This window comes from Typha latifolia, chromosome 1 (assembly GCF_019914945.1).
Source record: "Typha latifolia isolate L0001 chromosome 1, TyphaL0001v2, whole genome shotgun sequence".
Lineage (NCBI taxonomy): Eukaryota > Viridiplantae > Streptophyta > Magnoliopsida > Poales > Typhaceae > Typha > Typha latifolia.
The window spans coordinates 20,394,415-20,625,478 of record NC_133086.1 but is presented as its reverse complement, the minus strand read 5'-3'; the positions used below and the strand labels follow the sequence as shown (position 1 = coordinate 20,625,478).

General features: G+C 37.8%; 32 protein-coding genes and 2 long non-coding RNA genes across 65 annotated transcripts; 14 read left to right on the top strand and 20 right to left on the bottom strand.

Annotated features, from left to right (window-relative positions):
- Positions 1-773: 773 nt before the first annotated feature.
- LOC140794773 (ABC transporter G family member 1-like) lies at positions 774-4,552 on the bottom strand. The gene is made up of 8 exons (XM_073146947.1): positions 3,992-4,552; positions 3,827-3,906; positions 3,288-3,752; positions 2,464-2,550; positions 2,228-2,356; positions 1,932-2,123; positions 1,773-1,859; positions 774-1,695 (listed from the first exon to the last, which is right to left on the bottom strand). The coding sequence occupies exons 1-8, from the start codon at positions 4,422-4,424 to the stop codon at positions 1,015-1,017; spliced, it is 2,154 nt and encodes a 717-aa protein (XP_073003048.1). The 5' UTR covers positions 4,425-4,552; the 3' UTR covers positions 774-1,014.
- Positions 4,553-8,142: 3,590 nt separating this feature from the next.
- Positions 8,143-13,089, bottom strand: LOC140782852 (ABC transporter G family member 1-like). Of its 2 annotated transcripts, none has more exons than XM_073129685.1 (8): positions 12,802-13,089; positions 10,467-10,546; positions 9,892-10,356; positions 9,713-9,799; positions 9,493-9,621; positions 9,207-9,398; positions 9,001-9,087; positions 8,143-8,930 (listed from the first exon to the last, which is right to left on the bottom strand). In XM_073129685.1, exons 1-8 carry the CDS (start codon positions 13,043-13,045, stop codon positions 8,271-8,273), a joined length of 1,944 nt encoding a protein of 647 aa, XP_072985786.1. In that variant the 5' UTR covers positions 13,046-13,089; the 3' UTR covers positions 8,143-8,270. The 2 variants fall into 2 exon arrangements, with proteins under 2 accessions (XP_072985786.1, XP_072985793.1); XM_073129692.1 differs by having other exon boundaries at positions 12,832-13,089.
- A 2,118-nt stretch (positions 13,090-15,207) lies between these two features.
- Positions 15,208-18,511, bottom strand: LOC140780361 (small ribosomal subunit protein eS6-like). Its single transcript, XM_073125854.1, has 7 exons — positions 18,395-18,511; positions 18,162-18,226; positions 16,763-16,820; positions 16,537-16,645; positions 16,063-16,335; positions 15,451-15,720; positions 15,208-15,375 (listed from the first exon to the last, which is right to left on the bottom strand). Exons 1-6 carry the CDS (start codon positions 18,398-18,400, stop codon positions 15,482-15,484), a joined length of 750 nt encoding a protein of 249 aa, XP_072981955.1. The 5' UTR covers positions 18,401-18,511; the 3' UTR covers positions 15,208-15,375; positions 15,451-15,481.
- Positions 18,512-19,717: 1,206 nt separating this feature from the next.
- LOC140802744 (plant cysteine oxidase 1-like) lies at positions 19,718-21,327 on the bottom strand. Its single transcript, XM_073158330.1, has 5 exons — positions 21,173-21,327; positions 20,917-21,077; positions 20,604-20,748; positions 20,111-20,317; positions 19,718-20,018 (listed from the first exon to the last, which is right to left on the bottom strand). Exons 1-5 carry the CDS (start codon positions 21,297-21,299, stop codon positions 19,927-19,929), a joined length of 732 nt encoding a protein of 243 aa, XP_073014431.1. The 5' UTR covers positions 21,300-21,327; the 3' UTR covers positions 19,718-19,926.
- Positions 21,328-23,396: 2,069 nt separating this feature from the next.
- Positions 23,397-25,887, top strand: LOC140795014 (uncharacterized). Its single transcript, XM_073147376.1, has 4 exons — positions 23,397-23,654; positions 23,744-23,829; positions 24,021-24,189; positions 24,289-25,887. Exons 2-4 carry the CDS (start codon positions 23,810-23,812, stop codon positions 25,678-25,680), a joined length of 1,581 nt encoding a protein of 526 aa, XP_073003477.1. The 5' UTR covers positions 23,397-23,654; positions 23,744-23,809; the 3' UTR covers positions 25,681-25,887.
- Positions 25,888-26,599: 712 nt separating this feature from the next.
- On the top strand, positions 26,600-29,418 carry LOC140795024 (cytochrome c oxidase subunit 6b-1-like). The gene is made up of 5 exons (XM_073147384.1): positions 26,600-26,760; positions 27,839-28,051; positions 28,154-28,236; positions 28,344-28,425; positions 29,139-29,418. Exons 1-5 carry the CDS (start codon positions 26,716-26,718, stop codon positions 29,190-29,192), a joined length of 477 nt encoding a protein of 158 aa, XP_073003485.1. The 5' UTR covers positions 26,600-26,715; the 3' UTR covers positions 29,193-29,418.
- A 1,017-nt stretch (positions 29,419-30,435) lies between these two features.
- LOC140783205 (histone H3.3) lies at positions 30,436-32,589 on the bottom strand. Its single transcript, XM_073129989.1, has 5 exons — positions 32,482-32,589; positions 31,339-31,441; positions 31,140-31,216; positions 30,894-30,984; positions 30,436-30,789 (listed from the first exon to the last, which is right to left on the bottom strand). The coding sequence occupies exons 2-5, from the start codon at positions 31,408-31,410 to the stop codon at positions 30,619-30,621; spliced, it is 411 nt and encodes a 136-aa protein (XP_072986090.1). The 5' UTR covers positions 31,411-31,441; positions 32,482-32,589; the 3' UTR covers positions 30,436-30,618.
- A 524-nt stretch (positions 32,590-33,113) lies between these two features.
- Positions 33,114-37,328, bottom strand: LOC140783188 (O-fucosyltransferase 7-like). Of its 2 annotated transcripts, none has more exons than XM_073129978.1 (12): positions 36,783-37,328; positions 36,456-36,548; positions 36,194-36,305; positions 36,028-36,095; positions 35,068-35,156; positions 34,808-34,988; positions 34,585-34,713; positions 34,367-34,500; positions 34,045-34,258; positions 33,762-33,946; positions 33,580-33,675; positions 33,114-33,509 (listed from the first exon to the last, which is right to left on the bottom strand). In XM_073129978.1, the coding sequence occupies exons 3-12, from the start codon at positions 36,225-36,227 to the stop codon at positions 33,356-33,358; spliced, it is 1,284 nt and encodes a 427-aa protein (XP_072986079.1). In that variant the 5' UTR covers positions 36,228-36,305; positions 36,456-36,548; positions 36,783-37,328; the 3' UTR covers positions 33,114-33,355. The 2 variants fall into 2 exon arrangements, with proteins under 2 accessions (XP_072986079.1, XP_072986072.1); XM_073129971.1 differs by having other exon boundaries at positions 36,194-36,296; positions 36,783-37,298.
- Positions 37,329-43,628: 6,300 nt separating this feature from the next.
- LOC140799299 (uncharacterized) lies at positions 43,629-51,103 on the bottom strand. The gene is made up of 9 exons (XM_073153564.1): positions 50,403-51,103; positions 48,731-48,937; positions 48,363-48,608; positions 47,429-47,495; positions 47,155-47,340; positions 46,899-46,990; positions 45,026-45,190; positions 44,813-44,949; positions 43,629-44,258 (listed from the first exon to the last, which is right to left on the bottom strand). The coding sequence occupies exons 1-9, from the start codon at positions 50,985-50,987 to the stop codon at positions 44,048-44,050; spliced, it is 1,896 nt and encodes a 631-aa protein (XP_073009665.1). The 5' UTR covers positions 50,988-51,103; the 3' UTR covers positions 43,629-44,047.
- A 5,197-nt stretch (positions 51,104-56,300) lies between these two features.
- On the bottom strand, positions 56,301-57,025 carry LOC140782343 (uncharacterized). The gene has a single exon (XM_073128865.1). It carries the CDS (start codon positions 56,983-56,985, stop codon positions 56,458-56,460), a length of 528 nt encoding a protein of 175 aa, XP_072984966.1. The 5' UTR covers positions 56,986-57,025; the 3' UTR covers positions 56,301-56,457.
- A 2,205-nt stretch (positions 57,026-59,230) lies between these two features.
- Positions 59,231-64,294, bottom strand: LOC140799630 (probable bifunctional riboflavin biosynthesis protein RIBA 1, chloroplastic). Its single transcript, XM_073154015.1, has 8 exons — positions 63,948-64,294; positions 63,669-63,791; positions 62,494-62,890; positions 62,178-62,399; positions 61,523-61,848; positions 61,213-61,342; positions 60,616-60,912; positions 59,231-59,660 (listed from the first exon to the last, which is right to left on the bottom strand). The coding sequence occupies exons 2-8, from the start codon at positions 63,716-63,718 to the stop codon at positions 59,409-59,411; spliced, it is 1,674 nt and encodes a 557-aa protein (XP_073010116.1). The 5' UTR covers positions 63,719-63,791; positions 63,948-64,294; the 3' UTR covers positions 59,231-59,408.
- Positions 64,295-66,116: 1,822 nt separating this feature from the next.
- Positions 66,117-67,779, top strand: LOC140792261 (homeobox-leucine zipper protein HOX20-like). The gene is made up of 3 exons (XM_073143140.1): positions 66,117-66,579; positions 66,663-67,012; positions 67,142-67,779. The coding sequence occupies exons 1-3, from the start codon at positions 66,408-66,410 to the stop codon at positions 67,601-67,603; spliced, it is 984 nt and encodes a 327-aa protein (XP_072999241.1). The 5' UTR covers positions 66,117-66,407; the 3' UTR covers positions 67,604-67,779.
- A 1,977-nt stretch (positions 67,780-69,756) lies between these two features.
- LOC140784999 (uncharacterized) lies at positions 69,757-78,330 on the bottom strand. 3 transcript variants are annotated; one of them, XM_073132687.1, is made up of 16 exons: positions 78,078-78,330; positions 77,896-78,011; positions 77,570-77,663; positions 76,423-76,601; positions 75,496-75,546; positions 75,182-75,238; positions 74,792-74,912; positions 74,012-74,078; positions 73,847-73,888; positions 72,105-72,210; positions 71,869-71,979; positions 70,826-70,897; positions 70,637-70,738; positions 70,518-70,564; positions 70,394-70,421; positions 69,757-70,146 (listed from the first exon to the last, which is right to left on the bottom strand). In XM_073132687.1, the coding sequence occupies exons 2-16, from the start codon at positions 77,911-77,913 to the stop codon at positions 70,045-70,047; spliced, it is 1,197 nt and encodes a 398-aa protein (XP_072988788.1). In that variant the 5' UTR covers positions 77,914-78,011; positions 78,078-78,330; the 3' UTR covers positions 69,757-70,044. The 3 variants fall into 3 exon arrangements, with proteins under 3 accessions (XP_072988788.1, XP_072988779.1, XP_072988795.1); XM_073132678.1 differs by having other exon boundaries at positions 77,896-77,942; XM_073132694.1 differs by lacking the exon at positions 75,182-75,238 and having other exon boundaries at positions 77,896-77,942.
- Positions 78,331-79,274: 944 nt separating this feature from the next.
- LOC140784963 (uncharacterized) lies at positions 79,275-95,414 on the top strand. Of its 8 annotated transcripts, XM_073132646.1 has the most exons (20): positions 79,278-79,470; positions 80,894-81,013; positions 81,095-81,383; positions 83,225-83,316; positions 84,884-85,048; positions 85,151-85,544; positions 86,871-87,010; positions 87,120-87,192; positions 87,277-87,506; positions 87,595-87,639; positions 87,769-87,859; positions 88,887-89,078; positions 89,659-89,765; positions 89,921-90,011; positions 91,119-91,244; positions 92,525-92,650; positions 93,196-93,366; positions 94,664-94,723; positions 94,807-94,989; positions 95,077-95,414. In XM_073132646.1, the coding sequence occupies exons 1-19, from the start codon at positions 79,373-79,375 to the stop codon at positions 94,939-94,941; spliced, it is 2,745 nt and encodes a 914-aa protein (XP_072988747.1). In that variant the 5' UTR covers positions 79,278-79,372; the 3' UTR covers positions 94,942-94,989; positions 95,077-95,414. The 8 variants fall into 8 exon arrangements, with proteins under 8 accessions (XP_072988753.1, XP_072988712.1, XP_072988747.1 ...); XM_073132611.1 differs by having other exon boundaries at positions 79,277-79,470; positions 80,894-81,383; XM_073132628.1 differs by having other exon boundaries at positions 80,894-81,383; positions 86,892-87,010.
- Positions 95,415-96,512: 1,098 nt separating this feature from the next.
- LOC140795884 (isoamylase 3, chloroplastic) lies at positions 96,513-123,807 on the top strand. 9 transcript variants are annotated; one of them, XM_073148707.1, is made up of 25 exons: positions 96,611-96,718; positions 98,065-98,121; positions 99,118-99,172; positions 99,261-99,330; positions 100,890-101,047; positions 103,181-103,274; positions 103,688-103,924; positions 104,055-104,159; positions 105,402-105,506; positions 105,619-105,753; positions 105,889-105,975; positions 108,477-108,534; positions 109,286-109,349; positions 109,434-109,533; positions 110,556-110,656; positions 115,426-115,477; positions 117,756-117,818; positions 118,052-118,141; positions 118,243-118,315; positions 119,079-119,158; positions 121,130-121,234; positions 121,323-121,421; positions 122,025-122,086; positions 122,314-122,425; positions 123,016-123,807. In XM_073148707.1, exons 4-25 carry the CDS (start codon positions 99,322-99,324, stop codon positions 123,127-123,129), a joined length of 2,103 nt encoding a protein of 700 aa, XP_073004808.1. In that variant the 5' UTR covers positions 96,611-96,718; positions 98,065-98,121; positions 99,118-99,172; positions 99,261-99,321; the 3' UTR covers positions 123,130-123,807. The 9 variants fall into 9 exon arrangements, with proteins under 9 accessions (XP_073004793.1, XP_073004765.1, XP_073004816.1 ...); XM_073148674.1 differs by having other exon boundaries at positions 99,256-99,330; XM_073148683.1 differs by having other exon boundaries at positions 96,635-96,718; positions 98,068-98,121; positions 99,256-99,330.
- A 10,350-nt stretch (positions 123,808-134,157) lies between these two features.
- On the bottom strand, positions 134,158-136,711 carry LOC140782213 (28 kDa ribonucleoprotein, chloroplastic-like). Its single transcript, XM_073128682.1, has 4 exons — positions 136,203-136,711; positions 134,866-134,964; positions 134,510-134,788; positions 134,158-134,388 (listed from the first exon to the last, which is right to left on the bottom strand). The coding sequence occupies exons 1-4, from the start codon at positions 136,539-136,541 to the stop codon at positions 134,263-134,265; spliced, it is 843 nt and encodes a 280-aa protein (XP_072984783.1). The 5' UTR covers positions 136,542-136,711; the 3' UTR covers positions 134,158-134,262.
- A 229-nt stretch (positions 136,712-136,940) lies between these two features.
- Positions 136,941-138,839, bottom strand: LOC140800766 (uncharacterized). Its single transcript, XM_073155605.1, has 6 exons — positions 138,238-138,839; positions 138,093-138,152; positions 137,914-137,991; positions 137,772-137,842; positions 137,500-137,693; positions 136,941-137,321 (listed from the first exon to the last, which is right to left on the bottom strand). Exons 1-6 carry the CDS (start codon positions 138,501-138,503, stop codon positions 137,196-137,198), a joined length of 795 nt encoding a protein of 264 aa, XP_073011706.1. The 5' UTR covers positions 138,504-138,839; the 3' UTR covers positions 136,941-137,195.
- Positions 138,840-140,808: 1,969 nt separating this feature from the next.
- On the top strand, positions 140,809-142,535 carry LOC140787744 (RING-H2 finger protein ATL52-like). The gene has a single exon (XM_073136842.1). It carries the CDS (start codon positions 141,057-141,059, stop codon positions 142,113-142,115), a length of 1,059 nt encoding a protein of 352 aa, XP_072992943.1. The 5' UTR covers positions 140,809-141,056; the 3' UTR covers positions 142,116-142,535.
- A 4,079-nt stretch (positions 142,536-146,614) lies between these two features.
- Positions 146,615-147,903, bottom strand: LOC140787735 (transcription factor bHLH94-like). Its single transcript, XM_073136832.1, has 3 exons — positions 147,434-147,903; positions 146,896-147,297; positions 146,615-146,797 (listed from the first exon to the last, which is right to left on the bottom strand). The coding sequence occupies exons 1-3, from the start codon at positions 147,845-147,847 to the stop codon at positions 146,702-146,704; spliced, it is 912 nt and encodes a 303-aa protein (XP_072992933.1). The 5' UTR covers positions 147,848-147,903; the 3' UTR covers positions 146,615-146,701.
- Positions 147,904-150,744: 2,841 nt separating this feature from the next.
- On the top strand, positions 150,745-162,393 carry LOC140783735 (E3 ubiquitin-protein ligase ATL31-like). Of its 5 annotated transcripts, none has more exons than XR_012108182.1 (8): positions 150,745-150,897; positions 151,517-151,628; positions 155,610-155,852; positions 156,475-158,091; positions 158,346-158,730; positions 159,036-159,196; positions 159,280-159,368; positions 159,464-159,689. XR_012108182.1 is itself a non-coding variant. In XM_073130748.1 (7 exons), exon 7 carries the CDS (start codon positions 160,853-160,855, stop codon positions 162,122-162,124), a length of 1,272 nt encoding a protein of 423 aa, XP_072986849.1. In that variant the 5' UTR covers positions 158,594-158,730; positions 159,036-159,196; positions 159,280-159,368; positions 159,464-159,534; positions 159,736-160,048; positions 160,152-160,242; positions 160,449-160,852; the 3' UTR covers positions 162,125-162,393. The 5 variants fall into 5 exon arrangements, 3 of the variants coding, with proteins under 3 accessions (XP_072986849.1, XP_072986865.1, XP_072986859.1); XR_012108181.1 differs by having other exon boundaries at positions 150,755-150,897; positions 158,298-158,730; XM_073130748.1 differs by lacking the exons at positions 150,745-150,897; positions 151,517-151,628; positions 155,610-155,852; positions 156,475-158,091 and adding exons at positions 159,736-160,048; positions 160,152-160,242; positions 160,449-162,393 and having other exon boundaries at positions 158,594-158,730; positions 159,464-159,534.
- Positions 152,204-158,993, bottom strand: LOC140783721 (uncharacterized). Of its 3 annotated transcripts, XM_073130729.1 has the most exons (9): positions 158,509-158,993; positions 158,301-158,417; positions 157,458-157,684; positions 157,098-157,309; positions 156,916-157,018; positions 156,420-156,790; positions 154,728-155,226; positions 152,829-153,550; positions 152,204-152,741 (listed from the first exon to the last, which is right to left on the bottom strand). In XM_073130729.1, exons 1-9 carry the CDS (start codon positions 158,768-158,770, stop codon positions 152,405-152,407), a joined length of 2,850 nt encoding a protein of 949 aa, XP_072986830.1. In that variant the 5' UTR covers positions 158,771-158,993; the 3' UTR covers positions 152,204-152,404. The 3 variants fall into 3 exon arrangements, with proteins under 3 accessions (XP_072986830.1, XP_072986822.1, XP_072986838.1); XM_073130721.1 differs by having other exon boundaries at positions 152,204-153,550; XM_073130737.1 differs by lacking the exons at positions 158,301-158,417; positions 158,509-158,993 and adding an exon at positions 157,897-158,013 and having other exon boundaries at positions 152,204-153,550.
- Positions 162,394-164,770: 2,377 nt separating the features above from the next.
- On the top strand, positions 164,771-166,381 carry LOC140780512 (2-oxoglutarate-dependent dioxygenase 19-like). Its single transcript, XM_073126126.1, has 4 exons — positions 164,771-165,251; positions 165,339-165,574; positions 165,646-165,973; positions 166,059-166,381. Exons 1-4 carry the CDS (start codon positions 165,009-165,011, stop codon positions 166,308-166,310), a joined length of 1,059 nt encoding a protein of 352 aa, XP_072982227.1. The 5' UTR covers positions 164,771-165,008; the 3' UTR covers positions 166,311-166,381.
- Positions 166,382-166,751: 370 nt separating this feature from the next.
- On the top strand, positions 166,752-168,196 carry LOC140781884 (putative clathrin assembly protein At4g40080). The gene has a single exon (XM_073128171.1). The coding sequence runs from the start codon at positions 167,071-167,073 to the stop codon at positions 168,058-168,060; it is 990 nt and encodes a 329-aa protein (XP_072984272.1). The 5' UTR covers positions 166,752-167,070; the 3' UTR covers positions 168,061-168,196.
- An 892-nt stretch (positions 168,197-169,088) lies between these two features.
- Positions 169,089-172,455, bottom strand: LOC140799362 (protein DETOXIFICATION 27-like). Its single transcript, XM_073153674.1, has 8 exons — positions 172,105-172,455; positions 170,691-171,232; positions 170,361-170,447; positions 170,224-170,280; positions 169,853-170,091; positions 169,635-169,753; positions 169,452-169,538; positions 169,089-169,329 (listed from the first exon to the last, which is right to left on the bottom strand). The coding sequence occupies exons 1-8, from the start codon at positions 172,411-172,413 to the stop codon at positions 169,282-169,284; spliced, it is 1,488 nt and encodes a 495-aa protein (XP_073009775.1). The 5' UTR covers positions 172,414-172,455; the 3' UTR covers positions 169,089-169,281.
- Positions 172,456-179,119: 6,664 nt separating this feature from the next.
- On the top strand, positions 179,120-181,698 carry LOC140782406 (purine permease 3-like). The gene is made up of 2 exons (XM_073128945.1): positions 179,120-179,997; positions 181,126-181,698. Exons 1-2 carry the CDS (start codon positions 179,239-179,241, stop codon positions 181,480-181,482), a joined length of 1,116 nt encoding a protein of 371 aa, XP_072985046.1. The 5' UTR covers positions 179,120-179,238; the 3' UTR covers positions 181,483-181,698.
- Positions 181,699-182,681: 983 nt separating this feature from the next.
- LOC140794344 (purine permease 3-like) lies at positions 182,682-184,867 on the top strand. The gene is made up of 2 exons (XM_073146361.1): positions 182,682-183,483; positions 184,120-184,867. Exons 1-2 carry the CDS (start codon positions 182,728-182,730, stop codon positions 184,429-184,431), a joined length of 1,068 nt encoding a protein of 355 aa, XP_073002462.1. The 5' UTR covers positions 182,682-182,727; the 3' UTR covers positions 184,432-184,867.
- LOC140794318 (chaperone protein dnaJ 1, mitochondrial) lies at positions 183,973-196,948 on the bottom strand. Of its 7 annotated transcripts, none has more exons than XR_012110119.1 (21): positions 196,696-196,948; positions 196,492-196,603; positions 195,120-195,209; positions 194,931-195,022; positions 194,430-194,513; positions 194,300-194,338; positions 193,885-194,028; positions 193,759-193,800; positions 193,578-193,665; positions 192,703-192,767; positions 192,532-192,594; positions 192,339-192,411; positions 191,440-191,531; positions 190,387-190,458; positions 189,524-189,580; positions 189,227-189,275; positions 189,073-189,142; positions 188,428-188,517; positions 185,778-185,856; positions 185,606-185,658; positions 183,973-184,812 (listed from the first exon to the last, which is right to left on the bottom strand). XR_012110119.1 is itself a non-coding variant. In XM_073146323.1 (21 exons), the coding sequence occupies exons 1-21, from the start codon at positions 196,753-196,755 to the stop codon at positions 184,800-184,802; spliced, it is 1,491 nt and encodes a 496-aa protein (XP_073002424.1). In that variant the 5' UTR covers positions 196,756-196,948; the 3' UTR covers positions 183,973-184,799. The 7 variants fall into 7 exon arrangements, 4 of the variants coding, with proteins under 4 accessions (XP_073002424.1, XP_073002415.1, XP_073002432.1 ...); XM_073146323.1 differs by having other exon boundaries at positions 185,778-185,820; XM_073146314.1 differs by lacking the exon at positions 183,973-184,812 and adding an exon at positions 185,299-185,521 and having other exon boundaries at positions 185,778-185,820.
- A 493-nt stretch (positions 196,949-197,441) lies between these two features.
- On the top strand, positions 197,442-198,343 carry LOC140799325 (uncharacterized). Its single transcript, XR_012110982.1, has 2 exons — positions 197,442-197,787; positions 197,874-198,343. It is a non-coding gene; the product is annotated as an uncharacterized lncRNA (long non-coding RNA).
- A 2,536-nt stretch (positions 198,344-200,879) lies between these two features.
- Positions 200,880-201,975, bottom strand: LOC140780388 (glutathione transferase GST 23-like). Its single transcript, XM_073125901.1, has 2 exons — positions 201,533-201,975; positions 200,880-201,429 (listed from the first exon to the last, which is right to left on the bottom strand). Exons 1-2 carry the CDS (start codon positions 201,848-201,850, stop codon positions 201,073-201,075), a joined length of 675 nt encoding a protein of 224 aa, XP_072982002.1. The 5' UTR covers positions 201,851-201,975; the 3' UTR covers positions 200,880-201,072.
- Positions 201,976-202,311: 336 nt separating this feature from the next.
- LOC140780387 (phosphoribosylaminoimidazole-succinocarboxamide synthase, chloroplastic-like) lies at positions 202,312-206,746 on the bottom strand. Its single transcript, XM_073125900.1, has 12 exons — positions 206,375-206,746; positions 206,187-206,288; positions 205,938-206,067; positions 205,438-205,530; positions 205,269-205,357; positions 204,440-204,520; positions 203,668-203,757; positions 203,474-203,563; positions 203,273-203,323; positions 203,042-203,088; positions 202,874-202,931; positions 202,312-202,794 (listed from the first exon to the last, which is right to left on the bottom strand). The coding sequence occupies exons 1-12, from the start codon at positions 206,648-206,650 to the stop codon at positions 202,738-202,740; spliced, it is 1,164 nt and encodes a 387-aa protein (XP_072982001.1). The 5' UTR covers positions 206,651-206,746; the 3' UTR covers positions 202,312-202,737.
- A 1,581-nt stretch (positions 206,747-208,327) lies between these two features.
- Positions 208,328-210,320, top strand: LOC140780781 (uncharacterized). The gene is made up of 2 exons (XM_073126539.1): positions 208,328-209,462; positions 209,801-210,320. Exons 1-2 carry the CDS (start codon positions 208,467-208,469, stop codon positions 210,191-210,193), a joined length of 1,389 nt encoding a protein of 462 aa, XP_072982640.1. The 5' UTR covers positions 208,328-208,466; the 3' UTR covers positions 210,194-210,320.
- Positions 210,321-210,831: 511 nt separating this feature from the next.
- Positions 210,832-215,077, bottom strand: LOC140780782 (uncharacterized). The gene is made up of 2 exons (XR_012107556.1): positions 214,176-215,077; positions 210,832-212,670 (listed from the first exon to the last, which is right to left on the bottom strand). It is a non-coding gene; the product is annotated as an uncharacterized lncRNA (long non-coding RNA).
- Positions 215,078-218,818: 3,741 nt separating this feature from the next.
- On the top strand, positions 218,819-220,293 carry LOC140781803 (zinc-finger homeodomain protein 1-like). Its single transcript, XM_073128030.1, has one exon. It carries the CDS (start codon positions 219,143-219,145, stop codon positions 219,983-219,985), a length of 843 nt encoding a protein of 280 aa, XP_072984131.1. The 5' UTR covers positions 218,819-219,142; the 3' UTR covers positions 219,986-220,293.
- A 6,413-nt stretch (positions 220,294-226,706) lies between these two features.
- Positions 226,707-227,120, bottom strand: LOC140796350 (zinc finger protein GIS2-like). Its single transcript, XM_073149385.1, has one exon. It carries the CDS (start codon positions 227,118-227,120, stop codon positions 226,707-226,709), a length of 414 nt encoding a protein of 137 aa, XP_073005486.1.
- Positions 227,121-231,064: the final 3,944 nt, after the last annotated feature.

Below are 231,064 nucleotides of genomic sequence, written 5' to 3'. Positions count from 1 at the left end.
TAGGTTCGTTGGTAGGTTAGAGATTATATTCTCAAGTTTTTGAGTGTCAAATCTCAATGGAGCCTCAGAATAATATTAGACACAATATTCTTACAAATACTTTTTAGAGTTATGCTTTATATTGTATTTGTTTATGCCTTTGAACTTATTATGTTATGTTCTCTATAGTGTTATTCACTATTGTAACTAAGTGTGAAGCTATGTGAAATGTCCATTAGTCTTATTTTGTTCACTGTATCGAGTTATTTTTATTGAATGGCTGAATCTATATCAGGATGCTTTCTAAGTATTTAATTCAATTAAGATTGAAGCTAAAAAGGAATAAATTTTTTTTTGAAGCTACTGCATGTTAGTTGACAAGTGGTCAGAGTCAGTTTTCTGATTCAAATGTAGAGAATGGGGAATGGTGTATGACTTTTAGTAATGGAAGCTTCTCTTTATGTGAAATGAGTAGTGAAACTTTGGAAAGCTTGTGTCAATCTGGTTACATTTCGTAGATGATTGGAAATTCTATGTTTTCTTCTCCCATACCTGATCATTGTACCCGATTTATTTAGGCCCAGTCAAATTAGTCGAATTTTAATCGGGCTAAGACCTACCAGTATACTCATTCAATCATATAAATTTTTTAGTTCTACACTAAATATTTTATTTATTTAATATCACTATATAAATATTTTTTTACGAAAATGATCTAAAATACCTTTATGGAAGGTCCATTACATTTTACTCATTACAATATGATAATTTATAACGCTGTCCATTATGTCTAATTTTTGAGACAAAACACAATTATTTCCATTGCTTTATAAAATTTGTGATACATATTACATCATATTTATCAATCTTAATTAAAACAATCTGAAAGGTTAAAAAATAAAAAATAAAAAAAGCGATACAAGTGCTTAGTAGCACTCTCCCTTTCATGAGATATGAAAGGGAACAGCGCTCCACCTTTAATAAATGATGATCATAGCGAAATAATTTTAAACTTCAAACTGCATAATAGTTAAATCATCTCGAGGATTCTGTACTGTTGGGCGCCTCTCCCACGACTTGCGTGGATAGCAGTGGAGTCTTATTAGATCGGAGGCCTCTCATCATGGGCTTGACCTTCTCCGTGATCTTTACGATCACCAAAAAGATCACCCGGTAGAGTATGACCATCCCAAACAAGACGGCTAGATCGATCCACTTGGAGTACATCTCAACTTGCCAAATGTCTCTCAAAATCTCATCACCGGCGATCACAGTGGGTCCTCCTGCTTGGGTGTTGGGGAAGGTCAGCCCCAAGAACTCGTTCTTGTAGAATCCTTGGTTGGCATACTTGTGAAACGCGATGTAGTACATTGGGTACTTCCAGACCGGATTGGGGAGGTCATTGGGTAAACGAAAGAAGCCACCAGTCAGCATCATCACTCCTTGGATCCCTGCCCCTGTTATGATGCCCATGAGGAAATCCGGCACGATGCTGGCGACGATCATCATCAAGCCCTCCACCAACATCATGCACATGAACAATATCAGAGCGAAGCAGGCGAAGTGATCTATACTCTTCTGAAGGCCAACAAGGTAGTAGGCCATGGCGCCTGGTACTACAGAGATGAGAATCAAGTAGGGAGTGGCCGAGAGGGTATTGGCGATCACAAATGCGCTCACGCCGTAATGTCCATTTAATCTTTCTCTTCCAAATATCTGAGTTATAGTAAATAAATAAAAGTTATAATCACCATAAAGTTAACGCAGAAAGATTACTGATAAATAAATTTAACCTTCATGTCTTCCACAAAAGATGGGAATCCTCCAATCGCCATGAAAGTGAGGAATGCAGCTATGAACATGAGCATGGACCCCCTAGCCTGGAAGATTTCAAGCAGTTGTCAGATGTGAACCTCTTCATCTTAGAACTGATGCCGTTAAAATTTGCGTACCTGGATCGATCCATAACTATGGCCCACATCGTAAAAAATAGTGCCAACACAGAGGCAGAGTGCAATATAAATAGCAAAGCGCAGCCAGTAGTAGCCCAAGTCTCTGTACATGTTCACGAAGGATCTTCTGGTGAGGACCATTGACTGAGTTATGAAGCTAGCTTGACCACCCTTCTTCACCAAAGTTCCTCCCTGATTACATAACATTACCAGAAAAGATGAAAAGAGAGAGGAGAATTAAAGCAAGGTCATGTACTGCAACTGAAATTGGACTAAGAATAGGATATGTGAATCACCATTCCACGTATCTCTGCTATTCGTTGGGTCACTTTGTTTGAAGTGACGGAAGATTTATAAGAGTTGACAAGGATATCAATTGCTTCAGCAGTGGTGATTGGCTTATCTAGGGGCCCTTCTTCCACCTCCTGATGAAAGGAACCATAATTGAGAGTCGAGACTTTAAATTCATATAGTTCCTTAAAAAAAATTGTTTTAAAAATCAATTAGAAAGTAAATTAGAGATTTCATTTACCTTATCGAAATCTTTGTTGATCGTTCTGAGGAAGTGGTCTGAAGGATTTCTCAGCGCAGGACAAGGGAACTCGTTTGAAGCAAAAAACTGGTAAAATAAATAATAATTAGTCTTTCTTGTAAGAGTATAAGAAAGTTGGGGTATGACTTTGATGAACCGCCTGAATTTACTGAAAAAATAATATTTATATCACATTGAACAAGGCATGTTGAAGTGTCGTATTTTCAAAGAGTACAAGATGATGCTGCAATTTCTTACCCTTTAGTAAATTTCTCTCAGTATTCCACAATTATTATTATTAGTAGCAGTAGATAAAATAATTCCCTATTAAAAATATTTATAAAATATTTATGAGTATATATATATATATATATATATACAACTCTTAAATGAATGTTTAATTATTTGTGCTAATAATTAAGCCTACGTGATATTATTGCCTTTTTCCACAGACACACAAAAGAAAAACTCAAAAAGAAACTCAGATGATTTAGATACTTATCGTATATCGGACAAAATATGGTCCCGAAAACCATCCAAATAAATGCATAAAAGTTAAGGTAAGTAACTGGTGTTGAAACCCACGCCATATGGCAGATGATCCTCTATATAAAATAACCTACTGATCCGAAAATCAAAGTCTGTACGACTAAATAATTTATAATCAAAGATATCTAATAACTACCTCACTGGTAGGTAACTGGTGTTGAAAGTTGAAACCCACGCCATATGGCAGATCATCCTCTATATAAAATAACCTACTAATCCGAAAATCAAAGTCTGTACGACTAAATAATTTATTATCAAAGATATCTAATAACTACCTCACTGGTCTCCGAAGCCGGCCCAAAGAAGACGGTCTTCCCATAGGCAAGCAAGCAAAGGGTATGGAAGAGTTCAAAGACTTCGCTGCTAGGTTGGTGGATTGCCGCGACGACCGTCATCCTCTCTCTCTGCGCAAGCCTCGCGATCCGGCTCATGACGTGGTACGACGCCGCGCTATCGAGCCCGCTCGTCGGCTCGTCGAGGAAGAGCAACCCCGGCCGGGTCAAGATCTCCATGCAAATGCTCACCCTTCTCTTTTGGCCTCCACTGATGCCCTTTGAGGTCCACCCTCCTATTCTTGTATTCATGGCTGCCCCTAGTCCCATCTCTCGTATCGTCTCCTCCGCGCGCTCCCTCTTCTCCGACCACGACATCGAGTCCGGTAGCTGGAGCTGCGCGGAGTAGCAGACTGCTTCTCGGACGGTGAGCGTCGTCATTAGCACATCGTCCTGAGTCACATAAGCCTGAAGAGAGAATACATATATTAATTAGTCAACGATGCACCAAACATGGAAAATTGAATGATGAGTAATCATACTGAAGTCCCAAACGAGAGTTTCTGTCGCCTCCCGTTGATCAAGATCTGTCCGGTTTGATTCACGTTGGATGCCAACCTTCCTGTGCAAGTTAAAAAGTTTCTGTATAATTTTCGAGCGAGCTTAAAACTTTAAGAATAAAAGAATAGCATATCCGGTAGACGAACCTGCCAAGGTGTCCAGAAGTGTAGACTTGCCACAACCAGAAGGACCCATGATAGCGAGGACCTCACCGGGTTGCGCGAACCCGTTGAGGCCGCTAAGTATCGGCACGCCGCCGCCTTTGCCGTCGAGCGCCGACACCCAGAGATCCTCCCAGGTGAGGAAGACGCTCCGATCCCTCCCGTGGTTATTTTCCCCTCCATTTCCTATCTCCACTACTTCCATCGGACCCTCCCTTCCTTGGCCGTTGTGAGGGAAACGTTGGTGGAGAGGTGGAGGTGTCAAGGATGAGTCATCACCAAAAGGAAAGGAGCCATCTTTGTTTACACCATGCATCTCCATGGAGCCTTCTCCGTGATCAGCTCGAGGGCGAAGAGGTCTTGTAGGGCTTGGGCTTGGCGTCCATCTCGGCACGTTTAGCTGGGTTTGAGACGCCATGGAAGAGATTCTTAGCTTGGAAGAGCTGCCAGGAGAATGAATAAATATAATAGCTAGAGGTGACCGGATTCAAATTAAGTAGACAAGGGCCATGAGTCTATAAAAAAAAGTCTCTTTTTTTCCACTTCACGAATTTAATTTTCCCACTTGTGGAAGACGGACAACTGTTTCCAGCGCATGTAGACATCTTGGCTACTTTAACTTGCTTTCAGATTTAAATTCCTTACCTATTACTTTATTGTTGGTCCAGGATGATGGCGGATATGGCAAAATTAGGACCCTTTTACGAACAATTATTTCCTTTAATTTAAATAAAAGAAAATTCCTGTGATTCTTTTGAAAGATATAGGAAAGATTTGGGTGTTGGATTAAATTTAACTTTGCTATGTAGGAACAAACTGGTTGCATATCAAAGACGTAACATGCTCCCATTAATATCACTCGCCTCTCCCTTTCCTACTAGTTGAGCTCTGGTATTGACGGGGATAGTTCATACCTTTTCATTCATAAAAATAAGTCTATTTCTAAAATAAAGTCTCATTTTGAAAGACCACCAATTCATTCAATACAATTGCTCATATGTTGAAAAATTAGCAAAGAGAAACCGGAAAAAGAGGGATATATTATACAAACAAGTAAACAGTTCCTTGTTTTGTCGAGAAGCGATTACTGTAGACTTGTTTCTAGGAATAGGATGAGATTGAGAGATGGAAAGAGAGGTTTGACGTACTGACAACTGTTTCAGGACAAATAACTACGTAAATTGATGCCATAATTCAATTATTGCAATGTCACCTAAATACTGATTTTCTGAGCTGCAATATATAAAAGCCACTTAATGCACTTATCATGAGCAACTCTTCTCTCAAGAAAAGAAGAAGAAAGAAAATAGAACTAATTTTGATAGATAAATTTTTTTTTCAATTTTTTTATATAAAATTATAAGTAAATATTAAGTAGAGAAGTTTTTATTGGTGACTAGTTTCTTCTCTTATTCTCTACCAATTAAATAACTCGACAATCTGCTATTGAGAACCTATCAACTTGTGAGAGAGATCCATAATTCTCATGTCGACATTCAGTACACGGGAATTATCTGGACATATTATGGTTTGTTATTAGGAAAGATTGACCCAATTATTCTTTTACTCTAGCCAATAGTAAGAAAAAATATATAACATTTGAGTGAAATCAAACATCACCAAAAAAAAAACAACCAAACGTTCTTATTCATGTATAGATAATATTCTTAGCAGGTATGTTGACAATAAATTAGCTATGATCGTTAATGCTCAACTGGAGAGGTCAAGGGCACGATTTTGACAAATTAATGCATGATGGACGTACAGAATATTTGTTTATAATTCTTATTTTCGGTTTGTTTGGCACAAGATTTGACTTTTTTTTATTTAATGTGGTAGTGACTTGAGAGTAGGCAAAGTTGTCAATATAATTTAGAACGAGGATTAACTTTTCTTTCTCATTGAAAGAGATTGTGGAATCATACGATAGTAATTCAGCAAATTCTTTTATAGTGTGCAACGTTGAAAGAGCAAGGCCTGAAATCATTTTAGCATTTCAAATTGCATTTTTTTTTCGCTTCTTTCACATTAGCTACACAAAATATTAACTAAAAATTACAAATGGGTAGAAATGTTTTAGGTAATCACATCTGTTACTCTCTATTAACAACAGCAGCTAAATAGATTTAATGAAAGATAAGTATTTTTTTTATCCTTCCTTTCTTTCAGCTCATATACATATTAGTCTCTGTATAAAATAAATCACCTATCAACTATTGAATGCTAAAAATAAGCGTTATTTAACTAAAATCACTTATGGTCTGCTCTGTTTCTGGCACTGTAAATATCATTAATTTTTCTTTCTTTCATATTTTCCTTATGCATGTTATATGTTTGAGTTTGGCTTGCGATTCATGTCTCGAGTAACAGAACTGCATTCCCACTGCAATAGGAGAATATCGAGTATTTTCTTTTTCTATAAAGAAAGTCAACCAATAGTTCATGTGATTAGGAGAAATTTGTTAATTATGTCATGTTAAATATATATATATATATATATATATATATATATATATATATATATATATATACTTCTAATCGTTATTTTGATTGTCACGCGCTTTTGACCTTTTATTTTAATATGGCCAATCTCTTGGTCAAGGAAGTTTAAGAAACTGGTAGGATTTTTATTTTTATGGAACTGGTAGGCATAATAACGCTTGCAAGTTGTTGGGATTATATACGTAAGCTTATACGTGATTTATATGGTCTCATTAATAGCTTCACAGACAGAGACTATGAAAAAAAATTCAAACTATTGTATGTCAAAGCTTATATACGTAAGCATGTACGTGATTTATATGGTCTCATTAATAGCTTCACAGGCAAAGACTATGAAAAGATTCAAACTATTGCATGTCAAAGCACTACTTAATATATTATTGTTGAAACAAAGTAGAACGTGGATTCGATAAAGTCGTACGAAGACGAAAGATTAAATGCACATGGACCGTAATTAAGTTATTCGCAATTAACTATGACTTAAGCTGTTAGCTAAGCAAGAAAATCGCCACCTAATAACAACGTATAAAAGTTATTATTTTCTAACAACTTAATTTTTTAGAGCAATTTATGAGCAAGAGTCTATAAGTTAAAGTCGAATTATCTTTTTGATTCTACAAGAATATCTAAAAATAAACAAGAATATTATAATTTTTATTTTTTAAATAATTTAAGTTTTTAAAGTAACGGTGAGTTAACACTATTTATTACACAATTGAACACGGAAGGTAAAAGTGTCAACAAAAACAAGGTCAAATCTTTTGTACGCTGTTACTAAGTATGAAGGTCTTGGATTAATTTATTCATGATAACAAGTTGTTTCCCACTTAGTTTAGCTTAAGAAACTAAGTTCCTTGACCTTTTGGATAGAGGTATATATCTAACTCGTTCCAATAGTACATTGTCCAACTAAAATCTTTATGTTGTTATTATGCTAAATCGATCTAGACATTTCATCAGGCCACGAGGAGCAGCAGCACAATCTTATCAAAAGAAATCATCACGATTCATTGCACCGTATTTAGTATGAATACTGTGGGGTTGCTGAGAGATACGTTTCAGAGAAGTATTCCTCTCGTTCAACGAATCAATTTAAAAAGACAAAAAGAAGGGTAGAGCCGTAGAGAAGCTAGAAAAGGGTACACATTAATTGGACTGATGTTATGTGCCTTTGGTTATCTCTGGTTGCATATGATGGTCAAATTTCGGAGTGGTATTATGATTATTTATTCTAAAGACGTAAGAGGGATTAGGGTGCATAAGATTTTGTGAATTGGTATGCATGCATTAATACATTTGGGCCTTGATGACCCAATATTATCTAATAGCCCATTTAACCAATGAAATCCGATAATCAATAAAAAGATATATATAATATATATTTCTAACAATAGCTTCCTCCTATCTGCTGATTTCTCTTGCCGGCCTTTTCGCTTTTGTAATTGGGCCTTGTAGTTTATTTATATTTTGGAATCATTACCTCCTCCTGTATCTTTAAAAGAAGCTTTTCTTTTCATTGGAAAAAAAAAAAAGAGAGTAGATAATGAGATCGTTATTGTAAATTGTGATGTTAATATCTTCATGTTCTAAACGTGCAAGAAAGTTAATGCAAGAAAGTTACGTGCAACAACGGCTGGTGCCAAAGATTATAGTCATTTATTATTTAATCGACTAGTCTTTTCTTGACCAATAATAAGGACAACATTTGTATACGTAAAATACATTTATGGTTACATTTCTTGTATAACATCTCTACACCATCTTAATTTCTGAAGTTAAGGGGTGAATTGAGGATCTGAATGGACTTGTTCATCGACAAAGCTTTAACTTTACCAACCAGGGGTTTCACCTTCTCTGTAACTTTGATGCACACCAAGAACAAGAGCCTATAAACGACCACCATTCCAAACAACACAGCAAGATCCAACCACTTGGAGTAGCCATCCATCTGCCAGTAGTCCTTCACAATCTCACCCCCAGTAGTATTACCTCCCAGGTTATTTGGAAAAGATTTCCCTATAAACTCATTCTTGTACAATGCTTGGTTGGCATACTTGTGGAATCCAATGTAGTGCACCGGAAACCGCCACACCGGTTCCGGTAGGTCGTGCGGCAGCTGGAAGAAGCCGCCGTCTAACAGCAAAAGACCCTGGATTCCTGCACCAGTTATTATACCCATGAGGTAGTCCGGCACGAGACACGCCACAACCATCATGAGGCCTTCTATTAGCAGCATGCACATGTACACGACTAGAACGAAGAAGAGGAAGTGATCAAATCCGCCGTCGAAGCCGACCAAGTAGTACGCAATTACTGCTGGGATTATAGAGATGAGAGCTAGATATGGCGCGGAAGAGAACGCTTGGCTGATCATAAATGCAGTTGCTCCGTAGTGTCCACTTAGCCTCTCACGATGGAAGACCTATTGATTAATAATTGCATATCAAGTTTGCTATAGAAAAAGATGAAAAAGTTATTGGTTAATATTATACCTTTATGTCTTCCACAAAGGAAGGGAATCCACCAATGGTCATGAAAGTTAGGTATCCTGTTACAAACACGATAGCAGAACTCCTGGCCTGCAGAGCAATTAGAGTGTAATTAGAAGAAGAATTAATATCGCTAACTTAGGCCTTAATTAGTACAGATTAATGCAGCTAGCAGCTAGTTGCAAGGTTTTTTTTTTTTTTGGTTTTACCCGAATTGAGTCAAAACTCTGTCCAACGTTGTAAAAGACTGTGCCAATGGACAAGCATAGAAGGGTATAAATTGCTAGTCTTAGCCAGTAATACCCAGGATCTCGGTACATGTTGACAAAGGATCTTTTGGTCAGGACAAAGCATTGAGTTGCAAAACTAGCTTGGCTTCTTTTGCGTACCAGAGAACCATTCTGCGTCAAATTTAAACCTCGTTTACATAATACTTTGGCAGTAAGATTGCAATTATAATGCATGGCATGATCAATGACTTGGATTTCAGCTCACCTTTTCACGGATCTCAAGAACTCGTCTTGTTACTGCTTGGCGCATATCTGATGCCATGTAAGACTCTGTGAGGATGGCAGTGGCTTCAGTTATGGATACTTGATTCGAACTGCTACTTCCATCAACCTCCTAAAATTCGAAGTCTTTAGTCAGTAAAATTTGATCAGACTTTAAGGAAAAAAAAAAAAAAAAAGATTACAATTGCTAGCAATTGTAGAACCTTGTCGAAGTCCTTGTTGATTGTTCTGAGATAGTGATCAGATGGATTTCTGAAGGATGGACATGGAAATCCATTGAGAGCGAAGAACTACAGGGAATGACGAAATCTTTGGTTACTCGAGAAGGAAACTAAGATGAAACTAAAAATCAACTCAAATATATTACACTAGAATTAATTACCTCACTAGCCATAGAAACCGAACCAAAGTAAACAACTTTGCCTGAAGCTAGAAGACACAAGCTATCAAAAAGCTCGAATACTTCGCTGGCAGGCTGATGGATGGACGCGATGATCGTGAGGCCATCTTGTCGAGCTAGCTTGACGATGCGATTCATGACGTGGAATGAAGCCGCACTGTCCAGCCCACTTGTTGGCTCATCCAAGAAGAGGAGCTTCGGATGACTTAAAATCTCTAAGCAAATGCTAAGCCTTCTCTTCTGGCCGCCACTTGTACCCTTAGAAACTCTCCCTCCGATCCTTGTATCCTTTGCATCTTCCAATCCCATCTCCCTCATAACCATCTCTGCTCTTCCTAATTTCTCCGATTTAGTCATGCAGTTTGGGAGTTGGAGTTGCGCAGAGTAGTGCAGAGCTTCTCTTATCGTGAGAGTCGTCATCAAAATGTCATCTTGGGCAACGTAAGCCTGGTATAATATATAAGAAGCATTTCATCGATAAAATTAAGCTAAGAAAACACTCATGACATGATTGTATTATAGTAGTAGTAATAGTAGTTCCCTTGGGTACTACTTACAGACGTGCCGAATGCTAGCGGTTGGCGTCGCCCATTTATCAATATATTTCCGGATTGATTCATATTTGAACCCAATCGCCCTATAAATACGCAATCGCAAAGTACTATTGTTAGAGAAGGAAAAAATAAAAGAAAGAAGACTCCTATGACCGCAAAACAATCATTGGATGAGATCTATTCGACTTTAGATGATGGAGAAGTTAAATATAATACCGAATATTATAACTATTACCTAACAGCTAGACTTGATCAAATGGCTCAGCCCGCTAGTGCCCGGCCTGACCCGGCTCGGTTTGGACCGGGCTAAGTCCGGACCCGGTTTAGGCTCGGCCCGGCTCGAGCCCAAACTACCCATGGGCGGCACGGGCTAGCTCTTTGCCCGCCCGTCTGCTACAGTACTTTATCCGTTCTACTACAGTAATTTACCGTTTTGCTAAAGTAAAACCATTTTAGTATTATACCGTTTTGCATTATTTTAACACACCTTCAAAAAAATTTAATTTATTTTAATTATTTTTAAATAGAGGAATATAAATATATTTTTAAAAATTAAGCTAATAGTAAAAAAAAATTCTAAAATAGCTAAAATGTGGGTCGGGCCGAGTGATTAGTGGGTCGGGCCAGCCCGGCCCAACCGACTAGCCCAATCTATCACGACCGACGGGTGATAACGAGCTAGACTATTCTAGCCCCGCCCGAGTGATTGGTGGGTCGAGCCGTGAACAAATACTTAAGTCCGGTTGGCCTAAAAAGCCTAGCCCAAATTTGGTCCGGCTCGTCTGATGATCATGTCTACGGATAGTTGATTCTTACATATGTGGCAGATCGTATCGTTTAAACCAAAAATAAAAACAAAGAGAATATTTTCTATTTTAGACCAATTATGCATGTCAATTCAAAGACTTGCCTAATATTCCCTGGAATTCGACAAACGCTGTTGTGTAGCTAATGTTTAAAGAAATGGATGGATACGCTTTTTCTAAACCTATAGATATTAATGAAAAAAAAGAGTAATATTAACGACAAAATTAATTTCGTTTGAATACATTTATTATTATTTTCATTATATTTAATTAAATCAGATGTCAAATTTAAAGATTGTTTATAGATAATTGGATATACTTTTCAACGTATCTAAAATAATACTCATAAAAAAATATATCTATTCAATATATATGTTATGTCTTTGTTGTTATTTAAAATTCAATTGATATTTTTTTAGATACATTAAAAAATTTATCTAATGCACTATAATTTTATAAATCTTCAAATTTGACTTAGTTTAATTAAATATTATAAAAAAGATAATAGTTGGAATTTAGTTAAACTTTAGTTAAAGATCACAGAGTTTTAGGTGCTTAAGTTATATGGGGGATAAATTGCAGTTTTCTCTATATTTTTACATTCTAACATTATTTCACTTGCTATATTTCAATAGATGAGTCACGTAGGATACGAACTGATTAGAATATCTGCTATGATATCATACTAACTTGCGGAGTCATGGACTATATATTTTAAAACTTAAACTATATTCTTATAATAATCTAGAAGAAAGAGATTAAGATAATAAAATATCAAGATAAATAAGAAAAACTATCTCACATTTATCAAAATCGGACTCGACGAGGTGGTCAGACTGAAGAACTAGTGAACCAACCACTAAACTAATTTAATTTTATTATTAAGCAATCAATCTGATTAAAAATCAGCAAATCCGATAATTGAACTAGTGACTCGTGTAACCCAACTAAGTCAAAGTCAAATATTTTTATAAAATTATCCAATCATTCTTAATATTTAACTATTATATTATATATTATAATGGTATATTAGTTCTAACATTTTAAAAATATTTAGCTTATAACATATTTTTGTTATAAAATATATTTCGTTTTTTTTCAGATATACTCTTAATAAGGTACTTATTTATTTATATGTCCATCTAAAGTTTATATTTACATGTATAAAATTTGTTAATGTAAATTTACATTAAAATTTAAATTTAAAAAAACAAAACATTCTTATTTTAGTTTTCAAGTATTTTTTTAGTTAATAAAATTGTTATCTCTTCTATTAAATAACTAAAGCAATTACAAGGATATCTAATAAATAACATACTTCGAAGGATATACATAAAATTATACGATCATTATAAATATATATTTTTTAGTTTTAGAATTATATAAAACCATCTATTTATTATTTAAATATTTTTTAAAATGAGTAATTTGATCGAGTGAACTATTGTTTAAACCAATAGTCCAGTAACCCCACCTCTGATCAAATTAATGTCCAGTCTAATTCTAACTATGCTGGGAAGTATATATACCACCTGCAAGAGTATCAAGAAGAGTAGACTTGCCGCAACCGGAAGGACCCATGACGGCAAGTACCTCACCGGGCTGTGCGTAACCGGCTAACCCCGATAAGATCACCTGCGACCCACTGTTGCCATTGGATGCGATCACCCACAAATCCTCCCACGTCAGGGAAATCCCCTCGTCCTCCGATCCTATTGTAACGATATTGTCCACCGCCGGTCCACCGTACCCTATCTCCACTGCCATTGAGCTCATAGTGTATATGTGTGTGTGTGTGTGTGAGAGAGAGAGAGAGATGTAACGATACGTTGGAGATATCGAAATGGGAATTTACGACGTATTTATAGGTGAGGAGAACGTGTGCGAGCCCCAGGTTGGGTTTATTTCGTGAAAAACGAATTAGTAAATTACTGGAGCTCAAATTTATTTGGGTGGCGGCAAAATTACTTCAACAATTACAAGCGTGGCAACTTTTGCTTGTCTATTTATTTTATAGTGAACGTGGGGCTAATAGAATTTATTATGGTTTATTGTCAACAGAAGGTTTTTTTTTCTTTCTTTCTTTCTTTCTTTCGTCTTCTTCCGTTCTTGCTTTGAACATATTGTTCTTTGATAATGCCCGCTGATGTCGTTAGTGACTAATTAGATGGGCACGTTGAAGCATTCGAAGTGTCATCCAAAACGTTTTAAATGACACACGGCTATATTATCACAATGTTAATTATTGAGGCCGAGGAAAAACAAATCAGGTAGCAATATCGAATTACGACATTTGGAAGGCCGAGGATGAGAATTTATGCTGCTCATCAGCTACTAACCATATTTTGGCATGTAGTGTAAACAATTAGTTGATAGAAAGCAACAAGAAGATATTATAACATCTTGATAGAGAATAAATGAGAAAGTGAGAGTAGTATTTCTTAACTTTAAATATATTGTATGTGAGTAAGCTTTTGCAATTTAAATATATTTACTTTTTTATTTATAATAATAATTTTTAGTATGTATCACATATGTAAATTATATGTATTCTATTATAATAAAATATGAATTAATAATAAAAAAAATACACTTGATATTATATGCTAATTAAATTATAGAACTTCACGGATCATAATTATCATAATTATTCACTCTCACCGAGCATCGAACACTGCTTAAAATTCCAGCTACCGACCACTATGACAAGAACTCAAGTTGTTAGATTCACATGCACCTAATTAATGTGATTACAACCCTAAATAATAATAAAAAAAGGCCAATAGTATATCACGTACCAATCACTTGCTGTAATATCTTCCATGTGTTTGTGGCCTGGATTCGTAAATAGGTACTTCAATTTAATGTTAAATATATTTTACGTTTCTCTACTTTAGATTAAAATTACTTTAGCTCGTGCATTTTAAGTAAACAGTAAATATAAACATCATTAACAAAAATGACAAAAGAACTTGAATCACTATACTTCTGTTAAATAAATGTATATCCAAAGAGAAAGTTCGGAGTGACTTATTGATTCAAAATAAAAGTATAAAATAGTAAAATAATTTTTTAATTAAAAATACACATATATCACTAACCTTAGATAGAAAAACTAACAATAAACCTATAGAATTAATTGATTTGCATTTCCTTATTCAAGAGAACACTCCCAAGCATCTATTCAGTGACTTCACTTCTTTAAGAGATTTTCTATTGGCCATATTCTTAACGTCTTAGTGACAATTAAAAAAGAATCTCACCCCCCTACACTTTCTCTATTAAAATTAACGCTAAATATATTGTACCCAAGTATACTTTATCAAATTTATTATACTCCATAACTTTTATTTTATATATATAAAATAAATATTAGTATGAAAGCAGATGTCAAAGAGTTCAAATCTTACTAAAATAGAAAAAATCTCACTAATTTAAGTTAAGTCAGCTTATGACGCCAATTAGCTTCGAAGTGAAGGAGTATTGTTTCTATCGATTTAAGCTTCTAGTTGATAAGTTGTGAGACTAACTAGCTGGTACCAATAAGACGTGGGCAGAGAGAAGGATCAAATCTATCCAAGCCCAAGGAAGGGGACATATAAATGAGTTAAACGATTCTTTAATAGTAACCACAATTAAGGAATCGAAGAAATGGCCGCCACCTTGAATGCGAGGCACGTCACAGTTACTATGTCGAAATAATACTGACCCCAAAACCGGATCCCGAGCGAATGCACGTTTAAAATTAACGAAGACCTCCTAAATGCTTCCAATGTATAACGTGTGAGGACTAAGCATCCACGTGTAAACTGGCTCCGTGCGCTCAATATTATTTTCATGTTATCATATAATATATGTAGTACAATATTTAATAATTATATTGTATTAAACTAATTTTATTTGTTTGGTTATATTAAATATAAGAAGGCAATACGGTGTTTGACATAGAAAATAAACTAACAGCATTTTATTATTAAAAGATAATCATTACCTTGTGCCAAACCAAGCTAATACCTAATGTGCATATAAAAAATCTTATCCTTGAATAACTTTCTTGCCAACCAAAGAGGCGTTCTGGATTAAAAGGTAGATGACAAGGGGAATCTCTGCATAAATGCAAAATCCCAAAAATATTAAAAGCAGAGCTAATTATGTAGAGCAAACAGCCAAGCACGCAGTACCTCAAGAGTCGAGAGTCAACATGTGGGCCTCCTAGGCAGTAACAGATGGTTTAGAGGCAGCAGAGAGTTTAGATCTCCTCTTTGCCAAGCTCTCGCTCCTGCGTTCCCGCTGCTCCTTGAGTCTGGTGGCAAGGAGCTTCTGGTACTCAGCAGCTTCAGACTTGGCCTTTGAAATCCTCTTCTTCTTCTCTGAAATCCTGGCTCGCTTCCTTTGCAGGGTCAACGGAGTTACCAACCTCTGAATCTTAGGAGCTTTGCTGCACTTCTTTCCTGCGCTCCAAAATTCAATAATAAGTCATTTTATTAAGGAAAATTAAAGGCGGTAACTAAAGCTGCTTGTTGGAAAAATAGTTGCTATTTAGATCTGCAAGAGCAATTGACCTAGAGAGTCTACAGTCCCATTTCTTATCCTACTGAAAGAGTATATAGAAGCAAGTGCATGTCAACCAAAAAGAAAGAATTTAAGCTAAACCATTGCCTACCAGACTCCTACATGAAATAGAACACAAGTTAGCAAATCGCTAACTGCTGTTACAATATATAATTTGCTAAAAACAAGAGCACAAGTCGCTTCTAATTTTATGTTGCCAAAATTTTGGTTCTATAACACACCTGATTTGGTAGTGAAGGTTCGCCGATAAGTGTTAACATACTTGCGGACGTCGTCCTCCTTCGAAAGGTTAAATAACTTCCTGATCTTTGAAGCCCTCTTAGGTCCTCTCATTCTTGGCTTCTCAATGTCAGTCAATCCAGGAAGATCATTCTCACCTTTCTTAACAATTACTAAGTTCAAAACAGAAAGATCAGGACTGACAATACATCCACGAACAGATTTCCTCCTGCGCTCTCCATTCCGCCTGCCATATCCACGGAAGCATGGTGTACCTGCATATGTAGCCATTTAAGATAGTGGGGTACTTGCAAGGACAATAAGGCAAAGAATCCCCCCCCACCCAATAAGTGAAGTTGTAAAAGAAATTCATAGTGACTATACAAGTGCATAAAAAAAAAAACAATCCTTTAAATTCATAGTAGCCATACAAGTACATCTAAGAAAGACGACCCAAAGGAACAGTATGCACTTACCTCGGTGCAGTAATAAGCGGACACGCCCAGAAGTTAGTACTCCTTGCTTCATGGGAAACCCTTGTTTATCGCATCCACCCATGATTTTAAAGACATAGCCCTTAAATTCCTGCACAAAAACAACCAGTAATTTGTAAAGGAAATTTTCAATTTCCTTTCTAGATAATGCAGTTAAGTTCAGATTAGCATTTAACATCATTTATATGTTGGTGATATAAACATATACCTCTCCTAGGGCATCTCCACTGACTTCCTGAGAGATTCTCTTGTCAAAAAATGCCCGGCTGCACGAATAGAAAAGGACTGTTTAGACATTGGAGGAAAAAAAAAATCTTTGATCAAGGCTTTTCTAAATGTAATGTACAAGACACTGGAAATGAAGGACAGTCAATTAAAAAGGAATCCTAAAATGAAAATCACATGGACCAAATACTACAACACAGTAGATGTTCACTGTAGTCATTGATCTAAAATGCAGTTCATGTGCCCATGAGTGGCCACTCGTATGGACCAAATACTACAGCACAGTAGATGTTCACTCTATTCATTGATCTAAAATGCAGTTCATGTGCCCATGAGTGGCCAACAATACAAGTGCAGTTCATACACCACTCATTAACACAGGGCTGATCTGCATAGTACCTGCATGTGACTTATTAGAGCATTAGTATATTAATTGTTTTAGCTACAACTGTTTCTAAACATACACAATATATCTTTGCATAGAAAAAAGTGTTTATCACCCATATTTCTCTTCAAGATGCTCCACTTATTTCCAACTTGTTTTGCATATATTTAGCAAGTCAAGTACCATCAAGTAGGATTTTACTTCTATAGGTTAGATTTCCACAAAGCAACAGTTCATCCATACCAGCTTAGCTGCTCATGCTAAGCTTGGCATAACAAGAAGTACACAATACATTAAGCCCATGATATCCTTGGACTAAATAAGGTAGGCTTTAATTAAAATTGTTTACAACTAGATCAATATGCACATTAAGATACAGATAGTGAGAGTATTACAAGCATCTAAAATGGTTGACAATGGCGGTAATACATAATTTGCATAATGTGCATTCTTGTTGCCCACTTTTACATCATACAGGAACCAAAAAGTGCATAGTTTGACAATATACTGCTGTTATATCATTGGCAATATTGATGGATGACATGCCATTGACTTTCTTTACGGCCAACAATTGTTCCAAGTAAAAGATGAGATGACAAAGATGCAATCTGTTAAAGAGATCCCTAAGGAGATATTCTCTAATAATTCACATCAATGGCCTTCCTATGCTAGAGTAAATCCCGTAAAAACTCAACAAATTTGAATTATACAATTCCTAGGGGATTTTGCCGTCTTTTTCCATTTGCTAAAATAAGAATAATTCACATAAAGATATAGTAAGTTTTCCCCAATGGACAGCGCTTACAACCTTGCTATATTATTGAATTCCTAATATATTTCGTGATATACAAACATTAAGAAACAACATTTCAGCAGGAATTCCTTTTCAGAAACATAAATATAAGATCAGACTGATGAATCTCAGAACAAATGCGTACCACATTTAATCAATTACAAAAGATATACAATCATGGACAGTTTAAAACAAATTGCTCACAGTTTCTGGTCGTCATCGATCTCGAGCTTCTTCTGGCACCCAGTGGTCGGATTCGCGATATTGAACTGCATTGCAAAGTGGGGGGTGTAACAAATTAAAAGGCTAGGAAGAAAATTAAAGCCTCCTAAGATAACAAAAAACAATTCCACAACAAAATTTGAGCAGGAATATTTCGAGAAAAGGGTTCGCATTCTCATCTAGGGTGTGATGAGATAAAGAGTTCGGATGAATACCTTCATCTTGGATCGAGCACTTTTCGCGCCGCCGAGCGAAGCGAAGGAATCCGACGGAAGTTGGCGCCTGCCACTATATTGCTAGGGTTTTCTATCTCGTTAATGGGCCGCGCCTTCCCAATTTTGTGCGGGATTCATAATGGGCCGAGTTAAAACAATTCATATGTAGCTAAGGTACGAATAATCCGTAAATTATTTTTGTATATGTAAAATTATTAGTACTTGATTTAGTTATAGGAAAAGTAAATATCTGTGAATTTTCACGTAAATATTTTGCATGTTTGTGCTACTCATGTTTTTGTATATGATTAAATCTATTAATTCTTTCATTCATAAAAGTAGGAGACATAATTCACACGGATCTAATAAGTCTTGAATGTTAAATTAGAGAGTAAGTCTTATTTTTCAAAGATGTTACATGTAACCCATCTCATCGCTAGTTTGCTATTAGGGGTAGCAATTGGGTCGGGTTAGCTGGGTTTATGTCGAGTCGGGTCGGGTCAAAGTAGTACTAATACGAACACGACTTGTTTATTAAACGGGTAACACGACACAACATATTTAACTCGTTTAATAAACAAATTATATTTTTTATACAACCTATTTAACTTAATACTACCTATTTAATAAACATATTATATTTTTTATTCAACCCGTTAAACTCATATATATAACTCATTTAACTAGTTTACATTCATTTAACACAACACTCATTTAACAAAAATATCATACATTTACACAAATCCATTAGATTTACAATATTACGGAAATATTTAGTAAAAATAAATTCAAATTGGCTCACTAGCTTCTGACGGGGGAGACAAATCAGGAGTTGGCGAAGGGGCAGGGGTGGAGGCATGGCTCCAAGAGTTGGCTCCCGGATCTGCGGAGGAAGACGAGGTAGGAGAGGTGGTAAGAAGCGGTCGGTGTGGCCAGAGACGGGGACGGAGGCATCGTGGCAAGCGGAGACAAGGATGGAAGCACCGCGACAGATGGTCACGGCAAGCGGAGACGGGGAGCGAAGATGTGGCAGTAGGTGAAGACGGAGACGCGAAAGGCAGGAGGCAGCAAGCAGAGATGCGGGAGGGGGCAAGCGCGGCGGCACTAGAGAGAGATGGGGCAATTTTTTTCTTTCGAAATGCTGAGTTAGTTAGAGAAAAGGAAGTGGAGAGATTGAGATTTGAGAAAGAGGGTTAGGTTAGGATTTATTATAAACAGTTTGGTGGGTTGACCTGATCCAACCCAAGTCGTATACTTAAATGATTCAAACAAGTCAGTTATATAAATACGAACACGACCCATTTATTAAATGGGTTAGGCGGGTTGACTCGTTTACGACCCAAACTCGATTAAAAGCCGGGTTATCGTGTCGGGTTATAGTATAACATTAATCTTACAACTATAATGATCATCACATGATTCATATCCATGTACAAATTAGACAGTAACTGCAAAGGATCAAATAATCCTAACTCATCTCTTTATATCTAAAAAGAAGAAAGAAAAAAGATCAAACAAAACAGTCAACATAACTACGTGTCCAGACTAAGCTCAGGTCCCAGGTACGGTGCGCAGGCGACTCTCAAATCATCAGGCAAGCCTCTCTCTTCAAGTAGTGCAAATCCTAACCATTTACAAGCAACTCATAATTAAGAACCTTCAATCAGATCCATTCCCATCTGCAACAATTGGATGAATCGAGGAGGACTCACTCACCTGGAAGATTAGGTATGGTGATCTCAGAGAAGTAAGTGGATGGCCTCTCAAGCTCTTCAGAGTAAGGTGGTGCCAAGACATCCAATATGGCACAGGGAGTTAAGGCCGTGAAGGAGTGGATGTTGCCACCAGTCGCTGGGAACAAAACTGAGGCCTTGCATGGGGCTTGTAGAACTCTGTTGTCCATCACTACTTTTGCCAACTCACCTGCAATAGTCACTAAATTAGATCCAACTCTCTTAAATTAATTAGATTTCTTAAGGTCAACGTTGGCTTTGATATAGGCAATAAACAACTGCTTCAATTACTGGGTATTTGTTTATATATCAGCCCACAGGTTTTGATATCGGCAACGTATACCAAGAAACGAATTATACGTCCAGATGCGATTTGTTTTTATACAAATTAGTTAGTTAAAGAATACAAGAAACCTCCAATTTTCACAAACAAAACAGTTTATTAGGGTTAAGTTGATTAAAAATCTATCGCTTACTCTTTTTTGTTCTGGATTTGGGGGCTGTTACCCAATCATACGACTTCACCTTTACTGAACCGTATAATAATTTGCTAAGCACGACCATATGCGGATGATCGTGTAAAGGCAATTTTGCTCCAGCTGGGAAACAGAACACCCCAATCTGCTGAGCCAAAACTATCGATCGTTACTACCCAATTAGACACCAAATTAGAAAAATCTCATGAAAATAGTATTAGTAGTAGTAGTAGTTAGATTTTGTAGCTTTTAACTCTGACTGCCAGTTACAATAAGAGCAATGCGATATGTTCGAATTAGGAAGCTCACATACCGAGAAATCATCGCATTCGTGTATGTGTATGTACGTAATCTGTTTCACAGCATGGCCTAAGATGAGACCATCCTGGTCCTTTGGAGTGGACGCATCATCCCCTGGTGATCCTTCACGAGTCCCAGATCCGTCAATTCCAACATCTTCTGGTTCCATGTCGTCTACGTAAATTAATGACAACACCATGAGAGGAGAGCAGCATAGCAACATGAGTTAATTCTTAAACTGGAAGGTGAATGAATCTATATCATGTTACCAAGTAGATCTTGCAGCCATCTGATCTGTTTGACGGCGGGAAGACCCTCCTTCCCCGGCAAGAAGATCGACTCGCATGCGTCGTAGAGACGTTGGATTCTGCTCGTCTCCATGGAGTGGAAATCCATGGTTGAGTTGGTTGGAGCTCTGGATGTATATCCTCCAATCTGTAAAGAAAGGATATATATATATATATCATAAACTTATATCTGTTTATATAGGCGTGATCTGCTTGGGAATTGAAATACTCAAGGGGAGGGTTACTGATGTAGGAAACCATGGGCTTGTACCAACTTACCGGGGGCTTCTCTTCCATCTGTTTCTTTGATTTGGACGTGGTCATGTAAACACTGTACAACAACAGGCTTAAGAAAAGAATATCAAGTCCTCCTCGAGATTACGACCTCAACTTTACCAAAATTATGGGATCAACAATTAGTTGTGTTAATTTGTTAATAAGTATAAAGCGGTGATTTATAATATTAATCATTCATAATTCCTTTTTAGTATATGTATACCAAAATATCTCGCATTAGTAGAGGAGTCGAAACAACGGCTGCACAAAAACTATCAGCGTCCGGGAAAGCTACACTGATGGGCCCCTCCGGACCGTCCGATCAATCGAGTTGCTTCCTAGGTGGATTCGGTGCGGCATGATTTAGGGTCTTCTCGGTCTGGTACTTGGGATCCAATGGGAGAACGCCGCATGGGCTTAGTTTGTCAGCAAATCCCTCCACCTTAGCATATGGTAAGTGGATTAGAGGAGGGTTGACTTTCTAAACTGTGGGGCGGTGGGACTTTTTTTATGCGGAAAATAAATTCCGGCTTCTTGGTCAACCGAGGCCTGGCTGAGAAGAAACGGGGCTGATGTATTTGGGCCTCCCCAAACGTCCGTCTACTTTACTCTCTCTTCTGTTGGATTTCCAAATTTCTAATGGGCAAGTAATGACTTGCTAGAGCGGTAAGGATGGCTACCCTTTCACACTTTGTAAAGCTTAATGCTCCTAATAAATAATTGGGAAAGCAAGCTATGGGCGGGCCTCCTAGTCCTGGTTAAGATTTAAATACATTCTCAAACTAATTCTAGTAACTATAAAAGAGGATTTTTTTAATTCCAGTAAGTTTCAGTGACAGAGGCATTTTCGTCGTTGGGTGTCAATCGAGTCTAATTAATCAGGCTAGAGTCGAGTCTGATTCAAATTAGATCAATTTCATTTCTAACATAAATATGACTTAATTATTAAATTAATAACACAATATAATCTAAATAAATTATTTAATAAATAGATCATGTGCAGATATTACTATACAATAACAAATATTATTAAAAGCTTATACAATACAAAAATAATATATATAATGTTTTAAATATATTCTATAGCCGTTCACTATAATAACCACACAGTCTACAACAAATAAAAGGAGAAAAAAATATATATCAATGATCAAATAAATAAATCTGACCAATATGAACATGGACATATAGCTAAAAGCATGTGAAACAAAGAAGTCGATTCTTTCAATTACTTGCATTTCAAACCACAAATAAGAGCAAATTAAATTGAATATTATAGTAAAAGGACCCAAAATAAAATTTCATTATAACATATGTTCGTCCAGATCAAGGTAGGGTCAGTGGAAAAGCTTGGCTTGGCCGAGGTCAAGAGATCAATGATATTACAACAGTGTAATCATTATAAGAGCAAAAGATAGAGATAGGATAAATTATAAATATGTTTAACTTTATTGTGCTACTCCTAGGCTAATAAAAGGCTAAATAAAGGGTTAATCTATTTTTTTACTTAACTATACAAGAGCTTAAAAAAATTAAATATAGACCAAACGAAGGGTCCAAAGTTCTTTTAATACAGATATATTTAGATTTTACTAAATTTTAATTAATATATTAAGTCTCTCATTTTAAACTTAGCTATTATTCCGATTTAAGCGACGCAAGTTACTCTTCGCATAACTTAGTTATTAAACTGAGTCTAACCAAGATGTTAAGCCACATGCAACCAAATAATATTTTTAACACAATAAATTATTGAGAGTCGACCACTTCTTTAATCCTAAAAGTATTTTCTTAAGTTCTTAAAATTTAGTGATTTAGAATTTCGGATAACTACAAAATGAATCGCAAGTAACCAAACCATATGCACTGTATGTCTACTGGAGGATTCGAACCCATGTTTACTGGCACTCAACCGCTCAACTAGAGTGATGAATCTGATGACCTGATAAAGATCATTTTTACTGGATCAAACAAACGACCGCTTCCCTCCTCTTTCACACGGCTTCGTCGACCTCCAATTACGGGCCCTTTCAACCCCCGGTACCCCACTTTCTTCCTCGTGAATCCCCCCAAACTAGTAAACGAAACACCAGATGCCGACGATTCGGTAAAGATCTTCCTTTGATTTCGATCTTTCGTTCTCACTCCATGGAAAAGTAGGCATCAAAGAGAAGGATCCGCTGGCGAGGTGCAAGGAGTTCTTTTTTAGACCTCTTAATCCTCTAGAGGTTTTATTTTCCGATTTTTTTTTAATCTTCTTCTCTTTTTTTATGCTAGATATTGTATTCCTGAGAAGGGGAAGACGATTTAATTGGTTGCAGCATCTGGGTTTTGTTTGCCAAGATGCTACCTTCCAAATCCAGGTAGCGTAAAAATCTTTCCTTTCCTTTCCTTTGTTTTAGGATCGAATTCGCTGTTTTGGAAGCTGGGTATTTAGGGGGTCGATCTCTTGTGGTTGTTTTTATATCAGATACGGTCTCTGGGTCTTTTGCAACTATATATATATATATATTTTCTGTTTAATTACTCTTGTGGTGTTCTCCTCTGGTTTCAGATCTGGGTCTTCAGATATGAGTCAAAGGAGCTCTCCTTCCGGCTCCAATCCCAAGGCTCCTTCGTCCAAATCCATCAAAGGGACGCCCACTTCATCGGATTCTTCGGATTCGAAGTCGTTGAAGGGGTTAGAAAGAAAGTCCTCTAACAAGGCGACACCTTTGCACGAGGTATAGATCCCAGCTCCATTCAAGTGTTGTTAGATTCATGTTGAATTCTAGCGGTAGATTTTCTCATCTGATGGGTACTCTTGTGGTTCCACAATATAGAAGATGCAGCAACAATTAAGTCAACTCCAGGAAGAACTTAAGAAAGAGAAAGAAGAGAAGTCCAAAGCATTGGAGTACTGGACAGAGATTAAGGGTAGAGTACAGATGTTGGAAAAAGAAGCGGTGAAAGCAAAGGAATCAGAAAGGAAGATGCTTGAGTCGCTCGTGTCCCAAACTAAACAGCTCGAGCAAACCAAGATTTCTCTGGAAGAAGCCAAGCTTGAGATAAGTTCACTTCAAAAGAGCAACAAATCTTTGGAGTCTTCTGCACTCTCTGCTAGCCGAAGCAGTAGGAATTTAGATAGAAGTTTCAGAAACAACAATGTGTCAAATGCCGTCCATGATGATGAGGAGATAAGAATACTTAGAAATGAGCTAAGGCTAGCCATGGAGGCAGAAGAGAAAAGCAAGAAGGCCATGGATGATTTGGCTGTGGCCCTCAAGGAAGTAACAACAGAGGCCAATCAGGTGAAACAAAAGCTTTCTGCAACTGAAACCGAGTTAGAGAAAGTGAGAATAGAAGCTGAACAGCTGAAGGCTTCATTAGAGAGTACAGAGGAGAAATGCCGAGTGGCATCTGAAGAATCTGAAACATTGAAGCTTGAGGTGGAGGAATCAGTTTCGGCTTGGAACGAGAAAGAGAAAGGCTTTATAAACTGTATCAAGATGTCTGAAGAGGAGATAAATAAAGCAAAGCAAGAAAACATGAAACTAATTGAATCTCAAAGAGTGACCAGGGATGAAAATTCCAGGTTGAGAGATATTCTGAAGCAAGCTGTTAATGAAGCTACTGTTGTTAAAGATGCCTTACAGATTACTAGGAATGAAAATTCTCAATTAAAGGATCTTGTATCTGAGAAGGACAAAAACTTGCAAAGCATCAAGCAAGAATACGAATGCATTAAGGTCAGTGAGGCTGCTTCCCAGGATAGTCTGAAGGAGCTGAAGGACATGCTTGCTGCCACATCAACCGTGAACACAAGTAAATCTACCTCTTCATTTGAAGTGGGATCATTCCAACAATCAGGCGCATCATCAACTGATGCTAAGACGAGCGATAGAATGGGGAGATTTTCATCAGGTCGATGGAAAGGTGAGAATTCACAAATTCAGAATGGACGAAGGCATTCAATTGGCGAGCCATCTAAGCTCAAGGACTCTACATTTGATTTGATTGGATCAGCAGAACAAAAGGATCTTAGGTTTGCATCACTTAGTAATGTATCTGATATGAAGGCTGCTTCCTCTGTAGCCATAAGTGACTTGGAAGACGAGTTTGATCACATAGATGGGACTCACTTAGAGGGCATGGAGCATTCTATGAAGCAGAAAAAGAAAAAGCCAATCCTTCGGAGATTTGGCGACTTGTTGAGGAGGAAAAAGCTTCCATAAGAATAATTCACAATCCTTAGGTTCTTAAGAATTACACTGTTGCACCATGAAATTTTTAACAATGTCTTGGTCTTAGGAGTTCTTTGCTTTATTTAGTCTGAAATTTTGGAAGAATTACTGTCGTCTCCAGCATTTGTTTACCCCATTGAGAAGGGCACATATATATATAAAACAGCAAAAATATATACAAAACAGCAAAGTTTGTCATACCAGCTCTTTTGAAGTTCGTGTTTCATTTTGAAATGTGAACCATAATGACTAAGAATTGAGTCTCTCTATTGTCCAAGAATGAAAAATCATGGAACTCTTTGTTTGATGAAAGTAATAATTCATATATGCTCAGTTTGCAAGATTCATGAGTGTCGTTATTCCAGAGTAGATTGCAATGCTTTACTTTAGTTATGAGATTTTCAGTATATATCTTCTGAAGAATCCACGTAACACTTTTTCAAAATTTCGAATAGTTCTCTCTTTATAAAGTCAGATATCACCCTTACTTAATGGCCAAACTCAAAATGGAGACCTCAATTTAGATAGTGCAAGCACTAAACTCATGATCCAATCTTAAAGTAAGCCCAAGCACCTATTATATTTCTTTAGACGGTAATTATCATCAGTTTCGAAATGCAGGAAGAATATAAAGGCCATTGTTGATCCAGCAGCAGTAAGCATGTGATAACTTTTCTTTATCTAAGAGCTTAGTTAAGCAATGAAGAAAGCAAGTGAGCTTATAGAAGACATTCATTCCAACCAAACTTCTAATTCCAACCAAGCTTTAGTGATTAATAATAGATGGGCCGAGTACCTGAGGTTATAGGCTTTAATTTTATATCCTTTTTTATTGACTAGAGCGACAAATATGTAGGTTGTTTTGGGGTAGTTGTTGGTACCCAATACTACACGACAGCTAAAAGGTTATCTCTTCTCGTCACCAAAAACTGACCCAACGAATCAAATACGCACCATTGTTCCTTGCTCCCCAGTCTTCCAGGAAGCCGCCTTCTTTGAGTCCTTTGCACCAACCAGTCATCGACAATGGCGGACGAAGCCCAACAGGAGACAACCCTAGCCCTACCGGAGGTAAGCAACCATTCCACGTCCTCTATATCGCTCCTTTCTCTTTGCCCCCTTGTCTGGAAACCCATCCAGGTCGCATTTGTTTTTCTCCGCTCTTCCAGATCTGGTGATCTAAGAATTTGTTGATGTTTTTATTGTTAAATTTTTAGCCTTAGGAATTGCCTTGCTAGATCTCAGTGGAAGATTCGTGTGTCGGGAGAAGAATTCTGAATTTGACTGATTGATTTATTTATTTAAGGATGTGGGCAATTCTTCGTTTGTTGTATAAGCTATCTCTTACGTGTAATTTAGAATATATACGCGGTTACCCCAAGTTTAGTAGGTTACAATATTTCAAATATATATAGGTAGTACAATGCAGAGGATTAATTTTATCCTCAATTAAGTGGCCTGTGGAAGATATGTGTTTTGATTGTTAAATGGTCAATCCAATGAAGCTTGTGGTGCACTTCTACTCATACTCGATGTTGTTGGTGAATATTAGAATTTTAATGAGTCATTTTAGAGGAAATTTCAAGTACCAAATTCCCTAGACACAGGTTTTGATGTTTGTCGGTGCAACTTCTGCTTCAATTGTCTCACTTATTATATGGTAGGAGAAGGGTTGACTTTTAATGAATTCGTCATCGTTAGTGGTACTCGCAAACCCCTTAAGACATAACATCCAAGGAGAATCCTGGATGTACCTGAGGCATACCCTATCCATAGAGTATCTGCTCTTCTTATATATGAAGCCATTCACAACTGCATTTGGAGCTTGGCGGTGTTCTTTCTGTAAGTGCTAGATTCTTTTTAAGATAAAGCAAGAGTGCAACATTAATTTATTTTTTATGTTTGCTGTTCTTAATATAAATAAGTAGCTATGCAGTAGAGGCTGCTTCTGTAGTTTTTTAATTTATATTCTTAGTGAAAAGTATTGATTTATGAATTGTAAACTCTTGGACGATGAATTTATTCATCAACTACAAGAACTCTTGTTTCATGTAATTGATTTTGAAATTTTTTCCCCATACTTTTTTTGGGGTGTGTGGTTCTTTGTGAATGTATGGTTCTTATTTTCATCTAGCTGTTGTTGCTGCAGGACAATGAGCAATTAGATCAGAATGAGGTGTCTGTTGAAGTAACTGAAAATGAAAATCCAGTTACTGTTACTTCTGAAGAAGTTTCTCTTGAGAAGCCTGAGGAATCCCCTAATACAGAGGAAACTGTTCCTGTGGTAGAAGAGAATTCTGAAAATCCTGAATCGCAAGAGGAAGATGTGGAGGAAGTTGCTGAGGAGCAACCTGCGATTAAAGTATGACATATGACTAGTCTCCATATTTGTTGCCAATTGACTCTACATTAATTTGCAGTTAGAACTTGAAGTTGTAAATGTTTTAAATGTGTTACATTTCAGATTGAGACAGCCCCCGCAGATTTTCGTTTCCCAACAACAAATCAAACAAGGCATTGTTTCACCCGTTATATCGAATATCACAGGTGTGTCAGCTTGCCTGATTCCATCAGTAACTTCTGATCTTCTGTGTTTTCTGTCATCCTCAAAATTGAGTAAGTTTTATAAATGATATTAATGATTTATAATTCAGATGCATAGCTGCAAAAGGAGAAGATGCGTCAGATTGTGACAAGTTTGCAAAATATTATCGCTCACTTTGCCCAAGTGAATGGGTACACTCTTGCTTTTTCTTATTTTCCTCTCTTCTTTTCCCATGCTGCAAAACTTGAGTGATGATATAGTTCTGCAATATTTTGTTAATTATGATTATTGCACATCTTAAAAGACTGGACTATCTACATGAGCATTGCTTGAACTTGAATCAATGTCTAACATCTTGGCCTGATTTATTATCTGGCATCATGGTGTTTTGGTTTTAAGGAGGAATATGAATTGTAACTCTCTTTAAAGGTGATTGATCTCTAGTATTATATACATATTATATACAAACCCTTTTCTTTTACTTGTATAATTTAATGAGGTCAATTTTTTACTTCATGACATTGGTTAACAAAAATGTCAGGTTAATAAAATTATGGAGGTTATCTTGCTCAAATATTTTTATGCCAAAGTATCTTCATCACAAATTCAACACTGTTTTGTTAGCTAGGCTCTCCTCTAGGTATGGAACTTTCTTGTTCTCACAAACTCCCACAATAAAATGTAGTGCTCCCGCTCCCAAGTCTCACCAATCCGAATAAATCCCTCTCCAAACCTCACAAAAATATTTGACATTATGATCTAAGCTTTCATACTAATGCACTACATATTTCTGGCATTTGTACTCTCTGACTAGATTATTGCTGACAGCTTGTCATGACTATAAATATGCGCTATATATAGGCAGACGAGTTCTTTAACGCATTTGTTCATCTATGCCATGCAGGTGGAACGATGGAATGAGCAACGAGAAAATGGATCCTTCCCTGGGCCTTTATAGAGTAACCAGTGCAAAGTGAAGTACCTTTGTCGTGTATCGGATCCCTGGTTAACAGAATGAGAAAATTCTTTGCTGGATGCAGAGAGACTGCTGATTCCTTTTTCCTCTTTTTTTCTTCAAAACCAATTAAATAAGTTTTTTGGCTTATTGTAAGTCAACTGGGAAGATTTTCCTCGACATAAATATTACTCTTCAGATGATAAAAAGATTTCTGCTTTTCTCAGAATTAGTATGTGCGATCGACTGATTGTGCCATTCATGGGGAGAAGCCATTTTTTCATAACCTTCTCTGGTAAGTAGTTTGAGCAGCTCTAAGGCGGGGAGGGAGCCCTGAGAGGGCTAGAAAACCAAGTTTGATGCAACTCCAGGAAGGTACTTGGATTCCCCAACTCAGGCCAATAGTTAAAATGACTGAGATGCTTAGCAGTATTCTGAATGTAAATCCAATGGAAGAACCAAGGAAATTTGACAGGTCCTACCCTGAAGCAATCCCTTCTTTTTTTTTTCTTATCATATTGGTGATTCATGAGGTCCTCTTGTTATTTTCCTAGAGCAAGCCTTGGTTGGAGGATTTTTAAAGCATAGGATTAATCACTGTATGATGTTTCGTTAGACTTCTTTTGATCTTGGCAAGTACATTGTGAAAAAGAAGCAAATGCCTTGAAACAATGCAGTGCAAACTGTTGACCATCATCTTCCTTTTTCTTTCACTCCCAGGCCTCTTCGCACAATTATAACCATCGTAAACATTCCCCTTTTCGTTCTCACTGCTTTGCTCAAAGGCTACCAACATCCTATCCCAATTATCCCCAAAGCTGAAAGATTCTCATCTCTTTACTTGGCCGAAGATGATTATAGGCTTTCAAAAGTTTCTAAGGACCTCCAATCGAACGGCTTAACCTCGCAAAATATCCATCCGACTACAATTGACAGTAAACAAAATCCAACCAATATTTCCGGTGACATTATTATCTTATTTCAAAGAATGGAACCTAACTATCGACATTTACAGGAATAAATCAGTTGCCTCCGACACGTAGACATTTTCCTACAATAAACAAATGCAAAAACTATTCGTATCACAAGGATTTACTGATACTATCACTCCAACCATTAGTCCTGCTCAGAACTTGGCATACTAATAAACCAAATGAAACACATTTATACCTAATAAAGATTCTTAGTCAATGGATGTGCCCAAACGCCAAAATGAAATCGCCACAAAAGGTTCAATGCAATGCCATTACCAACAACTAGTGGACAGCAATGCGTCCTATATTCTATATCCGAAACTAAGGATTAAACATATTTGTTCTTGTTCCATGACACAGTAACAGACAGAAAAAAAAAATAAAAACAGACTGAGTAGTTCCACAGATGTTACTAAATGAGAGTCATAGCCTTCTTCAGGAGTAGCAATCTAATCTTAAGCCCTCTCACCCCTGATCCTCCTTGCCAGCTGAATATCCTTGGGCATGATGGTCACGCGCTTGGCATGGATGGCACAAAGATTAGTGTCCTCAAAGAGACCCACCAGATACGCCTCTGCTGCTTCTTGCAAAGCAAGCACCGCATGGCTCTGGAACCGCAGATCAGTCTGCATAACAACAGAAAGTGACAAAGAGACCCACTCATTGTTTGCATTACTCCATTTATAATTTGTCATAATCAGGTAAGCCAAATATCATAGTAACTTCTCACCTTGAAGTCTTGTGCAATCTCCCTGACAAGCCTCTGGAATGGTAGCTTTCTTATTAGAAGCTCTGTGCTCTTCTGATACTTGCGGATCTCACTGAGATTGTTCACAAAGAGAGAAAAATATATAACCATTAGAAGCTTAAGAAAACTCACATCCAATATCAGTACAAAATTTAACTGAAGACATTAAAGATTAGCGCTCCAGGACAAAGGAAACTAATAAGATAGCTCAAGCTGCATGATACAGACCGGAGAGCAACAGTTCCAGGACGATAGCGGTGAGGCTTCTTTACTCCACCAGTTGTAGGAGCGGACTTACGGGCAGCCTGCACAACCAACATCACATAAAGGTTATCATTAAAACACTGACAAACGTATATACAATCACACAGCATCTATAATAGAGATTACAGACTTATTTACAGAATAAAGTTGAAAAACAGCAAACCTTGGTGGCAAGCTGCTTCCTGGGAGCCTTTCCTCCTGTAGACTTGCGAGCAGTCTGCTTGGTACGAGCCATCTAGTAAATTAATCCAATTACTTAAGCAAACCTGAGAAGTTCAGAAAAACAATTTATAAAGTTTAACACAAATGCAACTAAAGTCGTAACGACAGTATTACAAATTGAAAGCAACATCTATGCTGATATAGTGATCAGATGCTCTCCACCATTATGAGCTGAATTATTTCGATGGAAGAGAGTTTTCTCGTAAAAGCAATTCAAATATTCAATGAAAGGTCTGGGTAGAAAATACATCATCCCACGAGTCCTTGCCACAGAAAAGTTAGTAGCGGTATCGTAGTAATTCTCAGATTTGCCCTACCCTCTAACTTTACAACTTGTCACCATAAAAGAATTCCAGTAGAAGTCCAGATTTCCCATACGCTTAAGTAAGCAAGAGACTCAATAAGAGCAAACTAAAGAGAACATTAAAGAGCTCTCACAAATCCAAGATACTCGCAAGACCATCATATCTTATATCATTCCTAACTCACGGTTCCACTCAAATGGGTAAAACACCCATGACTAAATATCTTCAGAGAAAGTTATCATGCATAACCTTCTATGTGCCTAACACTTGGTTAAAGTTCCAACTTTAAGTGCATCTCAAGGTTGTGTATTTGGGGCCCGAAACCCACTTAGCAAGATCTTGATGTTTAACCCCTCCAACAAGAATCTTCTCACGGTATAATTGCCTTAGACCTAGTAAAACTACGACTCCATAAGACTAACTCAACATCAACAAAATCTTCGAACTGTTAAAAAAAAATGTCCAGCCTTCCAGAAAGCGTGAACCATCAAAATCAAATCCTCAGCAAAATAAAAAATAAAAACAAAATTTGCTTGAAATAAAGATTAATAAATATACCTAGCACCGAATTGTTATAATTGCACTAGAAACAAAAAACAATAACTACGCGCCTTCTCTTTTACTACTTGAATAATGATCGCCGAACCCTAAATACATAGCAATCGACGCCATAATGAAAGTAACAATAGACATCAGGGGATTCAAAGGTCGACCATTAAATCCGAAAATTAAAACAAAATAATTCATAAAGATAGCCACGGAGGAGAAGGACGCCTTACCTGAAAGCAATTAGAACCTCAATTGAAGTCGAGCAAAAAGTGGGGACTTATCGCGACTTGATCCTTATTTATAGTTCCGTGGGTGAATTGGGCAGCGAGGTCGGTTCCTCGTGGTATATCCAATGGCTAATATTGATAAGTGTTTCTTACACTAAACGGGCGGTCACGATTGGACATTAGCGAGAAGGTCGGATCGTTTCGCTGTTAAGCTGCACTCTTATTGGTTAATGAGTTCCTTCAAGGATACCATCGTTGGGTACGTTCCTAATTACTATAGTTAAGTGGGGTAATTTTATTTGACTAAATGCCTCTAATCGTTTTGTATTAGTCCACCTTTATTTGCTAATAGTCAATCATGGTAGGCCGACCGTTGCAAGCAAAGAGTTTGAATCCCTCATGCTTTTTTAAAAAGTTGACCAAATTGTCTACATATATAAACTAGTCTTTTATTTGACTTATAATTAGCCTACAAATTATTTATCATTATTATAATGGTAATACTTACATTTGCGAAAGTTCATACTGATAGATGTATTGCATGTATAATTCCCATTTGTTTTATTCCTCTTCCATCCAATAAATACATGATACGTGCTTCCACCAGCATTAATTAAAGCTAAAGTAAACCACCGTTGATCGTTAAACTGCTCTTTTATTCCTTTGTGTTTACAAGAGCCCTGGTTTCTAATTACATACAAAGTCGATCACTATTTGATGAAAAAGACCAACAGCTTCCTTCGCGATCCAGTTGTTTCAATCATTTATGCTCGTCTTCCACTTCACCACCAAGTATGGAGCCTAACATATACAACTCTGTGTTAATTGGCTATAGTTGGAAGGATGTTAATATCTTCAATCAAGTGTCTTTGTCGCTTTATATGTTAACAAAAGAACCACTGCCTTCAAGAGATTCTAATTGGCAAAGGCAATCTGGAAGGGGATTCTCATAGAATGCCTCCTCTGATCTAAACCTCTCCTTTCCCCTTGTTCCAGATATGGGACCCTTTCTTTTTCGAGGGGAACCTTGCCTGGTGTAACACATGGTGAGATTAGTACTTGAAACACAAACTTGTAGGGCTTCCATATTTAAAGCAATACCTTCTCCTATGAATCTCCGAGATCCTATCTGATAGCTTTTTGCCTTCTTTAAGTGATCCACGATCGATTTTATCAAACAAATGAACAAGCGCTCTCCTGCATGCAAAAAAACAAGTTAGTGAAGGTCAAACATAAGGAAAATGGACTTTGACAAGCCTGTGATGTTCATCAGTGTGTTTCACCTGTCAGGAGTGATGGTCTTTCTGTGGCCAAGGAAACGGCGGTGGCCCTCAACGGCGCGTGCCATGTTCCCTGAGTATGACGGTATAAACACATCACTTTCTACAGACACAATATAGTCTAAAGCTGCCATTTGAGATGCATAGCCACTGAACTGTTGGAGTTCATCTGCTGATGCAAGTTTTTCCTACAAAAGACGCATATAGGTCACTAGGTGATTGAGTTTGCACTTTTTGACAACATAAAACCAACACAAAGACACAGTAGTAAATAGACGATCATTACCTTGCCCATTAATATGGGAAAGCGTGATTCCAGACCAGTCATATGAGAATCACCCCCATATATCTCCCCTGCAGCAATATATATAGGGGTATTTGATGGATATCCTAGAGCAGAAAGAAAAATGCCGACCTCCTTTGGAGTCAAGGGACAATATCCTTTGGCCCGTTGTTCTTGGGAATCTATATCTTTCACCTTCCAATATGTTGTGTTCTCTCTGTGTGAAGGAAAGGAAGCAGGTGAATACAATGCGTGAGGACTCCACTTCAGTTAGATATTAAGATGCATTATTGTAAGTGTGGAAACTGAAATCAAGTTCCTTTACCTAATCCTTGCTAGCTCTTCAGATTCGACAGGCGACAAGCCATGTGTGCAGCCACTAAAAGCAAGCATGTCCTTCTCATAGCGCAAGTGTAATGCAATATATGGCCCATATGACCTCATTCTCTCCACCAATAACTGAAAATCAAAATGCTTACAAAATCTTCTTAAATTTGTGCCGAAACACAAAAGGAAGCAGGTGAGGAACATCACAGGTACTACCTTGCCTAACGCTTCAATTGGGGGAGCAAATTGAAGAGCCTCAAAGAATGCACGGCAACGAAGTTTTTGAATGTCAGGGGGCAAATCGTTGTTAGCAAGACGAGAATCTGATTTAGCAGCTCGAATAACCTAGGATGAAAAATAATCAGGCCGATAGATTAGGGAGATTAACACATCCAATACAACTAACTAATGAATCTAAACCAAGCCATGAAAATCTAACCTGATGCTCATCCCATAGATGAGATATCTCCTCTTGATAGTATTCTACTCCTGACCAGCTCTTGAAATACTTTACTGCTTTCGTAGCTTTCACCAAATCCTTTGGTAATTTCTTTATAATTTTAACATCGCTTGACAAAGAATTTATGAAATGTTCCTCATCAAATACATCTGAAAAATTGCTGTTAATGCATAATTAGACCATTAGACAGGATGAGAACCGGAAAGATATACGAGAAAAAAATAAAGAACTTTAAGTACCTATTATCTCGCCAAAATGATTTCTTATCAAGTTTTGGAATAACAAGTGTAGCATTTATTATGCGCGCAACTGCTACCATGTCGCTTATCTGCAAGGTTTAGAATGATGAAGAAGAAAATCAATCTATAGACAATCTAAAATCAGAAATGGAGGTTTTATTTCAACTGATCCTTTTATGTATTGATTAGGATGTTATCGAATGCATATCTGAAAATATGTTCACATAATGAAAAGTGCCAGATGCAAAGGTATCACCCTAATACAGTGAAACATGATAAAAGGCTACTTCAGTAACTGGTCACAATTATGAAATTAAAGAAAAAAAAAGAAAAGAACTGTGTTGTGTTGTAGAATCACCAAAGTTACAGTTTGCTTATATGCATCAAATATTATAAGGTAGAAATGGCAAAATTCTAAATAGCACATTGCTAAACATGGGGGAGTTGATGATTTGGTCACAATTGTACCTATTTGGATTAACCAGTTCCAGCTTGTGGGCCTGGCACAGAGATCAGATTCTTGAGGGAAAAGTCCAAGCACTTGCTTGGGGTGGCATAATCAATCTTCAAAGGAAGAGATCTAGTTTGGCAAAGTCTCATCGTCCGATCGAGATATGACATCACATAGGACCACCATCATATATTCTAAGAATCAACAGGCAACTTAGCAGAAATATTTATTGGGTCTTAGTCATATACCAGCACCCTCAGTTTATGTCAATAGCAGTTGACCTTCTTCAGAACAATGGACGATTCATGCCAAACCACCTGATATTGGCAAGTGGAAAGTCAAATAATTAACTAATTTGTTTACCAAACTATGTCCCAATTCCGTCACTTCCTCTGCTTGCAAACTACCACAAATGATGGCAACTATGGTCTAGAGATTGGAATTGACTTTCTTATTCAAACAAAAAGGTGCAAACCCACTATCGGAAGGCACAAGAGAGTATTTCTTACCCCTGCCCGCATCTGATTCAATCCACCATTGGCGTGGACTATCAAGTAACCTCTTGATTCCACTGGAGCTGAAGCATAAAAAGATCAAAAGATTAGAAAAATAATAGAAAACCAAGATCACAGAATTCCAGTATCCTATCATATCATAATAATATAGCTCTCTTACGCGAATAAGACGACGAGGGCACCGTGCAAGGCATGAAGCCACGGTTTGGAAGGGGCTTCCACAGCTTCTCGAATCCCGGGCTCGCAATCTTTGCGCCATCCAACTGTCAAATCTAGAGGAGTGAAAACAATGGAAAGAGATGGCATGACTGCGTTTTTATCTCAAATTTACCAACTAAATCACACCGAGCCCATAAATTTCCACCTCTTGTTGTGAAAAGATACAAACTTTGGAATGAACACACAGTGAAGGCGTGAATCACCTTCCGGGATTGAGATGAGGCGAGTAATTTGGTGGGCTGGGGTGGGGAAATTTCCTGGGTCCACCTGAGTTCGGTGCCACCAATCTCACGTTGCTGTAGAACAAAACCAACTACAACCGTCAGCCTCGAAGATTGCAAACAAGGTTTTACTTCCAACAAATTGCTCCATTTTCCAGAAAATTGTACAAAAATAAGCAAGAGATGCAAATCTTACAGGAAAAAGGAGCTAAAACTAGGAATCACGAAAAAAGAACCAGAGAGGGAAATGAAAGAAGACAAAAGAAAAAAAAATTAATATTTTTCTTTTTTTTTTTCCTCTAACCATACCTTGGAGAGCTTGTACGCCTCGGAGAAGGACGGGACCATGGCGGAAGGGGACACGTGTACGGCCAGCAGCGCTGCCGTAGCAATCGTGAAGACGGCGCAGGTTAGGAGCCACCGCAGCATGGACAGCCTGCTGGGCCTTAACCTGCGCCTCTGCATCTCTCTCCTCTCCACTCTTCGTTCTTTCTTCTTCCCTCTTCGTCTCCGTCGTTCCTCTCTGCCCGCTTTGTTTCCTCTGCGGTCTAAACTGCCGTCTACGGAGAAAATGGAAAAGAAAACGATAATAAAGTATATAAATAAATTGAAGGCACCGCATTTACACCGCTCTCAGCTCTTATACTTCTCGTTCCCATTATACCCTCCGTCCAACTTTCTTCCCATAATATCCCTCCTTCCTTCCTTCCTTCCTTCCTTCCTTCTTCCAGGTAACCCAACACTTTTACTGCGTGACTGCAGGTCTGCGGCTTCCTTTTTACCGTTATACGCGGATTATAGGATTTTGTTGACCGTCGTCAAACTGGTGGGCATATTCCTCCTCTGGTTTCTTTCTATTTCTTCTTTTCGTTTTTATTTATTTATATATCTCCACCGAATGGCAAACATAAACAGCACGCGTCCAGATATTAGAATGTCGGTTGGGGTGGCAACCTGGCGAATGGCATTCCACACTCACAGAAAAGGAATATATTAAAGCAAATTCTTAAAAAGAAAATTAGGATGTGGATTTTTATTTTTTAATTGAATGCGTTAGCTGATTGAATCGTGTGATGCACCGAACAGCTCAGAATAAAATCATCTCACTCTGTGTAATATTTATGGGTCCCAACTGCTTGGATTCGGACAGAAATCGTTCAAATCCTTTGAAGTTATAGATTCCCGGTCTAGTGAGCAAATCGATGGGCTCTTCTTTTTTTTCTTTTTCTCGGGCTATTCAAGAATGGACACAACTAACATTACCGAGCAGTAGTGCTAGGTGCCAACGCACAACTTTACATATAATTTATCATAAAAACTAAGGGATTGTTACAACTAGATAATTTAAACTTTTACTCATTTTTTGTATAGATTTTTTTTTTCATTCATTTTTTATGAATATTTTAATTATTAAAAACGTAACGATTTATTTGTATTCATAAATTATGTTTGAAAATAAATTTTTTTTATATAATATGTTTAGATTTTATATACGAGTATATACAAAAGTTATGAGATGTTTGATAAAAAATATTAAAGTAAAAAATATTTGAATAATTTTAAAATTATAATTGAAGTGCTCAAACAGTATTATAACGGTCAAAGGGGTTTTAATCTTACCATAGAAAGGTCGTTTATTATCATCTTGAGATCATCTTTTAAGGGTCGTTGAAGATCACTTCCTAAAGAATGTGCTTAATCACTCATATCCAAATACATCTATATCAAATATAGAAGAACAATGCCTCATTCTTATCTTAGCATATTTATATAGATCTACAAAAACTATATCCCAAAGATCACTGAGACGGAATGATCAACCTCGAAGATCACCAAGATTTAAAAATTTATCATTGAAACTAGTGTATCGTAAGATTTTCGAGCAAGGTTGGTACAGATTAAATCATAATTTTTATCTGATTTGAGTTTTTTTCATGTAAAATATTTGTGTGTGAGATTATTTTTCACATATTATTATCAATTGCCTGTGATAGATTATATCTCCTAGGATATTTATTACGTTTTTTTTTAATTGATATTCTATCGTATCAAAAAATTAATGTAAGTTTTTTAAAAAAAAAAAATATTCAGAGTAAAGTCTAGGATGAAATAATTATCAATATTTTTTATTAAAATCATAAAGGAAATAAGAGTTTTTTTTAATATAGTTTAGAAGATCTGTACCCAAAAAAAATAACGGGTGAATGTAAAAACGAATAATATCTCAGTGTAAGTGTTCTTGAATAAAAGATACTATCGGATAGAAGTGTCGTAAGATAGATATGTGGATTAGATGTGGAATAGTATCATCCAAATGGTGTAATCTATGTTAAATGTCCTTATGCTGGGATAAGTCATAAGTGTTGTCCTTGGTTGGATAAGAAATTTTATCGGGTTCTTTTCCGACTATCACAAGCACGCTCGTGTCCTTTACCCAAATCGCTATCTTATCATCTACTCAAGAGATTGATTCATTGCTTTGGCGAGCGTGCCAAGTTAATGGACACCTTGTTTCCTGTGATTCATTACTGCATGTGACTCGCACGTGCCACTATGAGTTGGCACTACGTCCACATGAAAAATCGAGTACTTTAATGCCTCTTTATAGGATGTTAAAAAAAAAAATTAAAGAAGGAGAAAATCTTAATCATATTATAAAACAAACTCTTCCTTTCCCATTTATAAATAGAACTTCATATTAGTTAGAACAATACTCTCAGTTAAATTTAACTTAATATGACCTGAGAGAATAAGATAAAATGTAAAATATTTTATCTATTTCAAATAGTATTTTTTATATCTCTTAATAAAAAATATTTAACATTTGAGATTTCAATAAAATTTAAAAATATTGAAAAAAAATAATTCTTAATCTAACTTAGTTTTATATCACTATAAGTCTTTCGACACCTTTGATTATACTATAACTACAAACGCTGTTAATGTTAATATAGATTACAATATTATTTAAATGATATTATTTCTGTTAAATAATTATGTAATTTGATTTTTCTACATAAAATAAAACTGAGTTTTTATTCAATATTATAAAAGAAAGAAGCAAAGAGAGTTACATTGTACATCCAAAAGTACGGGAAAGTGGAAATATCTTTATCTTCGGCAGAAACTAATAGTTAGATTCCCGCAGATCACGGAGAATGATAATATATATATATATATATATATATATATATATATATATATATATATATAATATTCACATAATATTTCTTATTTCTTTCCATCAAAATACATCGATAGAGCACGTGATTGTGGCAGCAAAGCATGGCGGTCACATGATCCTCTTCCATAGATGAGAAATCTACAGCATACGAACACTGTCGGTTCCTGACACAGGCAAAGAAAAGTTGGGCTATTTCCATCTTTTTTTACGTTAAAAATAATTAAGAAGATATTAACAAATTCTTTACGAAAATATTTCAATCTTATCCTGAGAGAGATATAAAAAAGATGACTAATAACTGGTTAGCTTTCGTGTGCATAAATATAAATATGACTAACTTTTCTAAGTTCTAGAACAGTAGTCTACCGAGAGAAGACCGAGATCCAATGACATAAAAAAGAAGGATAAGGTTAGAGAATCTAGAATTTATCAGTCATTTTATGCTACTTGAAGAGGTTATTTCTATAATTTTTTTAGACCTCCGAGTATAGAGTATAGATAGAGGTGTAAAGTGGCAGATCCAATACGATTTTTGAAGTCAAAGTGTCAACTTGAAGGGAACTTTAATTTCCTCCGACCCAAATGTAGGTGTCGTGTACTATCACCTGACCTCCTTTAATAAATGATTCAAGTCTTCTTTCACCCAGAAACTTTATTGGCCTCGTTATTTCATCCATAAATATTTTCCCAACCAAGGAAAAGAGTATCCCAAACTTTGCTTCATTGATTGCTGCCACTGATTACATAAATTTGGGGCATTAACGCATTGTTTTAGTTAAGATTTTAAAAGTACTGTATGAATTTGTACAATTTTCCACGTAACAACTTTTATAAAAATCATTGTACTAACTAAACATCATTTTCTTAATTGTCAATTTATGTTTTAGTTAAGAAATAATTAGATGCAAGAAATTATAACTAAATTTGTCGATGAGTCTATATCGTACTTAGGTTATCAAAAAAGGTTTTAAATCATATTAGTATTTTTTTTTTAATATTAGAATTCTAATGTGTAACTCTCTCCGGCGACTTAACTCTGCTAGGGTTTAGCTTCTCACCATCACCGGTGACCCTCTCATCTCCCCTCTTATAGCTTAAGTGGCTAAAAGAGCAAAGCTTATTTCTTATTTCTATCAAAAGAGTTTTCAACTCACTTTTCTCTCTTCTCTCTCCGCATCCTCTCTCCTCTCACTCCCTTCATTTTTCTCACCCTCCTTTTTTACTCCCTTATCTTTGACCATTACTTTCTCTAATTATGAATCCTTTTCTGCATTTCTCCTTCACTAGCCTCCTCACAATTAGATTGCTTTTGTTTCTGTCATCAGCGTTGGATTCGAGCTTGCATTCCTCCTCACTGCCTTTCTCTCATGGATATGTTCCTCTAAGTCTTAGCAATTGGTGTTGACTTCAATAGCAAGGGGAGACACTTACCTCAGTGGTAGTGTCCCAACCACCATTGATGTTAAGCAATTTGCCCTCATATTTTCATACCCTTATGACTATCCCTATCTTTGTTCAATGAATGTTCGGTATTTAGTGTTGTTGTGCCGGTGTGCTTCTTGGTTCAGATCCACTAGGGGCATGATGAAGCTCGTAGAAGCTAATTTCTCCGGTGTGGTGGCTTGGTCCTATATAGTATGATATTTTCTTCATCTTTAGGTCTTCTTATAATACGTATTTTATTGTGTTTATGATATTTCACTAAGTTATGGAGCTTGTCCAAACTATTTTCCCTCTTTTTGTTGTTAATAGGCTTGTAATTTATAATTTTCTAATGAAAATGAATGATATTTCCCCCATAAGATTTTCCTAAAAATTATTTAAATTTTAGTGGAATTAGTTAATTTTTAATTGAGAAGCTACAAAAATTCCTATTGTCAAAAGAAGATACAATCAAGTAAATTGCTCCAGATGTCATAAAATAAGAATGATATAAGACTAATGTATAACTAGGGGTAGTGATGTCTGACTAGATCGATCATGACCTCCTTTTATCATTCTCCTAAGTTGTTTGTGTGTGTGCGTGTGTGAAAAGAATCATTCTCCTAAGTTGTAAAGCCAAATTAACTTCTTCTTTTTTCTTCTATGCGTTGCTTTCTCTCAGCTAAACTAATCAAATGAAATGCAAAATAGAAAAAGAAAAAGGAAAAAAGAAGAAGAAAGAAAACAACTAACCAAGAATGGTCCAACAGCTAAGCGAGCAAGTTCACCTTTTATTCGCATAGAATTTATAGGTGGCAAGCGAATGATTGGGTGAGATGAGAATTAGACAAAAGGGTCAAAACATAAGAAGAGGACACCTGTGGATACACATACCTCGCTTGTTATTAGGTCGCCTTTTTTTCTCGTGACAGCGCGTCCTAAAGTTTGCTGCGCCACTTGGTGGTCGCTCGTCGCCATCACACGCGGAAAAGATGAATAGAAGCGATAAAAAGGAAGTCTTAGAAGAGATGAATGCTGCCACTAGCCACTCCCTCCGTGCATGGAACGACTAGTAGCCAGCACTACGATTTTTTTTTTCTTATAGAAAGTTTATTTAGAGGAGTTAAAGTAAGTTTTTGTTTCAACCGCTATTAATTTCTTCAATAATTAAAGATGAAAAAAAAAGAATTTTAACATTCGTAACTTACTCAAAAGTGCACGGAAGACAGTAGTAGTAAAATAATTTTAGTCGATTTTGTTTTTTTTTATTAATACTGATGGATGGATGATTGATGTGCTCGTAATACTTGTTACCCAACGAAGGGACCCCATACGGCCATACCTCGTCTGTCTTATAAATAGGATAGAGATATCATACATAATGGCCCAAAACGAAGAGTAACACGTGGCAAGAGGAAGGCGATCAGAGCGTTGTCCAAGGAGACACAAAGGGAGGACGTGGCATCCAACAGATGCGCAGGCGCAGCCTTAGCTGGGAGACGAACGAGAGCTAGGCGAGGCGAGACCGACGCACGCCAAGGGTTTAAAGTTGGCTCGGTTGTCGCTTTCACGTTGATATGGTTCCCCACTTTGGACGGGAGGAAGAGAGTCCGTACGTACGTTAGAGGATTATATATATATATATAAGCAGCTAATGCCGTCCATCGACTTTACTTAGTGGGCTTACAATTTCTTTTAGTTCCTTTTGGCGGGCCTCAAGTGGCTCACCACATGCGTCATACTAGGTACGAGTGTATGACGCTCTCTTCACTTGCCTCAGATCTTCTCAGTGTAACGTGTTACGTGCGAACTTCAAATCTTCATCTGGCTTAGATCCTCTCGGTGCAACGTGAGAACTTCCCCAAATAAAAAAACAAAAGAAATTTTGGGAATACGATTCAGGACCATTCACCAGGTGCGAATGACGCTGACGTTGTACTGTTTGACCAGAGAGGCCCATGGATCCTCCTGGGCAAGGCAGAAATAAATGGGCCGTGTACGAACCTCCTCAAGCACACGAGTCAAAGCCTTGTTGAATTTTTTTATACGTGTCGTTCTCCAAGATAGCTTCTACTTGGCGTTGGGATACCTCAAAGGAGAACATCTTAGGAACATTCTAATTTGATGCTTCCTACTTATGTGATGGGATGGCCATTTTGCAATTCCTTAGCGCACCTCCCCTGTCAGACCTTAATTAGTCTTAATCCGATTGGAGATTGCTTGCTCCAAAATACATATATGTTTCGTACGTTGACATGAATAAGCGGCTCGAGGATGTAATATGATTCTACAAGTTATGCTGCATCGACAAATGGAGGTCTTGACATGCACTGCGTAAGATATGTCACCACAGACGATTGAACTAAATGAAACAGCTCGATGACAACCAGACAATCTCAGTGTAAGGTAGTAATAAGTTGCCAACTTAATTTAATATTCCTTAAAAACGAAACCTAATCAATAAATAGTAGCTCCTCCAACAAAATGAACAAATCACCAGCACAAGCCCGACTCATTATGGTGAGAAAGAAATCACGATCCAGAAAAAATTGCATCGAATAGCCTCACAGATAAACTCACTTTTAAAAACTGAAAGTACCTCTACATGGACGTCAAGTTTGTCATAAGATCAGGAAGACAACTCTGAACCTAGTCGCTGATTTCTTTCTATCAACAACGAAATCCTTGATAAGACAGAAGCAAGACACACAAACACAATACTAACAATAACTTAATACAGATGCTCAAGCAGAGGTAAATGCAGCTCGTGGTATCCTAACTATAGCATCTCAGCCAAGTGGCACTCTAACGAATCACCAGAATTTGCTCGGCGGTCTGCTCAATAACGCGTAGCCCACCAGCAGAGTTGATGATCCGTGTATTGACACAAAACAATCAACAAATAGATGGATTCTATTTACCAGGATTCTATCTACAGAAGGGTATACACTATCACTAATACTAGGAATTATCTGTTCGTCATGGAGTCCCTGATGAAGTCTGGAAAGTGAAAATGATCAACAAAGCCTAGTTTTTCCGCAAGCAGGAAGATGTGGATCTGTGTTGCTGCAGAGTTTGGAGAGAGGGAGTCCGGCAAGCAAGGTAGGCAATCAGGCAGATGCTGATTATCCTTCTCTCGAGGGCAGAAAAGAGAAAACACGGTTCGGCAGAATATAAACCTGGTCAGATAAAACGATATGTATGAGAGGAAGAAGAGAGATCTCAACAAAAATGTGCTGATTAAGAGTGCTAAGATGAAGAAATTGTAACTTCTACAAGAATTTAGGACATTAAACCTATAGATTCTTGTAATGTCGAGTAAGTGTACTGCTTACTGATGGACAAAGTTTCTTATTCAATCCAACTGAACATCCCAAACTTCCTTGAATCTGAGCGGTTGCATCAGTATGATGCAAGTGACTACACATAATTACCGATTTCATCACTTTGTCTTCTATTGAGGCTAATATAGGACAGCATCAATTGTGCTTACTCTAATTTTGTCAGCACTGATCTTATGAAGGTACTAATAGTTCAGATCTTAGCAACAACATCAGATAAATCACCATCTTAGCAGCATTCAGCTTCACACATGAGAGATGAGAACATCTTTGCTAAACTCATGGCAAAAATCGTTCTATCACTTGGAAAATATTCAAACTGGATACTAGTTGTTCTCATTGAGGAAACTAGTCTAAAAATGATGTATATATATAAAACAAGGAAGCCACACCTTAGGATTATCCGTCTTAGAAGTGGATCAGGTAAAATTTGTGCCCAGACCAGGTCCAGCTCATCTGACGTGCAGAGTATCACTTCCCATTCAGCCAAAGCAGAGGAAATAATGCTCTCGGCGTCATTGGATACATCCTGAAAACACCATGAGAAATCAGACCAAGATATTAAACATAGTCGTAGATGCTGGAAAGTAAAAAAATTGACTTACAGCTTCTAGATCAGAGGAGAGGCCAACTAATTGGCAGAACGCTTGCAGCGGAGCAGTTAAAAAGAATGTAAATTGGCTTCCACTGCTTTCAGTAGACAATGATGTTTGCCTCCCGGGGGAAATAAGCAAAGCTGCCGCTTCTCCTCTTTCATTACCATGTATGACCTGGCAAGTATACAGTGTCAATAAGACAATATTTGTGTGCCTGAAATATTTTATATAAAAGTGTCATGAGGAACTTCCTTGAGGGAGAAAAGAAATGTCAAGGGAGCAAAATAGAGTGCTAGGAAAAGGGCTATGGAAATTTCAAAACATATTAACATTTCCTAATATCTACTAAAAGTAGCCACGCAAGGATCAAATGAATCATACAGACAAGGGAAGCGTGATGACCTTTGGATCACTTAAGAAAGATAGAAGGCATGATGAGAAATCCAATGATGCACTGATAGTTGTAGGAAGCATGCAAACCTTAAGGGGTTTAATAGGGCAAAAAAAATACAGCTCTTCTGGTTATTGAAGATCTACCATGATCTCCAGCCAGTCTATGACAACAACAACAACAGTCCACCAAGCTTTTAGTTCCAAACAATGATGGAACAACAGAGATCAAGGGAAATATGTTGATGCAGTCAGCAACAAGAAGAATAAATTAGATGGAAGAAACAAGTAAAAGAACAGATTGGAAATAAGTTTTGGAGAAGAATAACCATCCAAGCTTTGTTGTTTTAATGTTATTGCTAATAAAATTTTCTGTAGATCAGTTCAGAGGAAAATAACTCAATTTAATGGCCCAGCTGAAACCAAATATAAAAACTTTATCTCTAGTTCAGAACCTCTGATTTGATTTAATCAGGATATGAAAAATAATTAAATATGAGATACTTGAACAGTTAGATAAAATATAAAAACTTTATCTCGAGTTACTTGAGTCCCACTTAGACTCTACTAAGAGTAGCGCTCATCTAGACTTATCAAACTCTCAAATAGATGTATATCTCTCTAATAGGTCAGCTAGAACTTTTGTACGAACTGCTAGACCCAGAGTTGATTTGTTCAGTTAAAAAAAAACATGCTTAAAACAAACTAAAATAGTGACTTTGGAGAATATTCTTTAATTAGCAATTAAATCTGCTCCAATTCCAGAGAATTTTCTATGCCAACACATTTTAAGGAAGAAACAATCAATTGGATGAAACATCTTTCTAATTTATTATATTGTTATCAGCACCATATATTGTATTATGAAACAAATTGATTGCTTCCTAGCCAAATTCTTGAGCTATTGCAACATCCTACCATCTGCAAAAGCTACTCTTCAGTTATGGCTGCATCAACCATTACTTCACTATTCTAAGATTTATCTTTCATTAGCATGAGATTGATAACTATAAATTATAAAACCCACAATAAAATTACCAGTAATATTAACATATTCTATAATTTCACATTTATTGATTTCTTTTAGTTTTTCTTCAAATAAATCAACTATTAGTTCTACATTTGGTACTCATATAAAAAGTAAAATCTTGAGATGCTGAAACCAGCTCATTTTCTCATTACAGAAGAATATTAGCAGTATCATTGTATAGCTATTGCCATTATTACTGGTCAGATCTATCATGTGGAATGATTGAAAATGTTGAAAACTTGAAGGTGTATTCATTCATGGTAAGATATTACTTACATTGTGCAATAATAGAACTCACATGCAACAAGCAAAGCAGATTAATTCTTTCAATAATTAATAGAATTGCATCTGGAAGTAATGCAAACTTAAGACTTGCCTGTCACATATTTGATTGAAAAGAAAAGAACAAAAACATCGTCCAGTATCTTTTAGAAAGTTGAGATCAAGTTTTGACAAACCTGCCTTGAATGCCTGGCTATTGTCACTGTCAATAATAAGAAAAAGTGGACTTCGTGTAAACGGAATTAGATCTTCAGGGTAAAGGTTGTTCGAACCTGATATTTGAAAAAAAAACAAATCAGTGAAATATGACCATGACAAATATTGACTAATTAGTGTGACTTAGGAATGTTTTACAGGAGTTAAAATAAACTGAAGGACTAATATTATACTACTAGTGGATAACTCTTGTACCCTTACTAGATAGATAATTACGCACCTCCACTTCCACGAGGCCCTAGCCATATATAACTTTCTAAAGAGGCATTTGGATTTGGTGTACTTATAAAAGGATGTTGGTGCTGCAGGTTATCTTGCTTGCCACTGGTCTGTGAAGCAGGAATTGGTCTTCTAGAGTTCAGCAAGGATCCAGGGGTTTGAAAAACACCACTCTGTTCGGCCTTCCCTGCAAAGGTATGACAAATATCATAAGCAAAGGATGGAAAACAGAATGAGCAAATGAGCACGGTAGAAATTACAACACAAGCAGCAACCTGATGCTGATATATATATCAGTAAAATGCTATCTGGAGAGAGCTCCTCGCAAACTGTTGCAATTACCTGTAGATACAGAATATGACTTATCGCAGTGTGAAGAACAGAATAAAATTAGTACTAGGAATGGATATATATGAATAGACACCGATACATGAAATTTGTGCATGTCTAGTAGAAAAATGGTATTAACTGTATTATAGGATCGAACAGTAATCGTCAGTAAAATTGATTAAATTGGTCATGCAAGATGATGATATAAAATCCCGTCACAGTTATATTAACTCGTCTAACCCTCATTATGCCCCACAAATGTTCACAAATCAAACTGCTAATGAAGGTAGAAATTGGTGAGGTACACAAGGCAAGAATCCTAGAAGTCTGGAATGGATGTGGGATTTCCAACAGATCTGATCAAGGAGCATATGCTCTGACAGTTGAGCAATATGATGGCATAGAATGTATCTAATAGAGAGCATACATCAATCTAGACACCTGACATTGATAATGAAGCAGGCTATTTGAAGCCTCAGTACCCAATTTTAATTTATTACTCAAATGCGCTTTAGCAATTACCATCAGTTGACAATGGCCGCTATTGTAAGAAGAATAATAATAGTTCGGTGGTACCCAGTCAAATTCTCATAATTTATGCTAAGTTCTCGTAGAGACTAAAAGGTAGCAAAGCATTGGAAATTGAGATTGGATATCATGTGGAAGCAACTTGAGCACAAAAAAGTTATCCTAAAAAAGCTCTTCAGGTAAATCATCTATATCATATGGATGCAACCTGAGCACAAGCAAATTACAGTCCTAAAAAAGTTCTTCAGGTAAATCATCTAGAAGCTCAGAGTGTATAAGTTTCCTTTTATAATGAATATATGAAATTAAAATTGCAACAAAAATTAGAACTAATATAATTGGGCCACTCACTGCAATTAGGTGAGAGACAGAGGGGTGGTAAATAATAGTCTTTCGAGGATTTGAAGGCAGACTTGGATCTGTCATATCAGCAGCAAGGTTTATATCAATTAGTCCAGAGACTCCACCACTCTGGTCACTGAAGGCACCATTTTCCGTAGCTTCTTTGGTAGTATTCTGGTAGAAAGTCCCACTAGGTTCCCATTCCAAACACTGTAGCATTCTGAAAGTGTCCAAAGTAAGCTCTGTGTATTTGACCTGGTCGTTCAACAACACAACAACAACTAAGCAGGAAACATCCATAAAAAATTGCAATATTTTTCATAAAAATATCTGTCGAGTCAGTTGCAGATAAGAAAAATGCATATGAGTTAGCAAACCTCGTTTCGATGATAGCTTGTCAGCAGAGCCTCCTGTAACCTTAAAACCCTTTTTGAATGAAATCGCATGATATATGGACGGGAAGATGGATAAGAATCATACAGCACATTATATCTCAAAGGCCTGGAATGTGCAAAAGCTTTATCAGCTTTCAAGAACCTCACGATTTCTTGCTGTATTTGCTTCCATTCTTTGAAGTTAGCCTCCTGGACAGCAAAAAGTTATACCATGATAGAGGCCAATTGTAACATTTTCATAAGTTATACAAGAACAAAGATGATAAGTTTCTAGTGTTATAAATCAAAAGATAAAACACCCTTGGAAAAATTGATATATGATGACATAAAGAGTTGTATGGAATTTATAGATGCAAGCATTGCAGAATAATAAGGTCCATGGAGTTTAAGAACTAAATAATTAATTATGAGTTGTAACAGTGTATTTTGAAGTCACAATCTGATTGTACTTTCTGGGAGAGTATCATTGGCAAAACTGTTTTTGGGACAGCATCTGATTGTACCAATTGCACTTGATTCACTAGGCTATTCATTAAAGTTCTTGTATTCAAGGGGCAGTAAACAGTTTCTTCAAATAAAACTCAGGCTTAGTCGTAGCCTTTGAATTATTGATCAAGCTAGCATGCCCTATAAATCCTCATTTGTGCTCCTTTGATCCAAAACTGTTTGCAATATTGTATAAGTCCAAGCCTAAAGGCAATATCTTATAATTGAGACACCACGTCAAAGCCCAATTATACAGCCTAAGGGTCACGTATAGCTATATCAGAACATAGAATAGTCTGTAACAACTGAAGTTCTCCTAAGAAGACTATTATCAGGTCTAAGTTGGCTAATTTTGGGCTTTCTGCATATAAATCAAACCACTAAGACAAAATGTCCTAGAACACTCAGAAGATTAACCCAGCATAAGCTTACAATATCAAATTAGGAGCTGTTGGCCTCTGTATATGGCCTTCTTTAGAAAATAAGCAAGCATTATTCTTCTATTCTGTCTTTTCTTCATCAAACAACAAGATCAGAGTTTTCATCTTACATTATGATCTTATGGCAGTGATTACATACTGAACCTGAAGGCAACAATTTCATCTTCTTTATTTATTGTAAAGCAAAATAAATTTAGTATTGCAAACTGCGGTCTGTACCTTCAAAAGACACTGAAAATCAACACCTAATAGTTACTTATTAAATTCTAGCCTACAGAGGACACTAATAATGTGCAGAACTAAAATACTAATAATTCCAACGGATAGTGAGTATTCAATGTCCACTGGCTCACCAAACTTCAAGCATTTGCATCTAATGACAGACCACGAAAAATTTTATAAACATAGGTAGTTAACAACCACCGTGCAAATTATGAATAGTGAAGAAGCCATTCAAGCATCTGAGTGTTAGTTTCAACCACTAACCTAATCCAACACCAAATAAATAAGTGGCCAAATTTTGAGTGCTCAACTTTTAGGTAATCTTTCTCTTTACCACAGTTTGACAAGTAAGCATATTAAAAATGTTAAAGAAATGCCGAATCTCGAATAACCGTCCTAAAACTCATCTCGTGCTAACAATCAAAGAACTCTCCACCCACTTGGTAAATAACTAAATTTTTTTGAAGGATTCAGAAAGAATTAGAGATCAGGAAGAGGAAAATTACCGGATATGCGGCCTTGGACTCCTCCACTAACACCCGAAATCTTTCTGCCAGGTGCTTTACCGCCTCCGCGCGATTCAGCAAGAACGCGACAACCAAGAACCTGGCGTGGAACCTTAGCTCCTTATACCGCAACAATAGATCGGGTCGTCGCCTGTATGACGGTTCTCCTCTCGCGGCGTCGAAGTAGCCGCGAACGAGGATGGCCTCGTAGAAGACGTACGCGCCGAGGAGGAATCGCGCCTCGCTGGTACGGAGGTACTGACTGTAGTAGAGCTGGCCGATCCGGGAGGCGATCTCGCCGATCTCCCACCGGCGCAGCCCGCCGGCGACGAGTTCCCGTCGGCGCTCCTGCTGGAACCGCCACAAATTCGTGTAGGCCTTGAATACCTTGCGGTGGTAGAGGAGGTGGTGAGGATCGCGAGCATAAGGAGGGAGGTCGCGCACCCGCGCAAACTTCCGGTCGGCGATCTCGACGAGGGATTTGAACTCTCGGAAGGCTTCCGCGGCTGAGGAGGAGGAGGCGTCGCCGCCTCCATCTGCGGCTGCGGCTGCGGCGGCGGCGGAGGAGGAGGAGGAGGAGGACATAGTTGGAGGGAGAAGAGCTCGTGTGGTCCTCAAGAAGAAGAGCAAGGCCAACTCGGGGAGTAGAAAGAAAAAGACGCTGGTGCGGTGTTCCGCGGAGCATAACAAATAAAGGCTCTTTTGCTTATAAGTCCTTTAGAAGTCCTTTATTTGTGTGCTTACCCATCTAATTTTCCTTCGTACTCTTGTTTATTACACGAAATATCTGATATACTTGAACTACTTTTTAACAAATATCAATTAAAATTAATTCAGTTGATGAATAAAAAGGTGTACTCTTATAGTCTTATATATATATATATATATGTAAGTGAAAATATTTCTGTCCCTTTATATGAAAAAAGCTCTAGATTTTTAGCTGCTAGTTAGTAGTGTGTTCGTGTGAATTGTAATCCTGAAATTAAGGAATTTTGGAAGGATGTCATTGCAAAATACCAATACCAAGAAATAAATGCCTCGTGTTTGGAGACGATTGTTTTGCATGTAAAGGGAAAATGAGTATTAAATTCGAGTTAGTCCGTGGAACTACTCTTTCTATATATATAATATTTACCTAAGTACGAAATTACCAACACCCTCATCTCCTATGGTGATTATGAGCCAATCATTTCAGAACTCCCATAGACTACGATGCGTTTTTAGTGTAGAATTCACGACTTCCGAGATCGCCTTGTTTGACACCTTGTGCAGTAATTTGACTCGGTCAACGTATCTATGTCGTCACGAGTGGGGAATTTACTAACCCCATCTTTAAATTGAATTTTAAATGTTTAATTTCTCCCTTTACTGCATCTTCGATTATTTTTAGTGAAAGCATTAGACGAAAATATTATATTAACATGCCTAAATTACAACAAGTGTTATAGCAAGACATCCCGATGCACAAAAATATAAATGGTAGAGCGATCGGCCCTTTAGCATAAGTTTTATATTTTGTGTAAATTTAGACAACATTATAAATAGAGCACAGTATTAAACTTAAAAGGACATTGACAAATGCAAATGAAGAACGACCTTAGTGAATTCATAGGAGCAATGAACCTCGAGTTAACCCATGGTTTTATCATACCACACGGCGTAAGAAAAATAGGCAGCAAAACCAATGGTAGGGTAAGTAGAGATGATAGACGACAGTGGAGATGGAAAAAGATGGGGTATTACAGTAAGGCACTAACAAGACGTAGGCTATAACTACACGGGAGTAGAAAGGCAACGAAATTGTATAGATACACTCAAATCTATAGGGATACAACAAAACTATCTTCCAACTACAACTGCTACCCCTTAGCCTACAAACTCATCCGTGCAACCACAACATTCATGTTCACCACCTCGCACTCACATCAAAGCCTCACCAGCTTACACCTCCATTGTCGTCAACACTGAAGAGGCACAACCATGGATGTTGGCCACCAAGAGCAAGCCCAATCATTACCAACTAGGTTGATGAGAGGGCACAAGAGAATGGTCGGAGCAAGTAGGCAGAGGAGAAAAGAAAGCAGTGATCGAAGATGAGATGATAACAAGCAAGGAGAGAACAAAGGTAGTAACGTGGAGAAGGTAAAGGTGAGAATATGGCTAAAAAAGAAAGAGAGGAGAACAGGATTATCACAGTAGGGAGACCATGGGGGCATAATAGAGGATGTGAAGACAATTAGGTGGAGAAAGAAGAAGAGAGGATGATAAACATAGCAAGGTGGAGGAAGAAGAAAATAGGATCTCCAAACCAGGGAGGTGGAGGAAGAGAGAAAAGGAAGTGGAAGCAAGATATAATAATGTGAAAGAAAAACCACAAGGAGAGAAGTCTTTGCCCTCTGCTATTCTCTTTAGCTAAACCCTGGTAGAGCCAATTTGCTAGGGCCGATGCAATGCACGACGATAAAAGATAACCCTGGGGTAATTGGGGTAACTCTACGCTGATGTTAACCTTCTCTGTAGTTACTTAACAGTGCCTGTTGGATCTAAACACCCAACGATGCCTATCATGTACCCATCATTCTTTTCCCATCCGCCATGAAGAACTTCCTTTATTGCCGTTGTTGTTACAGCACCAATGCACTTTACAGAGTATACAAGCTCGTCGATAAGACAGGGATTAGCTGAAAAATTAGTTGCTTTTGAGGAAAATTCCAAAACTAATTAACCAGGCTAATGACACACCCACATGGCAAGTGCACATTGCTTTTTATACGTGGAGCCCTTGGAGTAATTATGTGGTACTAAAAGAATCAAAAGTGGGTCAACTCTTAAAAACGAATGGGGCCACAACGGATGGGTGGTTCTGATTCGCTTGGGTTGCAAGACTTGTTTATGTCCTCCCTAGTCCCTGCCAGTGTTGGAATTTCTTGGGAATTGGGCATTCTTTAGTGGTTGTTCCTTCTGCCAGCATTTTCTTTCTTTCTTTCTTTCTTTCTTTCTTTCTATCTCCTTTCTTTTCTGTTCTTTATTGGGCCGAGGAAATTTGGCATGCCGTGTCATTGGGGTTGATACTTGATAGAGGATGGTCCACTTGTAGTGTATCAACATAAGAGCTGTCAAAATTATAGAGCCGGCTCGGATTCAGCTCATTAAAATTTAATAATCTAGATTCAAATCTTATTACAATATACACGTGTTAAAGGAAAGTCTCATAGAATGATTCCTCAGGCCTCGGAAAGATTATATCTATATTATTCAGCCTAAACCTTGGCTCCTCACAGATCACAACTCACCAAATCAAAGCTGAAATAAACAATCGTCAAGTAATATTTGATGGACGGAAGGTTTCATCTTTCGCCTCGTATCCCATTTCACAGACTTCCTTTATGGCGCCATTAAATTTTTTTTCTTCTTGTCATTAAAAGGAGCTAAAAATATTCAGGATTCAGGAGATTGAGCTTTCGAAATAACAAAAGAGAATATAATTAAACTCATCCTTAGAATAAAGCCTCAAGTGTACCACACTGGACCCACAGATTGAATAAATCTAGATCAGCTCTCCAGCTGAAGCTTATAAAAGAAAGAACAAGAAAAATGAAGAAAGGAAGAAAGAGAAGAAGATGTTCACCGGCCTCAGCCTGGCATAAGATCATCATGTGACGGTACTGATGCGCCATTGATTGGAATAAAAACAACTGACAACTTTAATGCGTGTTGTTAACCTGCTCCTTTTATTTTAAGGGGCATTGGCGGGAGTTGAAACTTCTGGGAGGTGAAAAAAGAGGATAGGAGAGTAGGAGACCAACCATGTGTCAGAGGGACCACCTTTTGTCTGAGCCCTGGGGGGACAGCAGACCGCGCAGATGGGTGGGACTTAATTTTTGAAGGACCCTCCACCCTGCACCACAATTCCCATTGCAGAGGAGGAGCCACATTCCATCCGGATTCCAGTGGACGGGTCCACTCGACCGCCCAAATCACAGCATTTGTAGTTCAAATGTCGTGCTAGGCGTACGGGTTCACAATTGGAAGCATATATAAAGGTCTCCGTGGGGTGTTTGTATTTCTTAATTAAAGGAACTTATGTAGAAACTTTGATGAAATAACTATTTCGTTTAGCTCAATGGAATCAGAGAGCGGTTTTCCCCCTTTTTTTTTTTCTTTTTTCTTTTAGCATATATATCTAGGGGTGAAAATAGATTAGGTACTCATCGGATAGTGTTAAATTCATATTCGGATTCATATTTTTAGTTCGAATATGAATATTAAATGAATAATAATTTTTAAAACTATATCCTAACTAATTTTTGGATAGAGAATCAGATTTTAAACGGATGTCGATCAAATTCTAAACGAATTATGATATTTTATTTAGACATAATTGATACAAAAATATTAAGAGTTTCATAAAAAATAATATTTTTAATGTCAAATATATATGAAATTAGAAAAATTAATCTCTACAAATAATATATAACGCATCATTAGTAACAATATTAATATTCACTATTTAAATAAGCAAATTAAAAACTATAAATTATTTAAAATATATGCGGATAAACGGATAGCGGGTCGGGTCGGAGTTAATCCGACCCGTTTTCACACTACTATATACCTCTCCAAAAGAAAATTTATTTGCGTGTAACCTAGATTATTTTGTGACAACTAGTAATTTAATCAACGAAATGACATATATAATTTAACTAAAATGAAAGTAAATAATAATGATAGTATTTATGTGTTAATTTGATGAAATCTTAATGCAAAAAGGAAATAAGAGGGATAACTGAGAAATAAGATATTTTAGAAAAGTATGCAGGTAAGAAATCCTTTTATATTTAATATAGTGGTTTACTTGGTGGATGAGTAGGGTTTGGGCCGGCCCAATTTAAATTTAGGTCCAGGCCCACACAAGCTTTTACGGCAAATAGGACGAGCCTGTGAGATCGCTTCCTCTCTCTCTCTCTCTCTCTCTCTCTCTCTATATATATATATATATATTCTCCGTGGGAAGGATGATAGCTTGCGAGATTTTGTGACCTTATGTGTTTGATGAAAGTTCCAGTCGAAATTTAATACCAAATATAGACGAGGACCTAAATAATTACCACCGCGGTTGCCCTTGAAAGCTGCTAATAGGTTCAAACATGGTGCCGACTATCAAGTTCTGAAGATAAGCATCTGCATTGAAATAATTCTTCCTTTCAGGTGTAGTTGGAGATATATAGGAAGTTTGAAACTCATGTGCCTTGCTGTGAAGTTTTAGAACTAATGAAAGCTAACTTAGTGGCATCCTATTTATTGCCTCCTACTCTTCAAACTGAGCTTAGATTTCTTTTTTTTAATAATTGTTTAGACTTTCTGATCATTCACATTTTGTTGTTTGTAATAAACTGAAATGTGTATAAACTCTTGTGAAATAATCTTATATTTGCTTATCCAATTTATACCTTATCTAAACGTCAACTGATCTTAAGTTCTTGGTATTGGATATAGAAAATATTCAGTCTCTTTGTTACTTCCTCTTTGGTGATAGTGGAAAACATAAAAATTTTATTACCTCAAAATAGGTATAAAAACACATCAGATAGTAGGAGGAATATCGAGCAAAACATTAATCAATTCATTGGGGGCAGACCCTGTCCAGTGAGATGCAAAACAATTAGCTTTACCAGAGGTAGCCAACTAGTTGCCAGCTTGTTTGGCTTACATATAGATATGCAAAATAGAAGTAACAGTTGGTGTTCCTTCGCCTTCAGTAAAGCCATCTTAAAGGCTTTGGCTTCCAACTGAGGGGCGGAGAAACCACAACAAGGATAGGATTCTTCAAAGCCATTACCAAGTTAGTTCTACAATCTCATTCCACAAAAATAATTAAAAATTAAAGAAGCGAGAAAATTTGACAAAGCTAGCAAAGCAAAAGTTCAATAATGTCTTCCATAATTTTCACACCCCTTCTTCGTTCTTTTATACAGACGGAACTCATTTCTTTCACCAACCAATCAAAATAATAATCTTAATAGCAGACATCTTAATATGGTATATAATTTAAGCCCTACGAGAACAATACCCACTTGGCGCCAGACTTCTCTTTCAAAGTTTTGGAGTGTGACAAAGAGCAACCTTCCTCCTTCCTCCTACTACCAGTACTCAACAACTTGGACCAAAACCTTCTTCTCTTCTCCTTCTTCTCCTTCTCCTTCTCCTTCTTCTCCTTCTTCTCCTTCCCCTTTCCTTTCTCTATTATAACTTCCTCACCGTAATCTTCCTTCCGGCGCCCGATCACAAAGATCAGAGACCGGCTCTTCGTCAGCGGCTCCAAGTCTTTTTTGAGTAAAAGAGACAGCCTTGCTCTTTTCATGTCATGGCGAGGAGGAGAGGCAGCCAAGGAGGAGAGCTCCGAGTCGGACGAGTAAGCCGAGGTGGAGGCAGACGACGAGGAAGCGTAGGTTAAGGAAGAGAAAGCCGAGGAGGAAGCGAGGCGAGAGAGCTTCTCTCCAAGGCAAAAGGGGCATACTCCTGTGGATTGCTTATGCTTAGGGTGCTTCTTGCACCTTCTCTCCTCAGCACTAGACCTTCCCATATCTCTTTCCTTCTCTATGGGAATTAAAATGGGGGTGGTCAAAGGCGGGGATGGGGTATTTATAGGAGTCGGTGAGGGCTGTTGAGAGAGTTTCCGGGATATTTCTTGCCCGTTTGAAATGTCTATGGGGAGTTGTGTTTGGTTTGGCTTTTGGCTTCGGCTTTGTTATAATGGATTTGTTAGCTGGGGGCCTGGCTGTGTAGTCGTGTAGACCAAAACAAAGTCGTGTACAGGTAACAGGAGGAGTCACAGCAGCAGTCCTCCCAATCTTGTACTATTATTTGGTGTATTAATTGATGCTGACTAATTTGACTAATAAATTTTTTTTTATAGAAAATGAATAATTATACTTGGACCATGAATTGTTACCTATGTATCTTATTTATTTTTCGTGACGAGTTCATCTATTTAACTGTAAAAAATTTATTTCTTTTATTCGTGAGATTTTTTTAATTAAAAATTATCGTGTAAATTCCACATAATTAATTTTAGGTTATCTAGGTTATTTTTAATAACGGGAGGTTGTCTATAAAAATAATCTTAGTGAAATTCTTCTTATATAAAGTAACTAATAATTTGGGAGAAATTTTTTTGAAATAAAAGAGCTTCATGCGAAGCATAGATATAACAAATTTAAATAATTTTTTACCTTTCACAAATTATAGGATGAAAGATAAATCAAAGAATCATTCAACAACTTATATGTATCTAATAATTTTTTTTATCTATGAGTAGCTAAAAATATATAAAATAATAATTTAATTAAGTAAAATGATTGACTAGGATAAAATAAATTTTACACAGGTCCGCCATTGGACGTCCATTAGAAGTCATATATTTATTTTTTTAAAGGAAAAAAAAAATCATAGACGGATCTCAATACATTCTCTGGTGAGCAGAATCATATCAAGTAAAACTCGGCCCTACTAAGATTAAAACAGTATCTTAAAATTTCACATCAAAGACTCACCAGTACTTTTCCGGTCCAAGGTTTGATGTATTACATTGGCATAAAAGTATAAGTAAAAGCGAGGAAAATAATTTCCCTGCTTGACTTTGGCCGCACGCAATCGAGAGGCGGGCGCTGATTACGAAGCAACACGGAAGCCTTCCGAGATTGCGGTGAGTCTTTCCTCGTGCGTCGCATCGACGTGTACTCTTATCAACTTCGAAACCACGTGCCCTCTCGGTTTGACTTCGAGACCACTGTCCACACGTGCGATGTCTCCTGCGTCCTGGACCATACCTCGTTTTGAAGTCATCACTCTTTCCGAGCTCTCTTTTATTTATCTTGTGATAATCTTTTTGTTTAATTAGATGTAGCCGCACCGATTCTGGTAAGGACCTTGGAGTGGTAACATAAATTCCATCGTACATTATTCAAATGCCTCTAATGTTACCTCCAGGGAGGGCAGGAGAATGTAATTAATGCTGCTGGTTTTGGTGAGGTTTCCAAATTTTCTTTAAAGAAAGATGGAAATTCTAGTAGATTACGATAGATATTTTTCCTAAGACTTCCAAATTTCATTTTGCTTCGTGAATAAAACTAATTAGAGGTTGGAGCGTTCGTCAAGAAAGTTCTCATATTTCCTTCTTTCCAGAACGTCCACCAAAACACCCTTATATCATTGCTGATGCCAACTTTGTTTAGCTAATAGTCTTCAGCATATCCTGGTAGATCTAAGATTCACAATCTAAATAGTATCAGACAAAACTGCAATATTATAGGCACATGATGTTAAATATGATCAATAGATTGTTGTTTGGTGAGGTGTGCATTTGCCACAAGTGCTTGCATTTACATTGGGATAGCAGAATAAAATGGATAGCTATTTTTCTATGCAAACAACATGCATTTGGAGTTTAATAATTACGCGTTGAAAATTGTCCTGCCCACAAACATAAGCTATGGCTAACAAAAGCACCTACATAAAATTTTTGCGAGCGTGCAATACCACAAATCCACTAATATTGATAACTAAAATATAAAATTAACTCTTCCATCTTGATCTTGCGGATAGTACACAAATAATTAAAGAGGCTCAATATTATATACGTACTTTTTGGTTTGAAACTCAAATACACTGGTTTAATAGAAACACCATTAAATTTCAATTTTCTTTTAAAAAAAGATCTCCCATCCTATCCTACCTAAACAAACAGCAGGAAAAAAGAACACACTTGATGCTTCGTCCTACATCCTAGTCAAAGGAAAAAACAAACTTAAAAAGAAAAATAAAAGAAATTGCGAAGAACAGCAGAGCGAAATAAGTTTCACCACAAAAACAATACAAAGGATCTTGTCAGATGAAATTTGGGCTAAACCTCCATAAGCTTGATTCAACAATGGAATCACTATGATAACAACACCCACCAAATCAAAGTTTTAGCTAATTATTGCAACCGAGAATGACCAACCAATGTTATGAGTCGTAATATTGCTCTTCTGTAGTACTACTATTCATCAAACCATTGAGGTGGCCATTGAACTCAGATCCGTATATGTGCCCCATCTTTGCTCTTTTTGTCTCCAAGTATCTTTGGTTCTCCTTTGTTATTGGAGTTAGTAAGGGAACCCTGCCAGCTACGCTCAGCCCATAGCCTTTCAGCCCAACATACTTTGCTGGATTATTGGTCATTAACTTCATAGTACGAACACCTAAGTCTCGTAATATCTGCAAAGAGAAGTTATTTTGTACATAAATATGCAAAACACAGAATGTGATATGCACATCCCCATGAATCCACAATGAAATAATCTTCTGATGACTCAAGCAAATTGTCAATAGCTAAGACCAAAACACTCAGGCTTTTTTTTGGTTTGAGGCTAAGCTCCGAACTCGATTAGTTAGTCTTATTTTTTTCAAAAATAAATTTAATTAGATATGAAAAAGATAAGAAGATGGTTGGCTACTGAACCAGTTGGGTTTCTAAACTTAAAGTAACCAAGGCCTTAAGTGCAAAAAAATATAATATCTTATCCAAACTCAACACTTTGGATTCCATGGGAGCTGCTGTGGTAGAAAAGTCAAGTAACTAGAGAAATAGAAAAGTAGTTTGAAAAATCTTATATGAACTGAAACTAAGTTTCAGGAATGCATTTTAAGGAGAACGGAGAACACATAGATAAGTGTTAAGTATATATACTATGAAACTGAAACAGCATAGTATTATGGTAACATGCTTCTCCTTAGGATTGATCCAATTTTGCAACAAAAAAGATAGACAACATAATAGAGACAGAAAAACTTTCTGGGCAAGAGGCGATAACAACTTTGCAATGCAAACTCCTTTACTCATCAAAGTCCTATAACCTAGGAGTAATAATTTATAATCATATTTTGTCTTGAGACCATTCAAGTATTAGATAGCTGTCCCAAAATAACATTTTCATGCCTATCCGAAAGTAACATTTCATACCTTTCTGTTTTAATTGGGTGCATAACTCTCTTCACACCAGAAACTATAACAAATATAACTAAACAAAGGAACATAATTAGATGACAAAGCCAGGAAGGTAGCTTAGATAAGAGAAGAAAGGAGTTAGCACCTAATATCTCAAAGGACCAAATGGCATTTCATTATGTTCTTCAATTGGTACAGCTAAAGATCATAATATGAATATCTTACCTGTGCGCCAATACCATATTCTCGTGAGTCGACAGGCAGTCCAAGTTCCTCATTAGCTTCCACAGTATCACGCCCAGCATCTTGTAAGTTGTAAGCACGAAGCTTGTGACCCAATCCGATGCCTCTTCCTTCATGTCCACGGAGATAAATTAGCACGCCCCTTCCAGCTTTCTCGATCATCTCCATTGCCAGGGCCAGTTGATTGCCACAATCACATCTTGCTGATCCAAATATATCTCCAGTCAAGCACTCAGAGTGCACCCTCACTAGGACATCTTGACCATCTGCAATATCACCCTGTAAACATTAGAGAACAAGATAAAAGTTATTGTCATATTTAAACTCATGAAAAGCTAATTCAGCACATCAAAAACAAATTATCATAATATTTAAAGGTTGTGGTATGATCTGTTTTCCTCATCAATTCTCTCAAAACTGGCTCTGGGTCCGCCAAATTCTGACATCACTATTTTGAGTTGCCATGTAGTCTGTACCCTACAGCTGTGATAACTACTCTAACATCCAACAGAAAAGACTAGAAAAGATGGGCACTTTAACAAGTTAAATAAAGTAATTATGCAGTGTAAGGATATTTACCTTAACCATTGCAATATGCTCCATTCCGTCAAGAAGAGATCGGTAGCAATAGGCTTGAACAGAACCCCACCTGAGTGGTAAGCTTGCGACTGAAGCACGCTCCACCAACTTGTCTCTTTTTCTCCTATATCTGTCATGCAAACTTCCATCAGCAGAGAAACAACACATTTTACTGCCAGATAGCAAGAGTCAAAATAATACTATCAAGTAACAGCCTTCTTGGTAAGAAAGATGGCTACAATTATCAGCATATACAAAAGAGTATCTGAAGTATAAATCTGGATAATTCCAATATTATCAGATGACACACCGAATCAAGTCTGCAATAGAGATTATCTTTAGATTCTCCCTCTTAGCAAATTCCTGCAGCTTGGGTAACCGAGCCATGGAACCATCATCCTCATCTACAATCTCACATAGAACTGCAACAGGGGGTAACCCAGCCAGCATAGCAAGATCCACAGATGCTTCAGTATGTCCAGCTCTTTTTAGAATGCCACCTTCTCTATACTTCAGAGGGAAAATATGACCAGGGCGGTTGAAGTCCTCAGGTTTCGAGTTAGGAGATGCAAGTGCCAAAATTGTCTTTGCTCTATCTTTTGCAGAAACACCAGTTGTTGTACCCGCTTTAGCATCCTAATAAGAAAATAAGCTATCATTCATCATCATCAGAAGAAAAATATCATAGCAAACACATTATAGTTGCTGTAGCAAACTCCAAATTTGTCTAAGGTCACAAAGTGCTAGTAATGCTCAGTCTTTTGGTTAATAACTAGCGGTCTATCCCAAGTAGAAGGAGAATGGTTAGAGATAATCTAAACAAAATACTTTAAGATCTGATTAAGCAAGAAACTTAGCATTTTAACATCTTGTTGCCAAATTCAGAAGCAAATTTATTTACACTAAAATTTATTTTGTATGAGTGGAAATATCCATTATGTCTACGTGAGGAAGAAAGACCATACCACTGACACTGTGAATGCTGTGGAGAGTTTCTCCTCATTTTCTTTTGCTGTGACCATCAGAGGAAGTTGTAGTCTTTCAAGGTCTTCTCCTTTCATGCTGACACATACAATCCCAGTTCCATATCTTACTATAAAAGCCATAGCATCTGATGTTGCCAAAGATGCAGCCATTATAAGATCACCCTCATTTTCTCTGTCTTCATCATCTACAACAATGACACACTGCAAGATGGACCCAACATCAGGGATGTACAGGAATAAGAGAAAAATGGCAGTAAGAGGGTAAAACAAAAACAATTATACAATCAACACGAACTTTGCCTTGCCGGATGTCTTCAATAGCTTCTACGATAGATGAGAAACCTTCCGTAGGGAGATCTAAGTCAAGCTCATCATTATCAATGGAAAAAGCATTAGTAACAGGACCCATGTCAGCAGAAATTGTCCCAAGTGCTATAGCATCTGCTTGAAGCATGGTATCAGAAGATGGATGGTCCTCCCCACTAACAGACGTATTATGTACCAATAAGGTTTCTCCCTTACTTGATCTTTGGACAGTCGCAAAGCCACAGATTCCTTTCATAGCAATACATCCAGCTATTCCCAAACTCACTAATTCAGAATTTGCAGTCTTCTTACCCAAAAATAATGAAGTGCAACGAGACCCTCTGAACTTTCTCAGGAAACTCATCCCTCTTAAATGACTGTGAGCTCTACAGCAAAACAACAAACAAGAGAAAAAGAAAACTACTATAGTTACTCCATATATCAAGACAATCTGATCAAGAAATGTTGTATTAATATATATTTACATATAACAAAATATCCTGAGAGAAATTAGGAAGGCACATATTCTCAACATATGACCAACCTAAGTGTCTTGCAGTACAAATTAGTAAGAGAATAAAACAAACAAGACGGCAACATTCCTTAACAATTATTCAAAATCAGTCTTCCAGATGAGCATTGAGTAATTCTCGTAACTTGAGTGCATCTCGGACCTAACATAACAACCATTGTTCCAGACTCGTGTCTTCTGATTTACTGGATAAAGGTTGCTCCATTAAGTTAAAGAGCTATATCAGAAATGCTTAATCCATCATTACAGGAAAGACTAGCCAAAAGAAAATTGCATCACTACACACATACTAGATCTCCCTCTGACTATCCTGAATCCAGATGAATATCTATTGATGTCAGCTTAGCATTGAGTAGAAAATGTAACTACAAAGGAACAGGAACAGCACAATTTCTGAACATTGTTTAGTAAGAAATCCGCATATGGTAAATCAAAGTTAAAGGATACGAATATTATGACATTATCTCACACAACATAACGAAAAAGTCCATCCAATCTATTCCATAGCAATCAAACAAGCCATAAGAACAATGATTAAAATGCATGCAGTTCCTTGCGCGTGCTCTCTCTCTCTCTCTATATATATAATAATATAAATGTATATGTGTAGAGAGAGGGAGATAGGAATATACTGATGGTGATGGAGATCAAGTATAGAAGACGAGGGAGAGATTGAAGCCATTTTCTTGCTACCACCACCAAAAATCTCCCCTTCTCGTCCCAAACTTCTTCGCGCTTGTTTGCACCAACTAGTTCTGGAGATCAAGTTCAAGAATTCAGTGTCCAAAACCTAACAAATTATAATCATTTACGCACGAATTTCCTAAAGCTCGATTGCAAACACGAGAGGCATCCAAATCGATCGCCATCTTGCAACCAAAATTCGAACAGAAACGGGAAGAATGGATTACCTGCGCCGTCGATTGGACTTTTGCGGTCGACAGCCAAGAGCTCTTCGAAGATATATGAGAGAGAAGACCAAGAGCTCTACACAGCCCACATTTTATGACCCGACTCGGAATAGAGAGCATTGGGTTCGTCTCGCCTCAGCTCAATCGATTTGGCCGTGCAGTAGAAGAAACGCGAAACTTTCCCCAATCGCACCTCTATGGCTCCATCTCCTTTCCTCGAAGGCATTTGACGACGGGCCCAGTTATTTCCCGGCACCAGAATAACCCTCTTCTCTCCGGACTCCAGTGGATTGATAGTTCTTGGCCCTCAGATCGCCACGACATAAAAAAAAAGTGTTGGATAGTATATTATCCATATTATCCAACTAGATTCATATATTAAAGGGAAATAATATACACTTAAATTTTGTTATATAGTAAGGATAATACAAATATTTTAAAAGTGGAGGAGTCTAACGAGATATAATATATGAATACAATAATTATTTTACTTGCGATTAATATTAGTCCGTGCAAGATTTAAGATTTCCTGTTCAGTTTCTTCTGAGCATTTTGGTGAACTTTTCTCGTTACGTGCCAAACTATTGGGCCCGGCCCATGAGTTGGGCCCTATGGCCCATGATCAATAAATTAGTAACGACAGATATAATCGAACTGAGCTCGAGACTAAATCGAAGTCGATCAACTGTACTGCAGATTCAAGCCTAAATAATAGGTCACGTTGCATGTACATAATCAGAAAAAGTAGTTCCACCTCCCCTATATTTTTCTATACCCTGCTGCACACGTGGCGCGACACGCCATATAAAATAATTAGTATATAACATAACATGTGGCTCTAATAGACTCCTTTTATATAATATTAATATATTATTATGGCAGCCAACTTGCATACGCTTTGTAAAGACTAAAGGGTTAACAGAATCTTTTTTGGGCCCCAGCGACTTTCCCCAATAATAAAGTGGTCAGCCCAGAGCCCATATCTGTCGTTGGGACACTTTAGGCACTAGACTGCAAAGATAGCGTAACTTAAGGCGTCATCAACGTCTAAAAGCCCAGTATAGGCCGAACAAACCTTAGTGGGCCTATAGCTGCAGGCTTTTTAATACGCCATTGTTGTAATTATGGGTGTAAACGAACCAAGCCTGAGCGAGCCGGCTCAGGCTTGGCTCAAAATTAATTTTGAGCCTTATAATTGGGGTCAAGCTCTGAGCTGATCTGGCTCGGGCTGAGCTTGAGCCGGACCAAGCTAGAGCAAGCCCAAATTGAGCCAAAGAAGGAAGAGGAGGTGGGTCACCACGGCTACAAAAGAAAGAGGAGGAGGAGGCGCACTCCGACAAAGGACGAGGCGAGGATTTGGGGATTAGAGTTTATCTCACCCTTTTATACCGAGCTTGAGCGAGCCTACTCCAGCTCAGCTCTAACCGAGGTAAACCGGACTCGAGCTTCAGTCGAGTCGAGCCCAAGCCAAAGCCGAGCTGCTCGTTGAGCTTTACGGCCTTAGTTGTAATACTTCATTCATATGGGATGCCACTATTTTTAAGTTATTCTTTTTAATTCATTTTCTTTTTAACGTACCAAGAAAGTTCCATGTTTGTGTGGATTAGTTAATAGAAAGCTGTGATTAATATATTCGTTTCTTACATAAACTAATTTTTCGTGCGTGATTCCAAGGGGGCGATCCTTTCTCTCATTGGAACAGCTCAATCGGCTGACACCCACACCGACCCCAATCTTCTCGGCATTTTAATTGGAATAAAGTTGCCACCACCAACCCCGAGAAAACCGTACATTTTGTTTTGCTCTCAAACTCGAGCCTTTCAATTGTGAAATGATTCATGAAACCTATTCTATTGCCTTTTACTTTCGTATTATTAAAGAGAAAAAAAGTTTTATCTTGCCGCATCTACCCATCGGATTAGATAAGGATAAAAAGCACAAACGTGCATTATTGTTCGTTTAAAGGTGAATTATAAACGCATAGGTGGAGTTAATATTTATGGGGAACATAAATCAATATTTTTTTTTTGTCGTTGTTAAAAAGCTTGGGAATTTTATAGAGACCGGATATAAAACTATTTTCAGTATTTTGTAGGGTATATATATTAAGCTGTCCTTCTCCGTCACCCGTGGAAGTGGATATATATATTAAGCTGCAATATTTAGTACAAATTTATTTGGGTTCTCGTTTCAATTTCCTTCTTAACCAGGGTGAGCTCTTAACCCACCTGCATCTAATCCAAAACCAATCCCCTCTATAGCGTGTGTGCTGGTGTCGTTCACATGCTTTATTTATAGACCCAAAAGAATCTTGCAACCCCGAGCTCTGAGCTATGCTTACCTGCTCTTCTATCCCTTCGCTTCCTATGAATTCCTCCAAGGATCAATCCCAAAAAACGAACTTTTGATGACGGGATCCGAAGCGGAGGAGATGGGGCAGAAGGAGAGAGAAGAAGGGTCATGGAAGAGACCCTCTTCAGTCTACTCGTCTTCTTCTCTCATCTCCCAATGACCCACCTCTCTTCTCCCTCTCACATGATCCTTTCTTGGTTCCACAACCCCAGCACAACCAAACTACCCATGAAGAGGCTCAGAAGCTCGGATTCAGTAGTCGGACCCATCTGCCCAACTGGTAATATATTACTCTCTCTGTTTCATCTCCAAGATGATAACTGCACCAAGAGCTTTAATTTCCCTATCATTTGGATCACGTAGGAGATGAGAAAGGAGTGCTACTGGACGAGGAGCTTGGTGACGAGGATTTGCTCTGCTACGTGGGAGGAGGAGGAGGAAGGGAGAAGAAGAGGAGGTTGAGCGTGGAGCAAGTCCGTGCTTTGGAGAAGAACTTTGAGGTAGAGAATAAATTAGAACCGGAGAGGAAGGTGAAGCTGGCGCAGGAGCTGGGGCTCCTTCCGCGCCAGGTCGCCGTCTGGTTCCAGAATCGCCGAGCTCGGTGGAAGACGAAGCAACTCGAGCGAGATTATAACGCTCTCAAGGATAGCTACGACTCTCTCCTCGTTGACCACGACGCACAAGTCCGAGACAGGGAGGCTCTCCTCGCCGAGGCATGTTAAAACTCAGATCCTAATCACAATTTACATCCCCCCCAAGTTTCCCCTTATTCATAGATCTCGCTTCATGGACTCGATTTCGTTATTTATATATATATATATATATATACTGTACGATTGCAGATCAAAGAGCTGAAGGCTAAATTGAGCAATGAGAGCCTGAATTCAATCTACTCTTCCATAAAAGAGAAAGAGGAAAGAGCCTCCGAATCTGACAACAAAGCCTCGGAGGAGCCGCCGGCTCCAACCTACAAGGACGGGTCTTCCGACAGCGACTCGAGTGCTGTCCTAAACGACATGCTCAATGACGAGAATAGCCCTCGTCAGGTAGCAGCAGCAGCAACAAACTTGGCTTTCGAGAGCTCTCCTAATTGCTTTCCTACCTCTCCCAACTCCTCTCCATTGAGCTCGGAGTACTCGAGAGCTCACAAAGGAGTGTTCTTCTACCAGCACCAACCACAGTTGATGAAGGTGGAGGATGGTGGGTTTCTTGGTGGGCATGAGTCCGGCAGTAGCTTCTTCTTTGATGAACAAGTCCCGTCGCTTCCTTGGTACTACTCCGATCATGAGCAATGGAATAATTAGACGGGTATCGAGGTGCATGGTACGAGAATAAGAGAAGTTCGTATGGGGGAGACGTGAGGGTGTTTTCTGAAACTTTTTTTTCGTAAACCGCGAATGTGTTAATCTAATTTACCTTCAATTTTCTTCAATTTTGTGTATGATCAAAGTCCATTTATTATGATGTGAATTACAAGTTCCATAGTGAGTGCCAAATGCCACAGTGAATCAATCATATGCTTAAATTAAAAAGTGGCCCTTGTTGGGATTGTTTTAATTTTAGTAATGTTACCTGGTTCACGATCCTGCACGAGTGCATCAAGTTGCATGCTAAAATTACGATCACAATATGTAACTACCATTCCCATGGCAGTGGAAGTAGCTCAGTTTTAGCTTATTCAATTATCTACTATAGAAATTTGGTCAAGTGATGAACAATAACGTGTATTTATGTACTCCTGACTGATGTATACTGAGGATGACTGACGTAACCTACGAAAGCTGCATTTAGGCTAATAGACATATCTGAGGGCTAATACTAGATTGCGACCATTCTTCTACTGCAGGATCCTGTACTTTCTCTCAGCACACAGTTGCTATACTTCCAATGTGAAAAAGCTGGGGAGGGGAGGGGAAGGGAGGAGATAGTTGAAGTGAGTATAGTGGGAGAGCTTGTGAACTACTTTCCGAGATAAGGACTCCCTTTTCCTGACAAGGACTTTGATCTCATCCTAACTTATAGGATTCACCTAGTTCGATAGTGGGCAATCACTTCTTCCAATTAATTGGCTTAAAATTAAGGATAGTGGGCAATGCAATCACTTCCACGGGACATATCACAACGAGTTTACTCATATATAGAGCTTCGATCAAATAATTATTAAATATTAACCCGAATGTCTACAGTGGTAGAAGTTAACGAGGGTCGTTTCTTCTAAAACCAAACAACCTTGAATGGTGGGATCGTTGGGGGACCCTCTGAGAACGACGGGATTCCTGCAGCTCCCTCATCACCACCCCTTTGGGACCCACTTTGGTCTGGACCACCACCACCCGTCGTGTCGTTTTATTATTTGGCGTGGCATATGTCAATTTTAAAGCGCGCACACACACACACACACATAGAGAGAGAGAGAGAGAGAGAGAGAGAGAGAGAGAGAGAGTACAAAGGTAGGAACTATTCATTTGTAAACACGTATTTAGGGTGTGACATGAATAAATCCCTCCAAAGAAAGAAGTAGAGATCGGGCCATGTGGGTGGGCAAGGGAAGGGTCCATACGGGGGAGAAAACAAAACCTCGTGGCCAGCGCTCCACTCTGGATGCCGTTGTGGACCGTTCAATGTGGTGGGGCCCCGAGGGAAGACCTTTCTCTCTGAAGAGTCGAGAGATCATGTGTGCCATAGCTGCAGACAGAGGGGAGGAGAGGGCCCCGCGATGGCGAAAGCGTAGAGAGTAGCTGGCGCTCGGGATGGCGACGAACGAAGAGTGGCTACACAAAACTTTCCTTCTGGAAATATACCATTGCTTTAGAAAGAATTGGGTTATACGGTACAAAAACGAAGAGCAAATAGCACACAGTATTAGAGCTACTAGTGGACTCAGTGATCTAGTATGCACTTTGATTTCCTTCAGCTCATCGATCACATACAGCGAGTGTGATCGGAGCTGTTTGAATAAGTACAGTCGATGTGTTAAAACGCATGGATCCCAAAAATTCGAGACCAATTCCCCTTGAATTCTTCTAATCGCTATTAGAAACAATTCTACGACACTAAAAAGCCATTGTAACTGCAGTATGATGAAGAAAAGTTTTATTTGGTTGCGTTTACGCCAACTATGTCCTACGAAAGTTTAATCTCGAGGTCCCACTAACTTGGATTAGTAGCTTTAACATGATTATTCGGTCATAATCATGGCTATCAAGCAACTGCTAATGTTAATCTTGGAATAGATAAGTTTGCTAGGAGTCCAATTAAGTTCAAATAACACAACTATAGTACTGATCGCACCAGGAAGTTATTCCAGTAAGAGTAACAACAGTTAAATTTAGCGATCATCTTTTATCAACTTGGTTATCGGATTACCTTTAACATGAGATCAAACTAATCATTTTACAGAGCACAACCTTGAATTGCAGCTGACACGATCTTACATCAAAGAAAAAACTACCGCTGGTAAAGAAAATATTTAGAAAGCCATTTAGATAATGCACCAGTGCTCTTGGGTAAGTTTAACTGAAGCATCAAGTAAAAAAATAAAATTTTCCACGTTTCTCTTTCTTTAACATCATCAATCGTAGTGACGATTATAAATATTGAAGTTGTCATCTCCCCACGTGCAGCATATTACTGAAAAATAAGATGCTGCAGACTAACCTTTCTACAAAAGAATCTTGCTGTCAAACTCATCGATTTTGATGAGTGGGAAACTAGTCTAATCAACTCAGTATTGCCAATTGTTCAGCTAATGGCAAGACGACGGGAAGGGAGCGCAGCAGGAAGATATGTCAACACCAGCAACTTCCATGGCATTGCAGACCCACTCTGGGACATCACCCTTGGGGAACTGTAAAATTGTTCCAATATGGGCCAATTAATCTAACTAGCAGTGTACAACTATTTTCTTGTTGAATATCAGACAACAATGTTAGCCGGAAAACATCACTATGATAAAACCAAAATCTTAGATTTTCCATATTAAACTTCCATCGTTTAAACATCTCTATCATGATTCATGAAACCGAACCTTCAAGATCACATCAAATAATACTGTTTTGAGAAATAAGTCCAGCTAATAAAGTGAGAAAACAAACCTGTGTCCGCAGGAATCCTCGCACAAACCTGCATGAGAGCAACAAAAGCCATACAACAATAAAACAACTCAAAATAGGTAAACAGTCTGTTTAAACTATAATAACAAAAACTAAGATGACATACTCTGGAAAATGACCCTCAACAATTGACATGTGCAGGTCTCTGCTTAGCTGCAAGTGAAAATTTTCTCACATACAGCAATAGAAGAAAGTTAAGAATATCCACAGGAATATGGATGTTACCCTCATCATGTATGACAAATTATGATACGATAGCAGTTGAGAACCCATAGCATGTTTTGTGACAAGGCAATGTATGTAAGCACGTGTGTAATTCTTACAGACCTGCAAGCAGCACTACATGATTAGAAGCCACTCAGCCAGTACAAGGTACAAAAGGAATCTATGATATCAGTCAGATTAATGGCTTACCATACATGGGCATGTAGAATCAATTGGTCTTCCATCATTTTCCATCGCCTTGTGTTTCAGCTTCAGAACTCCCTGAAAAAGAAAAAGTAACCACTACAATAAGGAAAAGTACCCCCCCATAAGCAGGCTCACTGAATGTCTTAATAACACTCAAAAGTGTTACTGGCACTGGGAAGTGAATTTTTATTATGTATAAAAGAAACTATGACAAGAAGAGTAACATCTCACAGCCAATCATCGAGTAAAACGTTTTATTGACTCAGGGCCACATTATTATCAGGTCTGCATAATTCGTGCGTCAAACTTCAATCATTATGAGACGTCTTGTGCGACTTGGCTGGTCCCATTTTCTTTTGAAGAGATTGTAGTGACTTTTACGATGTATTATAGTTTAGGTAACTGGCTTAAGAAAAGATTACTAGGATAAAAATTTCACAAGCATCACCTTGTAGCATGCTTTAAATTGCCCTGCACCTAGCATCAACATTTTGCTATGCTTTAGATTAACAATTACATATTATGCGCAATGATACTAAAATGGTTGTAGGATAGCTTTGATCCTGCCAAGTTGGCCAGCTTCAAAAATAGGCATGATTTAGTGTAGCAATTGAACTGCCCTATGAGAGGTCAACATACCCCAATGTAGTAGTTTCATTAAGATGCTGGCCACTTTAAACATAAAATAATTCACATTTTGTACATTTTAATCAGAACTTCCTCAATTACAAGTTAAATGCAATATAAGAGGGTATCAAATCCGAACTTTTGTATTTATAATATAAATTACAAATACAAAAGAACCATGTCTGTAAATGGGTGTCAGCTACACAACTTTTTCCACCTTTCAGCTCTATAGACATAGCCAATGCAAATAATACTTCTGAATTGTTAATAGATTGCTACAAAAGTTAGTTAGTCTTTTACAACAACATGAAACTTGGCTACTTTTATCTATTTCCTTTTTGTATGATCGAATTGTAGCATTTGCAACATAATAGTGTCAACTGCCAACGAGGTAACAAACAAAGCTCGAAACTGCATACCTCTGGTATGAGTGCTGTGCCAAAGCGAGCAGTGCGTGTAGGGTAAACGCAATCGTACATGTCTGCTCCTAAAGCACTACAAACTACAATATCAAGTGGATACCCGACGCCCTGCAATGCACGTCTATAAAACAAAAGGAAGTAGGACCAAAATTGCCGAATAATAAGATAACAGTCACAGATAAATGCTTCATTTTAAACTAAAAGTAAGGTTAAATGCTATTTAAATTCTGCACCATCACATATCGTGGTTTATCTTCAGGCAGTGCAGCTGTGCACTGGGCCACAACACGCCAAAATGAGTCTTTATCTTCACCCCCTGCAAGACCACCAATGGCATAGCTGACAGAAAGCAATCAAATGAATAAGACATTTAATCATCAAAATTAGATTGCCTGCAATTGATGCATCAAGTCAGTCTTGAAGAGAACACCAAAAAAAATTCCTTTAACTAAGTTGAGTTACTGTACTTAAATATGACTATTTTCAGAAAAGGAATCACTAGTCTAGTAGGAGCAAAAGAATGCACTTGTTACAGGTCAATCTACATGTAGCTTGATTACAGAATTTATAGTTTTGGTAAAAGGAAAAAATTACAAGAAATAAATAAATAACAGAATTGGTGGCAAAATGTGCCAGACTGACATCTTCCACGCTCATAACCTATAACTTATAGACCAATTTATGGATATGTTTTATGGACTTCGAATCATCTACATAAATATTGCTAACTAGTCAATAACTTTTCATTAACTAGTGAAAGAAATTGAAAAATGAAACACGAAGCATGGATTGCAGATACTGCTACTTATTTTCTTAAAAGACATATTCCTCCTCGAGAGAAAAACAAGGTTCTCCACAAGTCTCCCCATAAATCTAATGAATTTAGAGTGAATACATTTAGAATCTCAAGAACCTAAAATGACATTTTTATTTCTTTTCACATTCAATCGATAAAAAGATAGTGGGAAATTAGAACAGTCTATCTGCCTTAATTACTTAATTGCCATATTTCTTCAGTGTATTCTTCCCTCACCCACTTGGCTACCAAGCAAATCCTAAATTTCTCGAACATGCCCATACTTCATTGGTCTACCATCTGTATCATAGTATAGTGTGTTGCATAATTGTACAGAAGGCATGGTGTAGGTGTATTCCATTGCAGCAGTACAAAGCCAAATTCCCTCAAACACTTCGCCACCAAGCAAATCCTAAACCCCTCAAGCATGCCCATTCATTCATTGATCTACCATCTGTATCTTACTAGCATTGTGCGCTGCATAATTGTACATAAGGCATGGTGCAGGTGTGTATTCCATTGCAGCGGTACAAAGCCAAGCTGTTTCCGAACAGCGACCTTGCCCATTGTGCAGTTACATGCCGGCACACAGCATATGAAACACTTGCTCAATAATACCTTCATTTTTCTATGTGAAAAGAGTTTCAATAAGGTATTTGTCATATTGGGAGCACGATGATCCATATAAGTACTTTTGCAGAGTTTTCTTAAAAATTCAATGTAAAACTGAAATATACGTAACACTGTGTTGTACAACTTTGGAAGAGAAGTTTTATTTTTCCATTTAATCAAGAATATTCTCATAAAAAAGTTGGATTTCCCCCATATATGGGGATGTCACCAGGTATTTGATTCTTTGAGGATCTAATTAGCTAGGGTAAAAAACAAAATTCTTCAAACCAAATAGCATTTCCCAATTGCTTTACATGAATCACACTTCAAGGAAAAATGATGTTTTTTTATCCGTCCAATTTTCGACATTTTGTCTCCTATGAAGTTCTTAGTGGGGCCAAGCATATCCTAATCAGCAATATAATCTAGCTAAAGGTAGATACATAAAGTCATTTAGATGAAGTTCCAAATGATAGGCCAACAATGATTGCATTTGATCCTACCTATGCATTAGATAAAAACAATGCTCAGAAAATAGAAAGGCAGAAAATGGACTTTGCAACATACCCAGGAAGATTGCGCTCAACCAATCCCCTTACACATATATCCCTGGAAAACAGATAGTTCATAAGTCTTGATATTATTGTTCCATATAAAATTAATTAAACCAATCCTTCAAATAACTACGATTTAAAGAACATGTTATAAGACAAACATTCCACTAGCACTCACCTGAGAACTGGATCTAGTCCTCCTTGCACTATTCCAAATAAGTTCTGAACATGAGGTTTCTTATGAGCTTCACTTCAACATAAACCCAGATATATACAATTAGTCAATTAGGAATCACCATTTGAAATAGCTAAAGAGGTATCGCTTATTCATGACAAGTTATCAGAAGAAGATTCTTACTCAACAGGACAAAGATATAAAGACAGCATATACATACTACATAAATTTCAAAATATACCAAAAAGTTTTCAACTCGAAGCTTGATAGATCTTTCAAAAATATAACCTCCAAGATTCAAGCTTAAATAGAATAAGTCAATGATGGCTAAATATTGTGAATTTATAGCATGCAGGGTTAAACTCGATGATGTAGATTAGCTGTTTTATGTTTCAATGAAACAGGGCTGCAGCCTTTTTGTTAAAATAATTTTAAATTTATAGCCTAGGTTTCTTAATCATGACACAGTGACTACATCCACCAAGAACTACCAGCATATAGCAAATAGAAATGATCAGTTTTCAATAGATGATCTGAGTTTCAAAAGTTCAAATCATCTTTCTTCCAACTAACCCAGAATGTTCCGTCTTTTGTTGTAAAATTGAATCTTATAGATTTCATTGTATCAAGATAATCAATTAAATAAAGACAAAAATCAAAGTAGACTAGATCACTAGAAATGCAACTAACAACATAGAGTTAAAGATAGGATTTCTCCAAGGGATCTAGATAAATAAAGATGAGCTATATTATTCTATTATGTCAAATTTGTATATACTATACCAGCTATACATCTATCCATCCAGCGAAGAGTGCGGTACATAGCCTCCTCAATTCTTGGACCAGTAATAGTAGTTTTCACAACATCATCGAGGGCCATAATAATGTCAGCTCCAATTTTATTCTGCACATAGATTTGCAAGACACAATGATACATTTGGTAGAGACATGAGGTATACCAACGATATAATCATTTTCTGATACATATAAAATAATGAAAGACGCAAAAGTGAACAAACAAACTCCACTCATACGGTATTATGTATTAGATTGCTTATCTGTACCAGCAACTAAGAAATAAGCATATCAAGATATGAAAAAAAATATTGAAGTTCATTTAGCTCCAGATATTCTAATATCAGCATGTAACATTAATTGAAAAGATATACCTACTTGAATTTGGATTGATTCTTCTGGTGTTAAGAGCATTGGTTTCCCATCAATAGGCGACTGACATGAAAAAGATTTCAATTATACATAGGCAAAAAGAACTCTAAATAGATAAACACAGAGATACGATACAGAGAGACATGTGGGTATATACATGTGGTAACGTAAGTAGGCAGGATTTCCTGTTTATAAAACTTTTAAATCTTTAATGATAAACAGAACATGTCAAAGTTATCCAGTACTTATCAATAACTAGAGACATCTTTTCTCTTGAAAAAAATTTCATGATAAAAAAATGACAGTAAATTATGGAATACCTGAAATGTTACTCCTTGCTCTGTAATGTCAGCTAAATGCAGCAAAGAGACCTAGGAAAATAAATGCATTTCAAATTGGCATAAATAAGATCTATTCCAGCAAACATAAATAGCAAACAATTTTAGATATAAAATTCAACTTCTACCACTTTGTATTTAATGCTAGATTTAAACTTTAATGGGAATGTCAACATTAGCACGGCAGAACTTCTTCATTTCACTTTAGCACCTCAGGAGTAAAACCAAGGATTTAGGAGTTCAAGAAGATTTAGGTCAAGAATATAAAGAGAAAAGAAAACACTCAAGATTAAGTCAATACAAAAGAGAGATGAGAAAACACGAGGATTTTGAACGTCTTCTAGGAAAAAAAATAGAATATAAGTTCTATATACTTGGCATTTTCATTTAGTATAGCCTGTCTTAAGGTTGCATGAAGCATTGTGGTTAGACACAAGGAGAGACTAGGCCATACTTCAGAAGTTACATTGATTATGTCATTAACCTTCATCTCCTTATATTAGGTTTCTTTTTTCTGAAATAATAACTCAATCTTAATTCCAGATAACTTTACATTATCATATGGAACTACTTTAAATTTAATGTCTACCTGCTCGGATAAATTAAAAGGAAAAACAATAGAAAAAATTAAACGGGAACAATAGTCCATAATAAAAGAAGGATAGATTAATGGATGCGACGAAAAATATTTATCATAAAATCAATACAAAATACAACTATATCAACATAATTGTTGAATTGAAAAAAATGTACCATTAGATATAATGTAAAATCCAGATAGTTAAGTAAAACAGTTTTTCAATAAAAATATTGAACAAAATAAGTTTTTGCAACTAGTTAGTGTCAGTGATGAAACATCTATGATATATCAGATGTGATAAATTTAAATAATCAGGTGTGTCTCTCAACCATTTGAAAACCGCCCGAATCAGTAAGTAGTGCTCTTTTCCAATTCATGAACTTGTGAAGGCCCCCTAGTTCATCGATTAGTTCAGCACCAGGTCGAAGAGCAAGATGGTAGGTATTTCCAAGTATAATTTGGCAACCAATATCTTCAAGCTGGTTATTAGTCAGACCTTTTATTGTACCTAAAAAAGAAATCTACATAAGATCAAGACCTGCATTTATAAGCACATAAAGTTCCAAGGGGCAGTCCACAAAAAATGATACTTTCATGTTCTTCATTATAAACAACCAAATCAAAGGCTTATTTACACAAAAATAAACCAACATATAAGTAAGAGGGTGTAGATTCAGTGTTAGCAATAAAGAATATCACACAGATTCAAGCGTATGTCTAACCTTCTGTCTCATTGAGAGAAGCAGTCTAATACAATTGCAGATATATGTGTGACGTGAAACGTGAGCTAACACTAACGAATGCAAAGAAGAGATAAAATGAAGAACGACATGACATAAGTAAAGAAAGTGAGTTTGGGAAATAATAAGCCAACAACAAAGTGCATTGGTTCTGTCAGTTACTATACATATTTACGTGTTTCAATGACCTCAAATTTGAAACTCTTCAAGAGCCATCCTAAATATTAGTCAGATGTTTGATTTCCAGACATAATTGAAGCTTTTTCTTCAAATTGAAACATGTTGGCTGAATAGCATTATTGCAGTTCCACGGCATACTCAAAACCTTTTGGATGAGATAGATAGGTTCTACTATTCAGTTTCTACCGTGACTAGGTTTAACTTTCTAGTATTGGTTCCAGTTAGGTTTGTGAAGTTTCAGTTTCAACAGCTTTGGACAATACAGCAGTTTTAGTTTCCATTTTCAGGTATACCTTAGAAGGCAACAGAGCCCTGACATCTGAAAGTCTCAAGCCACAGGTATCTCTTTGAAACCAAACAGGAAAGAAAGAAGCTTTGCAGATAAGTCATCTAGAAGTAACATCCGCAACGAAATCAAAAACAGGTAGTGAATGGTAAAGAGCAAGTGATAAACACTGCATTTGTAGGCAGTATACAGCTGGTTGAACTTTCTGTGCTTAGCAGTGTTATTGCTTTATTCAATGAAATAACAAACAGAGGAATAAAATTATCAAACCTTGAGTTCCCACAGGCATAAAAAGGGGTGTTTGGCAAATGAAGTGAGGCAGCGTTAGTTGAGCTGCACGGGCACGATTGAACCTTCCTACTATCTGCACGTACATAAGATATAACAGACATCCAACTCCAAGAAATTATTAATCATCTTAGATAGAGAAAATGGAAAGACCAACGGGAGAATAATAACAGCATGAAATCTTCTAATATCAACGGATCCATAGCAAGATTTGATTTTCAATCAAGTTACATGTTCAATATTAAATCAGCTCAGAATGAGTTAGTCTCGATTTTGGAATTCACTGACAGAACACTAGACTCCATTACCTCGAAACGAAGTGCCATTGCAATAAACCCCGTCGCGTGACCTTAATCTGCGCCAAACAATCTCACCTTTAACTCGTAAGGAACTCTATCGTATAACCAATCTAGAAAAAACAAACCTACACGAGAAGAGAACAATAAAAGAGAGCAAAGAGAACCAAAATTTGGCAGGAAAGAATAATAACCTTTGCAACTCTAAGGCTTTCCCAAGAAGAAGGCAGTGGACTGGGACGTTTTGGGGACTCCAAGGACCGCGAAAGAGATGCGAATGAATGTGAAACCCTAGAATCTCAATTCCGCGGTTCCCAGAGAAAGATAACCTACGAGCTCGTCCGGCGTTTTCAAGTCTTCTTGCGGCGGCTAAGAATAAGAATAGGAGGAATGGAAGGAGACAACGGCTCTAAACTTCGCGGCGGAAAAAGAATCCTATCGCGAATCAGAACAACCGAGCTCTTGTGGGAGATTAATCAGGGCCGTCAAATACAGTATAACTTGTAGAATAGGGGTTAGAGTCAAAATGACCATTTACCCCTGTCTGTTTACGGAGAACCCATTGGCCATTGCCTTCCGCGTTCCGAGTCCTGGTCGGAATCGGATTAATAGTGGGTTGGTTACGGCCCAAAAGGTCGGCCGAAGAGCTAGCCTGCGGTGGACCCAATGTGATTGGACTCGGAGTTGGGTCGATGTCGCCCATATTAGTAAAATACGAATGTATATGAGTTTTATCATATTAGTAAAATTATTGGATCGAATAATGACTTTCAAATATATATCGCTTTTCAATTAATTGACTTGTGAGAAATTTAAAAAGTACTCAATAAACTGTTAAGTCTTAAGTAAAGTAATTTTCATATAACTCACTGAATTATATAATGACTTCTAATGATAAGTTATTGAACCAAGAAATAATTTATGTGAAAAAATCTCTTGTTAAGACTTAATAACGGTTTATTTAGCAGACTGTCAAATTTCTAAGTAACTTGTTGAACGTGTAAACAGATTATCTTAAAAATTGTTACCCCTGTTTTGCTAACATGACAAAATTTATGTACAACTTTATATTTAAGTTTTAAAGTATAATAGATGCGTAAAAAAAGATTTAGAAGGAGCTAGTTTGGTGAAAAAAAAAGGACTCGCGACATTTGAAATTTGAATTTGAAATTTGAAGTTAAGGCCAACGTATAATTTATAGGTATTACCGTATTATAGACCACAAGGCCGTAATTACCAATTACGCAGGGTTTTCCTTCAAAAGTGTGAGGTGAGGCAGCAATGGTTCAGTTCGGTACGTGTGGACTCGTAAAGCACCTATTGTTTAAAACTAGGCCAAACCCGATCGTCCATTAGTCACCACAAGTTCCGGCTATATAAATCCTATCCCCTCCCAATTCTTCCACAGTCCACCGGCTTCTTCCCTCCTGCGCTTCGAATTCTTGGAGCATCCATGGTTCTTGCTTCTCGGCGGAGCTGAGAGAGGACGATGGCAGCGTCGTCGTCGAACCACCACGTCATCAATCGATTCTCCCGTCGCTGCCCTCGCGGAGGCGAGGCTCCAATGTCGGCGGGATTAGTCACCAGGTTTTCTCCGTCGGATTCTTTTTTTCCGGTCATCCTTATCGTTTTCTTTGCGAGTCCAACGACGGTTTACGGTTCTTGATACGATGGTCGTGAATCATCGTTTCTTGGTTGCTTTGCGATTGAAACTATGATAAATGATTCTTGGTACGATTTTAAGGAACCATGCTTTTTGTTTGCCTTGCGAATCCAATTATGGGGACTATTTTTGTGGTGATTCTCATAAATCATCCTTTCCTGGTTGCTTTGCGAATCCATTGACGGAGTACGGTTCTTGATACGATGGTCATGAATCATCTATTCTTGGCTGCTTTGCGACGATTATGATCCATGATTCTTGTCAGGATTCAAATGAATAATCCTTTCGGTTGCTTTGCAAATCCAATGGCGGGAATTATCACCAGAGTTTCTCTATAGATTATTTTCTCCCGTCGTCCTTTCTCGGTTTCTTTGCGAGTCCAATGACGGGAACTATTCTTGAGAGCGGAGAACAATTGCTGACATGATGCCCATGAAGCAGCTGGAAAGCTGGCCACAGTAGATAACTACCTTCTCGTATCCTTCTGATAGGTTTTCCTTGAAGCTTTATAACTTTTGGAAGATCAAGATTGCTAATGCGTGACCTCGTTGAGAGTTTAATGTCTTGCTTATGGCCATTTTAATCTGAAAAGAATGAGTAAATTTGTTGCATTTGTGTAAGAATCTGTCGCAAACTTTAGTTGCTGTTATTTTTTCCATCTTGAAAAAATAGGTGTGCCACACATTACTGCTGGCCGTCAAAATAGAGACATCTTGATTCTTCTTGAAAGACAAAGAATTAGAGTCACACAACATCAGAGGGCCTGTTGAGTGTAGTTATTTGGCAGAGCCAGCCCATCAGATAATTTCTCCTTTTGTATTGATAATATTAGTCAATCTGTTCCTCCTTATTCTTGTTATTTCTGATATAATAGACAACTTTCTTCCATCTGTTAGGAACAGCCCTTTTAGCTTGTAATATCACGGTCCACTGTAGGCTATTGACTCAGAAAGGCATCTCCCAGAAATTTCGTACTTATGTCACTTCCAGCTGGACCTGAGACTGATAGTCTTGCTGTGGCCCTTCATATCCTTTATCTTGCATGCTTCTAATTTGTCAAGTAGCTCAACATTGTTTGAGAAATCTTAGTCATCATATGTTTCTTCAATCACACAAAGAACATGATTACTATTGATGGCAGCAGCTAAGTCTGCATCTTATTTAAACAAGGGCAGGTTTTAGTGGAAATGAAGTTATAGGAATAACTATTGTAATAAAATTAGAGTTCCTAAGCTATTCTCTTCATGCATCATTGCTTGTTTCTTTCCCTAGTGTTTGTCTAATACAGTCATGGAAGATAGCTTGATAGAATCTACTCATCAGTCCTCATTAATATCTTTTACGCAGCACTTCAAAGATTTATATTTCATCCAAAGCTTTTGGCATAAATTTCAACTGCAAAGGTGTCTGTTATCTGAACCACCAGAAATATTATCATTGTATTTCAACGAAGAAGGGCTGTTTAAGGTACGTGCTGTCAGAAAATTACAAAGATATTCTTAGTCCTAGGTGGTTAGAATGTAAGAAACTACGGCCATCCTTTCATAGAGCTAGAAGGATGATGCGTGAGATTCCTCTGGCTTCACCTGATGATGGTGTAACAGTCAATGGAATCCCACAAACTACTTCAAGCAGTGATATGGAGCAAATGAGGGTCGAGTTAGATCAAACTTTACAAAGTGAAGAACTAAGCAGCGGACTTATTCAGGCCATACATGATGCAGCAAGAGCTATTGAGTTAGCTATTTTAGAACATAGCTCATCAAAAAGCCCTTGGTTTTCAAAAGCATGGCTTGGTGTGGACAAAAATGCATGGATTAAGACACTGTCTTATCAGGTAGCAATTTAACATTCTTAATCCCCTAGATCTATTTCTGCTATTTATCACAAGCTTTCTTAGTCTCTTTTTAATGTACAACTTTGATGGTCTATATACTGAAATTTTGTTTCTCTGCACCTCCACTAAATGGTGGTCCTTCTAAATATACCTTGTAAGTTTTGCTTGTGTGTAATTTAATCTAATAGTTAAAATGAGCATACCAAAATATTTCTACTAGCTGTTCGGTAACTGACTAGAATCATTTTGCATGCTTTATGCAATTACTATCCATATTGTTTGGAAGAGTACAATATTTTCTTCGAAAGCTACAATGCAATTTCTAAGTTCATTTTACTTGACTGAATTAAGCCAAAAATAGGCTCAAATTAGAGCAATAAGTAAATTTGGAACATCAAATTCAAAATTTCATTTCCAGATTGTTAGCCATTACTTTACATTGTTGAACTTCAGTTTAAATGGAATTCATGCCAGCTTTTCATATTTTTTAGTCCACCATGGTAAAGCAGGCTTCCTTATGCGAGTTCTGTTTGATTTAGGTGGTTAATCATTACTGTTTATCCAATAGGTAGGTTGGTTTTTGAACTGACACATGTTTGCAAATCCCCTGACCTGGGATTGTGGTCTGATAGCATCAAAATCCTTTACTTTTGACCTGACAACATGATGGTATGTCCACTTAATGTCTTAGAAGAGGACCGCAACTTTAACACTAAAAGGTTTGGCAAAAGTAGATAATATATGGTATATTTATAATAGACTGCAGGCAGTAGACTGTCATGTAGGGAATTTAGTGATTTCTGGTTAGGCGCATGGGGAGAATACTAGTTGTATTTTGAAGTCGAGGTGGCTTAATAGTTGAAAACTGAAGAAACTATTACACTGAGCTAATAGCTTAGAAAGCATGAAAACTATAATTTTTCTAGGAACATAGCAAGCCACTAGAGAATCTATCAGATTAGGAACATCTACAATTAATTTGAAGTGGAGGACCTCCAACATAGGAATATATTATTTATAAGGCGGACCACATGCGCCGCATACAGCCATACAGACCCAAGTGCCCATTTTCAAAACGTTAGGGGGCCTAACCATTAACCTGAGGATAATCAGAGAGTAGGTTTTAAATTTTGAAACTGAAGCTTTTAGCTTAAAATAGCCCTGAAACCACTGTTGATGGAAGGCATAAGTTTTATATATATATATATATATATATATATATATATATATATTGGTATAACCGTATAATAATCTTTTACCATATGTTTGATTGTAGCTCTAACCCAAACGCTTACTATTCCTTCCTCTGTCCCTTTCGGTCCTCTCACATATGTCCTCTCTTAGTGTCTTTTTCTATTCCATCATCATTTATTCAGGATTCTGAACCTCTTATCTTCATGCATAATCAAATAGTATGTTCCAAATCTTTTGTTGCTGGAGTTCAAATAGATATGCCTCTTGAAGTTTCATCAGCAGTCAACTATAATTAGAATATTTGAATGGAAATAAGTATTTTGTAACTTACCCTTTCCTTTTTCATTTTTTAATCATAAATCAACCTCTCCCTCTTTGATTCTTATGATATTTATGTTACATTGTTTTGCACATGTAGAATTCAATAAGTTTTGGTTCTTAATGTCAATGACTCTGATGCAAGAACTGCGAATTTTGTTCCCCAAGAAATCTTTTTGGTACTCTTCTTCTGATGTTAAACAAGAATGTTCCTATGTCATTGTATATGACTATTGTGCTATCACTCCACCATGGTAAAATATAAGTAGCAGTTCCTATTCTGGTGCATATTGAATATTCTTGTCTGAATTCACAAACTATATTCCCAGGCTGCTGTGTACTCTCTATTACAAGCAACTATTGAGATTTCTTCTCGGGGAGATGCAAGAGACAGGGATATCAATGTATTAGTGCAAAGGAGGTCATTTGCTTTCACTCTGACTTCTACTTCTTCATTTTTTTTTTTTTGCTTTTCTTTTCTCAGTAATCTTGTTCCCAATCTCTGCTTATTGCTTAATTGGCTAATATGATGCAGTTGTATCTTAAACCTACTGTCTACTTGAAGGATATGGACTCGCTTGTCCTAGAAGCAACTTTGAAAATTGATTGTCCAACTTTATAATATATTTCAGAAAATTCATCCTCTCTGTCTTTCATACTGAATTGATTATTATGCTTGATGATCATTCTTAGTAGAATGCTCTTTTAGTCGAACTTCCATGTCCTGAACTCTTCCTTGTGGCACAGTCCTTTGCCACATTATAGAATATGACATCTAAAATTTCTTATTTCTTCTTTTGTTGTTAAGTGCATTGCAAACTGTCTTCTCCTTAGAAGATGCTCAATTACTCATAATTAATGAAGTCTAGGCAAACTGTAGAACTTATCGAACAAATGGTGGTGCTTCAAACAATTTGATGGAGATATGCTATTCTAATTTGCCTCCATGACATCATTGAAGCAACCAATTCTGATTAATTTTGGCATTCCTTATTCCTTTACAGCAAGCTACACAATAGAAAAGATAATAGTAATTGCTAGTAGCCTAGTAATATATCATGCAAAAGAGGTCTAGATCTAGAAAACAAGTGAACAAAAGTGAGAGATAATATTTTATGGACACATTATTTTGTTTATATTATGCTTCCTCGACTAAATGTTGGATTACTAATGTAGTTTCTTGATGATTTTTAATAACAATGCTTTTAGGGCCCAATCTAGAAGGATACCTGCATTACTAAAACCTTGTAGGATAGTGATAAGTGAGGACACTTATTTTTTTAGGTCAATCAAATTGAGCTTCGCTTTCAAATTTGGTTTCTCAGCTTCTTTTTCCCATTTGTCAAATAATGTTTGCAAAGCCCTAGAAAATTTTATGATTAATCAAGAACTGGATTTCCTAACTTCCATAACATAATTTTTCAGTTTTTCTGACCAAGACAAAAGAGAGAAGTGAGATTTTGAAGGTTCATTTTTTTCAGCCAAGCAATGGGTCTTCAAAAATGTTTTTGTGCTTCATCAAGGTTGGATTAAATAAGTGTGCCAACTGGAAAATTAAGATTCTTTATGTATATTGTATATGACTATATATGTAACATATGTGCTTATCTCTTAATTTATCTATGTTTTTCTCTTAATTCAAATAATATTATGTGCTTGTACATCTGCCATATGTGAACGGATCAGATCAGCCTCAATCCAGATCTTATCTGTTTATCAAATAGGGGTCATTAACAGACATGAAAGATGTCGATTATTGAACTTTAATTGTAATGAGTTGTATATATGTATTAAGATCCATTGTGAAGCCTTAGCTCTGCTGAAGAATATTATTCTCGTCCCTGATAATTTATTTGGAGTATTCTCGTCGCCCCATTGTGTCTTTAGACCTTGATATTGGATCCTTTATGTGTTCAATCCGTTAATCTTGCAGTCTGGTTCTCTTTTTTACTAAGCTTTCTTGCCACTTGTAATTCTGTAATTTGCAGTTTAGTGAGGCTGTGTGCTCCACTGGAGAGAATAATCCAGGACGAGTTGTCTATGAAGCAGAATGCTGCATATGAATGGTTTTGGTCTTATCAACTCCCATCGGTTATGACAACATTTGTGAATCTTTTTGAAAAAGACGTCCGCTTTAGTGCTGCAACAAGGATGTATGCCCATATTCTTCCACTTGAATGGTTTTAAAACTAATTTGGATGCAGAATAATTGAGTTTCTGACAGTGAATGCATAACACCATGTTCTTTCTATCAGATGCTGTAAGGGAGAGTCAACAAGTTCACCCATTGCAAGTGACATTTCACTACTTATGCTTGCTCTGAGCTGCCTTGCTGCCATTACAAAGCTTGGATCGACAAAAGTTTCTTGTCAGCAGTTCTTTCCTATGGTTTCAGATATTACTGGTAGATTTATGGACATGCTTCTCGACTTTGTCCCAATAAGTAAAGCATATCAGTCTATGAAAGATATAGGTCTACGCAGAGAATTTCTTTCCCATTTTGGCCCTCGAGCTGCCACTGGTAGGTTCCCTAATGATCATGGGTTCGAGGAGATATCATTTTGGATTGATCTTATTCAAAAGCAGTTGCAACGAGCTATTGACCGGGAAAGAATATGGTCAAGACTGACAACTTGTGAAAGTATCGAGGTTAGAATCTGGTACCACCAAAATGTTGAAATAAGAGGCTTTCTTTTTCTATTTAGTAGTTACTACCTTTTTGCAAATGATTTTCTGTTATTACATACTTGCTTTTGTCAGGGTTCTCAATCTTATCAATGATATGCTACTGTGGCTGTATTCCTTAGTTTCAAATTAAAATCTTTAAACCAGTAACAATCTGGTGTTTCTTTTGCCACCTTCTTAACACAATTAATTTTCGTGTCTAGTGATTGCATCTCAAATTCTTGTAGGCACCCATGTATAGTTAGAACTTTGAAGAGAGTGCTGGTCTGTTGGATAATTTTCGGAATTATGTTGACATTAGAGATGCTTCTATCTTTCTTTTTCTTGTTTCTCTCAATTAAAGTTAGCAATGAAGAAACAGGCAACTGGGCAAGTCTCCTACTAGTGTACCTAAGGTTTTTCATTAATCATCAGAAGAGGTATCCTTTTAGTACTTAGTTTCAGTAATTTTTTAGTACTTATAATGCTTTGACTTTGACTTGTAAGTTCTAACTGGAGTGAATTGTTTTATGCAATACTCTATTAACAGTAGGTTCAGGATCCATCTTCTTTTTCTTTTTTCAGAAAATTTATTTCGTTGTTGCCATATATGTGCCAACATATGATATGAAGGAAAGTAAGAACTCACATATGTGCCAGTGTGTCACCACAATAATATTGTTTCACTGTTCTTTTGTACTGGACTAGCCACAACACAAATTGCAGGTCTAAGCTTGGCTTTATAAGTCTTAAAAAATTTGAGCTAAATATCGTCGAGTTTCTTTCCCATTTGATTACTTGCTTATTTATTGCATCTCTAGTAGAAGCAGATAAAGATAGAAGCTACTCTTTATCAATATATCCTAGTAACTTCAATATGTGAAAAAAGTGCACAGTTAATTGACGATATTTCAGCATGTAGCACACTTTATTTCTATTATTTACTGAACAAATGCCGTCAAGTGAAGAAGAATATTAGTCACTATAGCATAACATAGTGGTTATAGAAATAATCATTATGTTGGGATCTAAAATTGTCGCATATAGGAATTTGTTATTTTTTGGAAGTACAGCTCACCACCAATTTACTTCCATGAATATAACATCCTGCTAGATTTCCTACATTTTCATGGATTCTCTTCCGTATGTTCACATAGCTTATGCCTTATAATATGATTGAGTATCTTTTCATCTTATTCATTAATAATGGATGCATGACGCAATAATGATTAAGTCAAAGTATCATTTTGACTGTACTTCATTATTGTTTTTGCTGTTTTATCTTATTCCTGATTCTTAATCGTGAAATAGACATATTTGAGCTTTACACAGGTACTGGAAAAGGATTTAGCAATATTTGGGTTTTTTATTGCCTTGGGCAGAAGGACACAGTCACATTTATCTTCTAATGGTTTTACTGCCATAGATGACCCGATCAAAGGCATTATAAGGTGTGGTTAAATATCACTCTGTTTTTCTCTACATGGAAATATGATCATATTTGTACAATTCAAATTATGTATTGTTGCTGTTCTAGTGATTGGAATTGTCTCCCTTCAGGTATCTTATAGGTGGAAGTGTGTTGTACTATCCGCAGTTATCATCCATTAGTTCTTATCAACTATATGTAGAGGTCAGTATGCAGGTTAGGATTGTAAATGATGCATTTGTCAGTATCTTATATTTATGCATATTGTACATTTATATGGCTATGTAGGTAGTCTGTGAGGAGTTGGAGTGGCTTCCCTTCTATCAGAGTAATTTATCTGATGCCTCACCTGATAGTAATGGCAAAGAAGAAGGGATACATAAAAGGGAAGTAATTTCTAAAGTTTTAAGTGTGTGCTCTTACTGGATAACAAGTTTTATTAAGTATAGCCAGTGGCTTGAGAATCCATCAAATATAAAGGCAGCGAGATTTCTATCAAGAGGGTACAGTAATATGTGGTGATTGAGGAATTTCATTCTTCTTAGATGGTGAATTATGAACTTTGGAGAGGACATTTGTCACTAATTCTTGCCTCTTATCTTTTAGGCACAGCATGTTGAGTGATTGTATGAAAGAGCTTGATGTAACAAAGTAAGTGCTATAAGATTAAACCACTAATTTTGATTGTTACCATTCCACATGATGCTTGCATAAATGATTAACATTATTTTCTCTTTCCTGATCTCAAAAGTTTGCTGTATAATGTTAAATGAGCTGTAGGAATAGGAAAAGGGAGACTGCAGAATATGAAGGTCAACTTAAACCTGAAGCAATCTTACTGGCTGAATCAGAGTTAGATTCCTTTGACAAGGTATTGGACATGTTTTCTCCTGATGTGAACTTTTGGATTGATGACTAATGAATTTACTTTTCTGATGAACATGGAGTCATACTTCTAAGCAAAGCAAATTTTGATGTAGCTTATCTTTCATAATTTGTCTCTAGAAACACGGTATGATTCTTGATATTAATGAGAGACACTGAGGATTGATCAAAGCTTTTATTAGGAATCTGGAGGTTTGATTGCAATCTGAGAGCTAATTGGTAAGGCCTAGTAGCTGCACCTTGTGAAGAATGAAGAGAAAAAGTTGTTTTGATGGGGAATTTCCAAGAATCTATTTATTACCAATAGTGTAACCACGAATATTCAGTAGAGGTTGCCTCAACTGGATGGATCAGGGTACATTCACACTTTTATAAGAAACCAAGTGACCATTCAAAGATATATTGCTTTATTTGTACTGCTTCCTTAAGAGGATCGACTCTTGCACTTGAAATCAATAAGTAAAATGGTATCTCAATAGGGCAGGGCAACTGATGGGTAAACTTTTGTTTTTAGTTTCACTAACCCAGTCATAGTTCATTGTTACTTATTGCAGTTAAATCAAACATTAATTGGATTAAAAAAGTTTTGATTACTTGATTACTGGATTCAAAAAGTTTTGATTTGTTTATATTCCAATGATCAAAAAATTGAATGCTTATAACTGAAAAGAATGTTTGCTGGGGCCACATAAATTGCAGCCTTAAGCATTGGGGAACAGTAGAAAGCATGGTTTCACCAACTGCTGTGACCAATTAGTAGTAAATGCTAGAGAAGACAAAGATATCCTTTACTTTTAGTAAAGAGCTATTGGAGTTTATTCATCCATTTTCTTGCTTTTCCTGTACTTCATATTCCGCTCTATAGATAAACAAGATCTTCAGAACTCTTGTTTTTAACTTGTTTTATATAGCTTCTTGATCGTGGCATAAGATGATATTTGCTGATTGAAATATAGCAGTTGCAACTTGTTACCTCCTTTTGGGTACAAATTTCAGTTAATTCCTGGTTGCAGGCGCTTGAAAGTGTTGAGGAAGCAATGGTTAGATTGGAGAATTTATTGCAAGAATTGCATCTTTCCAGTTCGAATCCGGGTAAAGAACACTTAAAAGCTGCCTGCTCTGACCTTGAGAAGATTAGAAAGCTTAAGAAAGAGGCTGAGTTTCTTGAGGCATCTTTTAGAGCAAAGGCAGAATCATTAGAGCAGGTATATTTTATTACTCTCATAATAATTATGTTTGAAAGATTTTGAATCCTGGAGTCTTGACACATGAATATGACCATCATGACATTAGATTTGTCTAGTTGTTTCAGGATTTGAAGAACGTTTGTTGTATAGTTTTCTTAAACAATGGATACTTGAAGACAAAATTCTTGCTTGGATATTACCACCAGATCATCTCAATACTCATTTTTCATCTCATCCTCTGGTTGTCCTGATATGTTTGTGAGGTCTGATGGACCAAATTTACCACTCTAGAGAAAGGAATTACACTGAAAGCCTCTGTCAATGCTGTCGTTAACTTGCTATATGTGCATAAGATAGACCATTGTCAATAGTCATGACCTATTATATCAGCTGAACTTCTTGCAAGTTGTTAGAATCCTGTGTTTGATGACATATGTTTATTGTTCTCTAGCTTGACTAGTGGCATTGCTTGTATAGATAGCAGAGCTGCTGAATTGGCAAAAATCTAATTTACTGACTGGGAGATTTTTTTTATTGGTAGTGAAGCTACTGGATCTGCAGTAATTTACTTTACTTATTATTCTGTGTGTTCAACTAGGTTGATTCTGATGATGGCCAACTGTCTACTAGTGGAGGTCAGGAACATGTCAAAATTGCTGGAGAAATCTCCAATGCTAGTGCAACATCTGCAAAGCAAATAGAGAGGTGAGTCTAAATGTCTAATACACATTTGTGGTTAGTCATGATTAATTTTTATACAGTTCCTACTTGTCAGTAATTTGTATCTGTATGTCCATATCTTAACAAGGATTGTTCTCGTAATGGATTAAAGGTGTTCCTTCTTTGGTTGTTTTCGTCAGGGTGGATAATAAACGTCGTGGTTTTTGGAGTTTCTTGGTGCAGAGGTCCACTAGGAAAAGTGAGCCTGGGTTACCAACAACAGATCGAGATGTATGACAACATTTAAATTGTATTTCTGTTGATGCAATTTTTATGTTATATGTTCTATTGAGTATTAATGCCCATACTTATTTGTAGGTGATGGATATAAACTATCATATAAGTAATGCCTTTGTGCTGTTATTCATTGACTAAGAGATAATCCTATAGACTGAGGATGACTGCTAATTGAATAGAAGATGCCTGATTCAGTCCTTGCTCCTGGTGCTCCAGCAGTTTTAATTTTTAAATAATACTTCACAAGCTTCATATGATTCAATTCATGAATTAGATGCCATTTATTCTGTTTACTTTAATCAGTTTGACAAGTCACGTCTTAAAAAATTAATAATGACAAATAAAGTGACCTTAGATAGTGAGATGACTTGTCATATCTAAAGAGGAACAATAGGAATAGCTTGAGAGAGAGAGAGAGAGAGAGAGAGAGAGAGAGAGAGAGAGAGAGAGGAAAAGACAATGACTTTTGGCTGCGAGGTCACTAGTTGTACTTAGGACTTTTATCAGGGTTTTAATGAGGTAGACGCTCCCGAATCTGCCCCAGCGGGTAACATAGGATTCCCTATAGTTGTACTTAGGACTGCCTTTAAAGGTTTAGGGTTTTATTAGGGTTTTGATTAGAGTTTAAGGTTTTAATTAGGGTTTTTATTAGAGTTCAGGGTTCTATTAGGATTTTTATAAGGGTTTAGGGTTCTATTAGTGTTTTTATAAGGGTTTAAGGTTTTTATTAGAGTTTAGGATTTTTATTAGGGTTGTTATTAGAGTTTAGGGTTCTATTAGGGTTTTTTTTTAGTTTAGGGTTTTATTAGGGTTTTTATTAGGGTTTAGGGTTCTATTAGGGTTTTTATAAGGGTCTAAGGTTTTATTAGGGTTTAGGGTTTAGGGTTGTTTAGGGTTTAGGAAAATGCTATTTGCCTTATCATTATTTTTATGCCATAATAATGCTCCAGCTGATCACTTTCTGAAAACTTGCACATGCCTCTTTAGGGTTTAGGAAAATGCTATTTGCCCTATCGTTATTTTTATGCCATAGTAATGCTCCACCTGATTACTTTCTAAAAACTTGCGCATGCCTCTTTGAGTAAAATGGTATTTCTGCAGGCTGATGTAATTAAAAAGGATAATCAAGACGAGTTGAATGATATTCATCGCTTTGAACTGCTGAGGCATCAACTGATTGAGCTTGAAAAGAGGGTCCAAGGAAGTATGGACCATGCTGAGAATGAGGTTGTATCTATATTCTACATTTAGTTGATGTATACTTGCTGAGAGCTTATAGGTAGTTATCAAATGTTATATGTTGTCTTGCTACCTCTAGAGCCCATATGAAAAAATATCTGCTTTATGGGTTGCTCGTAAACTATCCATCAGTGTTATGTACTATAAGTGCTGCCCATATTCATTTCCAACAAATGCGGCACCTCATACTATCTTCATATGTTTATGGAACATACATTATATTAAGGTTTTATATGCTTTTCTTTTCCTTCTCTGTTTCTTTGGACAATGAAAGATGCACATCGTGATACTTGTTCACTCAACTTTTAGTCACATGCACTTCGTCACTTAATACAAATCTGGAACACATGGCATGATAAGTGGGGTTACGTTTTTGTGACAAACAGGTACCAAGTTTAGAACATCATTATACATAGTGAAGGACAGGGAACAGGAACAATATGGTGCCTCTCAAAGATCCAAAATGATGTTCATTGATATCTGGATATTTTTTTTCTGGAATCAGCTGTATCATTGACCTTTCTTAAAGTGTTTACTAAATTATATTATAACTATTTTTGGATACTGGGTGGTTCACCATGTTTTCATGATGCAATAACTTACATATGACTTGGTACATATTAATGCTGTCAGATCATTAGATGTTCATTGCTTACTTTTTTGTAAAGCTTGGTATTAAGCTGAGAGTTTACTTCTACTTAATCCTTTTTATTCTTTTAATATGCAATATACATTATGTTTTTCAGAAGAGACATGCAAGCTTGTTTACTGCTACTTAACACTTTTATAATTATTGTAATGGGCCTTGAAATTTACAAATGCCATTCCAAGGTCAAAAAGTGAGCACTTTATCTATCTTCAGCTCGGATTTTGGATTAGCTTTTACCGTCATGAGGCACAACAATGTCTAGGGAAGTGCTAAAACATTTGACATACGTATGTAGGATATGTATGTATTAGACGTCGGTCATAGAAATTAAAAATTTACAGAATAGAGTAGAAAATAATATATGGATTTTATTCACCCAAGAAATTGTCAATCTGCTTTTAGACAACTTCCAATATTGTTCTAGGTGCTTAGGTTTGTTCCATGCCTTATTCATATATAATTAGTCTTGGTCTAAGATACTACATATGCCTCAAATGTGTGGAGAATGGCTAGGATTATGGGGTTGAGTCAGTTGACTGACCATGTTAGTATTCTTATATTTTTCTTGTTCTTGACTTTCTTAGTCTTTAATGAGATCGCTTTTTGCCTACTTTCTCAGGAAACTGATCTTACAGATGACAAAAATGAGCAAGTTTCTGCTACATTGCATAATATGTTAGTTCCTGCTTCAAATAAAGATGATGTAATTGCCAAGTCAATGGAAAAAATTAAAGAAACCACCACGGTATGACTTTTTAGATTAATTTGTTGTCTATTTTGAATTGATTTCTTATTTGATAATTGGAGTTCCTAGAGATAAATGAGTTGTCGATGCACTAAATATACAGAAGTGTGCCTGTCTTTCATGTCTTGGTTATTTTAAATGCTCTCTGACGTTGATCAGGGCCATCTTTGATTATTCAGGGATTATCAGGGCTTTATAGGATCACTATTAATAAATTCCAAATTACAAAATTGCCCCTGTTTGATCTTGGGAATATATAAAAATGACCAATAGAATGCAGAAAATGTGACATGCCATTTTTGATAATAGAGGAAAAAAGTAGTTGGTTTGTAAATTCATCTAAGGAATGGATTTTCTCAGTTCTTTCTTAGCAATTTGCAATTATCAGATACTTTCCTTTATCATGTAATACGTGAGTAAGATGAAGTCTTTAAACTGAAAAGTTGAGTCCTGCCATTTCTTTTAAGAGCGTTCAGTCTTGGATTTCTTGTTGCCCTTGGTTTCTTTTCACGACCTTGTTGACTATTCTTAATTTCTGTATATAGGATGTGTGGCAAGGAACCCAGCTGTTAGCCATAGATGTGGCAGCTGCTTCGGTTCTGCTAAAAAGAGCACTTACTGGAGATGAACTCACAGAGAAGGAAAGGAAGGCTGTTCAGAGAACTATGACTGACTTGGCATCTGTTGTTCCAATAGGAATTCTTATGCTTCTTCCAGTGAGTCATATTGAATTTATATATTGTCCTCCCAACGGTCTTCTTGTGTCTGCCAAGTAACATTGCAAATTCATATTCCTCCAAATTTTATCTAGTGGAAAAGGTTACTGGTTGTTAGCAGACTCATAACCGAAGATAATTCTGGTAAAAAAAAGAAGCCATTAGACGAAAATTGCTAAATATTGAAGATTACATTTGGCGTGTTCATGTAGGAAGCTAGATATTAGACAATATGGGTATCATAATTCAGGTGTTTTCCACTTTTCCCATGTGGTACTGCAGATGTTTTACCACCGATATGCTGTTAATTTTTTTTTTACTTGAGTTACTTCATGGACTAGGTTAGAGAGTACGCAGTTTTGGAAAGATGTTTCACTGTCTTTATCTATGTTTGAAGGATATACCTTGTCCTCTTAGATTAGTTTCAAGTTTCATTACTAACAAGGGCGACCATAGCCTTACCCTCATTTCTGAGGTCCCTTATTCAAATCCTTATCCAGCTCCATTTATTCTGGCTGGTTCTAGTCTAGATCAAGGCAAGCTACAACTTGGAGATTTTGGTTATTGTTGTTCTTACTCACAATAGGAGGTTTTTAGCAGTAAGATTCTTTTTAGTGTCATGCTATATCTGTAAGGTTTAACTTATTTCTGCATGATTTACTTCATATGACCCAAACTAGTTATTATATTAGTACTACAACTTGGAAGTTTTGCTTATTGTTGTTCTTACTCACAATAGGAGGTTTTTAGGAGTAAGATTCTTTTTAGTGTTATACTATATCTGTAAGGTAAATTATTTCTGCACTATTTACTTCACCGTCATACTATATCTGTAAGGTTTAACTTATTTCTGCATGATTTACTTCATATGACTCAAACTAGTTACTATATTAGTACACATTCTTGTGGAACTCTTCTTTTAAACTTAATATGGATACTTTCTGCAGTCACCAACTCTCTATTAAAGCATTTTTGTGAATTTGATAAACAACAATCAGAACTGTTTTTTCACCCTTCATCAAATGTATTACACTACAAACATCATACATATGTTTTGTAGCTAGAAGTCTTTCCAGATTTAGGTGCTCAATCATTTATATTCTGTATTTAATTTAATATATAAAGAAGCTACGCTAGCTAGATCAAGCAACAGTTTTCTTAACATAGCAGTACAAAAATATAGTTTGACTGAGAAATTAACTTACTAATCATTTGAATTAAAATTTTCCATGATTGCTTTGTTACATTTTTCTCCTCGGGGAAGACAATAAGCTTAAAAGATCCCTTTAATGTCCAGGTTACGGCTGTTGGGCATGCAGCAATGTTGGCTTTCATCCAAAGATATGTACCTGCGCTGGTTTGTACCGTCTTCCATCCCCTCTTTCCTCTTGATATCAACAAAACTTTGCTGAGATGTGCAGTACTATTCTTGTTACACAGATTCCGTCCACGTATGCACCAGAGAGGTTAGATCTCTTGAGGCAACTTGAGAAAGTGAAGGAAATGGAGATCACCGATGTGAATACTGATGAAGTAACGGAAGCAGTTGGTTTCAGCAATGACAATTCGAAGTAAAAGCACTTGCCAAATTGATTAATGTTCTTTCACAACCCTTTCTATAATGTAAGTCGAGCACTTGTGATCCTCTTGCATATAACTCTGACTTTTGCAAACCTGTTATTAAAATGTCTTTTGGTTCCTTTTTTGCAGCCTTTTGTGCAGATGATACCGGAGCTCATTGATGCTTTAGAAATCTTTCATGGCCTATGCATGGCTTCATTCTTTATGAATACACTAATAAACCAGGCTTCCTGTGAGCCAAAGTGTCTTCCCTTCCACAATTGTCTAAATATTTGAATTGTGTTGCATTTTAATTTCTAAGTCTTTCCTGTAGTTCCCAATGCTAAAGCTTAAAAATCTTCATTCTGTAATGTTGTCTTATATTGTGTAATCCTAGGATTTTGTATATAAATGGAAAGTGAATATATGATGCTTCTGCTGTAAATTTTAATTTTGAAGTGTAAATTTTGGATCTGCTTACTGGAAAATGTGTTATTTTACATCCAATGTGAAACAGACTGCTGTTTAAAAGGCTACTTGTAATTTTGCAATATCAAATTTAACACTCTTGTAGTCTTATTTGATACTATTACCAGATATAATTGAATGAATATATTTCGTATATCTAGATCTGAAAAAGTTCATCGCACGCTTGTCCTTTTGGATACTGCATGTCGAGACATCTTTATGGTTAAGCTGCAATCCTCTGTTCTAACTTTCACATTCTATTATGTAATCCTTATCAATATTATTTGTTTTATTTTCTGATCCTCTGAAATAGCTGTTCTTTTGTATAATTCTTGTATTATTTGTTTATTCCAAACTGCTCTCAAGTTAGCCTGATCACCAATGATATGTTCTCAGCTTTCATACGTTACTGTCTATGTAACTTTGTAACCTCTTCGTATGTGGAATTCTCTGTTCAGGCCACTACTCTGGCTAAATGGTAACTTCAAGACAGGATGCTACTCTGCGGTTAAATTTGTGAACACTTTCTGTGCTCAGAGGTAAGAATATTCTGTTCTCTTCTTTCAAAGATCTCGAAGCTTTTCCAGTCCACGTGGCCTCTCCATATGCGGAGATTCTCCCGAAAGGTATCAGCAGAATACAATTGTTTATACTTTAGAAAGCCAAGGTCTTTTGCGTGTACTTAAATTTGAGTTTTTCAATATACATATCTTTTTAAAAATATCATATTACCTGTGTGCGTATTTAAATTTGATATTTGTATATCATTTTTAAAACACACGAATTTTGTATATGTATCCTTTAAAAAAAAATTTGTTGCACATTATATTCTAGGAGTTATGAAATATGTGCAATTATATTCTAAATTCTATAAATTTTCTTAGTTGAATTTTTATATATTAAAGTATTGAGACTCAATTTAAAAAATAATCGAATGATATCTACAAATAACATATATTTTGAAGGACCACACGTGTACATATAAAGCTAGAACGATAATGCTAAAGAAAGCAAGGACCGCACACGTGTTCGAACCAGGACACTGGGTCCCGTCACCGTCGCTGTGGGGTCAACCTGTCAATGTGAGATCACGTTCGCTGCGGCTTAGAGTGCGGTCCGGGTACCGGTACTGATAGTATCATTATAATAACGAATGGGCGGGGGGCGGTAAGCTTTTCCCGTTCCTTCTCTTTCTACTTGCTCCTTGAATGGAATCTCTTCTTCCTCTGAACCAGAGCCAGGGAATAAGCAGCTCCCGCCCCTTCTTTTCCATTAATAGAAGCAATGCTCTCCGTTGTCTCACTTCTTCCCGCTCCGAGATGGGGTACGCGATTTCTGGATTCTTGTCCCTTCTCTGCTGATGAATAACTTATTCTTAGTGGATTTAACGATTTGATTCGGTTCTTTGGATCATTTTTTGGATCTCTTTTGGTACTTACCCGTGCTCGAATTCAAGGACAGGTTCTTTCGTTTGTAAGTTTTCGTGTAAGATAGGTGTCCGCTTCATAAGAAAAGTTGCTGTAGTATAAGGTACATGAGTGCAAGATAGGTACATTAGTGTATTCTTACATCGGAGAGATCAAAGATTATCTAAACCTCTTGATCCATACTCCTCGTTTCCCTTCCGAGATGGGGTAAGCTATATGTTCTTTCTTGTTCTTTTCTTCTCTTGTGGTGAATCTTTTAGTTCTGTTTTGGATTTTAGGGGACTCAACAATGGGAATCGGTTCTTTGACTTGATTCTCTATTTTCTTTTGATATCTACTTGTGTTTCAAGAACGGATGATTTCTTGCTTAGTTCTGGATTTTGGAGATTTGTAGAGCTTTCTTATGTCGCATTGCTTAGTATCATGACAGAAGGATTTTGGAGATTTGCGTTTTGCAAAAGCTTTCAGGTAGAGATCAAAGATTTACGTTTTTCCCATCAAGAAAACCACGAAACCGATAGCAAGTCCCATCAAGAAAACAAGGCACCGACTGAAACATCTCTTGGCCGATCAAATTGTTGCACGACAACCACCCTCTGTCATGTACCAATTCCGATGTTCTCATGTCGGAATTCACCATTTCATTTTTGCAAATATTGATAGAAGACTAGATTGTAGTTCCTAGGCATAATGGGAAGGAAACTAGTCTTTTGAAGTGCTAAAATTTCGAGTTCATGTGAATTATCTTTATATTTGAGGATATTGCTTCTGAATAAATCATTTTTGTGTGTAAGCTCAACCTTGCAAGTCTTTTCTTGTGCCGTTTTAAATCCTGAAGCATGTAATCTTTGACTGCAAAGACTGCAAATTTCAGATGAAACAGGGCAATTGTGACTGTTGGTCTTAACCTTTTTGTTATTCTTTTTTTAAGCAATCTCTTCAAAAATATGGTTCAATTATGATGATCAAAGGTTGGTATAGATGAGAAACAAAGGTATCTTAACTCAGATATAAATTTTTTTTTATCTGGATGAAGTTCACTGAGATATTATTAGCCTGTGGCTTTTGAAGCAGGTCCAAAGTGACAAATTGTTGACTACCATATAAAGAGTTGGTCTAGGCAGAAATATAAGCTATGTTGGGATTGGCAGGAATGACCACTATTACAGCATTGTTTGCAGTTTGTACTAGGACTTTTGCTAGTTGCCATCCTTCCCTTGACATTTGTTCATATTTTGATCAGCAGGCCCCTGAAAGTGCATAATGCATTAGAGATATGTTTGATCATCTAATGATGAAGGTAGACTAGTTAACATCCCCTGTTTTTGTTAAGTGCATTTCTTAGATTCTTTTCCTTCCTTTTCTAGTGTAATTCTTTTGTTGTTCTACTTCTGAGTGTCAGCTATCCCTAACTTATGAAAAGAGCAAAAGCCTGAATAAAATACCGATCTTCTGTTGAGCTAATGATAATGCTTAGAACATGTCCTATCCTCAGGTGGCCAGAGTTATTAGGCATCCTACATATTTGTTGTACTATTTGTTTATTTTTCATGTCTATAGTAAGTATGATTCATGCTGTTGCTACATTCTCTGAGAAGCCTCATATCTCATACTGATCAAATGCAGTTATTTAGCTCCTAAATACTTTAAAAATAACTTTTTTCTTATTCTGGAATACAACTCTTTATTCTAAAATAACAGTTAGACATTATAATAACTATATTCTAAAAATAAATACTATTAATCAAAATTACATCTTATACTATACATTAATAGGATTACTAATTTACCATTGATATCTATCCCATCAACCTATTTCATATCAAATAGGGTATTTATTATAATTTCATAAAACACAAAATAATTTTTTTTATCTTTTCCTTCACTATATATTACATCAAATGTAATTATTACACTTTAATTCCAGCATACAAGTGAACATAAGAATAGTAACTTCTGGAATAAAAATCTCATTTAGGAATAACAAAGAAGGATATCTATTTTAGAATTGATATTATTCCTAAAGTAAACAAGGCCTTACACTTGGGCAACTTAATTTAACAATAGTTGTTTTGCTAGTTTTTCATAAGATGTTCAATGGTAGCAACCAATTAGAAATGCTCCATGGATTTGTGATCTTACCGTTTTAGTTTAATTAAAGTTATTTCTTTTTCTTTGGTCTTATGGCAGGCTACAATATCTAGTTTTCCTCATGTAGTCAATATGGCTAGCATGTGAGGTTGTCTTTTCTAAATTATATTTATATAATTGCCTGGTTCCATAAAATACTGTGCAGAGTGAGACCAAGTAAAGATAAAAAAACTTCTGGATGGCAAAGAGTATTTAGAAAGGCATGTCTCATAACTTTTTGTACATATATTATATGTCAGTTGCTATTTATTTTCTGATTCAAGGTAAATAAATTGGTGATTAGGTCAGACGAAGTGATCCTGTCAAGTTTCATACTGCAGGAGTTTATGGACAGCATGTTGGAGAAAGCATGGTAGAGGTAAATATACACTAATTGTTAACAAATTAATATAATTACTGATTCTTTGAATTGTTTTATTACCTTCTTTTTACTCAATTATTATGGTTTAGGTAAATCTGAACATACTGTAAGCCATTTGTATCAACACAATTTCAAACCTCAAATGTAATGCTAAGACAATATTTTATAGTATTATAGGTGTTTGTTCAACTGTCAACAACTGAAAATAATCACTTAAAGCAGAAAATTATCAAATATATGGAGTAATATGAAGAAGAGACACGTAGGATAAACATATTCTTCATAACTTACTACACTATGATTTGGTTAATAGGTTATTATTCAAAATTACATCCCTTGTAGGATTATTGATGGTTCAGTGAAAGTTAGATAAGAAATTTAAAAGGGTTAAATACATTTTACATGCCTGTACTTAGTCCAAAATCATTTTACTCTTTTGGACTAAATTTTTTTCAAATTAATCTCTATACTTATGATTAAAGGAGACTGTTAACTTTCTCATCTTACTTAACTAAAAGTATACAAAAATACATCTAACTTATCCCACTTCAACTCCTCTTATTCCATACACCACCACCACCCCACCCTTAGTAGAAACCACCCCGCTGCTTTCTCTCCTCTCTCTCCATCATACTCTCTCTCCTAGTGAGAGAAAAGAGGAAGGTGGTGAGAAAGAGATGAGAGGTGAAAAAGAAGAGGGATTTTTTTTTCTTTATTGTCATTTTTTGGGGTACGGAAGAAGACAAGGATATTTTGGTCCACAAAATATAAGAAATTGAAGAAAAATCTAATTTTGAAAATTATTTAGGTAGGTTTAGTCAAGTTGGATGAAAAAATTAATGGTCTTACTTTAATCATAAATATAAGTACTAATTTGAGACAATTTTTAGTAAAAGGGGAGTAAAGTGTTAGCATAAATAAAAGGAGGTAAAATGTATTTAGCCCAATTTAAAATTAGGACATACCAAAAATAACTTGTATTTGTTGCCATGGTATGTAGTGTAGGAAATGTTTCTTTAGATGCAATATCCTTTCCAATCATGATCTTATATAGAGATTCACGTTTTCTACAAAAGTAATGACAAGGACACATGGATCAGTTACTACTTCATACAACTTAATCTGCTTTTTACTATATAATGCATACTAAATAACAATAGCAAGGTATTCAATTCCAAAACAAACAAGATGTGACTCTAACCACAAGATATTCATTGTTTCTCTTATCTTCCAGTTGAATCCATAAGAAACCACACTCACCTTCAAATCCGCCAACTAAGAAGTATGTTGTTGTCTGGCATGAAATCCTTTGCATCATGTCGATTTTTAAATTTTAATTGATTAACTTGTGATTCTTGTTTAGTGGGTATTGTATACATGCACACATAACAAGCATGGCATGCACTAGCCCAAGTCATGGACTCATGGTATGACATATTTGGTGTATAATATGTGGAGACATGCAATGCAGTATTTTATTTCTAACTTCAAACTCTGCTTCTAGATGCAGCATACTACATTAACAATGAAATGTTGTCATTCATGTATCATAACAGGAAAAAGTTGAGCCAGTTTTGGAGACTAGACTTTCTTTAAAATATTTCCCTGGTAAGGCTTTTCCTCTTGGAGTATCAGAGGTTGAAGGTGGAATCAATTTTGCAATATTCTCACAGCATGCTTCCTCAGTAACACTTTGTTTGTCATCATCAAATAGGTACTAAAATTTAACCCATGTTAAACTGCAAAGTTGATCATGCTTTATATTCTGCCTTCGATAACTATGCTAAGCTGCTCCCTTTGCACAGATCAATCTGGCAAATTGATGTAAATTGCGATAATAGCATATCAATGCAAATGTTTGTGTAAAATTGCAAATATTGTTGCTTTACTTTTATTTCATCTTATACCTTGTTATATTCTATTTTAGCTGTGTCCTCTTTCTGATATCACCAAATTTTCTGTATCCTTAGAAGTTACATCTAATGTAAAAAAAAATCTGTTTTCAGGTTAATCCTTGATTCCTCATTATCTTTTTATTATACAGAGATTGTAGGTCTGCAATATGATGGTGAATTAATTTGTGTGATGTAATAGTTTGGTATCTGAAATGGTAATATATCAATTAAGTTTATGGATGTAGATAGAGGGTTACTACTTACTGTGATAGCAGTTTCTTTTTCTGGGAAAAAATTATAGTAGGAACTTAATAGTTAATATCCTGTAGATAAACAATGTTTAGAATTGTTAATAAAATTCTAAACAATGTAGATGTCTTTAGTTTGCAGTTGAGGGAAAATAGAAGTGGAGACTTCAACATGTTCAGTGGTTAGTTGTACAGATTATTGTGGAAAAAATGTTAGAATGGTCGTTATAAAGATAAAGATGTTCTTTCTTGGGGATAGCACAGGCCTAAGTACCAAATATGCTCATGATCAGTTTTCCGTTACCAGAAAAAAGAGTAGTAGCTTCTCAGCGGTCAAGGCTTTAGTATGAATCTCTGAAGCATTGAATTGACATGGGGTATACTAGCAAGCAAGAATGGTTGTGCCGCTGGAGTATCAGTACCCGACACGGGTTGTGTCAGTGGCACAACCCTATGCCGGGGTAAGCCAATCTGTGCTGAATTGGCATGGCCTTTTGTCGACCCATGCGTGTTGGCACGTATTTTTTTAATTATAGATCTAACTTAATTTTGCTAGATCTATTACTTTGTAAGCATATTTCCATATAAATTTAGCATTTTCATGCTAGATTTATGAAAATACTCTTAAAAATATAAGAAACAAAGGGAAATTTTGATTTCGCCCACAAATTCCACTAAATTTAAAAAAAAAATCAAAATTAAGATGTCAAATTTATTCGAATTGGTTTGAAATTGGTATAGAGACATATTTGATTAACTCTATATGAGTTGATTTGAATACAAATTTTGTAATTTTTAGCTAAAGTTTCAACATGATTAGATTTTTCCTAAATATCAAAAAAATATAAATTTAATATGTTAAATTCATTTAAATTGAGTCAAAATTGGTATAGGAATATATTAGATTATTTTTATATAGATTTATTTGAACACAAATTTTATATTAAGGAAATTTGTATATAACACCCTGTTTTAACAAAATTGTAGTTTACTCCCGACATTTTCATTATTTACTAATTGAGTCTGATTTAGCAAATATGTGTAGAAAACATCCTGGGTTAGATTTAAACTAACACCGTAAGAATATTCCGTTAAGTAGAGATTTTATTTCTAAAATGACTAAAATACTTTTATTTTTAAAATGACTAAAACAACCTTAGTATGACTTGGTTGAGGGTATTTTCATAATTTTCTTAGTATAGTTAATTTAATCTAGAAGTTTGGTTAAGTTTAACTAACAAATCTAACATTAGAATATTCTCTGTATATATTCGCTAAATTATAGGGCTTGATTTGTAAAAACATCTCTAAATACTCTTAAAAAAATTCATTAAAGGTGTGCTAAAGACGTGCCAGTGGTATATAGAGGTTGTCGTCCATGGATCGGCATGGACGACCATCCTTGCTAGTATGTAATAGTAATAATCATGGCATGAGCAAGCAATTTGAATTGATGATAAGCAAAGGAACACTTATTATTTGTATATTTTGTTATGTATGTAATTTCTCTATTCTCAGAAATGAAATTGAGGTAGTAGTCCTAGTTGCGTGTGAAAGATAGCTAGTGATGCTTCCTTTCATTATCTTTGTCAGTTGAATGAAGATGGATGTTTTTCTTTAATTCTTTTATACTTATACTAGAGAATATGAATTAGTGTCTCACCATTCAATTTTTCTGATGTACGGAGTTGTTATCTGCTTCAGAGAGGATAATGAGGAATCAAATCCAGGCATAGTTGAGGTCGCACTGGATCCAAAGAAGAACAAAACTGGTGACATATGGCATGTCTGTCTGGAGGTATTGTTGACATGTGATTATGAAAATTGATAAATCAAGTGGATAGAGGATAGAACTGTTTTTCTTGTATAGACCGATTGCATATGTTCACCTGTTCTCTTGGATCGAGTAAAACTGATATATTCTGTTTGCATGTGTATGTTTCTGATATTCTTTTTTTCCTGGTACTTTATTTTATATGATAGTATTATGATATGTTTCACCTTTGTCTTGTGAATATTACATCTATTTCTTTGTATGTTCCTCAGAGTCCTTTCTCTCATCTGATAAATGTTCAGAAAGGAATTTATATTGAATGCTGTTTGCCAGCGGTGTACTGATAAAAAAATTTAGAATGTTATTTCGCCTTGTTCCTCAGCCTCATGGCCAACATAAATGCTTCCAAGTTAACCTTCTGTCCTCTTTAAACTTAGGGTTTGCCTAGATCAGGTGTTCTATATGGGTATCGAGTTGGTGGTCCTCAAGGATGGGAGCAAGGGCATAGATTTGACAGCAGCATCATCCTTCTTGACCCTTACGCAAAATTGGTTTCTGGCAGAAAAGATTTTGGAGATGTGAATGATAAGTCAACCAATTTCCTTGGAGCTTATGACTTTACTAGCTTGCCTTTTGAATGGGGTCCTGATTATCGTCTTCCAAGTATACCTGAGGTAGATGTTTTTGCATTCTTATTTCCAGAAGCATATGCACATATTCCATCAAATAAAGTCCATGTTCTTCATCCAAAGAAAAGAAAAGGCCCAAAGGTCCATGTTTTTCAATTTGATGTTCATTTTGCAGACAGATCTCATCATATATGAAATGAATGTTCGCTCATTCACGGCTGATGACTCAAGCAGGCTGGATTCAGGCATTCGTGGGAGTTATCTTGGTGTTATCGAAAAGGTGAGCTATATCTGTTTTGGTATAACTAGTTGCTGTAGATATGTTTTTTGTTGCATGTGCTGAAACTAGCTGGAAAACATTTTTTTTAACGTACAATTTTGCACTTTGAATTTGTTTGTTTCAAGTGTTACACTAAGAAAGCCTTCTACATAGTACACATGACATGCATGTAGGTGTGCCTATGTAAATCAACCATCTTTTATGACAAATCAGGACAGATAGGTCCAATGAATTTTTGTTGTATGTACTTCTTGTGTTCTATATAATATGTATGAGGGCTCGCTTTGACTTTAATACGCACAATTTTCTTTCAGGTTATCCAATACTAGTTCATGTTTCAATTATATACACTATGGTGCTTCATTTTTTGTTATCAATAGAAAAAAGATAATGCGGCTATAGAGCTTTGAGGAGATAAAGGTGGCCCTGTAGATTTATTTTCCTCGATGGGGGCATCCTGGTTGGTTGACAGGAAGTACGAGCTGTGGCAGGGGGACAGTGACACTCACCATATTCAGTGCACTCTTCCCCTTATGGAGTCACATGTCAGAGCAATCTTCTTTCCTCTTCTCTTATCTTTCACAGTTTTAGAATGTTTGGCATCATGCCACATTCTAATTTTCTCCAACCTTTTACTAGTGTTTTATACACGAATAGATCTGTACTTCCTTATCTAGTGTGCTTAATTTGTCTGGATCGAGAATCACCGTCTTTATCAGAATTTGTCAGGACTGAGGCAGCCCACTATACTTGCTATTTTGTTCCTTATCTAGTGTATGCAATTTTCTAGTACATACATATACTTACTATTTTGTCACAATTGTTTGAGCACTTATCATTTGCATTGTACAATTTATTTCATTTTGCTATTATCTGAGATGGTATTTCATGTCTGAACATTTCATTAATCTGCAAATACGGCATCATTACGTGCACCTAGAATCACACATGAGCTATAAGCCTATAAGTGTTGGAAGTACTGTAGAAATTAAGTTATTATATGAGCTTTCAGTGATACCATTGGTGGTGCAGCATGCCATTATTATGAAAATATAAATAAGTTATGTAAATGTGTATCACATGAATCTGATTTTCTTTCCGTTTATTTTGAAAATTCTCTGATCTTACCATATGATCTTCTGGTTTAGTTATGTAAATGTGTATTCAATGTCTCACTTTTAGATGTCGACATTCTACACAATTGATCTTGCAGAGTTCACTTGAAATTTTATGTCTTTCTAGATCCCTCATTTACTGGAACTTGGTATCAATGCTGTGGAACTGTTGCCAGTTTTTGAGTTCGATGAGTTAGAATTCCAGAGGTACCCAAACCCCAGAGATCATATGGTAAGATTTTCCTTTAGCCTACTTAATATAAATGTTTCCAAATGGACTTATTGATGACAACCTCTTTTTATTTCTCTAACCTCCTTTGTTCTTATTCTACAATATTTGCTAGATCAACACTTGGGGGTATTCTACTTTGAACTTTTTTGCTCCTATGAGTCGGTATGCTAGTGCTGGTGGTGGACCATCTGTTGCTTCTCTAGAATTTAAAAAGATGGTGCAGGCTTTCCATAATGCTGGAATCGAGGTATCATAAATTTGGCAAATACATATAGATAATTGTGTTTTAGACTTTTAGTTGCATGAACTTTTCAATGTTTTCATAGCTTACATATATCATGAACTTCTGATAATTTACATAAATAATGTGCGGGCATTTCAGGTTATTTTGGATGTTGTTTACAACCATACAAATGAAGCTGATGATGACAACCCTTATACTACTTCATTTCGTGGTATTGACAACAAGGTGATTGAAAGACTAGTAATTAAGGGTTGCTTTGATCCTCTGTTCTGACCAGGATAATTTGCTTGTGTGGTGTTCTTTGTTTAGGATTATTCAATATGCCATCTCATCCACTTCTTCTTTGACAGGAAAGTTGTTCCTGCATTCATCCATCTCTAACTTATGAAGCTCTTTCATGTCTTCTGCAGTTATATGATAGATTAGTTGGCACCTTTGCAATAGATCAAATTTTATTAGCTAGTGTGGAGATGCATAAGCTTGTGATACAAACTTTACATGCATGAAAAGAAACCAGAATAAGGAGACCAGCCCAATGGAGTACTCTGGAATGCGAGTTATATATTTTGCAGAAGACATGAATTTGGCAAAGAAGAAGTATAAGTAGGGTTATAAACGAGCCAAGTCTGAGAGAGCCGGCTCTAGCTCATGCTCAGCTTAGAATTAATTTTGAGCCTAGTTTGATATATTTGGGCTCAGCGCAGCTCAAATCAAGCCGAGCTAGCCTGAGCTCAAGTGCAAGCCTGATTGGAGGAGGAGGCTGTGGCAGTGGCTTGCGGAATGAACAGGAGGTCGATGGAGGAGTGAGCTGAAAGAGGAGGCAATGGTGGTGGCGGCTTGTCGAAGGAGGAGGCGGCAGCTTGCCAAATGAAGAGGAGACAACAAAGGAGACCAGTGGAGTAGGAGGTCGGAGGAGATTTTGTTAGGCACGTCTAGGGGTGTCAAAATAAACGAGCAGCTCGGGCTCGACTCAGCTTGAATCAAGCCGAGTCGAGCCTGAACTTATTTTGAAGCTCGATTTAAATTTCAAGCCGAGCTTGAGTTAGATCTGGCTCAGATCCGGCTCACTCAGGCTCGACTCGATAGGCTCGTTTACAACTCTCACTCTCTCTCTCTATATATATAAATAGTCCCTTATACCAAATAAATATTTATACTATTAATAGCATTGATGGAGGAGGATGAAGTACGCCAAGATCTAGGCGTTTGATCTCTATCATATCATGTCATAGACCACCATCAATGCGACTGAGATGTATGGCTTCACCATGGACGTGACATGCATATAGGTGGGCCTCATGCATCTCATCACAACATTTCATGGATGCCCATCGCATGCATAGAATGTGTAGTCTACTCAAGCACCGCATGAGTATCCATGCCAACTATCTATCGTCCACTCAAGCACCACATGAGTACTCGTGCCAACCATCCTCCTTCTATTCTTCCGACGGCCTCCTCATTCGGCGGCTGCCTCCATCGGCCTCCGCCTCCTTCGGCAAGTCACCGCAACCTCTGCCTCCTTCAGCAAGCCACCACCTCCAGCTCGATCACACTCAATCTGGCTTCCTCCTCTTCCTTCGGCCTACTCCTCCATTGGCCTCTTCCTCCTTCGGCAAGCTACTGCAGCCTCTGCCTCCTCCTCCTTCCGCAAGCTATCACCTCTGACTCGATCCGACTCAATCTAGCTTTATTCGGCTCGGCTTGAATAGGGCTCGATAATAGGCTCAATTTAGGCTCGAGTTAAGCTAAGTCGAGCCTGAGCCGAACTAGTAGGCTCAAAATTAATTTCAAGCTGAGCATGAGCTGGAGATGGCTCGTTTAGGCTCGGCTCGTTTACACCCCTAGGCACGTCTGACGTCTCTATAGCTCATTTGCAGCCTTCAAATTCTTTAAACCCTAACTAATTCTTTCACAATGACATACTTAAGTCATTATCTGGAGGAGATTTTGTTTCTTATTTGTTTGATCTATCCATGATTAAATAGATGACTAGAAGAAGGCCCCTGAAAAAGAGACTTTTGAGAGGATTGATGTGATAGAATCCATAGCTAGTCTACTAGGAAATAATAATCCATAGGCCAAAGCTAGTCTACTACTGCCATTCCCTTACCCTGACAACATGAAACCTCTTTGATTTGTCAAATCCCACATTAAACCATGCAGCTAACTAGCTACCAATATTAAACAGGGGTGTAAACGAGCCTATTGACCCGAGCTATCTTCTGCTCAGGCTTAGTTTGAAATTCAAATCGAGCCTTAAAATAAGCTCGGGCTCGGCTCATCTTGAGTTGAGCCCGAGCTTTATCCGAGTCAAGCTTGAGCTGCTCGTTTATTTTGACACTCCTAAATATAAGCTTTAAGTAACTGTATATCCACCTAGTATCTTATGAACAATTAAGCTATCCGTGGGTGTCAAGTAATAGGTTTAGTTTGTATGTGATTTAGCACATCTGGCTAGTTTACAAAATATATATAGTATCATAGTGATGTGATTCAAGTTTTGGATTGAAACATACATGAGGACTTCAGAATTTTCAAGGATGCATTATACAAGCATAAAACTCGGTTACACTTTACAATCAAGTTTTTGATTTATGCTGTATCTAGGTTTTGTATACTGATTACAACTACAACTTTTTAGTTTCTGTGTGATTTGATGTCTTTGAAGTTTGAAGTACCATTTCTTCCACTGTGATTGCGCTGATGTGCCTTTATTCCTGTAGGTTTATTATATGGTGGATCTTGACAAAAATGCTGAATTGCTTAATTACTCAGGCTGTGGTAATCTCCTTCACTGTCATACATTGCTTTCTTCTTATATTACATTTCATTTTAAGTAGATTCATTTACCTCTCAGATAATAAATTACTGTTGTTATTTATAGTGTGATCTCAATCGAAAAATTGATCATATTGATGATACTGTAATTGATCGTATAAGCCCGACAAACCTTGATTTTCTCATCTCCTATGCCGATCTAAATTGCAATTAGTCCTGTACTCATTGTGACTTTTTCTGAGTATGCTGAAACATGTAGGATTAGGCTGGTATATATAATCCTGACAATGTTGAATTGTATAATCATTTTTGAACAAAGACATGCACTACTTGGCCTCTCAACTATCTACCGCTACCTTTTCAGCTAATCTCTTCCCTTCTGAACATTATCTTTGCACACCTTAAAGCAGCTTCTAATACCATGCTGACCATCCAATTATTGTGATTGCCAGAACTGGAATTAGAAACGCAGAATTGTGTCTACTCTCTAGTTCAATTTTGACCATCTCCTGTGAATTGGTGAATGATTTTGTATCAAAGCATTTAAATATTTCTGTAAGAAACGTTGCAATTAATCGCAATGAAACTTGCGACAATGCTATGTATCTTCAGTCTCCAAATTTTAATTCATCCCTTATTGTAGTTTATTGTAACTATGTCTTCATATTTCGTTCAAATGCACCAGACCTCTTTACTGCAGGTAACATGAGTAATTGAGTATAACTCATGATTTTTTTCTTCTGTTGTTATCCAGGAAACACATTAAACTGCAATCACCCTGTTGTCATGGAACTCATACTGGACAGCTTGAGACATTGGTACTTTGAAGTTTAAACCTTTGGGTCAAATGTTATTATCTCATTCTCTGATTCGAGTGGTACTTACGACTTGGATTTTTTAAGGGTCAATGAATATCACATAGATGGATTTCGTTTCGACCTAGCCAGTGTTCTTTGTCGAGGATCTGATGGGACTTCTCTTAATGCACCTCCAGTTGTTAAGGTATTATCTTCTACTATTAATCTTTTATGTAGATTACTGCATCTGTTTTTATTGTTGTAGGCGTCACATGTGATATTTTTGTTTATGTTAACTTTGTAGCTTTGTTATAATTTAATATTATGTTCCCCCGTCTTTTATTCTATTCACTCTCTTGTGCTCCATACACTAGTAATGGCTCGATATGACGTGGAAATTACCATGGTTGTGAGCAAATGATCATAGGTGGCACAATATTGTCAAAGAGCGGCACAATATCAGCATTCTTTGATATAAGATTGCAATAATGGAGATGGCTCTCTTATCCACTGCTGATGTTTATTTAGGACCACCATGTGAGACGAGCACATAGTTAACAGGTTCTCCCATGCTTTTTGTTATCAACTGCTTTTTCATTGAATAATTCGGTAAGTAACTGATCGTCCATTTCTTAGTTGTATATTAAGAATTACTACCGTCATAATATCATTTGTGAGAGCAAGATAACTAGCGCCCATCTGGCAGTTCTTGGACTGACTGACACAAATTTCTCCTGGACCATAACCATGCCTAGAAGAACGAGTAGGGCTGAGGGGCAAATATTTGGAAAACATCTGAGAAATCTAAGAAAGAGAAATATGGGGTGTATCTTGCATCATGTTGTTATGGGAGATCGTGCAATGTGTTGATATCATGGTATGCATCCTGCCATGGCATGAAAATACTATGTGGGGATTGTAATGCACTGATAAAGTATATTGGAAGACTAGCTCAACATAGTTAGCTCCTCTGTTAGAGTGATTCTGACGATACAACAAATATAAAGGGAAGCGCGTATGGAAGGTAATAATGACACATGAAATTAGGTAAAGGGAAAATAGAAAGCCCAAATAACATTGGTATCTTGAAGGAATAAATAGTACCACACTATCATTTTTGTTATTTACAACTTGAATATTTTGATTGGGAATTTTGAGGGACCATCTACCAAAATGAATTGTGAAATGAAAGAATTAACTCTGTGGTTGTTGTCATTTTTCTTGCAGGCTATTGCAAAAGATGCTGTATTGTCAAGATGTAAGATAATTGCTGAACCTTGGGATTGCGGAGGACTTTATCTAGTAGGAAAATTTCCAAACTGGGATAGGTGAGTTGCAGGCCATGTACTCTCAACCTTATTATTTGAAACTAAACCAATTATGCAATAGTAATGTTTGCAGCAAGGTTCGAAAAATAGGGATTTGGATCGGGATCGGGATTGGCCTTCCGAAAAAATGATATGTATCGGCTAGATCAGCCGTATCAGTCGCCCGAATCGGATCAGAATTTTTTTTTTAATTACATAAAATTTTAAATATTATTTAAAAATATAGGAAAATTTATAAAAATTTAGAAAACATGACAAAAATAATAAGAAAATAAGAATTATTCACATATGGGCCCTAAAAATTAAACAAAATTACTAACTCAAAAGTCAAAACTTTGATGAATACTGAGCTGCCTCTCGTAAATCTTTATGGTCTTCGTTATAATCACCATAAGTTTATAAATAATGATGTCTAAGGTCTGGTGCTCCAAAGAGTGATTGCATTATATTAAATGGATCTTATTGTCTCTGAGGAGGATAATAATCAATATGTAGATCTTATGTCTGGGAATACTGAGAAGGATAAAATTAAGCATATTGATCATATGATGACTCAAGCAATAAATACTTGATAAATCATAATTATATGAAGCAACATCTTGATAACGAACATCACTGATATGTATGTACATTCTCAATTTATTTGTCTTTAATTCCTATGCTTTCTTAACTTTTCTCAACAAATGAGGAAGGGACGATCTCACCACTAGGTGTATCATCAGGATCATCGTTGGCACTAGTAATTATACTATCTCTCATTGTCAAATGACTCATACTAGCCTTTGCTCTAAGTCGTGGTCTCTCCCAATGCATCATCTAACTATGTGTTATCTCTATCATAGATGGTCGTGGCATAGGCACGTGCCGTGCCGACCACCGATCGGCACATCAAAACACTTGCCAGCCATACCGCAAGAGGGATAGAAAAAGATGAGGGAGACTACACACCTTCACTCTTCATTGCTCACCACTTACTATAAACCAATAGTCACCGCTCCTCACCGACCTCATCGTCGTCATTCGCCGTCGTCTTGCAGCCATCTCGTCAACCCCGAGTCGCCAATCGCATGCGACTAGATCCCTTACACTGAGGAGGAAGAAGTGGTGGGTCGAGTCGGATCGAGTGAAATAGAAACTTAAATTGCCAATCAAAGGCGACGAGACGACGACAAACGGCTACGATAAGGTCGGTGAGGAGCGATGAGCAGCGAAGCTGCTTGGAGGGGTGCCGTGCGTCACCCCTCGTGCCACATGTTGGTATGCCGATGGCACAACCATCATTGATCTCTATTATTTAATAATCTATCCTTCACTTCTCCAATTCGTAGTCAGGGGATTTTTATCAAAAACATGATTTAAGTCAATCAGCTAATTATTTTTAATCTTTTTTTTAATTTCTATCTCTCAATCTCATATTATAATGGCAGAGCACTAATTTATCTAATCTTTCTATTGTCAATTGATTGCATGTTTTAGTGTGGATCAAGAAAAAAAGTAATCCAAATTATTTCACATTGTGATGAAGACACAATTTGAATTAAGATCTTCTTTGCTATAAATGAGAGAGAGAAGAAAAAGATAAATGAGTGAGAAGAAAAGAGTAAAGAGAGAAAAAAGAAGTTCGGCTTAAGGACATTAATAATTGATGTCCCCGGGTTGGATCCAGGTAAACATGATCGTTAGGCCCGACCCGCCCAAATCCGGCCCGAACTAGCTCGATTTAGGCCCGACCCGAGTCCGAGATGGTAGTGGGTAGCATGGGCTAAGCCTTTGCCTGCCTTACTCGGCCCAAAAGCCTAATCCACTACTCTCATTTATGACCGAACTCATAATGCATGCATATTTCTATAATTTTTTTAGTCTCACATTAAACATTTAATAAACTATATATTAATATATAATTATGTACCCATGAAAGATAACTAAAATATCTTCATATAAGCCCATTAAACTTGACCCAATAAAATATAATATTTTTTTATATTTAATCCATTTTAGAGCCATTATACTCAACCTAAGCTCAATATCTAATGGACTAGTGGGCGGTAACAAGCTAGAATATTCGGGCCCGACCTGAGTGATTGGTAGGTCGGGTCGTAAACAACTATTTAAGTCCGGTTAGTCCGAAAAGCCCGGCCCACCCGATGATCACATCTAGATCTGGGATAGATTCATAATGAATCTGGCCCGGTTTAATCAAAACTGGCCGATCCCGATCCGGATTAAGATCAGCCGATCCAACGAACTGTGGTTGGCAATATTCTTCCATTATTTATCTAACATATGGTCTAAACTAAGCTAACGTTGAATTTACACCTTCCTTATCTTCTATTGAAGCCTTTTCTCATGTTTACTGAAAAGAAATGTAGCATTTGTTTTTCATGAGATCATGCTTTCTATATAAGACAATAACATGAAGCAACATTAACCAAAAAAAAAGAGCTCAAGAACACGTGAAAAGATGTAGGATTTGTAATTATACAATAAGTTTACAGAATCGAGAAAAACTAGGGGTTCCATCAAACATAATCAATTTTAGTTGGTTTCTATCTGAGAAAAAGCTGACATTAGGAATGGACCTTGTTCCAACCTAGATCAGCCAATTTGATCTTTTCTTTACCAATGATTTTTGTCTGCTAGAGATTAAATGGCAAAAACCGGCTAGAAAGAGTTGAATCTGAGCAGTGAGTTACCCACGTGTAGTGGGCCGCATCTTTTGGGTCATTTCAAATTTTCCATAGTAGTACACTTCAAATTTTCAACATGGAGGTGGTGACTGGTTCCCTTAGGAGTTGCTCCCTGCTGCATTCTCAGGCACCTTGCCTCTTGGATTTAAGATATACGAGCCATCATTATCTATTCCATCCTCATGGGCACTCTTCCCTTTGTATGTGGTAATATGACTATATGAGTTACTCTCTCCAACAATCTCCAATTAATATTCACCTAAAACTCTTGCTATGCTCCATTTCTTAGGCACTGCTCCCCTTCAAATTGGAAAATATAATCAGTCTCTTGGTGATGATTTTGACTCTTATAGTGATATTTTCCCCTTCTTAAGTGAGTCATACAAACCTTTTGCATTCTGTATCATTCTTCTACTTTTTTTAGATTTTTGTTTGAATTTGTATCAACATTTTGAATTTTCTAATAAATATATAAATATTGAAAGGAATTACCCCAAAATTGTTTAGTTTTCTCTAAGTACTGGAACTTAAATGATCCTTCAGACATGGGGTAGGAGAATGTTCGAAGAGCCAAGTATGCATATAGTTGCAGGAATCGAAAAATCTGAACGCTACAATAGTGCTTCTCAATAGGTTGTGCAAAAGGATTTACAAAGACAAAAGCAACCAGATCGACAACTATATTTATAATCTTAGGGTTTGCATTATAGAGATAAGTTTCTTGTTATTCCATTTTCATCAAGCATACCTCCTTGAAGAAGAAGAAGAAGAAGACTGTGTGAGAATTAAATTATAAGAAGAATCACATGCTGTGGTTAGTATTGGATCTGAAAACAAGTGATTGTTGCTTACCACCCAATCACCTATTATAACTGATAAGAGATGATAGCATTTACAATTGGGTTTTCAATATTCATGCATAGTAGAACATCATTATGTGCATCGTTTTCAGTAGTTGTACTTCTTGCCTAATTCACACATAATACTATATTAGAATTTGTTTTCTTAGCTATAGCTCTGTATAATTTTAGCCAATGATGGTCGTGCCAGTGGTACGCCTCACCCCTTGCGTGCCACTAGCACACATTTATAATATTTTTAATAATTTTCTTTTGAATGTTTAGAGATATTTTTGGGTCTTCGGCATATATTAAATATAGTTTATAATATATTTTAAGGATATTTTTATTTAGATTTATAATATATTTAGTTTAAATATATGTATTAAAACCTACATTGTAGTGCTTTATCTTTAGATTATTTTTTTAAAATGATCTATTTTATTAAAGATAAAACAATAGTTAAATATAAATATTATTCAACACATAATATGATTGAATACATTCATTAAACTAATATTAATAATTGAACACTTCATAATATGATTGAATACTTTATAATATAATTGAACACATAATAACATTCAATACATAATATTAATTGATAATAATTTAATAATTAAAATTAATGTCTAGCTGAACGTAGCGTGGCGAGGAGAATCAAAGACTTCATTTGCCAATACAAGAATAATGCTGTCGATAATCTTCAAAACTCATCAACTGATAGTATTGTTTATTGTAACGTCTTACATAATCTTTATACAAATATGAATTTTGCAATTCTCTTATGATATGATATAAGTATTGAATATGCACGGAAACAAAATTGATTTAATGATCGATGAAAATAGGAAAAAAAATTTAAAAAAAGGGCTCCATATGTTGACCGGCACAGCAAGCCTTGGTTTTATCCATTCTATAAGCTTGGATCTTCTATTTGTTGTGGCCTTGTGGGCCACAAGTCATAATTATAATAGCATGTTGGCTGAATATTCTTGAGATTTATAGCTTAGATTTATCTTTTGTGGTTTGAACAATTGATCCCAGTGTAAAAATGATCCCTGAAATACTGATCTGACATGTTGAGGTACTGTGGAAACACATTGATCAATGGTTTATTGTTTTCACCCTTATTCCTGTTTGTTAGTACTTCTTCATTTTACGTCTTGCCTAATGGACTTGTAGCCTTTGTTTTGCAATATTACTAACAATAGGAATCTAGCTTTAATCATTGATCTCTCAGATGGGCTGAATGGAATGGACAGTACCGTGATGATATTCGAAGATTCATAAAGGTGATCAATTTTTTAAGAGAAGTTGGGTAGATGTCATCATTACTTGCATAAATAGCCTGAATGCAATATCCTTATGAGGAGCCTAATTTAGAGAACATACTTGTATTTTTCTATTACAAATCTAGTTTGACAATCGCTCTTTCACTTGCTTCCTGCTTTTGTGTGCACTTTTTGAAGTAGCTGGATACTATATACAGTATTGTGCTTACATTTATTGCTTGCTAGATGTTTTACTTCTTTGGTGTAGAGAATTTTGATGACTCTATAAGATAATGAATGCTCTAGGATATTTGTGTTTCTGGTCATCAAACTTCTGGATATAACTACATAACGTTAACATAGTTGATATATCTATACTTTTATTAGAGAGGATGTTTTATAAAAATATATGTCAGATGATGGAACAACTGAAAGACAGTACCTGGGTATGTGCAGACTGTTCTTTTTTTTAATTGAATAAATGACAAATTTGGATATATGAACTTTACGTATTTGCAGATTTTCTCCTGGAAGTAGCATTTTAAGTTATTGTCAATTTGTAACCTTAAGTCAAAAGCTAGCAAGGGTTAGACAGATCTACTTTTTGTCAGTCTTATGAAAAAGAAGGATGGTTTTTAACCTGATATACATTCTTTGTGATTCTTGAAATGGAAATGTTGAAGGTTGGTTGTTGGAACCCGCCTGGCCAAGAGGAATCCTTCCCAACTCTTTACCTTCAGTTATTCACAAGATGTACACTGAACTTCCATTAAAGTCAATAATGAGAATGAATCTGTTCAAACTTGGAAGCGACACAAAACAGCAAAGGTGTTGCACTTTCAGGGAATGAGTCAATTCAGACTTGGAAGCAGCACAAAACAGCTAAGGAATTGCAATTTCAGGTTTTTCATAGTGATATGAACTGACAATAATTAAGACAATACAACCAGACCATTAGAAATTGATAATAAAATGTTTAAAATCAGGCTTGTTCAGAAGGTGTATGTCAGCATGTAATATATTTGAAAGTTGATGTTTCTTGCTGGCTCGCACTTTGCATTTTACCATATAGAAGTCCCCTGAACTTGAGTTTTTTTGTCATTTAATACTGTTCTTTGACCCAAAAAATTGTTGCTCTCTCTAGTATCCATTTGAAAGGATTTTGGTATTGAAAATGACATTCAGATTGAAGTGGTTGGTGTTGGAGGAGCAATGATCTTTGTTCCTGATTTTAAAGATAGGTCATGGGCTTAGAGCCATCTGCATGTAACTGTCTTTTTTCTCTGTTTCCATAAAGACCTCTCTTTTTCATGGATACTTGTTGATGAATTAAGGATTCAAAGAAAGGGGAAATGAACCAAAAGTTGATTGTTGTTTTCTACATCAATAGATCTGGTCATATCTTGGAATATGCAAACTACCCTATCGAAAAAATATGCTGCGAGTTTCAGATGAGCAGATGCAGGTAACATGATGAAAGCTAAGAGTGACTATTCAAATGGGAGAAGAAAATAACAGGCCTTTTAAGATGACCTCTCCCCTCAATTGCGTTAGAGTTACTAATTCAAATCTTGTGTTCTCATGGATGCATACTGTTGTCTCCTTTGCAAAGGTCCAAATCATCTCATTCCATTCTCATACAACTGTTATCTAGCTGCTTTCCCTAATTTGTCACAAATAGATTCATTGCTGATTTCCTTTGTATACTACCAATACTTATCCATATCAACATTCTTACTTTACCACTTCTACTTTCTCATATGTTGTTTCCTAGTTGCCCAACATTCTGATCCATAAAGCATGACTGGTCCTTTAATTTAACTCACAAAGATTTTTTTACTGAGTGAGTGGAATAAGACTTGTGTGACTACTGAGCAACAGGACATGGTGGTTCCATCAATGAAAGTTAATGGTCCTAAGCTTCTTTTATTATCTCAATTTTCTTCAGAAGGATGTTTTTTTAATCAACAACCAGTGTCGATTCTTAGCCTTGCCATACATCCATAAGAAATCGTCAAAAGCTTCACCAGAGTTTTTGGATGGTGATTCATAGTATAATCTTCAGCAAGGAGTCGAAGACGTTGCACATAATGATGCTGAATGCGAATAATTTAAGATCTGCTGTGTCGAGTTGGAATTATCTTTTCTGTGCTCCTTGGTTCTATCCCATTTCCCTTAGTCTTTTACCCTTAATATATGCAAATAAGAGCGGTCATTATTCCTGACCTTTTCTGATGACCTGTTATTTTGTAGCATTTCTTTGTTCAACTGAATACTGAAATGCATTTTTTTTTCTCAGGGTGACCCTAGCATGAAGGGAACCTTTGCAACTCGTGTATCTGGATCTGCTGATTTATACCAGGTAGGAGTGCTTTACATGAATTTTCTCAGTAGTATGTAACTAAGACATTTAACTGAATAGGTTGGTTAGGATTACAAGATCCATATGATTGCTTGCCTTATCTTGGCCATTCTATTATGCAGTTAAAGTTTGTTTCCTGTCTTCTTTTCTTAATTCTGCATCTTAACATTATGCAATTTCATGTAAATTCAATACCAAATATTGTGTTCCTATGATTTTAGCTTATTCAACAGGTAAACAAGCGCAAGCCTTACCATAGTATCAACTTTGTCATTGCACATGATGGATTTACATTGTATGACCTTGTTTCATATAATTTCAAGGTACTTGTAACAAACCTATAAATTACATTGATGACAGAGTCATACATAGTCTAGGTTTGCTAAATTTATTCATTCTTGTCTCCAATACCAAAATTATATAGCACAATGATGCTAACGGAGAGAATGGTCATGATGGATGCAATGATAACTATAGCTGGAATTGTGGTTTTGAAGGTACTTCATAGATCACAAAGTATTGGTTTTACTTATTATGTGTCAATATCATGCATTTTGTATGTTATATTTTTGGATGAAATTTCAATTCGGCATATAAGAGAGTGCAAATGTGCATTGATCTGTAGAGTTCAAATTCTATCCAGACTCAGATACTTGCTATACTAATATACGCGGATAATTTTATTCGGCAATATAATGTGAAAGTAAGAATCTTAGGACTGAATAAAATTTTTACATCTTCACAAATTTAAAAGCATTTGTTCTTTAAAATTCTGGTGGATTAAACCTTAACTTTTAAAACCACCTACAAAGAATTATCAAGAAGTGAAATTTTTAGCCGATAAACATATATCTAAAAGTTTGTGTTGTCTTAGACTGGGAACTAATCTGAAAAACCCCTATTTTCGAGGGTTCTGGGTAATTTTAATAAATCTCTTCTGAAAGTCATCTATTTCTAGTACTTCACTGAAAATCAATAAATAGGCTAAATCTGATCTTTCATGAGGAAAAATATTTGATATTTTGAGCAAAGATCAAGCTGTCAATTATTGCTTAATGGGTACAATAATGGACCTCTGTATGAAGTTCGACTAATGCACCTTAAAAGATAAACTCATAACTCGGAGGGACCTTTGACATTTCTTCAAAACGGCGGGTGATTTAGTTTCAGTTAGGGAACTTTAAAGTATTGATTTAGATTTATTACATGTGAATTTTGTTTTATCGTGTTAAAACTACTTATACTTTGTTTTATTAATAGGTGAAACTGATGATGTTAATATTGTGAGTCTACGCTCAAGACAAATGAAAAACTTCCATATGGCATTGATGATCTCTCAGGTAGCGCTTTGAGATGATTATTACTAAATTTATGGCTTTTTTATAGTATGTGTTTATTGAACTTCAATTTCTTTTGGAAATCTTCATTAGATTATTTGCTGTGTTATATATCCAAAAAATTGTTTACATTTATTTGGCAATGGATCAATGCAAGTCAACTTGCTCTCTTGGCAAGTTTTTTTTGTGTATCAGGTGTGAAATGATATTCTTGAAATTCTTCCTAGAAAAGTCATATTGATTGTCGATAAATCTTAATCTGGCCTCGTCCTTATCAGAAGTACCTAGGTGTGTAAATAAGCCGAGCCTGAGCGAGCCGACTTTAGCTTAGGCTCGGCTCAACTCGAGCCTGAGCGAGCCGACTTTAGCTTAGGCTCGGCTCAACTCGAGCCGAGTCGAGCCGAGCCATATCGAGTTGGGGCCGAGCCCAAGTCGTGCCTGAGTTTGATTAGAGGAGGAGGGGGCGGCTTGCCGAGGCTAAAAGAGGATGAGAAAGTCAGATTAGAGGAGGAGGCGGAGGAGAACGATGGAGAGGAGAAGGCGGCGGCTTGCTGAGGACGGAGATGGATGAGGAGGCGGCGGCGGCGGCTTGTCGATGGAGAACGAGGAGGCCAGATGAGGTGAAGGAATAAGAGGCGGCGGAGGAGGAGGCCGACGCGTGGCTGATGACAATGGAGGAGGAGGCCAATGCCGAGGTCAAGGTCGACGTCGATGGAGGAGGTCGCCACCGAAAGAGGCCGGAGTAACCAATCAGAGAAGAAATAGGAAAGGATGAGGAGATTGGGTGGGTTTGTTGGAATATTTTTATTAGATTTATGATTAGGGTTAGTGTAATCATAGATCTAATAGTAACCATCGGATAAAGATCTAATAGTTAATTTTAAGTATAGGTAGGCTAATAGCCATTGGTTAAGATATAATGGCTAATTTCAAAGATCTAATGGTAGCCATTGGATAAGGATCTAATGGCTAATTTCAAAGATCTAATGGTAGCCATTGGATAAAGATCTAATGGTTAATTTATATATAATATTAATATTATATAATATTAAATAAATATTATACTTAAGCCGAACTTATCGAGCCGAGCCTGAGCGAGCCGGCTCCAACTTAGGCTCGACTTAAAATTGATTTAGAGCCTTCTAATTCGGCTCGAGCTCGGCTCAGCTCTAGCCGGGGCGAGCCGAGCCCGAGCCGCTCATTTATTTACAGCCCTAGAAGTACCTAATCATCATATTAGAAATCAGTGTTCATAGGCTTCCGTTATGGGTTAGTAAGACCAAATATAGATAAGAATGTGAACACCACACTTGCCAAATATCTGTTATTGTAGGATCAGAGACTTACATTCTCCCTTTAAACTCTTTTGCTTGGTTGTGTTTTGGAGATCAGGAGATGGATATATTTTGTTGGGTAAAAACTTGCTTTATTGCTCTATTTCTCTTGGGTTTTGCAGCCCCCTACTTTGAGGAAGTAAGGAACATGGCAAGCTGACACTTTATAGAAACTACAATTCTCATACTTCAGATATTGTAGGTTGCTCAATGTACTCAAAACTGCAAACTAGGAGGATTAAAACTAATGTTTTTCCTTAAGTACTTATAATGTCTTGTTAACGGTAAGCTTATGATTCATAAATTATAAAAAGTGTATTCAAGACTTAAAAGTTGAGTGGTCATTAGTTTGACTCAGAAGTCAAATGGTAATTAATACTCTTGGATCAAGCTACTATGATGACAACATTCTTGTGAAGAATGAAAGAGATTTTTAAGGCATTAAATGGCCCCAAATTTTTCTATCTGTTAAGTGAGTATTACTTAGCTGCCCTTGTTTTTATTTGACATCATACTCATTAGTGTAAAGAATATCAGCTTTATTTTATCATTTTTTTCTTTTCTTTTAGCTTCTAGCACAGTGTGCAGATAGTCCACTTCATCATCGATAGCTTGATCTATAACTGTCTTGTATAACCAGGGAACACCAATGATGTTAATGGGAGATGAGTATGGTCATACACGATATGGAAATAATAATAGCTATGGACATGATACTGCCATAAATCATTTTCAGTGGGAACAGGTAACAGAACTCTCCATTGTACTTTTTCTTTTGTTTTTATTGGTCTAAATTATGGAAATGATATTCTTTTTCCTCCTTTTCTAAACAGTTGGAAGCAAGAAAAGATGACCATTTTAGATTCTTCTCAGAGATGATAAAGTTCCGCCAAAATCATTCTGTACTACGTTGTAGCAGATTTCTTAGCAAAGTATGATTCAGGCTCTTGTTATTAAGATTCACAATTACTGAATTATCTATACATGTGAAGCCACTTTTGACATTTATAAAGCTACACGTGTTCCACTAGAACCATGCTTTATACGTTCTATTATTATAGCAAGTGTTCATTTTCAAACAAATCAGTATCTTTAAGTATTCATGGCATGGTAACTATCCATATGGGAAACATTTCATGCCTATTTTACTTAATAAATCTTGTCTCTTTACTGCATATTCCTTTAGCCTAGAGTCTAAAACTTGCTTATCGCTATGCTTGATACTTATCTGAACGTTGAACTTTGATTCATCATAAATAATGAGAAACATGGTGTACATCAAGAAAATTTATAGATATATGTGGAGCTTTATCTGCCAATACAATAAAGCACATGCTTTGCCCATTCCCTAAAGCGAATGAGTCAACTCATATATCGAACATAGTCTACCTGTTTTCATTAATCTGCTACACTGGCAGCTCATTCGTAATTGATTAAATGAAGCTATAATAACATTTTTTTTCAGTCTTCAACCTCAGGGAATGTTAAGTTGAAATCTTCTGAGCATTTAAGTAAGTTGATCAACTAATGTGCAGAATGATGTAACCTGGCATGAGGACAACTGGGGGAACCATGAAAGCAAATTTTTGGCATTCACGTAAGGCCATCAACGTCTTCTGTATTTTTAAGATTGACATTACTTTCTTGGTTAGATCATTCTACATCTTATTATCTTATGTGGAAGTTCAAAACTTTTAATGCGATCAACGTGTTTTGTATAACAAAATCAATTGAAGCAACTTTTTTAACTTGCCATTCTAGGCCTGAAAGAAATAAATATGATGACTTCGCTTGTTGAATTTATGCTATAACAACTTCTCATAGGTTACACGACGATAAATTTGGAGGAGACATCTACTTGGCTTTCAATGCACATGATTATTTTGTGGAAGCTCTAATACCCTCTGCACCACATAAGAGATGCTGGCATCGAGTGGTATGATCTCTTGTTTTTATTGTGTAGCTCTCGATATATTTCTATATGCACCTTTTCAAAACTGGCCCCAAGTAATCATCATCATCATCCAAGATTTCTCCTGGCATTAAAGGTTGGCTGGAGTACTACTGACAAATTTTTATCATCAGCTGTGAGTGTGATATCATCTCTCTAGAATAAGCGGCAAATTCCCAGTTGAAGCTAAGTTAGATAATAGGACTTGACATAAAAAGACACATTATCAGTTAGTGTGTGGAATAGTCTTACCTTCTCGGTTTCCAATTAGCCTCTTGCATCAGGAGCAACCTCTTGACAGTCCTTTGGACACAAGAATATTCTTAGAAAAGGTAGAGATGATAAATTTTGATTAGAAATCGCCTTCATACCTAGTTTAAGTATTAAGTTAGATAGCTATTCAGGATCAATTTACTGAGAGCCCCGATGTCCAATAGGGAACATTTAAGTATTTATTAGGTTGGCATGACACGTGCACCAAAATACTAAAAGTACCATATATTTTAGGACAGGGATGCTTTGCAAGCATTTGGCATGAAATCCTACTGTTTATAACCTCCATTGTTGCATTGCAGGTTGACACAAACCTGGAATCGCCTAATGATATTATTCCAGAAGGAATACCATTCATAGGGAAAAGGTATAAGGTGGCTCCATATTCTTCCATTCTCCTCGAGGCAAAATCATAAAGTTGCTTCTCATGTATACTTGAGTCGGTTGAAGCATGCGCCGCCCGACCGATCTTATCAAGGCATCCCGGAGTAGCGGATATTGAAATGCAATAGGTAGCACAATATTTCATTGTAAATCTGGACGTATGTAGGCTGCCCAATGGAGTAGCATCAGTTTAGTTGTCAGGTGCTTCTGGGCTTTCTTTGGCTTGGTTTACCTAGAAGGAAGTTCCTGAAGATCTTATCAAGGCATCCCGGAGTAGCGGATATTGAAATGCAATAGGTAGCACAATATTTCATTGTAAATCTGGACGTATGTAGGCTGCCCAATGGAGTAGCATCAGTTTAGTTGTCAGGTGCTTCTGGGCTTTCTTTGGCTTGGTTTACCTAGAAGGAAGTTCCTGAAGATCATGAAGATTTGAACTTAGAATCCAGTATCCTTGACAGAGCTAGCAGAATCATGATGAGACAATTTTGGACTGTGACACTGCGGCGCTAGATTACAAGTCATTGATTGGAGATGTAATGGTTTCTATAAAAGTATGGCCACCTTTTTCACCTATATAAATCATATACAATTATGAATGTTTGAAAGGATACTTCATAAATGTTTTAAATAATCTTCCTATTTTTGTGTTACCAACGTTCAGGTCTTATGGCCATAAGTTTTAAATCAGCGGTGGTAAGTTGTAGGGATCCATGGTCTTGTGTATGAGATGCTCTTTTACTCTACGTTTTCCTTGCTAAAGTAAGCGGTCATAAGTTGGTTGTAATATTTCCAGATAAGCTCGTTGGCTATTATCAGTTAAGGTGTTCACTACGAACATTGTTGCATGCCTGTCTGTAGACATGTTATCCCGGTATAAATTATGTGTACTTTTTGTTTGATCGTACTCTGTATAATGATTTGGGCGAGATTCTACTGTAAAATGTTCATTTCACGCTTCTGAGATAGTCTATTTCATATAGATTATGGCTATAGTTGATTTGAGTACTTCATTGATTAGAGAAGACTCGGCTAGACAAGAACCTGCCAATCTTATATGCTTTAGATATGGAGTACATTTATGGCATTATGGTTAAGAAGAACAAGGCACAAAAGCAAAGGAACTTCTACGAAGGCAACCAAATCTCTGCCGTCTCTGCATCCTTCCTAGAACCAACCTTGACTGCAGTGGCATGATCCAGGACATTCTTAAATGCTCTGCTCCTTTTTATTTTGTATTCACCTGACCACTTGCTATGAGCTTATCATATTATTATTTTTGGATATCCTTGATCAGACAAGCTTATCAGCAGCAATGGGTGTCTTGGCGGAGTGTCGTTGTGCCAGCTGTGTTGGCACGGTCCCGAGTTCTAGTGGTTCCACTTGGAAAGAGGAGACAGCTACTGTGTCCTTCTCGCCGCTTGCTTTTGGCAGTTTGAGCAAAGGAGTAATATGTGGTGGTGATAGAATCTTCCAACCTGGTACAGCCTATTGGTAGGTCCAGACGGAACCAAAGTAGCGTAAATGGTCAAGTCAGTGGAGTGGGTTTTGCTTATCTTCTCTCTGTGATCCACTTGCTTTTCTCTCTTCGCTAAATTCCGCAGATCATGCCTTCATAGAAGTTCCTTTGATTGGCTTTTGGTTCACATTGTTATCCAAAAGTGAAAATTCTTGAAGACATTGATTGGAATGGGCAGAGATTGGAAAGGCTACCAAAAGCCTTACATTTAAACATACTAAAATCCTTTTTCCTTTTCTGCTTCGGAGCCAAAAAAATATGAAAAGTTTGTTGTATGAATTTTTAATTGGTTCTCTAATTATAGATTCTGATTCTCCTTCTATCTATGTTCTAATGTATTATTTGGGCATTTAGAGCAACGCCATTAAAAGACCCACATTGACATGGCCAAGTGCCAATGGTTGTGTTCTGGAAGTTATTCTCTTGACAATATAAATAGGGATCTCATTCTCCATTATGCGCCTTTTAACCCAATTGTACCTTGTCCCTCCCTAAATCTTGCCTGAATAACGAAATGTATTGTATCAAGCCAACTTTAATTTTGGCAAGAACTCTTTGAAACCAGTGATGGTGATATGGGCATGATCGCACAACGACGAGTACAGCTATTCAAGTGTGACACATGATAGCATATTAAGAGCCACAAATATTTGATGGAGAGCCGTGACCTATAAGTCTAGAATTCGCTGGGCTTCAACCTAAATTGACAAATATATCGCACCTTCAGGTGATAAGTAATTAACTATATCACATATCGACATCGTATGCCAGACGTTAGTGGAGACGTCTGATGCTTAATGGAGGGGAACCACCATTTAATCCTTGGGTAAAGATGAGGCGATATATTCTAATCAAAGCAAGAGGAATCTCCATCTGCCCTTCACGTTCTAATAGCCCAATAAAGAATTTAATAAATGGAATCAGGCATCTCCTCGTGAACCATTACCCTGTGATTGGCCACATTCTATCCAATCAAATTTAAAAGGAAAAAAGAGTTGTTTCCACTCACATGAAAATATATCAATTTTCTATTACTCTTTATCACTCAGGTCAACAGTAACAATCCCAATCGTTAACTTAAAGGACCAGAAAATTTTAATCGGTCACTAGAGAAGCTTCCTGACTCAGAGACTACTAGAGCGCTGACTCACGTTGGCTTAATCGCTTTCCCGTAAAATTAAAAATCCCAAATATTAATAATTTGTTACAAATTCGAGTCCCAGTCACGTCTAAGCGAGCGTAGTTTTTTGAAATAACTCCGTCTATATTGGTAAGACCCGAACGCGGAGACCCGAAACAAGAGCACAAATCGATCACCGTCCAATCTTGATCAGATAGCCAACAACCATTTCAATTATTTTAATATTTACGTATAATTGTACTAAACGCAATGCCAGCGATGGCGAATTAAAATATCGCGTTAGGTACGTACCCTCCAACCTACCGTCAAAAAAGAAATACAAATATTAAACGCACAAGAAAAAAAAAAATTGTATGGTTTCTAATGATTAAAAGGGATAATAAGTTTAGGTAATAGTAGTGGACCCAAAATTCCATCACGAAATCCTTATCAAACGGCTGTCACTCGTTCCTCCCCTTTCTCTCACCCTTAGTTGTCTTCCTCCTTTTCTTAGATTATTTTTTGCAAAATTATCATTTAAAATAACACCCCTGTGTAGCCGACTTTTCCCAACACACCCCTCTTTATATACCATCCCCATCCTCCCCTTCCTCTCCCTCACTGAACCCTAACCCTAGCTCTCTCTTTCTCTCTCTCTCTCTCTCTAGATCTTTCTCTCGCAGTCCAAGAATGGCGATCTCTCGCTTCCTCCTTGTCGCCATCGCGGTCGCCGCACTCGCAGTGAGCTCCTCCGCCCAGGGCCCCTCCGCCTCCCCGACTCCAGCACCGACTCCCCCTACTCCTGCTCCCGTGTCTCCTCCTACGCCAGCTCCGGTTTCTCCTCCCACCCCAGCTCCCATGTCTCCTCCCCCTACACCAGCTCCCGTGAGTCCTACGCCAACACCCATGGCTCCTCCTACCCCAGCTCCCGCGGCTCCAACCCCATCCACGGCTCCTACCCCAGTTCCCACCGAGGCCCCGACCCCATCCACATCTCCGGCCACATCACCCCCCGCTCCTCCCCCTCCGTCTTTTCTCACCCCCTCCGAGGCCCCCACCGCCGAGGGAAGCAGCGCCTACGGCGTCCGCCCCGCCGCCTGGATCGCCGTCGCAGCCGTCGCTGCCGTCGCCTACGCCTTCTAGATCGCCCCTCGAGACGTAGATCTGTCAACTCTTGCTTCTGATCTCCCGATGGTGATGGTGTCGATGGTGATCTGATGCTGCCCGCATTGTTCTTCTTCTCCCCATTGTATTGTCATTATAATTATTGAGGATTTCTTTACTTTATTAGTTCTCTTTTCTTTATTTTTAATTTATCTGTGGAGCTTTGCTTTGGCTTTGTTAGACATATGTGATGAGAGAGAGCGGGAGAGGCGAGTATCCAGTGCTGAGTGGTGGTTATGGTTACTTTTACTTTGTTCGTTGTAATATTATTCCTAGTGCATTCTTTCTTTCCTTTATTATTCCCATCATACCCTCCTTATCTCTGTTGCATTCGTTTGATGGCGATTGGAATTAACAAGGGTATATTTGGAAGTTGGTGGTGGAGCAGCGATCACATGCTGCTCCTTTTTTTCTTTTCCTTAATTAGTAGAAGAAGAAAAAAAAAGCTTTTTATTGTTTTGGGTGCGAGGTGATTGGAGAGGTGACGTCAGGTGTGTGTGCAGGAGCCAGCTGTAGGGCAGTACCTGTTAAACCCATGTGCACGAATCTGGAATCACGTGGTAGGTTCTTCGTTGAGGCGAACAATCTTGGGCGTTTGCTACGACGTGTCAGTGGATCTGTGGTCCTATCGGACGGTGGAGATGCGGTTATAAAAGAAAGAAGGGCGAGTCATGTTCGAAAGGACCGCAATCCACAGTGTCTCTGTCGCCTTTCTTATTTTCTTTTCTTTTTCTTTTCGTTTTTTGCTTTTCTACTCGGGTCTTTTTTCTAGTAACTTTTGCCATGCCTAGCTAGGCCCAGCTTATGTGAATTAATTAACTAATTAATTAGGGGTGGTTGGTACCATTGCATGTTAATAGATGATTGGTGCTTGTAGACCCATCTAATTGGAAACTTCCTCGCTGTTATTGACTTGTTACTATTTCAGATTTGAAAGCTCTCAATGACATATAATTTGAACTGTTTTGATATTATAATATATGTCCAATGTCGGTGCGCAGTCACATTCTGACATGAGAATTTGTTTAGTCTTCTCACTTAAATGGGATCATGGAGGACGGAAACGAACCTTCTCATAAGTAGAACTAGATAATAATAGTTTCTAGATGCATGACCTTAGATAATGATGGTTTCTATAGCCAGACGCAAGACAACAAACAAAATCGAAAATAACGGCCAACAAAAGCCAAAACAAAAGCGCCTACAAAAGTCACGATGTTTGGCTTCGAATGACGGCGAAGGCGAGTGAGAGGTGATGATGATGATGATGATGATGATGATGATGATGATAGCGCAAGCAGCGACGGGGACTAAGATGGTGGAGGCATCCAGACACTGACGAGCACACACTGCAGTTGTGCACAAGAAGGAGAAGCATAGGAGGATAGGGAATCCCAGGCAGGCTAAACTAATCGTAGGACCAGAGCTAGACACAACCCTTTCTAAGGCAGAACCAATCGGACCCAAATCCTGAGCTGGCACTATGAACCCGAGCCCTGGCTATAGCACAAGCCACGACAAGCCCATGGGAAAGCACTAGTCAGGCACCAAGTCTGCGATGACCTGGAGGGGCTTAACGGCTCGCTAACCGGAGGAGTTTTGATGAGAAGACCTAGCATAAGAGGAAAGGCTCGATTGTCAGCTAGGACTAACGCGCCCCTTGGCTGCAACTCTTGTAGTCGTCGGAGCTAGGACCGCTGGCGATGAGAGCGACTAGTGTAGGCAGAAGGCAAAGGAGAGCGCAAGGAGGATAGGGAAAGAGTTGGATGACGCGAAAAATGAGGGGAGAAAGATAAAATGGTGGATCAATTGGAAAGAGTAGTGGCTCGTTACGATCCAACGCAGGCCAAGCCGGAGTAAGGGACACGGGAACGAGTGGATTCAAACCAGAAATACTCGTGGTTTACAATAAGAACCTTGAGTTTTATTTTATTAGTTTTTGGTTATTATTTAATTAAGTCAATCGTAACCGGTTAGACCCAAGGGTCTAACTGTATTTTGCACTTAATTGTTTAGGAGCCAGTTAGACCTAAGCTCATTAAGAAAGAGGTCAATCAAGTCAAGTCTAGTGAGTCAAGCACTCAAGCTAAGTTTGTAATTCCATCAGGATAGCCACTTATAAGAGCTATGGCTTGCACCCTATTGGATCACCGATTGATGAACAAATTATTTTTCTTGCATTAGAGTATATAGTTGCTAATTAGCTTCCACTGACTATATCTCACCGACTACCACCACCGTCGTCGCCGAGCGCTTCAACCACCCTTTCCACCTCCGCATGGCCACTCTCTCAAGCCCTCACTGCTCAAGCATTCGATGGTGCCGGTGGAACCACTCATATGACCATTACATGGCCGAAACTCTAACAAAGTTAGTGCTGACCGCATATAAAAATTATATATATATATAACTCCTTTCTTTGAATCTGGATTGTACAGTATTGGGCCCGGCCGAAGGCATCGACCTTTCTTTCTCGCACCAACACTTGGACTCAGTTTCTTCATGCCAACCACCTTTGTCCCCCCCACCCCCCATTCACTTCAGAAGATTTATACTTCTTTTTTTCTTCTCTTCTACCCCATGAACGACCCGTAACATCTCTCCATGGCGTGAAAAAAAAGAAAGAAAGAAAAAAAACATCTCCGTGGTGTGGAATAAAGGTCAAAAAGCAAGCCACATAAATATCATATCAATACAACTGACCCCATCACAACATCCACCAATCCTTATAGGACTAGAAATTCTCCTTTCCAACTCACCTCCTACCTCCACTTAAAAAAATAACTCACCTCCGAACAAATGATTTGATATCGATATAACAGGCCCAATACCGTTCACACACATGACATCCACTCATCCCTTTCTCCACAATTAAAGAAGGAAAGCATAGATCCGATAATTATAACATAACTCGTAAGATATTGCATATCCCAAACACTCAAATGAAGCGAAAGATATAAAATTACATCAATAACCAGCATGTGTCCCAATGTAATGATATGTAGCCACCTAACACGTGGAAAAAGAAATAAGCGACTCAAAAGAAGAGAGCAAGGTGCACTGTCTCTATCCTGGCTGGGCTTAGAATAGGGCCGCCACGAGCCCAGTAAGCACGATTAGGGCTGACGCAGTTGGTAGAAGGCCAACTGCGCCAGAATTATTGTTAGTAGTGGTGCTGGGAGTGGTGGTGGTGGAGGGAGGAGAGGTAGCGGTGGGCGTCGACGGAGTCGAAGGGGTACCGGAAGGAGGTGTCGGCGACGATGGCGAGCTTGCGTTGGCGGTGGCGACGGTGACGGAGAGCTTCATGCCACTGGCGCAGTGGCCAGCGACCGCGCAGATGTAGTTATGTGTGCCGGCGGTGTCGAGTGCAATCGTGGTCGGCCCAGTGCTAGTGCTGCTGATTGAATTGGACGACGAGCAAGAAGCGTAGTCCGAGGAGCTAACCTCCGTCACGGTGTGCGTACCAGTTGCATAATTAAACACTGCGATGACCAAAGATTTACATATAATTTGTATCTTTTTCACATGTTAGTAATATTTTCCTTCTAAATAAAAAAGATGGTGAGAGAACTAACCTAGGCTGTCGCCCACGACAAAAGTTTTGCCGCTGGTCCAAGTGGAGTAATCGGCGCCAATCGTCCAACCACTTTTATCACCAACGGTGTAGACGGTGGCCGATCCCCACGTGGCACAATTCAGGAGAAGAAGAACACCCAAAGCTAAGGAGTTGTAGGAAGCCATTAATTTAATTACGGATACTGGAAGAGAAGTCGAAGAACTCTGCAACGCGTTGGTATGTGAGGAGAAGAGGAGGAGGAGATCCTTCTTATATAGAAGTCGAGAGGTGGCTTAATTGGAAAGAGAGCGAGAGCGAGTAGGAGTAGTAGGACTTGGTCCACTTTGTCCAATGTTCCTCCGAGTATTATTATTTCGTAAAGCCTGTGATGGATGAGAATGCCTTAGGAAAGACTCAATGCCTAACAGAAGTTGGTGAAGCATCTCGGCGCCTTTATTTCCCTTTTATCTGTTGGATGTCGATATGTGGTAGGCTCGTCAAAGGCATCTAAACTCTTATGCACATTCCCCTGCACATTAAAAAAGTTTAGTAGTAAGAATAATATACCCGATTCCCATTAGCCACAAGCCTCAATGATCTATTCTGCATGGTCAACCTACAGGAGAACAAAGATAGAGTTGATGTATTCTGTGTTACACCTGCCGTTATTATAGTAACATAGTGCTTTAGTTAGATATCGCTGTCAGAAGAATGAGATTATTACACTGCGACATAGGGTCAATAAGACCATCGATCATTCGTCAAATATTAGTCATCATGACATCGCCTTCGACATGAAGTACCTTGGTGAACTGTTATATATCCCAAATCAGTGAGTTAATATTATTTACGATCGAGGAAGAGCTTTCTTTCAATTTTCGTTTGTGAATCAACGAAAGAGGTCTTTTTTTTTCCTTAAATTATTACCACTATGAAATATATTAATCTAGAAAACACATATACTTTATTTTTTATACTATTAAACTATTATATAAGTCTTAAACTTGGCCAACTTTTTCAAAGTAATTAGCTGCGAGTCAAACAATTTCCGTTCATCAGAAGCTTGCTACAAATCTCAACAAAGACGGGTAAAGCCTTCTCAATTTCCCCCACCAAACGTGTTGACTTTTTACCAGCTCCTAGTACACGTGGTAACATCAGAAAGGGCCGAAACGTGGCGCCCGGCCAGTCGCCAGATGGGTATGGCGGCTGAGCTAACTACTCCCGAAGCCAATTTCATTTTCCTCTCTCTCTCTCTCTCTCTCTCTCTCTCTCTCTCTCTCTCTCTCTCTCTCTCTTTATTCTATTCCTGTAGGTTATTTTTTTCCCCCTCCAATACGAAAAGTAGGCATGATACGGGCTTTAAGCATCGCTTGGTTGCCAAGGAGTTGCTTTCGCTTGGAATAGTCGCCACCTAACGCACGTCTGCTCTTTTGCGACCATTGCCAGCTTTTTCTTGGATGCTTTGGGGAACGGCGAATGAAACCTAATCCTTTTCTTTGACATATAGGCATTGCCTCGAGAAAAAGTTTGCTCTACTTCCATCAAACGGAAGACTAATGTTACAGATTTAGGAGGAGGATTATGTTCTGTGCTGAAAAGAGTCGATGAATAACTAAAAGTCAATAGTGAAACCATTTTCGAGATACGTGAATCACTAGCCCTTTAAATCTTCTTTAAATATTCTTCCACTCTCTTTAAATCTTTCAATGCTCTTATCGTGAATCTCGTGCCATGAACAGACCCATGGGGATCTACTGTCATCTGCAGAATGGCATGCATGAACTCCATGATCTATTGCAATTTGGTGTGACTTGTGGAATTTCATGCAACTCATCTGAACCTTAGCAACAGAATAGCTGAATAGTGGAATAATTTAATCTAGGCACAGAATCGCAAGGCCCATGCCACAAAATTGGGCAATAAAGTAACAACAGAAGGAAGGTTTCTTTAACTCTGTTAAGGCCATTCCATTGAGAGGGTTTACTTCGTCGCCGACGATCTTTGCCCCCCTCTCCTCTCCTTGCACGAGACCTTCTCCCTCCTTCCTTCACTTCCTCACCCATCCTCTTCTCTTCCCTATATAGCTCCTTCATAGTTCTCATCCGTCGTCGCCTTTTTCCTACTAGTTGTCGCCCTCCCCCTCTCGCACTTATTTTGCCTTCTTCCTCCTCCTCCTCTGCCTCGCTGTCACTCTGCCATGCCCTTTTCCGTCGATGCCTGTCGTTGCCACCATCGTCCCCGTCATTAGGTCCTTGCTATGCCATCACTCCCTTGTCGGTTTCATGATTTGCGGCCACTCCGGCCAAATCCAGGCTTGCTGGCGGATCCGAGCCATCCGTTCCTCTTCCGATCTCAACCTCCCCGACGCCGCTTCAATCCTTTCCGTCCACTCAAATCCCTACTTGCACCGTACTATTTGTGATTCATGAATCTATTTTTCTTCATTTATCCTACTTCTGGTTTTATGGTCTTGCACACGTTTTTTGTTTTGTTATTTTTTTGTGTGTGATTATTAATCTTTCTACCTTCAGAGATTCTCAGGCCGTGCTTTCTTTTTTAAAGAGTCGGCGCTATATCCGGTCTCTTTTCTGTGTATTAGGTTGCATTGTCATAATTTCGGAGTATGAAGTATTGCTCCAGCGTACGGGATTTCCCTAAATTTTTTTAAAAAAAAAAAGCGATAACAATTGTTCTGAATAGTTAAAAATAATCTGTTTAGATAATGGAAAGCAATCCCTTCCCAACTTTATATTGAAAACAGCAGTTAAATTTGTGTTTGGCATATAAGTTGTAGAGCAATTTGCAGTAATATGCTATTCAGTTTTTAGTCGGACCCACTATTATCAAATTACAAAATTAAATATTTTTTTATTAATTTAGATTAATTTATTATTTTTTAACTCAACATAATTGTTTAATTTATATAAATTAAAAATTAGAACGTACATTTTACATAAGTGATGTATGATATATTTTTTTTAAATATCAATGCACATATTGTTAAAAATTATAATTTGTATTTTATATAAGTGATGCGTAATATTTTTTTCTAAATTAAAACATATATTTTATATAAACAATACGTGTAAATTATATAGGTAATACGTAATTTTTTTTTAAATCTCAATACGCATATTATTAAAAATTAGAGAGTATATTTTATATAAATAATACTTATAAATTATATAGGTGATATGTTGCCTTATTTTTAAGACGCAATAATTTTTTAAATTTTGTTAGAGCTAAATCAGTATAAAAAAATTTAAATTATAATTTAATAATGAAAAGGCATATTTCTGCCGGTTAGAAAACTAAATTTTTTTTTTTACTGCAAATCGCTCGTAAATTGTTCCTCTCCGCAATTCAGCAGACTACTGCTCGCTGAGGTCGAATATGATGCTTACGAAGATAAAGTTCCTTCAGCATGATCTTCGTAACAGAAGAAATTATTAAAATGACTCTGTTAGCCTCCATACAGAAACATGTGGAGATTTAAATTGATGTTTACTCTTCCTGCCCTTCAGAAAACTAACAACTTTTCAACACCTCTGCATTCAGATTTGTCAAGAGACCTCCATGGGATGAGTGAAAGGAAGAAAATTTGTTACTAGAGCATCTAGTTGCTCTATATGCTATACTGCTGCAACAAACTTACATATGGAAATAAGTAGGCCTCCTTGCTCTTGCAAATAACCAAATTTTAAAGAACAAAAGCCCTTGATTTCAAAAACTTTTCTAGTGACCAGTAGTTATAGTCAACAAAGATAAAAATACAACTCTCCGTATAGCTACACCTTGAGTTATCAACTCTCAGCAAGACTTGGCTCGCTAGATATCTCATCAATTTGGACACTTGCATGAGATTTCACTTCAGTGCTGTCCGTCTGTAGTTTACCAAGTATCAAACGAATTGGTCTTCCCATAAATCTCTGCATCATAAAAAGATTGCACATTGAATACAAATATCAAAATATTCACAAATATGATATACTTATGTTTGAAGGCAAATGCTAAATCATACGATCATAAACAACATGGATATCAATTTACCTTCCCATTGAAAGCAGTTATTGCAGCTTCTGCTTCTTCTTTTGAAGAGAAGGAGGCAAATCCGTAACCTGCTGATCTCCTTGGATTGCTTTGGAAGATGACCTCAGTAGATAGAACTTTCCCATTAGCATTGAAGAGTTCTCGAAGGTCTCGAGACCTGACTCTCCAAGACAAATTTCCCACAAACACATTATACTTAGGAGCGGGAGCTGTGGCAACAGGAGGTTGCTTCTTCAATGATCTTGCCAACTCTACCTTGATAATTCTACCACATAGACTCTACAAAGGAAATAGAATAACAAATGATAAAATGCCTTATACACTCAAAAGAGGATTCTATGGTCTTGAATGCTTACGGTGGAATTAAGATTTTCAAGTGCTGCAAGAGCCTCTTCCTCTGAAGCCATTGAAACAAATGCCAGTCCTCTGTTTTTATTGCTATTGTACATTGAGAGCTGAAGAGATCAATAAGGACCATCTGATTAAAGAATTTCCTTGGTATACAACTTATACAATGTTCCGTAAAGGGACCAAAAGAAAAGCAAGATGATGAATAATGTCATGACCATGTAGAAGAAGATTAACCTAATAAAGTGAATCATTAAAAGCAGCTTGGTCACAGAAAACAGCCATATACCTTAGTAATGTGAAAGACCATTTATCAAAAACGGAAGGTATATTTAAGGAGGAATAATGATATCCAAATTGTTCGAAAGCTCAAATTTCTTAGTAAGTTTCCATCCTAAATACTCATCTTATATTCCATATGCAATAAGTAAGAGATCGAGGACCTATTCTAGTTGTCTACACTCTACAAATATTAGATCCCTATTTAAATGTTATGCTTCAAAGGATACACATTAAGAAAGCAAACTTGGAAAAGATGCATATGAAATCTCCAACGTAGAGCTATCCAGTGCACAAAGGTCAGCATGCTGATGGTCAAACAGAGAGTAACTATTTTATATAATGGTCAAATCAGGAAATGATTTAGAAAGTAAGTAAAATTATCTATGAAACATCCAGTTGCAACCTTTTAATCATTAATAAGTTCTATCTGGAGCCAACTTTTCAAAAGGATAGAAAATGTGTTCAAATTTGATGTTGTTGCTTTGTTTCACATAGAAGGCAATCTACTTTGGGATCTCTATTTTCAATTTCATGAATAAAAAGATATACATTGACAAAGCAAACTTGCAAACGATACATATTATATCTCCAATTTAAAGTTATCCAGTACACAAAGATCAGCATGCTGACAGTTAAATGGAAAGTAATCTATTTTTATCTGATGACAATCATCAGGAAATGCATACAAAAGGATTGTTCGCTACTTGGCTATCTTGCAATCTTAGCAAACTTAAAAGAAGACTAATGCAACTGTCCATTTAGATCATAGCATCAAACTAAACCATCGATGAAACGTCCCTGCGGAGAACAATCTGTAATCCTTAAAGCATTATTGAGGCCTGTTTGGAGCTATTTTTCAAAAGAACAGCAAAAATGTTCATACTTGATGCTGTTGCTTTTGTTTCGCATAGAAGGCAATGTACTTCGGGATCCAATATGTTACTTGTCATGGCAAAATGTGGTTTAGAACGCATTCGCGAGAACTCACTATACTAGGCAACAATTGTGCGCACACAAAAAAATTGAAATGTTCGCAAAACAAGAAGAGGAAATGAATCGAGACCTCGACGTCGACCACAACCCCGTGCTTCTCGAAGAGCGCCCTGATGTCCTCGGCGGTGCAATCCCATGGTATGTTCTGGGCTATCAACCGCTTACCTCGACCGTCTCCCACTTCCACCGCAGACTCCTCCTCAACTGCTGCTTCGGCCGTCGAACTGCTGAACAGAGTGGCGATGGAAGGAAAGGTTCCTCTCACCCTGCTCCGGTAGTTAGGGTTTCGGGAAGATTGGAGAGAATTGGAAACGGGGAGGAGGATTCGGGTTGTCGAAGGTTTGGGGAACGACGGATAGAGGTGAGATTGATGAGGTGAAGAAGGAAGTCGGAGGAGAAGAAGCGCCATGGCGACTAATATGCCATATCCCGGGATTATTGCTGTGTACTTATCTACAAAAGAGTGACTGATATTAACTTTTACACACCCAAAAAATAAATAAAAAATAAAAATACACAATTTATTTCTCTGCTATTTCTCTCTCTCTCTCTCTCTCTCTCTCTCTCTCTCTCTCTCTCTCTCTATATATATATATATATATATATATTTTTTTTTTTTTTTAACTTTCTCTGAAGGACACCAAAAATAAAAAATTAAAAGATAGAGATGAAAACTTGCGTATCGTACCACATATTAATTAGCGGGTCAAATATTACAAATGAAGATTCTTGTACCTTTAAGTAGCTGGCTAAAATCCCTTTGTTACCCATTAACATATATCTATTCACCACGAGATAAAAACTGATGTAAATGAAGAAGAAATTATAGATTTGTGCTTATATATTGTCTAACAACAAGCTTTCTCATTTGCATTTCATCAAGGGAGCCTAATGTTATGCGCTTCCCCTTCTTGGCAATCAAATTATTGCCAAGGCTAAATTATGCCATGGATTACAACATGGACGAAATTGAAATCATAGACATATTTACAGACATTCACATAGTATAGCCAATAGTAATTACAACAAGGAACAATTCCAAAGTCTTTGGTCTAGTAAACTATCATTTCTGATCTTGATCTGCCTTTGGATTTGTCTTCTCCTGTTCTTCTATTTCTTTCTCTATGGCCTCTGCTTCCTCAATGATAGGCTTAAGCAGTGTGTCCTCCTCTTCTCTTATCTCATCAACCTGCTCTTCCAAAACAAAATAAATGTCATTTATCCTTCAATAAATGTATATGGTCACTTCCTTACAAGCAACCATAGGCCTGAGGGCAATGAATGGTCAACAAATATACCACTTTGTTAGCTCTTGTGCAATATACTCGATTGACAAATAGAAAGTGAATAATAATTTGAAAGATAACCTTGTTCATGAAGGCTTCAGCCATCTCAGCATCCTTGTCTAATTTTTCAGCAATGTCTTCAATCTTCAGAACTGCTTCCTTTAGATTTCCATCATGAGGAAGTACGCCGGCGATATCGGAGGCGACCTTCTCCGTCACCTCCGCCACCTCCTCGACGATCTCAATCACAGTGTCGACTGTCTTATCCACCTCATCTAACAAACACAAGTAATTACCTACATTACTTTCGTGCAGATGGAAAAAAAGAGAGAGAAGAAAACAGTTGTTTTTACCTTCTAGACATCGTATTTTCTTGTAAAGAGGTAAGGCGAAGCAAATTACAGAACCAATCACCTTTTTTGCCCTTCAAGAAACACGAGATCTTTCATTATATGATGGATTTGTCAAAGATTCCATGCTATTATTAGCTCTTACCATGAGGGTAACGGAGGGCCTCCGTTATCAGATGACTGAAGAGCACAAAGATCGGAGTTTGTATGTAGTAAAACCCATCTGGATGTTATCACATATGTTATCTAACAAAATACTTTGAGAGTTCAAAAAAAAAACAAGATGAGATTTTTTTGCTTTTTATTTTGATAAAGATGACATACTCTGAATCAGCTTCTGCAGCATCAGCGGGCTGATCGGAATCAACTGCAGAGTTTGCCCCTCTGCATCAAAGCTCAAAGTAGATTACAAGGGTTATTTATGCATCTCCAAGGATCTAATATCGCTTGACATCTAAAGTTCACATACTTTGCATCTCCTTTAGTAGAAAGGGCACCATCAACGTTCTGTGGATCCATCGCTTGGGCAACCATGGCTCGATGCAACCGAGGTGGAGAAGAGACGGAGATAGTCTGCTGAGGAAGAGAGACTTGTTTGTGGGAATTAGTAGGGAAGGATAGAGCTAAAGAGGGGTTGGAACAAACAAGAGAATGGACTGTAGCCATGGACCTCCTTTTCACAATTAACTTTTTCTCGGAGTTAATTGCAACCAAACGTATTAGTGAGATGGGCATATTAACTTGGGATAAGTTTCATAGATTAGTTCAACATTGGATAAAGATGAAGGAAAGTGGTACTCTTAATTACGTCAGGAGAAGAGCATTTTTTTTAATCGATTTTGAGTAGTTGACAAGTCTCCATCCAAAGGCCCACCATGTGATGCATGACATTTCTTACGTATTGATGAACATGAGGAACGCAATAGGTATTATTAGAGTACATACTTGGCTTAGTTTTGCAATCATAATTTAATTTTGAGTCTCTACTTGGTTCTCCACTCAAATGGAACTTTATTATCCTCGCAGTTGCGTTCACATTGGTGTTCCGCTGACTAGGACAAATCTTAAAGCATTATCCTGCGTGGAAAAGTTTCCATTTTGCTTGGTCTTGGCGGCTTCATTTGCACTAAAAGTTTCTTAAATTTTGATAATAATATGAAAACTGAGTATTTACATATTTTATACTAGAGGCACATTTCTTATAATAAAATATATATCATTTACATTTAAAAATATGCATAAAAGCTCAATCTTACTATTTTAAATTTTTTTATTTTTTTCAGTGCAAATACCTCATCTTACTTACTGTCTAATTGTCTCACAAACATTCAAGGGGAGTATATAACATGAGAAAAATGATCATGTACTAATTAAAAATATGCTTTGATATTTAGTTTCTAATATTTTCAATTTTTTTTTTGAAAACCCCTCAGGTAAATAATTGCATTAATTCCAATCAAAGTTTTACAAGCTTGAGACACACAAAAAATTAGAGATATTTTGAAGTATGCTAGCACTATTGGGGGTGTTAAAATAAATGAGTGGCTCGAACTCGACTAGTTGAGCTAATCTGAGTATATAGGCTTAAAATTAATTTTAATTTTAAACGAAGCCTAAATTAGAGCCACTTAGCTCGGCTCTATATATATATAAATTGGGTGATTCACTATTAACACAATTATAATCCTAAATTTTACCTTGTCGTCCTCCTCCTCAAGCCACCGCCTTTTTCTCCTTGTCCTCCATCTACTCCATTAGCTCCCCATCCTCCGAGATCCTAAAGCCTCCTCTCCTGCCATTATTTTCCTATACTCTCCTCGTATTATCCAACCTCCTCCACCTCTTGCCTCGCCCAAAACCCTTCACCTTCTACTTCGTTGCTCACCCTGTTGCCTTTGTCTCCGCCTCTGACTTTCGCCTCTCCTAATCTCCCCATGGGCAAGTCCTCCACTACATATTCCTCTCCCCAAATCTAGAGAAAAAAAGAGTTTATCTAGAGAAACATCGCTAGAAGAGAGGAGAACCTCTATCCTCTTGTAGCGACGTAGGCTAGAAAAGATAAAAGAGAAAGACATTGTTAACGACGAGGAAAGTTCTTAAAAAATAAGAGCAGAAACTTTAGCAGAGCTACCGTTTGTTCTGAAAGCAACATTCACAACAGAAACCCTTTACTTCTAAAGTAAAATAAAATAAAAAATATATAAAAATGCTTGTGTGCTATATGAATAAAATGATAAACCTAATCCACATATATATTCACTCGGTGTCAATTTGATGCTAGAATAATAGCGCGTCTGAGCGTAATTTCCACGCGGTTTATATTAAACAAATAACCATGTGACGTATAAAGCGATATAGAAATGATCAAACGAACTCCACCACCGTTTTCCACTCCGCTGGGCCCCCAACTCTCTCTTAATTTGGTCCCCACTAATCTCCCACCACCAATGATAGATCTACTCGAACCCACTACTACTAAAGAAATTTAGAATATACATTTGCATTTAACACTCAGCCTTTATCAACTATTTATTACTTACACCATATATTTAATATTTATAAATTGAATCCTTTATTTTATTAAATATATACAGAAAATACTATGTTGTTAATTCTGTTAAATAAACTTAATTAAATTTTAGGTTAACTTAAAAGTTACCAATGTACTCTTATCCAACCTAAAATGCTAAAGAAAATCCTAAATAGTATTAATATTAACATATTTCAGGATGTTTTCTATATACATTTAGTAAAATAGAAGGATCTATTTGTAAATATAAAAAATACAGGATAGATAAAGAGGCATCCTGTTAAATACAAATTTCCAAACAAAAATTTCCCGCAAGACTTCTGTAATCTAGCTCGAGAAGTTTCTGCCACGTGGCAGAACCACTTGTGGAGTGGTGCGCGGAGTAAAGATAGAAGAGCTTGGCTGCCAAAGGCCAAAGCAACCTCCCCCTGCGAAATGGTAAATGCTCAATTTAATCCTTGACTAAGTGAATAAAGCCTCTAATAAGAAGCCAAAGCAAACATTTAATCAAAATGTCTTCCACCTGTTAATTCTAATGGGGAGCTTCTGAGTACATGGGGAATTTCCTATCAGGATTCGTAAGCAATACTATACCTAAAATACCCTCGCTTTAACACCCATTGACTTGAACCTATTCCAAATACCAACGACTTGTCTTCCACCATCTCCACCGTCTCTCCCCCTCATGCGAAGAGTCCCGGCCTCCGCCTCTCGACGACCCTCCGACCCTCCGACCCGACCTGATCCCACCCCTTCCGATGGATCCCTACCATCGGATCCTTTCCGACTCCGGCCAAAAAGACGAGGACCTTTATCCTCCTCCTAATCCTCCTTTTCCTTTTCCTCCTCTACCTCCAACATCCGACGCAGGCCACGGGTCCCAATCCCACATCACGAACTACGTCCTCGTCGCCGCCTCCCTCCTCGCCGCCGCCTTCCTCCTCTCCTTCACCTTCTGCACCGTCCTGCGCCGTCGCCGGATTCGCCGGTCCCTCGTCTCCGCGTCCTTCGCGTCGACACAAGGAGCCGACGGTAGCGGCGGCGGTGGTGGCGCCTTTTTCGAGAACGACGGGGACGACGGGATTCACCATGTGTGGTACATCAGGACTGTCGGGCTCGATGAGGCGACGATCGGGTCGATCGCCGTCACTGAGTACAAAGCCGGCGCTGGACTGCTCGGGGCCGCCGACTGCTCCGTCTGCCTCGGCGAGTTCCAGGACGGGGAGCTCGTGCGGCTGCTGCCCAAGTGTGGTCACGCCTTCCATATATCCTGCATCGATACTTGGCTAAGAAGCCACGTCAACTGCCCGCTTTGCCGCGCCCACATCGTCGAACCCGCCGGCGAAGCGGCGCCGTCCGATTCGTCCACGTTCATTGTCGGGAGCCCCATCAGGGAGTTGGGTTCCTCTCCCCCGTTAGCGTACTCCGAGACCGAAGGCCAAACTGGGATTTTGGGAGGAGAACAGAATACAGGAGCCGAGATTTCAATCGACCAATTTGGTTTGCCGGATTTGTCTGGGGGGAGCTCCGGGATGCGTGATTCAAGTGATCTTGGAGATGCTGGATTGCAGCCGGTTCGGAGATCAGTTTCGATGGATTCACCATTCATGGTATTGGAAGAAAGAATCAATGAGAACGAGAAAGAACCCAATTCTCAGGAAGAAGAGAACTTCAATAACAAGGAGAAGCATGGGAATTCTTCGAAGGTGGCATCTACTCAATTGGGTCATCTGGATATTGAAAGATCTTTATCGGGCGGTAGGGCCTTCTTTTTCTCAAGGCATGGGCGAGCTAGGAGCTCAATTCTCCCATTGTGAAGGTGGACAAGGGCGAATACTTCAATCAATGTATGCGGAGTTGTCTTGGCAATTCAGGATTTGCCCATCTCCTTTTATACAGATAGATGTAACGGAATCAAAGGTGTTGGAGAAGAAGTTTCTCTTACACCCTTTATAGAAGCTACGAGAGTTGAAATCATGGTAATAATAAGTTTATGCATTGTTCCTGTCTGTTTGTGATGCGTATACAACTGGACCAGCTGAAATGTGTGTTGACATGCTTCAAGTTGGTCAGTGAAATGTAAGTTTCAGAAGAGACTTAGGTTTGCACAGTTCATATCTTTTCTTATGATTCTGGATGCTTGTTGATTAAGATCTATGAGTGTTCTAACATTAAAGAAGAAAATGTATGCTGCTGTAATCTTGAGATAATGTTCTGTCAAAATCTTTTATTGCCTATGATTGTGTAGCACTTTGCCATTCTCCGGAAGATATATAAACATAAGCTCTCGCAACTCTCCTCTTTCTTTGATTTAGTACATTGCTTTCTTCTGGTTGGCAGGTTGATAAATATTTATCCATATTGGTATCACAATTTTTCAGTACCTTTTATAAAAGTTATTAAGTACCTGATGAAACTATTTCAGGTGACAGTGGATCTGTATCATAGATGACATTAGGAAACTAGTGTAGCAACCTCCTATTTACTTAGTTATCTGCATTTCTGGTTCTGTTACATCTCTCTGTGAGCATGTACATATTATTGTCAGATAGATTTTAGATTTTCTAAAATTTTATTTGATATCTTATACGTAATTAAATACTTTTCTTCGTCGAATCATGAATGAATTGCTTTAGGATTGACGCAACACTGACTACTTTTGCTGCAAATGTCTTAACTCATATGTAAATTTTTTGCAAATTACCATTTCAAATTGTGTTCATGTTTTTGCCTAAACTTCTGGATATGTAGTATCCTGTGTGATGGAAAATTTTCAAAGAATAACAGATCTACATATTCTTCGAACACATTCTTCATTCACAGCTTCCAGAATTGCATATTATTGTCTGTCTGCTCACTCCTGTCGAACATAAACTTGCTTATGAATTATCTTCTAATTCTAACTTTAAGGTCCTAATCATTACTGGTGGTCATATAAATAACAACTCATGTCATTCTAATTGTAGTACTCCTAACTTTGGTTGCTGCAGCTTGGCTTAATAAGGTAAACATTCCCTCAGCGTTATGCTTTGCTGAAGTTAGTTTATGTTTTTGGTTACATGTACGTTCGTTCTGAAGTCTATTCATCACTGTTTTTTTTTTGCACGTCAGTAAATGTAGTGAAGAAGTTAATGCTATTAAAGTCTGTGTGGTCAACCAGGAAAATTGCAGAGGGTGCTGAATTTGTTGTATCCAACAGAACTTACATACATGAAATTTTTGTCATCAATGTTAAATCTTCTAACACAATGAGAGATGAATTCCATAATTTATAAAGTCACACTCTTGCCATAGCCTGGTTGTTGAGGCATCATTACCATATTCCCTTCTGATAATTTATGCTGCTGAAATAGTAATATAAGTAAAATATGTAGAAATTCCATCATGAACCATGACATCACAGGGTATAGATTTGAGAAGCTTCATAATAAATTATCACTTTGGATGACATAGATCCCGAGTAGTCCATTTGGTTGTGGTTATGCAAACTAGTAGATATGCAGGAATCCTGCCATTGAATATTATCACTTTAAGTTAATATCATTGCATAGTTATCACATGCCTAATTTCTGAGCTGTAGATAACTAGAACTTCATGTGAACTCTGAAAAGAATATAGGTTCCAGTTAGTTCATGAAAGTTTTTAAAATGTTGTAACACCATAAATCACAATCTCTGATTATATATTGCTAGATAGTAAGTACTAGTCTTTAAAATGTCTATAACTTTATACTGGAATAGTGTAAGATCCTGAATACCTAATGCATGACAAATGATGTGCAGTCTGACATCACATTTGCCTGCTGTCTTCAATTCAGCTTCTGGCTAGCTAGGGTTGGGCTGAAGTTTGAAACATAAGGACAGATTGGGCCTGGAAAGCCTCATGAATCTATGTATATATAAACTCCTTTCTAATGGAATTTAGTTCTTTCTAGATAGTTGTTTACATGATCGCGACAATTTGTCTATCATCTTTTCCGAGACAAAATCTCCATGTCTGAGTCTACAATTCTTTCCTTTCTCATAGAGCTGTTGATCCCAGCTGAATCTCATTAACTTTAACTTCATTGGTTGAGCAAAAGTTAGGCCAAGTTAGAAAAGTGATAGTTGAAGAAGGATCAATGTGATTATCCCTGGACTTATTGAAAAATATTATTCTAATTGTGAACGTCAATTAATTGCATGCGTTATTGCCTTGTCGGTGCTCCGAGTTCTTGTCCACATTTGATATCTTCACATTGCCTATCTCTGTTTTGTCCACCATACTTAAACGAAAGAGATGCTTGGATAGGCAATATGTTGATTCTTACTAACAGTAGTTTCAAGATCAAATTCAGTAAAGTCAAATGGTAGGGATACTGATAGATCCCATCGTGCATAGAAGGAAATGGCAGAGTAAACATTTTCTGGAGAGCAGGGTCAAAGACAACATAGCTGACATGTTCAACTACTACAACTAGTAATGGACCATAAAATTCTTTAGCCGATTTCTTTGTTGTATCCTTTCCGTTGTTCGATAACAGCTGATATTTCCAATTAAGCTTGACTCTTGAACCATATGATCTTGTTTGTTTCTTGTAACAACGTTCCCTTCTTTAGGCAATTATTTTTTTATTAAACAAAAGGAGATGGATTAATCCATAAGCATATTCAACTGTTTTCTAAAGTTCAATTGGACCATCAGCTTTCCCTAAATCTGCATGTTTACAGGCCACTGGAGGTACTGTGGCCACATTTTTCTTTACTTGATCTACTTTACTATGGTCACAGTTTTCAATGTGGTACTTGTTAGGATTCAAAATGAGGATGTATCTGTTATTATTATTGTTATTATTATTATTACTGTTATCATGTTTTCACCATTCAGAATCTTGTATTATCTGATGGCCATAAGTGCAATAGAAAGGTTTGGTCCTCTGTACTCAACCTTAGCTTTCAGTCAAAGAATAATCTCTCTACTAATTGAGCAGAGATTTCGGAGGATGCAATAAAAGGAAAAGAATAGAAAACAAGGGTGCTGCCAAAAGAATGATCGCAGAAGGGAAGAATTCATTCTTAAGTCTAGCATCAAGTCCAATGTCTGGTAGGTTTGATCCTGGAGATCTATTTGATGTAGTAGTTCTTGGCATCTTTCTCAAAGGAGATGTCTCGGAGCACTCTGCAGGGATTCCTTTCTGATTGCATCCTGAAGTGTCAAACCACTTGATTGACCTTTGAAGCCTATAAGCTGTTCAAGAAGAAGGATTCAGAAACATCATCAATGTCATAGAAGGTAAGCAATAGAAAGTTTATCTTCACTTATTCTCACGAGTGCTAATAAGAAAATGCATTTGAGCTTTCAAGATCTCCATGCACTCTCTTTGCTACTATTTGTATTCCCCTTAATGAGAAGTATCATACATTTCAACATCATTTTTCTTTAATCTATGTATAATCATGCATTCCTCATGTCAAAGACATGGTGTTAGCCTGTTAGGTTTAGCCAATGAAGTCCAAATCCCTCTGTCTTTTTTTTTTCCCTTTTTCCTTTTTATATTCTCCAGGTTTAATAGGTCTAATTGACTACTTTCTTAATCCCTTAACTTTTGTTAGGCAATCAATCATTAATCTTTTCAGTCTTCACCTATAGGTTTAAGACTGTGATTGCATAATTAACAACAGGAGTTAGGTTACAAGCTTGGTTTGCTAATTTAAAGGCGAATGCTGCCTTCTAATTGTCCATATGGGAGAGAAGAGAGTGAGAAGTACATCGATGTCACTATACAGTGGGCCTATGTTCTTATTAAAAACAATTACTGCTTTGTGAAAATATGAAGCAGAAAGGAACTAACAAATAAATTTTAATACTCTCTCTCTCTCTCTCTCTCTCTCTCCCCTTTCGTTTTATTTAGTATATTGTTGTAAGATAGTACATTGGAAACATCCTCTAATATTTTATGAACCTCATGATAAGAGATCTATCATAGTAGTCCTTTCACCTTTTAATCATTCATGTTAAGATTGGAGAAGGACCAGCTTGAAAATGACCCACATTCCTAGAATTTCTTTTGTTCTTCTTCTTAATCAATTGTCTCTTTTCCAATATATAAGAAATTCATTAGTATTACTTTTCCAATCACTTTTTCTGTGAGCCTTAATTATACAAAAAAGATCTCCCCAAATTTTTTTACACAATCACTCCACAACCCACTTGGGCTCATAATTCCTTTATTTCGAGCACTCCATATGGCCCATGTTACATCCTCCATAGGTTGTGATCAACATTTCTGTCATACAAATCTACAAAGGTTTGAACACTCGTTATAGAGACTAGGACATTACTTGCACACTAAACCATTTCAGCAAACACAGAGAAGAGAAAGTGCTTAGCATGCTGTAATTAGGATTACATGCAAACAATTAAATTATTTACAAGTAGGCTCTTCTCCAATCCTCCCAATCATTTGATACACTGCGGTTGCAATGTCATCCACTGACGAAAGCCGGCAATCATCTTCCACCTATATCAATTAAAAACCAAGAAAAATAAAAATATCACAATGCTGTTCAAAATTACACTTCTTGCAGTTGGAAAAAACGATGAGTTTTATAGTAGTACCTTGAGACTAAGAGAGTAGAGCACCATCTGTTCGACAGTGGTCACGTTTAGGTGGAGAGTGGTAAGCCGGAGATTCTGCAATCCTGCGACTATCTTTACAAGTTGCTTCGGTTGCCGCCTCGAAAGGACCTTGACATTGGCATGGCTCTCCACCACGGTCACCTCTACGTCGGCGGCAGCGGAGGACTTGTCCTCCGTGGCCGCTTCTTCTGTCATGGCGGTTGTCGCTGCATTCGCGCTCCGATTGGTGCATGAGGAGTACTGCGGAAAGGCGAAGAAGCCGGTGAAGGGGGCCGCGTCGGAGCGTTGCTTGAGTCTCTTCTGGGCCTCCAGGGACTGGAGCAACTGTTCGAGCTCCTTGACGAAGTTTATTGCTCCCCCGATTATAGATGCTTGGTCACCCTATGTACAGGAACTAATCATAAGCATCAAGATAAATGTGGAACAAAAAGGTGCTTCCTTCTTGCCAACTTGGAAACCAGGGGACTCAAACCATGAGCTAGAAGAAGAAGGAGAGAGATGGGTGTGAGTATCTGACCCTTTGGGCGTAGGAAGCCGGCATTAGAGAGCGGAGGACGGCGAGGTACTCGTTCATCTGTTTCCGGCGATTGCGCTCGACGGCAATGTGAGTCATCCTCTGGTTCTCCACTTCCTCCTTGTTCTTGGCGCTCTTGGTGCGCCGTCTCTTCCGCCTCCCAGCGACCGTCTCCTGGATGGCCTCCGGCGTGGGGGAATTCCCATCCCACTCCTCAAATTTTTGCACCATAGAGGAGCAAGAGGCGTCCCAATTCCAATCCACTCCATACTCCTTCCTCTTCGCACCTTGCTCACAACCCACCTCGCATTCTACCGCTACCTCCTTCTCCTCCTCTTCCAGAGCACCAAAGCCGCAGAACTCCTTCATGGTGAAACCAAATAGGTCTTGTGGGAATACCACTGCCTCAAGCGCCATCCTCCTCCTCTTGCCTCTTGCCTCTTGCCTCTCTTGCCTCTTGCCTCTTGCCTCTTGCCTCTCTTGCCTCTTGCCTCTTGCCTCTTGCCTCTGCACCCACTCCAAAGCGAGCTTATATAAGAACAAGCACACAAAGACCCAATTTTGAGGGGTCTTAAAGGCAAAAGGCATTAGATAAAACAAAGACTAGCCTAATACCGCCACGTGAGGGGTAAAGGAGGGAAAGGGGGAGCAACAAGGAAGACGCGAACATGGTGGCGGGTTAGGTGGGTCATTGTGTTTGCTAGTGTGAAAGGGACGATGGAGAGCGCGGGGCGATTCAAGAACATAGATAGATGTGAGTTGGGTTTAGATTCGTTTTGATTGGGGTGTGTCAGGGTCCAAACTTCTAAATAGTAGAGGAAAGAGAGTGAGAAGGATGGCTTGGATAAAAGCCTGACAAGGTCAGAGTGACACACTAGAGAGAGAGAGAGAGAGAGAGGGGACCCAAGTGTTGGTTTGGACTTTTACGCACACACAGGGAGAGAGAGGAAGGGAAGAGAGCCATGGCCATGTGAAGGGGGGAAGGCTGTGCTCAGCTTGGTCTTCATCACAAAGGGGACCCTTCTCCTTCGTTTCCACTGCAATCATCTGCCATAAAAGCTGAACTCCCTTTCCCTAGATTTCTGTCCACTCTCGGGTCATGCATATCCTTACACTTCCACTTCTTATATGATTTATTTGTTAATTTTTTTTCCCTTCCTTCCTACCAGCTGGCTAAAGCTTGAGAGAAAAGAAAAGATTGGAAAAATTATATTGACAAACTTGCTCATACTAATTCCGACTTCCAAGCGGCTATGGGTGTAATTGCGTCGAGTTTTGTTCTAAGTTTGGCTTCAAAATTAATTTTAAGAATGAGAGAAAGTATCGATATATTTTTTTTTTTAAATTCGAATACATTTTAAGCTTAAATTGCTTGGAGTCTATTCAAGCTTAAGATTGAATCATGCAAGGCCTATATTTTATAAAATCAAATCAAATGATTAACTATGTTGCAGTGAACAAAATAATTCTTCGTGATTGGTGGTTAACGTAAGAATACGACGACAGGTACTTTTATAACCTTTCCTAATTATTAAGATCTATTAATGGATCGGGCTATCTTTGGATTTCCAATTTGACAGCTCAATTATTGTACGAGTTTTTTAAGTTTTATTAAGTACGTACACCAGAAATAATTGTCATTTCTCATGATCAAGAGATGACGTTAATTTCTTGCTCCCTGTGAGTCAAATCAATCTCCTGCAATTCTTTCGATTACTTCGTCTTTATTAGGCCAGGTCGATATGCTTTCTAAGTGATTTCTCCATTAAAAGCTTAAAACCCTACTTAATTAAGATTTAAAGAAGCAATCTCGTTTATTCTATCATCGTAGCTACCTAGAAGTGCGTTTACAAAAATTCACTTAGACAGTGAGAGCACAACTGTTACGATTAATCAAATCACAAACTATTACATTAATCAAGCACCCGACCAAATTGTTTAATCCATCGAGATTCCATCTAGATATTAGACTGCAGCTAAATGACATCTAATACTGCCGTTAGCATGGTGGACCTCTCAATTATTCATCCAAATTGGTCGTTTAGCACTAGTATTAATAACCGGTTAATAGTATGACATATTTGTAACGTTTTGTCACAATCAAGTATAGGGAAGTGACTTTTGTTATATTCGGGCATAGCCGTAGCTTGTCTGGTTCTCAATGTGCAAGCTAACTTCTGCCACATCTTTGACCACACGGCCACATGCATGCATGCATTTGTTTCGAACAACATGTGGCCGTGCCAAATGCTAGTGTACTCTCTATATGTATGCATGCGCCAGACATGGATGAGACTAGTTAAATTTATATTGTGAGATTCGTTTCTAACGTACGCCAACAGTGCACCGTCTATCCAGAATTAAAATTATTTTTTCAACCACGTTTAATGTTACTTTACAAGTTTTATCACGAGAACTTTATATCCATATCTCTTAAATATAAATTATATATATATTTAAAATTTATTATTTAATTATAAAAAAGTTTATATAAAAATTTATATTTATTTACTAATTATACAAAGTTTTAATTAGAATTATGTAAATAAATATTTTGTTGTAAAATATATTTAAGAGTTTATAATTATCTTTATACTATCACATCATCATACTAAGATGGTGTACGATCAGCTTCCATGTGATATCACCTATTATATATTAAAGTTGACACTATTTTATCTTATATCCAATAATTAAAGCTTGTATAGCTAATTGGGTTTTAATATGTACAAGTTCGAACCCTACTACTGCGACTTCCGGAGGCATTCTCTAGCCCACAAGCTGTCGTACGACAATAAGAAAATAGGCTGTCTGACATAAACAATTACGTAGACACCTAGAAATTTTAAAAGAAATTCCATAATGGGTTCATCATTATTCCGACAATGATTCCAACGTGGGGATGCGTTACCGAAGACAAGTGGCTTCCTCGAAATGCGTGAAACTATGGCTTGAGCTCTATATTATATAAGATTCTTATGAAGCAAATCAATCATAAATCCATATATATAGGGACGGCCCAAACAAGGAAAGGGTACCTTTACCTCATTAGCCTCTCAAATTGGAGGTTATTTAACTCATCAATCAACAAAAAGTTCGTTGCCTTTTCTCACTTGAATCGACAAGCGATGGATGTATTGGATTTTGCTAGGACTAGCTAGCTAGGGTGTTGGAGAATCTGGTCGTGTTCGATGCCACTTGGCTTTAAAAGATTAAAATCTTTGTGATATAAGTCTCATTTAGGCGCGTTCGGTTGCGCGATTTATTTTATCTTTAATTTGCTATCCCTAGATTTCACAATTCCATCTGAGATGGCCTGGATGACCCTCTTTAGCCCAAGCCCGAATATTTTGGGCCGAGACGGTAGTCCATAAATAGATCGGCGTCGGAGGAGGAAGCCATGGCGGCAAAGTCTTCGACTCGCAATGTGAGAAACACCACCGGGTACGAAACGAACGATCTCGTACGTACGTATTCTTTTTTGTTTCTTTTCTTTTTTCTCAAGTTTGTTGATTGCATTAAGTTAGTGAAGGCACTCTGCTTTAGAGGTGTAACAAATCTGAAATCTTCGATCACCTTAATCCGTAGAGAAGCAATGCGGATGATGTCAAAAAAAAAAACCCTAGACCGGAACTCTTTACCGGGAGATAGTTTCTTAATCGCGTAGGAATTTAGTGATTACAACCTCGACCACAGGATTTAATCTAGCAATTTGACAATGTCACCTAGGAATTCCTTTTGCCCGTATAATTATGGAGTGGAGGAATGGTGATGCGCTAACGCCAAGGATTCTATTTCGTTATACACTTCGTACTGCTGGGATCTTGATGACATTGCTAGCTTGGGAAAAGAATGAGGAAGCACTATGCGAGTTTCTTGAGAGAATTTTTAATACCTCAAGAACGACTAATGTTCTTCTTGATGTTTAGTTTAAAATCAAAAATTTCACTTTACTTTACATATGCATCGAGATTTACTTGCATTTTTCAGTCTCATCTGTTCCGTGATGTTAAGAATTCTCATGCTGTGACATTTTTTAAGAGAAGTTGTCTTATCCATGTTAGCTCATTAACTTTTCAATTCCAGTATTAGATAATTTGGAAGCCCTCGGCAGCAGACCATGATGATGCTTCTTTTGTTTTGTCCTAATGGACAGAGAGTTTCAAATGGAATATTGAAGACAAATACCTTCTTCTTGGTAGGTAGATGGACATATATTATCTTTTCTGATAATAATGATTAACTTTGTTAGTTTTTTTAGAATTTCTAGCTTGTTCTCTATGAAAAATCACTCTATCGTTCATGTATTTGTGTGGCTCATCGAGTGTGTTATCAGTTTTGAGCGTAGGTATCTCATAATAGAACTTATCCAACTAGCACAATGCTTGTTATTGCAGAAGGAATTTTAATACCTGTAGTAAAACAAGTAATGCTGCACTTGTTCCGCAACCACATGACACCTGGATAAGTTCTAGTCACACATCTTAGTTTCATGCCCTGATGTTTGCTTCAATATCTTGTTCCAGTCCATTTACTGCACTTTGGTACCTTCCTTCTCTACTCTGTATTTGAGTGAGCTCCTTAGACATGGATTATTGTTCAGAGCTATAGTGGCAATGAGAACCTTTTGTACATTGCTTTTTTATTGACATGATTGTGAATAAATGGACTTCATCATCTATGATAAAATGTTAAGCAGTTAGTGCTGCTAATGCAAAATATTAGCTGACATATCATAGTACAGGTTCGCAAAATTAAGCAGAACACTGCATGTGAACATCTTGGAGATCCTGCAAATATCTTATTAATTCTGGAACACTCATCTGTCATGGATCAAAATGAATTAGGAAATGGTCACTACATAACCATCTCGAAATCTTTAAAATGTCTGATAAAGAATCATGAGTGCCAAATTCTCAGAATTAGACATGCATTTCATTCACTGCTTAACTGATGCAACAATGAATTTGTAGTTTAAAGCCACTGGCCATGGATTTGAATGTATGCCATTTTTACTACCTGTCCAAGTGAAAAATATCCGAGAAAAAGTACTACTAGGAAACCAAAATATGATAATGGAAGCTTAATAAGTCCCATAACCTTGCCAACTGGAGTAAATGGCAATATAATTCCAGTAGCTGAGACAATGATGGTTGAAAATATCACAGGCCATGATGCTAAATCCTGTATGAATGGCACTTTTCTTGTTCTAATCATGTGGATTATAAGAGTCTGCATAAGTAGGCCCTCAAGAAACCAAGCAGAATGGAAGAATTCAGAAGTGGAAACTTTGTTGGTTCCATAGTAAAACCTGACAAACAAAAAGGTGGCTATGTCAATGATCGAGCAAACTGGCCCATTCCATATCATGAAAACTGGCAATTCTTTGGAAGACCACCTTTGCGGGTTCCTTGCATAACCTTCCTCCATTTTATCCCAAGGGATTGCAATCTGGCCCAGGCTATATAGAAAGTTCTGGATAAGAAGCTGCCTGGGAGTGAGTGGCTCAAACTGTAAGAAAATAGTTGCAACAACTAGGGAGACAACACTGCTGATATTTGCCACCAAAGACATCTTTATGTACTTCATAGTGTTTCCATACGTGAGCCTTCCATGTTCAACCCCAGAAACAAGCACATTTAGATCCTTCTCAAGTAGGATTATGTCTGAAAGGTTCTTAGCGACACTTGCTCCCGAGTCGACAGAAATCCCAACATCAGCAGCATCCAGCGCAAGGGAGTCATTGATACCATCACCCAAGTACCCGACAATATGGTTACCAACTTTCTGTAGTGACTGAACAACATGAAACTTCTGGATTGGCGTAAGGCGTGCCAGCACTGTCACTCTTTTGACAGTCTCATGGAACTCTGTGTGATCAAGAGCATCAAGATCTGGGCCAGTTGTCACATGAGTTGTTCTGATGCCAACCTCTTTGCAGACTTTAATTGCCAGTGGAAGTGAGTCACCTGTTAACACCTTTGCCTTCACTCCTCTTTCTGCTAGCTGCCTCAGGGCCTGCTTAGCTGAGTCCTTTGGTGGGTCAAATAAGGCGATGATGCCTATGAAAACCATGTCCGACTCAATTGTTCTGTAGTTAATCACCACACTAGAAATTCTCTGGTATAACAGAACAGAAGGGAAGGTAACTTAATAATGCATACTCCAAGACAATTTAACAAATTGATTTTGATAGAATAGATAATTCAGTTTCCTGGTTTGGTGTAATACATAAACTTGGAAGGTGGAGTGTCAGCTTTGCTTAGAAGAGTGCCATGTTGTTTTTATTTTAACTTCTTGATGAATTTTACCAGGGATATATACATAGGATATGACATACTGATAAAAAAAAAATTCCTATACTATCAACAGATAGGACAACTCCAGGTACAGAGGATCTGTTATATGTAGTATAAAGATGGAGCCTTTGGGGGGTTTATCAATATATAATAGCCATATGCAAGAGGAGGTAGCATCCACTCAGATTTTAATCCCAATCTCTCCAATCTTTTACAAAAGATCGTCGGGCTTTTTGGCATTTCTGTACATCATCTTAAACCTTTTTAGCCGTATCACTAAAACATGTTTCCTCAGCATCTTTTAACTTTCAATTAAGTCATAGGTCTTATCGTTCTTTTAATATACCACAAGTTTCTGTTTCTTAGTTATTTGATAAGGTCTTATGCTTATCATAGAGATTTTTCTTTTTCTCTCCATAGAATGATGATACTGCCTGTAGGCTGTAGCAGATGCTTAAATTTTCTTGCATACGTTATGATAAGCTACACGCTTGCAAAGTTGCAATATTGATGATCTTTTCCCTTGCTTTTGAGAGCATCAATGTTGTATAGGGTGTGGGGAAGAAGCAGCTTAATTGACTGGCGCTGAGCATAAGTCTTGTTGTAGTCCATAACAAGCAGGAAAGAAAACTTACTGTCATCTAGTTCATCTCTTAAAAGTCAAAAAAATAATGTTATTGCTGTACCTACGAGCTACTTTTAATTGCTGCATTGGTAAGTCATTGTTTCTTTTCTGTATAAATGAAATGAATTACTGGAAATATTGATAACAAATAAAAGAGTGTACACTGTCTGATAGAATAAATAATGAATTAACGATCATTATCACATTGCCTTTGACTAATGTGTTACTGAATCTCTATCATACATAAGATTTGTCCCAAAATTTCAAAGAGAAGTTACAATTTACAAAATAAATTGAAGGATCAAACTTTATATTGAGTTAGAAATTTCATCTATCACTGTAGCTTAAAGCAGATAGAGATGTGGGAACGTACCGTTGTTATCCTTCTTATTGCTACTCCCAGGACCCTTAATCCATCATTACTCAATTTCTCATTCATCTGAAGGATTCTTTGTCTATCTTCTGAAGTGAGAGCTAGGTTTACACCATTTATGTGCTCAATTGAGGTACATAAACTTAAAATTTCTTCCATTGCCCCCTTTGTTATCACACATCTGGTGGTACCATTGGAATTTTTATCAGACATACCATTTATATCCGTTTCAATAATAAGTGACGTTCTTCTTCTTATAAAATCAAATGGAACCTCATCTATTTTTCTCCATTTGCTTGCCTGGAACCTATATCCATTTGTGTAAACATATGCAAGAATTGCATCGTCAATTGGACCTTTGAGCTCTGTCTTGAAATATGAACTTAGGAATGCAAATCTTAGAACTTCTTCATTGGAAGATCCCCAACTATCCAAGTGATGAACCACTATAACATGGTCCGTGGTGAGAGTTCCAGTCTTGTCAATGCACAAGATATCCCTATGAAATACAATATGATTGATCAATAATAACTTCTCCAAAAATGGTAAAAGGATTAATCTATTAGAATGCTTTGTCAATGCACATGATATCTCTATGAAATACAAGATAATTTATCAATACTAACTTTTCCGAAATGGAAAGAGGGCTAACTTATTAGAACACTACAAGAATAAGTCTATCTAAACTTATTCTTAGCAGTAACTGTAAAAATAGTTTATTTATCTGTTAGCTCTTTTTATGTTATTCTAATGATTTAAGGTACAGGGTTCAAAACTTGTAATGAATCTTACTAGAAGCAAATGCTTTGCATTTTCTACAAATTCGCAAGAAAAGGAAACATATTGATGCATTAGCACTCATGCTGTGACATCTTGTTGCAGTTGGGTTTCGATTTATTTGGAAGAGTCAGTGCTTTCACAGTGACCAGAAAGGCTATTTACATGGTAATGCTGTTTTCAAACAATTATCTATTTAGTTTATTGACACTGAATCCGAAGCATTCAAATTATAGTTTCTCTTTCTTTTATTTAATTAGCCCTTTAACATGTTTACCTGGAGATCTGCAGAGTGGAATATTCACTAATTTTCACCCCTATCCATATATTTGATTTGGATTTACCCAGGTAGATACATCTTTTCACTGAACACTTTGTTTTTGATGTTCTTTGTGAGAACATTACTACCTGGTGGTCATCAGTAATATTGGTCTATGGATTTAAGAATTAAGAATCATCTAAGTTCATTATGTCATTCTACACTTCAAAATGTAAATAAAGCTTATAGCAGTTTACTGTTATATGGTTCTTTTAACCATTAATTCATCAGGAAAGGCCTACCGACCAGATTATGAGTAGGACATGTTGTTGATATACTTGCATAATCTGATAGCAGGTTTCTTTGATGTACTAGAAAGATCTTTATGGGAGTGGAAATAGATTGAGCTAAATGTTAGTTAGGTATCACTTGTGGATTAATCTTGTTATACTCCAAGTCTCTAACTTCGGATGCACCATAGTCGGCAAAGAAATTTTAATAAGTATTGCATACCAATCTTGTACTAGTAAAATAGAAGTCCTAATGCATGTATTCAAAGAGACATTTACATATCTAGATGTATGATACTACTCACAATAATATCTTTATGTCTGGAATAAGCATATTTATTGGAAAGCGCTTTGTTTTAGACTCACATTGCTCCCATGTTCTGTATGGCTGAAATGCTCTTAACTATGCATCTGCTTCTAGCCATGACTATGGCTCCTCTTGCAAGGCTTGTGTTTACAATGAGAGGAAGCATCTGTGGAGTCAGTGCAACTGCGACAGAGATCCCAAATATTATACTCTCACTCAAGTTGTGAGATGCCCAGTAATCAGAGGAGATAATAACTGGGACTGCAACTATCATAATGCAAATTAGTGTGTAAGATACACACCGGACCCCTTTGTCAAAAGCATCTGCCCGTTTCTCTTCTCCTAATGTGGAATATATGGTACTCATGTAAGTATTTGAACCTGTTGATATCACTAAGCCAGTGCCACACCCAGATACCACACTAGTACCCTGGAATTTAGTGTTCCTGATTAAATTCCTAATCAGATGCTGTATGTACTTTTAAATTTAGCAAAGAAAAATGGAGGGTAGAAAAATCCATATGGTATTAGACATTAAGTTGTATCCATGATTACCATAAAGCATATGTTCTTTAGCTCTAGCAAAGGAGTCTGAAGATCTTCTTTAACATCTGCTGTCTTTTCTGTTGTCCCTGACTCCCCTGTTAATGAAGACTGACTGTTCAAAATAAGGATCTCGTCATATGTTTTATAAGTGGCTTTAGAGTAGCAATAGTATGAGCCGCAAATTATGCTACCTTACAACCAACTCTTTTGATGTTATTAGCCTTATGTCACCAGGGAAGAGATCCCCAGGGCTGAAATGGATGATGTCACCAGGAACTATATCTCTCTGATCAATTTGGACTACAAGTTCTGTCTGATAAACTCTTCCGGCGCATCTCTGTACTCTGACAGGCGACTTTAACAGTTCAGAGAGATGCATGGCTGCTCTTGAACTGTTATACTCCTGGTAAGAAAATAGCAGTTCTTCTCTGAGTTTGGATATTAAGTGACCAGTATGATGAGCTCTTAGGTTAACACTTTAACATGAAAAGGATATGAAGAAACGGAAGTCTGTATAATCTTTTCAGATGTCCTAGTTATAGATATACTACCTGATGGAATCTAATGCCCACACTGATCAGAACTAGTATGAACATAATGCTTCCATTGGCATTATCATCTGCTAGGTATGATAGGGTGGCCATAACGATGAGAATGATATTAAAAAGATGCAACAAAGCCTTCCACAAAAGCTGCCACCAACCGGGGAAAGCACGATAAGCAGGGATATTTCTTCCACCTTCCTTCAATCTTCCTTCTGCTTCCTTGAAGCTCAACCCTGTTCATACATTTCACAAAATTACACTCTGCTATATATCTGGTCTAACATTTGTGGCAAGTGGTAGATTTCTTTTATCTCAGTTTTAAGATCTTTATAATAGTTGGCTAAACAAAATTCGGAAGGTAGCTGGTTAGGGACTGGGAATAGAAATGATATATGATAGATGGTGATTAATGAGTATTTGAATAAAATAAATATTAACCCCTTACGTATTTTCATAGCATTTTATGCATGCTCTCTGTTTCAAAACATTGTTCACAAAGACTTGGAGACCTGCCATACATTCGCCCTACCCAGAGTTCAGACTGAAGAGAGGATTGGTGGCTGGCCCTGTGCACAACAGTAGGGTCTTATACTCTTTGTGACCCAGTTATATCGAGGGGAGAGCTGACCTGAGATTGAAGGTGAGTTGTACAAGTACAATTTTTTTGGTCTAATATCAGTAATTTGACAGTAAGATAATTTGACTAGTGGATAGACTACGGACATGCAAAAGATTAACAAATACAGAGCAGTTTCTTTACTAAGCTTTTTGAGTGAACTACTAATTTGAGAAGAGTTGTATACTTTTGATTCTTTATATGTTAATGCAGAAATGCTTGTTTTTCAGTACCTCTCTCAGTGGACCTGACAAACTCAAAAATCATGCTCTTCTCAGCTTTGGCCAAGGCATATATCCATGAGTACACTTTTTCCTCTGCTTCGGACCGTTGTCCTGCATTATGCTTCTCTGCAGCGCCAACAGAACCAAAAACCATCTCACATGCTGAAAGAGGAAGAAATGGAAGAAGATGACAAGAGCAATAAAGTTGTTCAATTACTTCTCCGAGTGAGCTTTTCTGCGCCGCAAGAGATGAAAGCTCTCAAAATACTTTGTTTCATGTCGGGTTGATTTGAGTGGTGGTGCTTGCTCATAAGGTTCTCAGTGATAAAGTTGTTTGTGTTCATGATGGAGAACTGAACAGCGTGAAGGAAATGCTGTAGTGTGAGGACTGAGGATGTTGCCAGACATAGATGGTGATAACAGATGGAAGGAAAAGATGGTGAGTGACTTCTTTCTTCTCCATATCTTCTAACTAACATGTATCAGTAAGACTGTTAGGTGAAGTTGGAAATATTGTCTTAGATACAAATTACACTCACAACTTGTACGTAGTGAGATACAGTGGCAAGTTCAAAAACCTCAGAATTCTACTCTTTTTTTCCAACTAATAGTCTGTTCTCCAACTAATATTCTGGCGCATGCAACAACTTGTGCAATTTGGTTTGGGTTCTGAGATATGCCATTTCGTATTTGCTTTTTTTGTCGCAATCATCGGAAACTATTCTGTTGTATTTCCTTGCGCAGATGCTGTCCTGCTTGCACGGTTGCACGTTATTTACCCTGCTCAGCGGATAGAATATATCACAGAAACTTGTCAAGCTCACAAGCTCACAAGCTCTATAGAGGAGTACAATTTACAGTGATTAACGAGTACATCCCCATTCTTTATCCATGCTTCTCGGAGAGTAAGGATTCTTTGGACAATTTATATTCCTACTACTATATGCAAAGGCTTTGAAGCCCTTATCACTTTACACCTAACTAACAGGGACCATCTACCAAAAAGAGTGATATCATTTATACTACCGATCAATCTAGGGATATTTGGCGTTGATTGTCCACCGAACTAAATTTATGGTAGACTTAGTAACCTCCTATTTTGACCAAGCAAAAGTACTAATATTTGGATATCTATAAGTTCTAATTTGGAAGCATTCTCTTCTCGCCAACAGTTCTGGGTGCACATCAAAACCGTTGCTCGAGTGGAACGACTCACACTACTAAGGAAAAGATCCGGATTCAGGTACAATACATCCCACGTTTTTCTGGTTTGGTCATTCCATTTAGGAGGCTGCACAACTTCTTGCTTCGTACCAACTTCCTCAAATTTTATTGGTATTAATTACTCGGTTATATTACAACGCCTGATTGTTCTGCGAATAGAACGTTTTTCTTGTCCGGATTTTCTCTGTGATTGATTATTTGTAGCATTTTGTTGTTTAAGCTTATCCAGAAACTAGTGATCTGCAAAAGGACTAGTGGACTCTGGGTATCCTCAACTCCATATCGAACCCCTCTGAAGTTTGATATTTTAGAGAGATCACTATCAAAACATGGTTTTCTTGCAAGATAAGTAGCTATTTATGACTTCGCTACATTAGGATCAGTATGTAACTCTTTTTTTTCATTTCGTTTTTGTCTCAAATGATCGTTGCGTACTCCGTTCAGCAACACATGTCAACGTCCAGGCCCAGTGTGGAAGCGGTAAAGATAAAAGCTATGAGAGAATAAGGCTCTTTGTTCTTTCCACTAGGAAGGTTCGTTCCTATTTCCGTGATTTACGTTCGGTATGGGCCAAACCGGACAGCCCTTTCAGTTTTTAAGCGCTCCATTGATATATTCTTAAGACTCAATACACAGATGTTAAAAAACGAAAGAATAGGAAGATTGCGGCCGACCGTTTAAATGTTTGAAGTAAGCTACCGAATTCAACTCAACCTTGTCACAAAGAGTGAGTTAGACCATCCTTTTTTTCTAAGAGAGATTCTCTTGACATGTAAAAATGTATGGTTGGCTTTTTATCCATTTAATTGTCGCTTTGTGATCAAAATGCTTGGAATTATCCTATGTTGGCCCCAATCCCATTATGAAAAGTGCATCCCCTCTAATTTTCTCATACTACATCTACGTTAGTGATCCATCTGCCACGTGGAACAGGAACTGGTGTTCTTCCACGGAAGGTGGATGCCTCGACACTACCGGTCATTCCAAGGTAATCGCTTCTAGAAGAAGTCGCTCCTAGTTTCGATGGCATCTCTAAGCAGCCACAGCTGCCGTCCTTGACCGGAGATTAATTTATCCATCAACAATAGCAAGACGACTTCGCGCGTGCGAGATCATCGACGCCACGCCCACAAAGCCATCCCGAGGTAGAGCCGTAATAAGACGATAGTGACGGGACCTACCAGATTCCTGAACATGGACTTCTTGACTTCGCGCTATTAGCTTCACGGCCACGGCTTCTTTGGATGCCTTCCTTTATAATCACCTCCCTGCTCGACTTGCCAACACTTAGTTATTGCTTCATCTTTATTCCATAAGCATCTCAGACAACCAACCCAATGGGGACGAATCCCCGCCGTGCGACCTATGATGGTGCTGTTCCTTTCCTCTTCCTCCTACTGCTTCTCCTGGCCACCGCCCCATGCGGCCACGCGCAGCCGCCGCCGCCGTCTGACAATACCAATGGCTACTTCGGCCCCACGAGCTTCAATCCGTCGATGGCCATCGTGATCGTCGTCCTCATCAGCGCCTTCTTCTTCCTCGGCTTCTTCTCCATCTACATCCGCCAGTGCGCCGGCGACCGCATCGGCGCCGGAACAGGCGGGAACGCAACGAGCGGGGCCGGAGCGCTCACTGCGAGGTCCCGGAGGCAGAGGGGGCTGGACCCCGCGGTGCTGGAGACGTTCCCGACGATGGAGTACTCGGAGGCGAAGGAGCTCAAGATTGGGAAGGGGGCGCTCGAGTGCGCGGTGTGTTTGAGCGAGTTCGAGGACGACGAGACCCTTCGCCTCCTTCCCAAGTGCTCTCACGTCTTCCATCCGGATTGCATTGATGCGTGGCTCGAATCCCACGTCACTTGCCCCGTTTGCCGATGCAACCTCGTGCCCGATCCCAACGCTGCTACCACGGTCGCCGAGACGGCGGAGGAGCCAACACCAGCGCCGCATGAGGTGGCGGAGGACGAGAGACACGACGCTCCTCCGGCGACGGCTCCGGAGCACGCGGTGGTGATCGACGTGGATAGGGAGGAGAGCGAAGAGGATAGGACGAGGAAAGATGAAGCTGTCGAGCTGGACCGGATCGGGAGCTTAAGACGCGCTATGAGGTCTAAATCTGGCCGGCGTCCGGGGCGATTCCCGAGGTCGCACTCGACCGGGCACTCTCTGTCGGCCGCGGCGGTCCGACCGGGGGAGAACCTCGACAGGTTCACCCTCCGCCTGCCGGAGCACGTGCGGAAGGAGATTGTCGCCGCCGGGAAGCTCAAGCGCACGACGAGCCTCCTCGCCTTCCCGACGGCCCGAGAAGGGAGCACGCGGTCGGGTTACCGCGGCGGGGGAGCTGCAGGGGAAGGGAGCAGCCGCGGCGGCCGGAGCATTCATCTCGGGCGGTCGGACAGGTGGCCGTCTTTCCTGGCGCGGACGCTCTCGGCTAAGTTCCCGGCGTGGGCGACGGGGAGGAGAGGGGAAGGAGAAGGGTCGGTGAAGAAGGTGGAAGGAGAAGGATTCACGAAGGGGAAGTTTGGATCCGTTAAGGGCCCGTTCGATTGCCTCGGCGGCGGCAGCTCGGCCGCGGAGGAGGACGAGTCGCCGATGGCCGCCCGGCGAGTTTGACCGAGTCGGGTTCGAGTCGCCTTTCGCATCCCTCGCTCAATTCGTAAAATATTGCAAATGTTCCGAACGGATCTGGGCGACGTGGCAATATGAAGGCCGTTGGGTGTAATGTACATAAGCCTCGTAAATCTTTTTCTTTTCTTTTTGTCCTTTTTTTTTTTTTTTTGAACTGTTCGTCACGAGGTAGTGACGAACGGATATTAATTTAATGGTGGTCCATGCAGGATTGGGTTTGATTCGTTCCAATATAATAGATTTGAGATTGATAAGACTAGTGGTTTATTTTTTCTTTAATATATGTAAGGTGTGATTCTTTGATCAAGGAAAGAGCATTGCTGTTTCACTTTAGTCTAATAAAATGATGGATGATGAGTAGACTATCCTAATTTTCTAATCGCGAAATAACCGTGTCCGCCTACTACTTAGCCAGGCAATAAGGTTGGCTTCTATTAGATTATAAAATCTCTTTAAAGAGTTGTTGATAAGATATAACTGCTTCTATCTTGGAATCACGCTTTTTCCTGGAGAACTCTAAAGTCAGTCTAAAGTCACGAATTCAGCATGAAGAGAATAAATAGTACAAGCGCACTCTTGAAGAAGCTCTTGGAAAAGTTGAAGTAACGTTAAGAGTCACAATAGATGTTAAAACAAAGTAGTAGAAAATGAAAGAAAGTCTTGGGTACCGGCAAAGCATTCATTCGGTAACTGGAACAGAGGCCGAAACAAATGTATAAGTTAACGAGATGTCGCAGAGCAGTTGACATTGGGTTATGTTCCACTTTGCAGGTAATGGTTTTGTTCTTATATATCTAATGATATTTAAAATAGTTGTTCGTCTAAATCTAAATCAAATTACTTCCGCTCCAGATGATAAACAAGTATCATGGATATTTAAGAAGTTAAGACACGATGTTAGACCTTAATTCATTGACTTACTTAAATTACTAGTTTAAATTAACAATGGCAAATGTCATCCCTGATGTCATGAATAATATTATAAGAAATTTTGGTCATGTTTGGGAAACAAACTTCTCGTTCTCGGCAAATTCATGCCCTGCCTAATATGGAAACATAACATTCTTATCCAACAATCAATGAAATACTTACATGTAAAATTCATGGGGTTCTTTTCATAATTTCCGGGGACTTACATAGTTATATTACTATATATTATATTCTCTATTTGGATAGGAGAGAAAGGAAGAGAAAAATCCCTTCCTCTCTTCATTATATTAGAGAGAGAGAGAGAGAGAGAGAGAAACGTGATGATTAGAAAATCTATTTTTCTAATAAGAGAAAATATTTCTCTTGCAAATTTTCTCTTCTTTCTTATTCTCTCGTAGTATATCCTCCATTTAAATTATAATCTATAATATTTAGTTGATGAATCTAAATATATATAATGGTATTCATTGTTGGTTTCACACTATGTTTAAATTAATCCATTGTGACGAACGGTCAAGTCAAGGGTGATTAAATCAAATATGAATCATTTACAAATTCTGTTGACTTCGGCCGACCAATACCTTATACCTAAAGAAGACTATTAAAAATAATTTTCACTCATAAGGTTTTATTTTAGGCTTTTTTCTGAGAGAGATCCGTATATTAAAACTCCCACCCGTGGAGAGTTAGTTAACAGCCGACTCACTAGGCTTTTCTAAGTTCGAACCCATTTCAAATAAAGCTTCCATCTTGGACCTGACCCATTTTAAGTTTGGGTTCCCAATTAAAAAGCTTGACCCATTTGTTTTTCTTTTTCATAGATCATAAGGTTATAGGCTTTCATGGGGAAGTTAAACTCATAACTTTTATTGTGAGCTAATAGGACTCAACCCATTGGGCTAGAATTGTGACCAAATATGTCTGATTTGTTATAGCGTTGCATTGGTTTATCTCGTTTGTGTTAAGAAGAACCTTAAATTCGTATATCTAGATGAATTAATATGAGGTCTTTATCTCCCAACAGATGGATTGTCATATACCTAGTTAATTGTGGTTTTTTTTCTTCTAAGGAAAGATCTACAATCAAATGGTTTCATTAATTTAAATCTTGATATTTTTTATTGTTGCCCTTTGAGACACGGCGAAAATCATTTGACACAATATCTAATTTTAACTATACTAGACATTACTATGAAGAAGGGCAAAGTATCAAGCCAAATAACACTGATAAAATACAGTAAAAAAAAAAAATATGTCCCAAACGGGTTCGCAGATATAAATGCCTAAAGTTATAATGCAACTTTGTTGCAATCTGATAGTTAAATATGCACAATCTTGTGAATATCTGAAGGTGAGAGAAATAAGAATCACCGGCTAATTGCTTATGAGATGCCCCTGAAATCAAAACCTACAACAAACCTATGAACGAAGCAAGAAAAGAAGTAACGAAGGTTACATAGAAATGAAGAAAGAAGAGGACTACATGTATCGCATAGTAACGATTTGGCGGTGCATTCAATAAAAATCTGACCCAGACCCCACTGCTCGACACTCATTCCTACCCAAACACTTCACTTGCCTACCCACAGAGTTAGGGAAGGTGAGCGGAGGACCCTTACCTACCCGCAGAGAATAGTACAAACGCACTCTCGAAGCTCTTGGAAAAGTCGAAGTAATGTTGGTGGAATCACAATAGAAGTTGCAAATTAGAGGAAACTAGCTAACAGAAAATGATAGGCTTTGTTTGTGGTACTATGGTAAAGTTGTAGCAGCAAGACACGCAATAATTGGACAGCCAGAAATAAATCTAGACATCGCAGAGAAATTGACACGAGTTATGTTAAACTTTTCATATAATTTGTTTCTATGTGAAGATTATTTGATCCAGCACTCAAAGCCAAAATAGCAGTTTCACAAGATATTCTCAGCTCCCATCTCCATGGCTTCGCTGACCTTATCCTCTCCTAGCTCAGTCAAGGAGTTATCCGACTCGATTACCCTCCCCACTATTCCACAGATATTCGTGTCCAGAATCCCAGAGGCACCCAGGGATTTCGAACCCATCGTCGAGGAGGAAATCCCAGCCATCGATTTCGATCTCCTTGTGAATGGAGCACCAGATGAACGATCTCAGGTTGTCCGTGAGCTGGGCAAGGCTTGCGAGGACTGGGGCTTCTTCATGGTACGTTCACTTACTCTAAGTTATTCCTCCAAGTGGAACGAAGTGGATGGATAAGAATAAGGCCATGGTTGTATTATTCGATCGCAGGTGGTGAATCATGGCGTTCCTGCGAAATTAAGGGACTCGATGATGGACGCGTTTAAGGATCTCTTCGGTCTGACGGCTGAGGAGAAGGGAGAGTACCTTGGGCGGCAAGTGCTGGATCCAATTCGCATAGGAACCAGCTTCAACTCGCAAGTGGAGGACGTCATGTACTGGAGGGACTACGTCAAGATCTTTGTTCATCCAGTGTTCCACTCCCCCAATAAGCCTCCTAAGTTTAGGTAAGCCCCTCCTTAATTTTGACCCCTTAAATTGTACAATAAATCAATGACCTAAAATTAAAATGGATCAGAGAAATTTCGAAAGAGTACACGGCATGCACGAGAGTTGTGGGCATGGAACTCCTCAAAGGAATATGGAATAGCTTAGGCTTAGATGACAGCCAAATGGGAGAGGCCTTAAACCTCGACTCCTGCTTCCAGATTCTGGCGAGCAATCTCTATCCGCCATGCCCACAGCCTGAGCTAGCCATGGGACTGCCCTCCCACTCCGACCATGGCCTCCTCACAATCCTTTACCAGAACGGCGTCAATGGCCTCCAAGTCAAGCACAAGGGCAATTGGGTTCATGTGAAGCCCCTCCCTGATTCGTACCTCGTCAACACTGGAGACCACATGGAGGTATAATTAACAATCTTCTAAGTTGCACATCTAACCTGGGCTCGTAGTAAATCTCAAACACTATGGTGTTAACTACTGTGTGCAGATTGTTAGCAATGGAAGGTATAGAAGTGTGTTACACCGAGCAGTGGTCAGTGGCGAGAGCACCAGGATGTCAATTGTGTCTCTGCTTGGACCCAATCTTGATGCTGTCGTGGAACCATCTCCCCACTTGGTGAGCATCGATAGGCCCCTGGCCTATCGAGGCATCAAGTATGGTGATTTTATGGAGCAACAGCAGAGCAGCAAGTTAAAGGACAAGTCTGTGTTGGATCTCCTAAGATTGCATGTCAACTAATAATTGTATCATTTTAACTATGAGAAACTTGTAGTATTCTACTGGATCTATGTTACCTCACTTTAACTGGACTCAACTGTACTTTATATTTGATCATAAATACCTATCTATAAGAGAGGAGGTATCTCCATCAGTCAAGCTCAAGAAAGCTTGCTATCGAATGGGCGGTAATTAGATATTACATAACTGATGCTTGTTATGTCGAGGTTTAACAAGATTCCAACTCAAAATTTTTACTTTAATATCATATTAACACACTAATTATTTTAAAATTTTAAATAATTAGTAACTAATAAATTTTATAATTTATATTGTAACAATGACCACCATTAATGATGGATTAATAAGATCAAGAACGCTTCAGAGATCGTAATAGCATTTAGTATAATGATGTTACTTCCCTATAAGCCAGCAAAGCGGTGAAAGGAATGGCGCAACTACTCTCCTACACACCAGAGCTATTACATGTAATGACTATTTCCATTGTAGATTAGCATGAAGAAATCAATATACCTGTCAATGTTTCTCTCAGAGTTGAATCTTGGCCCAAACGAATAATTGGTTCATTTATCTTATATCCTTAATTGCGTATGTGTCTGTCGACGAACCCCCCCACTCCCCAAAAATAAACAACCTTGTTCTTATCTTTCCGTACTGAAAGTTTGCGTCAAGTATACTTAGTCAACTAATCGAACAGCCCAAGTTTACTCAACCGATTCATTTGACCCCCAAAAGAGAATCCAAACCTCCCTCCTATCTCATGGGTCTCAAGCTCCGAGACCTCGTCGGCGCGCTCAAGGACACGGCCTCGGTAAGCAAAGCCACCTTCCTCTCCGCCTCTGCCCACCTCGCCGTCGTCCGCGCCACCTCCCACCACCCGTCCTCGTCTCCCCCCTCCTCCCAACAACTCTCCGCCCTCCTTTCCTTCGGCCGCGGCTCCCGCCTCTCCGCGTCCTCCCTCGTCTCTGCCCTCTCCTCCCGCCTCCTCTCCACCCGCGACCCCGCCGTCGCGCTGAAGTCCCTCCTCTCCTTCCACTTCCTCCTCCTACATGGCCCCTTCATCCTCCGCGACCAGCTCCCGCCCTTCCTCCTCCGCCACCCTTCCTCCGGCCGCAACCCCCTCGCCCTCGCCTCCTTCCCTGTCGGAAACTCCCCCTCCTCCTTCGCCCTCGCCGCCTGGGTCCGGTGGCTCGCACGCCTCCTCGAGCTCCTCCTCCTCCTCCCCCCAAACCCTAGCCCCGAACCCGACCCGGACCACGCCACCGCCCTCCTCAACGCTGACCTCCTCGCCGAGATCGACGCCTTCGTCGCCGTGATCGTCGAGATCCGCCGTGTCCCCGACTCGTCCCCCGCCATCGAGGGTAATAAGCTAATCTGGGAAGCGGTGAGGTTAGTGGAGGAGGATCTGGTCACCGCGGAGCGCGAGACCCTTGTCCGGGTGAAGGAGATGCGGGAGCGGATCGGATCGCTAGGATTCGCCGACTCCGTCGAGTTCGTGTGCTTAATGAGGAGGCTCGAGGAGTGCAGAGATCGGCCATCCGATTGGAAGTGGACGGCCGGGGATGAGGGATTTTGGCTGGAGATCATGGAGGCGAGGGAGCGGATCGAGGAAGTTGTGGTGAGGAAGGAGAACGAGGAGAGGAGGGTGAGACGATCCGAGAGAACGAGCGCCTCGGCTCGGGTCTTGGATTGGATCCAACCCGGGACGGATAAACCGGTCCGATTCGGGTCGAGCAGATGGGTTGACTAGTCGTGATGGCGTCAAATGGCGGCGGTGTCAGCTCTTTTTTTGCGAATAAAGGTGCTTAGCGTTTACTTTTGGCTCACATAAGTACATTTTTTTGTAACCAATACATATATTCAATGCAATAAAGTTGGTTAAGTAAGCTGTATGTTTGTTTCATTTTAGAAGAGGTTGGTCGGTTTTTTATGTATACCATGAGATATGGTTGAATTTAGTTGGGTCAGCTCGCGGTGTTGAATTTGCTTCTACTACCAGTTGACTTTTGATTCCTCGTCGTCTGTTGTTTTTGGAGGAAGATCCGAATTATAAGCCTGTTCAAAGTTTACGGCAGGTGTGACTATTTCTTTATTAACTTAATCCTATAATTTTAATTTGGAGGTTAAAGTTAATGTGCTCTGGACCACTTCAGAGCATGAAAGAAATGGAGAGAATCTAAACTTCGAGATGTTCTCCTCCATGTATGAGACCTAGTCATTGTCCTTCTGTAAAGCTAAATGAGGTTACTGTGTTTCGGTTGTTTACGTTAATACTCATATATGGATAGTTGTAAGATATGAGATTTTTCAAGTAATCTAGCAAAATTTTATGCAAACACATAATTTTTTTTTAAAATTATTATCCACCAAAGATTAGAAAAAAAAAAACTCTAGATTCTCTTTCGGGATTAAAACTAATGCACAACTGTTCCAGGACTATGGTTAATGCTGGTTGAAAGTATTCGCTGGATGGCTTCGGAAAGATTTCTAAAGAAATTCTTCTAAAGTTTTTCAAATACGATCATTTAAAGCTTCCTATAGGCCATAGATGATCTTCCAAAGTTTTATACAAGCGGTTCAAAGACTTTTCAAAACTCTATCGACCTCTTATGACTTCCTTGTTTCATAGCTCATACAATAATGTTGCTCTAGAGTCATAAGATACACAATATTATTTTGCTCACAAATTGCCAATTACAAATAGAAATAGTAACTAGCATTATGATAATTTTATACACATGTAAGCAATCTAATTTGCTAGATTGTAGCTTATATCTCTTTAAGAAGATATTTTTCTTTCTTTATATTTTATTGTTTAATTACATCTATGCGCTTTGATAGCCTTAGACGAAGCTAAGCTAAACTTTATGCTTAATTTCGTTGAATCGTTGTAAAGTTGGCATTAAAAAAGTTCAGAATCTTTTGGGAAAGCAATGCTTTCTCTTTCTTCATCTATATATCACTCCTCAAGTCACTTAGAAGCCCCCCACCTCGCCATTCTCTCGAAGGCTATCTTCGCCTACAAACAGCCAGCGGAAGAAAGAAAGAGGAGGAAAGAAATTGCACCCAAAAGATTAGATTTATTACATTGGAGCACTCCAAAATATAAGGGAAAAAGAGAAGTGTATTGAGTTTAATTACCTCTTTGTCCCAGTTACACTTCATGGTAATGAAGGCCAGTATGACTGTTTGAACAGCAGTGCCACCGATCATTCCAGCCCAAATTCCCTAGTAATAAGTAGTACAAATTGAAGCCTTGATTAGATGATCAACTTGTAAGATTCAAGTCAACATTGTTTTTAAGAAGAGAATAGCATGACTTACCAAAACCCCAAGGTCAAAAACCCATCCCAGTACAATTCCGGCAGGAATCCCAATCAAGTAGTATGTTCCAATATTCACATACGCCACCGTTGCTTGCCACCCTGAACCAACTGCTACGCCTGCAAAAGAAATATTATATATGAAGAGAAAGAAATAAGATACCGAAGAACAGAATATTCATAGAATAGAATCATCGATAGAGCTTCTTGTTTAATTACCTGAAAGAACTGGTTGAATGCTATTAAGGAGAATGGTGAAAGCCAAAAGAGTAGCAAGTTTGTCGACGGCCTCAAGAACAACTACACTTGACGAGAAGATGAGAGCAATCTCTTCATGGAAGCCTATGATCAGCGCCCAAAAGAGAAGGCCTATCGCGGTGGAGGTTATCGCAGACACAATGGTTGCGAACCTCGCACCTTTACCATTGCCTGCACCAAGCTCATTCGCAACTCGCACTCTTATATTTACACACAAAAATTAAAGCAGATATTAGCAGTCAGCATATTGATCAAATCGCCAAATTCTAGTCCGCATTATATATGTGGCATAGAACTAAAAAAAAAAAGAGAGGACTAATTGTATAACATACCCAGTGCCTGCAAAGAATGACATTGGAATCATAATCTCCCAGCCATTAATGTTCATGCTGCCAGCCAAATATTTTTGGAAAAGATCGAAGCTAATTAGAGGCATTTCTACTACGTGAAATCAATATTTGGTACTCACCAAACGGAGAGAGCATCCACAGCAATCTCGGCATTCTTTAGATTACCCGCTAGCAAAAGCAATATCCTGTAATACCAATACTCCAAGCTGCACCGTGCACCAAGTAAGAAATAAATTAAATGACTAAACGTTTACAGGAAAAAAAAAATGTAGTCATAAAAATTTCTTATTAGAGCTTTGCCTCTCTTCCCTCTAGCTAAATCACATTCCATATCTGACAAGTGGCAACGAACGAAATGATTCAATATATGCCTAGCGAAGCAGATTTACGTAGAAAATTTCATGTGATAAACATATGAAGGTAATTAAGGATATAGTTATGTCACATACCATAGCATGACACCAGACGCAGCCGATAACTTCAAGAACTCCCAGAGCCCAAAGAAAGCTTCAATGGAGAACCCCTTCCAAGAGCGAGGACACCCTCCCGAAGCAACGTAGCCGAACTCCACGGCCACCGCCACCCACCAGGAGAAGTCGAGCGTGACGACCGCGGCGATCAGTCCAAGCTTCATCTTGTCCAAGAAAAGCCAGCTGACGAAGACGTGGACGACGAGAGCGAAGACGATGGCGACGGCGTTGACGGAGTTCTTGAGCTGGCATTGGAGAAACCTCTGCAGTGGGAATAGCATAGCGAAGGAGAAGTGGAGAGGGATCAGCCATAGGCATAGCTGTCCGGCTTGGCGCGCGAGGTCTTCGGGCTGGCCGAGAAGGATCAAGAACGGGGCGGCGAAGATGTACATGGGGAGGAGAAGGATGGCGCAGAGGAAGAGGATGATCCACGACCTTTGCATGTAGATGCCGAGCATGGCGTACTTCTTTGCGCCGAAGGCCTGACCGCATAGTGTCTCCAAGGCGCTTGCCATGCCAAGCTGAGGAGGAATTAATTAAGTTTGTCGTCTTAATTAATAATTCGTACGTGAGAAACGTAGGTTCTGTTGGATTACGTACTGGCATGAAAATAATGTAAAACCTAGATTGCTTTCGTACAAAACTACAAAGAAAGAATAGTCATCTTGGATTGAAGTTTTCGCGGATTCCGACCATATCGCTGTGGGATCTTAGGCCTAAATCGTCTCAAATGGCCGTGATTCAGTTGGTACATACCATTTTTTTAAATAAAAATAACCGATATATCGAAACGGATACTTTAAAACCCTGTATTACTTGTTGGAGGAAGTTAAGATAAATAGTAAACTTCTTTAAGTGGTTGATTTGGATGAAAACTAGATCGAAATCTTCTTTAATTTATTGATTCAACTCAACACAAAATCAAGAAGACAAAATAATAATAATAAATTAAGAAAAATATAAAAATAAATAAATAAAAAATAAACAAGATTTCTTTGTGGTTACTAGTCTAGCTACAAGATTGTATATAAACTCATAGATTGATGACTCAAAAATCTAACCCGACGAAATGACTGAATTTTTATAAATTAAAAATTTTGGATCTAATATTAATTGGAGAAACCTAATTTAACTTGAATCAATGGCAATCCAACACATGAATCAGAATTCTGACTCCCAAACGGAAAAACATAAGCAAAACAAAACTTAATACTACAAATAATATCCTGCATCCTCATCTTACAATAAATAGATAGATAGATAAATAGCTGCTAATGATGACTAGATGTATATATTGCTGTTGTCATGCATGCGTAAATTATATTATATCAAATTAATGTGCTTAGCTAATGAGAAATGGAGGAGTTTTCATTTAAACAATTACGTATCGTACCATGAGACCAAAGTTTAAAGCAGTGACAACATTGGTAGCAATGGAGATAGACGCGAGCTCGAGGTCACCAAGGTGGCCTGCATAGGCTTGCGTTATGACGCACATCCCAAACAACGCCAGCCTCCCAACCATGGCTGGCCCAACGATCCCCCATAGCTTCTTGGATTCCTCCCACACCCTTACGTGAAGACCCAACTCCTCTCCCCTCCCAATATAATTATTACTATCAATCAACGGCACACTACTACTACTCTCTTCTCTCGCCTCCATCTCCACTTCTCTCTTGATCTCAGAGATAAGGATAAACATATATATAGGAATGCATATACTTAATTAGCAGTAATTACCACCCCGAGATTCCAAACCATATTAGCAGTTGTCATGATTTGATATAAATAATTGCATTTTTCACACGCGGTGGTTGGCGAAGAAAATAAATATCCACATCACGTTAGCTGTCGCATAAATGCTTTCTTCTGAGAAACTTTGTCCCGTAAACTAATACGCACAATAGCATATATAACACGTACTACTAATTTCACCTGGGAACCCTTTTCTTTGTGTGCAGTCTACGTGGGCCAATACGTTGTTTGTAATAAATCACCTATAACTTAATAAAATATTTGATCTATGGACTTTTCTCTAGTATATATATAGAGAGAGAAATACACACCCAGTTACGTATGGTAGACGAAAATTATTGAAACATGCATCATTTTCTCGATCGTTGTTGCTTCTATTCGTAATATTCGTAATAACGAAGAGGGAATCAACTATACATCGCATATGGTCCAATCTTGCGCTCTAGATGTCCTCATCAATCAGCGTCCAAATTTATTGGATCCCAGATCAAAGCCCAATTTAAGTCGACCTCCAGGACCCATTCAGATTCGAAAAATCTTTTTGCGAAAACAGCACCGACCCTTGTCGTTTTATTCTAGGATCTTATCTAAGTGTTTGTAATTGTTATAACAACTTATATTACTGTTACAACAGCTTGTAACCACAATCTTATTAAATGGAGATCGATACCATGGTTTCACAAACATGCGATCATTAACCTGCACCAAAGCTTGATGATATTATACGTGCTTATGCATTTGAAAAAAATTGTATTATAATTATGGAAGAATTTTCTCCCAATTTTGCCTTCAAGTAGATTCTTGCAATTTTGAGGATAGTGATCAGATGTCTTAATATAAACTGAGGCTATAGATTAATTAGTAGAGACATTTGATGGAGCAACCAAAACGAGCATAACAACTGCAAAACTCTTTATATTATTCTTCTTCCTTCACCCCTATACTTGAAACCTTAATTACTAATAGATCACTAAGTTATAAGTATAGTTTGGTTCTAGTTTCATTGTATAGGTTTTAGATTTGTTTTAATAAATGGTCTTCTTTATTTTATCTTTCAACGCATCAAACAAAATTTAATAGTATTTAAGCAATGAGGTTGATACTAAATTAGATACTAATTACATTCAAGTTAAATCTAACTTAAAATTTAAAAAAAATATATTTAAATAATATTATTATGGTTATTTTATTTAAATGCTAGTTTTTTTAAAGAAAAATAAGATATGATCAAAATGTAAAACATTTGGAGATAACATCGACCAACTTCAAACCATAATTATAAGTTTATATAACATCCATAATTATAAGTATATATAACATGCACATCATTTTTTTCAAAAGGAACGAAATTATATTAAATGATTAACTGAGAACAAAAGTCTTCACTAGAATTGTAGACCAAAAACTAAACAAATTCAAAAGGAAATCAGCTACCCCTAGTACACTCAAAGCCAAGGTTTCTTCCTTTTTTCTGCAAATTGATCAGCAGTAATTTTTAGAAAAAAAGGGCTCGCACGTGCTCGTCCGACACGTGCACCCCTTTTCTCTTTCCCTCTCTCTCTCTTTTCTCTTCTCTTTTCCTTCTTTTTTTCTTCCTTCTCCCCGCCAACTCCCTTTTTCCCCTTGTAGGATGTCGTCATGCCAGAGCATCACCGAGCTCACCGACCCCAGGGATTAAAGCATCGGAGCTCCCTCCCTTGTCAATTAAGTTTAATTTAAAATGTGATAGTGACTTAAGTTTTTCCTCCAAAGTTTCCCTCTCACGATCTCGCCGTGGATTCAGCCTGCTAGCAACCTCGTGCCTCACTGTGCCGGCCCTGTTTGCTTTCCCTCATCCTCTTTTTCCAATGGCGCTCTTTGTGGGCCGTGTCGCCCCTTGTTGAGTCTACACGTGGAGCCTCCCTAGTTGGGTTTCAAGTAATTTTTCAGCCACCATTATCGTCGACTGGGCTACCTGACCGACAGGTGAGCTTCCTCTTCGTGAGAAGTTGCCGTTGGCCTCAGCATTTAGGCCCTTATAACCGAAGTCGCCAGCCATGGTGAGGACAGTCCTCGCCATCAGTTGCCCCTGGTAGGTGGGTTTCCCCTAGACAAGCTTTGGCCTGCTAAGGGGAAGGCTTTGGTGGGCTTGGTTGGGATTTCGATAGCCCATACTGTCGGTAGCTCCTTCACCCCCACCGACGGGTGCTTTTGGTGGCCTATGGGTGGCTATTGGCCCCTTCATCGACTAATCAACACTTTGGATGCCTTCCTCGGTCGACGTGATGACCCAACTATCGGCGGTAGTGGCCCTAGCAGCCTCTTCTCTTCTCTTTATTTGCTAGGCTAGGTTGAAAAATGGGAAGCCCATTGGGGTGGGTCAAGCCTTGCCTTGGTGAGCTGCGGCCTAGCTAGAGGCTGCTTGGGTGGGCTGTAACTCAACCCAGGTGAGGTTTGTGTTGGGTTGGGCTACTATCAGCCCAGCCCATGTCAGGTTTGGGCTGGGTACAACCTAGCTCATGTGGGTATGGATTGGGTTGCGGCTTAGCCCATGTTATTATGAGTTGGGCTGGGATGCTCCCAGCCTATGTGGTTGCGAATTAGGATATGACCCAACCCAAGTGGCTTTCTTTTTTCTTTGGGCCTAGAGCTAGCCCGTATGTTTTTAATTGTTGTTGAAATTGTGGTAATCAGTTTTTAACCCTTTTTAATGATCATTTTCAAGTCAAGTCTTAATTAATTTTTTAAAGATAGCTTGCTAAATAATTATTATAAATCAATTTTAATGAATTAGACTATGATATTTTTTTGCTAATTGCTCTAAAATAGGAATTAGCTCTAAGTAAAGTTTAGCATGGTCGATTATGATTTTAGTTAAATTTTTATAACAAAGGAGTTGGTGTCCGGTTGTATTCGTATTAGTTAGTCATAACAAAGAATTAATATAGATAAATCAAAGTCGGGGTATTAAGCAAGTTACACTATTTAAGAAAATTGATTAATTAAATATTGACTAAGTGAATTAGTGTAAATTGATAATAATAATATGAACGATAATTTAAGGTAAATTATTTTAATTATATTTAATAATGTGTCAGGCCTTGGTACAGCTGTGCCAATCCTACTTGACTAATAAATATGAGAATTCTTAAATAGATTTTCTCAAACCTATTGCAGATATCAGTAGGGTTATTTAATTAATCAGTGGAAGGTATTATGCTTATATTTTTTATTATTTTTTATCGATGTGGACTCCCTACCCTATAAGGATGATCCTGTGGTGCAGTTGTAGCTTATGTTATAAAAATAATGTTAGACAAGTGAAACTTTTATAATCTGGAAGTAATGTAGATAATATAATAATTCACCTTATGACATCATAGCATTCATATCATGCATATGCATATATTTTTCTTACTGTTATTATTGCACGTCATGTATGTTAATTTTAGTTTTACTCTTTGGTAAAATTTCGCGTATCATGATTTCTATGCATATTTATTAGGCATGATCATATGTGTTATCATATAATATATGATAATGATGTGTATTTTATTATACTTATCATGTTGTATAATGTTATGCCACTTGTACACGTGCACGACCATAAATGATTTGATTGATACATCTCAATAGTACCTGACACCTCTTGAGCCATGGTTAGGGACATGAGATATTATTGTACTTATATATTAGGGCCAATGCTTGACTTCTCAATCCGTTGATCACCGACAATCAAGCAGTGCCGTTTTGCCAGGCGATAAGCGATTTACTATTGATCGACGAGAGTCATATCTTTAGGATATTTAAGATAGAGAGAAAGAAGGGTATGGGTAAACCTAGCGGTACCCAATGACGTAGGGTGATGGCGTCCGTGTGCGACGACTCATGATTTTTCGCATGATGATGCGATAATTGTGGAGCCAAAGGCTCAGATGTTAGTATTTATGTGTAATATTGACCTATGTAATGAGCTTACTACTGATGTTTTTATTTGCGATGATGAATAGTCGATCACACTATTTATCAGGTCAAGGGTTGGCGAGTTACTGCTAGGATTTACCCTCCTTTATGGGTTTGTTTGGTCGAGTGTGAGTATTGATATGGTCTATAGGCGTAGCTCTACATGAGCATAAGTCACAGACTTAAGAGTTTGAGATAATGCATATCATGTGGTGTAGTGTTGATATGACATATGGGCAGAGCTCAATGTGAGCTCGAGTTTAAGGACTTAATAATCCGAATTATTAGATGATAGATTATTGGTTGCTAATGTATGTACGCATTAGATAAACATGATGAGTATGAGATATTGATGTATTTATTTAATCATAATGTGTATATTCATATTTATTTATTGTTGCATCAATAATTGTATTACTTTTAGACCATAGTAGTAGATACTTACTAGGCTTTATGCTCACTACTTTTTAGTGGAAATTTTTTTAGATCGATCGACGGCCCAGAGCTCGTGGAAGATCCGGCAAATACTAGTTTAAGTTTTTTTTATTTATTTTATTCTTGTAAAGTAAGTTAGATAGCTTGTAGCGCTTGCGTGAGTATTAAGATCTATCTATGGTTATGTATTTTGAGACTTATTGTAGCCTATGATGTTATAAGGTTTCTTCTATTTTGTATTATTTATGAAAATTTGATATTTTCTCATATTTATTATGTTCAAAAATTGATCAACAGGTCACATAAATATCACGTGGGTTCCACTCATGTAAGGGGCACATGTATTTGACAGCGAGTGTTCCAGCAAATTTAGCTTGACGAGATATATTAGTAACTTTATAATTATCAAAATTCCTAGTTCTATTTTTTATATTATTAAACATTTATGTTTCAAAATGCCGACCAGAATGGTCATGTCAAACTTGAGCCATACATTAAAGTAACCCTACAAAATAGTGTTGAGAAGAGTGTCTTTCATAACTGTTGCTTCTGCAATGAGTACCGAATTTATAGATTTCATTTTTATACCCTGTAAAGATAGGGCGACCATTAGTTTATCGGATAATAGAAGCCGGTTTTTGATAACATGCGTATCTTGGACTTACGTTGTTGGTTGTTCAAACTTCATTTCTTAGCCTTCTATCTGCCAATGAATAGATAGTAATTTACCAAACGGTCATACTATCTAAATTAGGTGTTTGTCTTTTACTCGAAAAAAATATTTAGGTATTTGTCTCCATCGATCTGATAACTACGTCACACTCGAGTACTTTTTCTCCACTATTTTTGCCCGACCAGCTGGTCCGATAAGTGCATTACCTTTATACGAGTGCGTATTGATAATTGTACTTTTCTAACAATGATCGCATATATATATGGTCGGGTTTTTATTTCTCTCTCACGTTCAAGAGCATGGCAGGTGTGGGCAGCTCTCTCTAAATATAAAATATTTAAATTTAATTAATATAATAAACTATTTAGTTTAGATTTTAAATTAGATACGTCACTAAATTATTACTCTAAACTAAACATGTCAAAACAAACAATCGCACCGCCAAACTTTTCCTCCAAATTAGGATTACCAAAAAAGCTTAACGACTCAACTCGAATTTATGAGTTATGAGTTGAGCTGCTCTGATTCATTTGCACTCATATTTTAAATCAATCACATTGTTAAGTTAAACTATTCAGTTAAGTCGTTAAATCATTAAATAATATTTTGATTCATAGTATTTATATCTAAAGTATGTTAATTAGATTATTACAGATATTTTCATAAGTACTTATGTATGATTAGAGATACTGCCCACTGTTAATGGTGTATTATTAACTGTTTCCCATTATCGTGACAAGAGGAATTAATACATAACCCATTTGGGAAATAATTAATTCCCATAATTTTCTTTTCTATTAGTGGGCTCAGGTAGGCTATTTGGCCACTTACGCCTGTTTCCTAATAATTGGCGATATCTTGTATAAAGTTAAAAGTTACGTAAAATTTTCTAATGAGTTCATATTTTAATATTTCCATTTTTTCAACTTTTATCTTAATTTTTTAACAAAGAGTGTGTAGAATGTCTTGACTACGAACTTTACGCCCATTCACGTTTTAACTTTCTAATTTTCTTTTAGCACGAGAGTGAAATGAGTAGTTTTTTATTTACTAACCCTAATTATACGTAACAAGTAGTGTGCTAAGAAGTTCAAGTGTTCCCCACCCACACACCTCTACCACCCCAGTCAGTTTGGAAGAATTGCATGCCCCCTTTATTTAATAACGATTTTTTTTTCATGAATACCTTTTTGGTAATAAAAATTAACTCTCCTATTAACAAGTTCAATATCGCGCATGTATATATGCTAAATTTTCTTGCAGTTGACTCAATTGTTTAATGTAATTATTAAAAAATATTAGTTTTTTTTATGTATTCATTCTAGAGTCTATGGTTTTTAATTTATGTATATATATATACATAAAAAAAATTAGAATACTATTTATACGTTAAAAAGGTACTAAAATTGTGTTTAAAAAAATGTTTGCCAAACTCAAAATAGTCGACCAAAGTTAAGCTATACTTGCATTTTAATCCCTGCCACTTAGAAAATCCTACACATTAGTACCTTAGGCAGCGTATAATATTCTTGTTTAACCTTATTCGCCCAATTAATTATCCTCAATAAGACGGAGTCAACTCAACTAAGTGAAACAATGACTACCACAACTTCTTCATTGGCCACCCTACCTTCGCCGGTGTTTCAATCTAAGTCCGACTTCTCTCTCTCTCTCTCTCTCTCTCTCTCTCTCTCTCTCTCTCTCTCCATATCTAAGACCGCCATGGAAGTAGAAGGCCAAGAAAACTATCACCATAACCAAGGCCACATGGGTCCAGCCCTAAAGCGCACCCTCGTCGTCCTCAACTGCCTCCTGATGACCCTCGGCAACACCGGCGGTCCCCTCCTCCTCCGCCTCTACTTCCTCCAAGGCGGCCACCGCATCTGGCTCTCCGGCTTCCTCGAGACCGCCGGCTTCCCCATCCTCCTCCTCCCCCTCCTACTCTCCTATCTCCACCGCCTCCGAACTCAAACCCAAAACCCGAACCAGACCGAGAAACCCAACCTCATCTCCCTCACCCCTCGCCTCTTCGTCGCCTGCGCGCTCATCGGCCTCCTCACCGGCCTCGACGACTTCATCTACGCCTACGGCCTCGCCTTTCTCCCTGTCTCCACCTCCGCCATCCTCATCTCCTCGCAGCTCGCCTTCACCGCCTTATTCGCCTTTCTCCTCGTCCGCCAGCGCTTCACCCCCTTCTCTGTCAATGCCGTCGCCTTGCTCGTCGTCGGTGCCATCGTCCTCGGCCTCCATGCTGGGTCAGATCGGCCGGAGGGGGTCACCAGGGGGGAGTACTACAGGGGGTTCTTCTTGACCCTCGGGGCAGCGGCTTTGTACGGGCTGGTGCTGCCATTGGTGGAGTTGACCTACAGGAAGGCAAAGCAGGCGATCACGTACACGTTGGTCATGGAGATGCAGCTCGTCATGGGGTTCTTCGCCACCGTCTTTTGTGTCGTGGGGATGCTCGTCAATAAAGACTTCCAGGTTATTTCTTTAATAATTTATGAGTACGTCTAAGTAGCTATAGACCCAAAAGTGAGATCATTAGTCTCAATCTATCCTCGTAAAATATCTTCACAGAAATTCGACTACGTCCAGTGAGAGATCGAATTCCAACCTCATGCTTATTGTTCAGATTAAATTAATTTTTTTCATAGGTTAATTTATTATGAATATTTTTAGTCGCGGAATAGTTTCCTCCATTCCGTGGTTTAAAAGGGATCCGGAATTAGGAATTCGTATTGGAGCTTGCACATTTAATACTAGTTATCAATGATCGCAACCTCCATGGACTCATTTAGCCTTTAAAGTACGTGTAAGAGCTCCCTGACTAGATAAAGAACCCACTAAAGCTTCTACTATAAATGCATGGTATCTGAACGCTAAGTAATATAGCATGATTAGGCAACCTTGTGGAACAAGGTAAAGGGAGTTTGAAATTGAACGGGATCCGATACTCTAAGCAAGAGGTGATTTAAAGTAATTGATTCCATTTATTCATGTATATCTAGGACAAATTAAGTAGGGTTTTGTGAATTTGAGTTGAACTTTCATAAACGAAAAGTACATCTTCTGAATTGGTGTTTTGAGTTTTTTAAAGTAGTTTAGCTATAGTCTTGTAGGCATATCGTCAAAAGGGAGAGAGAGTCTATATAGTTTAATCTATTTTTTTAATAAAAATATGAAATCTTTCTGAACCTTCCAACTTTTATGTTTCTTCCAAAAAAAATGATTTTTTTATCCGGTATTAAGAAAAAAAAAAAACTTCCTTTAATATTTATGCTAGAATGATCAAATAAAAATTATCTATTTTTTCTTGGACGCTAATCTGCTGCATCAGATTCTAACTTTTGCAGCACTTACTTGCTATGCCTTGTCTTTTCTTCTCAAGACGGTCGTACTCCCTATTGAAAGGGATAGGCATCAAACAAGTGGGTTGGCCGGCCAAGATTATTATGCCAATCCCATGTACTAATAACTATTAGAACTTCTTTAGATATTACTGGCACACGTTCTCTCATATATCTTTTTTCTTTGAGGCCTCTCAGTTCATGTAATTATATTAGTGTCTAAAATGCAATTGTGCACATATTGGACATTTTCAATTGGTAGGCCATCCAAGGTGAGGCAGCGAATAACAAACACGGTGAGGCCCAGTACTACGCGGTGCTCGTTTGGGCTGCAATCTTTTGGCAATTATTCTTCTTGGGCACGGTTGGTGTCATCTTCTGCGTCAATACATTGCTCGCCGGAATCATCATTTCAGTGTTCATCCCCGTCGTCGAAATCTTGGCCGTCATCTTCTTCGGAGAGAAGTTTACTAGTGAAAAGGGAGTAGCTCTTGTGCTGTCACTCTGGGGTCTGGCTTCCTACTCTTATGGCGAATATAAGGAGAACAAGGAGAAGAAGTTAGAGAAAGAGAAGAAGGAGATGGAAGCAACGCTACGAGCTCAGATTACTACTGTTTGACTCAAGACAAGAGTACTTTTGTTTGTCTTTAATTCGGTTGTTATGAATGCAAAAATTAGTGTACCGATCTGGAGTTCACCCAGCCCCAGTTCGGAATTTTCGATCAGCAAGTTGTTCAGTTCAGGTAAGAAATATTAATATTTTTATAGTGTTATTGTAAAATAAATAAATAATTTTGTGAGTGGATATCCATAAGACAACTTTTTATTATTATAACTAATCGTTAGTTATTTAATTAGTATATTTTAATCTTTTAACTACTATAACTAATGCTTAATTATTTAACTGCTAACATATTTTAGTTTGTATTTTTTTTATTTTTTATAAATAGAAGATGGTGCTATTACTTTAAATAATTTTAAAATTTTAGTACTTACTATTATAATTAACTTTTGATTAAATCAATATTTAATTTTATGAGTTGTACTGTGATGATTTTGTATTCTAACGTACTGACTTTATAATTTCTAATAGCAACAAAGGAACAACAAATTTATTAAAAAATAAATAAATTTATCTTTGCCTAACAGTTACGAGAGGTATATTCGTCTCCACTTTTCAGTTATCCAACTGTTCATTCTTCTTTAATATCATTTATTTTCTCAAAGTCTTTCAGCTTCTGTCTCGTAACATTTGGCCTTATGTAGGCACTTACGACGCATGGGACTACTAATCTTTAGTGCATCTTAAATAGATATATTAATTTATCTTTAGCAAATAAGGGATCAATTTATATCACAATCCTTGGTATTGCCATACTGAGATCTTAGTCCATTTTGTTTACGTCTAGAATTCAATTACTCGAAGATAATTTCTATTCCAGCACTCCTTTACAATGAGTTGGAACAAATTTTTTTTTTTTTTTTTTTTTTTGCCCCTTCTTTTCTTATACTCCCCCCTTCCTCGGTGCTTGCCGAGCACAATTTAGCTAATTGCGAGTTAAAAGAGCGGTAGATTGCATTGAGAGACTCGGTCTTGGGATCAACCCAAAAGAACGGATTTCTAGCTATAAAAGTCTCGTCAATCATTAAACTAGTTTCCAATCAAAGAAAAATATCTGCGTACTAGTTGCATCAGAAAATCAAACTAGCAAATATATAATTAATCTTGGAAAAGACTAGCAACAGACACACCATGCGTCAGGCTCATTGAGCAGTACTAATCCTCTATTTAAGTGAAGGTTGCTCAAGACCACCATCATCTCCTTCCTTTCTGGAAAGCTAACGCAATTCACACTAAAAATCCATGGAAGTAGAATCCCAACAACTTCCACAACCCAACAATGAGGTCAAAAGGTCCAAACTCCTAGGAAGAAGATCCCTCCTAGTACTAAACTTCATCATCATGGTTATCGGCACCGCCGGAAGTCCTCTAATCCTCCGCCTCTACTTCATCAAAGGCGGCAAACGCATATGGCTTTCGAGCTGGCTACAAGCAGGTGGATGGCCACTCATCCTCGTCCCACTCACCATCTCCTACGCTCACCGCCGCAGCTGCCAAGAGATAACCACCAATCTATACCACATGACGCCTTCTCTTTTCCTTTCTTGCGTAGTCATCGGCCTCCTCACCGGTCTCGACGACTTCTTCTACGCCTATGGCATCTCCTACCTCCCCGTCTCGACTTCTTCGATCCTCATCTCGAGCCAGCTCGCGTTCACGGCTTTGTTTTCTCTCCTGTTAGTGAAGCAACGGTTCACCGCCGCCTCGGTGAACGCGGTGGTGCTGCTGATCGTCGGGGCAGCGATTTTGGGTATAAACTCAAGCGGAGATAGGCCCGACGGAGAGTCCAAGGGAAAGTATTACGTAGGGTTTTGGATGACGCTTGGGGCGGCGGCTTTGTATGGGTTGGTGTTGCCGTTGGTGGAGTTGAGCCAGAAGAGCTATGCCAGGGTCAAGCAAGAGGTCACTTATACGTTGGTGATGGAGATGCAGTTGGTCATGGGGTTCTTTGGCACCGCTTTTAGCACTGTTGGGATGCTTGTAAACAAGGATTTCCTAGTGAGTACACTCTTATCATCTTATTCTAATTCTTTTACAGCTCATCTTCCATACCCGCTATTTTCAATCAGGAATTTGGCACAGAGGTTAATTTCTAACGATTCTTTTATTTAAGGATATACTTGAGATTTCCTCTCTTCCCCTTTTCTTATCAAATATATATATATATATAATTTAGATCAATCAATCATTAGAATACTAATTTGTGTTCTTGCCATCTCGTGGGACGATGAGCCTTATCCACCTCGGTGGGGAGTGGGGACCATTATCGTTCCTATACGTTGCTTCTCCTACGATTGCTCTTTTCTAATATTAAAAGCAATCTTGACTCAAGCGTGTACTTGTTTGTCCAACGTAGAGCCAAGGATTACTCTTCCTAGTCCTCCAAAACTTTTAACATATCCTACTCGTAGATGAGATCATCTAGCACTAAGTCCGCAAAGCATGCTGACTGAAAGTCCTCGACATCAACATCATCCAAATCAAGGGTTATCTAAATCCTCTTTGTTAATTTGATATCCATAAAAGAAAGTTAAATCAAAACAGATACAGCCCAATCTATCGCTTTCAGAATCAGAGGAGCCTAAATCCTAATGGATTTCAAATGACGCGTCCATAACCACCTTGATCTTGCAGGCCATCCCAAGAGAAGCCGCGGAGTTCGGACTTGGCCAATTTGGCTACTACATGGTGTTGCTTGCTTCTGCTGTCTTGTTCCAATGCTTCTTCTTGGGGACAGTAGGTGCCATTTTCTACGGCTCGGCTCTACTCGCCGGAGTCATCTTGGCCGTCCTCATCCCGGTGACCGAGGTCCTTGCTGTCGTCTTCTTCGACGAGCCCTTCAATGGCAGCAAAGGCGTAGCACTCGGTCTGTCACTCTGGGGCTTTGCTTCATACTTTTACGGGGAATTCAAGTCCAAGTCCAAGAAGACTGAAACCGATGCATAGGACACAGTTTCATTTGCTTGCTTCGAGGTGAATAAATGCTGAGCAAACGTAAAGTAGTATCACTTGTAAACTTTGACTTCAATCACATGATGCCTCATCGATCCATGCACGCGCGTCAGCCTCCGTCGTCAAAGATAAGTGCAAACGACTGCATGAAATCGCCAAAGTAGTCGGCAATCATGCAAGTTCATCTGTCTGTGTACGGCTTCATACTTATCTACTGCGAAAATCAGACGTTCAAGAGACGGATGCCGGATGTATGTTGTGCATTGGTCTACCAACGGCTTAGATGGCTAGAGCGGTTTCCCTTTGTTTCTTTGACAAGCACAAGCTACCCCATCGGAGTATTAGCTCATTGTTTGGCAGCTTTACCCGTTCAACCTAGGAGAAAACGATTAAATTTTTTTTATAGAAGCACGTAAAAATATTTCAAGCACATCACTGGCTTTCCACTGGTTCAAAACAAACTCTTTCATTTTTTTTTTCAGAGAAAACAAACAAAGAGTTTTGTATATGATCTACAAAATAATTAGATCTATAACAAATACAAAAGCAAAAGCAGCAACATAATCATGTATAAAATTTTATTCTGCAATATCTAATTATACATCGGAAATCATTATGACGATCCCGATTGTCCACTTCTGATGCAGCAGTCCATAAATAACATCTAATAATTGCATGATACGTATGGACACGTAAAATGTAATATTTCAGCACCTGTTGCAATGCTGTGATGAGGAACATTATTCCAAGAAAATAATAGATGATTCCACGGATCAAAAATAAAAATGAGAAATAATAATCTAAAAAAATTGGCGACTTTTTTACAGGAGGGAACAAAAACCTTATCGAGCACAGGAAAAATTAAGTGCTAAGGATGACATGCTGGCAACCTTTAACCGGATCTTGACATTCACATATGGAGAAATGCTAAAAAAAAGATGATGAGAAAAGCCTATACATTTTCCCCATATGCCTAATGTGTTATACATTGTAAAGCTTGTGGGCAATGCATATATTCATTTGTCACTCATGCAAATCAAAGAATTTCGAGGGGCAGTGAAGCAGACGAGCATGGCTCCCCCCACTGCAAAGGAGCTATTTTCTGCATCAAAATAATATCGTACTGACTATTTTGTTCCATACCCAGAGAGGAAATGATCTATAGTACCCTGGAAGTTCAGTGATGGAACAGCCTCTTGTGCCACTTGGATGGAGTGTTGCCTGCACGGTTATGGCTATCCTCGTTAGGCACCTCGTGCTCGTCAGTCACCCTTGCGGCAGCATTAGCTCACACTTCTGCTCAGTAGCAAATGAATAAATAGAAGGAATGCAATGCCAACCATGAACTTAGGACCAGTTAGGCGGTAGATGATTTGCTGCCACCTGTAAGTTCAACCAGTACATAGCTGCTGGTAAAGCCTGTTACGCATTTCCAAAATCTTCATTACATTGAGATAGAACATATCATATCATCGACATGAACTACAGAATGCTATCAACAGTTTGAATTATAACTGAACCATAGAATCAACTATTCACTTAATGACACTATATCTAATACTATTTGTGTGTTGTATAACATGACCACCGTACTCGAAGCATTTCATTCTTAAAAGGTAATTGAAATGGTGAAATATAAGATTAATGGATTAAATAGTTCCAACATAAAACTTAGTCAGATATCAGAACGATATTTGAAGAGAACAACAATTGTGATTACCAACGATGTGTACAAAATACAGGTTTATACAGCGAACCTAGTTGCAATATCTTACGTAGTTAATGAGAAGCAATAGACACATTACCAGCAACAAAAGTACTTTTATGATGTACAATCCAAAGAATGAGGGGGGAAAAAAACAAGAGCGATTATCTGGTTCAACAAGCCAAGTTTTCATGAGCTATGGATGTTGCAATTACTAAAACATAGTATTAGTACTTTTATGTATGCAAAGACCATCAATTATGCTGTAGTAGGATGCACCCCTAGGAATTCAACGTACAGTATATTACAGCACTTCTACAACTTTCTTCAATATTCGATGCATACAGTTCCAAAACATATTGATACAGATATTGGCATCTACCATCAAGCACATGTTAAGGCTGGCAGTCCACTGGAGATGCAAAGCATTAACCACTTTCTTATGGAACAATTGAGCAATGAGATATTCATCAAAACTGATGCTCATAAGCAATTAATCATTTATTATTTATCCCCTGCATATTAAGCTAAAATGCAGTTAGTTTTGCACTTGATTACTTCAACTGTTATCATTACAAAGATCAATTCTATCGAGCTAAATGAATAATTTGGTAGAATCTACAATGTGACTTATCAAGTTTGAAACACATCAGTGGTTGTGAAAAGGTTTTAAAAATGCAAATACACATAACCACTGGTGCAGGGCTATCATACTAGACATCTGTCATATCTATACAAAATTTCGAAACTCGATACCGGGATCGGAATCGGCCGCATCGACCGCTTATAACCGATCAGAATATTTTATAATTATATAAATTTCTAAATGTTATTTAAAAATACAGAAAAATTTAGAAAAAATGATTAAAAAAATAAAAAATGCTGACATGTGAAGCCTTAAAAAATTAAAACATATATTAACTTACTTAAAAATCAAAACTTTGATGAATACTGAATTGACTTTCGTAAAAAATAAAATCCTCCCTTCCTCCTCCCCTCTCCCCTTCTCTTACTGCCACAAGGCAATTTTTTTTTATGATTTTAATTTTTTTTCTTATTTCTCTCACTTCACTTCCCCTCTCTCTTCTTCCCTCTCCTTACTGCAGCAGCCCACAACCCTTTTTTTCCTCCATTTCTTCTCTCCTTCCTCTTCCCCTCTCTTTTTCTCCCTCTTCCTCCCTCTGCCTCACTGCCGCAGCCCACCTCCCTCTCTCTCTCCTTCCTTTTCTCTCTTTTTTCCTCTATCTCTTCCTCCTTGTCAATGTTACTGTAGCAGAAAAAAAAATCTGCTGCAGTAACAGTGACAGACTCAGAGCAACAGAGGGAGGAAGAGAGTATGGAGGAGGTTCGTCGGAAGTCGTCGGAAGTCGTCGGAAGAAAGAGATACAAGAAATAAAAAGAAAACAAAAAATAAAATAAAAACTCACCTGAGGTTGTAGGAGGTCAAGATAGTCGGAGCACGTCGCCGGACGTCGAGGTCATTGGAGATCTGCTTGATCTTCGGTGGATTAGGTAGGAGAGAGAGAGAGAGAGAGAGAGAGAGAGAGAGAGAGCAAAGACAAAAAAGACTGAATACGAGTCAGATCTGACCCGTATCCAACCACCCTCACCTGTATAGGGTGGGATCAGCCGTGATCCCGACCCGATATGGATCGGATATCCGGCTGAAACCAGTCTGTTGACTAGTTTTGACTATGGCCAATCCCGATTCGTTTCGATCGATCCGAATCAGGATCAGTCGAAACTGCATTCCATGCTTCTACAGTATTGCCTCATTAGCTACAAAAAGTTCATACCTATACAAGTATAAACAATTGTAACCTAAAGCACCAAATAACATAAACAGCTTACAAAGTAAACACCATGAACCAGTCGTTGATACCCTCAACTAAAATAATCCAGCTGTAAACAAAACAGAATTTCATAAGCAATAAATTACTACAAAATTATGTGGATTTTACTTGGCAGAAATGAGTCAGAAGAGGGAGTCCTCTCCATTTCAGAAGAACTGGACATGTAGTCCAATCTAAACCCAGCCATCCACCAATGTGGGCCTCACAAGCTGGCCTGAACCCCAACCCATCAAATCAACACCCTAACCCTGTCATCCACCCAAAAAGAGGGAGAAAAAAAGAATCCCAAAAAAAAACACACAAAAGAGGACAATATCCTCTTCTCAGGAGCAGAATCCAGCACAGTAACTATTAATCAAGTTAAAGAAAGTAAAATCAGCAATATCTTCTTGAAGACTACATATTTTAGATGTAAATTATCAATCAACCTACCAGTTCTCTTCAGAGGATCTGTTACTTTCTTGCATTGATTCTTCCACAGCAAATTCTTCCAACAATGTTCGCTGGCGTTCAGTAACTGACCTAAAGAATATGAAGAGCATATCAATGCTTATCACTAAACCAAGAGGAAAAAAAGGCAATATGCAGATATAAAGATGATCCAAGGATCAGAGTCCAACAATCAAAACTAACTTTACAGGGACAAAAATCTAATGGTTGAATATAAAAAAGGAGTAACACTCAAAAATCAAAATATAATCTTTGTTCACTGCAGAAAGTACAACTAGCAAATGTACTTCATGGCCTATTTTGTTAGGAAGAACGTACACTTCTCTGCACATTAACAACCTCGCTTCGAGGAAATAGCTTCACCTTGCAGCATGCCCAACACTCTTAAAATATATCATCATAGCATTTAGAAATTTGGATTGAACTTCCACAAATCAAACACAAGAGCATCATAAATGATTTAACTACAACATAGAAAATGAACTAGGACTACTTTTGTAAACTAAGACCATGCAGTATGCAAGTCTAAAATAAACTGTGTTGTGATGCAATTGCAGCTCTGCTAGTAGACTTTAACAAACTTAACGGTGAAAAAGTAGCTTCTCAGTAAAGGTAGAAAAAGCTTACGAAGGAAAATGGACACGGAACCGCAAATATTGATCCCCATGATCTGCTAGTCCAACATGCTTTGGTAATCCTGACAGTTATACAATCTTCCTTGATCCATGCACATTTCTTAAAAGTAAAATAGACAAACCAATTCATATTCATGTGTTTATACCTCTACCCCTTAGAACCAAGAGTTGCCCTGGCTGGACTCCTTTTGGTATCTGTAACAAACAGAAAAAAGAAGGCAATGAATAAAATTGTTACTCAAAATTATCCAAAGGCACATCAATCGCTTGCCAGCTCATAAAAAGAGAAGCTTGACGAGTGTAAATTCATATAAATTACAGAGAAAACAAATAATCTTCAACATTAACACTAGATAGACAAATAACGCTAAATCACAATGCATGAAAAAGGAGATACTGGATCAAGAAGATATTTAAGTATGATGGCAAGTCTATTTTGATACCTTCACTTGAGTTTTCCCATTTAAAGTTGGGACTTCAATGGTACCACCAAGAATAGCCTATGGAATTCACCAGAAGAAATTTAAATTTGAAGAATAACAGGCAAGTAGAATATGACTGGTAATGAAGGTTTCTCATGGTGTCAAAATTAAATAATAACTATTTGTGAAAAAGTTGAAGCTGTGAAGAAAATAAATAATAACTATTTGTGCAAAAATTGGAAGTATGCCAGTATAATCTACTCTGACAAACAAAAGTTTTGACACAACATCTCATGTAAGTTTGATATAAAGATCTGAATTAATTTTACTATCTAAACCCTAAATATGTCTGAATGTGAAATCAATGGAAACAGAAGGCAGCTCAAAGTCCCTAGATTACTTAGAGGTACATTTGTTAGACTATCTCAAGCCCTGTCCTACCTGCATGATCTCACAGTTACATTCAACCTGGTCTGATTTAACTCTAGAACTTAGTCAGTAGTCAGGAAATAAAGATTCTAATCTAAATTTTCCTGTGTCAAGGGCTCATGCTTGTTGTCCTAGCAACTCGGTTTCTCCTTTCAAAGTTTTCCATTAATCTCTCCTCCTTGAATATATGTTTCCATGATTAATAAGAGACTGGAGCCCACAATGTAATCAACAGGGCTGAGGCACAGAACGTACAATGAGACTAAATTTGAAAAGTTCAACATAAACAAAATTACCATAGAGACCTCCTAGTCAGTATGTGAATCAAAAAAGATTCACCAGATTTGGTATTTAAACAATCTCAGTTCATGAGAGGAGCTAGATATGCAATTTTAGAAATAATACAGTGGAACAAGACAAATATTTGTCTAAAATATTAGATAATGTGATATTGCCTGTGTAAAGCTTATACGGGTATCCACGTAAACGTCAGAGCCCTCTCGAAGGAAAACGGGATCCTTGGCAACCTACAATGTCCAAAATTGTAGGACAAAAGGAGAACATCACAAGCTGAATAATCAAATAATGTCAAAGAAAACATTCAATAAGAAACAATTTACATAAGAAGGCCAAGTAACCAAGAAAACATTCAACAAGAAACATTTACATAAGAAGGCCAAGTGGGCAACATGTTGGCCTTCTAAACCAAGATTATCTACAATGGTGAGAAATCAACAGTAAATTATTAAGTTCTAACAAATGAGTTTTTACACATCTTAATTTGTCCCTATGGCAACTGTCCAATACTATTCCAGGGCAATCATGTCTTCCCCACTACTACCCCATAACTACCCAGAATTTGACAGTTCTTGTCTACTTGAAAAAAGATATCTTCTTACATGTTGAACTGAAGGATGTGTATTAGAAATACAAGAATGATCTTAAACCAGTTGAAAAACTCTTCTCTCTGGGGATAAATTCTATAAAAAAAGAAATCTATGCAGAGAAGCGTCTTATCCTCACAAAATCTAGCCACCAGCATGATGCATCAGTTCCGAGAGTTCCCATATTAAACAAAGGGAAATTAGTCTTCATTCAAAGATTCAAACTTTAACCTTCCTATTGCATTAAGTTTGGTTTCTGTATCAAAAATCTATTTAGAGATATCTATAATATTATGACAATATAATGATATATATTTAGATCTTTGATGAACTGAATATGTTAATACTTAATATTAGCATAAGAAATAAGGAGTTCATTGCTTCCAATTTTGACTCCAAGATATACAATGATATTGATGAAGTTTCCTAAAATTGTAATGAAGGTGACAAGAAAAGCAAACAAGATACTTCAGAAAACTTTGTAATCAACATGCGTGACAGGTCCCAAAAAATGGACTAAGATGATAGAGTACAAGGGTAATTAGACTATCAAGGTAACTTGACTAGGTAACAAGGCCAGATTTCAAATTATCAACATGTGATTGAACATGGAAAAGTTGCCACCTGCAGCTTAATGTATAAATTTCCAGGAGGAACAGCATGGCCCCCTTGGTTTCCACCCTTCTGCACACGAATGGTATCCCCAGAATCAACTCCTATGTTAAGCAAAATGAATATTGAGAAACATATCCAAAAAGAATCACAGCGGAAGAAATAGAGTAGGTAATACAGAAAATACATCAACTGAAATAAGCAGATGATGTGAATGAAAATCTTAATCGCTATAACGGAATGAACCTTAAATCTTTCAGCAGTCATTTATCTTAGTCTTCTCCCAAGTAAATGGGCTTAGGTATAGCATAACCTCAAACAGAGAAGAATCTGTTCTTATTGATCATTTATAGGAAAGCTCAGTATTGCAAACATATATTATGGATAGAGACCAGCAAGAATATAAGGCTATAAATATTAACAAGACATGAGGCTCCAAAGCCATGCTAAAGAACTATAGGATATGGACTGTCATAGTTCTTTAAGGCCCTCACTTCCTACTATAAGAGCTAGTAGTGAAAGATCGTACTAAATCAAGAACGCAAGACATCTTTAGGATGTGTAGGGCCTGTAGGCCATCACATTATGTGATAAAAAATTGTAATCACGAGACCACCAGTGGAAAAGAAAGTAGACCAAAAGTGAATATCAACAAAGGCAACAAAGGCTTAAGAAGGTTTGCTTCCATTGGAGAAGCAGCATATAAAAGACTGACCAGAGTGATAGATGAACGGAGAAGCAGCATATAAGGCCTGTAAGCATTGCAAAAGAAACTTTGCAGAAATGCGAGAAACAAAGCTCTGTTATCAATGAAAGAGCTAATATTGGAATGCTGTAGAGACATTTCACAATGGAATGCATCTCCAATGGAAGCAAGATAGCAGAGTTTATGACACAATTTCAATTCTCACCTGCCGGAATCGAGACTTCAACATTCTTCACATCATCAACCACTCCAGACCCTTTGCACACTAGGCAGTAATCCTGTATGTATAAGAAGGTTAATTCTGATAAACAGAGAATAATATAACCAATTAAACAAAGAAACTAACAAAGTTTCCATATCCAAATAGAATAAGCTATTTTAATTGTGGTGACTTCAACCTTAATTATTTTTCCAGACCCTTTGCAAGAATTACAGATGGAGGTGAAGGGGAACACTGTGACCTGAATAAAAAAAATTAAATAAAATTGAGCACGTGTTGAAAGAGCATACGTTTTTACAATCATTGGAGGTCAACCAAAAAAATCCTTCTAGAAAATAAGGAAACTCACTCTTCCGATGCCCTTACAAGTAGGGCATCTAGATGGCTTTGCATTGACTGAGTGTCCTCTTCCATCTGATGAAAAATATAGGCCACAAAATGATCAAACTATGAAAAGAAAATAAACAGAGATAACTACATTTTCAGCACTCTCCAAAAGAGCTTTCTTTGGGTTTTACATTCCTTCGTTCTAATCACAGCAACAACTAATGCAAAGATGATTCTCATGATTTCATGCTCTCCACAGTGCAATTTACTGGTTCACAATTCGCTAATATATTCATTCTTACTCTTACTTTCTTAACCATAAAGCACACTCTCTGCATGTTAGTTTGTCCAAATGCTCAAAAGGTAATTTCAAATGCTTAAGCCCCTTGATTATAGATTCCACCTCATCTTTACCACTTATCCAAGAGAATATATTGCTAGCAGAAGAAGAGTATTACATCCTACCATGAATATCATACTAAGGGGACAGGATAGTAAGCAATTTCAGTCACCTCATCAGCAGTATCATACTTGCAGATAGTCAAGATGATGCATAACATTTAGCTGCGGTTAAATCTTGGGTTATATGGAGACAGAAAGGACAGCATGAATCAAATTCCATATTAATTTTCTTTGCCTACTGAAGATATTTACTGAGTAGTAGTTCTATCCGTTTACAGCCTATTTCTCAAGTAGATACCTTTCCAATTGACACAATGATATCAAAGAAAAAATATATATAAAACGATAAGCTTAAAAACTAGAATTCCGTGCTACCTAGGATATTTTCATGTGAATTAAAAAAAAACCTGTGAGATAATATTTAATAAAGCACAACCAGACTAGTTGTTTTGATTCTGCAGCCAAAGCAGTACAAACAATAAAGTGTACACTCACAGCATGAATCACAAAGAACCTTTGCATTGAAAACCACTTCCTTTACGCAACCTTTAGCTGCCTCAGAAAAAGAAAGATTCAGCTCCACCTATAAAAGTACACCAATAGACTAGATATTTCAAAGACTGATGCATGGAAGAATCCACAAATAAATGGTAAGGTCTAAAAAGAGTAGCTAAACCTCTATATCATCTACATATATGTCTCTACCATCTTCAAAGACCTGAAACATCAACAAATAATCCTAAGACTTCTTATGAACATCAATTGAGCAAATAATTCCACAGCAAAGAGAAAAAAAAACCACCTCAGAGAATATCTTATAAAATGAATTAGAGAAAGGATCTTGATTGGAGTTGTGGAATCTTGAGAAAGGATCTTGATAGCTTTTGTGGAACCCACCTGCATCATTTGCAGCATATCTCACTTCCTCTGCTCCTTTAGAGATTTCCTTTATATCACCATAAAAATCTGAAGTGAATAAGTTGCCTAGAAAATTAGGCTAATTTTTAAATCAACAACAAGAATAATAACTTGCATCTACTCATCAAGACAGCTTGCAAAAGTTGAGGATTGCGATACGCATATTAATAAAATGTTAACATAAGAAACCATAGATCTGGACTAGAGAAAAAGATAGGTGACATGAGCAGTCGGGGGAAGAAAAAATCAATTAGATAAAGACAAAAGGTTGCAGCTTCCATCAAATAAGCATCAATTACCCTGTCATATTCTGCTCTCTTCTCAGGATCTCCCAGTATCTGGTAAACAACTTTCACCAGAATAAAGAAAATATTAATTCTAATTTAGACACCAAAATTGTACAAAACATAAAGGTTTAGATGCACTAGCCTCATATGCTTCTCTTATCTCCTGGAACTTTCTCTTTGCTGCTGGATTATTTTTATTTGTATCTGGGTGGTACTTCTTTGCAAGCTGCACAAATAGTACAGGTAAATACAGGAACTGATGTAAAGCTCAGAGGTTAAACTGATAAAAAGAACTGTATATAAGAAGACATAAGAAGACTAATCTTGTGCTAATGAAGATTGACATACTTCTAGAATGAACATATTAAGATGCAGGATTCAAAATTACAGTGCAGATCAATGATTTGTTTCAGGCTACTTGTTAAAATGGCAACTAAGAGTCTCAAAAAGTGAAATACTTGAATCTGCAAAAGTTCCTGTATATGATAATTTAGAAAATTTAAGTAATGGACAATGTGCTAAAGACTAAAATGGAGAGCCAAATAAGAAGTCATGTGAGACGAAATACATAAATGCAATAGAAATTAATATTGCATTCTTAGCATTGTGTAGATTAGTCTCAACTCTCAAACAAGCTACTCACAGAACGAAAAGCCTTTTTGACATCATCCCGGGTAGCATCTTTAGAGACACCAAGAATCTCATAATAGTCCTTTTCTATTGCATAACGCAGACCTGAAACCAACATATAACGAGGAGATGACAGTCATAGTTCAACTGAACCTACAAAAATATATAGTGGAAAATTTTGCAATAAAAAAACAAAAGTAACCTGTAGCATGGAAGAGCCGGTTTGGCAAAAATTCATTTGATCCAAATCTGTTACAATGTCTTTCAGCAGCATTCAGACAATATTTATGCACTGAGAAAAAATAGAATCATTGATCAATCACAAGATACTGCAGATCAAGCAAATGAATGAGAAATAATGGCCTAGATCAAGTAAATGGATGGAAACTAATGTCCTATCTTAGGATATCAAAGTAATACCAACTTAATATGGACTATCAAAGCCAGCAACAAGTATGAAGAAACACATAAATTGGAACTCTTAAAATAGCAAACAGTTACATATTAAAGCTAAAAGACATGCAACCATGGAATCAACACTACGTCACAAAGAACTATATAGTTTATATTCCTCACAATCAATAATAAACAATAAATGTGAAAAGTCAAAATATTACCTTGCAAGAAACCCTCAAAAGGCGACCAAGTTTTCTTTAACAAGACAAGGTCAAGAACAGGATTTATGTATAGTTGTATACAACCACAAAAGGTTTTTCAAAAAAAACAGAAAAGGTTTAATGAGATAAGAAATACATAAAAGTCATTCTTAAGTGATCATAGCCAGCATGGCATGCAGCACTTGTCCCCAAACTGTATCTCCTTATGTGCATCAGTGCCCATCGCTGATGTCTAGGTGACAGGTAACCTTGCGGAGCTAAAGTTCTTTCTCCTTTTTCCTTTTCGGTAATGTCTCTAAGATTACAGTTGATTTTCTTTTTCAAGATTATTGATAGCCTAGCAAAGAAATATGAGCCAAAAGAGAGTTCTTTATGTGAGTGGGATACCGTAAGATTGAGGCTGCATATTTCAGCAGAAGTATTATTTTTCCTAGACCTATGTTTTACCTGTTTTGGTAGGTTTTCAAGATCTAAGCTGGTTTCCTACCAAAATAAACTATATCCACCAATTCTAGGCATATAGCCTTATGCCCTAAGCCCTAAGCCTATCACAAGCACTTTTAGAACCCCGTAGTGAAAATAATGTGGGATTGGTGAGACTTCAAAAGTACTTGCTTCTCTCTGTACTTAATATAAACAACACGAACTACTGATTAGACGGCTAAACCTTCAAACTAGCAACATTATAAAAGAAAAATATTAAAACTTCTTCGGATAAGTCAACAAAATAGAATGTAGGTTTCATTTGAGAAGAGATAAAATACTGACAATATGGTGAGAACAAGAACTCACAACAGGCCCATAAATAGCATAGAACAATAGCTAATTACAATGTCTTCTTGCAGATTCATAAAGAATAGTCATAAGCAGTATGTTATTCTCACAATTGAGGAAGTCATTACGGTCAGGAAAGACATCAGAATTACCAGCATGGACTAAATGAATAAAAAAATTTACGTGGAGATAGGTGAGAAATAGCTCTGATAAACGGCGAAACCCCTTCCTTCCTCGCCCCGAGACGATCCAATGATAATCCAACTGACAGAGATAACCATGGATGACCACGAGGCTGCAAGAGAGGAAAGAACGAAGAATTTCTTGAATCTTTTTCTTCCAAAGACCAATGTAAAAGAAGAGAAAAGGTAGAGATTCCAAATATACCTTGCTCGAGTGCAGATAAATCGCTCTTGGAGCAAACCTTAGGCAGTCAAATCGGCCCATCGGCGGCGAACGGCAGCAACCGATCACCACCGCAGCTTATCGGCATGTAATCGCGTAAGATTAAAGAGACAAGACATTAGACGGCGATGGAACCCTACTCCGTGCCAGTCGAAGGTAAAGGAAACGAAGGTTCGAATCGGCGGTCTTCTCCGCTGAAGCCGAGCAAGAAAGTGAGATGCCGCTCTTGATTCTTGAACCGGGGAAGAAAATAAAAGGAAGAGGTTACTGGAGCAGGTTTATATCGGATCGGATTCACTGAATAGATAGGATCCGCTCCTTGTTGGGCCTGTTAAATATCAATCCATGAGTCTCACCATTGGTGAGAGCTATATACTTGGGTGATGACAAATATTTCTAGAAATTTATACATAATTCTCACAACGTTCTTTTCTAAAAACTGAATTTATTTATATTTACCCTTGTATGAATTATTTAAAATAATTGTAAAGCTATCTAATATTATCTTGATACCATAGTATTCCCGGTAAAAGATTAGTGATTTTTTAAAATAATTTTATGTCCTACACTTTTTAAAAAGAAGAATATCAGTGGTAATTATGAAAAAAAAAAACCGATATTTTTAGCATGTCTATTTATCTATTGAGATCGGAATCCAGATGGATTTGAAAGTCCAACTTAATTTCTGCCAGAGTACATGGTAAAATAGTAGCAATTGACCAGGAAAAGTCACAAGCAAGCAGTCCCAATCACTTGTAGCAAATAACATCCAAAGTGGTCCTCAATAGAAACTTCCCATCCTTTCTTGCTCCTCTGCAACTCTGTAACCAAAGTCTTGAGAAAGATATGGGAGAAGAGGGAGTGAAAAACTATGGCAATAAACTAAGCCCTTTCGTCCCCGTTTGAAACGCATCACGTATGACTACGTGAGCGAGGACTTGAAGAACTTCCACAAGAAGGTTCCAGATTGTCGAGTACGTCGACGAGGCGTGGAAGGAACACCACCCTCTCATGCCATCGGATCCATATGAAAAGTCCATTGCTCGTTTCCGGGCTAACTTTGCTGAAGAAATTGTCACATCTTTGTGCTTTAATTTCTTGGCTTTCAGTGAACTTATGGTAAATATCAAGACTAATTCTATATGTTTTCTAATCTGCAGTGCTTGCTTGGGAGTTTTGATGTGTTCTCCAGGGTCGGAGAGGAGCAACTCAAGGCAGTGAAAGAGATGCAGGAGAACCTTAAAGCTCTGGAGCAATACCTCCAGGGGAAGAAGTTCTTTGGCGGATAAGTGAAAGGTACGGTTGACATTGTTACTGGGTGGATCCCAACTTGGCTTGGAACGATTGAAGAAATCATTGGCATCACAGTGACTGAGGAGGATGTACTGCCATTGATAAGTCAATGGAAAATGGATATCCTAAATGAGGATTTGATCAAATAAACTATGCCCCGTATGGAAAAGGACATGGCACATAAATATTACAAATAGTGTGCTCTATGCTGCAACTGCTCAAATGTTTCTATATTTCTTCATTGAATTTGTATGTTGTGATGAGATCTGCGTCGTAAATCCTTTGCCAGAGCTTTATTGCTGGATAATAACATTTTCATTTTCCATACTAGTTAGCTTCACTTGGGGAGAACAGGGCAATAATTTAATGCGAGTTGTTTTCAGAAAATGATAGGATATTTTTTGCCTGCTCAGCTTGTCAAAGAACAGAGGAAGCCCCATATGTCACCATCTTAGGTGTAATATATGATTAAGTGTTGCAAAGTTCATCCATATCTATTTCATATCTTGCGAAGAAGGTGTCAATTTTAAAATGTGGGACTTTCATGTAGTATACGTCAGAAAAGGAAAGCGTAAACGATTGACAAGTGAGGAACTCCATGGGTTGGAACTTGGAAGAGAAGACTGGAGTTAACTAGGAAGTGTGATTAATCTAGTTTTCCATCCCCTGTCTAATTTCCATATATAACAGGGGTTTTGGTTGCCTAAATTAAAGTTTTAAATCTTCTCGCCTCAAAATTGCATTGTTGTGAATAAGTTTATCCTAAATGAGCCACTAAAGCTCTGTTGGCCTAAAGATTGTTAGAAAAGAGGCTCCTTTCTTACGTTCTAATCTTAGGTTGGTGTCTAGTCTAGTTTGAGCCTAGCTGAATCTTTTCTCGTCCCAGTTGTGTTCTAACTTTTGACCACATATATCCATCCATCATGCTGCCTCTCTGAATTGTCTCTAGTCTTGGATATATTGACGTAAGTGATAAGCAAGCCTTTGTCCAAAAAATTCAAGATGGATTTGGAAGTCCAAACTTACTCCCCAGGAAACCATGTTCATTGAGTCACTTGTGAGTGTTGCAACCTTGACCGAGGCATTTTTCCACTCCGACAAAGAAAGAATCACAATCTATACTTTTGATCAATAACATATAGCTAGCCATCATTCTATGTAGGCAAATGACGCAGGAAATTTGCGGACTCATTCAAACATCCTAAATTATATTCAAATTGAGTGAATTTAACTTTTATAGAATTTACGTCACGTTTATTTTTCAAAGCCCTAGTTAAAGTTATGTTAAGAATTATTATAAAATTAGAGCTTTATCCTGTTAGAATTATTTGAGATTATGTTTTTATTTTTCAGATTGGTAAATGTAGATGGAAACTATAAATATGTACTAGATATAATTTTTATTGAATAAATATTTTCTTTCCTACATTGTGATTGAGGTGAGACCTCTTTTAACTTTCAGAGATTGAAAGTGAAGTTTTAGTGATAAGCCAAACTCTTGAATTGATGAAACACTGTCTATCTATCGAGTATGTGTTTTGGAAGTACGTTAAACTCTTATATTGGAGAGATGTCATTCGTTTATCTTATTTCATCCTTAAAGATATTCATCGGATGATCCCTTTGAATTGCGCAGCAAATCAACTCTAGCTTTGTATATAAATGATCATGCAATCATCAACCAGATGCAGTTCTTTGCAACCTAACTCATGAGAAAGAAGACTAGAGAAGAGAGTGATACTGTATGAGCTCTCTCTCTCTCTCTCTCTCTCTCTCTCTCTCTCTCTCTCTCTCTCTCTCTCTCCTTACAGTTTTTTTGCTTGGTAGTTATGGTGTGCTGACCAAGCGGGGGCGGGGGAGGAAAAACTTAAGGTTGTGTAAGAGCTGCGAGAGAGCTTTACGAACTTTGCAACAATGCTTCCGGGGGAAGTACTTTGGAGGAGAAATGATAGGTATGGTGGACATCGTTGCTTGTTGGAATCCTATTTGGCTAGCGATGGATGAAATCGTCGTCGGCATCACCATGGTTGATATAAACGAAGAGTAGATAAACAACTTGTGCCCCCCTTAGGAATAGATTACAGCACATATGCGAGCTACAATGAAGAATGTGTTGTCTTCTGTACCAACGATACAGTGGATAATATAATATGAACTTTATGTTGGTGATAATCATATGATTTTAAAAATAACAAAAAATTTCATCCAATAAAAGAAATTAAATAAAAAATTTACATGCTACATAGAAAAATTTTGTATAGTCAAGTCTAGTATTAAACAATATTTCCTTAAGACTAATCTATCCTCCATCGATAGCTTTTGAAATAGTGGACGTCAGTCTTTTATAATTCAACGACTGCCTTGCATTCGAAAGTAAGCTGCTATCTAAATTACTTATCTTAGTAAAATCGTAAGTACTTTTTCTCTCAAATGTAAACATAATACTAAAAAAGAATGAACAATATTTTATGAAAAAATGATGCAAATAATTAGAATTCGGTCATGAAAAGATGCATCATTCCATATTTGAATCGATTAATCATTTTGATATTATGGGATGCCTCACTTCGAGTTTAATCAACTAATTGACGAATTTAATCTGGAGAGATGCACTACTCCATATTCAACCTGACCCGACTCAAATTAGACCAGATCTTGTATCAAGTAAAAACTAATTTTAGACTTAACCCACGTGAGCAAACTGAACTAAGCACGTGTATGAATTGATTTGCATAAATATTTTTACCTATAAAATTAGTACCCTTTTTAGGGCTCAAAGTCTATGAGAAGATTTACACTTATATACCGTGTTAATTTTTATTTACTTTCTCTTCATGAATTTAAATAAGTGAATATATAACACTAAAGTACTCTTTAAGCTCTTTAAATTTTACTATTAATTTATTATTAAGAGGATCTGACTTAAATCTGACTCAAAGTTAAAAAAAAAAATTATATTCAAATACATAATATTTTCGGCACTTTATTCAGATTTTAAATGTACCTGCTTAAATTCAAGAACTGCCCTCTCATCTTTATCCGTTTCCAGTCTTATCAAACTTTGTCTCATGGTTGTCCCGAGAATAACTTTTCACGTCGAGCCCTGTTCAGTTCGTAGACCTTATCTTTAGGAGGCAAAGACTTCTTCACCATTTCAACATCTAGGAATCTTTGGAACCAAGCATTCATCAAAGGTAAGTCCTCGCCATTCACAATATCAATACCAGCTATCTCCTCGACGATTCGGACCCAAAACGGAAACCAACCGACGACAACGTCCAAATATCCTATTGTTTCTCCTCCAAAGAACTTCTTCCCCTCGAGGGCCTTCTCCAGAGACTTTAAGCTTTCCTTAGTCTCTTGTAAAGCCTTCATCTGTGCCTCCCCTGTTGTGAAATAAACAGCGAAGAACGCAGGTAGACACTGCAGCCAGAATAAATAAATTTATGTTTCTGTACATAATTCTAACTGAAACTTAAGTACTATGCAAGACGAGAGGTCATAATAATTATTTTAATGCCCATACCTTATCCTCTGCATACTTGGCCCAGAAGCGAGCCTGAGCCCTCTCATAGGGATCCTTGGGCATGATGGGATACCCATCCTTCCACGTCTCGTCGACGTACTCAACGATCACCAGCGACTCCGCCAGCTCCTTGCCGTCGTGGACGAGCACCGGGACCTTCTTGGTCACCGGGTTGTACCGCAGGAGCTCCTCGCTCTTGTTCGACAAGTCCTCGTTCACGTACTCGTACTCGACTCCTTTGAGCTTGAGAGCCCATTCCACCCTTAAGGCAAATGGGCTAGCCCACATGCCAAATAGCTTCACTCCTTTTGCTGCCATTGTTGCACCTCTCTCTTCTCTCTTATTTGATGTGGGGTTAACTCCCACTCGGCAACTATTTATTAGAATAAGAGGAGTTGCGGATCAATGTTTCATAGCTATTAGGTAAATTAGATTATAGTAACGAAGTTCGACTAAAGCTTGGAAAATTTCCCGATGCAAGTTTGGGGCAGATATTGAGAGGTTCGCTGTCTGGTGAGGGTACTCGTGCATGCCTATCGGCTCGCTGACGTCATTCATTACGCAGAAGTCTCTTATTCCACAAACAAAACGACCGAAACTTCCCTATACTCTTCCTTTCTCTTCTCTTGTTTCACTAGATCATTATAAATACTCCTTTAAATAGCCCTTAACAAAGAAAAAGAGGAAATTATTTGTATTTCAGTGACGAAAGGGCGATCTTTTTCGCAGAAGTCTAATATTATCTAAAAAATACAAAATAATTTCAGCAATAAACTACGTAACTCACAATTGATTCGCGTTATCCCTTTCGTGTAAAGTAAAATATCTCGTCAACCGACTAGATAAGTTACAATTGGTCTATATGAGAATCATGGACAGAAACCTGCTGTCCATTTTATCTAAAGAAAAAGAAAAAAAAAATCTCATCGATACAGTTGATCTGTATGTGAAACATGGACAGGGGATCCCCAGCATTATACCGTAGCAAGCACCATCGATATGATGTGCACTAGGCGAATGACATGAGAAAGAAAAGAAGGGTAACAATACCACTCTGCATTCAGGGAGTTGAACAATTGTTCCCCAGAAATGCAACCAATTCAAGAAATAAGTTGTGTTTTGAAAAAGGAAGAGGAGCATCACAGAATATTGAAAGCTGAAAAGGTTTCACTTCTAAAACTTCTCTCCTTGAGAGTTTTCAGCAGTCATAGACATGATAGGGCTTGCGAGACATTCCTGGATATCCTTTCATGTATTGGCTCCTGTCAAAACGTAATAATAGTAAATCAAATTTGAGATATAGTGACCAAACAGATGGGACTTTAAGATGTTCTAATATACCTCCTTCCCTGACAGCTCAATCTTTGTTTTTGTGATAGTTTCAAAAAGGAAGATATACCTGTAGTGCATGTTATATCAGCTACGTCAAACATGAAAAGACAACTGTGGTATGAGTATATAAATCACAACTTTGTAAATGGAGGGCAACATAATTCCATTAGTACATACCGCCAGGCAAGTTCACACACAAGTTCTTGAGGAGCTTCTGGGAGAACCTGGGATTTCAAATCTATTAGATAAATCTAACAAGTCAACTGCAAAAAAATGAACTTCAAACTAATTGTGGTTGGCCACATGGGTCCTTTATTGTTCACGTGAAATTTTCCATTAATGAGGCGAACTCAAATGCATCTTCAAGCAATAAGCGGATGCAAAAAGGAGGAATAAAAGATGATATACCTCATCATCATATGGATTGCAGTTCTCCTTGAACCACAATCTTAGAAACTCCTGGGAACAATCCAATAATCCTGTCAGCAAATTGCTATCGACAAAACAAGATCCTAAATTGAGAAGCATATCTTTATGGAGCAGAACGGCATGGGAGAAATGCTGCAATATGCACTACAACTGTATTTTGCAATTTATATCAGATTTTACCTTATCTACATTTTCAGGTTCAAGGCCAGCATTAAACCTCTTCTCATAAGAATTAGCAATCCAATACCTGCTGGAATCAGGGGTATGCACCTGAATGATCAGAAGAAAACAAAATAATCTGCAATGATATTTCTATGGAAAATGATGGAGACAAAGAAAAGATGACCAAAATATCAATGATAAGGACATCCAACCTCATCAATCAACATAATAGTTCCATCAGCTCCTTTCCCAAATTCATACTTCGTATCAACAAGTAAAAGACCATTCTCCAATGCCACTTGCTGCAAGTAACAAAGTCATCATTTGAGCTGATAACTAAAACTTTTAATATCAACAGTACACATTTAACATGGAGACATTTAACAGCAACTAACAAATTGGTGATTTCGTGCCTACTTTAAGCTATCATCAGAATCAATTACGATCAACACTACTATCGGGACATACAATGTTCCAAATAGATAAAAGCATAGCAGTCAAAGTTTGATATTAAAGTACATTGTACTACAGTGGTTCCACATTGTTCAGTCTTTGATCTTCTAAAGCTATCAATTTTAAACACATTCAAATGTCCCTGAAGTAGGCACTTAATTATGGTGCTAACTTGTGTTCAGGATAAACTATTGAAAGCTTAAAATCTCAATTATAAGTTTACAACATGATTAACTAAGAAAGAGAAAGTTAATGCAGCAGTAACCTATGTAGAAGGATATGGAATATCTAATAATCGGAACTTCGGAAGGCAACAACATCCAGAGGCAATGTAAAAATATGCTGAGCCATATGGCCATGAATGTCCCTCTTGACTGGTATGTGGATGAGGATAAAAGAAAAACAGAAGTCAAAGTCCAGCAGTTAGTCATAATGCATGAAGGCATTTTACTTTAAAAAAATTGAAATGCAAAAGAAGGCCATTAAGACAAGCATAATAAGAATTGATTAATAAACATGACAATAACTGACCTGTCCATATGCAAACAAGCTCAAGGCTTTGCTGCTTACTTCATCATAATCATGTCTGGACATTAGCCCAGATTTGATTATCTGGATAGGAGAATTATTCTATAAGAACAATAATTATGGGTACTAGCAAGAAATGAAATCCAAAAAGAAAAAGAAAAAACGCCTAACAGTCATAGAAACATGCTTCCAAAAAAGGTCCTGTTATTAGGCATCTACATATTACATCTCTGACGATATACAGCATTGTATACTTGATGTAGCTTCATAATACATATTACATATTAAGATTACCATAAAAAAGAATAACTTATTTGCACCCTTTCATTTATTCGTTCTGTGACTTCAATTTAACAACACATATCCACTATGAACTGTAAAATTAACTACATGTTGTTGTCAAATCATTGTGAAGCAGCCAATAGCATCTGCCACATTTGCATTATTGGAGATTATCAGAATATTCAACTTAGCTTTATTGCAAATATAACTGAAGAATAGTTGCTGTAGATATCCAAAATGAGGAGGGATTTTGCAACCAAGATAAATGAAGATGGTGATTTACGAAAAACCCTGTAAGAAATTTTACACAGTATTCAAAGATGTAGGAGTATTACTAAAAATTATAAAAGATGAGGTGCCCGCAGTGATAAGAATATGAATAACACCATCTTCTGCCTGTGAGACAAGGGTGTGGAATTTACTCCCACAGTTCAATGAGCCACTGCGTGCTCTTAATTAATTACAAGAAACTTCACAGATCTTGATATATTTGTTTGTCAACTTTTGATAGGTTATATATTTGAACTCAGAGGGATCAGCTAAAACAAACCTCATCAGGAGTCACAGGAACATCATGATCAACAGCTTTAGTTGTAGGTGTAATAATATTTGCAGCAAGCTTTTGATTTTTTACCATACCTGGAATACATAAAGTGAACAGTGGGTAATGAAAGTTATAGCAATGTCAAAAACACTGCATCAGCAACTAACATACATACCCTCAAGAAGGACATTGCCACAGTAAGACCTCACACCCTTGTTATAAACCGTCCACAAAGATGTATCAGTGCTACCAGTGACAAAACCTCTTACTGCAAATATTCATTAGACTCCGTCATGTCAAATGTTGTGGAATTAAATAGATAAAAAAATGAAGTTGAGTTAAAAAAAAGTCTTTGAGGAGCAAGAGAACTGATGCTACAGATTCTTAAACTTGAAAAGCTCTACATTATTCAGTCAATAAAAGTATATCTTTCTATGCAAACGAGAAATAGCTCACATGGACCTTGTATTGAGGATTTACACGAAATATACACTGTCTTGTCATTAAGGAGCAAAGTGATGGCACGAAACAAACGCTGCTCTCCATCTCACCCAATCCCACAACACCACCTTCTTACTTGATTCTTTCTTAATTTATAAGAGAGTCTCATATTTGACAACTATATATATGTCCTTAAATAAGTCAATGGAAAGAAGAACAAACAAGATGGCTCACCAACAAATTCAACCGGGAAGACTGAGCACTTCTTTGCAATTGTTACATTTTTATCAGGAGACGAAACAACCGCATTCGGAGTAATATGGCGAGTATTATTGAACCACCACAGACTCGTCTCGTTAAGAACCTAAGATATTTCAAAAAACATACGATCCGGAGCAAGTAACAGTAAGATAATAGACTTTCTAAGATTATACAATTAAATTACCATATGTATGTGTGAGAGACCTTTTAAAATAAAAATACCTGGCCTTTAAAAGGTATTGAGGCGAGAACCCGATCGAAAGCACTCTGCCGATCGGTGGTGACGAGAACAAGATACTCTCCGCTGTCGTAAACATCTCTCACCTTAAGAAAAATGCCAACTTGGCTTCAAAGGAGCATCGAAGCAATACGGCATGACAATGGAGAAATCAAGGGCAACCGCAACTCACCTTGCCACTTGACTTGGATCCGAGGCCTGGAACAGTGCGATCGAGGTGGGTCTCGGCGAGGCAATTCCCGAGCCCGCCGCGAGCGGCGCGTAGGACCTCATCGCGGTGGCCCGCGTCGGCGGCGAGGAGGGAGGCGCGAGCTAAGTTGCACAGGGGGCGAGGGTTTCTCGCGACGGGGGAGAGGTGAAGGGGGCGAGAGAGAGATGGGAGGAAGGGGGTTTTGGCGAGGGTTTTGAGAGGGTTTGGAGTAGTGGAGGGAGGGGCGGAGAGAGCCATCGCGGAGTTGCTTCCAGGCGCGGTGTGTGCGGTTGATCTTTTAATCGATCGGGATTCACTCTGAAATGGAAGTTCGGATCCGTCTCATCCTATCTTGACCTAACTTGACCCAGAACCGACTAGATCTATTCATTCTTGATCCAATCCAAATTCCAATGCGAATACTAACTCGTATTGGGTAGACGTTGGCTCAATCAAGCTAGGCCTCAAATGGACTCAAGAGGACATACAGCTCTATACGTGCACATATGTATATTACTTACCTATACCGTAAAGTTCGAATCAGGTATCAATAAACTTAGATCTAATCCATGCCTAACAACTCTAAGTTTGAAGGAAACTTTATTTAAGCTACATTAATATGTTATGTATCGAGTTAAAGTGGTTTATTTAAAATGATGGTGGTGGACGATTTGCTAATGAAATTAATGAAGATCATGAGATCGAGTGAATGAAAGCAAAAGAGATGATGAAAATTATGATTAATTAAAAAAGATATGTGATTTGGAAAGGAAGAAAGAGAAGAAACTAGTATACCATTATTTCTTAAAAAATAAGAAGGACCGATGAATGAGAAGGGATAAGCTAGCTGACAACTAGGGTTCGAGAGAAGGGGAAAAGATGACTAGTCCTATTAGATTAGGAGAGAGATGAGAAGAAGGCTAGACGCGTGGACGAAGGTAGAAAATATTAATATTTTTCACTAATCTTAAAGTTGCTATTTTTCATATATTTAGATGCTAGTTGAAATTTTAAAACTTTCAGATTAAATTTAACACGAAACATTAGATGATGGTTGCTCCCAGGTTAAGGCGTTCGAACGCCGTTGGACGAACGCTTGAATGCCTTAACTACTGTCGCATTGAGACATTTGAACGATGTTGGCCAAGTGTTTGAATGTTTCGAAGTTCTATTGCTCTTAATTTATGTCATTCTAATGCTATTAACTGGGCATTCAAACACCTCGACAAAGATTGCTCTTATGTCTCATTGTTCAATCATTGTTGATCAAGCGTTTGATTACATGAACCCAATGCTATAAATTTATTAAAAATAATAAACAACTAATACTATGATAAATATGTTCAATCCAGCAAACTCAATATTTTTCGTGAGATGACCCGATTAGATTTAGATGACATCTTAATCTTTCTCCGTGATATCACACTATCCGGCTGTGTTATGTAATATAATTTAGTATCAATTTTCCGCATATTTGGCATTTTTCAGCAGCTTTTACCGAGTGTTTTCCAGCAATCATGCGTCGACTATTGTTAGATTCCATCTGAGGTCAACTGGAAACAGCAATTGGAGCTATGCGACCTAAAGTTAGGCAACCAACCTTTTGGCGACGAGGCCACGATTGAACGACGCGCATGTGGAAGAAAACACTTGGAAGGATAAGATTGTCAACCAAGGTGGCACGAGTTGTAAATGGAGCCTTCGCCAAACCTTTTTCAATTTATCTTTTTTTTTCTGGCCAATGAGAACTCTGTTGGTGGAGCTCCAGCATAAATCGGTCAATATAGAGAGATCTTTGAAACATTGTTATTTAGCTGACATAGCTTAGTTAGGCTAAAGTTTAGTTACCATAGCTTCATCTGCGTGTATCCCTCGATCTTGACTTTTAAAAAGTTGGAACTTCAAGCACACTTTTGATCTTTCCACCCCGTACTCCACTCATTCCTTAAAGTTCGTGCACCCTACCAAGCTACAATTTGCAAAGGAAAAGATACGTGCAGTTACCAATAAGTAGCTACCAATCTCGATCTCCAGTCTTCTCCACCATCAAACACCTAACTCGTTAATTTACAGCATGAACACCACTCTAGCCCGAGAGCAGAGCTCCAAATCATCCACCACCCAAAAACCCTTCTACTACTACTCATCCCTCAAGCACTCCCTTTGCTTCCTCACCACCTTCATCACCCTCCTCCTCTTCTTCCAACTCCAAGCTCTCAAGTCTCCCTCCTACCTATGGCCATTCCGCTACGGCGAAACAACCATCGAGCTCAACCGGACGCGGTCTATGCTTCGCGACTCCGTCACGTTTATCCCCCTCAAAGACTTGCGCTTCGCGAAGGAGCCCATGTCGGGCCACACCTGGTTCATGAGCTCCATGAACGACACGTTCGAAGACGGCGACGCCGAGTACCTCCATTTCCCTTCGCAAGCATCTAAAGGGAGGCTCCTCTGCCTCTCGGCTTCCGACGTCTCGGACGGCACCAAGAATTCTTACGCATTAGCCTGGCCCGAGGCCTTGCCTTACAACTCCATCCTCCTCTCTGGGCTAACCTTCGTCTCAGACACCTACTACGACTACAATAATATATGGCATGGCCTCTCTGCTATAATTCCGTTCGTTTCATGGCACCAGAAGAAAGACTGCGTGGTTCCGGCTAGGTGGGTATTGTTCCACTGGGGAGAGCTAAGGACTCAAATGGGCACGTGGGTGCGTACGATAACAGAGGCGGCGATCGGGAAAGTCCCAATACTACAAAAGTTCGACGACGGCGGACCGACGTGCTTCGAGGAGGCGGTGGTGTTTCGGCATAACCATGGGGCGATGCCGAAGGCGAAGAAGGTAGAGATGCATGACGCGATAAGATGCAAGGCGAGAGCTTACTGCAATGCTGGCAAGGTGGCCGGAGACGATGCGGCGGCCATTCGGATGACTTTGTTTCTTCGGACCGGCGCGAGATCGTTCAGGAACGAGACGGCGGTGATCAAGATCTTTGAGGAGGAGTGCAGGAAAGTGGTGTCTTGCAGAATTAAGGTGGAGAGGCCCGACAACTTAACATTCTGTGAGCAGGTTAGTGGTTTCTAATGGGTTTCTCTATGTGTTTTAGGGAATTTCGTAAATTACGTCCAGTATATTTCTCTTATTACCGTTAACAACCTACCATATCAGCTCTTGCATATTTTTATATTATCTTACCGGTAATCTGCCTAACATAAACTTACTATAGAGATGCGTTAATTCGACGATAAACATAATACCCCAAAAATAATAACGGTCAAAAAAGGATTAGCGTAAATGATAATCACTGGTTGGCAAATGTTAATTACAATAAGAACAATCCTAGAATGCAAATTATAAATTTCTCATTTTATTATTATTTATCCTGTCTTATTCCCTCGCTGATGCAGGTGAAGCTACTAAGTGAGACTGATATCTTGGTCACACCCCATGGGGCTCAGCTGACGAACCTATTCTTCATGGACAAGAACAGCAGCGTCATGGAGTTCTACCCAAAAGGATGGAAGGAGATGGCCGGCGTAGGGCAATACGTCTACCGATGGCTCGCGGACTGGTCCGGGATGCAGCACCAAGGCTCGTGGTGGGATCCCGACGGCGAGCCGTGCCCAGATGAAAAGGATAAGTTTCATTGCTTTGCCTTTTACAAGGATCGCCAGATCGGCCACGACGAGGTACACTTCGCCGGATGGGCTGCCAAAGTTCTCCAAGAAGTGAAGGGATATAAAAGGAGCGTTGCATCCGGGAGAAGTTCGCAAGGATCAGCTTCATGTAAATGTAGCTGAGCCTTGTAATAGTGATGTGGAGGATGTTTTTTTGTATAGGTGTATCAAAGTTGGGAAAAATAAGATAATTTGTATTTATAATGATTTACACCTCGCCGTTTGGACCAGATCAAATTGGACTCCCAAATTTTGCCTTTAGATCCAAACATCAATGGAATGATAGAAAAGCAGATTACTAAGTTTAAATTACAACCAAAGCTGCAGTACGACATAAAGTAAATTACAACCAAAGCTCAGATAACAAGGCTACAATACACATGATGGAGAAGAAAAGTAGGATAAATAATTGACCTGGGTGGCAGTAAACATTTGCGTCTTTAATGCAAATCCACCGCGTAGCATGGCTAGATTGTCAATTAATGTAGCAAATTAAATAGAAGGGCAGAGGAATGATGAAAAACCTTACGATGATTTAAAGTAAACTTGACTAGAAAGATTCTCTCCAAGATCTAATCAACGGGGTTCTTATGATGCCGACGAGCTCACTTCTTCGACTCGAGAGGAGAGAGAGCAAGACAGTACGATTGCGTTTACTGTCTCACTGGTTCTCCTGAAATAGTGCTGTTAATCTTTTAATTCACGCGAAGTTAATGACTAGTTAATCCATAAGGGAACAACGGACGGCGGTAAGAAGTAAGTTCATACGGTAGCCTTTGCAAACTTTATTATAATCAATTAAATAATACTTGAGAATGCCACGTTGAATTGTTGACATATTTAAAACCTTACAAGATCCGAAGCCTGACCTCTTTGTCTCCAAAGTTGACTTCCGGAAATATCTCCGAAGTGCCAGGCATTCAGATCTGATCCTGACCTCTCTGCATCAATTTAGTCCCCTGCAAACGATAACAGAGAAAATTTGAGATAAATTATACAACTGCTCCAAAGGGAATATATAGATGGCCACCGATCTAATCACCATCCAACACCTAAATTTCCACCATGAACATCACAACTGCCACCGTAGCCCAGGATCCAAGCTCGAGATCATTTCCCAAACAAAAGTCATTCTTCTACCCCACATACTACTCCCTCAAGCAATCTGTTTGCTTCCTCACCACCTTCATAGCTATCCTCTTCTTCATCCAACTCCATGTTCTCAGGTTATCCTCCTATTTATTGCCATCCCACCACTGGCAGAATGACACTAATAGGCACAATGACACTAACACAAAGAATGAGCTCAAGATACTTTCCATGCTCCGTGACTCGGTCACTTTCCTTCCCCTCAAAGATCTGCAGTTTGCTGATGAACCCATGTCGGGACAATGGTTCATCAGCTCCATGAATGATACCTTTGAAGATGGTGAAACGGAGTACCTCCGTTTCCCCTCTCAAGCATCTAAGGGGAGAATCCTGTGTCTCTCAGCTTCCGACATCTCTGATGGTACCAAGAACTCATTCGCACTGGCTTGGCCCGAGGCCTTGCCTTATAATGCCATCCTCCTTCCTGGGCTAACATTTGTGTCCGACACCTACTACGATTACACTAACATATGGCATGGCCACTCGGCCATAATCCCATTCATTGCATGGCACCAGAGGAAGGAGTGCGTGGTTCCAGCAAGATGGGTATTATTCCATTGGGGTGAACTACGGACCAAGATGAGCACATGGGTGCAATCATTGGCGGAGGCTGCAATCGGGAAGGTCAGCATCAAGAAGCCTGACGGAGGCAACAAAATCAGGCCAGCATGCTACGAGGAGGCGGTGGTGTTCCGGCATAACCAAGGGAGGATGTCCAATGCAAGGAAGGTGGAGACCTATGACATGATGAGGTGCAAGGTTAGATCTCACTGTAATGTTAGCAAGGTGGACAGAGATGAGCAGGGGCCTGTTCAGATGACTTTGCTGCTTAGGACTGGTGCAAGATCATTCAAGAACGAGACCGCGGTGATCCGGATCTTTGAGGAGGAGTGCAGAAAGGTGGATGCATGCAGATTCAAGGTCCAAAGGTCCGACAACTTGACATTCTGCGACCAGGTTGGTGCCTTTTCTGTTAACTCGCCAGGAATTGATACTTGATCACGTAACCCCATATTGGAATTCAGCAGCTTCCATCAATGATGCAGGTGAAGCTATTGAGTGAGACTGATATCTTAGTCTCCTCCCATGGAGCTCAGATGACAAATTTAATCTTTATGGACAAGAATAGCAGTATCATGGAGTTCTTTCCAAAAGGATGGAAAGAGTTGGCCGGCTCAGGGCAGTACGTCTTCCGGTGGCTTGCCGACACAACAGGGATGCGGCACCAGGGCACATGGTGGGATCCAGAGGGCGACCCATGCCCAAACAAGAACGATGGGCACGAGTGCTTCAACTACTACAAGAATGGTCAGATCGGGCATGATAAGGCCTACTTCGCTAAATGGGCTGCCAAAGTTCTCAATGAAGTGAAGGCACACAAGATGAGTGTTGCATCCAAATCCAGAAGCCAGCCATTGCAAGAATCACTTTCATGCAGATGTGTCTAAGCCCTGTTATCATTTCATTAAAACAATCCAAATCCAATGATTATTCACTAAAATAATTTCTTAGGAAATTTGATAGTGAAAAAAGATACTAGATGACAATGACAAACAGAAGGCTCTTCTTTTTCTTTTCTTCCTTTTCCATTAGGAGGAACATGAGAGAGACTATGAGCCTTCTATTTTATTATCTTGTTTTCTGTGTGTGTATGTATACATTGACAGTACTACCATGTTCACCATTAGAAAGTCAAGTGTCTATCAAAGAAAATTAAAACTACTCCCACGCCCACATGTAAATCCATCCCCTCCAACCAATTATCTAACATTATCTCTAAGCTTCATAGCAACAACTTGACCAATTCGTAAATGCTATGTGACTATGTTATATAAAGACTAACTTTTTCACATTCTCGAGTCTGAATCTAAAACGAAAATAGATAACTGAATGTTTAAATACACAGAAACTATTTCTCCGTCACATGCAGTATGGCAGACATAGAAACTACTAAACAAAAGTTCCAGTTTAGTACTGTAATTTTTTAGATTAAAATTGAGACCACAATACGATAGAGTGGATACAGATTTTGCTGGGAAGGTGCCAAAAAGAAGTGATAAGAAAATAAAGTCCAGGAACGATAATTAGAACAGTCAACTGGAAGTAGCAACACTGCTGCAGTATAGCTAAACATTAACAACAGGCATTATTTAACATGAAAGATTGGCTATGCAGATGTCTAGAATGTAATGCCAAAATCATTAAGGAGCACACTCTGAATTCTGAAATGCATATGTAAGTTGATCCTAAGATTTTAGTAAAATGGAAGTAGCACATTACGAACAGTCAAACCTACAATAAAGTTTGGGTATGTACTTCTTCCTCACTAATTGATAAAGCCTTTTCTCCAGCGGAATTTGAAGGACTAGCACATACATAAAATGCATAATTTTTCTCAGCAATTCAAGCATACTCCCAGTAGAAGCAAAATGAACTAACCTATGGTCGTATAATTATGCAGAGGCTACAAGCTGAGGGATGCTGGTTAACTTCTTTCTGGTTATATCTTCTACTAATTTTTCCAAAATTGATAGCAACGATTTAATTGTCGGCAACAAGGGTTAAATCTCGCAATAGTTACACAATATATATATATATATACTAAAACAAACTTGGAATCAACCACCGCAGCTCGTACATTCCATTAAAAGAATAATCATGCAATACCAATTTCAACGTCATACCTAAATGCTCTCAAAAACCTAATATTTAGCAAAATAATCGATTCCTAAATTATCATATTCACTGGTGTTCTCAAGAAATAGATACCTTCTTCTCATCTAAATCAAAGAAATCTTATCTAATTGAAACAATACCGGTTAAAGCAGAATATAGTCAAATATAAAATCGTCACGCATTTCGATCGCCTCAATCTCTCGTGGAGGCCGTCGACTCGATAACATAGAAGAATGCCGATTCCTCTCACACGACAAGGATTTGATCAAGATTAGATTACCTGAATCGCCAATAGGCGGTGAAGTAGAAATTAAAGGATTCGCCGCCACTGAAACGAAACAGCAGAGAACCGAATTAGTTATTGATGCGCGAAGGGGAGAAACGTCGAACCAGAAAGGGTTAATATCGGGTGAACGGGTCAGCTTCGGCTTGTCTAAGTAAGATCCGAATCCATCAGCTAATGAAACAAAAGCTTAAATATATTATAAGGGTTTATATCGGGAGAAACGTCGTGGAAGCCCAGATCGACATTTTAGTCGAGATATCTGTGTGTGTGTGTGTGTGTGTGTGTGTGTGTGTGTGTGTGTGTGTGTGTGTGTGTGTGTGTGTGTGTGTGTGTGTGTGTGTGTGTGTCACCGCCACGTGTCGAGTGTTAAGAATCCAACCTCAGCCATTTCCTTCGGGGCTACCGAGCACCGGATCCCACTCCGAGGTAATAAGCTGCATGTGGTTAAGGGTCCTGGCATACTGTTGGCACTCACATGAGCAACAGTTAAAAAGGCAATGCGTCCCAGTAACTTTGCAACGTATGGTCTTAATCGAGATTATTGTGTTGGTGTTGCGTTGATAAGTTTCCTCTGAGACGTTACATCCATCCATCCCGTCTCTTCATCTTCCAACACACACACCCGAATAGATCTCGTTATTCTCGCTAGCAATCGAATACTTCCATCGAGTACCCCCGGCCTACGATCCAAGCGTTTGTGTTGCGATATGTTTAAGCCTTTTAAAATAATATTCTTTCTGGAGAGATGATTGTTTTATTGGAGACATGGGGACAAAGGGAGTCCTGGCGATTGGGTCTGTTGGTGGGGATGGGAGGAAAAGGGTGGAGGCTAACATGTCAAGCCAAACATGGAAGTGACTAATCATCATACCAAAGAAAGCACTGCAACTAACACTACTTACCTGTCCCTCACTCTTTCACTACACTATTAGATAGTAGTCCAAATCCTTTTCTTCTGGAGGAGGAGGAGGAGGAGGAGGAGGAGGAAGGGAGGTTGATGGAGATGTGAAACATACGGGATGACAGTGGAGGAAAAGAGGAACAGAGGGAGTGATCGGCGGAGAGTTGGGAGACAAGGTGACTCTCTCCATATCACTTCCTTGGTTGGAATTTCTTCCAATCCGCGCACCTGCTCCTTGAAACTGTTCAGGAATCATCCAAAGACATAAGAAATACCCCACGTCTCACGTGTGAGTGGCCCAGGTCCATTGTTATTTCATGTTTCAACACCATAGAAACATTTGTATTATTACTATACTGCCATGCATCCCATTATTACCGCCAAATGGAAATCTTATCACAAACCAGGAGAAATTTAAGTGGGTTTGGTGGGAGACCTAGGTGGTGGGAAGAGAGAGAGAGAGAGAAAGAAAGATAGGGGGAAGGAGAATAATAAAAGGGAAAGGGGAAAAAGGAAAAAAAAAGCCTGCAAAGAATAGAAATGGAAATCACGGTCGAACGACCTTTTATCGTCTTGTCAACATCCAACACCCTTTACCCCGCAAATCCCTGGTCGTACCTCTCTCCCTCTCTCTCTCTCATACAAGAAGAGTTTCAAATAGTACCTAGAGGAACAGAGTTACATTTGATGGTTACTAATAACAACAAGTCGCAAAACGTAACGGGGGACCATGAAGTTAAACTAATTTGTTGGTTTATATATGTATATATAATATTTATGATCAACAACTCGTGTCCAACTTATTTTTTATTCTATACTATATCTGTGTTATCTAAAATTAATCAATACATAATAATAAAAATCTTGATTTATATTTTAAAATACTAAAAATCCTCTTGCTTAAAATACCATTATAAAATTTAAAACTTTTAGGCAAATTTTTTTTACCAATATTTTAGTAAACTTCATTAAGGTGGAGTCATGTTAAAACGTGTCTCCGAAATAAACCGTAGTCCACGAGTAAGAATATCGGTCAAAATAATAGTAAGTAATAAATAATTTGAAAACAATAGACGAGAATGAGGATTTAATTATGAACACCTTAAATACAATGTTAACTGAAATGAGATTCGGTGTGATATTTATCTTATAGCTCCAAGCAGGTATGCAATTTGCCAAGACTTTGTGACAATGATAATATAACTAAAATATGGGATTGTTATTTAATATTAATATATATATATATATATATATAGAGAGAGAGAGAGAGAGAGAGAGAGAGAGAGTGAGTTGTGGGTTTTGAAGTAGAAAGCGTGTAATAGCATGCAGCTGGACCTGCAAGCTGCTGCAGCTACTGTGAGGGTGCACCTGCAAACAGCTGCAGTGCTACAGTGACTGTCCTTTCTCTCTATATTTCTCTATCCATGTGTGTGCAAATTTACATAGTTTATATTCAATACATCAGTGCAACTCTCTTTACTCCACAAATGCTAGCTAAAATATTGGTATCTCTTTTAAGCATATACTTGCCCTGCGTGGTTTCCTGCCACGTCTGACAAGACTGACGTACAGTGTCAGAGCGTCGCGTCATTGAGGACTGGATGACCTGGCCTGCTGGATCACATGACCCCTCCTCCTCCAACTACCCATCTGTCGCCACGTCAGATTTACCTTTAATTTGTTCGACTATCATGCAAAAACAACCCTCGTCCTCGCCTTAAAAGGACGAGGCCTTTTTTTTTCTCTTTCTTTTTAATAATTATATAATTTTATTGAATCTAACATCAATACATCAAATAATCTTAACAAAGATGACGGTCATAACTTAACTTTATATTTTAGAAAATACTAAGAAGATTAATGAAATATCAAGCCCAAAAATATAGAAGAAAATTTAATAAAAAAAGTACAACCATGACTGATCTACATGTACAAAGATTTTAAGTCTTCCTGTAGCTGTATTGTGATCCAGCATTTAAAGACACATGATATTCCCACAAATCTTTAATGAAAGGAGAAGCCAGAAATTTCGTGCGCCTCCTGAATTGTACACTATATTTAATTAAATATAAGATTTGTTTTTTTTTAAGTTTATCTTCTTTTTATCTATTCTAGATTTAAAAACTCTATTCTGATTAAATAGAAGCTTATGCTCCCTAATTAATAAAAGCTATGTAAGATAATCTGATTCTCTTACTTGAATACGCTAATGATCGAGAGACAATTGTAAATTAATTCCACGTTTAGTCACGGAGATATCTTCCTTGGGAGTGTCTACAGAGTAGTATTGTGATATTAGTTTTGCATGACCACTTTGCTCTCGCCCACGAGCATATTGGAAAAGTTGACATATAATGTTACTGTCTATATAGAAAAGGATAGAAAAAAGGGGGAGAGTAATTTTTATCTATTAAAAAAATCCAGTGTGTATAAATATCGTCTATATCTCGATCCATTCTCAACTTCGTACAAACTCTAATCTTTGGGACTATGTACATTTTTGCACCTCATTATCGTCCGTATCCTTACTTATATAGACTTTTATTTTTGTCTTTTACCATTACTCTCCGAGTTCCGAGATGTAACGAGCCTCCCTCTGATCCATCATTTCAGCCTTAAAATTATTCTTATTTTTTAAGCATAAGCATAACTTATTCATTGCAGATACGTACAATTATATTCCAAAAAAATTCTAACTTTTTTTTTTCTCTTAATGCAACTGTAGAGCCGCTCCTTTCCGCACGCACCGTACAGAAAAGATAAGGTTAATTATATTTCCACTCTGAACTATAACAAATTTTTATCTAAAGGGTAAACTAAGTTTTACATAGCCTAAAATTAATAATATGATAATTTTTAATAAAAAAATCTCAAAACAATTTCAAATTAAAAAGAATCAATATATTACGAAGAAAAAAAAATAAATTAATAGATTAGAAGGAAAGTAATTATCCATGGAATATATCGAGCAGATTAATTAATGACCAACCTCTCCTGGAAAAATTTAGTCCGGACCCAACAATCAACGTAGGTGGTGTGGTGTGGACCACTGGGGATTAGAAGGAATAGCTCTTTGTGGTGCCTAACCTTGTTGGCAAAGATAAGGTATTACTCATAGATAAGGTTTTATTTGGACTTTCCATGTAATGGAATGGTCCAAGTTATCCGCAGGGAATAGTACTGCAGCGCCACTAATTAGTCTTCATGATCGCAATCTCTTAAAAAGTCCCAAACTCTGCTTCCATAATTGGATAATAATACATTAGGGAGCAGCTCACATTAATGCTTATTGTCCACTTTAATTTATTAAGAGGAGATAATGGGGACACGTTTTTAAATTTGACAAAGATCCAACAGGCCAGTGAGCTGTGCCTGTGCGGAGAACGGAAGCATGCAAGTCGCGTGCGTCGGCCTCTTTTTGTTCTTTATAATAGTCGTAAGTTTTCAAAGAATATGATAAATTTTATATGTTAACGTCTACAAGTCAACTAATTCACCAGGATTTACCATCATATATATAATATATTATTAACCTAGAGGTCGTATGCTTTTATTTTATTAGGAGAAAAGTGAAACTAGGTTAAAATAAAAAATCGTACACTAACGAAACTAAAAGGCTAAAATTGAACCCGGCTTAAGAAGGCTTTCATCAGGCTGTTACGGAAGTGGCCTAATTAAACGTGAACCCGCAGTAGCCGGTGGACATGTCCAGCACCGACCGGGAAAAAGCCATACGCCCCATACTACCTCACAGTGAGAGAGAGAGAGAGAGAGAGAGAGAGAGAGAGAGAGTGTGTGTGTGTGTGTGTGTGTGTGTGTGTGTCTGTGTATAGGAAAAGAGGAGCTTTCTTCCGCTTCCAGGAGAAAGAGAGGTGGATAGAGCGAGCGAAAGGGAGTTTTTTTTCTACTGTTATCACAAAGCTCTCGGCGGTGCGTCAAAACTGATGTTATCCATTTCTCCTAATCCCGACCGCTTGAAGTAAGCAAGAGAGAGAGAGAGAGAGAGGCGATCAATCGACGGTTCCGACCGGGGATCGGTGGTGGCGGATAACCACAGAGGATGGACTTCGATGACCGCGACGAGCCCGAGGACGAGGAGATGGAGGAGATGGCGGTCGCGTCGAGCTACGAGACCCCCGCCATCGTCATGGGTAATTCCGGGAGAGGAGGAGCTGTGCCTAGTGGGGGTAAAGTTGGGGGAGCCGAAGGTCGGTTGGTGGCGGTGGGATCGGGTAACCGCAAGGTGAGCGGAGGCCGTTACCGCGAGTGCTTGAAGAACCACGCGGTGGGCATCGGCGGCCACGCCGTGGACGGCTGCGGCGAGTTCATTGCGGCTGGGGAGGAGGGCACGCTCGACGCGCTGCGATGCGCCGCGTGCGGATGCCACCGCAACTTCCACCGCAAGGAAGCCGAGGGCGGCGCGATTATCGAGGCGGCGCCCTCTTATCCTCCGCATCACCACCACCACCACCAGTTCTCCCCATACTATCGTACGCCGGCGGGCTACCTCCACCACCATCATCACCAGATGGCGGCGCTCGCGGCTGGGCAGCTGCAGCGGCCGGGGCCACTGGCGCTGCCGTCCACGTCGGCGGGGGGCGGAGGTCACAGTAGGGACGAGGGGGATGACGTGTCGAATCCGGGGATGGTGGTGATGGGAGGAGGGGGTTTCGCGATGGGGGTCCCGGGTTCGGGTTCTGGTTCGGGGAAGAAGCGGTTCCGGACCAAGTTCACGCAGGAGCAGAAGGACAAGATGCTGGCGTTCGCGGAGCGGGTCGGGTGGCGTATCCAGAAGCACGACGAGGCGGCGGTGCAGCAATTCTGCGAAGAGAACTGCGTCAAGCGCCACGTCCTCAAAGTCTGGATGCATAACAACAAGCACACCCTTGGTAAGAAACCCTAGCTAGTTAGCTACCTACCTACCTACGTCGCGGGATCTCACGCCACCGACCAAGTTAGTTCACGACTTCTACCTCTCTATATATGTAGCTTTGTAATCTACCTTCGATCTTATGTCGTTCTTCTTCTTTTTATTTTTCTTTGTTTCTCGGTTCGAGGAAGGGAGAGGGTGGTGGATTAAATTAGTTAATGTCATGTCATTCTGTTGGAAATGGAGGATGGTTCGGCCTCATTAGCTTGTCTATCTCTCTTTGTGTGTGTTTGGTTGTAAGGAGTTGGTGGTTGATGATGATTGGGGGCACTGTTCGATTCGCTTCTCTCTCCTCTCTCTCTCCCCCTTAATTTCTCGAGCTTTTTTATCTTGCCATTGTATGTGTTATGAACAAATTCCCGGCTTACTTAATTTAACTACAACAACACGTCCTCCATGGAAGTAGTTTCTTTTGTTGCAATTGTACATTTATGTACTGTTGTGTTGGGCTTATATTTTTTGTTGTGCATGTTTCCATTATTTTTCTCCTACTTCTCATCGGTTGAGGTACGAATTTATGGCACTAAAGATGAATTAATTGAAGAGGGATATGAACTCTCTTCATTCTTTGTTACTCCCCCTTTTCCCTTTGATGTCTTCTAGTACATGCAATTAACAACCGATATTGGCTACCCGAGATGAGCTCAAGATTCCTGCCTCTTCTTGGTGCTACCATTGATAGGCAGTTATGGATTTATGGTGATCGTGGTAGCTCGAGAGATCACGAGAAGTTCCACCAGGCATTGCCAACCTTGAAGCTGCTCGCATTTATGACTGCTATTATGTCATCTTCGCTAGGTTAGTGAACTTCGCAGCTCCGCGCCATTAATACCGAGATGGTTAGCCGTTCCAACTTTGTCTACCTCTCCCCCGCTGTCGTCTGTTGTACACTAGCGCATGGCCCACCGCAGGCACAACTCTCTGAGAAGAGAAGGAGACTGCCTTTAAATCACTGCCACGTACGGAAAGAAAAAGCTAGCTCCGTGTAATATCACTTCTTCTTTCTTCTACGACACTGCATCATCACCGGTTATATAGCTCCGTTCTTCTCTTTCCAACCTTTCTCATTCATTCATTCATTTTGTTCTTCAAACTTATCACAAATTTACTTTTGTTTGCGTGCAATCTCTGTGAGAGATTCGGAGGTACAACTTGGTTGAAGCGGTCGTTGGAATGAAAACCCTTTGTGGCTGGGTTCGTGAGAATATGATTGCTAATTAATGGTTTGTGGGTAGCTCATGTGGTCCACCTGCGATCGTGGCTGATGGATCCAATGCAGCCATTAATAATACCACAAGGGGAGACCATAGTCCGTTCACACCCAAAAAGTTCCAAGTGTCATGGCATTCGTTCCAACATTCAGTCACATAAATTTGGTCCCACATGTTGTCTTGCCTCCGGTTTAATCTTCTAAATAGGGAAGGGTAGAAGTTGTAGAAGTTGATAAGGTTTCCTCAATGGGAAGAATGATAAGGTGACGAGCAAATCCAAAGACATGAATCGGGCTGCTGTTCCCTTACAGGACGGTTGTCTAATCTCCAAGGGTAGGAGTTGTCTCCTATGGGGAGGGCGATACGAGATCTCTAAGAGTGGAGGCCCATGGGTTAGTGACAAAATTTGGTAAATCTTAATTAATTAATTAGAGTAGTTTTAGGTAATCCAATTGGTTTGGAATATTCTCCTTCAGTTCCAGTCCAGCATATTAGGGGTTATTGGGGGGGGTCCTCTCCCGGCACATCCTTGTATTGGGAACACTGCAAAAATTCCCCATCTCCAAATGGTAGAGAGACACGGACTGAGCACTAGTATTAAAGCCAAAAATGTACCATGCCTTTATATTTTCACTGCTGCAATGGCGATGGCAATGGTAACGAAAATGGCAATGGCAACACCAATGGCAATGGCAATGGCAAAGAGCTCCATCCTTGCTGTCATCTTTCAGACAATGCCATGGACTTTGAGGGGTTTGTTGGCGTGCATTTACCTCTTTCAAACGCTTAAAGGTTTAATTGCAGGTTGGAAAGGAGGTCGCTTTACCAAGCTCCAAGGGAGCATCTCGAGCACGCCGATTGCCATGTTGCCATTCTTTGCTGCTTTCCCCGAGTGTTGAAATGGTAGAGGAGGCTGGGCCTTGAAAAGGGGAAGGATTCTTGACAGAAATGCTCATGGTAGGGCCGCCCATATGTACAAGGTAAAGGATTCTTCTTTTGGATGGTTTCGCTTCTTGTGGATCGATGTCGGTACTCATTCCCACCTCATTTCCGAAGTAAAAAAAAAAAAAAAATGGCTCCATTGTTGCTGGATTTCTCGTTTGTATACTTCTTTTCCAAATCTTTGATAATATCACCATACATCATTTAGTTAGTCAAATTGATTTAAAACCTAAGTGGAAACATTAGGGCTGTCAAAAATAATTGAAAATGAGTTGATTCAAACTTAGATCATGAGAAAATTAATAATTTTTTAAATCAAGATTTAAAAGAACTCATATATATTATTATATTAGTTCTTGTACCTTCACCAATAAAACATATTATTCTAATTTTTAATTGAGTGTTTGGTTGTAAAAATAAGTTTAGAATAAAATATAACATAAAACCGTGTTTGATTGTCCTTTCCCTACTTTAATGTAAATAGATATTTATTATTTTCTTTAGAAAAATAGGAATCAAGATTAAAATCAGAATTAAGATCGATATCATGATTTATGCAGTAGGACCAACCACCGAGCTAAAGTGGTAACCCAGAACAACCGAAAGAAACTAAAGCCAGGCCTGGCGGGGCATTCAGTCTCCCTAGTTGGGCCTTCAATTAGTCTACTTTGCAACTATGATACTTTTATTTGGGCTGTTCCAGGAGGAGGTACGGTGGATTTAGTTGGCCTCGAAACTTTAATCCTAACTTGAGTTTAGTAGTAGGTATCATTCAAAGGCCGGCACATATTTCTAACACAGGCACTACTACTTCCACGCAGGATTGCTCCCTCAGGCTTTCACCCGTTTGGGGAGAGTCTGAAGCCTATTTAAATTTAGGAAAACTTGTATATAATAATATGTTTTTTTTAATAAAATTATAGTTTATATTTTATATTTTTACTATTTATAAATCATAATTTATGATTTAACGTGTAGAAATCAGCCTAGTTTATATTTGAATTAACACCGTGATCATATTATATTAAGTAGAGATATTTTATTTTCTAAAATAATTAAAATGCTCTTAGTATGATTTAGTTAAATTTTTTTCTAATTTTTTTAGTATAGTTAATTTAATCTAGATGCTTAGTTAAGTTTAACTAACATATTTAACAGTATAATACTTTTTACACATATTCGTTAAATTATAGAGCTCGATTTGTAAATAGTAAAAATACAGGGCGTAAACCACAGTTTTATTAAAAGATACGGTGTTATATGCAAATTTTTCTAAATTTTAAAATAATTCAAAAAATTAAGAGCTTCATAAATCCACGATTAACCAAAAAGAATATTAATAATATTCTTTCTAAGCTCGGTTAATTAACAACTCGACCACTATATTGGAATTAGATCTTTGACACTAATTATCATACCGAAGAGGAATAATCCTTCCAGGTTTACTTTCTGAGACTTTTCTATTATTTGGTCCTAGCGGATGTGTTAAATTTACCTAATAGTGTCGGCATTAATGGCCAAACGTAGACGTGACAATGCAACTAGATAATGTCTAATGTCGCTTCTCCATTAATTAGCTTACTTTCACCATAGGCATTTTCGTTCAGAAGATCTTTCGTTATGTGCAAGTAATGGAACTATCGAACACTTATTCTCAAAGTGGTTCGATGATGACAGTGCTGCTCCTTCCTAGGCTCTCTTGTGGCTGCATATAGATTTTTGTCTTAAGGCCTCTCATGGTGTTCTCCACCCCTAAGCTTCAACACTGTAGAGATAAGCTGTGAACGTTGTCAGGTGTGGATGCCACACAAAAGCTGTCCACTTGCATAAAAAAGATTGCCAAATCTATGCCATTATGATTACAATTAGTTAGATAATGAATATGCCCATTTTTTAAAAGCTCTGAGAAGCTTGAAAAAGGATGTGCTTTACCACATGTATGATTTGTCGGCTGATGTAAAGATGAACTGAATCACCTTTCTAATTGAGATTGTTGAAGATAATGTAGTTTAATTTGTCCTTTAACTAAGGGGACATCATGTCCCCAAGTTGCTGACATAATCTGCTAAATATTTGTATTAAATTGTTGTAGTTTGTTTTTATCCTTTGTCCTTCTGATCATTGGAAAAGGAGCTCGGTCTTCAATAAGAGAAAAGCAAGACAAGTGGAACTTTATGTATTTAACCGTGAGATTCTTCATGATATATTCTATATTTCAAAGAATTCCTATATTATGTAGCACTACAAATGAATACGAGGAAAAAGATATGCTTCTCGATCTCCCTTCGTCTGCATGAAATGTTTCAGACTTAGGCAATGGTTTATTAAGGTTGCTCATATGTACGTATGAATTAACTCTGTACGAGGTTTCTTGTCGTGTATTGCGTAGAAAGCATGTGGAAATAAGAAATGTAACTGAGAATAAAAAAAGAATGAAAGAGAAGAGGAATAAAGGATTAATAGTAGTGTGATATCTTATATATATCCCCCTCATAGCTATTTGATGGCCATGTTTCAAACTATAGGAACCTTTATGCAACTATATATATATACGTTGATACTTTTACTATAAAGACACTACAATCCAACTAGAGTCACATATAAGGTATATCTCTCTAGCAAGTTTAAGGCCGGAAAAAAAAAAGGGAAAAATGAAGAATGGAAAAAGGTAGATAAACGAAAAGTACTTAGACCTCCTAAAACCTCATAAACTATCATTGCTGACAGCATTAAAGGTGCTCTAATATTGTATTCTTTCGTAAGTCAAGAACTTGGACCTCCTAAAAGGGCACTAACAATTACTTCACTTAGTATTGTGTATTTGTCGTACATGAAATTAGAGAAAATCTTCCAACAGAAGCCCTCAGAATGCATCTGAAGGAAGAGTTCCTGCCAACATTAAATGAGCTACGTACGTACCCAGGTGCACTTACCTTATGACTACTAGATGAACAAGTTCAATATGTGCTGAGCTGAAGTGTGCACTGGATAATTGTGACAAAATAGCATATTTCAAGTAGTAAGTCCTCTAGAATATATAAAATAATATTTTTTTTCTTAGAATCATAAGGCTAAAATAGTTTCTTTTCACTTGCTTTGAATAACAAGATTCTTTTATGAGAGAAACTCATAGAAACTGGAACTCTAAGTCCCTGCATCTTTCACAGCTGGTGCAAGGAAGCAACCACAACATCAAGGTCGGTGCAACATCGATACACAACACTTTATTGCATAAGACATCTGTAAACTGTGGATTAACTAATCTTGCTTTCCAAGATGTATCCTAATTATGAATGTTTTTAGAAGATCATAATACAAGACTCTCCAAGATTCCTCAGTAAGCAGGGTGTTATAGATTTAGATCACTTCTCACCTCCAGAAAAGTCAATTTGTACCCCTTCCCCTCATTCCCCCTCTTTTATGTTTTCTTTTAGCTCTCTCCTTGTAATCTTGTATTTCCTCCTCTCTTGTAATCCTGATATGCGATTACTTTTCTTTCCCCCAAAAGCTAGTATATTTAAGATGGACTGTGAGATGATCATAAATAAAGGACTTAATTTTAGGGACAGACATTCAGAATCCTAATGTTTAAACTAAAGCATATGCGGCTTAATAATAAGAATCAGACCAAGATCGTTGATCCAACAAACTGTAAATATGTTAACTCCTTAAAGAACTCCAGTCTCCAGTGACAGTTAAGAGATATGTAGAGAAAAGCATGACAGGTGGTACTTCATTCAGTAAGTTCTCATTTTCTTATGATACTAATACAGTGCACACCAACATGTTGATATCAAAGAAATATTGTCAACCCATCCTCCAAATCTACTAGTATAATTTAATTACTCCAAGGAAACAATACTAGTTCAGTTCATATGGGTGGTAAAATCCATGCAGTTGATAAGCTTACATATAATAGTGACTCTAGTTGCAAAACTTCAAGGAGAGTCAGCTAAACCACCATTATCACCATCCTCTTCTTCTCCCCAGTAGAAGCCCCACTGTACTGATATTGCCTGTTTTCCTTTTGACACCTAGCTATTTGGTTATCCTTCAACAGTTTGACATGAATACTAATTAGAAGCAATAGTACTTATGATATCTGTACAAATTTAAGGCACGTGGAGAAAGATCTCTTGCTATGGCTTCATATCTTCAGACTGCAAAGGCCATTAGCACTGAGAAGATGGTAACGTGGCTCACGCATACTGGTCGACAATAATACAAGTGTGACAAGCAGCAACACAATGGCAGCACTATGCTCATCTCTTTCCTCGATATCTGGGGAAACATTCATTCATTTCCAGGCTATATCTAGAATCACCCCTTCCATTTTAAATTAGCTACCTAACAGTCACTCCTTCTAGTGTTCTTATAGAGAGAGAGAGAGAGAGCTCTATAGCTATTTAAAGACATGTTCCATATCAAGAAGTTGTTATGAATTATCTTCTCATGTGAAAAACAAATCAGGAAGGAACCGAAGACGCGAAGCTAGCTAGAGAAATGGATTGAGAAGGGAAAAAGAACTAGTGGAAATTAATTCATAGTTTTAGGGACAAGTCAACCTCATCCGCGAGCTCATGACCATTATCCTCCACCGTTCTATAACTCCTCCTCTGTGACGACGCTGTGCCGTCCGTTCCTCGCGCCTCATCATCCATCCCCGCATTATAACACCTCTCTCCTCTGCGTTGCTGTACTGCGACATCCACCGTGCCGAGCAGGGGGTGGTCGTTCTTCAACCTCGAGGCGGCGGCGGCGGCTAGTTCTCTACTCCTCTTCGCCAGGCTCCGCTCGAGCTTGTGCGCGTTCTGATGGCCGCCGAGTGCCTGCGAGGTGCTAAACTTTCTGCGGCAGTAGTTGCAGGAGAATAGCCTTGCCGGCTCCGGTGGCGACGATGGCTGAAGAGACAGGACCAGATTAAGCTCCTCCTCCTGCTCCTCCTCCGGCTCCATAACCGCAGATTTAGATAATAATTAAGATGCAAGAGAGCCGGTATAGGGTAAGTTTTGATGTGTACCAGGATTGAGATAGGCGTTTGTTGTTCCTTTGGAACAATTTAAGTGGTGAAGGTGGAGGATTAGAAGACATGTGCCTGGAGAGAGAGAGCTCAAGAAGTTGTCGCCTCCATTTATGGCAGCATCCAGGATGGGAATGGGTGTCGGTACGTGGGCAATTTCCTTTCGTATTTAGTAGAGTTAAAAAAAAATCTAGGTCTAGCAGTAGTATACACCGTTTATAAACAAGAGGACAGCCAATTTATTACCAAAGGTAGATTACAAAGCTACAAGCCCAAATGAACAGTCTCTCTGGCAGTTAGCAATATTTTATCCATCAGTTAAAGGTTTCATTTTTTTTCTTCTTCGAATTTTTTTTAACTTTAGCAGTTCGTGCTATTCACAGATGGAGAGCTAGCTCCACCCAAAATTAATATTATGAACTCGATCTCAAAATGAATTACTTGGAAATCCAAGTAAGAGGGCCTTTTATTTTATTTTATTTTATTTTAAAAAAGCATGCATCTACGAATTTATATTTCAATGGCTAAGTAAAGATTGTATATCTTAGTTGACATGAAGGACCACGTAAAATTCTCTCTCACACACACATCTGCAGTAATATTTTTTCTTTTCTTTTAACTGTTTGCAACAGAGGGAGTGGTTGGCTTTGCGTTCATATAAGAACTAACTTTTAGAAATAATTCCCATTATGATTGGAACACTCGAGTCCAACGAGAGCGACAGTAGAAAGTATTTAAATGAAGAAGAAAAAAAATCAACTATTGTTCTACCAAGAACAATGAGTATTCCTCTTTACTTTTGGTGTCAGGCTTTGGGTGGTGAGAGATAAGGTTCTCTAGAAAAGTTGAAATTTGTGATTGTGAAAGCCAACCGTTCCCTGTAGACACTTGATAACGTCAAAAATTTAAAGTGTCTATTAGTTGATCAATCAACACCAAGATTATATACGCTAAATTGTATTAGAAATTCTTAACCTCATATATTTTGATAGAATCAAATGCCAAAAGGTTAAATACATTGTAGATCCTTATTCGGCTGTAGTTTTGACTAAGTTATAAATATTAGATTTTTCTTCCAACAATAATGGTGTCCATATCTTTTTAATTTTAAAGTTGTTACCATTTTGAATAAATATCACTTTGCTCTACTTAAATTGTATTTCATATCACTAAGCCATTAACAATTTTTCTCTTTGAATATATATTTATTCAACAAAAATATAATTATTGAAATTATTTTATTATTTCTATTAACTGTGTGTGTATTTACCATTTCCTCAACAAATATATATAAGCTTTGGTTTGAATTCCGACGACATTAAAAAATTTCATTTCTCTCAAAAACAAATATATATGAGCTTACATAGTTAATCCACTTAATATGTGATTTATTTGATACTAGTACTAATAGTATTTACCATTAACTCATTATTTCACACATGAATAGCTGGATATATATATATTGATACCGGTCTATCAATGATGATACACGAGATAATGCTCGTATATAAAACAACACGCGTTACATTAATGTGTCTCATTCTTAAGTTTCTTTTAATAATTATCAAAAATATATACTTGGATAAGGTGTCTAATCTTATGGTTGGGGCGCCGTTTTAAGTCGGCTTCTTGTGGTCCATTCGCTAATACCGCATGTGCTCCACCCTAGTTATTAACTAGGGATTGATACAAGCGTTAGAGCCACAAACTTGGATTTGGGACCATTCATTGTAGATCCTTTCGATTGTAATTTACATCACATGTAGGTGGGAACCCAGATGTATTAGGGGTGTAAACGAGGGTGAGTTCAAGCGAGCTTGGGTTAGCTCGGCTCGACTCAATATAATTTTTTTTTTTTTCAACTCAAGCTCAGCTTTAGCTCGAATCAACTTGCACTTGCCTTAAGCTCGATAAAGCTGAGCTCAACTTCGCAGCTCGACAAACTGTTTCGTGGCTACATAATCTAGTCTATGGAGAAGCCAAATAGATTTGGATGAGAAGAAATAAATTGAGATTAAAATAAATAATAAAAAAAAAAAAGAAGAGAGGGAATAAAATGGGGACTTACAAGTACTACACGTGCTTAACCTAAAAAGTTTCGGTGGAGCGAGGCCTCACCATTGGCAGACGTTACGGTGGCATTCTCAATGTACCCCCACAAGCTTATCATGAGTGTATAGTTGGCCATGAAAGGCTATGTGAAATTGTTCACATAGTAGTATTGCCTAAAATTTGTTAAAAATATAAAATTATTTTTATAAAGAATTTACAATAATAAAAGCATTTGATGTAGATAATTGTGGAAATCCTCAAGTTTAATGTAGGGCTTGAGCTTGAGCTTCTTAAGGTGGATGTGGCCATCGAGCTGTTGGACCCGATCAGCGATCTCTTTCATATTAATGAGGGAGGCATTCAACACACTTTTAAGACTCGAGGAAATGATAGAATTGGTCAGCACTAATCTGCGCTGCATCATATTCTTCGATAATCTCTACTAAGAAATTAGCATAGCTCGACTAGTGGAGGCGATTTTAAAAGAGGAGATCTATTTACGTGACGTCTCATTAGGTGAATTTAAGATTTTTTACTTTATATATATATATATAAGCTACAAAAATAATTTTAATCGAGCCAAGTTTGTGCGACCTGGGTCTAACTCAGCTTGATTATTTTTTCAAGTAAAAAATTTGAGCTTGGCTCGAATTATTTAGAGCTCGAGCCAATCTTAAGCTGGTGATGAATTGTTTGAGCATGTGAACAATATTTATTTTGATGACATAAGTGTAGAAAATTCTATAGTAGTATATAATTTCTTAGTATCGAATGTTAATATATATAAACTATTTTTCTTTGATAATTATACTTAAACCTCTTGAATTATCACTATTATTTATATATCTCTCTTGAATTTTTTTTAACACATAGACGTCGTGAACTATTAAAAATATTTTTTCATTGTCGCTGAAAATAAAAAAGCTAAAAAGACCAGGATACCCTTATAAAAAATAAAAAATATTTTGGTAAATTAAAATCTCTCTTTTTTTCTCTAGAACATAAGAATAAATATATTATATAACTTGATTTATACGTAACAACATACCGATGAAAAATATAGTGAAAACCTACAGAAATGAATGTTTGAAATATTTTCAATAGCTTAGTAGATCTATATGTCATAAAATAAATGTTAAGTTAGAAAATGTAAACAAAAAAAAAGGTGATAGTTGAAGGAAATCTAAGTATAATTAAAATAAATAAATAAAGAATTTCCTCCTCTACTTAGTTTAGTTTATATGGGGAAAAAAAGGTAAGAGCTAAGCTGATCCATTATCACTTAGAATAAGGTGTAATTCTTGATATTAATTCTTTTGTTTTTTCTAGTAAAATTGTTTGGTTTGAGACTAAGTCCGAAACTTAATTAGTTGGTCTTATCTTTTTAGACTTAATTTTTTAAAGAGTAAATTTAGTTAAGTATAAAAAAAATATTTAATTACTGCATCATATTATTACGAGTCTTTGAATTAATTGAAATTTTTTTTTGATAAACTCAAACCAAACGGGCTCATGGATAATTGTGGCCGTGCTTGGCTGGAAGAAAAAAAGTAAGACCTATAAGGAGAGAGCAGGAAAGAAATGGAGTATGATTGTGTGAATAAGGTAGTCGCGGAAGGAAATTAATATGAACAGAAGAAAGGAGTCTTAATTGTCAGAGGGACAAGATCCGGTATATATCCACGATGCAGGAACTGTGGATTCGACAGTTGGGGTCCTTGTCCCTATCGTACAGCTGACAGTTGATAGGGACAGGTGGACACAACTTATTGGCTGCCATTAATTAAATGACAACGACGGGGCATCCTATACCCTTTTCTTCTCTCC

Excerpts from the sequence above, each read along its gene's own strand:
- LOC140794773 (XM_073146947.1), bottom strand. The coding sequence starts at position 4,424 with ATGGCGTCTCAAACCCAGCTAAACGTGCCGAGATGGACGCCAAGCCCA. Across the intron at positions 3,753-3,826 it reads AACTCTCGTTTGGGACTTCA|GCTTATGTGACTCAGGACGA; the intron begins GTATGATTACTC and ends TTCTCTCTTCAG. Across the intron at positions 2,124-2,227 it reads TAGCAGAGATACGTGGAATG|GGAGGAACTTTGGTGAAGAA; the intron begins GTGATTCACATA and ends TTATGTAATCAG.
- LOC140787735 (XM_073136832.1), bottom strand. The coding sequence starts at position 147,847 with ATGGCGCTTGAGGCAGTGGTATTCCCACAAGACCTATTTGGTTTCACC. Across the intron at positions 147,298-147,433 it reads CGGCTTCCTACGCCCAAAGG|GGTGACCAAGCATCTATAAT; the intron begins GTCAGATACTCA and ends TCCTGTACATAG. Across the intron at positions 146,798-146,895 it reads TCTACTCTCTTAGTCTCAAG|GTGGAAGATGATTGCCGGCT; the intron begins GTACTACTATAA and ends TAATTGATATAG.
- LOC140781884 (XM_073128171.1), top strand. The coding sequence starts at position 167,071 with ATGGGTCTCAAGCTCCGAGACCTCGTCGGCGCGCTCAAGGACACGGCC.
- LOC140795024 (XM_073147384.1), top strand. The coding sequence starts at position 26,716 with ATGGCGGACGAAGCCCAACAGGAGACAACCCTAGCCCTACCGGAG. Across the intron at positions 28,237-28,343 it reads CGTTATATCGAATATCACAG|ATGCATAGCTGCAAAAGGAG; the intron begins GTGTGTCAGCTT and ends TTTATAATTCAG. Across the intron at positions 28,426-29,138 it reads CACTTTGCCCAAGTGAATGG|GTGGAACGATGGAATGAGCA; the intron begins GTACACTCTTGC and ends TATGCCATGCAG.
- LOC140780387 (XM_073125900.1), bottom strand. The coding sequence starts at position 206,650 with ATGGCTCTCTCCGCCCCTCCCTCCACTACTCCAAACCCTCTCAAAACC. Across the intron at positions 203,758-204,439 it reads GCTTGTTTGCATATGGACAG|CAAGTGGCATTGGAGAATGG; the intron begins GTCAGTTATTGT and ends TGTTACTTGCAG. Across the intron at positions 202,932-203,041 it reads GTGTGTGAACTTGCCTGGCG|GTATATCTTCCTTTTTGAAA; the intron begins GTATGTACTAAT and ends CATGCACTACAG.
- LOC140783205 (XM_073129989.1), bottom strand. The coding sequence starts at position 31,410 with ATGGCTCGTACCAAGCAGACTGCTCGCAAGTCTACAGGAGGAAAGGCT. Across the intron at positions 31,217-31,338 it reads GGAAGCAGCTTGCCACCAAG|GCTGCCCGTAAGTCCGCTCC; the intron begins GTTTGCTGTTTT and ends TTGGTTGTGCAG. Across the intron at positions 30,985-31,139 it reads CCTGGAACTGTTGCTCTCCG|TGAGATCCGCAAGTATCAGA; the intron begins GTCTGTATCATG and ends GAACAATCTCAG.
- LOC140783721 (XM_073130721.1), bottom strand. The coding sequence starts at position 158,770 with ATGTTAGTTAGAAGATATGGAGAAGAAAGAAGTCACTCACCATCTTTT. Across the intron at positions 157,019-157,097 it reads TCAAAAGAGTTGGTTGTAAG|TCAGTCTTCATTAACAGGGG; the intron begins GTAGCATAATTT and ends TATTTTGAACAG. Across the intron at positions 156,791-156,915 it reads TAAAGAACATATGCTTTATG|GGTACTAGTGTGGTATCTGG; the intron begins GTAATCATGGAT and ends ACTAAATTCCAG.
- LOC140800766 (XM_073155605.1), bottom strand. The coding sequence starts at position 138,503 with ATGCCCATCTCACTAATACGTTTGGTTGCAATTAACTCCGAGAAAAAG. Across the intron at positions 138,153-138,237 it reads TCTACTAAAGGAGATGCAAA|AGGGGCAAACTCTGCAGTTG; the intron begins GTATGTGAACTT and ends GCTTTGATGCAG. Across the intron at positions 137,992-138,092 it reads GCTGCAGAAGCTGATTCAGA|ATGGGTTTTACTACATACAA; the intron begins GTATGTCATCTT and ends GATAACATCCAG.
- LOC140787744 (XM_073136842.1), top strand. The coding sequence starts at position 141,057 with ATGGATCCCTACCATCGGATCCTTTCCGACTCCGGCCAAAAAGACGAG.
- LOC140784999 (XM_073132687.1), bottom strand. Across the intron at positions 73,889-74,011 it reads GGACTAGATCCAGTTCTCAG|GGATATATGTGTAAGGGGAT; the intron begins GTGAGTGCTAGT and ends TCTGTTTTCCAG. Across the intron at positions 70,422-70,517 it reads GTTGAGGGTCATTTTCCAGA|GTTTGTGCGAGGATTCCTGC; the intron begins GTATGTCATCTT and ends GCTCTCATGCAG.
- LOC140782406 (XM_073128945.1), top strand. The coding sequence starts at position 179,239 with ATGGAAGTAGAAGGCCAAGAAAACTATCACCATAACCAAGGCCACATG. Across the intron at positions 179,998-181,125 it reads TCGTCAATAAAGACTTCCAG|GCCATCCAAGGTGAGGCAGC; the intron begins GTTATTTCTTTA and ends TTCAATTGGTAG.
- LOC140799630 (XM_073154015.1), bottom strand. The coding sequence starts at position 63,718 with ATGGCTTCAATCTCTCCCTCGTCTTCTATACTTGATCTCCATCACCAT. Across the intron at positions 60,913-61,212 it reads AGCATATTGCAATGGTTAAG|GGTGATATTGCAGATGGTCA; the intron begins GTAAATATCCTT and ends TAATGTTTACAG. Across the intron at positions 59,661-60,615 it reads AATATGGTATTGGCGCACAG|ATATTACGAGACTTAGGTGT; the intron begins GTAAGATATTCA and ends TTCTCTTTGCAG.
- LOC140780361 (XM_073125854.1), bottom strand. Across the intron at positions 16,821-18,161 it reads ATCGATGACGACCAGAAACT|CCGGGCATTTTTTGACAAGA; the intron begins GTGAGCAATTTG and ends CTATTCGTGCAG. Across the intron at positions 16,336-16,536 it reads CCGCTTATTACTGCACCGAG|GTACACCATGCTTCCGTGGA; the intron begins GTAAGTGCATAC and ends CTACATATGCAG.
- LOC140783735 (XM_073130764.1), top strand. The coding sequence starts at position 160,853 with ATGGGGACGAATCCCCGCCGTGCGACCTATGATGGTGCTGTTCCTTTC.
- LOC140802744 (XM_073158330.1), bottom strand. The coding sequence starts at position 21,299 with ATGGATTTCCACTCCATGGAGACGAGCAGAATCCAACGTCTCTACGAC. Across the intron at positions 21,078-21,172 it reads ATGGCTGCAAGATCTACTTG|ACGACATGGAACCAGAAGAT; the intron begins GTAACATGATAT and ends TAATTTACGTAG. Across the intron at positions 20,749-20,916 it reads ACGAATGCGATGATTTCTCG|ATTGGGGTGTTCTGTTTCCC; the intron begins GTATGTGAGCTT and ends TTGGCTCAGCAG.
- LOC140780388 (XM_073125901.1), bottom strand. The coding sequence starts at position 201,850 with ATGGCAGCAAAAGGAGTGAAGCTATTTGGCATGTGGGCTAGCCCATTT. Across the intron at positions 201,430-201,532 it reads CCAAGTATGCAGAGGATAAG|TGTCTACCTGCGTTCTTCGC; the intron begins GTATGGGCATTA and ends TTCTGGCTGCAG.
- LOC140782213 (XM_073128682.1), bottom strand. The coding sequence starts at position 136,541 with ATGGCGCTTCTTCTCCTCCGACTTCCTTCTTCACCTCATCAATCTCAC. Across the intron at positions 134,965-136,202 it reads GGGTTGTGGTCGACGTCGAG|CTCTCAATGTACAATAGCAA; the intron begins GTCTCGATTCAT and ends TGATCTCTTCAG. Across the intron at positions 134,389-134,509 it reads TAACTGCTTTCAATGGGAAG|AGATTTATGGGAAGACCAAT; the intron begins GTAAATTGATAT and ends TTTATGATGCAG.
- LOC140781803 (XM_073128030.1), top strand. The coding sequence starts at position 219,143 with ATGGACTTCGATGACCGCGACGAGCCCGAGGACGAGGAGATGGAGGAG.
- LOC140795014 (XM_073147376.1), top strand. The coding sequence starts at position 23,810 with ATGCTACCTTCCAAATCCAG. Across the intron at positions 23,830-24,020 it reads ATGCTACCTTCCAAATCCAG|ATCTGGGTCTTCAGATATGA; the intron begins GTAGCGTAAAAA and ends CTCTGGTTTCAG. Across the intron at positions 24,190-24,288 it reads AGGCGACACCTTTGCACGAG|AAGATGCAGCAACAATTAAG; the intron begins GTATAGATCCCA and ends TCCACAATATAG.
- LOC140799362 (XM_073153674.1), bottom strand. The coding sequence starts at position 172,413 with ATGTTTATCCTTATCTCTGAGATCAAGAGAGAAGTGGAGATGGAGGCG. Across the intron at positions 170,092-170,223 it reads TCATTCTTTGCAGGCACTGG|AGTGCGAGTTGCGAATGAGC; the intron begins GTATGTTATACA and ends TGTAAATATAAG. Across the intron at positions 169,539-169,634 it reads TTTTTGACCTTGGGGTTTTG|GGAATTTGGGCTGGAATGAT; the intron begins GTAAGTCATGCT and ends ACTTATTACTAG.
- LOC140784963 (XM_073132611.1), top strand. The coding sequence starts at position 79,373 with ATGGCAGCGTCGTCGTCGAACCACCACGTCATCAATCGATTCTCCCGT. Across the intron at positions 87,640-87,768 it reads AAAGAGCTTGATGTAACAAA|GAATAGGAAAAGGGAGACTG; the intron begins GTAAGTGCTATA and ends AATGAGCTGTAG. Across the intron at positions 93,367-94,663 it reads GAATTCTTATGCTTCTTCCA|GTTACGGCTGTTGGGCATGC; the intron begins GTGAGTCATATT and ends TTTAATGTCCAG.
- LOC140780781 (XM_073126539.1), top strand. The coding sequence starts at position 208,467 with ATGAACACCACTCTAGCCCGAGAGCAGAGCTCCAAATCATCCACCACC. Across the intron at positions 209,463-209,800 it reads ACTTAACATTCTGTGAGCAG|GTGAAGCTACTAAGTGAGAC; the intron begins GTTAGTGGTTTC and ends TCGCTGATGCAG.
- LOC140796350 (XM_073149385.1), bottom strand. The coding sequence starts at position 227,120 with ATGGAGCCGGAGGAGGAGCAGGAGGAGGAGCTTAATCTGGTCCTGTCT.
- LOC140782852 (XM_073129685.1), bottom strand. The coding sequence starts at position 13,045 with ATGAGCTCAATGGCAGTGGAGATAGGGTACGGTGGACCGGCGGTGGAC. Across the intron at positions 9,399-9,492 it reads TTCTTGAGATCCGTGAAAAG|AATGGTTCTCTGGTACGCAA; the intron begins GTGAGCTGAAAT and ends AATTTGACGCAG. Across the intron at positions 9,088-9,206 it reads AGAGTTTTGACTCAATTCGG|GCCAGGAGTTCTGCTATCGT; the intron begins GTAAAACCAAAA and ends ATTGCTCTGCAG.
- LOC140783188 (XM_073129971.1), bottom strand. The coding sequence starts at position 36,938 with ATGCAGAGGCGCAGGTTAAGGCCCAGCAGGCTGTCCATGCTGCGGTGG. Across the intron at positions 36,297-36,455 it reads CCTCATCTCAATCCCGGAAG|TTGGATGGCGCAAAGATTGC; the intron begins GTGATTCACGCC and ends TAGATTTGACAG. Across the intron at positions 36,096-36,193 it reads GCCCTCGTCGTCTTATTCGC|CTCCAGTGGAATCAAGAGGT; the intron begins GTAAGAGAGCTA and ends TTTATGCTTCAG.
- LOC140794318 (XM_073146314.1), bottom strand. The coding sequence starts at position 196,755 with ATGGGCCGATTTGACTGCCTAAGGTTTGCTCCAAGAGCGATTTATCTG. Across the intron at positions 194,514-194,930 it reads TCAAAAAGGCTTTTCGTTCT|CTTGCAAAGAAGTACCACCC; the intron begins GTGAGTAGCTTG and ends CTATTTGTGCAG. Across the intron at positions 189,143-189,226 it reads CTTGGTTCTAAGGGGTAGAG|GATTACCAAAGCATGTTGGA; the intron begins GTATAAACACAT and ends TATAACTGTCAG.
- LOC140795884 (XM_073148664.1), top strand. The coding sequence starts at position 96,603 with ATGGAATCTCTTCTTCCTCTGAACCAGAGCCAGGGAATAAGCAGCTCC. Across the intron at positions 105,754-105,888 it reads TCCATAATGCTGGAATCGAG|GTTATTTTGGATGTTGTTTA; the intron begins GTATCATAAATT and ends CGGGCATTTCAG. Across the intron at positions 109,534-110,555 it reads ATGCACCTCCAGTTGTTAAG|GCTATTGCAAAAGATGCTGT; the intron begins GTATTATCTTCT and ends TTTTTCTTGCAG.
- LOC140799299 (XM_073153564.1), bottom strand. The coding sequence starts at position 50,987 with ATGTCCTCCTCCTCCTCCTCCTCCGCCGCCGCCGCAGCCGCAGCCGCA. Across the intron at positions 48,938-50,402 it reads AGTCCAAGGCCGCATATCCG|GAGGCTAACTTCAAAGAATG; the intron begins GTAATTTTCCTC and ends TTTGCTGTCCAG. Across the intron at positions 44,950-45,025 it reads TCTCCTCTGATCTAGAAGCT|GATGTATCCAATGACGCCGA; the intron begins GTAAGTCAATTT and ends TGGTGTTTTCAG.
- LOC140780512 (XM_073126126.1), top strand. The coding sequence starts at position 165,009 with ATGGCTTCGCTGACCTTATCCTCTCCTAGCTCAGTCAAGGAGTTATCC. Across the intron at positions 165,575-165,645 it reads AATAAGCCTCCTAAGTTTAG|AGAAATTTCGAAAGAGTACA; the intron begins GTAAGCCCCTCC and ends AAAATGGATCAG. Across the intron at positions 165,974-166,058 it reads ACACTGGAGACCACATGGAG|ATTGTTAGCAATGGAAGGTA; the intron begins GTATAATTAACA and ends TACTGTGTGCAG.
- LOC140782343 (XM_073128865.1), bottom strand. The coding sequence starts at position 56,985 with ATGGGAAGGTCTAGTGCTGAGGAGAGAAGGTGCAAGAAGCACCCTAAG.
- LOC140794344 (XM_073146361.1), top strand. The coding sequence starts at position 182,728 with ATGGAAGTAGAATCCCAACAACTTCCACAACCCAACAATGAGGTCAAA. Across the intron at positions 183,484-184,119 it reads TTGTAAACAAGGATTTCCTA|GCCATCCCAAGAGAAGCCGC; the intron begins GTGAGTACACTC and ends TTGATCTTGCAG.
- LOC140792261 (XM_073143140.1), top strand. The coding sequence starts at position 66,408 with ATGGAAGAGACCCTCTTCAGTCTACTCGTCTTCTTCTCTCATCTCCCA. Across the intron at positions 66,580-66,662 it reads CGGACCCATCTGCCCAACTG|GAGATGAGAAAGGAGTGCTA; the intron begins GTAATATATTAC and ends TGGATCACGTAG. Across the intron at positions 67,013-67,141 it reads GGGAGGCTCTCCTCGCCGAG|ATCAAAGAGCTGAAGGCTAA; the intron begins GCATGTTAAAAC and ends GTACGATTGCAG.